Raw genomic sequence first — 240227 nt, forward strand, 5'->3', positions numbered from 1 at the left:
CTCATGCCTCAGCCTCCTGAGTAGCTGGGGTTACAGGCACCCACCACCATGCCCAGCTAATTTTTGTATTTTTAGTAGAGACAGGGTTTCATCATATTGGCCATTCTTGTCTCGAACTCCTGTCTTTGTGATCTGCCCACCTTGGCCTCCCAAAGTGCTGAGATTACAGGTGAGAACCACTGCGCCTGGCCTTGTTGACTTATTTTAATAGTGTCAGCCCTAAATTTTAAGGAAATGAGGATGAGTGGATAGAAGGACATTGTACAAGTAAAAGGGAAGCTTGATACTTTCATTATTTTAAGTCAAGTGCATTCATACTGATGATTATTCATTCCAGCACATCAGAGGCAATATTTACTGATTTTTTTTTTTTTGAGACGGAGTTTTGCTCTGTCACCAGGCTGGAGTGCAGTGGCATGATCTCGGCTCACTGTGACCTCTGCCTCCTGGGTTCAAATGGTTTCCTTGCCTCAGCCTCCCCAGTAGCTGGGACTATAGGCACGCACCACCATGCCCAGCTAATTTTTTGTATTTTAGTAGAGACGGGGTTTCACTGTGTTGGCCAGGATGGTCTCAATCTCCTTACCTTGTGATCCGCCTTAGCCTCCCAAAGTGCTGGGATTACGGGCGTGAGCCACTGCACCCGGCCTACTGATCTTTCTTGACTTAGAAATGACATATGAGCCAAGATTGCGCCACTGCACTCTAGCCTGGCAACAGAGCGAGACTCCGTCTCAAAACAACAACAACAACAACAAAAATAAAACTCTTTATTTTTCTGGCGTGATAATAAAGCATGAGGGCTCCAGAGACACTGCCTGGGTTAAAATCCCAGTTTGTGCAAATTTCTTAACAAGTCTTGCGGTTATTTTCTCATCTATGAAATAGATATATTAATAAGTGTCTACCTCAGAGGATTGGCGTGAGAATTGCATGAGTTAAGCTTGTAAAAACTTAAAATACTGCCTGGCACATAGTAAGCACTCAGTCATTATTATCCAAATTTATATTTGTGCACTTGTGTCCAACCTTATTCATCAAGACTCACTGGATGAATCCCAATTCTATGCCAGGCACAGTGATAGACACCTCAGCTACCAAAGCATCCATCATCCGTGCCCTAAGAGCTTAACAGTAAAGTAGAAAGAAAAAAAAAGACTTGCTGCTATAACACAAAGTTTCTTTTTTTTTTTTTTTTTTTGAGACTGAGTCTGGCTCTGTCGCCCAGGCTGGAGTGCAGTGGCCGGATCTCAGCTCACTGCAAGCTCCGCCTCCCGGGTTCACACCATTCTCCTGCCTCAGCCTCCCGAGGAGCTGGGACTACAGGCGCCAGCCACCTCGCCCGGCTAGTTTTTTTTTTTTTTTTTTTGTATTTTTTAGTAGAGACGGGGTTTCACTGTGTTAGCCAGGATGGTCTCGATCTCCTGACCTCGTGATCCACCCGTCTCGGCCTCCCAAAGTGCTGGGATTACAGGCTTGAGCCACCGCGCCCGGCCAACACAAAGTTTCTTAACTTGAACAGGGTTCAGGAAGTCTGAGAACTTGAATGAGAAAAAAAATACATATTTATTTGCACTAACCTCTAGCTAGAATTTAGCATCTCCTTCAACTACTAATAGGTGACAAATCATAGTAGTGTTAGAAGTGCCTGTGGCTTTGTTACCAAGAGAAATGACTGATATTTCTCTCGGGAGGCGAAGGTTGCAGTGAGACAAGATCGCGCCCTTGCACTCCAGCCTAGGTGACAGAATGAGACTCCGTTTCCAAAAAAAAAAAAAGAGTACAGAGAATAGTGTAATAAACAAAAGGGGATTCTGAACTTTTTGTCTGAATATAAAATATAGCTTGTCCTTACCAACAGGCATTCCTTATTTCAGGTGAGAAGCTATACCTAATTTCGGATGTGTTCTTGAAATGCCAAATACTATATACATCATTTGTAGAGGTCACTTTCTTCCTTTTTTTTTTTTTTTTGAGACGGAGTCTCGCTCTGTCGCCCAGGCTGGAGTGCAGTGGCCGGATCTCAGCTCACTGCAAGCTCCGCCTCCCGGGTTCACGCCATTCTCCTGCCTCAGCCTCCCGAGTAGCTGGGACTACAGGCGCCCACCACCTCGCCCGGCTATTTTTTTGTATTTTTTTAGTAGAGACGGGGTTTCACCGTGTTAGCCAGGATGGTCTCGATCTCCTGACCTTGTGATCCACCCGTCTCGGCCTCCCAAAGTGCTGGGAGTACAGGCTTGAGCCACCGCGCCCGGCCGAGGTCACTTTCTTAAGTAACAAAGGCTTTGATAAAACCTGTACTTTAAATATTTCATCATTACAAAGACAACTAGTTTTGTAAACAACTTGAATAACCATTCCAAAGACACTTATTTTGTAAACAGTGTTTTGCAGTTAACTATAGAGAACCCAAGTAGACATCTGAAAAATGCTGTTGAGCAAATGTTTATAGATTGGGATTTTTGAAATTTTAATTTAATTTAATTTCAAAAACAATAGGATGTAAATTGGAAGAACATCCTTAGAGATCATCTTTTCCAACCTGAAATTCAAATCTTTAAGAATATTAGCTCAATCTGTGCCAAACCAATCTGTGCCAGAAGACTGAAATGGGCCTATGCGTCTATCATTTAAAGAAAGACCTGACCGGGCGCGGTAGCTCACGCCTGTAATCCCAGCACTTTGGGAGGCCGAGGCGGGCGGATCACGAGGTCAGGAAATCGAGACCAGCCTGGCCAATGTGGTGAAACCCCGCCTCTACTAAAAACACAAAAAATTAGCCCGGCGTGGTGGCGGGCGCCTGTAATCCCAGCTACTCGGGAGGCCGAGGCAGGAGAATCGCTTGAACCCGGGAGGCGCAGGTTGTAGTGAGCCAAAATCGCGCCACTGCACTCCAGCCTGGGCGACAGAGCGAGGCTCCGTCTCAAAAAAAAAAAAAAAAAAAAAGCAAGATCTGCAAAACACCGGATTCCTTCTCAGCTTTCTGACCTGAAAAGGTATAGATCCTCAAGAAGGGAAGAGTGTATGTACGTACTTCTCAGCCAGTTTACCGCTCTGACCGCTCTTACGGTGTCTGGGGGCAAAAAACTAAGGATCTAGACTTTGCTCCCATCACGAGATCTTCCCCTCAGGATCTCGGTAGTGACCCTGAAGCCTCATGGCATCTACAGAAAATAGTTTTCCTTGTCTATAGAGCATCCCTACGGCGATGTAAGTCACTCCTTTTGGTGGAGCTCAGTCGCCCCCGACAGCAGCAGCCGCAACCCCTAGGCTGTGCAGGGTGGGATTCGGCCATGGATGGCTTGGGGCACATGGTGTCGAGGGGACAGGGGACGCGATCCCCGCCCCAGGAGCCCCTCAACTGAGAAGCGACCCCGACCAGGGTCACACCAACCCCCCAGGCAGGTCCCTTCTTGGGAAGTTAGAGACTCGCTGATATGTAAAAGATCTCAGTTCATTTAACAGGCTCCTCGCTACCAGTTTCTTGGAGGCCTGCTTCTTTTCAGGGGTCCTCTAACCCCCTGGGAGCGGTGACTGACGACGCTCAGAAGGCGAGAAACGGCTCCCTAAACCGCTCTCTGGGTCCCTCTCTCCCCACAATGCACCGGGCCAGCAGGAAGGCCGCTCCGACCCCTAATTTTCCCGCGAATTCAGTTCAAAGAGGCGGCCGGGCCCGCGATCGGCAGCGCGCACGGGCCAACCAAGCCGCGCCTCCGCGAGAAGCACCTCCGCGTGACTGACGGGGGAATCCGCGGGCCAACGGGCTGGGCGGCCCAGCGGCGCGCGCTCCCGCCGGCCAATCAGAGCGCCGGGCGGGGGAAGTGGGCGGAGCGAGGCCAGGGTAGGGTGAGCGGCCTCCCGAGCGGAGCGGGGCTCTGAGGAGACACTTTTTTTTTCCTCCCTCCTTCCCTCCTCTCCTCCTCCCTTCCCTTCCCCTCTCCTCCCCTCTCTCCTCCTTCCCCCCTCGGTCCGCCGGAGCCTGCTGGGGCGAGCGGTTGGTATTGCAGGCGCTTACTCTCCGGGGCCGCCCGGCGGGTAGCTGGCGGGGGGAGGAGGCAGGAACCGCGATGGCGCCTCAGAAGCACGGCGGTGGGGGAGGGGGCGGCTCGGGGCCCAGCGCGGGGTCCGGGGGAGGCGGCTTCGGGGGTTCGGCGGCGGTGGCGGCGGCGACGGCTTCGGGCGGCAAATCCGGCGGCGGGGGCTGTGGAGGCGGCGGCAGTTACTCGGCCTCCTCCTCCTCCTCCGCGGCGGCAGCGGCGGGGGCCGCGGTGTTACCGGTGAAGAAGCCGAAAATGGAGCATGTCCAGGCTGACCACGAGCTTTTCCTCCAGGCCTTTGAGAGTGAGTGTGTGCGAGGCTTTGAGGGCAGGAAGACCCACTCTGCCAACACCGGGGATGGGACACTCTGCTGGGCCCCCTTCCTCCTCGGGAGTCCACTTGTGTGTGAGTGGAGGGAGGAATTGAGGGGATGTCCCCCTTTCGGGGATTACGTCTCCAGGGGATCCGGAGTCTAGGGCCTTGGGAGAGCTGGAAAAGAGGGTCCGAGTAGGTTTTTGACTCCCCCAAGATTGACGCAAGAGGCTCGGGACGGGCCCCACGTTCAGAGCAGGCGGCTTTTAGATGAGGAGGTAGCAGTTGAACTGAGCCGCAGTCACATCCGTGTGAGATTAGTTCTTGTTTTCTTTCATGCCTTTCGGACTCTAGAAATACAGGGGTTTCGGTTGTAGCTTTTGAGGGGCAAAATGAAGCCTGTGAAGGGATGAGTGCAGTCGAACCGAAGAAATTGTCCTTAGTCTGAAATGCTTTCGCGCTAACTTGGTGCTGCAGGTTCACATGGCACCTTTGGATGCTTAAAACCCTTCTAATCTATCCTCCCATTTTGTGGATATATAAACTGAGCCAGAGAGTAGTCAAGCATCTTCTCTGGAGACGACCCCGGAATTCTGTTTTTTATACTGGATTTACGGAACATTTTCTTACGTCAATTTCTGTTTCTAAGGTCTGTCTGGAAGGTGAAACTGACTTATTTGGAAAGGAGAGCAAGGTGTCTGGAAACAAACAATAGAATTTATTAAAAACATCGTGACTGTAAATAATCCTGATTGTTCTTTAAGGAATGTTATATCCTGATTGGTTTCCTTTTTTGCTTTTGTGTGTTATAATTTGGGTGATCTTTAATAGCTGAATAATCTTACAGAAACTTGAATAAACTTGGCTCTACCGCCCAGTGTCCTTATTTACAATTTCACTGTGGCATATGTTAAGGGCATGGTATCAGCTGTGCTTGGAAAGATGTATTACATTGTTGGCCGGGCGCGGTGGCTCAAGCCTGTAATCCCAGCACTTTGGGAGGCCGAGACGGGCGGATCACGAGGTCAGGAGATCGAAACCATCCTGGCTAACACGGTGAAACCCCGTCTCTATTAAGAAATACAAAAAACTAGCCAGGCGAGGTGGCGGGCGCCTGTAGTCCCAGCTACTCGGGAGGCTGAGGCCGGAGAATGGCGTGAACCCGGGAGGCGGAGCTTGCAGTGAGCTGAGATCCGGCCACTGCACTCCAGCCTGGGCGACAGAGCGAGACTCCGTCTCAAAAAAAAAAAAAAAAAAAAAAAAAAAAAAGATGTATTACATTGTTTAATACCCTTCCTTCTTTCTCTCTCATTAGTGCTTCAGGAAATTCTAATTGGAACTTAATAGAAGAAATTTCAGTTTTTATCAAAACGAATATTGAACCTGCTTCAGAGAGATTCACATTATTCACATATTATATTTCTTAATATACTTTGAAATATCTGGAGAGGCTTTAGTTGGAAATAGGATGGAGAACTGAAGGGGAGTGGTGACAATGATACTTGTTTGTACCCCTTCTAAAGTATCTCATCTCCCTTTAGTTAATTTAAAATAAAACTAACCAATTGAAGATTTAGGTGGAAATTTTTTTTTTTTTTTTTTTTTTTTTTTTTTTTTTTTTATGAGACGGAGTCTCGCTCTGTCGCCCGGGCTGGAGTGCAGTGGCCGGATCTCAGCTCACTGCAAGCTCCGCCTCCCGGGTTCCCGCCATTCTCCTGCCTCAGCCTCCCGAGTAGCTGGGACTACAGGCGCCCGCCACCTCGCCCGGCTAGTTTTTTGTAGTTTTTAGTAGAGACGGGGTTTCACTGTGTTAGCCAGGATGGTCTCGATCTCCTGACCTCGTGATCCGCCCATCTCGGCCTCCCAAAGTGCTGGGATTACAGGCTTGAGCCACCGCGCCCGGCCTTAGGTGGAAATTTTAAAAGTTCCTTCTGAATGTTAAGAGAAGATAAATCCTCCAAGAAAGTTTTAACTATTTGAGTTCTGATGAGTCCACCTCAGAGAAGTCAAGTGTCATTAAGAGCTAGAAATGGTCATAAAACAACTTGAAGTTGTTTACTGGAAAGTTTAAATACTCTAATGTAATTATTCACATAGTTATTCCTATTTGGTTTATTTTGATACTGCTGTATAATGACCTAACGTGATACTAATAGGTCATTAATGTAAATGATATGATGGTATATGTATGTATTTTTCATCGATTTAAGTCCTGTATAACAAATTACATTTTAACTAATTTGAAATTTAGCTCATTTTAAGCGTTGGAAAGACTGTTTTGGGAATCTGTCAGTTGTGTAAAAAATACATTGAAGTAATATTTACATTGGACAAAATAGATACAACTTTAAATTATAATTAGGAATATCTATTGAGAATTTTTGCTGCAGTTTGTGTCCGAGATTTATTTCAATATTGACTGACTTTTGAGTGCAGTGGATCCTACCTGTAATCCTAGCTACTCTGGAGGCTGAGGCTGGAGGATCGATCTTGAACCCAGAAGTTGGAGACCAGCCTGGGCAACATATCAAGACCCCTTTTCAAAAAAAGAAAAAAAAAATACCTTGACTAACTTTCATCGTACCTGTATTAGGAATGTCTGGATCTGTATTAGGATGTCATCATATCTGTATTAGGATGTATTAGGAGTCTGTTTTGGCTGACTACAAATTTTTTAAGTGATCATTTAAAAAGTGAAATTTTCATCTTGTTTGGCATCAATCAGTAGTTGTTTTGTTGACTCCAGCTACCTATTGCAGCTGACTTTTGGAAGAAAATCTGTTATAAATAGTTTAAATTAGCTAAGTTAAATGAGTACAACTACTTCTCTTCAGTTCTGCCCAGTAACAATAACTATCTTAGAAAGGCTTAAGAAAAATATTGTAGAGAACCTTCAGTATAAAAAGTGTAGATGAACTTTGTGAATGTATGCCATTGATGTGCATACTAACTTTCTTGATGTAAATATTTAGTGCGATATAAATATTTAGTGTGCCGCGCGTGGTGGCTCACGCCTGTAATCCCAACACTTTGGGAGGCCGAGGCGGGCGGATCACGAGGTCAGGAAATCGAGACCATCCTGGCTAACACGGTGAAACCCCGTCTCTACTAAAAATACAAAAAATTAGCTGGGCGTGGTGGTGCGCGCCTGTAGTCCCAGCTACTTGGAGGCTGAGGCAGGAGAATGACGTGAACCCGGGAGGCGGAGCTTGCAGTGAGCCGAGATCATGCCACTGCACTCCAGCCTGGGCGACAAAGCGAGACTCCGTCTCAAAGTCTCAAAAAAAAAAAAAAATAAATAAATATTTAGTGCATGATTTCCATAGCAGATGATTAGTTTATATTGATTATAACATGGTCTAGGTTGATATTTTTCTGATAGGTAAGTTTATATCATGTTTGGATTTTGTTTTCTTTTACCTAGAGCCAACACAGATCTATAGATTTCTTCGAACTCGGAATCTCATAGCAGTAAGTAGTCAACAAAATTCATCAATATTATTTCTCTCTTATAACTGCATCTGTATTCAATTTTAACATTTTTAAAACTCTTTTTGTAGCCAATATTTTTGCACAGAACTCTTACTTACATGTCTCATCGAAACTCCAGAACAAACATCAAAAGGTACATTTTATGAATCTTATTTCAAGCTGATCAAAGCATGTTTTATTTTAAAGTATTTCTCAAAATTTACAGAACAAAAATAAAGTACTGTAACTAAAGATTTAACATGAAAACTGAAGTAAGAGAGTGACTGGTTGAATTGGTTGCACAGTGGTTTTCAATAGTTTCATCTTTGTAAGTCTCAGGTTATTATTAGTTTGTTGTTTTTTTTTTCTAATAGAAATGAGGCTGGGTGTGGTGGCTCACGCCTGTAATCGCAGCACTTCGGGAGGCCAAGTCGGGTGGATCACTTGAGGTCAGGAGTTCGAGACCAGTTTGGCCAACATGGCAAAACCCCATCTCTACTAAAACAAAAATTAGCCTGGCCGGGTGTAGTGGTGTGTGCCTGTAATCTCAGTTACTGGGGAGGCTGAGGCAGGAGAATTGCTTGAGCCTGGGAGGCGGAGGTTGCAGTGAGCCGAGATGGTGCCATTGTGTTTTTGGTTTTTTATTTTGAGAGAGAAGTCTCACTCTTTTCCCCCAGGCTGGAGTGCAGTGGTGCAATACCGGCTCACTGCAACCTCCGCCTCCTGGGTTCAAAAGATTCTCCTGCCTCAGCTTCCCAAGTAGCTGGGATTACAGGTGCCTCCCACCACAACCAGCTAATTTTTGTATTTTTAGTAGAGATGGGGGTTTCCCCATGTTGGCCAGGCTGGTCTCGAACTCCTGACCTCAGGTGATCTGCCTGCCTCGGCCTCCCAAAGTGCTGGGATTACAGGGATTACAGGCATGAGCCACTGCTCCTGGCCTTTTTTTTTTTTTTTGGAAACGGAGTCTCTCTCTGTCTCCCAGGCTAAAGTGCAGTGGCGCAATCTCAGCTCACTGCAACCTCCGCCTCCCAGATTCAAGAGATTCTCATGCCTCAGACTCCCGAGTAGCTGGGACTACAGGCGCACACCACCATGCTCGGCTAATTTTTTGTGTTTCTAGTAGAGACGGGGTTTCTCTGTGTTAGCCAGGATGGTCTCGATCTCCTGACCTCGTGATCCACCCTCCTCGGCCTCCCAAAGTGCTGGGATTACAGGAGTGAGCCACCATGCCCAGCCTGGCCTTCTTTTTTTTGTGATGGAGTTTCGCTCTTGTTGCCCAGGCTGGAGTGCAGTGGTGCTATCTTGGCTCACTGCAACCTCCGCTTCCCGGATTCAGGCAATTCTCCTGCCTCAGCCTCCTGAGTAGCTGGAATTAGAGGCACCCGCCACCACTCCCAGCTAATTTTTTGTATTTTTAGTAGAGATGGGGTTTTACTATGTTGGCCAAGCTGGTCTCAAACTCCTAACCTCATGAGCTGCCCGCCTCGGCCTCCCAAAGTGCTGAGATGACAGGCGTGAGCCACTGTGCCCGGCCTCCACTGGTTATTTTCAAGTTTGATAGAAGTTGAGGATTTAAGTATTTGCCAAAGGGCTCAGGGTAACTATATTTGTTACATAAAATTTAAGTTAATTTTTGATTATTATGTGTAATTTGAATTAGCTCCTATAGTGGTAGGTTCAGAAAGTCTCATTTTATATCTTTGGTGGTATTCTTTTCTTTTTTTTTTGGAGACAGTTTCACTCTTGTTGCCCAGGCTGGAGTGCAATGGCACAATCTTGCTTCACTGCAACCTCTGCCTCCTGGGTTCAAGGGATTATCTTGTCTCACCCTCCCAAGTAGCTGAGATTACAGGTGCCCACCACCACGCCTGGCTGATTTTTTGTATTTTTCATTGAGTCGGGGTTTTACCATGTTGGCCAGGCTGGTCTTGAACTCCTGACCTCAGGTGATCCACCCACCTCAGCCTCCCGGAGTGCTGGGATTACAGGCCTGGGCCACAGCGCCCGGCCTTGGTGGTGGTCTTACTGAAAGGAGAAACACTTTTGAAATCAATAGGATGAAGGTTTTTTAAAAACAATGAAGTCGTAATCATTAGATTTTAAAGTGGGGTCTGGAGGTGGGAGACAGCTTATTTTTGCTGTATAACATGTACTACTTAACCGTATGTAATTTTCAATGCAAGTTTTTTGTCCTAGGTGCAAGATTATATTTGAGCGTATCAAGTGAACAAGTTTACGTTTAAAGGCGAGAATTCTATTAAGCATTTGGTATTGTTGTTATAGTTTTAGTAAAATCATCAAGTTACCGCGTTAGAGTTTGAAACTAAGCTCTTTGGTGGACTGCTACTGTTTATTACTACTACATTTCTATAGCAAGACATGGTTGAATTTTGTAAATACATCTGCTTGTATTTTGAAGATTGAAGTGTTACAATTATTTGTCTTTTGGCAGTCTTTCTGAATAGAGAGAGTGCATGAGCAAGTTTGCATTGCAATTAATAGGTGAAAATTGCTAAGCACCTAAAAAGGAGGTGATGAATTAGGTTACAGAATTAGTTTTGTCCACCCTTTACCTGTCTACTTCGTTATTTGATCTCTGCCAGCATTCAGCATGCTTTTTCTGTAAAGGACCAGTAAACAACAGTAATTATTTTAGGCTTTGCAGCCAGGATGCAAAATTGAGGATATTATGTAGGTACTTAATATAAAAAGAAAGAAAATATTGGCCGGGCGCGGTGGCTCACGCCTGTAATCCCAGCACTTTGGGAGGCCGAGGCGGGCGGATCACAAGGTCAGGAGATCGAGACCACGGTGAAACCCCGTCTCTACTAAAAATACAAAAAATTAGCCGGGCGCGGTTGTGGGCGCCTGTAGTCCCAGCTACTCGGGAGGCTGAGGCAGGAGAATGGCGTGAACCCGGGAGGCGGAGCTTGCAGTGAGCCGAGATCGCGCCACTGCACTCCAGCCTGGGCGACAGAGCGAGACTCTGTCTCAAAAAAAAAAAAAAAAGAAAATATTTACAAATTTTTAAAATTTCAGTCCAAAATGTCAATCCGTAAATCTTTTATTGATAAAAATACAACAGTATAAGATAGAACATTTCTTAATACAGGCCTACTAATGAGAAATGTAGAATTTTATTTTTTATTTTTGTGAGGGTAGCGGAGATAACACTTAGCTTAATTGGGGTTCAGAGTTAGTGTTTTCTATAATCAAATCAATTGCTAATGTTTATCTATAAAAACCATTCTTACCTTCTGGGCTGCACAAAAACAGGCAATACGCCAGATTTGGCCATGGTCCATAGTTTCCCCACCCTTGATTTATTCTATAAAACTAGTAGAATTTGATTAACTTTTTTGTTTCATCAAACCTTTTTTGTTTTGGAGACAGAGTCTTGCTCTGTCACCCAGGCTGGCGTGCCGTGGCGTAATTTCGGCTCACTGCAATCTCTGCCTCCCAAGTTCAAGCAATTCTCCTGCCTGAGCCTCCTGAGTAGCTGGGATTACAGAGGTGTGCCACTACGCCCAGCTAATTTTTGTATTTTTATTAGAGACAGGGTTTCACCATGTTCATCAGGTTGGTCTCGAACTCCTGACTTCATGATCCGCCTGCCTTGGCCTCCCAAAATGCTGGGATTACAGTCGTGAGCCACCGCACCTGGCCATCAAAACATTTTTAATATAGAAGGTCAGTTGAGTTGCTGTCTAAGATGCAACCTGATCTTAATTTAAAAAGTGATTAAATTATTGTACAATAAGTTTGCATTCATAGATTAAAAAGTACACATTCATTTTATTATTATTATTATTATTATTATTTTTGAGACGGAGTTTCGCTCTTGTAGCCCAGGCTGGAGTGCAATGGTGCGATCTTGGCTCACTGCAACATCCGCCTCCCGGGTTTAAGTGATTCTCCTGCCTCGGCCTCCTGAGTAGCTGGGATTACAGGCATGCACCACCACGCCCAGCTAATTTTGTATTTTAAGGAGATATGGGGTTTCTCCATGTTGGTCAGGCTGGTCTCGAACTCCCGACCTCAGGTGATCTGCCCACCTCGGCCTCCCAAAGTGCTGGGATTACAGGCGTGAACCAGTGCGTCCTGCTAAAAAGTACACATTTAAAATCTAAGTTCCATTTTCCTGTCATGTTTATTAATTTGTCCCATTGCAGGATATGTTTCTGTTGTCTGCATGGGTAGAGATAATTTTAAAAGCTTAGTTAAGTAAAAACTGATTTTCTTAATTATTGCCCTTTAGGTTAAAAAAAAAAGTCTTTGGGGAATTTTTAAGCAGTCTGCCAGCCAAGAAACATTTAAGTCCCACCTAGTTTAGTTCCTACAGAAATGCATAGGAATAGGCTGGGCATGGTGGTTCAGACCTGTAATTTCAGCATTTTGGGAGACTGAGTTGGGAGGATCACTTGTGTAACTTTTAGTACATAACCATATGTAATTACGAATGCAAGTTTTTTGTCCTAGGTGCAAGATTATATTTATTTGAGCGTATCAAGTAAACAAGTTTACATTTAAAGGTGAGAGTTATAGGCCAGCCCTGGCAACATAGCGAGACCCTATCTCTACCAAAAATTTTAAAAAGTAGTTGGGTGTGGTGGCTCATGACTGTAGTCCTGAATACTCAGTAGGCTGAGGCAGGAGGATCACTTGAGCCCAGAAGTTCAAGGGTTACTATGAATGTGTCAGTGCACTCTAGCCTGGGCAGTAGTGGGAGACTGTCTCAAAAAAAAAAAAAAAAGTATGGGAATCCTTTAATCATCTTGTTAGATGCCTAATCTTATATATATGACTTATTAGGACTAATTATTAAGAAATTATAACCCAACTCATATACTGTTGTCTTCAACGTAGTTGGTGACTTTGGAAGGTGGCAGATTTAGCCCAGTGATTGTCGTCTTTTTCTCAAAATGTTTTCAGAACTCCTTTTTTACTATTACAGCAACATAATATCCATTGTTGGAATAAACATATCACTCCCTTTAAAGTCATACTCTCAGTCATGATATTAATTCTGGTATATTTATTAAAGTCAGCTTATGCTTTACTCTTTCTAGGAGTATTCAACTTTTATAGGCGAACGCTGCCCCAACAAAGTAGAAATATAGGTGAGGGAAAGGGCATCATTTATTGAATCCGTTTTGCTAGATTTCGTGTAAGCTGTTTCTGAACTCGCCCAAGAAAATTTTCTGAAATTTCTTGAATTTTTAAATATTCTCCTTTTCGATGACCTTTTGATAATTATTTCCTTTGTTAAATCTGACCTACAGTAACTTTACCTTTCTAAAGAACAGAAATACTTGGTGTTGGGGGAGGAGCGGCTTTTGTATAGTTGCTTATGAGGTTGGTTTTGTTTTGTTTTTTCCTAAGGAAGGCTGGGTTGCTTTTGTGATTTATCTGTTTCAAATGGTTGTTAATACTCAATTCTATTCACTTCTTCTGTATACTTCATAAAGGTAGAAGAGATGAACCTTAGAACTTACAGTCTTTTTCTGCAGACAGAATTTCTTAATCATTACATAAACATTATTCTGAAAAGTTTTCAGTAATTTCATGGCCCTCCTCAATAGTAACTTTCAGTATTTATACTGAATAGCTCTTTGCAACTAGCTTAAAAGAGTCCTTTATTTTTCTTCTTTTTTCTCTCTTATCTGTGGAGATTGAAAATACATTGCCATCCTTCAGAAAGCACCTCTTACTGTACACTATTGGATGAAACTTTACTATTGAAGTTTTCAGTAACTGTAAAGGTAAAGAGAGAAGCTTTTTTTCCCTTAAGATCTTCGCTATGGAGGCTTTTCTCATTCACTTGAAATATAGATTGTATCAGTTCTGCTCTAATATCAGTATTTTACTATAATATATTTACATTAATATTTCTCTACTGTTAATTTTTACAGTAGTTGACTACAATAAATGCTCTTTTTTGGCCAGGTGTGGTGGCTCACGCCTTTAATCCCAGCACTTTGGGAGGTGGGGATGGATGGATCACCTGAGGTCAGGAGTTCAAGACCAGCCTGACCAACATGCTGAAACCCTGTCTCTACTAAAAATTCGAAAATTAGCCGGGCGTGGTGGCGCATGCCTGTAATCCCAGCTGAGGCTGAGGCAGGAGAATTGCCTGAACCCGGGAGGTGGAGGTTGTATTGACCTGAGATCACGCCGTTGTACTGTAGCCTGGGCAACGAGTGAAACTCCATCTCAAAAAAAAAAAAAAAAAAAAGTTCTTTTTGAGGAATGAGATTATTCGTAATTTTTGGTGTCTGCATTCAAGCATTATAAAGTAATAAATTGATGTGGAATACATTTGACTTTTCAAGTTCTAAATAGGAAGGGACTATATGAATATAAAGAGAAACATTTTTTTCTAATTAAATTATATATGGGTATAGCTTTTTAGACTCTCTGGAACATATCATAGACCACCTTAAGAGCTAAGATGAGGCTTGTTTTACAATCCATTCATTCTTTAATTGCTTTGAGAGATTATACTTAAGTTTCTGTTTTTCGGGAAATAACTTTTTTCTCTTAAATTTGTCAGGTTAAAAGCTAATAATTTTATTATGATTCGATGGATGATCATTCCGTAACTTCAAAAATTTTTCATGATGTCAATAACCATCTCTTTAATATGACATATCATTGAGCTTTAGGCTTTGCTGATAATCTTTGAGGATACCTTATGAACGTCATATATATTTTATAGAATATTTCTTTTTTTATGTGATGATGCTAGTCCATATTTGTTGTGTTACTTAGTATATGTATTAAGTGTTTCAGAATACACGTAATTTATATTTGTTTGGCTCAATTCAACAGATACTTGAATATCTACCACGTATAAGGCACTATGCCAGCACTACATAGCTTTCCTTGAAGGAGAACTGTCACTGCCCTTCAGGAGCGTATAATCTAGTAGGATAAATAAAATATTTACATGAGTTTTACATGTAGAAAACTGAATGAAAACCAAGTGTCAAAATAAACGTAAACCAAGTACCATGGGTAAGGAGAAATCACTGGTTTGGGAATAATTGGGAAAAAAGTTAAATGAAAACAAGTTAGCGTTTTAGATGGGGCTTGAAGGCTTGTCTGCTGTATTATACACGGTCTCCATAGTATTCATTGTTATGGCTAATTATCCATAATTTATCTTACTAAAAATAATCAAAATCTGATTTCCATCTTGCCTATTAGAGTGACAATAAAGTATAATTTGTTTCTTTTTCCCAGTTGAGAAGTGATTATTTTGTTTATCTGTTTCTTCCAGGAAAACATTTAAAGTTGATGATATGTTATCAAAAGTAGAGAAAATGAAAGGAGAGCAAGAATCTCATAGGTAAGATAACCTATCAGTTTACATTAAGTGATATGCTTTAGGAAAGAGGAAAAATTACAGTGATCATTTTCCTAGTGATCACCTTGATATAAGGAGTTAGAAGGAATCTTAGAGGTCAGTTTGGTCCAAACACACACACAAGTCAGGAATTAATTTCTGTAGCATTCCTGGCAGAAAATCCTTAAGCTTTGGCTTGAATACCTCCAGTGTAGTTGTATTTATTATTGTTTGTCTTTATTACCAGTTTATTCCATTTTGAGTGAAACCTCTGACTTCTGCTGTTGGTCTTAACTCTACCACCTCATTTAAAGAGGGCTACTCATATTTATGTATATGTGCTAGGTAGTGTGGCAGGGACTTCACAATATCACATATCTTGTAAGTTACTCTCAAATATGAGAGGGGTTCTCTTTTTTCCATCTTTTTCTTACTTAAATCTGTCAGGCAACATATTCATAACTTTCATTTCATGTTTGAAATATGTTTTTCACATAGTTTCAGAAACTTGAACATTTGGACAGAATCTACTTGTTGTACATTATCAAATATATACCTAGAACTAATCCCTAAATGTTCTGACTAGTCTAATATCTGTCTAGATAGTATGCTTCTATTTATTTTTTGATATGTAAACTGTTTGTTTTTTGATGTTTTTGATAGAAAATTGAATATTCTAAAGAGAAATAGCAGTTTGGGTGGTATTTGTTCATTCATTAACTACCAATGGAGAGAATGCAGAACTAAAATTACTAGATTTGGCCGGGCGCGGTGGCTCAAGCCTGTAATCCCAGCACTTTGGGAGGCTGAGATGGGTGGATCACGAGGTCAGGAGATCGAGACCATCCTGGCTAACACGGTGAAACCCCATCTCTACTAAAAAATACAAAAAACTAGCCGGGCGAGGTGGCGGGCGCCTGTAGTCCCAGCTACTCGGGAGGCTGAGGCAGGAGAATGGCGGGAACCCGGAAGGCGGAGCTGCAGTGAGCTGAGATCCGGCCACTGCACTCCAGCTTGGGCGACAGAGCGAGACTCCGTCTCAAAAAAAAAAAAAAATTAAATTACTAGATTTTTGAAAAAATAGAGTTGGAAAATTTGTCACAATGTATTTTTATTTTCCTTCTAAAGTTTTAAATTGTAGCTTACCAATTTAGATAGGATATACACTCAGTGATGCATCAATTATGCATCTTGTTGTTTTCCCATTGTTCTGTTGACTGGTAAAAGACTTCCTTTTGGCCGGGCACGGTGGCTCAAGCCTGTAATCTCAGCACTTTGGGAGGCCGAGACAGGCAGATCACGAGGTCAGGAGATCGAGACCATCCTGGCTAACACGGTGAAACCCCGTCTCTACGAAAAAATACAAAAAACTAGCCGGGCGAGGTGGCGGGCGCGTGTAGTCCCAACTACACGGGAGGCTGAGGCAGGAGAATGGCGTAAACCCGGGAGGCGGAGCTTGCAGTGAGCTGAGATCCGGCCACTGCACTCCAGTCTGGGCGACAGAGCGAGACTCTGTCTCAAAAAAAAAAAAAAAAAAAAAGACTTCCTTTTTTTCAGTCACTTATATTTTAAGTTTGGCTTTGGAATGAGGTGATTTTTTTTTACTTGAGTTGTAAAACGTTAGTTTTTATTTTATATCCTGCAATCTTGTGGGGTTGAAGTATAATTTATATTTCCATGTCTAGGCAATCCTGACTTGTAGATAAACTGTGATAGTCCATTCTAGAAGCTGAGATCATGAATTGTTACCTGTTGTATCTGTTAATGCCTGGGGAGGACCCTATAAGATAGAACTGAGAATATTCCCAGTGCACGCACATTTTTCTTTACTAGCGTTTATATTCCAGATTCTTGTCTGGTCACTCACCCTAGACAGAGCTCTTGGGAGCCTCAGGGCCTTTTTTACTTAAAATACAGACTGTAGTAAGATCCTGGTCTGACCTCCCTGCTGCTTTTCTCCTGACCACATTAAAAGTTTGCCCTATAGTCATTTCAGGGTTCAAGTGAGAAGGAAGCATGACCCAATAACAAGAACACTTGACCTTTTTCTTCATCTTCCTCATCAAGGTTTACCTTCATTACTAAACCCTATTACTATCTCATTGTGACATTGGGTTTGAAAAATATTACAGAGCTTCCCTAAGAGTGTGTAAGAGATACATACTGTTCAGTTCTCTCTGAACAGTTGTTTCCCCAGTAATTTTGTTCCTTTTGACATGGTGGGTTCAATAGCAACTAAAAGATTAACATCAGAGGGTTACATAAATTCCTGCTCGTAGTTTTGGAAGAGAACTTTTTCAGTCTTTAGGGTCTAGCTAGGACCAGTGAATTGGCCATTTCAGCCTCTCAAGATTCTTATGAATGTCTCCCAGAGGCACTAAGATGAATTAAGAAAGTGTGTCCTTTTAAGTTTACCGCTAAGACTCTACATTATTAACTTTCTTTAATCTATTTCTTTTTTTTTTTTGAGATGGAGTCGTGCAGTGGTGCTATCTCGGCTCACTGCAACTGCCACCTCTTGGGTTCAAGCAATTCTCCTGCCTCAGCCTCCCAAGTACCTAGGCTTACAGGCGCCTGCCACCACATCCAGCTTTTTTTTTGTTTTTGTTTTTGTTTTGAGACCAGGTCTCCCTCTCACTGAGGCTGGAGTGCAGTGGTGCGATCTTGGCTCTCTACAGCCTCCACCTCCCGGGCTCAAGCGATTCACCTGTCTCAGCCTCCTGAATAGCTGGGAATATAGACGTGCACCACCACACCCACCTAATTTTGTATTTTTAGTAGAGACAGAGTTTCTCCATGTTGGCCAGGCTGGTCTTGAACTCCTGACCTCAAACGATCCGCCTGCCTTGGCCTCCCAAAGTGCTGGGATTACAGGTATGAGCCACCAAGGCTGGCCAATTTTTGTATTTATTTATTTATTTGTTTTGAAATGGAGGTTTGCTCTCATTGCACAGGCTGGAGTGCAATGGCGTGATCTCCACTCACTGCAACCTCTGCCTGCTGGATTCTCCTGCCTCATCCTCCCAAGTAGCAGGGATTACAGGTGCCTGCCACCACACCCAGCTAATTTTTTCTTTAACTCCTGACCTCAGGTGATCCGCCTGCCTCCCAAAATGCTGGAATTATAGGCGTGAGCCACTGCGCCCAGCCTCCTTTAATCTATTTCTTATCTCAAATTAAGGTAATCTTATTTTTCTCCTAAATCTATCACACAGGGTTGTAAGAAGGACCCTAGACACCAGTATATGATGCTAGCAGTATAAATATTTGCTTCTAAAATCTATTGTCAAATTCTTAAAAGATAACACAGACTGGGCATGGTGGCTCACACCTATAATCCCAGCACTTTGGTGGCTGAGGTGGGTGGATCACTTGAGGCCAGGAATTTGAGACCACCCTGGCCAACATGGCATAACCCTTTCTCTAAAAAAAAATACAAAAATCAGCCAGGTGAGGTGGTGTACACCTGTAATTCCAGCTACTTGAGTGACTGAGGAAGGAGAATCCCTTGAACCTAGGAGGCAGAGGTTGCCGTGAACTCAGATCGTACTACTACACTCCAGCCTGGGCAAGAGTGCGACTATGTCTCAAAAAAAGAAAAAAAAATGATTAATCTTCGTTGTTCCATAACATTAGTTAATAGAAGTTAATATCTTAAATCATACACAAGAGTATCTCTCCTCCATTTATATTCTTTGTACTATTTCAGTTAGACTCGATCCTGGATCTGTACAGCTGTAGTCTGGGAGTCTTTCACTAGAATTCATGTTCTTTTTTTTTTTTTTTTTGAGACGGAGTCTCGCTCTGCCGCCCAGGCTGGAGTGCAGTGGCCGGATCTCAGCTCACTGCAAGCTCCGCCTCCTGGGTTTACGCCATTCTCCTGCCTCAGCCTCCCGAGTAGCTGGGACTGCAGGCGCCCGCCACCTTGCCTGGCTAGTTTTTTGTATTTTTAGTAGAGACGGGGTTTCACCATGTTAGCCAGGATGGTCTCGATCTCCTGACCTCGTGATCCGCCCGTCTCGGCCTCCCAAAGTGCTGGGATTACAGGCTTGAGCCACCGCGCCCGGCCTAGAATTCATGTTCTTTTAGCACTGCCAAAGTTATAGTATATATGCTCCCGAGCCCGATGTGTTTCATTCCTCAAAGTTCAAAGGGTATCAAGATAGATAAAAATACCATAGTAGTATAGCCCAAAAGTTAGTTCAGTCAAGTACATTTCTGAGCTGATTATGACATTTGTAGTAATTTATAAACTAAACCAAGATAGCATTATCAGTTCAAAAGAAGTTAGTGTTTCAGGGTCTTTTATATTTTAGACCTACAGTTGTCTTAAGTCACTTGCAGAAACTTGTTAGTGGAAGGAGCTGATAGAAAAACATGGGCTATTAAATGGTGGTTACTTTTTTTTTTTTTTGAGACGGAGTCTCACTTTGTCGCCCAGGCTGGAGTGCAGTGATGCCATCTCAGCTCGCTGCAAGCTTCGCCTCCCAGGTTCATGCCATTTTCCTGCCTCAGCCTCCCGAGTAGCTGGGACTACAGGCGCTTGCCCCCATGCCCAGCTAATTTTTTCTATTTTTAGTCGAGATGGGGTATCTCCATGTTAGCCAGGATGGTCTTGATCTCCTAACCTCATGATCCGCCCACCTTGGCCTCCCAAAGTGCTGGGATTACAGGTGTGAGCCACCACGCCCAGCCCCCCCCCCCTTTTTTTTTTTTTTTTGACACGGAGTCTGGCTCTGTCACCCAGGCTGGAGTGCAGTGGCCGGATCTCAGCTCACTGCAAGCTCCGCCTCCCGGGTTCACGCCATTCTCCAGCCTCAGCCTCCCGAGTAGCTGGGACTACAGGAGCCCGCCGCCTCGCCCGGCTAGTTGTTTGTATTTCTTAATAGAGACGGGGTTTCACCGTGTTAGCCAGGATGGTCTCGATCTCCTGACCTCGTGATCCGCCCGTCTCGGCCTCCCAAAGTGCTGGGATTACAGGCTTGAGCCACCGCGCCCGGCCTTTTTTTTTTTTTGAGACCGAGTCTTGCTCTGTCGCCCAGGCTGGAGTGCAGCGGCCGGATCTCAGCTCACTGCAAGCTCCACCTCCCAGGTTTACGCCATTCTCCTGCCTCAGCCTCCTGAGTAGCTGGGACTACAGGTGCCCGCCACCTTGCCCGGCTAGTTTTTTTTTGTATTTTTTAGTAGAGACGGGGTTTCACCAGGTTAGCCAGGATGGTCTCGATCTCCTGACCTCATGATCCGCCCGTCTCGGCCTCCCAAAGTGCTGGGATTATAGGCTTGAGCCACCGCGCCCGGCCTTTTTTTTGGGACAGTCTCACAGGCTGGATTGTAGTGGTGCGATCTTGGCTCACTGCAACCTCCGTCCCCCAGGTTCAAGCAGTTCTCCTGCCGCAGCCTCCCTAGTAGCTGGGATTATATGCATGCCCTACCACATCTGACTAATTTTCGTATTTTTAGTAGAGACAGGGTTTCACCGTGTTGGCTAGGCTGGTGTCAAACTGCTGACCTCAAGTGATCCTCCCACCTTGGCCTCTCAAAGTGTTGGGATTACAGGCATGAGCCACTGTGCCCATCCTTCTTTTTCTAAGAGACAGGGCCTTGCTCTGTTGCCCAGGCTGGGGTGCAAGTGGCTGTCCACTGCAGCCTCTTAACTCCTGGCCTCAAACCATCCTCCAGTCTTAGCCTCATGCGTAGCTAGAACTACAGGTGCGTGCCACCATGCCTGGCTAATTTTTAAATTTTTGTAGATACGGGTTCTTGCTATGTTGCCCAGGCTGGTCTCAAACTCGTGGCCTCAAGTGATCCTTTGGGATTGGCTTCCCAAAGTTCTGGTGTTACAGGTGTGAGCCACCACGCCTGACCTTTATTTTCTTTATAGAAGGTCTGATAATAATGCCTTATATCCTTTCCAGCTCTTGTTTCTGGTACTCCAGTTTTGAATTTTTCATGGATTTTGACCAAGCACTATGACTGATTAGAATAAATCTTTTGCCTTTGTGTGGTTGTATATGCTAGCAGGATTCTAGGGATTCTTAGGCTGTCAATCCTACCAATTTTGGAATTATCTTTTTTTGTTGCCTTTTTTTTTTTTTTGAGATGGAGTCTCCCTCTGTAGCCCAGGCTGGAGTGCAGTGGCCGGATCTCAGCTCACTGCAAGCTCCGCCTCCCGGGTTCACGCCATTCTCCTGCCGCAGCCTCCCGAGTAGCTGGGACTACAGGCGCCCGCCACCTCGCCCGGCTAGTTTTTTGTATTTCTTAGTAGAGACGGGGTTTCACCATGTTATCCAGGATGGTCTCGATCTCCTGACCTCGTGATCCACCCGTCTCGGCCTCCCAAAGGGCTGGGATTACAGGCTTGAGCCACCGCGCCCGGCCGTTGCCGTTTTTTTGAGATGGAATCTAGCTTCGTCGCTCAGGCTGGAGTGCAGTAGCGCAATCTCGGCTTACTGCAACCTCCTCCTCCCAGGTTCCAGCAATTCTCATGCTTCATCCTCCTGAGTAGCTGGGTTTATAGGCGCCCACCACCAAGCCCAACTAACTTTTGTATTTTTGGTAGAAACGGGGTTTTACCATGTTGGTCAGGCTGGTCTTGAACTCCTAACCTCAAGTGATCTGCCTTCCGTGGGCTTCCAAAGTGCTGGGATTACAGGCATGTGCCACCGTGCCCATCCCTAATGTTGGAATTCTCTGGTAACAGCTCTTGAGTGCTGAGTGCATCTCCATGGACTAAAATGCATCATGAAAAGATTTTTAAATCTGAGTTGCTTCAGAGTGTTTACCAGGGCCAAATGAAGCAAAGTGTCACTTCTTTCTTGCCTTATTCTTCTTCTGTTCCTGGTCTTCTGTTAGTAGCTGGAGAAAAATCCCCTCAAAAGATACCTGAATTAGAACTTTTGTTAGGGTTATTTTCAAGCCTGTATTTTTATTTCATTTTTATTTTTTGAGACAAAGTCTTGCTCTGTCACCCAGGCAGGAATGTCGTGGCACAATCTTGCTTGGCTTACTGCAACCCCCGCCTCCCAGGTTCAAGCAGTTCTTGAGCCTCAACCTCCCGAGTAGCTGGGATAACAGGCATCTGCCACCACACCCAGCTAATTTTTTTTTTTTTTTTTTTTTTTTTTTAAAGTAGAGACAGGATTTTACCTATTGGCCAGGCCGGTCTCAAACTCCTGACCTCAGGTGATCCACTCACCTCGACCTCCCAAATTGCTGGGATTAAAGGTGTGAGCCGCCATACCTTGCCTTATTTTTACTGTTTGAGAGAAGGTCGTTCTTTGTCACCCAGGCTGGAGTGTAGTGGCACAGTGATGGGTCACTGATGGATTGAATTTGTGGACTAAAGGGATCCTCCTGCTTCAGCCTCCTGAGTAGCTGGGACTACAGGCGTGTACTATCGCACCTGACTAATTTTTTGAATTTTTGTAGAGTCAGGGTCTCACCATCTTGCCCAGGCCACTTTCAAACTCCTGTCCTCAAGTGATCCTCCCACCTTGACATTCTGAAGTGCTGAGATTACAGGAATGAGCCCCCATGCAGCCTTAATTTTTTTTTTTTGAGACTGAGTCTTGCCCTGTTGCCCAGGGAAGAGTGCAGTGATGCTGTCTTGGCTCACTGCAACCTCCACCTCCTGGGTTCAAGTGATTTTCCTGCCTCAGCCTCCTGAGTAGCTGGGATTACAGGCACATGCCACCACACCCAGTAAATTTTTGTATTTTTGGTAGAGACGGGGTTTCACCATGTTGGTCAGACTGGTCTCGAACTCCTGACCTCATGTTCTGCCTGCTTGGACTCCCAAAGTGCTGGGATTACAAGCGTGAGCCACCACGCCCAGCTGACTTTTTGTTTTTGATGCAACCTAAGCTTTTGAATTAGTAATCTTCCTTTTCTAAACCTTTCCCGTTTTTAAGCATTTATTTTTACAATAAGGCCTGGATCTATATTTTTGTGTGTGCGTTTCATTTCTGTAGTGTGCAATGTCCTAGGCACTATACTCAGCACTCGGGTATATAATGGTGAACAAAATGGATGAAGGCCCTGCCTTTATGGAGGTTAGTGTTTAGGAGAGAAAGACATAATCATATAATAAATGGGAAATAAGTGCTGGGAAAGAAAAGCATAAGAAAACTATATGAGTGTATAAAACAGGAGAACCAGCTTTCATTTGAGGTGTTAGATTTGGGAATAATGATGATTAGGGAAGGCATCTCTGAAGAAATAAGCTGAGATTTGAAAGAAGTGTGCAGAAGTAAAATGGGGTGGGAGGATGAACAAATAGGTGGTTCTAGTTGAAGGGAATACTACATATATAGCATTTGATGCCAAAGTAGCTGTGTAGAAAGAGCAAGGAGAATGGTATGAAAAGAGGCTGGAGCAGATGGCCTGAGCCAGATAGTCCATTGTCTTCAAGGTAATTTAAGGATGTTGGTCTCAAGAAAGTCGTTCGTTCTTTTTTTTTTTCTCTGAGAGATGGGGTCTTGTATTGTCACCCACACGGGAGTGCAGTGATGCATTCATAGCTTACTGCATCCTCAAACTTCCAGGCTCCATTGTCTTACTTTATTTTTTATTTTACTTTTTAGAGATGAGGATTTTCCCTGTCGCTGAGGTAGCACAGTAGTGGGATCATGGCTCAATTACAGCCATGAACTCCTGGGCTCAAGGGACCCTCCTACCTTAGCCTCCTGAGTAACTGGGACTACAGGCACATGCTACCATGCTCCACTTATTTTGTTTTATTTAAAAAGTTTTTTTTGTTTTTTTTTTGTTTTGTTTTTTGAGACAGAGTCTCGCTGTGTCACCCGGGCTGGAGTGCAGTGGCCGGATCTCAGCTCACTGCAAGCTCCGCCACCCGGGTTCACGCCATTCTCCTGCCTCAGCCTCCTGAGTAGCTGGGACTACAGGCGCCCGCCACCTCGCCCGGCTAATTTTTTTTTTGTAGTTTTTAGTAGAGACGGGGTTTCACCGTGTTAGCCAGGATGGTCTCAATCTCCTGACCTCGTGATCCGCCCATCTCGGCCTCCCAAAGTGCTGGGATTACAGGCTTGAGCCACCGCGCCCGGCCTATTTAAAAAGTTGTTTTTAGGAGACAAGGTCTCTTATCACCCAGGCTGGATTGTAATTGTGCGATCATGACTCACTTTACCCTTGACCTCCTGTCCTCAAATGGTCTTCCTACCTCAGCCTACCGAATAGTCTAGGACCACAGGCACAAGACAACACACCTGGATGATTTTTAAAAATTTTGTAGCCGGGCACGGTGCCTCACACCTGTAATCCCAGCACTTTCAGAGGCCGAGGAGGGCGGATTATGGAGTCAGGAGATGGAGGACAGCCTGACCAACATGGTGAAACCCCATCTCTACTAAAAATACAAAAATTAGCTGGGCAGGGTGTCGCGCAACTGCAGTCCCAGCTATTGAGGAGACTGAGGCAGGAGAATTGCTTAAACTCGGGAGTTGGAGGTTGCAGGGAGGCGAGATCGCACTCCATTGCACTCCAGCCTGGGTGACAGAGCGAGACTCCATCTCAAAACTTTTGTAGAGATCCATTGTCTTGTCATGTTGCCCAAGATGATCTCAAAAACTCCTGGCCTCAAACAGTCCTCTTGCCTCAGCCTCTCAAAGCGTTGAGATTACAGGTGTGAACCACTACAGCCAGCCTTTTGTTTTTAAAATTATATATATATATATATATATTTTTTTTTTTTGAGACGAGTCTCGCTCTATCACCCAGGCTGGAGTGCAGTGGTGCGATCTTGGCCCACTGCAAGCTCCGCCTTCCCGGGTTCACACCATTCTCCTGCCTCAGCCTCCTGAGTAGCTGGGACTACAGGCACCCGCCACCACGCCTGGCTAATTTTTTGTATTTTTTAGTAGAGATGGGGTTTCACCGTGTTAGCCAGGATGATCTCAATCTCCTGACCTCGTGATCTGCCCGCCTTGGCCTCCCAAAGTGCTGGGATTACAGGCGTGAGCCACTGCACCCGGCCATTATTATTATTATTTTGAGAGGGAGTCTCATTCTGTCGCCAGCAGTCTGGACTCACTGCAACCTCCACCTCCTGGGTTCAAGCGATTCCCCTGCCTCAGCCTCCAGAGTAGCTGGGACTACAGGCATGCGCCACCATGCCTGGCTAATGTTTTGTATTTTAGTAGAGATGGAGTTTCACCATGTTGGCCAGGATGGTCTCAGTCTGACCTCGTGATTCCCCCGCCTCAGCCTCCCAAACTGCTGGAATTACAGGCATGAACCACCGCACCCAGTCCATTTTTAAATATATATAGTTACTGTTTTTGCATTCTTCTGTTTCTTCTAACATCAGACCAGTACATATAATGGTTAGGATTGTAATCTGAGTTCCAGGAGCAGGATGCTGCTCTTTGGTCACTTCAGAACCTCAAGATATCACAGAAAACCCTCCCCACCCACCTCAGCTATTATTACACTTCTCACCTAGTATTGTGGTGTGTAAAAAAGTTATTAAATTATTTATTTTATTCTCTCTCTATATATATACACACGTATATATAGAGTATATTCTCTCCATATATGTATATATATTCTATGTATATTCTACATATATATTCTACATGTAGAATATAGTATATAGAATATATATATGCATACATATAGAGTATATACATGTGTGTATATATATGTGTGTGTGTGTATATATTTTTGAGACAGTCTCAGTCTATGGCCCAGCAATGTCGCCATCTCGGATCACTGCAACTTCTGCCTCCCAGGTTCAAGGGATTCTCATACCTCAGCCTCCCAGGTAGCTGGGATTACAGATGTGTGCCACTACGCCCAGCTAATGTTTGTATTTTTAGTAGAGACTGGGTTTTACTATGTTAGCCAGTCTGGTCTTGAATTCCTGACCTCAAGTGATCTACCCACCTCAGCCTCCCAAAGTTCTGGGATTACAGACCTGTGCCAGCGTGCCTGGTCTTATTTTTATTACTATCATTATTATTATTATTTTTGAGTTAAAGTCTTGCTCTATTGCCCAGGCTGGAGTGCAGTGGCATGATTATGGCTCACTGCAGTCTCAACCTCCTGGGATGAAGAGATCCTCTCGCCTCAGCCTCTGCATTAGCTGGGACTACCTGGCTTTGGCTACGTTGTTTTTTTTTTTTCTTCGAGATGGAGTCTTGCTTTGTCGCCCAGGCTGGAGTGCAGTGGTGTAATCTCTGCTCACTGCAACCTCCACCTCCTAAGTTCATGTAATTCTCCTGCCTCAGCCTCCTGAGTAGCTGGGATTACAGGCATGTGGCCCTATACCCGCATAAGGTTTTTGTTTTTTTTTTTTCTTTTTTGAGACGGAATCTCGCTCTGTCGCCTGGGCTGGAGTGCAGTGGCCGGATCTCAGCTCACTGCAAGCTCTGCCTCCCGGGTTCACGCCATTCTCCTACCTCAGCCTCCCGAGTAGCTGGGACTACAGGCGCCCGCCACCTCGCCCAGCTAGCTTTTTGTATTTTTTCATAGAGACAGGGTTTCACCATGTTAGCCAGGATGGTCTCGATCTCCTGACCTCGTGATCCGCCCGTCTCGGCCTCCCAAAGTGCTGGGATTACAGGCTTGAGCCACCGCACCTGGCCCCCCACATAATTTTTAAATTCGTTTTTTTTTTTTTTTTTTGGATACAGAGTTTCTCTCTTCTTGCCCAGGCTGGAGTACAGTGGCATGATCTTGGCTCCCTGCAACTTCCGCCTCCCAGGTTCAAGTGATTCTCCTGCCTCAACCTCCCGAGTAGCCAGGATTACAGGCGCCTGCCACCACGCCCACCTAATTTTTTTGCATTTTTAGTAGAGAAGGGGTTTCGCCTGGTAGGGCAGGCTGGTCTTGAACTCCTGACCTCAGGTCATCTGCTCGCCTCTGCCTCCCAAAATGCTGAGATTACAGCCATGAGCCACTGCCCCCAGCCAGTTTTTGTATTTTTAGTGGAGATGGCATTTCACCATGTTGGCCAGGCTGGTCTTGAACTCTTGACCTCAAGTTATTCACCGGCCTCAGCCTCCCAAAGTGCTGGGATTACAGGCGTGAGCCACTGCGCCTGGCCCTGGCTCACCTTATGTGTACTCACAGTACTTTTGTAGAGATGAGGTTTCAGCATATGGCCCAGCGTGACCTCGAACTACTGAGTTCAAGTGATCTGTCCACTTTGTCCTCTTAAAGTGTTTGGATTACAGGCGTGAGCCACTGCATCGGACCTATTAAATTATTTTAAAGAGAACTATCATATTAATGATTTTTTCCTACCCTTCTATTTTGTACATTTAGCCGCATTTTAAAATCTTTAGGTTGGCCAGGCGTGGTGACTCACGCCTATATCCCAGCACTTTGGGAAGTCGAGGCAGGCGGTTCACTTGAGGTCAGGAGTTCGAGACCAGCTTGACCAATGTGGTGAAACCCCATCGCTGCTAAAAATACAAAAAATTAGGCCAGGCGCGGTGGCTCACGCCTGTAATCCCAGCATTTTGGGAGGTCGCAGTGGGCAGATCATGAGGTCAAGAGTTCGAGACTATCCTGGCCAACATGGTGAAACCCCGTCTCTACTAAAATACAAAAATTAGCTGGGCGTGGTGGCATGTGCCTGTATTCCTAGCTACTTGGGAGGCTGAGGCAGGAGAATTGCTTGAACCTGGGAGGCAGAGGTTGCAGTGAGCCGAGATTACACTGCTACACTCCAGCCTGGCTACAGAGTGAAACTCTGTCTCAAAAGTAAATAAATAAATAAATAGCCGGGCATGGCGGTGTGCACCTGTAATTTCGTCTACTTGGGAGACTGATGCAGGAGAATTGCTTGAACTCGGCAGGCAGAGATTGCAGTGAGCAGATATTGCTCCACTGCACTCCAGCCTGGGCTACAAAGTGAGACTCCATCTCAAAATAAAGAAATAAATAAAATCTGTAGACTACCTCTTAGGTTGGTTGTGTGTCTTTCCCACCATTAATAAGATCTGGTGTTTTCCCTTTTTTTTTAATGCACTTTGCCTTGATTGTAAGCTTTGAAGTTGTTTTGAAATTGTCGTCTTTTCAGTCTTGAGTTTTTGTTCTTTTTTCAGAACCTGGGCTATACACATTTCTTTTTGCATACTTACTCTTAAAGGTGCCTCATCAGTTGCCACTTGAGCATATCTGATTCTTTTTTTTTTTTTTTTTTTCTTTTTTTGAGACGGAGTCTTGCTCTGTCGCCCAGGCTGGAGTGCAGTGGCCGGATCTCAGCTCACTGCAAGCTCCGCCTCCCGGGTTCACGCCATTCTCCTGCCTCAGCCTCCCGAGTAGCTGGGACTACAGGCGCCCGCCACCTCGCCCGGCTAGTTTTTTGTATTTTTTAGTAGAGACGGGGTTTCACCGTGTTAGCCAGGATAGTCTCGATCTCCTGACCTCGTGATCCACCCGTCTCGGCCTCCCACAGTGCTGGGATTACAGGCTTGAGCCACTGCGCCCGGCCATATCTGATTCTTAAAAATCTGAATATTCAAGAACAAATTTTAAAAATATTCCTTGTATAATTTTTGGTTTTGTAGTAATTCCTTTGTTTTCTTCACAGTACTTCTGCAGAGTGATCCATTTATGATTAATAGATACACATCATCCACCATTCACCTTTATCTTCTCATTACAAAGTGCTTCTAACCCCCTATATTTTGAGATCCTGGGTTTCAGAATATTAGATGATGTAGACACGAGTTTCTCAGCTTTACATATCATAGGATAAAATGTATATAACAAAAGTTGAATAGCTAACATCTAGCTATAGAAACCAAGTAGATTATCAGACTTGTCCTGTTTTGAGGTAATACTGCCCTTAAAATGAAGCCTTATACCTGCCGCTAGCAGATTCACATATATAAATTAGAGGCCCTAATCTTGGTCTCCTCTTGTTATAAAAACTAGTTCCTCTGTGGAATCTGGCTGTTCTTAAAATGGGAGGCTCTTCCTTGAATTAGATTTCAAAGTGTCAGTCTCTTACAAATTAGCTTAGCATCATTTTCTGTAGACTGTATCAGGACTGTCAGATGTTTGTGCTTGGAATGCTGAAATTTGCATCTCAAAATTTCAAATTCTCTACCTGATTTCTTGTTATCGTGTGTCTTCCTGAGAAGATAGAGGGAACACATCACATTGACGAACTAAGTTTCTTATATCTTATTCTGGTCATCTATACTAGATTTTTTGTGGCCTAAAACCAAATAATCAGGCCCTGCGAGGTGGCTCAAGCCTGTAATCCCAGCACTTTGGGAGGCCGAGACGGGCGGATCACGAGGTCAGGAGATCGAGACCATCCTGGCTAACACAGTGAAACCCCGTCTCTACTAAAAATACAAAAACTTAGCCGGGCAAGGTGGCAGGCACCTGTAGTCCCAGCTACTCGGGAGGCTGAGGCAGGAGAATGGCGTGAACCCGGGAGGCGGAGCTTGCAGTGAGCTGAGATCCGGCCACTGCACTCCAGCCTGGGTGACAGAGCGAGACTCCGTCTCAAAAAAAAAAAAAAAAAAAAACCAAATAATCCTGACCAATCTTACATGTTTCTTTTCCTCCCGTTCATCTGGTCCAGCCTAACCAATTAAGATGTGGACAAAGGCCGGGCGCGGTGGCTCAAGCCTGTAATCCCAGCACTTTGGGAGGCCGAGATGGGCGGATCACGAGGTCAGGAGATCGAGACCATCCTGGCTAACACCGTGAAACCCCGTCTCTACTAAAAAATACAAAAAACTAGCCGGGCGCGGTGGCGGGCGCCTGTAGTCCCAGCTACTCCGGAGGCTGAGGCAGGAGAATGGCGTGAACCCGGGAGGCGGAGCTTGCAGTGAGCTGAGATCCGGCCACTGCACTCCAGCCTGGGCGGCAGAGCGAGACTCCGTCTCAAAAAAAAAAAAAAAAAAAAAAAGATGTGGACAAAGTAGCCACAAGAGAGGGGAGGCTGGGCACGGTGGCTCAAGCCTGTAATCCCAGCACTTTGGGAGGCCGAGGCGGGTGGATCACGAGGTCAGGAGATCGAGACCATCCTGGCTAACATGGTGAAACCCTGTCTGTACTAAAAATACAAAAAACTAGCTGGGCGTGGTGGCGGGCACCTGTAGTCTCAGCTACACGGGAGGCTGAGGCAGGAGAATGGCGTGAACCCAGGAGACGGAGCTTGCAGTCAGCCGAGATCGCGCCACTGCACTCCAGCCTGGGCGACACAGCGAGACTCCGTCTCAAAAAAAAAAAAAGAAGGGAGAGGGAAGGGAGAGAGAAAACTTTGCCCTTTTCCTTGAAAGAAACCACCTATGGAAGGAATCATTGGTACACTTTATTCTAGGTACATATCAGAGTGTTTAATTTTTTATTTCAGACAGAGTCTCATTCTGTTGCCCAAGCTGGCGTGCAGTGATGCAATCTCAGCTCACTGCAACCTCCGACTCCCGGGTTCAAGCGATTCTCCTGCCTCAACCTCCTGAGTAGCTGGGATTACAGGTGCCCGCCTCCATGCCCGGCTAATTTTTGTGTTTTTAGGAGAGACAGGGTTTCACCATGATGGTCAGATGGGTCTCGAACTCCTGACCTCGTGATTTGCCTGCCTCAGCCTCCCCAAAGTGCTGGGATTACAGGCGTGAGCCACTGCGCCCAGCCAGAGTGTTTCCTTTTAGGTGGGGAAGGGGAAATCATGCATAGCAAGTCACATTCCCAATGTTATATTTATTTATTTATTTATTTATTTATTTATTTATTTATTTATTTTTTGAGACAGAGTCTCACGCTGTTGCCCAGGCTGGAGTGCAGTAGCGCGATCTAGGCTCACTGCAAGCTCCGCCTCCCGGGTTCTCGCCATTCTCCTGCCTCAGCCTCCTGAGTAGCTGGGACTACAGGCGCCCGCCACCGCGCCCGGCTAATTTTTTGTATTTTTAGTACAGACGGGGTTTCACTGTGGTCTCGATCTCCTGACCTTGTGATCCGCCCGCCTCGGCCTCCCAAAGTGCTGGGATTACAGGCTTGAGCCACCGCGCCCGGCCTATTTATTTATTTTTTAGACTTGGTCTTGTCACTCAGGCTAGAGTGCAGTGGCGTGATCTTGGCTCACTGCAGCCTCCACCTCCCAGGTTCAAGCTATTCTCCTGCCTCAGCCTCCTGAGTAACTGGGATTACACGTGGGTGTCACCATGCCAGGCTAATTTTTTGTATTTTTAGTAGAGACGAGGTTTCACCATGTTGGCCAGGCTGGTCTCCAACTCCTGACCTCAAGTGATCTCCCCACCTCCTTCCCAAAGTGCTGGGATTACAAACCATGCCCGGCCCCAAAGCTGCCTTTTAAAATTGGTTAATTGAAATTTAGAATTATTTCTCAAAAGTCTGGACGTGGTGGCTCACGCCTGTAATCCTGGTACGTTGGGAAGCCAAGGCAGGCAGATTGCCGGAGCTCAGGAGGTTGAGACCAACCTGGGCAATACAATGAAACCTCTCCTCTAAAAAACACAAAAAATTAACTGGGCATGGCAACGTATTCCTGAGTCCCAGCTATTCAGGAGGCTGAGACAGGAGAATGGCTTGAACCCCGGGAGGCAGAAGTTGCAGTAAGCCGAGATCACGCCATTGAACTCCAGCCTGGGTGACGGAACGAGACTTCGTCTCAAAAAAAAAAAAAAAACTTTCTCACAAAGAAACACTAGTATAATAATGGCTGGTTGGCTGGGCACAGTACTAATACCTGTAATCCTACCACTGGGACGCCGAGGCGGGTCAGTAGTTCCAGACCAGCCTGGCCGACATAGTGAAACCTCATCTCTACTAAAAATAGGAAAATTAACCCAGCATGGTGGCGGGCACCTGTAATCCCAGGTACTCAGAAACTGAGGCAGGAGAGTTGCTTGAACCTAGGTGGCAGAGGTTGTGGTGAGCTGAGATCACGCCACTGCACTCCAGTCTGTGCGACAGTGAGACTCCGTCTCAAACGAAAAACAAAACAAAAAAAGCTGGTTATACATGCTATCCTTTGTAAGGTATAATGTACCATTTAAAACTGTCTCAAATCATCTGTGGTGAAAGATCATTTTGTTTATTTGTTTTTAATTTTCAGTGTGTTTTTAGTAGTATTCTCAATTTCTTGAGTTGTTGTAGAATGGTAACATTTTTCCTAGTGACCTCAGTTTGTAGACCACATTTTGAGTAACACTGATTTAAAATATACGCTGGGGTAAATAAATGTAAGATCTTTCTGGTATTTCATAGTTGGAGCTTACCCTCAGACTTCTCAGAAAAATAATGTAAATAATACTAATAGTACTGCAATGTAATGGGCCTTGATTCCAGACCTTTAAATATGTGTTACTCTAGGACATTATCTTATGAAAAAAAATTTGTTGGGTGACTTTCTGTAAGACACTGCTAGATGCTAGGGACACTAATAAAAAGATGTGTATGGAAAAATAGTGACTAAAAAGTGGTAAATAGGAGTGCTTGTAAAGGAATAAAGTGGTCATTTAGCTCTTGATTGGTTGGGTTTAGGGTCTTTGTAGAAGAGGGAGAGAGTATTTTGCTGGTTACTTTATTACTTTGTGCAAGCCTGACTGGGCACAGTGGCTCATGCCTATAATCTCAGCACTTTGGGAGGCTGAGGTGTGATGATCACTTGTGCCCAGGAGTTCATTACCAGCCTGGGCAACATAGCGAGACTCTGTCTCTAAAAGAAAAAAAAATTAATTGAATTAAAACCTTAAAAACAAACAAACAAAAAAAAACCTTAGGCCAGGCGCGCAGTGACTCACACCTGTAATCTCAGCACTTTGGGAGGCTGAGGCAGGTGGATCTATTGATCTCAGGAGTTTGAGACCAGCCTGGGCAATATGCATAACCCTGACTCCACAAACATGCAAAAATTAGCCAGGCGTGATGATGCATGCCTGTAGTCCCAGCTACTCTTGGAGACTGAGGTGGGAGGATCGTTTGAGCCTGGAAGTTGGAGGTTGCAGTGAGCCTAGATTGTGCCACTGCACACCAGTCTGGGTGACACAGTGAGACCCTGTCTGAAAGCAAAAACAAAATCTGAAGCCTCACACTGTGAGAGAAAATATCCTCATTTTATAGATAACAGACCACAGCGAATAAGTGGCACCAGAATTCAAACTTGGATTTTCTGACTCTTATAAATTCTATTTTATCTTTATATGTAAGGCTTTCATAGAACAAGAAATGGGAACCATTTCAGCAGTTAGACCAAAGATTTGGTATTTGGGGTCTCAGTAGATGTGCAGAAAGGAATGATAGATTTAAAAAAAAAAAAGATAGATTCTTAAGAAAGTTAATCTGGTCTTAGTATGTAGGTTTAATTGACGCAATGAAGAGTAGGATAGATTTGTTGTGACTAATGGATTATCTTCTAATGTGAGAATTGTAGTTCCTCTTTCACTGACGTTTTGACTTAGCTAATTCTGCTATAGTAAGGTAGTATTTATGGAACTTTTTCTAGGATAATGCTGTCTTTTTAGTAAAATGGCATGTAGAAATTACCTGATTCATGTAAAAATGTTTATAATATATGAATTGTTTATACAGAATAGGTTTTTAAGACTCCCATTGTATACAATTTTTTTTTTTTGAGACAGAGTCTCGTTCTGTCGCCCAGGCTGGAGTGCGGTGGCGCGATCTGGGCTCACTGCTACCTCCACCCTCCAAGTTCAGTCAATTCTCCTGCCTCAGCCTCCTGAGTAGCTGGGATTACAGGCTCCTGCCACTGCGCCCGGCTAATTTTTTTTTGTATTTTTAGTAGAGACAGGGTTTCACCATCTTGGCCAAGCTGGTCTTAAACTCCTGATCTCATGATACACCCACCTCGGCCTCCCAAAGTGCTAGGATTATAGGCATGAGCCACCGCGCCCGGCTGTTCTAAAACTTCATATTTTTGCTTTCTCCCATCCAAGTACCAGCCAGGCCCAACCCTGCTTAGCTTCCGAGATTCATCACGTTCAGGGTGGTATGCCATAGGCACCAGCCCTGTGCTTTCTAACTCTGCTTGGACCCATATAGTTCTACTCTTCCATAATAATTTTGTCCTCTACTGATAGCATACTTTTTTTTGTTTGTTTGTTTGTGTTTTTTGTTTTTGGTTTTTTTTTGAGATGGAGTCTTGCTCTGTCGCCCAGGCTGGAGTGCAGTGATGCAGTCTCGGCTCACTGCAACCTCTGCCTCCTGAGCTCAAGTGATTCTCCTGTCTCAGTCTCCCGAGTAGCTGGGATTACGGGCGCATGCCACCATGCCTGCTAATATTTGTATTTTTAGTAGAGATTGGGTTTCACCGTGTTAGCCAGGATGGTCTTGATCTTCTGACCTCGTGATCCTCTTGCCTTGGCCTCCCAAAATGCTGGGATTACAATTGTGAGCCACTGCACCAGGCCCTCAGCATACTTTCTGTACTACTATTCTAGAAATGCCCTTTAAAACCCCAACTCTGTAGGGTTTTTTTGGGTTTTTTGTTTGTTTTGTTTTGTTTTGTTTTTGAGACGGAGTCTCCCCCTGTCGCCCAAGCTGGAGTGCAATGGCGCAGTCTCGGGTCACTGTAATCTCTGCCTCCCAGGTTCAAGCGATTCTCCTGCCTCAGCCTCCCGAGTAGTTGAGACTACAGCCACGTGCCACCACGCCCAGCTAATTTTTGTATTTTTAGTAGAGACGGGGTTTCACCATACTGGCCAGGCTGGCCTTGAACTCCTGAGCTGGTAATCCCCTGCCTCGGCCTTCCAGAGTGCCGGGATTACAGACGTGAGCCACTGTGCCCAGCCCACCCTGTAGTTTTTTTAGCAGACCGTTTCATGGCCTATTTCACTAAGTAGATGGAGATAGCCCCCATCTTCCATGGAAATGTCTTACTTATTTGCCTCTTATTTCTCTATCTTAGAAAAAGGGGAGTCCAGCCGGGCTCAGTAGCTCACGCCTGTAATTCCAGCTACTTGGGAGGCTGAGGCAGGAGAATCGCTTGAACTCGGGAGGCGGAGGTTGCAGTGAGCTGAGATTGCGCCATTGCACTCCAACCTGAGCGAGAAGAGGGAAACTTCATCTCAAAAAAAAGAAAGAGAAGTCCTGGTCAAATTTACAAGGCTAACCTCTTCATAATATGTCCTTATTTCCAGTCATTACTTGCTCCTTAGTACTCTCTTGCTGCAGTGTCTTTCTGTAACTGTTCCCATGTGATTACAAAAATGCCTAGATTGTCACCATCATTTAAAAAATACATATATATATATACACACATACGCTCTTTACTAGTCTTTAGTGCCCATTAGTAAATGCCTTAAATAAGGGATCAGTACTGCTTTCATTTCCCCACCATCTGTTCTGTATAGCCCTCCATAATCTGGTGTCTATACAAGTCACACTATGGAAACTATGCTCAGGAAACTTATGAATGTCTCCTGATCAACAACTGTATTCTGTTTTGCAGTTTAAAGGTACTTCAAAAGCTTATTGATGCTTTTGTTTATTTTATCCCATCCTTATAATTTTTTCTGTTGTTAATATTTGTGAAAATAGAAGGAGCACTAGTTCTAGTTCATGCTTTCTTTTACTTTTCCATAGCTTCTAAAACTAACAGTGAAAATGATATATTGAAACAGTAAATTATACATCTATATCAGATTTGTAATTGTGTATTTCATTGCTATTTGAAGTGTAAAGTAATGGTTCTATATCATTTTTATTGGGAAGGTTGAATTTCCATAGCTTCAGAATATTCAAATTTTTTTGCGTGGATTTAGCTACCCTTTTCAGAATTTCCTTTTGATGAAGTCATTGATTAAAACTTCATTAAAACAAAACAAAAAGAATTCCAAAAACCTTCCAAAATTCCTTTTTTAAAGGTGGGAAGGCATACCTGCTGTCGTTTTATAGGTAGAACACTAAAACACAGTAAATTACCTGGCCTCTAACTTGGTGGTCTGATTTTTTCTGCCTTGCTCTGGTGTTTTTGTGGTTTTATTTTTGGTGAGTTGTGAGCGGTTTTTTGATGCTTATGTTTTGTTAGGTGTATAGACACACTTTTGGATGTCATATTTCAGGGAAAGCATAGAGTCATGGGCCTGAATAACAATTGAGTACAAATATTTATAAATGAGCTGAAGTAACTTTGATTTCAATGTTATATTTTAAAGTCTAGGTTATTTTACTACAGAGCATTAAAATGATAAAATATTTTCCTTTTTTTTTTTTTTTTTTTTTTTTTTTTTAGCTTGTCAGCTCATTTGCAGCTTACATTTACTGGTTTCTTCCACAAAAATGGTATGTACTTAAAAGTAAATAAGTGGCATTTTAATAGCAAGATACCTTTGTGAATGTAAAAAAAAGTGGGGCTTCTGAGTGTAAATTTATAAAATTATGTTTAATGGAAAAAAAATGTTGATTCTGATGTTTTTGAGCTTTAAGTTATAAAGGATAATGATGAAATTTTTTTTTTTCGGGAGGGACAGAGTCTTACTCTGTTGCCCAGGCTGGAGTGCAATGGTGTGATCTCGGCTCGCTGCAGCCTCCGCCTCCTGGGTTCAAGTGATTCTCCTGCGTCAGCCTCCCGAGTAGCTGGGATTACAGGCACACGCCCCATGCCTGGCTAATTTTTTGTATTTTTAGTAGAGACAGGGTCTCACCGTGCTGGCCAGGCTGGTCTTGAACTCCTGACCTCGTGATCCACCTGCCTTGGCCTCCCAAGGGGGTGCGAGCCACCACGCCTGGCTAATGATGATTTTAACAAATTTTCTTAGAACTTCAATAGGTAGCCGGGCGCAGTGGCTCACGCCTGTAATCCCAGCACTTTGGGAGGCCGAGGCGGGCGGATCACAAGGTCAGGAGATCGAGACCACGGTGAAACCCCGTCTCTACTAAAAATACAAAAAATTAGCCGGGTGCGGTTGTGGGCGCCTGTAGTCCCAGCTACTCAGGAGGCTGAGGCAGGAGAATGGCGTGAACCCGGGAGGCGGAGCTTGCAGTGAGCCGAGATCGCGCCACTGCACTCCAGCCTGGGCGACAGAGCGAGACTCCGTCTCAAAAAAAAAAAAAAAAAAAAAAAAAAAAGAACTTCCATAGGTAAAGAATCTCCTCAATAGAACCTTTTATGCATATTTTGAATTAATGATATTGCGTCATGTTTTAAAAAGACAGTAAAACAACTGAAATAACCTCTATTACCAATGGCATATATTAATATTTTAGATATTATGCAAAGGAAATTACATAGTATATTACTCCAGTAAAAGCTCAAAGCATGCTGGAAAGAATTAGAGTTGTTTTTTTTGTTTTGTTTTGTTTTGTTTGTGTTTTTGAGACAGAGTCTTGCTCTGTCGCCCAGACTGGAGTGCAGTGGCACCGTCTCGACTCACTGCAAGCTCCACCTCCCGGGTTCACACCATTCTCCTGCCTCAGCCTCTCGAGTAGCTGGGACTACAGGCACCCGCCACCACTCCCGGCTAATTTTTTGTATTTTTAGTAGAGATGGGGTTTCACCGTGTTAGTCAGGATGGTCTCGATTTCCTGACCTCGTGATCTGCCTGCCTTGGCCTCCCAAAGTGCTGGGATTACAGGCGTGAGCCACCGCGCCCGGCCTAGAGTTGTTTTAAAAATGGAAATAAACGGCCGGGTGCGGTGGCTCACGCCTGTAATCCCAGCATTTTGGGAGGCTGAGGTGGGTGTATCATGAGGTCAGGAGTTCAAGACCAGCCTGGCCAATATTGTGGAACCCCATCTCTACTAAAAATACAAAAATTAGCTGGGTGTGGTGGTGAGCGCCTGTAGTCCCAGCTACTTGGGAGACTTAGGCAGAAGAATCGCTTGAACTCGGGAGTCGGAGGTTGCAGTGAGCCGAGATTGCGTCACTGTACTCCAGCCGGGGTGACAGAGCCAGACTGTAGCTCCAGAAAAAAAAAAGAAAAAAAGGGAAAAATACTTATCAGCTTGTCCATCATAAGTCTGTGTATACTGTATATCTTTTTTTTATTATGCAGTGGAATAAAACCCTTATTAGAAACATGCCAGTTTGGTTTTCTTGGTATTGTTTAGTAAGAAACAAAGATTGAAAATGAGGCCTGACATGGTGACTCATGTCTGTAATCTCAGCATTTTGGGAGGCTGAGGCGGGAAGATGACTTGAGGCCAGGAGTTCAAGACCAGCCTGGGCAACACAGACCCCATCTTGTACAAAAATTAGCCAGGTATAGTGGTATGTCCTGTAGTTCTAGGTACTTGGAAGTCCAAGGTGGCAGGGTTGCGTAAGCTCAGGAATTCAAGGTTACAGTGAGCTATGATTGCACAACTCTGCTCCAGGCTGGGCAACAGAGTGAGACCCTGTCTCCAAAAAGTCCCAAATATTAGGCTGGGCATGGTGGCTCACAGCTATAATGTCAACACCTTGGGAGGCTGAGATAGAAGAATTGCTTGAGGCTTGCCTGGGCAACACAGGGAGAACCTATCTATAAGAAGTAGAAAAAAGATTAACTGGGCACAGTGGCACATGCCTATAGTCCTAGCTGTTCTGTAGTCTCAGCTACTCAGGGGGCTGAGGTGGGAGGATTGTTTGAATCTTGGAGGTTGAGGCTGCAGTGAGCCAAGATCACACCACTGTACTCTAGTCTGACTGACAGAGCGAGACCCTATCTGAAAAAGACAAAAGACAACCTTGCCAATTGTCAGACTGCTCTTTTTTTTTTTTTTTTTTTTTTGAGACGGAGTCTCGCTCTGTCGCCCAGGCTGGAGTGCAGTGGCGCGATCTCGGCTCACTGCAAGCTCCGCCTCCCGGGTTCACACCATTCTCCTGCCTCAGCCTCCCGAGTAGCTGGGACTACAGGCGCCCGCAACCTCGCCCGGCTAATTTTTTTGTATTTTTTTTAGTAGAGACGGGGTTTCACCGTGTTAGCCAGGATGGTCTCGATCTCCTGACCTCGTGATCCACCCGTCTCGGCCTCCCAAAGTGCTGGGATTACAGGCTTGAGCCACCGCGCCCAGCCGTCAGACTGCTCTTATATAACCATTTTTAAATGACACTCTGGGTTTTGTGGTTTTTTTTTTTGAAACAGGGTTTTGCTCATGTCGCCCAGGCTGGAGTGCAGTGGTGTGATCAACTCCTGGGCTCAAGTGATCCTCCTGCCTCAGCCTCCTGAGCAGCTAGAACTACAAGCGTCCCCACCATGCCTGGCTAATTAAAAAAAGTTTTTTTTTTTGTTAAGATGGAATCTCACTACATTTCTCAGGCTGGTCTCAAACTCCTGGGCTCAAGTGCTTCTCTCACCTCAGTCTCCCAAAGTGCTGGGATTATGGGTGTGAGCCACTGAGACTGGCCTTAGGGTTTTTGTGTAAGAAATTTGAAATCTCATATTTGTATTAGCAGCTAATGTAATTTCTAGTTTTTACCTTAGATCTGGTCTATTTTTTATATAGAAGTAACCTGGGTAGCATTACTGTTTTTGATTTCCTTCAATTATTTGTAATGGTGTGCTTGTAGTCCTTATTTCTAGTCATCGTATTTTGTTTTCTGTGGTGCTTCTGACATGTCTAGACTTTAATTCTTCAGAAGCTTATAATTTTAATTTAATTTTATACATTCATTAGCCCTTTGTTCTCAGGGACCTGTGTAGAACACATAGTTTACCCATCACTGAAATTTTTGGAAAGTAGTCAGATTAAGCTTTTTTCCTATCTACATGACAAAATATATAAAGTTCAAAGATTGCTCAGTTTTACTTTGTTTTTATTTTTCTTGATATTGATGTAAATAAGATAGTGAACTGTGTCAATATCTCTGTTTCCAGAAAATAATTCCTCTGTCACTCAGGCTGGAGTGCAGTGGTTTGATCTCAGATCACTGCAGCCTCTGCCTCCAGGTTCAAGTGATTCATGCCTCAGCCTCCCAAGTATCTGGGATTATAGGCGGGTGCCACCACACTAGCTAATTTTTTTTTTTTTTTTCTGAGACAAAGTTTCGCTTTTGTTGCCCAGGCTGGAGTGCAGTGGCACGATCTTAGCTCACCACAACCTCCACCTCCCAGTTCAAGCAATTCTCTTGCCTCGGCCAGGCGCGGTGGCTCACGCCTGTAATCCCAGCACTTTGGGAGGCCGAGACGGGCGGATCACGAGGTCAGGAGATCTAGACCATCCTGGCTAACACGGTGAAACTCCGTCTCTACTAAAAATACAAAAAAAAATCAGCCAGGTGCGGTGGCGGACACCTGTAGTCCCAGCTACTTGAGAGGCTGAGGCAGGAGAATGGTGTGAACCCGGGAGGCAGAGCTTGCAGTGAGCCCAGATTGCGCCACTGCACTCCAGCCTGGGCAACAGAGCGAGACTCCATCTCAAAAAAAAAAAAAAAAAAAAAATTCTCTTGCCTCAGTCTCCAGAGTAGCTGGTGTTACAGGCATGCACCACCATGCCTGGCTAATTTTTTGTATTTTTAGTAGAGATGGGGTTTCTCCATGTTGGTCAGGCTGATCTCGAACTCCCAACCTCAGGTGATTTGCACGCCTCGGCCTCCCAAAGTGCTGGGATTACAATAGGCATGAGCCACCAAACCCGGCCCCTAATTTTTATATGTTTAATAGAGACAGGATTTCATTTCAACATGTTGGCCAGTCTCATCTCAAACTCCTGGCCTTAAGTGATTCGCCCACCTCGGCCACCTGGGATTACAGGTGTGAGCCACCACACCCGGCCCTCCTGCAACTAGTTTCATTTATGCTTTCTGCCAAGAAGCTTTAACTGTATTTGTCAAAATTACATTTGACTAGCAGTGTATTATCATAAATGTTCAATCTTCAAGCCGGCCCAGTTCCATGTGCCTGTAGTCTCAGCTACTTAGGAGGCTAAAATGGGAGGATCACTTGAGCCCAGAAGTTTGAGACCATACTGGGCAACATAACCAGACCCTTGTCTGAAAAACAAACAAACAAAGATATTAAATCTTCAAATGAGAAATATTCAGTAAATATGGCCAGATGTGGTGGCTCACACCTGTTAATCCCAGCACTTTGGGAGGCCAAGGCGGGTAGATCACTTGAGGTCAGGAGTTCAAGACCAGCCTAGCCAACATGGTGAAACCCCATCTGTACTAAAAATTTAAAAAATCAGCTGGATGTGGTGGTGCACACCTGTAGTCCCAGCTGCTCAGGAGACTGAGGTGGGAGGATCACTTTAACCTGGGAGACAGAGGTTTCATTGAGCCAAGATCGCCCTACTGCACGCCAGCCTGGGTGACAGCGAGTCTGTCTCAAAAAGAAAAAAGGAATTAGGAGATACATGTGTATGTGTGTGTGTATGTGTGTATATATATACACACACATATATATAAACATAGAAATGTATAGATGTTTTTTTAGAGACAGGATCTCACTGTTTCACCCAGACTAGAGGGCAGTGACAGGGTCATAGCTCACTGCAGCCTCGAACTCCTTGGCTCAAGAGATCCTTCCACCTAGCCTCTGAAGTAGCTAGGACTACAGGCACATGCCACCCATCATCACACCCAGCTAATTTTTTGACATTTTGTAGAGACGAGGTCTCTGTATTGCTCAGGCCAGTCTTGAACTCTTGGCCTCAAGTGATATTCTTGCCTTGGCCTCCCAAAGTGTTGGGATTACAGGCATGAGCCATTATGCCTGACCAGTGAATATTTTTTATACTTACAGCCTGGGCATGGTGGCTCACGCCTGTAATCCCAGGTACTCAGGAGGCTAACGTGCTGATGTGTGAGGATCACTTGATCCCAGGAGCTTGTGATTGCAGTGAGCTGTGATTGTGCCACTGCACTGTACCTTGGGTAACAGAGCAAAACCTATATCTAACGGAAAAAAAATTACAGCATATAGGACAATAACTATATTTGTCTTGTGAACGGTTTATTTAGACTATATATAAAGGCTTTTAAAGAGTTCGCTGTAAGTTTAGAAGTGATTTGAGGAAAAAAGAATGAGTGAACTTTTGAGAAGTATTATGGGAAATCTGTTTTAAATTCCCTGACTTACTAACAAAATGAGTACTGTGTTTATATATTTTTAAAATATATTTTAAAATGCTGATTTTCTATTTAGATAAGCCATCACAAAACTCAGAAAATGAACAAAATTCTGTTACCCTAGAAGTCCTGCTTGTGAAAGTTTGCCACAAAAAAAGAAAGGTAATGTCAATGTCAGTAAAATGATATTGGTAGATTAAATGGAATAATTTGCTTAATTGGACATCTTTATGCATATATATTGTATTTTAAAGCTGAGTTTTAAATTTTGAAAGCTTAAGAAATATGTTGATGGCCTAATTATAAAACTGATAACCTCTTTTGCCAACTCGCATATCTGTGTAGTTTTTCTAGTCTTTTAATAAATGTCTACAACACTTTCTCTTTTTTTTTTTTTTTTTGAGACGGAGTCTCGCCCTGTCACCCAGGCTGGAGTGCAGTGGCCAGATCTCAGCTCACTGCAAGCTCTGCCTCCCGGGTTTATGCCATTCTCCCACCTCAGCCTCCCGAGTAACTGGGACTACAGGCGCCCGCCACCACGCCTGGCTAGTTTTTTGTATTTTTTTTTTTTTTTTTTTAGTAGAGACGGGGTTTCACCGTGTTAGCCAGGATGGTCTCGATCTCCTGACCTCGTGATCCGCCCGTCTCGGCCTCCCAAAGTGCTGGGATTACAGGCTTGAGCCACTGCGCCCGGCCAACACTATAGGAGTCTGGAAATGGAGAAACTGTTTTAGCATTTGGCATAAATTTAGTTGCCTTTCTACCATTTCAGTCTCAGCGTATTTCTTAGCTATTTGTACACATTGATATTTTAGATAAGGGCTAAGAGAGAGTTTTTTCCCACAAGATTATCCTTTTTAACACTGCTCTCAGGCAAAGAAATTTTGTTGTCAGTGTTATTATCCATTCGCTTATTAATACATTGCTTCAAATTTTTATAAGGTGAAGTTATTTCACCATAGAAACAAGTGTTATGATGTTTCCTGGTCAATGGATCAAAGCCAACAGATCTACCTTTAGTTGCCTCAAGTCCCTGAGTGTTTCAAGAGGAGTGGGAACTGGTCTGGGTCCAGGGTCCCAGTACTGATATTCTTCCAAGACCATAGGCCATAAGGGCCTCAAACATTGGGAGGGAGTAGACTAAGGCGCTTCGGAGGCAGCAGTGGAACTTTATTTTTAAAAGTTTATGTAAAGGCCGGTTGCGGTAGCTCATACCTATAATCCCAGCACTTTGGGAGGTAGAAGTGGGCAGATTGCTTGAACCCAGGAGTTCAAGCATCCTGGGCAACATGGCAAAACCTTGTCTCTACCAAAAATACAAAAATGAGCTAGGCATGATGGCGTGTGCCTGTAGTCCCAGCTACTCGGGAGGATTGCTTGAGCCCAGCAAGTCGAGGCTACAGTGAGCCATGATTGCACCACTGAGCTCCAGCCTGCGTTACAGAGTGAAACTGTCTCAAGAAAAAAAATATATATGTAAAGTTAGGAACTGTCACTCCTTGCCAGGTGTGGTGGCTCACACCTGTAATCCCAGCATCCAGGAGGCCAAGGCGGGCGAATCACGAGGTCAGGAGATCGAGTGGCTAACACGGTGAAACCCAGTCTCTACTAAAAATACAAAAAATTAGCTGGGTTTGGTGATGGGCACCTGTAGTCCCAGCTACTTGGGAGGCTGAGGCAGGAGAATGGGGTGAACCCTGGAGGCGGAGCTTTCAGTGAGCCGAGTTCGCACCACTGCACTCTAGCGTTTGTTTGTTTGTTTGTTTGTTTGTTTGTTTGTTTTTTGAGACTCTGTCTCAAAAAAAAAAAAGGGAAATATCACTCCTTACTCCTACCTAACGTCCATACACATTACAACAAGTGATGATATGAAAATCCAAGATACATTACTTAGAATAAGATACGAATATAAATACAGTCATTCTTATGTTCAAAAAAAGTATCGGGGTAAACATTTTCCTGGAAGAATGTACACAGCCAACTGCTAGTATTAGTTATCTCCGGAGTGTAAGACCTGGGGGTGGGTGAGATTTCAAAGTTTTCACTTTATAGTCTTATAAAATAGAAAATTTTTTAGACTGTATGTAGTCTGTTTTAAAAGAAGTAGCTGCTGTAAGATACTGTCATAAAGGTTTTCTGATCCTTCCAGTTTTCTAGTATGCATTTTCAGTGTAACTAATCATACAATAACAGGATATTACTCAGAATACGATCATTGGTAAATAAAACCAGTTTTGTTTTTCTTTCTTTAAGGATGATGATCCTTTCTGTTAAACAACATATTTTAACTATATGGATTTACTGTTTAATAATGTAGCTGTTGACCATGGGATTATTAGTCAGTTTTTTATTTCTAATGGTCCTATTAGTCATTGTCATGTTAAAATAGAATATTTAAGAGATTTGATAAACGTACATGAGTTTAACATTTTGACATGGTTTTTTTGTTGTTAAAAAGCCTTACCAGAGATATGTAGCATGCTTTTAATTCTATATTTCTAATATACAACTGTGTAAGATCATTGTTAGCTAAATATTAGATATACTGTGTCATTATAATTTTATTATGTTGGAGAAAACGTCAATTGCTTTAATATTTTGGAATATAAGTATTTCAAATTTTTATTTTTGCTTCACAATTTTCAGAACTATGGTTAGAATTTTAACATTCCATTTGGTGATCATGGTCTATCTCCCATTGTTTCCTATAGCTATGATTAGAAGTTTTATTATCAATCTTACTGCTTATATACAAATAAATATAATTTAATAATCTTTACCTTTGCAGGATGTAAGTTGTCCAATAAGGCAAGTTCCCACAGGTAAAAAGCAGGTGCCTTTGAATCCTGACCTCAATCAAACAAAACCTGGAAATTTCCCGTCCCTTGCAGTTTCCAGTAATGAATTTGAACCTAGTAACAGCCATATGGTGAAGTCTTACTCGTTGCTATTTAGAGTGACTCGTCCAGGAAGAAGAGAGTTTAATGGAATGATTAATGGAGAAACCAATGAAAATATTGGTAATTTTTTTTACTAGATTTTATCACTGGAGGTTAAGATGGTCACTGAAAATGATTGTACCAGTGTTTCTTCATGATAGTCATGGTGCTGAGTCTTAAAGCAAGCAGTGAATTCACTTCCACCTCAATATTTTGTTGTGTAAATTTTCAAACTTAAAGGACAATGAGAAGTGTTTTATAGTGAACACCTATCTACTTACCTCTTAGATTTAACAATGAACTTTTTTTTATACTTGTTGCATATTTATCCCCCTACCCATCACTCTATTCTTCCAACAATTGTGAATTCATCTTTGAGGTATTCATTCAACAAACACATAGGTGCTGGGGATGATCTAATTTAATTGAAGATGATTAAAACATTCAGTCCTATCCTCCAGAGTCTCACAACCTAGTGTAGGGAAATAGACATGAAATAAATCATTGTAGCAAAATGATAGTGGCATAATACAGGTATATGTGAAGTTCAGCAGAGAACCACCTTGGAAAAAATAGTCTTTGACTCTTGAAGTATTGTTTGAAGTTTTTGGAGAGTTACCATGAGTGAGAAGGAATTTGCCTAGCAAAGATAATTCTCAATAGAAACATTAGCATTTGCAAAGATGTGAGGTTAATGTTGTGTTAAAAAGAACATATAGTAAAAATGCAAAATTGGAAAACATATAGTCTGTGTATTATTGCAACTTTAGTGTAATTTGTACCTCATTTGGGATAAATGTAGCATGTTTTATTTAAGGCACGATATCTCATAAATAACACATTTTTGTTCTAATATTTGATTTATGAGAAATGTTTGTTAAATTTAGATGTCAATGAAGAGCTTCCAGCCAGAAGAAAACGAAATCGTGAGGATGGGGAAAAGACATTTGTTGCACAAATGACAGTATTTGATAAAAACAGGTAATGTTGATGAACAAGTGAGGCTCCCACAATGTTCTGGAAATACTTTCATTCTGACGCAGAATATAATTATTTATAGTGATTATTTCATTGCTTTCATTTCTTTTTATTCTTATGGATGAAAAAACAAATTTGCAAACACTGAATTTTTGTCTATTTCATAGAAAACAATAAACACCGTTAAGGAACTATTTGGATAGGTAGCTCAGTTAAGCTTACTTATTTGGCAAATATTTTCTGAGTGTCTGCTCTTTGCCAGACACTGTTCCAGATGTTGAGAAGGCAACAACATCCCTGTCTTCATTATGGAGCTTAACTTTTAGTTGAGGAAACAGACCACCACCCAAAAAATCAACTAATGTCACTTAGTGATGAATGTTGTGAAGAAAAATAGAGAATAAATGGTTACTATTTATAGAGATATCCTCTGGGAGGAGGTAGTATTTGAGAAGAGTCTTAAATGGACTGGGCCCTGCATAAATCTTGGGGTTATGTGTTTATTAAAAATTAAGGAAGAGGAGCTGGTCATGGTGGTATGCACCTGTAGGTCCATCTACATAGGAGACTAAGATGGGAGGATTGTTTGAGCCCAGGAGTTGAAGGCAGCAATGAGCTATGATCATGCCACTGTACTCCAGCCTGAGTGACAAAGTGAGATCCCATCTTTTTTTTTCTTGCCCATTGCAACCCCTCTGCCCCCTGGGTTTAGGCAATTCTCCTGCCTCAGCCTCCCAAGTAGCTGGGACTACAGGTCCGTGCCACCACGCCCAGATGATTTTTTGCATTTTCAGTAGAGACGGGGTTTCACCGTGTTAGAATGGTGTCAGTCTCCTGACATCGTGATCCGTCTACCTTGGCCTCCCAAAGTGCTGGGATTACAGGCGTGAGCCACCACGCCTAGGCGAGACCCCATTTTTTTTAAAAAAAGAAAGAAGGCCAGGTGCGGTGGCTCACGCCTGATATCCCAGCACTTTGGGAGGCCGAGGTGGGTGGGTCACACGGTCAGGAGTTCGAGACCAGCCTGGCCAAGATGGTGAAACCCTGTCTCTACTAAAAATAAAAAATTAGCCGGGCACAGTGGTGTGTGTCTGTAATCCCAGCTACTCCAGAGGCTGAAGCAGGAGAATCACTTGAACCCACAAGGCAGAGATTACAGTGAGCCAAGATCGATCGCACCACTGCACTCCAGCCTGGGTGACACAGCAAGACTGTCTCAAGAAAAAAGAAAGAAAGAAAATCATGTATAATCATTGTGTACCTCTGTGCATTTGGTACAGGATGGCAAGAAACAGGCTTATAATAATTTATGCAGTTTCTGTTTGGAAACGAAATATTTTAGTGAAAATATCACCGGTGAAAGAATGTCTAGGAAGCAAATCCAGCATTTGTTTTTCAGGATTGGAGGAAGAAACCTATGCCATCATTTCTTGTACCAGGCTGCTTGCTGGTAGTTAACAGTTTATTGTCAGGTATAGGACAAAGAACCAGGAAAAGTAACTAGGCCATTCCTCCTGTTGTTTATTATTTATTTATTTTGAGACGGACGCTTGCTCTGTCACCCAGGCTGGAGTTCAGTGGTGTGATCTTGGCTCACTGCAACCTCTGTCTCCTCGGTTCAAGTGATTCACCTGCCTCAGCCTCCCGAATAGCTGGGATTACAGGCACCCGCCACCACACCTGGCTAATTTTTGTATTTTCAGTAGAGATGGGGTTTCACCATGTTGGCCAGGCTGGTCTCAAGCTCCTGACCTCAGATCATCCACCTGCCTCAGCATCTCAAAGTGCTGGGATTACAGGCGTGAGCCACCGTGCCCGGCCAGTGTCTTTTTTTTTTTTGAGACGGAGTCTTGCTCTGTCGCCCAGGCTGGAGTGCAGTGGCGTGATTTTGGCTCACTGCAAGCTCTGCCTCCCGGGTTCATGCCATTCTCCCGCCTCAGCCTCCCAAGTAGCTGGGACTACAGGCACCCACCACCACGCCCGGCTAATTTTTTCATATTTTTAGTAGAGATGGGGCTTCACTGTGTGTTAGCCAGGATGGTCTCGATCTCCTGACTTCGTGATCCACCCGTCTTAGCCTCCCAAAGTGCTGGGATTATAAGCGTGAGCCTCTGCGCCCAGCCCAGTATCTTTTTAATGTCAGAAATTTTATTGTGGATCGAAGATTTGAATGGAAAACAATAAAACCATAAATGTACTAGAAAATAGGGGTCATGTCTATGGGGGGAAACAGTTAGAATGAGGCACATTGGACTTCATTAGTGCTGTTAATTGTTCTATTTTAGGCACCATGGGGTATGTTCTGTTTTCTTTTTTATTCACTGTACCTGACACATACATTAACACATTTCTTGTAAGAAAAAGATAATGCTTTTATTTTAAAGTGCCAAGAAGAAACTGGGAGAATTACCACCCAGCAGCTTATTTTGAAAATATTTACCCGGACGTGGTGGCTCACGCCTGTAATCCCAGCACTTTGGGAGCTGAGGCGGGCGGATCACGAGGTCAAAAGTTCGAGACCATCCTGGCCAACATGGTGAAGCCCCATCTCTACTAAAAACACAAAGATTAGCTAGGCGTGGTGGTGCGCTCCTGTAGTCCCACCTACTCAGGAGGCTGAGGCAGGAGAATCGCTTGAATCCAGGAGGTGGAGGTTGCAGTGAGTTGAGATCACGCCACTGCACTCCAGCCTGGCGACAGCGAGACTCCACCTCAAAAAAAAAAAAAAAAATTCAAACCTATAGGAAAGTTGAAAAAATACTCCAGTCATTTAATATCCACCTACGCTTCATCTAGATTGTTAACATTTTACCACATTTGATTTATTTGAAAGTATATATTTTGTTTTTGTGCTGAACAGTTTGCAGGTTTTGCTTTATTTCTTTTTTTTGTTTTTTTTTGTTTTTTTTTGTTTTTTTTGTTTTTTTTGTTTTTTGAGACGGAGTCTCCCTCTGTCGCCCAGGCTGGAGTGCAGTGGCGCGATCTCGGCTCACTGCAAGCTCCGCCTCCTGGGTTTACGCCATTCTCCTGCCTCAGCCTCCTGAGTAGCTGGGACTACAGGCGCCCGCCACCGCGCCCCGCTAATTTTTTGTATTTTTAGTAGAGACGGGGTTTCACCGTGGTCTCGATCTCCTGACCTTGTGATCCGCCCGCCTCGGCCTCCCAAAGTGCTGGGATTACAGGCGTGAGCCACCGCGCCCGGCCTTTAATTCTTATTTATAAACTCTGTTGCATGTATCTCCTAAGAACAAAGACATTTTCTGGTATAACCACCATATACTTCTGAGGAAAATTAAAATACAAATACAATACTATCTCCCCAGTTGACCTCAATAAAGTCCTTTATAATTTGTCCTGTCCCCACCCCGATTCTATAGCTAGTTGTCATAGTTCTTCAGTCTCCTTCAATTTGGAATAGTCCCCTACACTTTCCCACTACCTTTTGTGACATTTTTCCCCCAGTATAGGGCTGTAGTTTTGCAGAATGTATCTCAATTTGAACTTCTGTGATGATTTCCTCATGATTAGCCTCAGGTTAAACATTTTTGGCAGGGATTCTAATGAGTGATGTGTTCTTTATGTACTACGTCACAGACCAAAGGTAATATTAGGTTTGATCACTCAGTTAAGATGCTGTTCACAGTATTTCTCCATTGTAACAGTACTTTTTTCCCCTTTTATATAAATTAACATATAATTCTTACACTAATACATGAAGCTGAGTAAATATCCATTTTCTTCCCATAGCCTTTCACCCAGTAGTTTTAGCATCGATTATTTTTGCTTGAATAAATTGTTCCTTTGGCAGTTGGGAGATGGCAATTTTCTAACATTTCTTCCACATTTATTAGTTTGCATTTTTATATAAAGAAGAGCGTTCCTTCTCTGCTCCCACTGCTTCACTTGACCAACCCTAAAATATATATATATATAAAAACAGGCGAGCATAGTGGCTGATGCCTGTAACCCTAACACTTTATAAGTCCAACACGGGAAGATTATTTGAGCCCAGGAGTTTGAGACCAGCTTGGGCTGAACATAGCAAGACCCTGTCCCTAAAAAGAAAAAAAAAAAAGAAAAGTTATATATAAATTTTTAAAAAAGAGCATTCCTTTTCCCAGCTTTGATATTTTAAAATCAGTATGGAGTAACAAATTCTATTTTTATTCAACTAGTTTTAATTTGTTGACTGTTACTTTAATGCTCAAATTTTCTCATATTTGGTTAGGAGGAACCCTTCTAAGTAGGCTTCTGTGTCCTGTTTTGTTGCTGCTAGTTTTTCCTGATTTTCTAGAATAGTAAGATATACCAGAATTCCTTCTCCTTTTTTTTTTTTTTTGAGACAGAGTTTCGCTCTTGTTGCCCAGGCTGGAGTACAAAGGCACGATCTCAGCTCACCACTACCTCTGCCTCCCAGGTTTAAGCGATTCTCCGGCCTCAGCCTCCTGAGTAGCTGGAATTACAGGCATGCACCACCATGCCTGGCTAATTTTGTATTTCTAGTAGAGACGAGGTTTCTCCATGTTGGTCATGCTGGTCTGGAACTCCTTACCTCAGGTGATCCCCCCACCTCAGCCTCCCAAACTGTCGGGATTACAGGCATGAGCCACCGCACCCGGCCTACCTTCTCCTTTTCTTACCTCTGCTCTGAAATTGTGATTTCTTCAAGGAGTCATGCATGATTCTTTATAGAAGAATAGTGTTTTTAAGCCAAAATCTGCGTGTTAGATATGTAAAAATTGTTTTTAAAATCTCACAGAGGGCTGAGTACGGTGGCTCACACTTGTAATCTTAGTACTTTGGAAGACCAAGGTGGGAGAATCGCTTGAGCCCAGGAGTCTGAGGCTTTAGTGAGCTATGATTGTGCCACTGCACTCTAGCCTGGGTGACAGAGCGAGACTGTCTTTAAAAAAAAAAAAAATCAGAAAAAAAATCCAGTTCATTCCTTGAAATAATAACGAAAATTCAAAAACCATATAGGAAAAGAATACAAGGTTGAACAAAATAAAAATCAAAAACTTCTTCAGAAAACAAAAAAGCCACCATAACCAAAGTCAAAATGGAAATGACAAGATGGGGAGAAATTATTTTCAACCCGTTTTAAAAGACCACTGCCCAATAGAGGAATGGGCAAAGGAAACAATAAGTTTACCAAAATAGATATATGTGGTTCTTAAACAATTTAAACGATAAAATATCTGAATTAAAAGTACACTGAGATGCATGTTTTCACTTACCAGATTGACAGAGACCAAAAAACTTTGCACTTAATGAGACTGGGGAAAAGGTCTCCACGTACATTACAGATAGAGTGCATTGGATTGTAACTATCAAATGTACACCCATAAAATGAAATAGTATGTATCTATGTAAAAGCATAAGGAAGCTCTGTTTTGATTTAGAGATATATGAATTTATTGCCTATTTGAATAAATTAGTTTTTAAAATAGTTGAATGGCTTTGCTGATATGTACTATTGAAGTTGACTGAAATTTAAGTTGTACAGCATAGAGAAAAGACAAAAATTCTTAAGTCTCAATTATTTGGTTTTAAGAGACTTTAGAGACAGACACCTGGATTCATTTGCTAGCTCTGGCTATTTATGGTTTCATTAAGGCAAGTTATTTAACCTTTTCTTGCCTCAGTTTTCTCTTCTGGCAATGGAATAATAGTACGTAGTTCATAGTATTGTTGGGAAGATTAAATGAACCATGTAAAATCTTTATAATAGTGCCTGGCACATAGTGAACACTCAATAAATGTCAGCTGTTTTTACCTAATAGAATTTCTCAGAGAGTGATGAAGAGAAGCCACATTCTTGATATATACAGTTAATTACTGAGCATGGTTGAAGAATAGTGTTTAGAGTAGTAGTGGTTACTAGTGTTTAAAGTATGGAAAAAATAAATTATACATAGACATGTATGTACACACATCTTAAAACTATATTGTGTGAATATATTTGAATTATTTGATTCAATTAGTGTTCCATGAAATATTTATTGAGCACCTATATGTGCCAGGTGCCCCCAGAATTCTATAGTTACTAGATTTGTCGTAATGATCAGTTTACTGGTCAAGTATAAAAGTAAAGGATTCTAGTTCAAACAATTACAGTAGTTAAAAGTAATAGAATTCTTAGTGTTTCCCTAAGACAAGCATTGTAACACTGTTCTCCTATTTTTAAAAATATAAAGCTTGGGCCGGGCGTGGTGGTTCACACCTGTAATCCCAGCACTTTGGGAGGCCGAGGTGGGTGTATCACGAGGGCAGGAGTTTAAGACCAGCCTGGCCAAGATGGTGAAACCCCGTCTCTACTAAAAATACAAAAATTAGCCGGTCATGTTGGCATGCGCCTGTAATCCCAGCTACTCGGGAATCTGAGGCAGGAGAATTGCTCGAACTGGGCAGCAGAGACTGCGGTGAGCGGAGATTGCACCACTGCACTCCAGCCTGGGCAACAGACCAAGACTCCATCTCAAATAAATAAATAAATAAATAAATAAAGCCTGTACATATGCTTTATATTTAATGTTGACAACGTACCAGGTTTTGAGACCTTAAGCATATTATACTTTATGTGTTTAGAGTTATATCTGAGTAGCTACAGTAATGAATCCCTATTAATACAGTTTTTAGTGTACATCATTAAAATTGCTTTCATCAGGACTGGAGTGTAGCTGTATTTTAAAATCTTGTCGGGTATGTAAGCTAGTTTATAAATTTAATAAATGCTTTTAGTATAAATCTAAAGATGTAGAATTTGTGTACTTACAGTAATAACACAGGTTACTTTAAAGTATATGTGTTTGTCTAACAGGCGCTTACAGCTTTTAGATGGGGAATATGAAGTAGCCATGCAGGAAATGGAAGAATGTCCAATAAGCAAGAAAAGAGCAACATGGGAGACTATTCTTGATGGGAAGGTATGGACTACTTAGAAGGTTGAGCACGTTATAGTTATGAACTCCCATTTTTGATTGATGTTTTCCTCCCCAAATGCTAATTCATGTTGGAAGTAAAGTCCTTTGTTTTTTATTCTTTAAAAAACACAAGTAAATGATCAAATGATCTAGTCAGAGCATTTAATGGAAGGCATCATCCTTTTTTTTTTTTTTTTTTTTTGGAGGCAGAGTCTTGCTCTGTTGCCCAGGCTGGAGTGCAGTGGCATGGTCTCGGCTCACTGCAACCTCTGCCTCCCAGGTTCAAGCGATTTCCCTGTCTCAGCCTCCCAAGTAGCTGTGATTACAGGCGCGTGCCACCACGCCTGGCTAAGTTTTTGTGTTTTTAGTAGAGACGGAGTTTGACCATCTTGGCCAGGCTGGTCTCGAACTCCTGACCTTGTGATCCGCCCGCCTCAGCCTCCCAAAGCACTGGGATTACAGGTGTGAGCCACTGCGCCCAGCCACACGGAAGGCATCATTCTTTAGAGCCAGACTGCCTGCTTCAAATCTCTGCTCCTAGCTATGTGGCGTTTGGCAAGTTATTTATCCATGTCTCAGTTTTTTCACCTATAAAACGAGACATAGAATTGATTGATTAGATGAAATAATAAAATATTTAGTACAGTGCCTGGCATACAATAAGTGCTCAATAAATGTTAATGGTTATTTTAAATTCCATTTATTGTAATGGCAGGTAATAAGGGATGACTAGTAATACATTTGTTAAGAAGTCTGCAGAATTTAGATTAAGCATACTTAAAATAACTCTTTTAAGCGATAAAGAGGAATCCATACATTTCTTAAATAGGTAGATTCAAAACTATAATGATGTCCTTTATTTCTAAATATGTTAAGTCAGTGTACCACCCAATGCAAAATCTCATAAGAATTTTTTTAAGCCATAAAATTAGTTCCAAGTTAATCTAGAAGGCTAAGTGTTTAGTAATACTAAGGGAAATTTTAGAAAAATATTTTGAGAATTTTTACTTACCAGTTTTAGTATGATATACAATATACAGTAAAATATACCGTAAAGTTAAGAGAACTTAAACCCTATGGTATAAGCATAGGAATAGACAAGCATGTCATTCAGGCATAGTCCTGAAATAGTTTGATGTATATTTGAAATGTAGTTTATGATAAAGGCAGTGGTATAGCTCTGTGAGAAAGAGAAACTGTTCATTAATTGTGACAACTCTTCTCCAGTCATCTGGAAATAATCTTAGACCTAATACATTCTGGAAGGCTCATAAACATGTAAAAATGAACATTAATAAGCATAGAAAAAAATAGGTGAATGTTAATATATTGCAGTGAGGAAGACCCTTCTAAGGATGATTTAAAAGTAAGAAAGCATAAAGTAAAAATTGCCTGGTTAAAATTAGTCATTTTTATATTGCAGAAAATCTAAAGTTACAAACAAATTATGGAATGGGGGAAATATTTGTAACACAAAATGCTAATATTATGAATACATAATATTGTGAATTATAAAACAAGAAAAAGATACGCAGTGTAATAAGAAATATGTGTCAAGGACTATCACGCAGTTCTTAGAAAATATATATAGATGGCCAGCAAACTTTTAAAGCAATACTCAACATTATTAGTGTTCAAAGGCATGCAAATGCAGAGATACTACTTTTGACAGTTTGACACAGATTAAAAAGTTTGACAGTTTCTAGTGTTTTAGGGATGTGAGGACACAAATACTCTCAAATAATATATTGATGTAAGAGTAAGTTGGGGCCGGGCTCAGTGGCTCATGGCTGTAATCCCAGCACTTTGGGAGGCCTAGGCAGATGGATCCCCTGAGGTTACGAGTTTGACACCATCCTGGCCAACATGGTGAAACCCCATCTCTACCAAAAACACAAAAATTAGCTGGGCGTGGTGGCAGATGCTTATAGTCCCAGCAACTTGGGAGGCTTAGGAGGTGTATTACTTGAACCCAGGAGGCAGAGGTTTCAGTGAGCTGAGATTATGCCACTTCACTTTATCCTGGGAGACAGAGCAAGACTCTGTCTCAGAAAAAAAAAAAAAGGTTGATACAGTCTTACTATAGGGCAGAATGGCAATATATATAAAGTTACAATTGTATATATAGTCTTTAACAATTTAAAATTTTATATTTTTGTCACAAGGTAGTAACTTGTTAACAAAAGATACGGGTAACAGGTTTTCTCAGCATTTTTAAAATAATGAAACAGAAACACATTCAATCTAAAAAGCCATTAAAAAGGATGATAGTTCGACAAGATTTCCATATTAAATTTTTACATAAGTGTGTGTGTGTGTATATATATATATATTTTTTTTCCCCCTTCTTTCTAAAATTTATAATAGTGGTTAACTCCAGGTGATGAGATTTCAAATAATTTTTATCTATAGTGTTTGGGTTTTCTGCGTAGATTTATCTTTATGATCTTTTTCATTTTAAATTTCTTGTTTTAAAGTATGTTTTTATTCATGAGACTATAAGGATTATATATATGAAGGGTTTTTGTTGGTGGTAGTTTTGTTGGTGGTGGTGGTGGTGGTGGTTTTGGGTTTTTTTGGTTTTTTTTTTTTTTGAGACGGAGTTTTACTCTGTCACCCAGGCTGGAGTGCAGTGGCATGATCTCGGCTCACTGCAACCTCCGCCTCCCGGGTTCAAGTAATTCTTCAGCGTCAGCCTCCTGAGTAGCTGGGATTACAGGCGCGCACCACCATGCCTGGCTGAATTTTTTTGTTTTTAGTAGAGATGCGGTTTCACCATATTGGCCAGGCTGGTCTCGAACTCCTGACCTTGTTATCCATCCGCCTTGGCCTCCCTACAGGTGTGAGCCACCGCGTCTGGCTTTTTTTTTTTTTTTATGGAGACTGAGTCTTGCTCTGTCGCCAGGCTGGAGCGCAGTAGCGTGATTTTGGCTCACGGCAACCTCCGCCTCTTGAGTTCAAGCAATTCTCCTGCCTCAGTCTCTCGAGTAGCTGGGATTACAGGCACCCGCCACCATGCCCAGCTAATTTTTTGTATTTTAGTAGAGATGGGGTTTCACCATGTTGTCCAGGATGGTCTCGAAACTCCTGATCTCGTGGTTGCCTGCCTCGGCCTCCCAAAGTGCTGGGATTACAGGCGTGACATTGCGCCCAGCCCTCTAGTCTAAATAGTTTTAAGAAGATTACTTTGTAATAACGATATAGAAGGAGTTTAGGCCTCTGTGGCAGTAAAACAAATTGAAGCTCTTTGAAGGTTTTATAAAAGAGAATATCATGAAAGCAGTCTTTTTTTTTTTTTTTTTTTTTTTTTTTTGAGACTGAGTCTGGCTCTGTCGCCCAGGCTGGAGTGCAGTGGCCGGATCTCAGCTCACTGCAAGCTCCGCCTCCCAGGTTTACGCCATTCTCCTGCCTCAGCCTCCCGAGTAGCTGGGACCACAGGCGCCCGCCACTTCGCCCGGCTAGTTTTTTGTATTTTTTAGTAGAGATGGGGTTTCACCGTGTTAGCCAGGATGGTCTCGATCTCCTGACCTCGTGATCCGCCCGTCTCGGCCTCCCAAAGTGCTGGGATTACAGGCTTGAGCCACCGCGCCCGGTCAAAAGCAGTCTTTGAGAAAATTATTTGATCTCTCCTATATTTGAATAGGAAAGTAAAAATCAGAAGCAAGGAGAACAATTGAGATACTCTGGTAGTAAGGCAATACTGATCTATACAAAGGTTCTTGTGTGTGTGTGATCCTTGAAGGACGAGGAAGAAATAATAGACATTTCGAAAAGGACATGATAATTACCTGAGAAATGAAAGAATAGGAGTCAAATATAATTCCAAAATTTTTAGCTTAGGGTCACTGGTAAGATGATAATGACAGGAACAAAAATAACGTGAGAAGGAAAGTGTGTTTTAGAAGAAAAGATAATGGATACACTTCTAAACATGGTTTAGTTCAAGGTGACATTGAGATCAATTGGCAATGTCCAAACAGCAGTTGGAGGTACGAGTTTAGAGTTCAAGTATAAGGATAAGAATGGAGAACCAATTTGGGATCATCAGCTTAATAGGTAAATTCTTGAGGATGGGTGAGTGATTCGATCAGATGGCTAAAAGTTAGCTATTTTCAATAGCTTAGTGTCCTAAAATCAAAGAAGAGAAGCACTGGCAGTCTTTGTCAGTGAAACTGAGAGAAGTTAAAGAAAATTGCTAATTGAAAAGCTGTTCGATTTACAAGAAAAAAAAGTAAATTGGTCACCTAAGAGCAAAGGTTACATGCTGATGGGCTTTGGGTACCACAATTTTGTTTTCAAGACTTCAAGGCCGGGCGCGGTGGCTCACGCCTGTAACCCCAGCACTTTGGGAGGCCGAGGCGGGCGAATCACCTGAGGTCAGGAGTTCAAAACCAGCCTGACCAAGATGGTGAAACCCTGTCTCTACTAAAAACACACACACAAAAAATTAGCCGGGTGTGATGGCGGGCGCCTGTAATCCCAGCTACTTGGGAGGCTGAGACAGGAGAATCCCTTGAACCTGGGAGGCGGAGGTTGCAATGAGCTGAGACCATGCCAATTGCACACCAGCCTGGGCAACAAGAGTGAAACTCCATCTCAAAAAAAAAAAAAAAAGACATTTTGAACTGGTTAGCAACAACATAAATGAGAAGTTTTCCCATGAAAATTTCGATTTCTGACTTCTTTGGAAAAATCTGAAAATCTGGCTGTGCTGGACCAGTGTTTTCACATGGCAACAATTCACCCGTTGCTGATCAGTGGTCGCCTCTTTTAGGTAGCCCGTGCTTTCCAGTTCAAGTTCTGCAGTGTCTGCTCCATACGTTTACTTTGTTTGACTAGCCATCTCAGTCAGCATTTGGATTTTCAAGACAAATCTATTAAGGCAAATCCACATTGACTTACAATGATTTTTTTTTATTTCTACAATTTATTTGAATTCATTATCTGAGTCTCCAGTCTTTGCATGTTTTTTTATTTTTTAGAGGCTGCCTCCATTTGAAACATTTTCTCAGGGACCTACATTGCAGTTCACTCTTCGTTGGACAGGAGAGACCAATGATAAATCTACAGCTCCTATTGCCAAACCTCTTGCCACTAGAAATTCAGAGAGTCTCCATCAGGAAAACAAACCTGGTTCAGTTAAACCTACTCAAACTATTGGTAAGAAAACATTACAATCAAAATAATGGTTTGCAGGGTTAGGTCTCATGCTTTAGATTAATTCACTTGTGTTTTGCTTCATGTGATTCTTCTTCTTCTTCTTTTTTTTTTTTTTGAGACAGAGTCTTGCTCTGTTACCCAGGCAGTAGTGCAGTGGCGCGATTTTGGCTCACTGCCACCTCTGCCTTGTGGGTTCAAACGATTCTCCTGCCTCAGCCTCCCGAGTAGCTGTGACTACAGGCACATGCCACCACACCTGGCTAATTTTTTGTAGTTTTAGTAGAGACAGGGTTGGCTGGGCGCAGTGGCTCACACCTGTAATCCCAGCACTTTGGGAGACCAAGGCGGGTGGATCACAAGGTCAGGAGATTGAGACCATCCTGGCTAACACGATGAAACCCCGTCCCTACTAAAAATACAAAAAAAAAATTAGCCAGGCGTGGTGGTGGCCACCCGTAGTCCCAGTACTCAAGAAGCTGAGGCATGAGAATGGCGTGAACCCAGGAGGCAGAGTTTGCAGTGAGCTGAGATTGTGCCACTGCACTCCAGTCTGGGCGACAGAGCAATACTCCGTCTCAAAAAAAATAATAGTAAGTCAGTAAATTAAAGAAGTAGAGATGAGGTTTCACCATGTTAGCCAGGATGGCCTTCATCTCCTGACCTCATGATCTGCCCGCCTCAGCCTCTCAAAGTGCTGGGATTACAGGCGAGAGCCACCTCTCCTGGCCTCTATGTGATTAATTGTTTGGAAATACTATTTGACTTATTAGGTAGGTTACGAATCATGGTAAATTAGGGTTCTCCTATCTTAAGTGTAAAGTTTTGTGTTGAAGTAGTAGTAAAAATTCTTCATCCAGAACCTTTGTGCCAAGTGTACCTAGAAATTTGAATTGAAAAAAAAGAAATTTATAGAAGCGTGATATGGTACATGGTATAGATGTCATATATAACATCTTGAAGTGGAATCCTCATGTTAATTAACTTAGGGCAAGTTTTTCCACTAAACAAATTTACCAGAAACTTACAAGAAAACGATTGGTTTTCAGATTAGCTTTTAAGATTTTGGAATCACAACTATAAAGAGCTTTGGAACTAAGTTTTGTTTTGTTTTGTTTTGTTTTGAGATGGAGTCTAGTTCTGTGGCCCAGACTGGAGTGCAGTGGCACAATCTCGGCTTACTGCAAGCTCTGCCTCCCTGGTTCATGCCATTCTCCTGCCTCAACCTCCTGAGTAGCTGGGATTACAGGCGCTTGTCACCACGCCCAGCTACTTTTTTGATTTTTTTTGTTTTTTTTTTTGTATTTTTAGTAGAGACGGGGTTTCACCTCGTTAGCCAGGATGATCTCTATCTCCTGACCTTGCGATCCGCCCGCCTTTGCCTCCAAAAGTGCTGCGATTACAGGCATGAGCCATCGAGCCCAGCCCAGTAACTATGTTTTTTATAGCTCACATATAAGTTTTTCTGTTCGTTTTTGTTTTTTTTGTTTTGTTTTGTTTTGTTTTTTTAAATTGGAGTCTCGCTTTCTTGCCCAGGCTGGAGTGCAGTGGTGCAATCTTAGCTCACTGCAAGCTCCACCTCCCGGGATCATGCAGTCTCCTGCCTCAGCCTCCAGAGTAGCTGGACTATAGGCGCTGGCCACCATGCCTGGCTAAAAAATTTTTTTTTTTTTTGTATTTTTAATAGAGACGGGATTTCACCGTTTTAGCCAGGAGAGTCTTGATCTCCTAAGCTCATGATCTGCCTGCCTCGGCCTCCCAAAAAATTAGGCCGGGCATGAGCCACCATACCCGGCCTATTTTTTTGTATTTTTAGTAGAGATGGGGTTTCACCGTGTTAGCCAGGATGGTGTTGATCTCCTGACCTTGTGATCCGCTCACCTAGGCCTCCTCCCTAAGTGCTGGGAATTACAGGCATGAGCCACCGCGCCCAGGCTGCAGTGCAGTGGCATGATCTTGGCTCAGCACAACCTTAGCCTCCCGGTTTCAGGAATTCTCCTGCCTCAGCCTCCCGAGTAGCTGAGATTACAGGCACACACCACCATGCCCAGCTAATTTTTGTATTTTTAGTAGAGACAGGGTTTCATCATGTAGGCCAGACTGGTCTCAAACTACTGACCTCAGGTGATCCACCCATCTCGGCCTCCCAAAGTGCTGGGATTACAGGCATGAGCCATTGTGCCCAGCCAGTTTTTAAGAGGAAAAAACATTTTCAAATAGAGTTAACTTTCTGCTGAGTTTAAGGCCCAAGTTGCAGTGTTCTATCATTTTTATTTTACTTTTTTTTTTTGAGACAGGGTCTCTCTCTCTCACCCTGGCTGGAGTGCAGTGGTGCCATCTCAGCAACTGCCTCCCAGGCTCAAGAGATCCTCCCACCTTAGCCCTCCATACAGATAGGACTACAGGCTCGTGCCACCACACCATGTTAATTTTTGTATTTTTTTGGTAGAGATGGGATTTTGCTGTCACCCACGCTGGTCTCAAACTCCTGAGCTCAAGCAATCTACCTCCCTCAGCGTCCCACAGTACTGGGACTACAGACTTGAGCCGCTGCGCCTGGCCAAGTTCTGTCGTTTTTGTATCTGTCCAGTAGGAACATTTTCCTTGACCTGAGAGCACTTGTGTGTCTTTATCTGCCTGTTTAAAGAAGGCAGAAGGCTTAAGTTGTCCTCTTTGACCACCCATGTACACTCATTGTGTGCAGGTCACAGTAATGGTCAAAGAGATACAGGAAATGGGGCCAGGCGCAGTGGCTGACAACTGTAATCCCAGCACTTTGGGAGACCAGGGTGGGTGGATTGCTTGAAGCCCAGGAGTTCAAGACCAGTCTGGGCAACATAGTGACACCCTGTCGCTTATAAAAAATAAAAAATATAAATAAAATAAATGGCCTGTGTCAGGGGAAAGGTTTTCCAAGTAAACTGTAGTGTGGGCACTTCTCAGAATACTCAGAAGCCAGTGAAATAGGTAAAAGATTACATTGAAAGTAAGAAAAAGTTATATACAAATTATACCTAATTGTTAATTATGTAAGGAAATATAAATACCCTTTTTTTTTTTTTCTTTTGGAGACGGAGTCTTGCTCCGTCACCCGTGCTGGAGTGCAGTGGTGTGACCTCAGCTCACTGCACCCTCTGCCTCCCGGGTTCAAGCAATTCTCCTGCCTCAGCCTCCCAAGTAGCTGGGACTACAGGCATGTGCCACCATGCCTGGCTAGTTTTTATATGTATATATTTTCTTAGTAGAGATGGCGTTTCACCATGTTAGCCAGGCTGGTCTCAAACTTCTGACCTCAGGCAGTACGCCTGCCTCAGCTTCCCAAAGTGCTGGGAATGCAGACATGAGCCACCGTGCCCGGCCTGAAATAATTTTAATATACTAAGTATAACTTTCTGATAAACCATCACTTAGTGTCTGCTCACACCTGGGCTCTGAGAATACAAACACCAATTAAAACCACACTCTGGGCTGGACATGCTGACTCACATCTGTAATCCTAGTGCTTTTGGAGGCCGAGAAGAGCAGATTGCCTGAGCTCAGGAGTTCGAGACCAGCCTGGGCAACATGGTGAAACCCTGTCTCTACTAAAATACAAGCAATCAGCCGGGTGTGGTGGCGGGTACCTGTAATCCCAGCTACTCAGGAGGCTGAGGCACGAGACTTGCTTGAACCCAGGAGGTGGAGGTTGCAGTGAGCTGAGATTGCGCCACTGCACGCCAGCCTGGGCAACAAAGTGAATCTTTGTCTCAACAGCAAAAAAAACACAACCGCACTCTGACCTCAAAGTGCTTAAAACAGCATGGTAATGACATATAATTACTTGGAGTTACTTTTTTAATTGTTTAGGATATGGGAGGTGGTTTTTTGTTTTTGTTTTTTGAGACAGAGTTTCGCTTTTGTCACCCAGGCTGAAGTGCAGTGGTGTGGTCTCAGCTCACTGCAACCTCCACCTCCCAGGTTCAAGCAATTCTCCTGCTTCCGCCTCCTGAGCAGCTAGGATTGCAGGTGCCCACCACCATGCCCGGCTAATTTTTTGTGTCTTTAGTAGAGACGGGGGTTTCGCCATGTTGGGCAGGCTGGTCTCTAACTCCTGACCTCATGATCTGCCTGCCTTGGCCTCCCAATGTGCTGGGATTACAGCCATGAGCCACCGCGCCGGGCCGGAGGTGCTTTTTAAGGAAAAAAATATGTCCTGCCAACAGATGTTAACATCAGCTTAGGGATGCTGATTATGGGTATTATTCCCACAGTCATCAGTTGAGGGAAATAACAGAAATGTATTTAAATACCACAAGTAGAATTCTGTGAAACCTTTAGTATTTAATAGTTTTTGTGAGGTACGTTATTTTGCTTTTCAAAAGCAGTGTTTTTATTGAATATAAAAGTGTATGCTTTCAGCTGTTAAAGAATCATTGACTACAGATCTGCAAACAAGAAAAGAAAAGGATACTCCAAATGAAAACCGACAGAAATTAAGAATATTTTATCAGGTAAACATAGATGACCCTTCTTAAATTAATTATGAAATGTATTTGTTGTTTGTCAAACATGAATATTTTTTATTTTTATTTTATTTATTTATTTATTTGAGACAGGGTCTCACTTTGTTGCCCAGGCTGGAGTGCAGTGGTGCAATCTCAGCTCACTGCAACCTCTGCCTCTTGGGTTCAACCAGATTTTCACACCTCAGCCTCCCGAGTAACTGATTACAAGCACACGCCGTCACTCCCGGCTAATTTTTATAGTTTTTATGGAGACGAGGTTTTACTATGTTGCCCAGGCTTATCTTGAGCTCCAAGCGATTCATTTGACAGTGTCTACCTTGGCCTCCCAAAATTCTGGGATTAACAGGCACGAGTGACCTCGCCTCGCTGGGTATATTTAATTGAAGAGAATATCTCTAATTTGATTTTCCTTTTAAATTTTTAAAACTATTTTTAGAAGTGATGTTTTTTTTTTTTTTTTTTTTTTTTTGAGATGGAGTCTCGCTCTGTCACCCAGGCTGGAGTGCAGTGGCCGGATCTCGGCTCACTGCAAGCTCCGCCTCCCAGGTTCACGCCATTCTCCTGCCTCAGCCTCCCGAGTAGCTGGGACTACAGGCGCCCGCCACCTCGCCCGGCTAGTTTTTTGTATTTTTTAGTAGAGACGGGGTTTCACCGTGTTAGCCAGGATGGTCTCGATCTCCTGACCTCGTGATCCGCCCATCTCGGCCTCCCAAAGTGCTGGGATTACAGGCGTGAGCCACTGCGCCCGGCCTAGAAGTGATGTTTAAACAAAATATCTTGTTATGCATAAATTGGAGATTTGCTTTTTTTTTTTTTAATTGTTTTTAGTTTCTCTATAACAACAATACAAGGCAACAAACTGAAGCAAGAGATGACCTGCATTGCCCTTGGTGCACTCTGAACTGCCGCAAACTTTATAGTTTACTCAAGCATCTTAAACTCTGCCATAGCAGATTTATCTTCAACTATGTTGTGAGTAATTTTTCATATTTTCTCAATTTGTATTAAGGACATCTCTTGTACCCCACAAATATATACACCTGTGTACCCACAAGAATTTTAAAAATTAAAAAAGGGAAAAAATACGCATTAAGTACAAGACAGCTTGACTTTCAAAAATTGCTCTTTGTATAAAAATAACAAATTTCTGTATTTGATAGATTGCTGTATATATGGATTACCGTGAATGATTCAGAGTTGACATGTATTTGGAATTATAATTAATGTTTGTGTAGTGTGTCTTAAGTGACTCACAAAATCCTCAACCAACTCTTTGAATTAAATAATTTTCTTATTCTTGTTCAACCAAGAAATAAATGACATAGTTAAGATTTTAACACATTTTGTTGACCCCAGGTCTTCTGACTGCCTGTTTTACCATGCTGGTGTGCCTGGCCTATTTTAGTTTTCTAAATATTAAGAACCCACAGATTCTTTAATTAAATTGGAGGGATATTTAGGATAGGATAATTAATATTTTTTTGACATTTTTGTTGCAGTATCATCCAAAAGGTGCTAGGATAGATGTTTCTATCAATGAGTGTTATGATGGCTCCTATGCAGGAAATCCTCAGGATATTCATCGCCAACCTGGATTTGCTTTTAGTCGCAACGGACCAGTTAAGAGAACACCTATCACACACATTCTTGTGTGCAGGTCGGTAAAAAGGGCATATACCAAAAGTTTACGCTCTGATTTTTACTGATGTTGGAGGAAGAAAGGAGCCAGACAAAGCTACTAGTTAGGTGGAAATTATTTTTCAGTATTAGGTGTCTGTGGGGTTGTTAACTGCTTTATAACACTTGATAGCTCCTATTTCTACAGAGGTTTTCTCACTTTTTCTTTGAACTTTATCCTTAAGTTTTAATAATGTTAATGTCACTACTGCTGCAGTGGTTAGTGAGATTAAAGAATTTTGTCAGTAGAAGTTTCTGGAGAATTGCTTGAACCTGGGAGGTTGAAGTTGCAGTGAGCCGAGGTCACGCCATTGTGCTGCAGCCTGGCAACAAAAGCAAAACTTCATCTCAAATAATAATAATAGTAATAAATAAAATTACAAAGGGGAATTTTTAATCTTAGTAAAACTGAAAAAAATTTTAAGGCAGGTGTATGTAACCAGTGTTAGGACTTGTCTGCTTTGTGAATATACATGAGTTAGAATATACAATTTTGACATGTAGAATTTTATATGCATATTCCTATCTGAATGAGCCCTATCTAGCACTTCATTTCTTTTTCCTCCTTTTTAACTATAAATTTTCACACACAGAAAGATAGTTTTAAAACTGTGTTTGAATTAATATGTAATAGGTTTGATTTACATTATGTACCGAAAGAAAATAACTATTGGGGCTGTGCCTCTAATACTGTTGTTTTGTGGTTAGTTTTATAAAATGGTGATGTTGCAGATTATCAGAGATCTCAACTCCTAGTCGTAAGGTTAGATGGTATACATGTAGAGACCATAAATCAACATTTATTTCTTTTCATTAGGCCAAAACGAACAAAAGCAAGCATGTCTGAATTTCTTGAATCTGAAGATGGAGAAGTAGAACAGCAAAGAACATATAGTAGTGGCCATAATCGTCTGTATTTCCATAGTGATACCTGCTTACCTCTCCGTCCACAAGAAATGGAAGTAGATAGTGAAGATGAAAAGGATCCTGAATGGCTAAGAGAAAAAACCATTACAGTAATTATTATTACCATCTTTATTGGCAATTGTCTTGAAATATTAATTTGTTTTGAAAATTGCTTAATATGGGCCGGGCGCGGTGGCTCAAGCCTGTAGTCCCAGCACTTTGGGAGGCCGAGACGGGCGGATCACGAGGTCAGGAGATCGAGACCATCCTGGCTAACACGGTGAAACCCCGTCTCTACTAAAAAAATACGAAAAACTAGCCGGGCGCGGTGGCAGGCGCCTGTAGTCCCAACTGCTCGGGAGGCTGAGGCAGGAGAATGGCGTAAACCTGGGAGGCGGAGCTTGCAGTGAGCTGAGATCCGGCCACTGCACTCCAGCCTGGGCGGTAGAGCGAGACTCCGTCTCAAAAAAAAAAAAAAAAAAGAAAATTGCTTAATATGAACTAGACTTTCAGTGTAAAGGAACTCTTTTTTTAAAAAATTAAGGAATCCAGAAATGTACAATTTTTTAAATTGTCACTTTAAAAGTTAACCAAGTTAGGTTGGGGGTGGTCGCTCATCCCTGTAATCCTAGCACTTTTGGAGGCAGTCAGATTGCCTGAGTTCAGGAGTTCAAGACCAGTCGACAACATGGCGAAACCCGGTCTCTACTAAAAATACAAAAAATTAGCTGGGTATGGTGGCACGCACTTGTAGTCCCAGCTACTCAGGAGGCTGAGGCAGGAGAGTCGCTTAACCCCAGGAGGTGGAGGTTGCAGTGAGCCAGGATTATACCACTGCACTCCAGCCTGGGTGATAGAGCGAGACCCTGTCTCAAAACAAAAAAGTTACCAAGTTAAAGGGAAGATGGATTTTCTTCAAGTAAATTTGTATTGTGTGTTTTCATTTCTATATTTATAGGTAATCGTAATTTAACCTTTCCCTTTTCATTTATTTGCTTGCTTATTTATTTATTTATTTTCTGAGACAGAGTCTCCTCTGTCGCCCAGGCTGGAGTGGAGTGGCATGATCTCGGCTCACTGCAAGCTCCACCTCCCGGGATCACGCCATTCTCCTGCCTCAGCCTTCCGAGTAGCTGGGACTACAAGCGCCTGCCACCACGCCCGGCTAATTTTTTGTATTTTTTTTTAGTAGAGACGGGGTTTCACCGTGTTAGCCAGGATGGTCTTGATCTCTTGACTTTGTGATCCGCCCACCTCGGCCTCCCCAAGTGCTGGGATTACAGGCGTGAGCCACCGCACCCGGCTACCTTTCCCTTTTTAAATGATGGCAGGTGTGCGGGCTCACACCTGTAATCCCAACACTTTGGTAAGGTGAGTTGGGCTGATCACCTGAGGTCAGGAGTTTGAGACCAGCCTCGCCAACATGGCAAACCCCTTCTCTACTAATAGAAAATACAACAGTTAGCTGGGCATGGTAGCATGTGCTTGTGATCGCAGCTGCTCGGGAGGCTGAGACAGGAGAATCGCTTGAACCCGGAAGGTCAAGGTTTGAGTGAGCTGAGTGCCACTGTACTTCAGCCTGGGCGACAGAGCAAGACTCTGTCTCTAAATAAATGAATAAAATACAATAAAATGACTACTTAAATAGAAGTCAATTTTTTTTTTTTTTTTTTTTGAGACGGAGTCTCACGCTGTTGCCCAGGCTGGAGTGCAGTGGCGCGATCTCGGCTCACTGCAAGCTCCGCCTCCCGGGTTCCCGCCATTCTCCTGCCTCAGCCTCCTGAGTAGCTGGGACTACAGGCGCCCGCCACCGCGCCCGGCTAATTTTTTGTATTTTTAGTAGAGACGGGGTTTCACTGTGGTCTCGATCTCCTGACCTTGTGATCCGCCCGCCTCGGCCTCCCAAAGTGCTGGGATTACAGGCTTGAGCCACCGCGCCCGGCCAATAGAAGTCAATTTTAAGAAATGTTACCACTTTGCTGTAAAATATGTTGTGGTATTTTTGGTTCCAAAACATTGTTTTTGACATACTCACAAGTTTTTCTTAAAGTATGTTACGGCCGGGCGCGGTGGCTCAAGCCTGTAATCCCAGCACTTTGGGAGGCCGAGACGGGCGGATCACGAGGTCAGGAGATCAAGACCATCCTGGCTAACACGGTGAAACCCCATCTCTACTAAAAAATACAAAAAAAAACTAGCCGGGCGAGGTGGCGGGCGCCTGTAGTCCCAGCGACTCGGGAGGCTGAGGCAGGAGAATGGCGTAAACCCGGGAGGCGGAGCTTGCAGTGAGCTGAGATCCGGCCACTGCACTCCAGCCTGGGCGACAGAGCCAGACTCCCTCTCAAAAAAAAAAAAAAAAAGTATGTTACATTTATTCTGTGTTTAATAGGTGTTTTTCGTTCTTTTCCCCAGCAAATTGAAGAATTTTCTGATGTTAATGAAGGAGAGAAAGAAGTGATGAAACTCTGGAATCTCCATGTCATGAAGCATGGGTAGGGTATTTCTAAATTAATTTAAATATTTTATTCTTTATGGTCTTTTGCTGTTTTCCATTCTAGAAATCTAAAATTCAGTCATTGTATATGTGTCCCAAATCTTATTCTAGTTCAGTGTTTTTTGGTTTGGCAGGTTTTTTTTTAGGTACAAAGACGTTCCTTTTGGTATTATTTTTAACAGTGAATTAATATTATATTCGTTAGTATTAATAAAATCAGGGCAAAAACTGGGCCTTGTCTTTAGAACTTGTTGCAGAGATGTGAGTCATTGCAACATTATGTATCAGGGTTGTGATTCCATCACCTTTCAAGAGGAACAGACTGCTACAACCCTGGTGTCTGTAGAAAATGGTGTCATCATTATAGACCTTCCTCAGAAATCACTGGTGCCCATCCTAACTCTCGTAGTAGTGTTTCTCCCATGCTTGCAAACTCTATCAGGGTTGACTCATTCACACTCAAAACATCTTATAGAGCTGGGCGTGGTGGCTCACACCTGTAATCCCAGCACTCTGAGAGGCCAAGGTGGGTGGATCACTTGAGGTCAGAAGTTTGAGACCAACCTGGCCAATATGGTGAAACCCTGTCTCGGCCGGGCACGGTGGCTCAAGCCTGTAATCCCAGCACTTTGGGAGGCCGAGACGGGTGGATCACGAGGTCAGGAGATCGAGACCATCCTGGTGAACATGGTGAAACCCCGTCTCTACTAAAAAATACAAAAAACTAGCCGGGCGAGGTGGCGGTGCCTGTAGTCCCAGCTACTCGGGAGGCTGAGGCAGGAGAATGGCGTGAACCCGGGAGGCGGAGCTTGCAGTGAGCTGAGATCCGGCCACTGCAACTCCAGCCCCGGAGACAGAGCGAGACTCCGTCTCAAAAAAAAAGAAGAAACCCTGTCTCCACTAAACATACAAAAATTAGCTGGGTGTGTTGTCACACACCTGTAATCCCACTTACTTGGGAGGCTGAGGCACTAGAATTGCTTGAAGAACCCGGAAAGTGGAAATTACAGTGAGCCAAGATTGCACCACTGCACTCCAGCCTGGGCAACAGAGTGAGACCCTGTCTCCAAAAAAAAAAAAAAAAAAAAAGCCACCTTGGTGGGACCCACGACCAGGGAGCAGCAGAAGGCAAGACAGAGCTGGAGGTTCATTTAATGACCCAATTTTCATGCCTTTTATTGCCATGTGTTACATGTCTGGAAATCCTGAAAATTACCACAGTTATTACCACAATTTTTAACAATTGGTTAATTTTTCAGAATAAAACATGAGGCTTTTTGGATTTGTTTACCATTTCATAGAGGTGAAAGGAGAACAATTTTTGTTTCTTATTCCTTTGCAGCTAAAAGTATGTTCCTGGCTTGGTGTGGTGGCTCACACTTATAATGCTGGCATTTTAGGATGCCAAGGCAGGAGGATCACTGGAATTGAGGAACTAAAGACCAACCTGGGCAACGTAGTGAGACCTTGTGTCTACTGAATTTTTTTTTTTTTTTTTTTTTTTTTTGAGACAGAGTCTCTCTCTGTCGCCCAGGCTGGAGTGCAGTGGTGCGATCTCGACTCACTGCAAGCACCGCCTCCCAGGTTCATGCCATTCGCCTGCCTCAGCCTCCCGAGCAGCTGGGACTACAGGCACCCGCCACCACGTCCAGCTAATTTTTTGTATTTTTGGTAGAGACGGGGTTTCACCGTGTTAGCCAGGATGGTCTCAATCTCCTGACCTCGTGATCCGCCCACCTCGGCCTCTCAAAGTGCTGGAATTACAGGCATAATTACCCGACCCACCCAAGTATTTTATGCTTTTTTTTTTTTTTTTTTTTTTTTTTTTTTTTTTTTTTTTTTTGAGACGGAGTCTGGCTCTGTCACCCGGGCTGGAGTGCAGTGGCCGGATCTCAGCTCACTGAAAGCTCCGCATCCCAGGTTTACGCCATTCTCCTGCCTCAGCCTCCCGAGTAGCTGGGACTACAGGCGCCCGCCACCTCGCCCGGCTATTTTTTTGTATTTTTTAGTAGAGATGGGGGTTTCACTGTGTTAGCCAGGATGGTCTCGATCTCCTGACCTCGTGATCCGCCCATCTCGGCCTCCCAAAGTGCTGGGATTACAGGCTTGAGCCACCGCGCCCGGCCGTATTTTATGCTTTTAAGACTGCTTATGTAATTGAAGAACAGAAATTATATCTACTGTTCTAATGACACCTGTTTAAGCTTAACTTAGATTAAATCTCTTGAAATTTCTAAAATGGTAAGCTTGGCCGGGCGCGGTGGCTCAAGCCTGTAATCCCAGCACTTTGGGAGGCCGAGACGGGCGGATCACGAGGTCAGGAGATCAAGACCATCCTGGCTAACACGGTGAAACCCCGTCTCTACTAAAAAATACAAAAAACTAGCCGGGCGAGGTGGCGGGCGCCTGTAGTCCCAGCTACACGGGAGGCTGAGGCAGGAGAATGGCGTAAACCCGGGAGGCAGAGCTTGCAGTGAGCCGAGATCCGGCCACTGCACTCCAGCCCGGGCGACAGAACGAGACTCCGTCTCACAAAAAAAATAAATAAATAAATAAAAATAAAATGGTAAGCTCATTCAGATGATTAAGGCTCAGTTTCTCTATAGTTTTACCGCTTCTTTTATCATCTTTTATTTACTGGAATTGGATATAGTCTTCTTATAATGGTTATCACTATTGCATTTGACAAAAATGCCTTGTATTGCTATTGATTTTCTGTTTTTATTAAATAGGTTTATTGCTGACAATCAAATGAATCATGCCTGTATGCTGTTTGTAGAAAATTATGGACAGAAAATAATTAAGAAGAATTTATGTCGAAACTTCATGCTTCATCTAGTCAGCATGCATGACTTTAATCTTATTAGCATAATGTCAATAGATAAAGCTGTTACCAAGCTCCGTGAAATGCAGCAAAAATTAGAAAAAGGGGAATCTGCTTCCCCTGCAAACGAAGAAATAACTGAAGAACAAAATGGGACAGCAAATGGATTTAGTGAAATTAACTCAAAAGAGAAAGCTTTGGAAACAGATAGCGTCTCAGGGGTTTCAAAACAGAGCAAAAAGCAAAAACTCTGAAAAGATCTAACCCCATGTTATGGACAAACACTGAAATTACATTTTAGGGAATTCATCCTCTAAGAAGAATTATGTTTTTGTTTGTAATCATAGGTTCCAAACAGGCACTGTTAGATGAAGTAAATGATTTCAACAAGGATATTTGTATCAGGGTTCTACTTCACTTCATTATGCAGCATTACATGTATATCACTTTCATTGATATCATTAAAACATTCTCTAGTTTAAGCATGAAAAGCAATATTTCAAAGAAAGTATTTTTAAATTCAACAGTTGTCATCAAATATGTTGAATTGATAATCTAGAAATTATTTCATATATAAATTAGAATTTTTTTGCATTTATGACTGGCTGTTTTTCTACTTTGTAATTGTGAGACATTTTCTTGGGGAGGGAAAATTGGAATGGTTCCCTTTTTTAGAAATTGAAGCGGTCTTCATATATCAACTACAGAAAAGAAAAAAAATAGAAATTGAAGGATTTTTATGAAATTATATTGCATTACTATTTGCAGTCAAACTTAGATCCTTGTTTTTGAAATCATTTATCAATTCAGAATGAAAAATTATAATGTGAGATATTTTACATTACGTAAGTTCATTTTACAATTAAAAAATAGCACTTCTTCATCTTATGCCTGTTTGAGACGATAATAAATTTTCACATTGTTGACAGTGAAATGCCATGTTGGTTTATAAGATTACTGACCATTTTGTTTTCATGTGGATAATTTTAGTGCATTGCTCACTCAGTATGTTTTTTTTTTAACTTGAACATTTTTCTTGTTTTGGTTTTTCTTTTTTAATTAGATAATCACATGGAAAATTCAGCTGTTCGTATCTTTAAATTAGGATTGCAAACCAAGGGAAGAACACGCTTGAGATTTTAAAATGTCACTTATAAGGGGAGAAGTATTCTTAAAAAGTCAACCAGAAAACTGTTATGCCTTTTATTTCTTTGCAAGGATGTCTTTGTAACGTGTTTCATGAATAGAATATCCAATACAGATAAGCTGACTTGAATCATTTTGAGCAATTTTGCCCTGTGTTATATGTGTTTCATGCACATATTTGCAGTTGGATTTTCTCCAACAGAAAGTGGATTCACTACTGGCACATTAACAAGCACCAATAGGTTTTATTCCAACTCCGAGCACTGTGGTTGAGTAACATCACCTCAATTTTATATTATCCTTAAAGATATTGCATTTTCATATTCTTTATTTATAAAGGATCGATGCTGCTGTAAATACAGGTATTTTTAATTTTAAGATTTCATTCCACCACCATCAGATGCAGTTCCCTATTTTGTTTAATGAAGGGATATATAAGCTTTCTAATGGTGTCTTCAGAAATTTATAAAATGTAAATACTGATTTGATTGGTCTTTAAGATGTGTTTAACTGTGAGGCTATTTAACGAATAGTGTGGATGTGATTTGTCATCCAGTATTAAGTTCTTAGTCATTGATTTTTGTGTTTAAAAAAAAAATAGGAAAGAGGGAAACTGCAGCTTTCATTACAGATTCCTTGATTGGTAAGCTCTCCAAATGATGAGTTTTAGTAAACTCTGATTTTGCCTCTGGATAGTAGATCTCGAGCATTTATCTCGGGCTTTAATTTGCTAAAGCTGTGCACATATGTAAAAAAAAAAAAAAATAGATTATTTTAGGGGAGATGTAGGTGTAGAATTATTGCTTATGTCATTTCTTAAGCAGTTATGCTCTTAATGCTTAAAAGAAGGCTAGCATTGTTTGCACAAAAAGTTGGTGATTCCCTCCCCCAAATAGTAATAAAATTACTTCTGTTGAGTAAACTTTTTATGTCATCGTAAAAGCTGAAAAAATCCCTTTGTTTCTATTTATAAAAAAAAGTGCTTTTCTATATGTACCCTTGATAACAGATTTTGAAGAAATCATGTAAGATGATAAAGCATTTGAATGGTACAGTAGATGTAAAAAAAATTCAGTTTAAAAGAACATTTGTTTTTACATTAAATGTTTATTTGAAATCAAATGATTTTGTACATAAAGTTCAATAATATAAAAGCTGTATTCTGTTTTGGGGTTTTTTGTTATTATGCATTGTTAACATGTACATTAAAATTTTGGTTTAGATAGCATAGTAAGAATTCAGCCTCAGATGAGTCAGAGCTAATAAGAAATTAGGAAAATCTTAATGTGAAATCCTGCTTTCATCAGTTACAACTACTATGTCATTTATGGTATTACATAAATATTTAAAAACTTTTAGTTCAGAGTAATGTCAATTATTAGTCACCCACATAGCTACGCATCTTTGGTTGTGGGTTTTTTTCTTTTAAGTGAAAAAATTTATCTTGGTAATTAGAAAGCTCATAGAGGCCAGGTACGGTGGCTCACACCTGTAATCCCAACACTTCGGGAGGCTGAGGTGGGTGCATCACAAGGTCAGGAGGTCAAGACCAGCCTGGCCAACATAGTGAAACCCTGTCTCTACTAAAAATAAAAAAATTAGCTGGGCATGGTGGCATGCGCCTGTAATCCCAGCTACTCGGGAGTCTGAGGCAGGAGAATCGTTTGAAACCAGGAGGCAGAGGTTGTGAGCAGAGATCGCACCATTGTACTCCAGCCTGGGCAACAGAGCAAGACTCTGTCTCCAAAAGAGAAAAGAAAAAATTAGCTGAGTGTGGTGGTGCACACCTGTAGTCTCAGCTACTCCAGAGTCTGAGGAGAAGATCACTTCAGCCTGGGAGGTTGAGGCTGCTGTGAGCCATGTTCATGCCAGGCACTCCATCCTGGGTGACAGAGTGAGACTCTTGTCTCAAAAAAAAAAAAAAAAGTATACTGAATATTAGATACTGCTTCAGTAAATAATTTCTCAAATTATTTAAATACTGATTACTGAATGTGAAAGGAAATTTTTGAAAACTATTTTGGGGCCTGGCATACTGGCTCATGCCTGTAATTCCAGCACTTTGGGAGGCTGAGGTGGGAGGAGGTGTTTTGAGATCAGGCTAGGCAACATAGTGAGGAAACTCCATCTTTATTAAAATACAGGAAAATTGGCTGGGCGCGGTGGATCACCAAGGTCAGGAGTTCGAGACCAACTTGGCCTATATGGTGAAACTCCATCTCTACTAAAAATACAAAATCAGCCGGGCGTTGTGGCGGGCACCTGTAATCCCAGCTACTGGGGAGGCTGAGGCAGGAGAATCACTTGAACCCGGGAGGCGGAGGTTGCGGTGAGCCAAGATCGCATCACTGCACTCCAGCCTGGACAACAAGACTGAAACTCTGTCTCAAAAAAAAAAAAAACAGAAAAAGCAGGAAAAGATGGATTAAGAACACAGACGGTTTCATCAAGATGGAAGTTGGCAGATGTCACTGTTCAGAAGAAAAGGAGAAACAGACACTCAACACAGTTATGGCCGGAAAATAAATTGGTACAACCTCTAGAGAAAGCAATCTGGTGCTTTCTGTTAAAATCGCAATGCAGATAACCTTTGCCCTAGTAACTCAATTTTTAGGAATTTATCCTCCGTGTGAACTAGAATATAAATTGACAAATTGTCACCACTGTTAAAAATAGCAGATTAGACAAATCAGTAGGGGACTGGTTAAATTATCATACATCCATGTAAGTGTACAGTATACTATTTAGCAATTTTTAAAAGGATCAGAAAGGGCTGGGTGCAGTGGCTGTAATTGCAGCACATTGGTAGCCCTACGGGTGGATCATTTGGGGCTGGGAGTTCCAGACCAGCTTGGCCAACTTATCAAAACCCTGCCTCTACTAGAAATATCAAAAATTAGCCGGGCATGGTGGTGCATACCTGAAATCTTAGCTACTTGGGAGGCTGAGGCAGGAGAATCACTGGAACCTGGGAGGTGCACTGCATTGCAGCCTGGGCAACAGAGGGAGACTCTCAAAAAACAAAAACAGACACAGTGAAAAGCCTCCCTCCCATTTGTCCTTTTCTCCAATTCACTGTCCTCCATAAAAGCAACTGTTTCTGTGTATACTTTTAGATACACTCTACAACTCAAATATGGGTATTTTTCAATTTTTAACAAAAATGGTAGTATGCCATAAATTATTCTGTACTGTACTTCTGTTTTGGTGTTCCACATTGACATCAGTTCACAGAACCCTTTTCTGGTCCTTTTTTTTTTTTTTTTTTTTTTTTTTTCCGCTTTTGGTGCTGCTGGGCAAGGCTGGAATGCAGTGGCACAACCTTGGCTCACTGCAACCTCCACCTCCCAAGCTCAAGCGATTCTCCTGTCTTAGCCTCCCCAGTGAGATTATAGGCACCCACCACCACGCCCGGCTAATTTTTGTATTTTTAGTAGAGACAGAGTTTCACCATGTTGGACAGGCTGGTCTCGAACTCCTGACCTCAAGTGATCCACCTGCCTCGGCCTCCCAAAGTGCCTGAATTACAGGTGTGAGCCACTGTGCTGGGCTCACTCAGTTTATATTTTCTGCTTGTTAAAGTTATAGTATGTTGCTCCTAGTATAATTATACCACATACCATGTTAAAGCAGACATCGATGTTTTCCCCTGTTAGCAGTAAAAAAAGAAAGAAAAAAAAGCCCTGATTAAATTCATCTATTCATCTAAAGATGAAATTATATGTAGTCTTCCCTTCAACAAACAACTACCAGGGTATGCCAGAACTTAAGTTCACAGTATGCACTCTGGTGTGTGTGTGCGTTTTTTTGGGAAAAAAAAATTATGTAGACCGGGCACAGTGGGTCACACCTGTAATCCCAGTACTTTGGGGGGCTGAGGTGAGTATCCACCTGAGGTCAGGAGTTCAAGACCAGCCTGGCCAACATAATGGAACCCTATCTCTACTAAAAATACAAAAATTAGCCGGGCATGGTGGTGGGCACCTGTAATCCCAGCTACTTGGGAGGCTGTGGCAGGGATAATTACTTGAACCTGGCAGGTGGAGGTTGCAGTGAGCCAACATTGCGCCACTGCACTCCTGCCTAGGTGACAGATGGAGACTCCGTTTCAATATATATATATATACACACACACACACAGAGATAGAGTGAGTCTCGCTATGTTGTTCAGGCTGGGCTCAAACTCCTGGGCTCCAGCAGTCCTCCTGCCTCGACCTCCCTAAGTACTGGGATTGTAGGCATGAGCCACTGTACCTGGCTCAATCTGGTTTTTTTTTTTTTTTTTTTGAGACGGAGTCTCGCTCTGTCGCCTAGGCTGAAGTGCAGTGGCCGGATCTCAGCTCACTGCAAGCTCCACCTCCCGGGTCTACGCCATTCTCCTGCCTCAGCCTCCCGAGTAGCTGGGACTACAGGCGCCCGCCACCTCGCCTGGCTAGTTTTTTGTATTTTTTTAGTAGAGACGGGGTTTCACCGTGTTAGCCAGGCTAGTCTCGATCTCCTGACCTCGTGATCCGCCCGTCTCGGCCTCCCAGAGTGCTGGGATTACAGGCTTGAGCCACCGCGCCCGGCCCCCCCTTTTTTTTTTTTTTTGAGACGGAGTCTCGCTGTGTTGCCAGACTGGAGTGCAGTGGCGGGATCTTGGCTCACTGCAACCTCCGCCTCCCGAGTTCAAGTGATTCTCCTGCCTCAGCCTTTCAAGTAGCTGGGACTCTAGGCGCACGCTAGCACGCCCAGCTAATTTTTGTATTTTTAGTAGAGACGGGGTTTCACCATGTTGGCCAGGATGGCCTCAATCTCCTGACCTCGTGATCTGACCTCCTTGGCCTTCCAAAGTGCTGGCATTACAGACATGAGCCACCGCTCCCAGCCCCACTCTGGTATTCTTAGTAGGTGCCCAAGATCCATTGATCTTTTTTTTTTTTTTTTTTTTTTGAGAGGGAGTCTCGCTCTGTCGCCCAGGCTGGGATGCAGTGGCCGGATCTCAGCTCACTGCAAGCTCCGCCTCCCGGGTTCACGCCATTCTCCTGCCTCAGCCTCCCGAGTAGCTGGGACTACAGGCGCCCGCCACCTCGCCCGGCTAGTTATTTTTTTGTATTTTTTAGTTGAGATGGGGTTTCACCTTGTTAGCCAGGATGGTCTCGATCTCCTGACCTCGTGATCCGCCCGTCTCGGCCTCTCAAAGTGCTATGATTATAGGCTTAAGCCACTGGGCCCGGTCTTGTTGATCCATTTTTATCTGCTGTCTTTTCCACTTGGCAAAGTTCCAACCAGGGGCCGCCTGTAGGTGCCCTAACTCCTGGAATAATATTTATGTCCAAGCTACTACATCATTTTCCTTTTTTTTTTTTTTTTTTTTCTTTTCCTTTTTTTTTAATTTGATTTTTTTGAGACGGAGTCTCGCTTTGTCGCCCAAGTTGGAGTGCAGTTGCACGGTCTCCGCTCACTGCAAGCTCCGCCTCCTGGGTTCACGCCATTCTCCTGTCTCAGACTCCTGAGTAGCTCGGACTACAGGCACCGGCCACCGCGCCTGGCTAATTTTTTTTTTTTTTTTTTTTTTTAGTATTTTTAGTAGAGAGAGGGTTTCACCGTGTTAGCCAGGATGGTCTTGATCTCCTGACCTCGTGATCTTACTACCTTGGCCTCCCAAAGTGTTGGGATTACAGGCGTGAGCCACGGCGCCCAGCTTTTTTTTTTTTTTTTTTTTTTTTCTTGAGACAGGGTCTCGCTCTGTCGCCAGGCTGGAGTGGAGTGCAGTGGTGCGATTTCAGCTCAGTGCAACCTGCAACTCCCTAGTTCAAGTGATTCTCCTGCCTCAGCCTCGCGAGTAGCTGTGATTACAGGCACACACCACCACGCCCAAGTGATTTTTTTTTTTTTTTTTTTGAGACGGGAGTTTCGTTCTTGTTGCCCAGGGTGGTGTGCAATGACATGATCTCGGCTCACCGCAACCTCCGCCTCCCAGGTTCAAGCGATTCTCCTGCCTCAGCCTCCCGAGTTGCTGGGATTACAGGCGCTTGCCACCATGCCCGGCTAATTTTGTATTTTTAGTTGAGATGGGGTTTCTCCATGTTGGTCAGGCTGTTCTTGGACTCCTGACCTCAAGTGATCCGCCTGCCTCGGCCTCCCAAAGTGCTGGGATTACAGGCGTGAGCCACTGCACTTGCCCCCACGCCCAGGTAATTTTTGTATTTTTAGTAGAGAGATGGTTTCACCATGTTGGCCAGGATGGTCTTGATCTCCTGACCTTGTGATCTGCCCACCTCGACCTCCCAAAGTGCTGGGATTACAGGTGTGAGCCACTGCACCTGGCCTGCCATCCTTTTTCGTAACCCAAATAGCTTCTACCTGTTCTTCCAGTGTGCTATCACTAGTAGCCATTCTTCTGTTCAGCTATTGAATATCTGTGCCAACACTTTTCCCAAGCACTAGGAATGGGAAGCTGTGTAAGACTAAGATCCTGCTTCAAGGATTCTCCCAGTGTTTATAGGTCAAAACAGGAGTCATTTACATCTTCCTTCTTTCCCTATTATAAGCATATATCCCTTTGGTAGACTTGCTACTCCAGAGAAAAGGTGAAGTTATACAGGTATCGGAATAGAAGTTTTTTCTATTTTGACACGTAAATTTATGAATTGCCTGAAATACCTAGAATGTAATGGGACTAATAAATCTTAGCTCCTTTCTTTACTAATTCAACTAAGATTTTCTACCAAGTGGGTTGTCTAAATTATACCTGTTTCTCTTCTTGTTTGGGGAGTAGATTCTTCTGTCAGACCTTGTAGGGGAAGGATCATCGTTGCTATATGGGTAGTTAGGATTACAGAGCCTTATTTATTCTTTAAAGACTTACTTAGCATCTAATATGGCTCATACATTAGGCATGGGGATACAAAGATAAATAAGCCAGATACCGTTGTCATCATCATGAATCTTAAATTCTAGTGAGGGAGATTTTCATTTATGTTTTAGTAAATTATATAATGTCTAATATCAGACTTGTGTCCTGGACATAGTGTAGTACAGGGAAGAATTATGGGCTTTGGAATTAGGTATGGATTTGAATCCCAGCTTTGGTTATGCTTGCAACTTTATATATAACTCAGAAAGTTACTTAACCATGCCAAATTTGTTTCTTCAACTGTAAAATGGTATTACAGGTGCCTTGCTCAGCAAGGTACTTAGAACAATAACTGGCTCTTGGTTTAGCATCACCATTCCTGTCCCTATAACCAAACTGCTTGGTCTACCTCAACCCTCCACTCCCACCTCAGAAGAAAACTCAAATGCTACATAGAATAAGCTCGCCCCTTCTACCTTAAGATACTTTTTTTTTTTTTTTTTTTTTTTTGAGACGGAGTCTTGCTCTGTCGCCCAGGCTGGAGTGCAGTGGCGCGATCTCGGCTCACTGCAAGCTCCGCCTCCCGGGTTCCCGCCATTCTCCTGCCTCAGCCTCCTGAGTAGCTGGGACTACAGGCGCCCGCCACCGCGCCCGGCTAATTTTTTGTATTTTTAGTAGAGACGGGGTTTCACCGTGGTCTCGATCTCCTGACCTTGTGATCCGCCCGCCTCGGCCTCCCAAAGTGCTGGGATTGCAGGCGTGAGCCACCGCGCCCGGCCCCTACCTTAAGATACTTTAAGAATATGGACATCTGTTAAGATTATATAAACACAGTCTAATTCTACCAAAACACAATTTTCCTAATATTGCCTTATATAAGATTGCTGCATAGAAGTGGCATGGAAAGGTCAATTTTTAAATTTAATTTTATTTATTTATTTATTTTGAGACAGAGTCTTGCTCTGTCCCCCAGGCTGAAGGGCAGTGGTGCGATCTCGGCTCACGGCAACCTCTACCTCCCCGATTCAAGCGATTCTCCTGCCTCAGCCTCCCAAGTAGCTGGGACTACAGACACCCACCATCATGCCTGGCTAATTTTATGTTGGTTTTTTTTTTTTTTTGGTAGAGATGGGGTTTCACCATGTTGGTTAGTCTGGTCTTGAATTCCTGACCTTAAGTGATCCACCCACCTTGGTCTCCCGAATGCTGGAATTACAGGCTTGGGCCAGTACACCCGACCAAGTTTTTAAAATTGACATTAAATTTTATGGAATAGAAGCATTTGTTAGATTAGTTTCACTGAATATGGTTTTTGTATTTTAAAAAGAAAGTACTCGGCCGGGCGCGGTGGCTCACGCCTGTAATCCCAGCACTTTGGGAGGCCGAGGCGGGCGGATCACAAGGTCAGGAGATCGAGACCACGGTGAAACCCCGTCTCTACTAAAAATACAAAAAATTAGCCGGGTGCGGTGGTGGGCGCCTATAGTCCCAGCTACTCGGGAGGCTGAGGCAGGAGAATGGCGTGAACCCGGGAGGCGGAGCTTGCAGTGAGCTGAGATCCGGCCACTGCACTCCAGCCTGGGCGGCAGAGCGAGACTCCGTCTCAAAAAAAAAAAAAAAAAAAAAAAAAAAAATAGGCCATGTGCAGTAGCTCACACCTATAATCCCAGCACTTTGGGAGGCCGAGGCGGGTGGATCACCTGAGGTCGGGAGTTCAAGAGACCAGCCTGACCAACATGGAGAAACCCCCTCTCTACTAAAAATACAAAAAAATTAGCCGGGCATGGTGGCACGTGCTTGTAATACCAGATACATAGGAGGCTGAGGCAGGAGAATCGCTTGAACCTGGGAGGCAGAGGTTGCGGTGAGCAAAGATTGTGCCCTGTACTCCACTCCAACCTGGGCAACAGAGCAAGACTCTATCTCAAAAAAAACCCAACGATGACAACAATAACAACAACAAAACAAAACAAAAAACTAAACAAAACAAAAAAACTAGCTGGGTGTGGTGGCACGTCCCAGCTACTTGGGAGGCTAAGGCAGGAGAATCGCTTGAACTTGGGAGGGGGAGTTTGCAGTGAGCTGAGATCATGCCACTTTACTCAAGCCTGGGGGACAGAGTGAGACTCTGTCTGAAAAAAAAAAAAAGAAAAAAGAATATAATCTGATCACTAAGGATATTCATTGCTAGAGTTGGTCATTGTTTGTACTTTTTCAGAGGACAGAGGTAGGAAATATATGTTCTTAAATTTATGTTACTCCATTTTCTTCTGGCAAAAGCCGTGCTGTTAGAATTATTCTTATTATAATCTAATTTTCATTCCCTTATAAGTCACATGCTCTTTTTCTTGGATGCCTAGACTGTTTTTTTTCTCTAAAACCCAATACTTTTACTAAGATATAACCTGATGTTGGTTGCTCCGGGTTGATACTTTTTAGGTATACAGTGTGCTCTTTCAATATATACTTTCAAATCTTTTTATATTTCCAAAAAGCTTTATTGAGTTATAATTTTTGACATTTTTTCTATTTTCCTGTTTTTGGTTTTCTTCTTTGAGGACTTTTGTTATCTGTATATTTGATTATCTTTACTGTCTTCAATATTCACTACCTTCTCTTGAACCCTTTTTATGTTTCTACATTTATTTATTTTTTGAGATAGGGTCTCACTTTGTCGCCCAGGCTGGAGTGCAGTGGCACAATCATGGCTCACTGCAACCTCTGCCTCATGGGCTCAAGTGATCCTCCAGCCTCAGCTGGGATCACAGGTGTGCACCAGCATATCTGGCTAATTTTTAAAATGTTGGTAGAGATGAGGTTTCACCATGTTGCCCTGGCTGGTCTGGAACTCCTGGGCTCAAGTGATCCTCCTGTCTTGGCCTCTCAAAGTGCTGGGATTACAGGTGTGAGCCACTGTGCCTGGCCTCTGGGATTTCTAGTCTCTATCTATTCCTCTCCCCAACTTTGGGTTTGATTTTTCTTTCCTTCATCTCAAATCTATTCCGTTCATTTTTTTTTTTTTTTTTAACTTTTAGTGGGAGAGCACATAGCCCTTCACTACCACAAACTGTACATTCAAATTTCCACATTTGGGTAAATCGCAGGGGTCTATACATCTAAAGTCTAATGAATAAGCCTTGCCCTTGGAAAACCACCTTCCTGATCACAGTATCTCCCGTCAGGTATTATCCTCAATTTTTTTTTTTTTTTTTTTTTTTTTTTTTTGAGACAGAGTCTCGCTGTGTCACCCAGGCTGGAGTGCTAGAGTACAGTGGTGCAATCTCAGCTCACTACAACCTCCGACTCCCGGGTTCAAGCAGTTCTCCTGCCTCAGCCTCCCAAGTAGCTGGGACTACAGGCACTCCCCACCACGCCTGACTAATTTTTGTATTTTTAGTAGAGGTGGGGTTTCACTATGTTGGTCAGGCTGGTCTTGAACTCCTGACCTCGTGATCCACCCACCTTCGCCTCCCAAAATGCTGGGATTACAGGCTTGAGCCACCATGCCTGGCTGATTATCCTCAATTTTAATTCTCCTCCCTTCAATTTTTCCTCATTATTGGAGCCTATCCTAGAACAGTCTAGCACGTCACTTTTGAGAATCCATAAGAGCTGGACCACTCCAGGTCCTTCAGATTTTCTTACTGTGCAGCAAAGGGTTAAGTAGCAGGTCTGGGTTGGCCACACCCTTCAGATCCTAAAGAAAGGGTAGGCCTTGGCAATATCCCGCCTGATAAGCTTGTCCTTGTTTACCTGGGGGCCTTGAGCCTTATGGTATCAGCCTCAGCTCAGGCAGGGCTGAGGACTAAGGTGAGCCACACACGGGGACAGCCATGCCCCCATGTCCCCAGGCTGCTGATAAAAACCAAGACTTAGGTGAAGTTCCCTGATAGATAATATTCTGTTCAAACTGTCACACACTGTTGAAGAGCAGCTAAGTACTGTCCATATGATTCCACTGGGAGAGGATAAATGGAAGCTTGTGCCTGGTCTCTCCAGGCCCCTGCCCTGCGTGTCTTTTTCTATTGCTTATTTTATTTATTATTATTATTTTTTGACACAGAGCCTCGCTCTGTAATGCAGGCTGGAGTACGTGGTGTGATCTCAGCTCACTGCAACCTCTGCCTCCTGGGTTCAAGTGATTCTCCTACCTCAGCCTCCCGAGTAGCTGGGATTACAGGCACCGGCCACCATGCCCGGCTAATTTTTTGTATTTTTATCCACCTGCCTCAGCCTCCCGAAGGGCTGGGATTACAGACGTGAGCCACAGCACCCAGATTTTATTTATTTATTTATGTATTTTTAAGACGGAATCTCATTCTGTTGCCCAGGCTGTAGTGCAGTGGCCCGATCTCAGCTCACTGCAAATTCCACCTCCCAGGTTCATGCCATTTTCCTGCCTCAGCCTCCCGAGTAGCTGGGACTACCACACCTGGCTAATTTTTTTGTATTTTTAGTAGAGATGGGGTTTCACCATGTTAGCCAGGATGGTCTCGATCTCCTAACCTCGTGATCTGCCCGCCTCAGCCTCCCAAAGTGCTGGGATTACAGGCGTGAGCCACCACGCCCAGCTGTTTATTTTTAATAGACAGGATTTTGCTCTGTCACCCAGGCTGGAGTATAGTGGCAAATGTAGCTCGCTGTAGCCTCAAACTGCTGAACTCAAGTGATCCTTCCACCTTAGCCTCCTGAGTAGCCGGCTAATGCCTGGCTATGCCTAGCTAATTAAAAAAAATTTTTTTGGTAGAAATGGGGGTCTCATCATGTTGCCCAGGTTGGTCTTGACCTCCTGGCCTCAAGCAATCCTCCACACCTTGGCCTCCCAAAGTACTGGGATTATAGGTGTGAGCCAGCAGGCCCGGCCAAACTTGCTAATTTTAATCTGTGCCTTTTTGCTTTACTAAATAGTAACCATGAGTGTAACAGCTTTTCTGAGTTCTGTGAGTCCTGGCAAGTCATCGAATCTGAGAGTGATCTTAAGCACCCCTGAACACACTTACCGTGGCCCACTTGCACTCATCTGGTATTGGAAGGAAACAAATTTCTTGAGTTTCAGCTGCTACTTTTCAGTTGTTCCATGGTGCTTTCCAGGAGCTCCAGGTTGATGATATGGAGTTTCCCCTGTTCTCACATCTGTCAGGCTTTGCGCCTTCTTTGTCCTGCACAGACACTGAGATCATGCAGGTCTTGCATCTGTTTGTAGTTCGTCTTCACTAGCTTGTATTTTAGAATTTGAGGGGGTAAGTGGTCACCTAGTCTTATTGTAGATATTATTCAGGGGATTTTGCTTTTGTTATCTATCTATTTGTTCTATTTCTTTGTGTTTATTTATTAAGAGATGGGGTCTACCAATGTTGCGTAGGCTCACTGCAACCTCAAATTCCCAGGCTCAAGTGATTCTCCCACCTCAGTCTCCTGAGTAGCTTTGGAACTACAGGTGGGCACCACCACACCTGGCTAAATTTTTATTTTTTGAGACATTGTCTCGCTGTTGTCCTGGCTGGAGTGCAGTGGCAAGATCTTGGCTGACTGCAGCCTCCACCTCCTGAGTTCAAGCAATTTTCCCACCTCAGCCTCCCATGTAGCTGGGACTACAAGTGTGCGCCACCACATCCAGCTAATTTTTGTAATTTTAGTAGAGACGGGGTTTCACCATGTTGGTCAGGCTGATCTCAAACTCCTGACTTCAGGTGATCTGCCAGTCTAGGCCTCCCAAAGTGCTGGGATTACAGGTGTAAGCCACCACACCCAATTTTTTTTTTAAGTGGATAAAAAATGGCTAGGCATAAGCCATCATGCCCAGCCAAAAAATCAATTCTTTTTTTTTTTTTAGACGGAGTCTCGCTCTGTCCCCCAGGCTGGAGTGCAGTGGCGCAATCTCGGCTCACTGCAAGCTCTGCTTCCCGGGTTCATGCCATTCTCCTGCCTCAGCCTCCCGAGTAGCTGGGACTACAGGCACCCGCCACCGCGCCCGGCTAATTTTTTGTATTTTTTTTTTTTAGTAGAGATGGGGTTTCACCGTGTTAGCCAGGATGGTGTCGATCTCCTGACCTCGTGATCTGCCCGCCTCAGCCTCTCAAAGTGCTGGGATTACAGGCGTGAGCCACCACTCCCGGCCAAATCAATTCTTTTTTTTTTTTTTTTTTTTTGAGACGGAGTCTCGCTCTGTCGCCCAGCCCAGGCTGGAGTGCAGTGGCGCGATCTCGGCTCACTGCAAGCTCCGCCTCCCGGGTTCACGCCATTCTCCTGCCTCAGCCTCCCGAGTAGCTGGGACTACAGGCGCCCACAACCGCGCCCGGCTAATTTTTTGTATTTTTAGTAGAGACGGGGTTTCACCGTGGTCTCGATCTCCTGACCTTGTGATCCGCCCGCCTCGGCCTCCCAAAGTGCTGGGATTACAGGCGTGAGCCACCGCGCCCGGCCCAAATCAATTCTTATGATCATATCATCACACAAACTCTTCTCCCCAAGCACACAGTTTTGGAATACTAGGTTCCCTTACTTATTTGAACAGAATGAGTTCTTTTTTTTTTTTGAGACAAAGTTTCACTCTTGTTGCCCAGGCTGGGCTGCAATGGCATGATCTCAGCTCACCGTAACCCCCACCTCCTGGGTTCAAGTTATTCTCCTGCCTCAGCCTCCCCAGTAGCTGGGATTACAGGCATCCACCACCATGCCCAGCTAATTTTTGTATTTTTAGTAGAGACGGGGTTTCACCAGGTTGGCCAGGCTGGTCTCAAACTCCTGACCTCAGGTGATCCACCCACCTCGGCCTCCCAAAGTGCTGGGATTACAGGCGTGAGCCAACACACCCAGCCAATGAGTTCACTTAAAAAAAAAAAAAAATCTTCACAGTTCAAGAAAATCATTTAAATTAGTTTCAAGGCCGGACACAGTGGCTCACGGCTGTAATCCCAGCACTTTGAGAGGCCAAGGCGGTAGGATCACTTGAGGCCAGGTGTTCAAGATCAGCCTGGCCAACATGGCAAAACCCCATCTCCACTAAAAGTATAAAAATTAGCCAGGTGTGGTGGTGCACACATGTAATGCCAGCTACTTGGGAGGCTGAGGCAGGGAAATCCATTGAACCCAGGAGGTGGAGGTTGCAGTGAGCCAAGATTGCACCACTGTACCCCAGCCTGGGCAACAAAGTGAGATTCTGTCTCAAAAAAGAAAAATTAGTTTCAGAGTTCCAAATATTACCACTCCTGTCTCAAATTAGGTTTAAGGCACTCCTGTGAACAGGCAGATTGTATAGGCATAACTTAAGATGTCACTTCCCTAGAGAGGCTAAGAAACAAATACATTCAAGAAATATTTGATGAATTAAATGAGATGAAGATATCTGGAGAAAACGACTCATCTATCCTCATTTGATCCAACATTCTTTCTGCACACATCGTGTCAGGCAAGATGCTCAGTATCAGACACAGCATATAGGAAAGTACAAGTAACCAGCTGGGTGTGGCCACTCATGCCTATAATCGCAGCACTTTGGGAGGCCAAGGCTGGGGAGGACTGCTTGAGGCCAAGAGTTTGAGACCAACCTGGACTAAGCAAGACCCTCATTCTCTACAAAAAATAATTTTAAAAAGTTTTTTAAAAGAAAGTACAAGAAGAAAGTACATGTAACCTTTCACAAGTTACAATGTTTTATTAAAATGACTGTAGTCACAAGAAGCCTGTTTTCCCTTATAATGAAAAGTAGGTTAAAACTGGATTCACCAAATCTCACAGAAGAAAAAAGTACACACACTGAACTTTTTTAGTTTTTTATTTTGATTCTGATGGCTGGACAAGGTATGTACATTCTAGAACATCTTCTTAATCCCTAAACAAGTGAAATTCTACTTACTTATACATAAAAAGACAAGGAGAAAAGGTCATGATTGTCTAACAGGGAACATGAATCCCCAAATAAATTATCTTACAAAAATATCATACTTGCTTTTCTACTTTTTCACTACTGGTAAAAATGAAAAAAATAATTCACATTAAAATAAAATCCGTAGCGGCTGGCATAGCAAGACAATTTTTTTACATATTAAAGTCCTTCAAATAAATATTTTACACATAAATTTAAGTTTTCAAAAAAAAAAGGTTAAGTATTTATCCTGTATTTTTTTGGTCTGCTAAGAGACCACTTATCAAACTGACATTAAACTGGACTGTAGCTCATACTCTGCAAAGAGTAAAATGCACGTCACAGGCAGGTTGGATACACACATGTGCATATTACATACATATGAAATGGCTAACACTGCTGTGCATACTACTTCCATAAGTAGTTTTACCCTGTAAAAATACTGTAGCCTATACTGAATCAAATTGCAATGAAAGAACCAAAGGTACTACTTGCCTATTATAGACACTTGGTCAAGCATTTAAAAAAATACAAAAATTGGCCTGGTGCAGTGGCTCACGCATATAATCCTAGCACTTTGGGAGGCTGAGGCGGGTGGATCACCTGAGGTCAAGAGTTTGAAACCAACCTGGCCAACATGGTGAAACCCCGTTTCTACTAAAAATACAAAAATTAGCCGGGTGTGGTGGCAGACGCCTGTAATTCCAGCTGCTCAGGAGGCTGAGGCAGGAGGATCACTTGACCCCGGGAGACAGAGGTTGCAGTGAGCTGAGATCACACTACTGCACTCCAGCCTGGGCGACAAGAGCGAGACTCCGTCTCAAAAAAAAAGAAAACATTATAATGTTTTGGGGACTTAAAGATTATTGAAGATGAGATAAAAGTCCACACTGCTTACAAATACCCGAACATGGAAAGCACAGTCAACACATTCATGTGGACAGCACATGAGTGGATGTATTAATACATTACACAGCTTCTTCTATCTGATCTATTCCTCTTGTTTTATTCTAAAGAGTTACACGGACTTGGATCCTTTATGATGATTTAAAAAATAATATTACATTAAGTTTTCCTGGTCTAATAACCACTTTAAGAAGTACAGTGGAAGGGTATAGAACTTTCTATATTTTCTCATACTTGTAAAACCAATTTGATTTTTACTGTGATGTGATATGTAACAGTATGGTAAAAATAAAAATGACTGAATTATATGATTTTGTCCACAACATTCAAGTCTCTTTTTGCTAAAATATTACAAAATGAATCCAGTAAACACTTTCCATTTCCAACGGCCTAAGTTAGAGATGAATTCAACTTTTTTTTTTTTTTTTAAAGGAATTACAACTATGCTGGGCTGAGGACAGCTATGTTAAACCCTGAAAACAAAAGCCAAGCACTCAAACATCTAAAACACTAACACTTTCCATCCAGGATAGAAAAATGAGCATCCAAAGTAAAGAGAACCACATGACTGATCAAGTAACCAATCAAAAACCACTTCTCTGTTATTTGAACTTATAGTTACTCGAAGCTTGAAGTGTCCACCTTCATTATTATTGCAGGTTCCTAGAGTCACGGCTTCAATGTCAAATGTGACAGTGGACCCAGAGGTAACTGCGGGTAACTGATTCGTCATTTCTTTTCCATTGACAAAAACTGCACCTAAAATGTTAAGGTAAAGAGTCATTTACATGTAAGCAATAACTAAGAGATCTGAAATAGTTTCTGGATTACTGGTAACATAGCTCATTTCCTAATTCAGACTAAAAAAATCTGGAATGCCAACTAGACACAGATTTTAGAGTTCTGTCCAGGGCTCTACTCTTCCAGCAGACTATGAGCTGCCCATATCAATGTCATGAAAAGAAACTTGACAGTGTTACAAAATTACCTGCTGTGAAATAGCAAGACTGTTTCTTATGGAATAAACAAGAAAGAATCTTGTTCTACCAAATTCTTGACTCACCAACACTGTTTTTTTTTTTTTTTTTGGGAGGTAGAGTTTCACTCTTGTTGCCCAGGCTGGAGTGCAGTGGCATGATCTGGACTCACTGCAACCTCCAACTCCTGGGTTTAAGCAATTCTCCTGCCTGAGCCTCTGGGATTACAGGTATTGGCCACCAGGCCCCGCTAATTTTTGTATTTTTAGTAGAGATGGGGTTTCACCATGTTGGCCAGAATGGTCTCGATCTCTTATTTATTTTTTTTTTTGGAGACGGAGTCTCGCTCTGTCGCCCAGGCTGGAGTGCAGTGGCCGGATCTCAGCTCACTGCAAGCTCCGCCTCCCGGGTCTACGCCATTCTCCTGCCTCAGCCTCCCGAGTAGCTGGGACTACAGGCGCCCGCCACCTCGCCCGGCTAGTTTTTTGTATTTTTTAGTAGAGACGGGGTTTCACTGTGTTAGCCAGGATGGTCTCGATCTCCTGACCTCATGATCCGCCCGTCTCGGCCTCCCAAAGTGCTGGGATTACAGGCTTGAGCCACCGCGCCCGGCCTGGTCTCGATCTCTTCACCTCGTGATCCACCCACCTCGGCCTCCCAAAGTGCTAGGATTACAGACGTGAGCCACCATGCCCAGCCAACAACACAAAATATTAACATGTCTTGACAGTGAATTTCTTTTTTTCTTTCTTTTTTTGAGACGGAGTCTCACACTGTCACCTAGCTTGGTGTGCAGTAGCACGATGTCGGCTCGCTGAAATCTCTGCCTCCTAGGTTCAAGCGATTCTCCTGCCTCAGCCTCCCAAGTAGCTAAGATTACAGGCTCACACCACCACACCCAGCTAATTTTTTGTATTTTTAGTAGAGACAGGGTTTCACTATGTTGGTCGGGCTGGTCTCGAACTCCTGACCTCGTGATTCGTCAGCCTCAGCCTCCCAAAGTGCTGGGATTAGAGGCCTGAGCCACCACGTCCGGCCTCTGGCTGGTGATTTTTAAAGAGCACTAGGGATGTAGACTGAATGATTTATTGTTTGTAAAGAGTTTAGAACAATGTCTGGTACATAGTAGTCACATAAATTATGTCATTAAGACCAAAACTTTCAGCCAGCCACGGTGGCTCACACCTGTAATCCCAACACTTTGGGAGGCGAAGGTGGGAGGATTATTGGAAATCAGGAGTCAAGACCCACCTGGGCAACAACTTATCTTTACAAAAGTAAAAATAAAAAAAAATTAGCCAGGCCGGGCGCGGTGGCTCAAGCCTGTAATCCCAGCACTTTGGGAGGCCGAGACGGGTGGATCACAAGGTCAGGAGATTGAGACCATCCTGGCTAACCCGGTGAAACCCCGTCTCTACTAAAAAATACAAAAAACTAGCCGGGTGAGGTGGCAGGCGCCTGTAATCCCAGCTACTCGGGAGGCTGAGGCAGGAGAATGGTGTAAACCTGGGAGGCGGAGCTTGCAGTGAGCTGAGATCCGGCCACTGCACTCTAGCCTGGGCGACAGAGCGAGACTCCGCCTAAAAAAAAAAAATTAGCCAGGCACGGTGGCATGCACCTGGAGTCCCGGCTACTCAGGAGGCTGAGGAGGGAGGATGGCTTGGGCCCAAGAATTTGAGGCTGCAGCAAGCTATGATCATGCCACTGTACTCCAGCCTGGGTGATGGAGTGAGACTTCAAAATAAAAAAAAATAAAAATAAATAAATAAAAGAAAAATACCTAAATTTTCTCATCTCCTACTATAAATGTATGAAACTGGAACAGATTCATATATTACTATAATAATTCATCTATTTCCAAGAGAATGACAGTTATTTATCTCTTACCATTTGTACTGATGCACACAGCTTGGTCCCGCTGCAGAGAGTCATATCCGTCCTGTTTTTCCGCACACACTCCTATGCTGTCTCTCCTGTCTGGTTGTCCCACAGTTTCAACTCTGTAAATGAAGTAGAAAGGGCATTTCACACTTTTAAAATCTAACATGAATGATACCTAACAGCCACTAGCTTAAAAAGAGCAATCTCACTACAATTGTTTTTTTCTAAATAGTAACAGCAACCATGATTGAGTTCTTGCTGTACTCTAGGCACCGTTTTAATTATTTTATATCTATCTATCATTCTCACAGCAACCTATGAGGTAGACACTATTATTATTATTATTATTATTTTTTTTTTTGAGACGGAGTCTTGCTCTGTCACCCAGCCTGAAGTGCAGTGGCACGATCTTGGCTCACTGCTACCTCCGTCTCCAGGGTTCAACCAATTCTCTGCCTCAGCCTCCCAAGTAGCTAGGATTACAGGCACCCACCACCACACCCAGCTAAGTTTAGTATTTTTAATAGAGATGGGATTTCACCATCTTGGCCAAGCTGGTCTTGAACTCCTGACCTCGTGATCCCCCACCTCGGCCTCCCAAAGTGCTGGGATTACAGGTGTGAGCCACTGCGCCCAGCTGGTAGGTGCTATTTTTAACATACCCATTTTATAGGTGAGGAAAATGAGGCACAAAAAGAAAAAAAGATTAAAAATGGCTAAATAACTTGACCCTAATTACCTGGATGATGGCTGGTGGAACTAGGACTCAAACCCAGGCATTCTGACTCTAGAATCAATCAATCAATCTATCTATCTATCTACCTACCTATCTATATCTTCGAAACGGAGTTTTATTCTTGTTACCCAGGCTGGAGTGCAATGGCACGATCTTAGCTCACTGCAACCTCTGCCTCCCTGGGTTCAACCAATTCTCCTGCGTCAGCCTCCTGAGTAGCTGGGATTACACGGATGCACCACCAAGCCCGGCTAATTTTGTATTTTTAGTAGAGACGGGGTTTCACCATGTTGGTCAGGCTGGTCTCAAACTCCTGACCTCAGGTGATCCGCCTGCCTCAGCCTCCCAAAGTGCTGGGATTAGAGCCATCGCGCCTGGCCTAATTTTGTATTTTTAGTAGAGACGGGGTTTTACCATGTTGCTCAGGCTGGTCTTGGAACTCCTGACCTCAGGTGATTCACTCTCCTTGGCCTCCCAAAGTGCGGGGATTACAGGAGTGAGCCACCTTGCCCGGCCTAGAATCTATATTCTTAACCATTTGTAGCCATGATGGCACATTTCTATTTTATATTGTAGCTCCAGACACATAATTTGTCATAGTTGACATTATAATTTATGTAACTATTGCTGCCAGTGCCTAAATCTTCCATATGAGAATCTGCAATGATTTGATTACTGTTTGTTAAGTATATAAAGCATTTAAAAAGAACTATTATAATCCTAAAAAAACCCATTATGGTTATGAAGACACTATTCAAGCTTGAAGAACTTTCTATGTGGCAAGTTTAAGCTTTTCCTTTTGTGTTTTCATTTCAGATGTTGATAATTCGTGTGCTCTTGAAATAGGAAATGTACAGATCCCTATTGCCGACATACCATTCTCTCCATCCAGAAAGCCAACTTTGCGAGAAAAAAAAAAAAAAAAAATAGTGTGAAACAGAATGTGGCTTTTCCAAAGACAGATGTGATTATAGTCAATGTGGCCTCAAAATGTCATTGATTGTGAAATGGCAAACATGCAGGATCATAATAAATATTTGGGTAGGTTTCTGAAGTTATTTCACATCTGAGCAGTCTAAAGAAGTATGGGAGGAGGGGCCAGGCGCGGTGGCTCACGCCTGTAATCCCAGCACTTTGGGAGGCTGAGGCAGGCAGATCACAAGGTCAGGAGATTGAGACCATCCTGGCCAACATGGTGAAACCCCGTCTCTACTAAAAATACAAAAAATTAGCCGGGTGTGGTGGCGGGCACCTGTAGTCCCAGCTACTCGGGAGGCTGAGGCAGGAGAATGGTGTGAATCCGAGAGGCGGAGGTTGCAGTGAGCTGAGATCGCACCACTGCACTCCAACCTGGGTGACAGAGTGAGACTCCGTCTCAAAAAAAAAAAAAAGTTTTATGGGGAGGAGGAAGACGTCAAGAGGAAGTCTCAGCCCTTGTTCTCCCACAGAAACACCGATTTAACATATACAAATCCAAATACTTTCATGAGAATTCCAAAATCTAGTTAAAAAGTTGCAGTACCCGGCTGGGCATGGTGGCTCACGCCTGTAATCCCAGCACTTTGGGAGGCTGAGGTGGGCGGATCATTTGAAGTCAGGAGTTCAAAATCAGCCTGGCCAATATGGTGAAACCCCGTCTCTACTGAAAATACAAAAATCAGCTGAGTGTGGTGGTGGGCGCCTGTATTCCTAGCTACTCAGGAGGCTGAGGCAGGAGATTCACTTGAACCCAGGAGGCGGAGGTTGCAGTGAGCCAGGATCACGCCACTGTACTCCAGCCTGGGCAACAGAGCGAGACTCTGTCTCAAGAAAAAAAAAAAAAAAAAAAAAAAGTTGCTGTACACCAGACGAGCACAAAGCCAAACAGAACAAACTGACACAGGTAAGAATAATTTTGATTTTCCCCATTAACCCCTCCCCCAAGCCAGCACAACTCAGGGCCGGGCCAGAACACCTGAGCTTATGACTTCTCCCTCAGGAGGGAGGGAGAATAGCAGAGCATGGCGACTGGTGTTCCGGCTCTCCAGAGGGCTGGCTGAGACTCGTTTCTGTCTTGCCTCTCTTGAAGAACTGATGGAGCTGGCAAATTTTGGATCCCTGAAGGTTGCTGAGAACAAGGAAAAGAGGTGGGCTACAGCTTGCTGCAGCCAGCATGACTCGATGAGGTCAACAAGATCTGGAGAAGGGGCACAACTTGAAGTTTCAGTATCAGGAGAGCAAGATACCGGACTGTGCATCAGGCTCTCTAGCTTTTCAGAAGACTGCCTGAGGGACTGGTAGCTTTCTCACAAGACTTGAACTGAGAGGGAGCCAGCTACTTTGGATACCTGGTGGCCACTGAAGATGAGAGTGGGGTAGCTTGCTGCTATAGAACCAAAGAACTTGTAGTGCTACAGACAGACACCAGAAGGAGCAAGAAATTACAAACTTCCGAAAAAGAAACCACCTAGCCTCTTGAATATAGAAAATGCAGGCAGAGGCCCAGAGAAATCATACCTGCCAAAAAAGTTTCAGAGGCCCCCAGAACATCCAGTTGGGCTGACTGGTGAAGGTGACTGATCATACAGAGACTTTCCCAGCACAATGCTAGTCCATAAACACTGGGAGAGATAGCTATTCTTTTTAAATTTTTTGAATTTTTATAGAGATGGGGTCTCACTATGCTGCCCAGGTTGGTTTCAAACTCCTGGGCTCAAGCAATCCACCCACCTCAGCCTCCTAAAGTGCTGAGATTGTGGCTCCCGAAGTGCTAGGATTACAGGTGTGAATCACCGTGCCCAACCTGATAGCTATTCTTTCAAATGTGCAGGCCAGGTGGGGTGGCTCATGCCTGTAATCTCAGCCTGTTTTATGAAAATTATTAATAAAGAAGTATAGAAGGGTCTATATTTTTAATATTCTGGACAATTATTTTGAGAAGAAATCTGGACAAAAATGACCTCAAAGAAGTCTAGAATTTTGCTAGGCACAGTGGTGCATGCCTGTAGTTCCAGCTACTCAGAAGGCTGAAGTGGATCACTCGAGGCTAAGGGTTTAAAGTCAGCCTGGGCCGGGCGCGGTGGCTCAAGCCTGTAATCCCAGCACTTTGGGAGGCCGAGACGGGTGGATCACGAGGTCAGGAGATCGAGACCATCCTGACTAACACGGTGAAACCCCGTCTCTACTAAAAATACAAAAAAAAACTAGCCGGGCGAGGTGGCGGGCGCCTGTAGTCCCAGCTACTTGGGAGGCTGAGACAGGAGAATGGCGGGAACCCAGGAGGCAGAGCTTGCAGTGAGCCGAGATCGCGCCACTGCACTCCAGCCTGGGCGACAGAGCGAGACTCCGTCTCAAAAAAAAAAAAAAAAAAAATATATATATATATATATATATATATAAAGTCAGCCTGGACAACACAGCGAGACCCTGTCTCTTTTTTTTTTTGTTTTTGTTTTTTTTTTTTTTGAGACAGAGTCTCGCTCTGTCGCCCGGGCTGGAGTGCAGTGGCCGGATCTCAGCTCACTGCAAGCTCCGCCTCCGGGGTTTATGCCATTCTCCTGCCTCAGCCTCCCAAGTAACTGGGATTACAGGCGCCCGCCATCTCGCCCGGCTAGTTTTTGTATTTTTTAGTAGAGACGGGGTTTCACCATGTTCTCCAGGATGGTCTCGATCTCCTGACCTCGTGATCCACCCGTCTCGGCCTCCCAAAGTGCTGGGATTACAGGCTTGAGCCACCGCACCCGGCCTGAGACCCTGTCTCTTTAAAAAAAAAAGGATTTGATGCGATGTTGCAGAATATAGCTATTATCAGTAAGTGGAGAATTTTATAAACCTCTTATAAGCACCATTCAATTTCCTCTTTCTATGAGTTTGACTACTTTAGATACTTCATGTAAGTGGAATCATGCCGTATTTGTCGTTCTGTGACTGGCTTATTTCACTTAGCATTATGTCCTCAAAGTTTATCCATGTTGTAACATACGGCAATCAATAAATGAATGGGAAACAATCCAAAAGAAAAACAGGCCAAGTATATAGTCAGGCAATTCATAGACATGCAAACCAGTATGGCCAAGAAATTCATGAAAAGTTTTATGACCTCACTGAAAACTGGGGAAAATAACAAATACAATGAGATACTATTTCCCACCTACCAAGACAAAATTTCAAGAAGGACCACCCTTATATACCTCAGTAAATGGCAATTCTATCCATCCAGTTACTTAGTCCAAAAACCCTGAGGTCATCCTTTTTTTTTTTTTTTTTTTTTTTTTTGAGACGGAGTCTCGCTCTGTCGCCCAGGCTGGAGTGCAGTGGCGCGATCTCGGCTCACTGCAAGCTCCGCCTCCCGGGTTCACGCCATTCTCCTGCCTCAGCCTCCCGAGTAGCTGGGACTACAGGCGCCCACAACCGCGCCCGGTGAGACCCGGGGTTTCACCGTGGTCTCGATCTCCTGACCTTGTGATCTGCCCGCCTCCCAAAGCGCTGGGATTACAGGCGTGAGCCACCACGCCAGGCCCTGAGGTCATACTTGACTCTTTTCTTTCTCACATCCTACAAACAATCTGTCAGTAAATCCTGTCAGCTCTTCCTTCCAAACATATCCAGATTCTGATCGGAAGCAGTGGCTCCTACCTGTAATTCCACCACTCTGGAAGGCTGAGGTGGGCAGCTCAGGAGTTCAAGATCAGCCTGAGCAACATGGTGAAACCCTGTCTCTACTAAAAATACAAAACTTAGCCAAGCATGGTGGCATATCCCTGTAATCCCAGTTTCTAGGGAGGGTGAGGCAGGAGAATCACTTGAACCCAGGACCCAGAGGTTGCAGTGAGCTGAGATCGTGCCACTGCACTCCAGCCTGGGTGACAGAGTGAGACTCTCTCAAACAAACAAAAAACATACCCAAATTCCGACCACTTACCATTACTTCCACTGCTCCATTCTGGTCCGAGCCACCATTGGGTCTCACCAAGATTATTACATAGCTTCCTAGTCTCCCCACCTGTATCTGTACCTCTTTATAGGCTATTTTTCACACAGCAACTAAAATGACTTGCATAATGTCAGATCATGTCATTCATTTGCTCAGTATCCTCCAATGGCCTCTCATCTCACTCAGAGTCAAAACAGAGTCCAAACAGTCCAGATGGTTAAGATTTGAATCTCAGCATCACTATTCCTGATCTGTGTAACCTCAGACAAGTTGTTTATTTTTATTTATTTATGTTTTATTTGAGACAGAGTCTCACTCTGTCACTCAGGCTGGAGTGCAGTGGCGCGATCTCAGCTAACTGCGACCTCTGCCTCCCGGGTTCAAGCGATTCTCTTGCCTCAGTCTCCCGAGTAGCTGGGACTACACAGGCGCACGCTACCACGCCTGGCTAATTTTTGTATTTTTAGTAGAGATGAGGTTTCACCATACTGGCCAGGCTGGTCTCAAACTCCAGACCTCATGATCCACTCGCCTTGGCCTCCCAGTGCTGGGATTACAGGTGTGTGCCACCGCGCCCGGCCTAGTTGCTCAATTTTTAAAATTTTTCTTTTTTTTTTTTTCCCAATACAGATAAGGTCTCACTGTGTAGCCCAGGCTGGTCTTGAACACCCCAGCTCAAGTGATCCTCCTACTTTGGCCTCCAGAAGTGCTGGGATTACAGGCAGCCTCCACACCTAGTTATTAATTTTTAATTTTTTGTAGAGACAGTGTCTTGGAGAACTGATGGAGCTGTGTCTCACTAGTGTCTCACTAGTGGGATGCCCATTTCCCCTACCATGCTGGGAAGCCCTCCAGGACAAGACATGTCTTAACTACCTTCAAGTCCCTGGTCTCCAGCCAAGAGTGGGCCCAGAGGAAGCCCGACCCAGAGGGGATGGGCCCGCCCATTATATGAGGAGCCGGGAGCAAGGTAGTGGCGCAGACACAGAGACCAGGCTGGTCTCAAACTCCTGGCGTCAAGCAATCCTTCCATCTTGGCCTCCCAAACCACTAGGATTACAGGCCTGAGCCACGCAGCATGGTCTGGTTGCTTAATCGTTTTATGTCTGTCTCCGCATCTAAAAAACATGTCTGACTCATGAGACTGTAATAAGGATTTACAAGCATTAACTTAGTTAAGTACTTGGAACTGACACGTAGTAGGGCTCAAAAAATCCATCTGGCTGATATTATTTTGCATAGTTTAACCTTATGAATGCATGAGAAGTCACATACATAGGATGACCCTTGAAACTATGAAAACTGATTTAGTTTTACTTGGTGAGGCTATTGAGCCTTTTGTCAGGGAAAAATAATGATCTCTGTCATGGCACCTTAGCTGGGCAAAATGAAAAAAAAAATAATTTCTGTATGTGGTATCAAATGTCCCCCTTATAAGTGGGCATAGGTGACCTCCAAAAGAGGTATTTCCTTCAGGAATTAAACAAGAAATATACACAGCCTGTCCATCCTACTTTTCTTTCTTTTTTTTTTTTTTTTAGAGACCGAGTCTTGCTGCGTCGCTCAGGTTGGAGTGCAGTGGTGTGATCTCAGCTCACTGCAACCTCCGCCTCCCGGGTCCAAGCGATTATCCTGCCTCAGCCTCCTGAGTAGCTGGTACTACAGGTGCGTGCCACCATGCCTGGTTAATTTTTTCTATTTTTTAGTAGAGACGGGGTTTCACCGTGTTAGCCAGGGTGTTCTCAATCTCCTGACCTCATGATCCGCCCGCCTCAGCCTCCCAAAGTGCTGGGATTACAGGCATGAGCCACTGTACCAGGCAACATCCTACTTTTCCAGGTTTCTCTTCAACTATACTCCCTGTCTCTATTAACCCCATCCAGACTCAGTTCTTGGTATTCTCTGCATTTTTTTTTTTTTTGAGACGGAGTCTCGCTCTGTCGCCAGGCTGGAGTACAGTGGCGCGATCTCGGCTCACTGCAATCTCCGCCTTGTGGGTTCATGCCTTTCTCCTGCCTCAGCCTCCCAGATAGCTGGGATTACAGGTGTGCACCACCATACCCAGCTAATTTTTGTATTTTTAGTAGAGACGGGGTTTTACCATGCTGGCTAGGATGGTCTCAATCTCCTGACCTCGTGATCTGCCTGCCTTGGCCTCCCAAAGTGCTAGGATTACAGGCATGAGCCACTGCGCCCAGCCATGCATTTTCTCTACCTCCATAACTTTGGTTCCTGCTTTTCTGGCCCCAGCAACTGTACTTTCCAGCTCTACTTGAGATAAAGACTTCACCAATTGTTAATCTAGAAGTAACCTTTCCTTCTATATTCCACCGCAGTCTGAATCTTTCTTACATTCATTTACAAACTGCTTATTTGCTATTGAGCCAAAGGTTCTGCGTTTTTCTCTTAAACTTTGCATTCCCTACAATAGCAGGTACTATAAATACCGCCTGAGTGGAATAAGGGTTGTACAAAACAATCAGCTTCATGCAAAGAGAAAAGATTGGAGTTAATCAGGAGAACTGTCCTTACATTTTAGAAAAGTAGTTTTGGGCCGGGTACAGTGGCTCATGCCTGTAATCCCAGCACTTTGGGAGGCGGAGGTGGGTGGATCATGAGGTCAGGAGATCAAGACCAGCCTGGCCAACATGGTGAAACCCCATCTCTACTAAAAATACAAAAATTAGCCAGGCGTGGTAGCAGGCGCCTGTAATCCCAAGGAGGCTGAGGCAGGAGAATCGCTTGAACCTGGGAGGCAGAGGTTGCGGTGAGTCCAGATCACGCCACCGCACTCCAGCCTGGGCAAGCAAGACTTCATCTCCAAAAAAAAGTAGTTTTGACTGGGTGCGGTGGCTCATACCTGTAATCCTAGCACTTTGGGAGGCCAACACAGACAGATCACCTGAGGTCAGAGGTTTGAAACCAGCCTGGCCAACATGGTGAAACCCCATCTCTACTAAAAATACAAAAATTAGCCGGGCATGGTGGCAGGCCCCTGTAATCCCAGCTACTCAGGAGGCTGAGACAGGAGAACCACGTAAACCTGAGAGGTGGAGGCTGCAATGAGCCGAGATCGTGCCATTGCATTCCAGCCTGGGCAGCAGAATGAGACTCCGTCTCAAAAAAAAAAAAAAAAAAAAAAAAAGGATATGATATAAGTAATACTAAATCAGTTTCCAGTCCCAGGTTTAAAAAAAACTGGCATCTGGCCGGGCGCGGCGGCTCAAGCCTGTAATCCCAGCACTTTGGGAGGCCGAGGCGGGCGGATCACAAGGTCAGGAGATCGAGACCACAGTGAAACCCCGTCTCTACTAAAAATACAAAAAACTAGCCGGGCGCGGTGGCGGGCGCCTGTAGTCCCAGCTACTCAGGAGGCTGAGGCAGGAGAATGGCAGGAACCCGGGAGGCGGAGCTTGCAGTGAGCCGAGATCGCGCCACTGCACTCCAGCCTGGGCAACAGCGTGAGACTCCGTCTCAAAAAAAAAAAAAACAAAAAAAAAAAACAACAAAAAAAAAACTGGCATCTTATACTTCCTATCTCTTAACATGCTCATTCTTGGAGTCCAGTCACCATGATGTAAGAAAGCCCAAACAGCCACGGAGACGCCCACATGGAGAGGAACAAAGAATCAAAACCAATCTGCCAGCCATGTGAGTGAGCCATCTTTGAAGCAGACTAGAGGACTAGTCATCCCTAGTTGAACTACTCTACCTAATACCACATGAAATAGAAATGAGCTGTCTTCACCAAGTTCTGCCCAAACTGCAGTTTCCTGAGCAAAACAAATGCCTATAGTTCTTCTAAGCCACTAAATTATGAAGTACTTACACAACAATAGGTAACTGGAACATCAACTTTTTTTTTTTTTTTTTTTTTTTGAGACGGAGTCTCGCTCTGTCGCCCAGGCTGGAGTAAAGTGGCCAGATCTCAGCTCACTGCAAGCTCCGCCTCCCGGGTTCACGCCATTCTCCTGCCTCAGCCTCCCGAGTAGCTGGGACTACAGGCGCCCGCCACCTCGTCCGGCTAGTTTTTTGTATTTTTTAGTAGAGACGGGGTTTCACCGTGTTAGCCAGGATGGTCTCGATCTCCTGACCTCGTGATCCGCCCGTCTCGGCCTCCCAAAGTGCTGGGATTACAGGCTTGAGCCACTGCGCCCGGCCAACATCAACTTTTTAATGTCCTTTGAAGGAAAAAGTTAATGAAGAATAGCCTTATTATTCCTTTGACTGCCCACCTAACGTTAGTAGTGAGAGGTAGGTAACACAGTGGTTAAGAGCACAGACAGGAGTTAGACTGCCAGGATTTGAATCCTGACAAGCCACTTAGTCTCTCTGCTTTCGTTTTTTCTCTGTAAAAGAAAGACAGTAACAGCCTACCTCCTAGACTATTAGGATTAAAGAAGGCTGTTAGCACCTAAAGCACCTTCCCTCTTTTTTTAGAGACAGGGTGTCACTGTCACCCAGGCTGGAGTGCAGTGGCACAATCTTGGGCTCACTGCAGCCTCTGCCTCCTGGGCTCAAGTGATCCTTCCACCTCAGCCTTCCAAGTAGCTGGGACCACAGGTGCATGCCACTTGTAACGGCAGGCTTTCTCTCTCTTTTTTTTTTCAGATGAAGTCTTGCTCTGTCACCCAGGCTGAGGTGCAGTGGCGCAATTTCTGCTCACTGCAACCTCTACCTCTCAGGTTCAGTCCATTTCTGCCTCGGTCTCCCGAATAGCTGGGATTACAGGTGCAGAGCACCAAACCGAGCTAATTTTTGTAGCTTTCTCTCTTTTTTAGAGAAAAGCAGTGGTAAAGAGAAAGTAAAAATATGGTTAAAAAATAAGATCAGCTGGGCGCAGTGCCTCATACCTGTAATTCCAGTACTTTGGGAGGCCGAGGTGGGCAGATTACTTGAGGTCAGGAGTTCGACACCAGTCTGGCCAATATGGTGAAACCCCATCTCTACTAACAACAACAAAAAAATTAGCTGGGCATGGTGGCACACGCCTGTAATCCCAGCTACTTGGGAGGCTGAGGTAGGAGAATCGCTTGAACCTGAGAGGTGGAAGTTGCAGTGAGTCAAGATTGTGCCACTGCACTCCAGCCTGGGCGTCAGAGTAAGAGTCTGTCTTCCAAAAAAAAAAAATCAGGGCCAGGTGCAGTGGCTCACGCCTGTAATCCCAGCACTGTGGGAAGCTGTGGTGAGCAGATCACTTGAGCTCAGGGGTTTGAGACCACCCTAAGCAACATGGTGAAACCCCGTATCTACAAAAAATACAAAAATTAGCTGGGTGTGGTAGTGGCTCCTGTAATCCCAGCTGCTCAGGAGGCTGAGGTGAGAGGGTCGCTTGAACCTGTGAGGTGGAGGCTGCAGTGAGCTGAGATTGCACCACTGCACTTCAACCTGGGCGACACAGCGAGGCCTTGTCTTAAAAAGAAGGGGAGAACTGGAGAGGGGAATGAGAAAGAAAATAGGTCCGGCGCAGTGGCTCACGCCTGTAATCCCAGCACTTTAGGAGGCCAAGAAGGGCGGATCACGAGGTCAGGAGATTGAGACCATCCTGGGTAACACGGTGAAACTCCGTCTCTATAAAAATACAAAAAATTATGCAGGTGTGGTGGCAGGCACCTGTAGTCCCAGCTACTCAGGAGGCTGAGGTGAGAGGGTCGCTTGAACCTGAGAGGTGGAGGTTGCAGTGAGCCGAAATCGTGCCATTGCATTCCAGCCTGGGCAACAGAACGAGATTCTGTCTCAAAAGAAACAGAAAGAAAGAAAGAAAATAAACCTTTAAAAAAAAAATCAGAGGCCGGGCGCAGTGGCTCAAGCCTGTAATCCCAGCACTTTGGGAGGCCGAGACGGGCGGATCACGAGGTCAGGAGATCGAGACCATCCTGGCTAACACGGTGAAACCCCATCTCTACTAAAAAATACAAAAAAAAAAAAACTAGCCGGGCGAGGTGGCGGGCGCCTGTAGTCCCAGCTACTCGGGAGGCTGAGGCAGGAGAATGGCGTAAACCCGGGAGGCGGAGCTTGCAGTGAGCTGAGATCCGGCCACTGCACTCCAGCCTGGGAGACAGAGCGAGACTCCGTCTCAAAAAAAAAAAAAAAAAAAAAAAAAAAAAAAAAAAATCAGAAAATCTTAGAAGGAAAGAGCAGGAATGTTTACATAGGAAGTCAGGGAGATCTGGAAGGAGGGGGTTGCTAGCAGACCTGGGCATCTAATGAGAGTGGGTCTAAAGACTGTTACAGTCCAGCCAGTATCACAGGTTTCTCTGGCTTCAGCAGCTCTAAGCCTTCCAGAAACTTCAGCAGGGACCGACTGGGATAAATAACAAAGTAGTGCCTTCAAGAGTATAAGCTCCCTTCTAATTACTAGGCCCTAAGCACCCTCAAAAAACTAAATACTATTTCTCTTGATTCAAGTACACCCACTTGCTCCTCCCTTATGCATGGACTCCCTTCGCATTCACATCTCTGGCTTCATTGCTGATGCCTGAAATTCCTTTAAACAAGGGGAGAAAACATTTCATTCCACAGTCAAAAGAAAAAAATGACAAAAATGCAAAAGGCTGGCTACGATCATATTGAGTTTAACTGAATTTTAGTTAATCACCCTGCCAAGTGGGGCCTGGTGATGCATCTTTAGGAGAGGCCAGACACACTAACAGTTTATTGAGACCTACTGTGTCTTTCACAGCATGGTCAGCAGAGGTGAATTTAAATCAATTTGTATAAGTTCCAATGTCTTAATAAATATTTACTGAATGACCTAAGAAATAAACCTAACTATGCAATCTATCAGACATTACCATGTGTCCAAGGAGGAAGAATTTAAAAAGCAGGAGAGCATCAGATCAAGGGGTAAAAGGTCATCAGAGGTAAAAGTTAAAGAGCTAAGGACACAGTAATGGAGAAATTGTAGACTTCAATACCAACTAGAATCATATTAACTCTCCCATGAAAAAGATGAAAAAGAAGCAATACAGACCAGTCTGGAGTTGAACTGCCTGGATTTAAACCCTAGTTTTGGCATTTACTAGCTGTGTGACACTGGGTAAATAACTTCTCTGTGCCTCAGTTTCCTCATCCCTAAAATAAATACGTCTATCTCACTGGGTTACTATGAAAATCAAATGAGTTAATACAAGTAAAATACTTAAGACAGTACATGACACACAGTAAATATTGTTTAAATATTAACTGCAATTATTATTATTATTTTTTTCAAGACAGAGTCTCGCTCTGTTGCCCAGGCTGGAGTGCAGTGGTGCGATCTCGGCTCACTGCAAGCTCTGCCTCCCAGGTTCATGCCATTCTCCTGCCTCAGCCTCCCGAGTAGCTGGGACTACAGGTGCCTGCCACCATGCCCAGCTAATTTATTTTTGTATTTTTAGTAGAGAAGGGGTTTCACCGTGTTAGCCAGGATGGTCTCGATCTCCTGACCTTGTGATCTGCCCGCCTCAGCCTCCCAAAGTGCTGGGATTACAGGCGTGAGCCACCGCGCCCGGCCATTAACTGCAATTATCATCACCATCATCATTATTGCAGTCTGAGATATCTGGCCTGAATTTATCAAGGTAGGAAGCTCTGTCATTGCACAGAAATACCTTGTTCTCAGGAGAGTCACTAACGGAAGTGCTTCTGTAAACAAGGGACATAAGCAGAGAAGGGGTACAGAAAACTCATGATTACCTGGGGAATAATTAAATATATTTTAGGTATTCGTCTTTTTGTTTCTCTGTCTCTCTCTGTTGATATTTTTCTGGTTACTGAGTCATTCTTCATTAAGGGGTGAGAAGAGGTCAAAAATTAGACAAAACATAAACTAGTATATTCTGACAACTGCTGACAATTCAAATTACTTAGCTGGAGAGGAATACAGCAACATTGGCTTAAATAACATATTCAGATATTCTCCATGCCTTAAATAATAAGGCCCTGAGAACAAGAGGAACTTGGGTCAAGCATTCACAATAAAATCCCATCTCAAGACTTAAAACTTAGAGGAGAGCTTGTTACACTAAGGTGAGTATGGTGAAAATCAGGCAAACTTTACTTCTCTAAGTCAAAACTGGTCTATGGTTTCTACAAAGAGCTATTTAGAAACGTGACTATAAAGAATACATTTCAGATAACATGAAAACAAGAAAAAAAGGCCGGGCGCGGTGGCTCAAGCCTGTAATCCCAGCACTTTGGGAGGCCGAGGCGGGTGGATCACGAGGTCAGGAGATCGAGACCATCCTGGCTAACATGGTGAAACCCCGTCTCTACTAAAAATACAAAAAAATAGCCAGGCGTGGTGGCGGGCGCCTGTAGTCCCAGCTACTCGGAGGCTGAGGCAGGAGAATTGGCGTGAACCTGGGAGGCGGAGCTTGCAGTGAGCCAAGATCGCGCCACTGCACTCCAGCCTGGGTGACACAGTGCGAGACTCCGTCACAAAAAAAAAAAAAAAAAAAAAAAAAAAAAAAAGAAAACAAGAAAAAAGAAACTTTCCCATTACAGAAAGAAATGGGTAGAGAAACAACATTAATCAGTGGTAAGGGAGGCTTGCTTTCAGTTTTACTTTACAGAGTAGCATATACATAATATGTTTACAGCATTCTCTCTTACAAAGACTTGCTGTTAATGACTCACAAAGGACAAAATAAATTCTTGGCTGGTAAATTTTTTGCTTTTTTCTTTGAGAGGGAATCTCGCACTGTCACCCAGGCTGGAGAGCAGTGCCATAATCTCTGCTCACTGCAACCTCCGCCTCCCGGCTTCAAGTGACTCTCCTGCCTCAGCCTCCCAAGTAGCTGGGACTACAGGCACCCGCCACCACACCCAGTTAATTTTTAGTATTTTTAGTAGAGACAGGGTTTCACTATGTTGGCCAGGATGGTCTCGATCTCCTGATCTTGTGATCTGCCCGCCTCGCCCTCCCAAAGTGCTGGGATTACAGGCATGAGCCACCATGCCCGGCCCGTGCTTTTTTTTTTTTTTTTTTTTGAGATGGAGTCTCACTGTCACCCAGGCTGGAGTACAGTGGCGCGATCTCAGCTCACTGTAACTTCCGCCTCCCAGGTTCAAGCAATTCTCATGCCTCAGCCTCCTGAGTAGTTGGTATTATAGGTGTCCGCCACCACACCTGGCTAATTTTTTTTTTTGAGACGGAATTTCACCCTGTTGCCAGGCTGAAGTACAGTGGCTCACTGCAACTTTTGCCTCCTGGGTTCAAGTGAGTCTCCTGCCTCACCCTCCCTAGTTGCTGGGATTACAGGCGTGTGCTACCACACACAGCTAATTTTTGTATTTTTAGTAGAGACGGGGATTCACCATGTTGGCCAGGATGGTCTTGATCTCCTAAGCTTGTGATCCACCCGCCTCACCCTCCCAAAGTGCTGGGATTACAGGTGTGAGCCACCGCGCCTGGCCTAATATTTGTATTTTTAGTAAAGACAGGGTTTCACCATGTTGGTCAGGCCGGCCTCGAACTCCTGACCACAAGTGATCCATCCGCCTTGGCTTCCCAAAGTGTTGGGATTACAAGCGTGAGCCGCTGCATCCGGCCTCTCGGCCTCTAAATTTTTAAGATTGACTTTTTAATTGTGTGTGTGAGTGCGTGTGTTTGAGACAGAGTTTCATTCTTGTTGCCCAGGCTGGAGTGCAATGGCATGATCTCGGCTCACTGCAACCTCAGCCTCCTGGGTTCAAGCGATTCACCTGCCTCAGCCTCCCGAGTAGCTGGGATTACAGGCATACGTGCCACCATGCCCGGCTAATTTTGTATTTTTAGTAGAGACGGGGTTTCTCCATGTTGATCAGGCTGGTCTCGAACTCTCAACCTCAGGTAATCCACCCGCCTCGGCCTCCCAAAATGCTGGGATTACAGGTGTAAGCCACCATGCCCAGCCTAAGATTGACTTTTGAGAGATATTCTACTTACCTCTACTTACCAAGAAGAAGACAGATATAAACATATTAAATATCAAGCATTTTATATACATTTCCCAGTTAATCTATGTAATAACCCTATGAATACAGATGAGAAAACTACAGCTGCAGGATATAAAGAAGCCTTCCCACAGTAACACTGCCTATAAATGATGGAATAAATTCAGGATGTTTTGAATTCAAAGCTCATGCATGCTCTGAGCACTTCACTCTGCTTCCTGAGGCAGGTAAGATGTTTTAATATCTACTTGCCTGAATGTTAATGTCTGTCCACAGAAATAAGTCGGAGCTCTGGAGTAGAGAACACCTGATGATTCAGAATCATTCCGGAGTGCTATATTTCTTCGACTGCTCAGACTGTACCCCTCAAAACCAGCTGTCCACTCTTTTTAAAAGCAAAGATATTGAAAACTGTTAGAATCTCTTGAGGGATATCTTCAATACAGACATGTTAAATAAAACGTGGAAATGGGAGACTACTCTTAGGGGCCATGGTCAAGTTCAATAAAATAAAAGATTCCATTAACAGGGTATCATGATCAGTCCCACAAATTACAAAAAAGATTTTAGTATATGCCTGCATAATTTTGACATCATAAATCAAATAAGTGTTATCTCTTATCTAATAAAATCATAGTTCAAGCATAATTGCTTGAACTTATTCCAACCTGATAAAAATCTAATTAATAAATGAGTCTACATCTTCTAAACAAGAATGCAGGAGAGAGATCAATTTCAAATCATAAGACTTTTTTTTGAGTCTCGCTCTGTCACCCAGGCTGGAGTGCAGTGGCGCGATCTCTGCTCACTGCAAGCTCCATCTCCCGAGTTCAGTCATTCTCCTGCTTCAGCCTCCCCAGTAGCTGGGATTACAGGCGCCCGCCACCACGCCTGTCCAACTTTTTGTATTTTTAGTAGAGACGGGGTTTCACCGTGTTAGCCAGGATGGTCTCCATCTCCTGATCTTGTGATCCGCCTGCCTTGGCCTCCCAAAGTGCTGGGATTACAGGCGTGAGCCACCGCGCCCGGCCCTGAAATCAGACTTTTAAGAAAATGTCTCTCCAGGTACTTCTTGAGGGTTTGGAAAATCAGCATCAGCTGGGCACAGTGGCTCACGCCTGTAATCTCAGGACTTTGGGAGGCCACGGCAAGAGGACTGCTTGAGCCCAGGAATTTGAGACCAGCCTGGGCAACATAGCAAGACCTGGTCTCTACAAAAAAAAAAAAAAAAAAAAATTAGCCAGGTGTGGTGGTGCATGCAGGTGGTCCTGGCTACTTGGGAGGCTGAGGCAGAAGGATCCAGAGGTCAGGCTGCATGATTGCATCACCACACGCCAGCCTGGGCGACAGAGGTGAGACCTTGTCTCAAAAAAAACTAACTAAATAAAAGTAAAATATAAAAAAAAGAAGACGAATAAAAAGGAGTATCAGTGTCCTACACAATATTTTCAATCTTTGGTTTTCAGTGAGGCTAAAAATCTAGTCCAGCATTTTTTTTTTGGTCTCTGAAGAACTGATGAAAACAAAAATCACATGAGGTAATCTGAGTAAAATACAAGGTGCATGTTGTTCTTATCAATTCAGGATCTATGCTTAGAATAGCTGGTTGTCAGTGTGCTGCCCTTAGCACAGAATGCAGGTATTCTAATATACAGTTAGGCTTCAGGAGAGAAAAGGTTAGCAGCATACCATGAGGCACCAATGTGGAATGACCTATTTGGGGAACACTCCAAGGACTCCACTCCTGTCGGCCATCTCCTCGGGCACAGACTCTGAACTGATAATCAACGTTGGGGTCTATGTGCAATACTATGAATTCAGTTTCAGAACCTACATATACATCCTCAAAATGATTTGAAGTACATTTACGAAACTGGAGCCTGTAATCTTGGGCTGTAAAGTCGTCATCCACCTAAGGAGAAAAGCTTTATGTTAGCTGAGAAACAGAAAATGACTTCTCTCAGCCATCACTGCTTAAAAACTTTGAATGGAGCCATTTTGGACCAAGCAGCCAGGCCCACGTGCTGAATATGGGGTATTCTTGGGAAGGCCATAGAAAATATGCCATCACATCATTATCGCTCTTTTTTTTTTTTTTGAGGCAGGGTCTCACTTGGTCACCCAGGCTGGAGTGCAGTGGCATGATCTTGGCTTATTGCAGCCTCCATACCCTGGGTTCAAGCCATCCTCCTCCTTCAACCCCCCTAAGTAGCTGGCTGGGACTTCCGGTGCATACCACCATGTCCGGCTAATTTTTTGTATTTTTTGTAGAGATGGGTTTTCACCATATCTCAGATCTTTAATTCCTGAGCTTAAGCAATCTTCCCGTCTCAGCCTCTCAAAGTGCTAGGATTACAGGTGTGAGTCACTGCGCCTGAGCACCCTTCTTTTCTTTATTGAACCATGTGTTCTACATTTCCCAGTCTGATATAAAAAAGCCTGCCTCCTTTGAAGAAATGGCATGTTTTTTAATCAATGCCAAAGACAAAACATTAAAGATTCAATGATAAGGTTCCCAAAACCATACATCATTCATAATAACCAAGACATAATTAACATACAGTATACAGAATCCCCATTAATTTTTAGGGGTCCTGCATATATTCTGTATGTTAATTAGCCACCAATAGAAAAGTGGGTAAAAGACATAAATAAGTATTCTACAGGAGAAGAAATATAAATAGCCAAAAATATATATTATAAATATTCAACCTAATTTGTAATATGGCAAATACAATCTAAAACCACAACAAGGCCAGACATGGTGGCTCATGCCTATAATCCTAAGACTTTGGGAGGCCGAAGCGGATGGAGCACTCGAGCCCAGGAATTTGAGGCCAGCCTGGGCAACATGGCAAAACTCCATCTCTACAAAAAATTACAAAACTTAGCTGGGTATGGAAGCACATGCCTGAAGTCCCAGTTACTTGAGGACTGAGGCAGGAGGATCACTTGAGCCCAGGAGGTTGAGACTGGAGTGAGACATGATTGTGCCACTGTACTCCAGCCTGGGTGACAGAGTAAGACCCTGTCTCAAAAACAAACAAATAAATAAATAAAACCACAACAAGGTACATTTAGGCAAAAATATAAAGTCTCACAATGCCAATTATCGGTCAAGATATGGAATAACAGAAACTCATATACTGTTTGGAAGGCTAAATTGATACAATCATCTTGTGGAAAGTTTGTTATTACCTATTAGTGTATGGATCCAATACTCTAAGAAGACCTCATAATTTTACAGCTAGGTAAATATTAATATTTTACAAACTTCACATATGTTCATAAGGAAACACAAGTAAAAATACTTATAGCAAAAACCTGGAAATAACTAGGTCCACTGATAGGAAAATTAATAAAAATGGAAAAAGAGTCCTGTTATGAAATAACAGCATGTTTACAAAACAAAACAAACAAAAAAAATTCCTTTTAAGAAAATCTGGCTGGGCACGGGGGCTCACACTTGTAATCCCAGCACTTTGGGAGACCAAGGCAGGTGGATCACCTGAGGTCAAGAGTTTGAGACCAGTCTGACCAACACGGAGGAACCCCATCTCTACTAAAAATACAAAAATCAGGCGTGGTGGCGCATGCCTTAATCCCAGCTACTCAGGAGGCTGAGGCAGGAAGATCGCTTGAACCCGGGAGGTGGAGGTTGTGATGAGCCAAGATCATGCCATTGCACTCCAGCCTGAGCAACAAGAACGAAACTCCGTCTCAAAAAAAAAAAAAAAAGAAAAAGAAAATGTCAGCCAAGCACAGTGGCTCATGCCTGTAATCCCAGCACTTTGGGAGGCCAAGGTGGGTGGATCACTTGAGATTTAAGGAGTTCGAGGCCAACATGGCAAAACCGTGTCTCGATTAAAAATACAAAAAATTAGGCCAGGCGTGGTGGCTCAAGCCTGTAATCCCAGCACTTTGGGAGGCCGAGACGGGCAGATCACGAGGTCACGAGATCGAGACTATCCTGGCTAACACGGTGAAACCCCATCTCTACTAAAAAACACAAAAAACTAGCCAGGCGAGGTGGCGTGCACCTGTAGTCTCAGTTACTCGGGAGGCTGAGGCAGGAGAATGGCATAAACCTGGGAGGCGGAGCTTGCAGTGAGCTGAGATCCGGCCACTGCACTCCAGCCTGGGCCACAGAGCAAGACTCTGTCTCAAAAAAAAAAAAACAAAAATAAAAACAGAAAATTAGCTGGGTGTAGTGCCGGTAGTCCCAGCTACTGAACCTGGGTGGGTGGGGAGAGGGAATGGTGTGGAGGTTGCAGTGAGCCAAGGTTGCATCGCTGCACTCCAGCATGGGCAACAGAGCAAGGCTTCATTTCAGTAAAAAAGGCCAGGCATGGTGGCTCACATCTACAATCCCAACACTTTGGGTGGCCGAGGCGAGTGGATCACCTGAGGTCAGGAGTTCAAGACCAGCCTGGCCAACATGGTGAAACCTCGTCTCTACAAAAAATACAAAAATTAGCCAGGTGTGGTGGCAGGGGCCTATAATCCCAGCTATTCAGGAGGCTGAAGCAGGAGAATGGCTTGAACCTGGGGGAAGCAGCAGGCGGGGAAGGGCATGGAGGTTGCAATCAGCCGAGAACACGCCACTTCACTCCAGCCTGGGCAAAAGAGCGAAACTCTGTCTCAAAAAAATAAATAAATAAAAATAAAACTGGAAGAACTACCTCAGTGTTCCCTGTGACTTCATTTTACTGTAAAGTAAAAGAGATTTTTGTTTGGGAAGAAAAGAATGTATTTAAAAGTAGTCAATGAAAAAATCTGAAAGGCCCTCAAATCTCAAACCCATAATGTGGAAGTTATTTCTAGAATTCTGAATTACATACCTTACACCATCGTACAATGATGCCTCCAGGTTTCTCTATTAGTTCTTCTATCTGTACTGGTGGGCGAGATGCTACTGTTCCATGCTTAAAAATGTGGTCTTTCACTATGTTAAGAATTGAGTCATCCAACTGAGCAGATAAACAAGGCACATCAACCAGTAAAGGTACTTCTGGTAAGCTGAGGAAACAAAGCTCATGTGTTATGAGACCTCTAACTGACAGTTAAAAAACACAAGAAATAAAAAAAAATTGATTGTAGTGGTGGTTACACAATTCCATGAATATAATAAAAACCACTGAATTGCATATGTCAAATGCGTGAATTGTATGGTCTATGAATTTATATCTTAATAAAACTGTTTTAAAAAGTAAAAAAAAGGCCGGGTGCGGTGGCTCAAGCCTGTAATCCCAGCACTTTGGGAGGCCGAGACGGGCGGATCACGAGGTCAGGAGATCGAGACCATCCTGGCTAACACGGTGAAACCCCGTCTCTACTAAAAAATACAAAAAAAACTAGCCGGGCGAGGTGGCGGGTGCCTGTAGTCCCAGCTACTCGGGAGGCTGAGGCAGGAGAATGGCGTGAACCCGGGAGGCGGAGCTTGCAGTGAGCCGAGATCTGGCCATTGCACTCCAGCCTGGGTGACACAGCAAGACTCCGTCTCAAAAAAAATAAATAAATAAAAATAAAAATAAAATAAATAAAAAGTAAAAAAAAAAAAAAAATTTTAGAGCAGTCACAAGCTTGAAAGATCCTGAAGCCCCCAGTAAGTAATTCTTATGGCAGTAGGGGATTTGCAAGATGTTACACAAAGATTCTCTTTTCAAATAAATATAAGCAAGACAGAAAATTGGTAGGATCATAACTGTCCATTTTATGCCAAACGATCTGGTTTACTGGAATATGACTCCGTTTCAACAATACATTGAGAATTTCTAAAATTTAACAATTCTTTTACACATTGGATTGAAAAAATCTGTAGTAATACTATACCAAGGATTACAATCACAACTATTTCATTAGTAACAGTGGTAATGGGCAGTGAAACGCTTTTTTTTTTTTTTTTCCCTCAGAGTCTCACTCTGTCCCCCACCCTAGGCTGGAGCGCTGTGGTGCGAACTAAGCTCACTGCAACCTCCACCTCCCCGATTCAAGTGATTCTCCTGCCTCAGCCTCCTGAGTAGCTGGGACTACAGGCGCACGCCACCACACCCGGATAATTTTTTATTTTATTTTATATTTATTTTGAGATGGAGTCTTGCTCTGTTGCCCAGGATGGAGTGTAGTGGTACAATCTTGGCTCAATGCAACATCTGCCTCCAGGGTTCAAGCAATTCTCCTGTCTCAGCCTCCCCAAGTAGCTGGATTACAGGCATGCGCCACTATGCCCGCCTAATTTTTATATTTTCAGTAGAGACGGGGTTTCAACAAGTTGGCCAGGCTGATCTCAAACTCCTGGCCTCAAGCGATCTGCCTGCCTTGACCTCCCAACATGCTGGGATTACAGGTGTAAACCACCATGCCCAGCCTGAAAACCTTGAAATATATATTCTCTATCTCCCTTAATCAGAATCTTGAACAGAGGGAGGAAAAAAGCAGACATAGTTCAAATGCTTAAAAGTAAGTCCAAATGGCACAACTCTTTTACCTGTCCAACTGAATGTGCGAGGCCTTTTTGGTAAAGCTCCACAGTTTCTCATTCTCTTCTCCCACACCACCAAGCATGGCAATCTCACCTACAATCAAGAATAAGAGAACTGGAACAGTGAAAATGGTCACATATAAAGTAATCAACACAACTCATGTCTGGGTGGGTCTCTAGTGTTCTTGAAAACAGTTCTTAAATGATGCCACAGTCAAATTCCCAAAAAGTTAAAAGTAGAAACTGTTTTAGAAGTGACTCTAAGATCAAATCCAAGAGGAAAAGGGATACACAGTGACAACATTTTGCCAGAGATGAAAAATCTATCTGCTCTATACAAGGAAATCAACCAATTTTAGGCAAACCAGAAAGCCCAGGGACTTCTTCCCATCTCTCCTATAGAATCATTATGAACTTCAATAGGAGCCAGTACAAAATATTGCCCTGAGAGGAGCAATAGGGGATAGGGTTGTGTTTTTTTGTTTGTTTGTTTTTGAGACTGGGTCACGTTCTGTCACTCAGGTAGGAGTGCAGTGGTAGGATCATAACTCACTGCAGCCTCAAACTTCCGGGCTCAAGCAATCCTCCCATCTCAGCCTCCCAAGTAGCTGTGACCACAGGTGCACGCCACCATGCCCAGCTATTTTGTTTTTTTTTGGGTAGAGATGAGGTCCCACTATGTTGCCCAGGCTGGGCATAGGGCTTGAAAAGCCAAATGATGCATCTATGTTTTCCTAAAAGAGTATCATACATCAGATTACAAATTATTCAACAGAATAATAAAAAGAAAATGTCAGGCCAGGTGCGGCAGCTCACGCCTGTAATCCCAGCACTTCGGGAGGCCAAGGTGGGTAGATCACGAGGTCAGGAGATCGAGACCATCCTGGCCAACACGGTGAAACCACGTCTCTACTGAAAATACAAAAATTAGTCGGGTGTGGCGGTGGGCACCTGTACTCCCAGCTACTCAGGAGGCTAAGGCAGGAGAATCGCTTGAATCCGGGATGTGGAGGTTGCAGTGAGCCGAAATCACGCCACTGCACTCCAGCCTGGGCGACAGAGCGAGACTCTGTCTCAAAAAAAAAAAAAAAAAGTTACATATGAGATGAAAATGACCAACTTCTATGTCCTTCCACAGCCCTGAAGAACACTGTCATAACTCTTTTCCATCTGAATGTGCCCTGTAGTTACTCGAGTTTTTTGAGACCATATGTCCTTCTTCTTCACCAAAAGAAAAACAGACATGGCCGGGTACTGTAGCTCATGCCTGTAATCTCAGCACTTTGGCAGGCTGAGGCTGGCTGGTCACCTTAGGTTGGGAGTTCAAGACTAGCTTGGCCAGCATGGTGAAACCCCGTCTCTACTAAAAATACAAAAAGTAGCTGGGCATAGTGGCACGCTCCTGTAGTCCCAGATACTAAGGAGGCTGAAGCACTAGAATTGCTTGAACCTGGGAGGTGGAGGTTGCAGTGAGCCAAGATCATGTCACTGCACTCCAGCCTGGGCAACAGTGTGAGACTCTGTCTCAAAAATAAATAAATAAATAAATACAATTCTCAAAATTCCATAAATAAGTTTCTATCCCTCAGGAGAACAGGAAAGAGTTTGACATTAAAAATATTCCTGGCCGGGCGCGGTGGCTCAAGCCTGTAATCCCAGCACTTTGGGAGGCCGAGACGGGCGGATCACGAGGTCAGGAGATCGAGACCATCCTGGCTGACACGGTGAAACCCCGTCTCTACTTTAAAAAAAATACAAAAAACTAGCCGGGCGAGGTGGCGGCGCCTGTAGTCCCAGCTACTCGGGAGGCTGAGGCAGGAGAATGGCGTGAACCCGGGAGGCGGAGCTTGCAGTGAGCTGAGATCCGGCCACTGCACTCCAGCCTGGGCGGCAGAGCGAGACTCCGTCTCAAAAAAAAAAAAAAAAAAATATTCCTGAAGTTTCCTTCTGCTGCTGGGATGTATAATAATTTTTTTTTTTAAAAAACATAGGCCAGGCATGGTGGCTCATGCTTGTAATCCCAACACTTTGGGAGGCCAAGGTGGGTGAATCACGAGGTCAGGAGTTCTAGACCAGCCAGGGCAACATGGTGAAACGCTGTCTCTATTAAAAATACAAAAAATTAGCTGGGCGTGGTAGTGGGTGCCTATAATCCCAGCTACTCGGAAGGCTGAGGCAGGAGAATCGCTTGAACCCACGAGGCGGAGGCTGCAGCAAGCCAAGATCGTGCCACTGCACTCCAGCCCAGGCAACAGTGCAAGACTCCCTCTCAAAAATAAATAATTAATTAAATTAAATTTTGGACATACAAAAATATTCAAGTATCAAATGCTGTAACAATCGGCCGGGCGCGGTGGCTCAAGCCTGTAATCCCAGCACTTTGGGAGGCCGAGACCGGCGGATCACGAGGTCAGGAGATTGAGACCATCCTGGCTAACCCAGTGAAACCCCGTCTCTACTAAAAAATACAAAAAACTAGCCGGGCGAGGCGGCGGGCGCCTGTAGTCCCAGCTACTCGGGAGGCTGAGGCAGGAGAATGGCGTGAACCCGGGAGGCAGAGCTTGCAGTGAGCTGAGATCCGGCCACTGCACTCCAGCCTGGGCGACAGACCGAGACTCCGTCTCAAAAAAAAAAAAAAAAAAAAAATGCTGTAACAATCACACTGCCCCAAAGGATTTTTTCTTTTTGAGACAGAGTCTGACTCTGTCACCCAGGCTGGAGTGTGATGTGTAATTACAGCTCACTGCAGCCTCAAACTCCTGGGCTCAGGGGATCCTCCTGCCTCAGCCTCCCAAGTAGCTAGGACTACAGGAATGTGCCACTATGCCCAGCTAGGATTTATCTTTTTTTTTTTTTGAGATGGAATCTCGCTCTTATCGCCCAGGCTGGAGTGCAATGGTGCAATTTTGGCTCACTGCAACCTCTTGCCTCAGCCTCCTGGGTAGCTGGGATTACAGGCGCCCAACACCATGCCCGGCTAATTTTTGTATTTTTAGTAGAGACAGGGTTTCACCATGTTGGCCAGGCTGGTCTTGAACTCCTAATCTTAGATGATCCGCCCACCTCAGCCTCCCAAAGTGTTGTGATTACAGGCATGAGCCACTGTGCCCGGCCAGGATTTATCTTCTAAAACAAAAACAAATGATCAGTCCTCAGGGGATGAGTATACGCTCCTGGCCCATGCTGCACTGCTTCTAGGTTTGTTTCCAAATGCAAAGCCACCAAGGAAAGACATTCCATGGTACTGCTAGAATTTTCTCAAAAGCACTGTTATGGTCAGTGGCAAATAAACACTTCTCATTGAAGATAAGACAAAAATGTAACTAGCAATGTCAAGATAACACTCGTACTATATTCTAAGTGGACCAAAAGAAGATTAACTTCCAGGTGGAGTAACAGCCTTGTGAATCATCCACACTTTTTTCCCACACTCCCAGCACTCATTCTGCAGAAGGGATGGAATTCAGTCGCCTTCCCTAGCTCCTTTTTCTTCAAATGACTTTTAAATGTTGGTGCCCCTTAGTGTTCTAATCTCTTTCACCTGCTCTTCTCACATTACACGGTGTCCCTCGATGATTGTACTTATTCCAATGGATTCATATTTGATATATATACCATTAACTGCCATACTGACATCTCCTGGTATGATCTCTCTCCTAAGAATCATACCCATATTTCCATCTTAAGCACCTCAAACTCACCATGCCCAAGCCAAATGCCTGACTACTTACTAAGCACCCACCTCCTCCTTCATTTACTGTGTCAAAAACAGCACCACTATTTATTCAGAATCCAAAAGTAGGCTGATTTTTACCATCACAAATCCTTCCCTTTCCCCTCCATCACATATGTAGGTAATCATCTACAGACAACAGTCACTGCTCAGTAAAATCATCAATAATTCCATTTCTGGGAAAAAAAAATTCTTTTTTTTTTGTTTTTATTTTTAAGAAACAGGGTCTTGCTCTGTTGCCCAGGCTGGAGGGCAGTGGTGCAATCATAGCTCAAGCTCTCCTCCCACCTCAGCCTCCTGAATAGTTGGGACAATAGTTGGTGTATGCCACTAAGCCTGGCTAATTTTTTTTTTATTTTTGAGACAGTCTTGCTCTGTCGCCCAGGCTAGAGTGCCATGGCGCAATCTCAGCTCACTGCAATCTCCGCCTCCTGGGTTCACGCCATTCTCCTGCCTCAGCCTCCCAAGTAGCTTGGACTACAGGCGCCTGCCACCACGCCCAGCTAATTTTTTATATTTTTAGTAGAGACGGGGTTTCACCGTGTTAGCCAGGATGGTCTCGATCTCCTGACCTCGTGATCCGCCCGCCTTGGCTTCCCAAAGTGCTGGGATTATAGCCGTGAGCCACTGTGCTCAGCCCGCCTGGCTAATTTTTTTTTTTTTTTTTTGAGACGGACCCTTGCTCTGTCGCCCAGGCTGGGGTGCAGTGACCGGATCTCAGCTCACTGCAAGCTCCGCCTCCTAGGTTTACGCCATTCTCCTGCCTCAGCCTCTCGAGTAGCTGGGACTACAGGCGCCCGCCACCTCACCCAGCTAGTTTTTTGTATTTTTTAGTAGAGACGGGGTTTCACTGTGTTAGCCAGGATGTTCTCGATCTCCTGACCTCGTGATCCACCCGTCTCAGCCTCCCAAAGTGCTGGGATTACAGGCTTGAGCCACTGCGCCCGGCCGGCTAATTTTTTTTAAAACAGTGGCCCACGCCTGTAATCCCAGCACTTTGGGAGTATAATGTTGCAATCTTGGCTCACTGCAACCTCCGTCTCCCAGGTTCAAGCGATTCTCCTGCCTCAGCCTCCCGAGTAACTGGAATTACAGGTACCTGCCACCACGCCTGGCCAATTTTTGTATTTTTAGTAGAGATGGGGTATTACCATGTTGGCCCGGCTAGTCTCAAACTCCTGACCTCAAGTGATCCTCCCGTCTTGACATCCCGAAGTGCTGGGGTTATAGGTGTTAGCCTGGCCTCGGCCTCTAATAACTTTTTAATCAGTCTCTTTTCCCTCTAGTCTTACAATCTCTAACACAGTCTCCAAAACATAGGCAGGATCATTTTTTTTTTAATGCACATCTGATCATGTCACTCTGCTGCTTAAAATGCTTCAACAGAGGTGGGTGGATCACGAGGTCAGGAGATCAAGACCAGCCTGGCTAACACGGTGAAATCCTGTCTCTACTAAAAATACAAACAATTAGCCGGGCGAGGTGGCGGGCGCCTGTAGTCCCAGCTACTCGGGAGGCTGAGGCAGGAGAATGGCATGAACCTGGGAGGCGGAGCTTGCAGTGAGCTGAGATCGCGCCATTGTACTCCAGCCTGGGCGACAGAGCGAGATTGTCTCAAAAAAAAAACAAAAACAAAAAAAGCTTCAACTGATCCTTGAAAATGCCATTCACTTAATTTATGATGATGTTGCTTCTGCTTGGAATCATGCTGTTACCTCCTCTTTTTCCTATGTCTGCTTGATAGCCTCTGTGGAACTCCTCCTACAGAAAGCTATCCTATACTATTCCAGACAAAGTTAAGAACTTCCTCCTCTGTGCTCCAATAAGGTCTTAGATCTCTCTTAGCATGTATTTCTCTCTCACTGGGCTCTGAATCCCAAAGGAAAGAACTCTCACCTATTTTATTCTTTTCTTTTTTTTGAGAGGGAGTCTCACTCTGTCACCCAGGCTGGAGTGCAGTGGCACGTGCCTCAGCCTCCCGAGTAGCTGGGACTACAGGCACACGCTGCCATGGCCAGCTAATTTTTGTATTTTCACTAGAGACGGGGTTTCACCATGTTGGCCAGGATGGTCTTGATCTCCTGACCTCATGATCCGCCCACCTCGACCTCCCAAAGTGCTGGGATTACAGGCGTGAGTCACTGCACCTGGCTTTTATTCTTACTCTTATTTTATATTTTTTGGGACAGGGTCTCACTCTGTCACCCAGGCTGGAGTGCAGTGGTGCAATCACGGCTCACTGCAGCGTTAATCTCCTGGCCTCAAGTGATCCTCCCACCTCGGTCTCCTAAGTAGTTGGGACTCCAGGTGCATACCACCATGCCCAGCTAATTTTTTTTTTTTTCTTTTGTAGAGACAGGCTGTTGCCCAGGCTGGTCTTAAACTCCTGACCTCAAGTGATCCACTTGCTTCAGCCTCCGAAAGTGCTGGGATTACAGGCGTGAGCCACTGCATCTGGCCCCCTTGTTTATGTTATGTGCCTGACAAAGATCTCTGTTGAAGGAAGGTGAGTAGAATGAAGAAAGGAAGGCAGCAGGGCATGACTCAATTGGCTGAAGATAGGAGTAAACACCAATCACTTTTTTTAACTTTTTAAGCAGAACAGTGGAGACTATAATTGTGGTGGCTCTCACCTGTAATCCCAGCACTTTGGGAGGCCAAGATTGGAAGACTGCTTGAGACCGGGAATTCAAGACCAGACTGGGCAACATGGTGAAACCCTGTCTCTACCAAAAATACAAAAATTAGCCAGGCATGGTGGCATGCGCCTGTAATCCCAGCTATTTGGGAGGCTGAGGTGGGAGGATCACCTGAGCCAGGGAGGTCAAGACTGCAGTGAGCCCTGATAGTGCCACTGCACTCTAGCCTGGGCAACAGAGCAAGACTCCTGTGTCAAAAAAAAAAAAAAAAGTATAATTTGATTGTTTGTAATACAGAGGATAAATGCTTGAGAGGATGGATGCCCCATTTTCCACAATGTGATTATTACACACTGCATGCCCGTATCAAAACATCTCAATGTGCCCCATGTCATTTATTCTTTCTTGTTTTATAACTAATTATAACTAACACTTCAACTGCAGTTGCCATGGGATGCCTAACTGTATATCTGTCATCCTATATCACAAACTGTCTCTAGGTAAGAACATTCTAAGAACCCCACAGCTGGCAAGAAGCCTGCTGCTATCCTAAGGAATCTGCAAAATGTCAATCTGAACGAATCACATTTAGTATGTGATACGGTTTGGCTCTGTGTCCCCACCCAAATCTTATCTTGAATTGTACTCCCATAATTCCCATGTGTTGCGGGAGGGACCCAACGGGAGATAATTGAACCATGGGGGCAGTTTCTCCCATACTATTCTCAGTAGTGAATAACTTTCATGAGATCTAATGGTATTTTTTTTTTTTTTTTTGAGACGGAGTCTCGCTGTGTCTCCCAGGCTGGAGTGCAGTGGCGTGATCTCGGCTCACCGCAAGCTCCGCCTCCTGGGTTCACGCCATTCTCCCGCCTCAGCCTCCGAGTAGCTGGGACTACAGGCGCCCGCCACAACACCCAGCTAGTTTTTTGTATTTTTAGTAGAGACGGGGTTTCATCATGTTAACTAGGATGGTCTCGATCTCCTGACCTCGTGATCCACCCGCCTCGGCCTCCCAAAGTGCTGGGATTACAGGCTTGAGCCACCGCGCCCGGCGAGATCTAATGATATTTTAAGAGGCAACCCCTTTCGCTTGGCTCTCATTCTCTTCTCTTGTCTGCCGCTATGTGAGACGTGACTTTCTCCTTCTGCCATGATCCCCAGCCACATGGAACTGTAAATTCATTAAACCTCTTTATTTGGTAAACTGCCTAGTCTCGGGTATGTCTTTATCAGTAGTGTGAAAATGTACTAATGCACTAATGTAACAGGATCCCTGGTCTCCCACCTTCTCGGACTAAGTCTTCTGCAGTGTTGACTCCGTGTTCTATGAGCTTCTGGCAGTCATCTAGTGGTTTAATGGTCTCCTGTTCAATGGTGTCCACCTCTTGCAAAAGGGTCACCAATCGCTCATCCAGGAGCTTTCCAAGGGTTCCCTTTAAATCATTAAAATGCTGTTTGAGAACATCTCTTGTCTGTGATGCACTTTCTTTGATCTAAAAAGAAATAACAAAATACTCAAAATCAGAATCTTTAAAAAAGGCTAATCCATAGGTACAATTCACAATAATCTAAAAGCACCATATAACCATCATCTTCAATTTAGTAAAAAAAAGACTAATTGAAATTATATATATTTAAGGTGTGATATTTTGATACACATATACATAGTGAACTGTTATTGTAGTGAAGCTAATTAACATGTCCATCTCTTCACATGGTGACCTTTCTGTGTGGTGAGAACACTTATGATCTCTCCTAACACATTCCAAGTATACATGACAGTATTTTTTTTTTTTTAGACGGCGTCTCACTCTGTCACCCAGGCTGGAGTGCAGTGGTACGATCTCTGCTCACTGCAAGCTCCACCTCCCGGATTCATGCCATTCTCCTGCCTCAGCCTCCAGAGTAGCTGGGACTACAGGCACCCACCACCACACCTGGCTAATTTTTTGTATTTTTAGTAGAGACGGGGTTTCACCGCGTTAGCCAGGCTGGTCTTGATCTCCTGACCTCGTGATCCACCTGCCTCGGCCTCCCAAAGTGCTGGGATTACAGGCATGAGCCACTGCGCCCAGCCACACTACAGTATTATTAACTATTGTCCTTATCCTGTACTTGAGATCTCTAGAATTTATGCATATTAAATAACTGAAACTTTGTACCCTTTGACCAACATCTCCCCATCCCCAACTCCATCCCTAGCAAGCACCATTCTACTTTCTGCTTCTATGATTTCGACCTTTTTAGATTCTACACATAAATAAAATCATGTAATATGTTTATTTCTGTATCTGGCTTCTTTGACTTAGGATGATGTCCTTCAGGTTCATCCATGCTGTCACAAATGACAGAATTTCCTTCTCTTTTAAGGTTGAATAGTATTCCGTTGTATATATACATCTTCCATTCACTGACAAACCAAATGTGATTGATTTGCACAAACAGGCAGAAGTACACAGAATTGCCCTTCAAGTCAGATAGAATAAGCCAAATCTTGGTTTCATCATTGATAAATTATGTCAATTTAGTTATGTTAATTAAGTATTCTATGCCTCAATTTCCTTATTTGTCAAATGAGCATAATAATAGTTATTTCGGCTGGGCGCAGTGTCTCACGCCTGTAATCCCAGCACTTTGGGAGGCCAAGGAGGGCAGATCATTTGAGGACAGGAGTTCGAGACCAGCCTGGCCAATGTGGTGAAACCCCGTATCTACTAAAAATACAAAAATTAGCTGGACGTGGAAGTGCGGGCCTGTAATCCCAGCTACTTGGGAGGCTGAGGCAGGAGAATTGCTTGAACCTGGGAGACAGAGGTTGCAGTGAGCAAAGACTGCATCACTGCACTCCAGCTGGGCAGCACAGTGAGACTCCATCTCAAAAAAAAGAAATAAATAATAGTTACTTCATGGAGTTGCTGTGAGGATAAATTAAAATAAACTAGGTACTACAGTGGGTAAAATAAACAGCACATTGTTATACTCGATAAAAAAAGTTATAAATTATTATTATCTGTAAAAGGTGTTCTTGAAAAATTGTATGTTTCAATACTAAAAATTGTTTAATTATGAGGGGATTAAAATGCATTTTACTGAAAAGCAGCAAAGAAATGGTAGATTAAAAAGCCATGGTCAGCCGGGCACGGTGGCTCATGCCTGTAATCCCAGCACTTTGGGAAGCCGAGGCAGGTGGATCACGAGGTCAGGAGTTCAAGACCAGCTTAACATGGTGAAACCCCGTCTCTACTAAAAATACAAAAAAATTAGCTGAGCCCACTGGTGGTGCGTGCCTGTAATCCCAGCTACTTCGGACGCTGAGGTAGGAGAATCGGTTGAACCTGGGAGGCGAAGGTTGTAGTGAGCTGAGATCGCACCGTTGCACTCCAGCCTGGGCAACAGAGTGAGACTCCATCTCCAAAAAAAAAAAAAAAAAAAAAAAAGGCAAGCCATGGTCAGGCGCAGTGGCTCACACCTATGATCCTTGCACTTTAAGAGGCTAAGGCAGGAGGATCACTTGAGCCCAGGAGTTTGAGACAAGCTTGGATAACATGGAGAAACCCTGTCTTTACAAATGATACAAAAATTAGCTGGGCATGGTGGCACATGTCTGTAGTCCCAGATACTTAGGAGGCTGAGGTGGGAGGATCACCTGAGCCCAGGGGGTCGAGGCTGCAGTAAGCTGTGACTGCACCACTGCACTCTAGCTTGGGTGACAGAGTGAGACCCTGTCTCTAAATAAAAATGAAAAGCCACAATACAAACAAACAAACAAACAAAAAACCTCATGGATAAAACGCCCTCATTATGCTAAAAGAAAACCAAGAATTATTTAAAAACCAAAGAGGCCTGTAGGAGGCAGAGCTGGGACAATGACTTAATCCTTTTTGAATGACAGTGCTCTTTGTGAATCTAAATGAGAGGTTTATAAAGCCTCTTCCTTTCAAATTTATTGAAAGAGAAGAAAAAATAAAGCCTCTTCCCCCCAAAATAAATAATCTATACCCTAAAAAATTATTCAATTTCAGAAGTTTACAAATTCCCTCAGAGCCAAACCATCGCTTGCCTGAAGCAGTAATTATGAAACCTCATTTGCAGAAGAATCATGTAGGCTACTTGTTATAATTCAGACTGCAGAGTTCCATCCCAGACCTACTGAACCAGAAAATGACAGGAGGGCCTAAAGGAGTGTATGGATGGAGTTCTCATTTTTTCCAAGCACACCTGTAATTCTGCAGCCCACAATTTGAGAAATACTGTGCTAAATCTACAGATCTCAGATTAAGAACCCATATTCTAGGGGATATGACAGGAAAATCTTCACGTCAAATATATTATGAAGACAAACAGGTTGTCTATACAGACACTAGATTTTTTATTCTTTTATTTCAGAGACAGGGTCTCACTCTGTTCACAGGCCGGAGTGCAGTGGCATGATCCTGGCTCACTGCAACCTTGAACTCCTGGGCTCAGGTGATCCTCCTGCCTCAGTCTTCTGAGCAGCTGATCTTATAGGCGCAGGCCACCACACTTGGCTAATTTTACTTTTTACTTTTTGTAGAGATGAGAGCTTGTTATGTTGCCCAAGCTGGTCTTGAACTCCTCGCTTCAAGCAATCCTACCACCTTGGCCTCCCAAAATGCTGAGATTACAGGAGTGATCCACTGCACCTGGATTTTTATTTTAAAGACCTCAGATAACAGGCCAGGCATGGTGGCTCAAGCCTGTAATCCCAGCACTTTGGGAGGCCAAGGTGGGAGGATCACCACTACAACCAGACCTGGGCGACAGAGCAAGGCCCTCTTCTCAAAAACAATTCAGGTAACATACAATTCGTTTTCTCTCACTTAATGAGAAAATTCTAACTATAAGTCACTCCAATAAGTTAAAGAAAAAACATACTTTGCTTTCCAGATATTATTATCTTAGTTTCATGACATATTGTTTACTACCATAACCCTAACCCTTTTGTTAACTTTCTCTTACCACGAAAGTTTAAAGTATAAGAAAACTCCACCAAGAAAGAACATATCAAATTATGAATAAAAAACAATATTTCAACAGTTGATGGAGAAATTTAAAACTTTCTATTTATTCTCTAAATTCTCTCTAAATTTAAAAAGCAGAATACAATATTGTTTCCCAGCAATGTTCACAACCACGTAAAAACAAAAAATGTCCATGCCCAAGGACTAAAACAGAAAAAGAGCAGTATCATCTACCGGGTGGGCAGATCATAGAAACAATTTTCTTCCCTTTTTTTTTTTCTTTTTTGAGATGGACCTTCACTCTTGTGGCCCAGGCTGGAGTGCAGTGGCGCAATCTTGGCTCACTGCAACCTCTGCCTTCTGGGTTCAAGACATTCTTCTGCCTCAGTCTCCTGAGTAGCTGAGATTACAGGCACACGCCACCACACCTGGCTAATTTTTGTATTTTTAGTAGAGACAGGGTTTTGCCATGTTGGCCAAGCTGGTCTCGAACTCCTGATCTCCGGTGATCCACCCACCTCAGCCTCCCAAAGTGCTGGGATAAGGCATGAGTCACCTCATCCAGCCCTTTTCTCTCCATTTGACATTAACACAATTATAATAATATCTGTGCAGTTAGTAAAATAATTCTTTAAATCACAAAGAAAAATTCTAAATTAATTGTTAACTAATTTCTGTAGTTACCAAAGAATTTCTGTGAAATAGATCCAAGTAAAAATTTAAAAAAGAAAGAAAGAAAGGCCATAAACCCAAATTGCACTTGATTCAGCTCACCATTCAACTATGAGATATTTGCAAACTAGGCCCTCATCTACATAGCATCTGGCAAACAAATGCTGTTGAGTGAAAACGCAGTTAATCATGTGTGTTTCAAAGAACTTTCTAAAAGAACCAAAGAGAGAATACCTTATGATTTTAACACATCCCCTGGGGTACTGTTAGAAATTCAGAATCTCAGGCCCCACCCAGAACTGCTAAATCAGAACGTTAATTTTTTTTCTTCCTCCTCCTCCCCTAGAAACTGTATTTTTTTTTTTCTTGAGATGGAGTTTTGCTCTTGTTGCCCAGGCTGGAGTGTAATGGGAGCAATCTCGGCTCACTGCAACCTCCACCTCCCGTGTTCAAGTGATTCTCCTGTCTCAGCCTCCTGAGTAGCTAGGATTATAGGCGCATGCCACCACGCCTAATTTTTGTATTTTTAGTAGAGATGGGGTTTCATCATATTGGTCAGGCTGGTCTCGAACTCCTGACCTCGGGTGATCCACCCGCCTCAGCCTCCCAAAGTGCTGGAATTACAGGTGTGAACCACCGCACCCAGCCAAACCTGTATTTTTAACAGGACCCTCAGGTACCTTGTATACACATTACAGATACCAGAATAAATAAAGACCTTGTGTCAGAGCGCTGTAATACATTTCGAATGGTCAAGAGGAAATTCTGCAGTTGAGTACTATGCCGCTGAGGTCCTGTCTTGCTCTTTAGCGGATACAGCATACACAGGAAGTGCATTGGTTAGGTAAAGTCAATTTCCTCTTTAGAAAGAATTCAAAACTCCTTCAGCTATTGCAGAGCTTATGTTTTGTTTTTGTTTCAGAGCCTCAGAAAAAAGGAAGTATGTGAACACAAAACAGAGAGAGGGCTAAAAAAGTGAGATTCAATTTCCAAATTCACCTCCTGTACTCTCATTTTAAATTTGGTCCCTTTTGCTTATAGAATCCCAACCACTGCCATTTCAAACTTGATACTACCATGAGATCATTTTCTTTTCCTTGAAATAGTTCATGATTTAAAGCCTAGTCACCTTTAATCCAATCATGTAACTAATCAAGTTCATTTGCTTGACTTTATGAAACTAATTTAAAAATGCAGCTCCACTGCTGAGTGAATTTCTTCATATTTGATGTGGTACCAATGGTTGCATGTGTTCACTGTTAACTCAATAAATCTTCACAATACAGTTTCAGAAAGTGAGGACCAAAGAAGACAACTTACCCAAGGCTTTGCAGTGCCAGAAACAGTCTAATTCCAAAGACTATGCTCTTTCATTACACCAAGCCGTTTTGTACTTACAGGACACTTTTTTTTTTTTTTGGAGACAGGTTCTCACTTGGTCATTCAGGCTGGAGAGCAGTGGTACGATCACAATTCACTGCAGCCTCGAAATCCTGGACTCAGGTGATTCTCCCACCTTAGCCTCCCAGGAAGCTGGGACCACAGGCATGTGTCACTGCACCCAGCTAAATTTTGTATTTTTTGTAGAAACGGATTTTCATCGTGTGGCCCAGGCTGGTCTCAAACTTCTGGACTTGAGCAATCCTCCTGCCTCAGCCTCTCAAAGTGCTGAGATTACTAGCGTAAGCCACCGCGCTCGGCCATAGAACACTATTTTAAAAGAGCTCCCAGATAAATCTGTAAATTATGTATTGGCTAAAGACACTTCTTGGTACAACATGTAGTATTTCCTGTCCCTGTGTAAAGAATTGTGTGGTGGACAATCAGCTTCAAATGCTACCTAGCCATTCAAGGCAAAAACAACTGTGGTGATTTGTAACAAAATAGATTTGAGAATATAAATGACAGAGAAGTCAAGATTTCAAAAAGGAAACTGTAATATACATTGTTTATGTTGATTAATAATATTTTGAAATAATCTGCCACTAAAACCTTTAATGTAACAGACCATCAAAACTTACAAAGTTTTGGCCTGGGCACGGTGGCTCATGCCTGGAATCCCAGCACTTTGGGAGGCTGAGGCAGGTGGATCATGAGCTCAGGAGTTCAAGACCAGTCTGGCCAACGTGGCAAAACCCCATCTCTACAAAAAATGCAAAAATTACCCAAGCGTGGTGGTGCACGCCTGTAGTCCCAGCTACTTGGTGTGCTGAGGCAGGAGAATCACTTGAACCCGGGAGGCGGAGGTTGCAGTGAGCTAAGATAGTGCCATCACACTCCAGCCTGGGCAACAGAGCAAGACTCCACCTCAAAAAAATAAATAAATAAAATAAAATAAATAATAATAAAAAATAAAACTTACCAAGTTTCCACTACAGTTGAATATAACCCCAAAGCAACTGTTCTAAAGTTTTAACATGATTAAGAGCTCACAAAATGCCAAAAATTCATCAAGTTTGTATTTCAATACTAAGCCACCCAAAAGCTTAAGGATTATTTCCTTCACAACCCTCCAAAACAATAGTGACTGATATATTTTCCTCCAGAGTTTAGTTACTAAAAAGACATATGCAGAGGCCAGGTGCAGTGGCTCATGCCTATAATCCCAGCACTTTTAGAGGACGGATCACTTGTGTCCAGGAGTTCAAGACCAGCCTGGGCAACATGGCAATACTCTGTCTCTAGTAAAAAATACAAAAAATCAGCTGGGTGTGGCGGCATGGCTTGTAGTCCCAGCTGCTTGGGAGGTTACGGTGACAGGATCACTTGAGCCTGGGAGGTTGAGGCTGTAGTGGATGGTTTTTGCACCACTGCCCTCCAGCCTGGGTGACAAAGTGAGACCCTGCCTCAAAAATAACCAAACAAACAAACAAAAAAGAAAACCACATATACAAAACACAAAACTATTTGCTAACAAGAACATATTCATTAAAAACTGGCCAGGCACAGTGGCTTACGCCTGTAATCCTAGCATTTTGGGAGGCTGAGGCAGCTGGACTGCCTGAGCTCAGGAGTTTGCGACCAGCCTGGGCAACATGGTGAAACCCTGTCTCTACTACAAATACAAAAATTAGCTGGGTTTGGTGCTGCCTGCTTATAATCCCAGCTACTGGGAGGCTGAGGCAGGAGAATCATTTGAGCTCAGGAGGTGAAGGTTGCAGTGAGCCGCGATCACGCTGCTGTACTCCAGCCTGGGTGAGAGAGTAACAATCTGTCTCAAAACAAACAAACAAACAAAACCCCCACAAAAAAACAGAAAAACATACTGATCAAAAATAAAAGACAGCCGGGTGCAGTGGCTCATGCCTGTAATCCCAGCACTTTGGGAGGCTGAGGCGGCTGAATCACAAAGTCAGGAGTTCAAGACCAGCCTGGCCAACATGGTAAAACCCCATCTCTACTAAAAATGCAAAAAAATTAGCTGGGCATCGTGGCGGGCACCTGTAATCCCAGCTACTCAGGAGGCTGAGGCAGGAGAACTGCTTGAACCTGCGAGGCAGAGGTTGCAGTGAGCCGAGGCTGTGCCACTGCACTCCAGCCCAGGTGACAGTGCGAGACTCCATCTCAAATACAAATTTAAAAAAAGGCCAGGTGCAGTGGCTCACGCCTGTAATCCCAGCACTTTGGGAGGCTGAGGCAGGCAGATCATGAGGTTAGGAGATCGAGACCATCCTGGCTAACATGGTGAAACCCTGTCTCTACTAAAAATACAAAAAATTAAGTCGGGCGTGGTAGCAGGCGCTTGTAGTCCCAGCTACTTGGGAGGCTGAGGCAGGAGAATGGCATGAACCCGGGAGGCGGAGACTGCAGTGAGCTGAGATTGGTGCCACTGCACCCTAGCCTGGGTGACAGAGCGAGACTCCATCTCAATAAATAAATAAATAATAATAAAATAAAAGATAAAAATAGTCAACTGAAATTGAAGACGCTAATCAACATATTTTTTTCTCATTTTGTGTGAAATATATATTAGCTATTTGTTTTTGTACTGATACCAGGACATCAGTCATTAGTAATAATGGAAACAGTAACAATACAGCAGCAGCTATCATCTACTGAGTACCTGTATGCCAGGTAAAACTGTACTTATGGTCTAATTTAAACTCTACCATAACCCTGTGAAGAGAACATGTGTAGATGGCGTAGATGAGTAACATGGGAGTCAGAGAGATGAAACTGGCCACATCACAAAGTTACGAAGTGGCAGAGACTGTGAATTCAGTCTGACTCAAGAATGGACTTGTAAGCACTGCTATGTTTCTCCTTGTTTCTCTTACACTTAGGTTTTTTAAGAAAAAAAAATGCTTATTTGAGAACTTTCAAAAACAAAACGTATATTATATGATTTGGTAATCTGTTACAGTAGTGGCCCCCAATGTACCAGGAATTCACACTTCCAACTACTCGTGGCCTTGTGTGGTCCTCTCCCCTAGAATCTGGGCTGGGCCTGTGACTAGCAATGCAATCACACGTGCACAGCAATAGAGTGAAACTAATCCTGTGCCAGTTCCAGGCCTCATCCTTCAGAAGACCTGTCAACATCTGCTTTTTGGAGGCCACCATGAAAGAAGTATGCCTACTTTTCTGGAGAGGACAAGGGGAAAGAGACAGGAAGGTGAAAAGGCAGGAAGGGAGGAAGACAGAGAAAGAGATTCGCACCAAAGCCCAGGTATGCCAGTGTTCCAACTGAGACTAGCTAATACTAAGTCTCCAATATAAGTGAATGTTCTATGTCAGACATTCCAGCCTCAACTTCGCGCAACCATAAAAGTGTTGCCAAGCAAAAGCAGGAGAACTACCTATCTGAGCCCCAGTCAACTTCCAGAATTGTAAGCAAATAAAATGGTTGCCTTTTAAGTTATTAAGCTTTGGCACAGTTTTATTACGTAGCAGTAAACAAACCATATGAAAAAATACATGTTTAATTCTTGATTATCTAATAGAGTGCACATCATTAAGACCAAGATAATCGAAAAAAGAATGTCTGCCAAATTACATCCACAACATTCATAAAGGTATTCATTCAACACTTACTGTGTATGTGCCAGAAAGTAGGGTTATAAAGATGAATAAAGCATGGTCTTCACCTCAAAAACTCTCATTCTGGTAACAGGGATGGCAAGCAAAAGTAACTATAATGAAATGAATTATGTTCTTACATAACTGGGGCAGCCACAAACTGGCATCAGAGCATTAAAAGAGCATTATGATGGGAAAGAGAGTAGGAGACATTTAAAGAATAAGTTATCAGTTGGAGGAGCAGGGGATGTCACCTCGAATAACAATAATATTTAGCATTATCATGGCTAACATTAAGAATCTCCTATGTCCTAGGCACTGTGCTAAGCATTTTAAATAAGTTTCTCATTTTAATTCCCACAATGGCCAGGTAAAGTAGATACTATCCTTATCCTCATTTTACACAGAAGGAAACTGAACATTAGGCAAGTTTAGTTTCGCAAGCTTTCATGGCTAATAGGAACAACTAAAATAATGGCAAATATTAGTGACTCACTGATAGCCCTCAATAATAAAAAAAGGCTGGGCCGGGTGTTGTGGCTCATGCTTGTAAGCCCTGCACTTTGGGAAGCTAAGGTGGGCAGATCACTTGAGGCCAGGAGTTCAAAACCAGCCTGGCCAACACAGTGAAATCTCGACTCTATTAAAAATACAAAAATGCCGGGCACGGTGGCTCAAGCCTGTAATCCCAGCACTTTGGGAGGCCGAGATGGGCGGATCACGAGGTCAGGAGATCGAAATCATCCTGGCTAACACGGTGAAACCCCGTCTCTACTAAAAAATACGAAAAACTAGCCGGGCGAGGTGGCGGGTGCCTGTAGTCCCAGCTACTCGGGAGGCTGAGGCAGGAGAATGGCGTAAACCCGGGAGGCGGAGCTTGCAGTGAGCCGAGATCGCGCCACTGCACTCCAGCCTGGGTGACAGAACGAGACTCCGTCTCAAAAAACAAAAAAAACAAAAAAAAACAAAAAAAAACAAAAATTAGCTGGGCCTTGGTGGCGCACGCCTGTAATCTCAGATGCTCGGGAGGATGAGACAGAAGAATTGCTTGAATCCGGGAGGCAGAGGTTGTAGTGAGCCGAGATTGAGATACTGTGCTCCAGTCTGGGTGACAGAGCAAAACTCCGTCTCAAAAAAACAGTAATAATAGTAATAACAATAAAAGGCTGTTCTATATTTGTTTGGCTTTTTAGATGACAAATTAGTCATATTATTTACCAGATTTATAGCAATAAGAATAGTTATCGGCCGGGCGCGGTGGCTCAAACCTGTAATCCCAGCACTTTGGGAGGCCGAGGCGGGCGGATCACAAGGTCAGGAGATCGAGACCATCCTGGCTAACACGGTGAAACCCCGTCTCTACTAAAAAATACGAAAAACTAGCCGGGCGTGGTGGCAGGCGCCTGTAGTCCCAGCTACTTGGGAGGCTGAGGCAGGAGAATGGCGTAAACCCGGGAGGCGGAGCTTGCAGTGAGCTGAGATCCGGCCACTGCACTCCAGCCTGGGTGACAGAGCGAGACTCCGTCTCAAAAAAAAAAAAAAAAAAAAGAATAGTTATCGGCCAGGAGCAGTGGCTTACATCTGTAATCCCAGCACTTTGTGAGGCAGAGGCGGGCGGATCACCTGAGGTCCGGAGTTGGGAGACCAGCCTGGCCAGTATGGCGAAACCCCGTCCCTACTAAAAATACAAAAATATTAGCCAAGCGTGGTGGCAGGAGCCTGTAATCCCAGCTACTCAGGGGGTTGAGGCAGGAGAACTTCTTGAACCTGGGAGGCAGAGGTTAAATTGAGCTGAGATCATGCCACTGCACTCCAGCCTGGGTGACAGAGCGAGACTCCGCCTCAAAAAAAAAACCAGTTCTCTATCAAAATTATATACATTACAATCTACACGAAAACAAAATCGCCAGGCATGGTGGCTCACGCCTGTAATCCCAGTACTTCGGGAGGCTGAGGCTAGTGGATTACCTGAGGTTGGGTGTTTGAGACCAGCCTGACCAACATGGTGAAACCCCATCTCTACTAAAAATACAAAATTAGCCAGGCGTGGTGGTGCATGCTTGTAATCCCAGCTACTCGGAGGAGACTCACTTGAACCTGGGCAGCGGAGGTTGCCGTGAGTCAATATTGTGCCATTGCACTCCAGCCTGGGCAACAAGTGTGAAACTCCGTCTCAAAAAAAAAAAAAAAATCTACACACAAAAATATACCTCTATAACATAACATTCACACACTTTTTTTTCTTTCTTTTCTTTTTTTTTGGAGATGAAGTCTTGCTCTGTTGCCCAAACTGGAATGCAGTGGTGCAATCTCGGCTCAACGCAACCTCTGCCTCCCGGGTTCAAGCAATTCTCCTGCCTCAGCCTCCCAAGTAACTGGGATTACAGGCACCTGCCACCACGCCCAGCAAATTTTTGAGGGTTTTTTTCTTTTGTGTTTTGGTTTTTTGAGACAGAGTCTCGCTCTGTCTCCCAGGCTAGAATGTAGGGGCGCAATCTCCACTCACTGTAACCTCCACCTCCTGGATTCAAGCAATTCTCCTGCCTCAGCCTCCCGAGTAGCTGGGATTACAAGCACCCACCACCACGCCTGGCTAGTTTTTGAATTTTTAGTAGAGATGGGGTGTTACCATGTTGGCTGGGCTGGTCTCAAACTCCTGACCTCAGGTAATCCACCCACCTTGCCATCCCAGAGTGCTGGTATTACAGGCGTAAACCACCACACCCGACCAGAAAATGGCTAGTTTCTTTTCTTTTTTTTTTTTGAGATGGAGTCCCACTGTGTTCCCCAGGCTGGAGTGCAGGGGCGCAATCTAGGCTCACTGCAACCTCTGACCCCCAGGTTCAAGCAATTCTCTTGCCTCAGCCTCCCAAGCAGCTGGCATTACAGGTGCACCACCTAACTTTTTTGTATTTTTAGTAAAGACGGGGTTTCACCATGTTGGCCAGGCTGGTCTCGAACTCCTGACCTCAGATGATCCGCCCACCTCAGCCTCCCAAAGTGCTGGGACTATAGGTGTGAGCCACCGAGCCTGGCCAGAACAGCTTGTTTTAATTCTCCTTGACCTCCTTCTATATTTCTGGGGAGTCTTAAACTCAACCAGCAGCTTTCAGAGTGCCATATTTAAAGATGATTTCTGTACATCGGTGTTGTTCAGGAAATAAAAAGTTAAAAAAAAAAAGACAATTTGTAGGCCAGGCATGGTAGCTCACGCCTGTAATCCCAACACTCTGGGAGGCCAAGACAGGCACATCACGAGCTCAGGAGTTTGTGATCGGCCTGGCCAATATGGTGAAACCCCGTCTCTACTAAAAATAGAAAAAGTAGTCGGGCATGGTGGTGTGCACCAGTAGTCCCAGCTACTCAGGAGATGGAGGCGGGAGAATCACTCGAACCTGGAAGGCAGAGGTTGCGGTGAGCTGAGATCGTGCCATTGTACTCCAGCCTAGGTGACAGACCAAGACTCCATCTCAAAAAAAAAAAAAAAAAAAAAAAAAAAAAAAAACTTGTGAAAAGATTTATTGGTCGAAAAGACTGACTCAAAAACCAACGTAAATATGTGGTCTTTTGCACACAAAATACAGTCAAGCATCACAAAACGATGTTTTGGACAATAACAATCACATACATAATGGTAGTCCCGTAAGATTATATTACTATATTTTTATATTTTTACTGTATCTCCTCCCTCTCTCCTTCACTCCCTCCCTCCCTCCCTTCCTTCCTTCCTTTCTTTTTTGAGACAGGGTCTAGTTCTGTTGTCTACACTGTATTAGGCTGGAATACAGTGGTGGGATCATGGCTTACTGCACCCTCAGCCTCCTGGGCTCAAGGAACCAAGGAATCCTCTCGACTCCTGAGTAGCTGGGACCACAGGCATGCACCACCATACCTGGATAATTTTCAATTTCTTTGTGGAGATGGGGTCTCCCTATATTGCCCAGACTGGTCTCAAACTTCTGGGCTCAAGAGATCCTCCCGCCTTGGCCTCCCAAAGTGCTGGGATTACAAGTGTGACCCACCATGCCTACTGTACCTTTTCTATGTTTAGATACACACTTACAATATGTTACAACTATCTACAGTATTCAGTATAGTAACATGCTGTACAGACTTGTACCCTAGGAGCAATAGACTATACCATACAGCCTAGGAGTGTAGCAGATGATACCATCTAGGTTTGTACAATGACAAAATCGCCCAATGACACACTTCTCAGAATATATCCCTGTTGTTTTGACTCTATATGTGTGGCTTTTATTTTTACCCCCTTATGTGCAATTAGTTTTGCTACCAGTACTTTGGAGTGCCAGAATCAATATATTGCAACCTACCACCAACAAATGTTCCCTTAAGTATTTATAATAGACTCCAACTCTGCATTAAAAATGAGGCTGTGGGATGGGCGCAGTGGCTCATGCTTGTAATCGTAGCACTTTTTGAGGTCGAGGTGGGTGAACAGCCTGAGCTCAGGAGTTCAAGACCAGCCTGGGCAACATGATGAAACCTCCTTCTACTAAAAATACAAAAAATGAGCCGGGTGTGGTGGCATGTGCCTGTAATCCCAGCTACTTGAGAGGCTAAGGCAGGAGAATCGCTTGAACCCAGGACTTGGAAGTTGCAGTGAACCAAGGTGGTGCCACTGTACTCCAGTCCGAATGACAAAGTGAGACTGTCTTCAAAAAAAAAAAAAAAAAAAAAAAAAAAAAAGGCTTTACATGGGAAAATATTCTTGTAAATGCTTATAACGTTACCAAAATTCTTATAATGTTAACAAAATGCTTATAATGTTAATAAAAATTAAAAAGTGATACAAAGTTGCATATATAGTAGCCTCTCAACTTTGCAGAATAATATATATAGAAAGATACATCAAATGTTAACTGCAGGCCGGGCAGGGTGGCTCATGCCTGTAATCCCAGCACTTTGCAAGGTGGAGGAAGGTGGATCATGAGGTCAAGAGATTGAGACCATCCTGGCCAACATGGTGAAACCCCATCTCTACTTGAAAATACAAAAATTAGCTGGGCATGGTGGCACGCACCTGTAGTCCCAGCTACTCAGGAGGCTGAGGCAGAAGAATGGCTTGAACCCAGGAGGCAGAGGTTGCAAAGAGCCGAGATGGCGCCACTGCACTCTAGCCTGGCAACAAAGTGAGACTTCATTTCCTAAATAAATAAATAAATAAATAAAAGTTAACTGCAGTTGTCTGTAAGTAGTAGAATTATAGGTTATTTTAAAAATATTTCATCTGGGCTGGGTGTGGTGGCTTATGCCTGTAATCCCAGCACTTTGGAAGGCCAAGATGGGCGGATCACCTGAGGTCAGGAGTTTGAGACCAGCCTTCACCATGGTGAAACCCTGTCTCTACTAAAAATACAAAAACTAGCTGGGTGTGATGGCAGGCACCTATAATCCCAGCTACTCAGGAGGCTGAGGCAAGATAATTGCTTGAACCTGGGAGGCGGAGGTTGCAGTGAGCCAAGATTGCGCCATTGCACTCTAGACTGGGCAACAAGAGTGAAACTTCATTAAAAAAAATAATAATAATTATATATATATATACACACACATATACATATATACATATTTATTTATTTATTTCACCTGTTCTTGGTTTTCCCTGTATCTGGATTTAACCTTTTCTTAGAATACTATAATAGGAACATTTTAAGTACTACTACTAAAACTATACTCAGATTTTTGTAGTGTTTTGAAAATGGGTAACAGAAGAGGAAGTGGGAGATAAAAGGAGCAATAACGGCTTTCTTTTCTTTTCGTTTTTTTTTTGAGACAGAGTTTCGCTCTTATTGCCCAGACTGGAGTGCAATGGCACGATCTCAGCTCACTGCAACCTCTGTCTCCTGACTTCAAGCAATTCTCTTGCCTCAGACTCCCGAGTAGCTGGGATTACAGGCGCCCACCACCACGCCCGGCTAATTTTTGTATTTTTTGTAAAGACAGGTTTTCATCATATTGGTCAGGCTTGTCTCAAACTCCTGACCTCAGGTGATCTGCCCGCCTCGGTCTCCCAAAGTGCTGGGATTACAGGCATGAGCCACTGCGCCCAGCCACCAACTAGTATCTTAATTAGGCGCAAGGATCTTACCATTTGCTCTTGAAGGAGCAGAGACTTGCTTTTGTCAGGGTCTTGAGAAATACTGAATCGGAATACCAAAAGGTACATGAAAGCCAACACAGTGATGTTATAGAGTGAATTAGAACACACAGAATAGGCCGGGCGCGGTGGCTCACGCCTGTAATCCCAGCACTTTGGGAGGCCGAGGCGGGTGGATCACGAGGTCAGGAGATCGAGACCACGGTGAAACCCCGTCTCTACTAAAAATACAAAAAAACCAGCCGGGTGAGGTGGCGGGCGCCTGTAGTCCCAGCTACTCGGGAGGCTGAGGCAGGAGAATGGTGTGAACCCAGGAGGCGGAGCTTGCAGTGAGCTGAGATCGCGCCACCGCACTCCAGCCTGGGCGACAGAGCGAGACTCCGTCTCAAAAAAAAAAAAAGAACACACAGAATAAAATACTGGCATTTCTCACTGTAGACACCTCCAGTACCTCAACTAATTCCCCTTTGATAATGTACAAAGATGAACTTTTTGGACTTACAAAGCTTAAAGACCAGGCCCTGACTTTGGCAATGTTATCAAAGTGGTGCCACTCTGTGAGGCCTGAGTGGCCAGCTGACATCACTACATGACATTTTGATCAGTTATCTCTACTTATGTTTTTGTTTTTGAAATGGAGTCTCGCTCTGTCACCCAGGCTGGAGTGCAGTGGTGTGATCTTGGCTCACTGCAACCTCCGCCTCCCCGGTTCAAGCAATTCTCCTGCTCAGCCTCCAGAGTAGCTAGGACTACAGGCACCCAGCACCACACCCGGTTAATTTATATTTTTTTAGTAGAGACTGGGTTTCACCATATTGGCCAGGTTGGATCTCTACTTATAACAAACAGAAAGGCCAATGCTGTAGAAATAGGACAAGTGATGAAAGATATAATAGAAGCGAAATCTAAAAATGAATACACAAATAGAACTTACGTTTCTCTTTTTTTTTTTTTTTTTTTTTGAGACGGAGTCTTGCTCTGTCCCCCAGGCTGGAGTGCAGTGGCCAGATCTCAGCTCACTGCAAGCTCCGCCTCCCGGGTTCACGCCATTCTCCTGCCTCAGCCTCCCGAGTAGCTGGGACTACAGGCGCCCGCCACCTCGCCCGGCTAGTTTTTTGTATTTTTTTAGTAGAGACGGGGTTTCACCATGTTAGCTAGGATGGTCTTGATCTTGTGACCTCGTGATCCGCCCGTCTCGGCCTCCCAAAGTGCTGGGATTACAGGCTTGAGCCACCGCGCCCGGCCAGAACTTACGTTTTTCTTATTTTGTTTTTAGGGGTAGTATCAGCCATCAAAGTAAAGAGGAAAGCATAAATCCAGGAGGGCAGTGATCTATTTCCTTGAACACAGAATCTAGGACCTAGAAGTTTCTCAGCCCTACAGTAGGCACCCAATAAATATTTATTGAGTGAATGAACAAATGAATATTTAAGGACAGTGGGAGTTAATTTCTTTGGTATTTACATCTTAGTACCAAGGATTCCAGCGAGCTATAGAGAACTATTCTTAATGATTTCAACATCAGCTAGGCCAAGTTGGCTGTAAACATTATCTGATTTCCTGAAGACAATGAACAGCTTTCTAGCCTTTAACTTATTCAAACAGTAAGAGTTACAGACAATCCTTGCATTCCTACGCAGAACTTCCTTTTCTCTGAAAAGAGGGTAGAGCCTAAACTTAACCACAAGAGGAGAAACTGCTACATGTTGGCAGTTTTGACAGAATAACTTAAAAACATTTTTATTCTTCTTCCTTCTAAATGTTCATACAACATGATTTCTTAACACGAGACAAATTTCATGCTAGATTTTAAAGGATAAGAAACTAAAGCAAAGATAAAAGGTAGGCCAGATGCAGCGGCTCACACCTGTAATACCAGTACTTTGGGAGGCTGAGGCAAGAGGATTGCTTGAGCTCAGGAGTTAGAAATTGTCCTGGCAGCTGGGAATGGTGGCTTACCCAGGTGCAGTGGTAATCCCAGCATTTTGGGAGGCTGAGGTGGGCAGGATCACCTGAGGTCAGGAGTTCGAGGCCAGCCTGGCCAACATGGTGAAATCCTGTCTCTAGTAAAAATACAAAAAGTAGATGGGCATGGTGGCAGGCGCCTGTAATCCTGGCTATTCAGGAGGCTGAGGCAGGAGAATCTCTTGAACCCAGGAGGCGGAGGTTGCAGTGAGCCTAAGGTTGCAGTGAGCTGAAGGTTGCAGTGAGCCAAGATTGTGCCACTTCACTCCAGCCTGGGCAAAAGAGCGAGACTCTGTCTCAAAAAAAAAAAAAAGAAAAGAAAAGAAAAAGAAACCGGTCTGGGAAACACAGGAAGACATCAGCTCAACTAAAAAAATTAAATAAAATTAGCCAGGCATGGTGGTGTGTACTTACAGCCCCTGCTACTTGGGGATCTGAGACAGGAGGATGGCTTGAGCCCAGGAAGTCAAGGCTGCAGTGAGTTTTGATCATGCCACTGCACTCCAGCTTGGGTGACAGAGCAAGACTCTGGCTCAAAAAAAAAAAAAAAAAAAAAAAAAAAAAAGAAGCTGGGTGTAGTGGCTCAAGCCTGTAATCCCAACACTTGGGGAGGCCAAAGCGGGTGTTCAGGAGCCTGGGCAACACGCTGAAACCTCATCTCTACTAAAAATACAAAAAATTAGCCGGGTGTGATGGCACGTGCCTGTACTCCCAGCTACTTGGGACACTGAGATGGGAGGATCACTTGAGCCTGGGAGGCAGAGCTTGCAGTGAGCCGAGATTGTGCCACTGCACTCCAGCCTGGGTGACAGCAAGGTCCTGTCTCAAAAAAAAAAAAAAAAAAGATAAAAAGTATGCCAAGAGTTTCTGAAAAGGTTAAACAAAAGGTTGCCTTTGATCCACCAATTCCTAGCTATATTCTAAAAGAACTGAAAACATGTTCACACAAAAAGTTGTTCACAAATTCTTTACAGAAGCATAATAGTCAAAAGTGGAATTAATCCAATAATCCAAATGTCCATTAATTGATGAATGGATAAATAAAATGTGGTATATCCACATAACAATTATTCAGCCACAAAAATGTTTGAAGTACTGTTACGTGCTACCACATCAATGAACCTTGAAACATTATTCTAAGTCAAAGAAGTCAGTCACAAGGGGCTACATATCGTATGAATTCATTTATATGAAATGACCAGAATAGGCAAATCCATGGAGACAGAAAGTTTTGTGGTTGCCAGGGGATATGGGAGTGACAGCTAAGGAGTTCTTTTGGGGGTGATGAATACATACTTGAATTAGACAGTGGTGATGGTTGGACAACTCTATGAATATACTAAAAACCTTTGAATTGTAAACGTTAAGGCATGACTTTTATGGCAAGTGAATTATATCTCAATAAAAAAGTCACATGCCAGGCAGCACAGGGGCTCATACCTGTAATTCCATCTCTGGAAGGCAGAGGTGGGAGGATCTTTTGAGCCCTGGAGTTGGAGACCAGCCTGAGAAATGCAACAAAACCCTGTCCACACTCCCACCAAAAAAAAAGAAAAACAAAAGAAAAACAAAAACAAAAATCTTATGCCAAAAAGATACAAAATCAGCAAGTAAAAAATAAAGACAACAGGTGGCATCCCTTCCTCTCTGCTCTTCTCATGCTTCTCCCATGCAAAATCCTTGACTAAAGTGCCATATATTTTACATAGTTACTCTGAAAATGACTGGAACCCTAAAAATATCCTAACCACCAAACAAAAGCAGCTGCTTATTTTGATAATATTTTTGTACCATAGACCTTCCTTAAAATGCAAGTTCACGGAGGACTTATGCCACAAACCCAAACATGCACAATCCCCTAGAGTTAGCTTCGAGAGATGCTGTTGTAACTGCCACTGGCACAAAACACATTCCCAAAAGAGACTCACACTTGGCCGGGCGCGGTGGCTCAAGCCTGTAATCCCAGCACTTTGGGAGGCCGAGACGGGTGGATCACGAGGTCAGGAGATCGAGACCATCCTGGCTAACACGGTGAAACCCCGTCTCTACTACAAAATACAAAAAAACTAGCCGGGCGAGGTGGCGGGCGCCTGTAGTCCCAGCTACTCGGGAGGCTGAGGCAGGAGAATGGCATAAACCTGGGAGACAGAGCTTGCAGTGAGCTGAGATCCGGCCACTGTACTCCAGCCTGGGTGACAGAGCAAGACTCCGTCTCAAAAAAAATAAAAATAAAAATAAATAAAAAAAAAAAAAGAGACTCACACTCACAAAAGAGAACTACATTATTACTCAGTCTAGTCAGAAGGCAATGTCATCAGGAACCTAATTGTAATGGATGTCCATTTAATGTTTTCTGTCTCAAGCTCAAGACAATGGGCCTCAAAAACAAAACAAAACAAAACTTATAATAAACTAAACTACAGAGAAGCATGTCCTGTATTTAAATTGTTGGATATAAAATTGAAAAAAGTATAGGTTTGAAAATTGAATACTAAACCATCTAAGGTGTAATCACATGATTTTTTTTTAATGCATCCAATATCACGAGAAATTAATTACTCCCAGGTGGTAAACTCACTCATTTAGTGTCAATTCTCCTGATTCTTAATTGTTAATACACAAACAATAATCATGCTCATATATAATACACCTTAACTGACTGAAATGTTAGATGGTATTTTAATATCTTTCTTTTTATACAATGTCTTATATCTAGAGTCCCTATTTCAAAAGAGCAGAAGGAATAATGCAGACATTTTCACAGAGAAATAAAGATGAGTGCATTGGAAGGCCTTGAAAAGTATTCACCAAATCAGCATAATCATATCTAGATTCTGCTTCCGGTTTCACTACTAAAATACAAATGATGTCTGGCCTACACTGGCTTTACAAATATTTTTAAATACATAAAACCCGGCCGGGCGCAGTGGCTCACGCCTGTAATCCCAGCACTTTGGGAGGCTGAGGCGGGTGGATCACGAGGTCAGGAGTTCAAGATCATCCTGGTCAACTTGCTGAAACCTCGTCTCTACTAAAAATACAAAAATTAGCCGGGTGTGGTGGCGCAGACCTGTAATCCCAGCTACTCGGGAGGCTGAGGCAGGAGAATCGCTTGAACCCGGGAGGCGGAGGTTGCAGTGAGCCGAGATAGTGCCACTGCACTCCACCCTGAGCAACAGAGCGAGACTCTGTCTCAAAAAAAATAAAAGATATATATACATATTTATATATGTTTGCATATTTTTAAAATATATATATATAACCTAAAACATGTTGAGTCCTTAATGATGAGAATATCCAAAGACACCGTTTGCACAGCACTTTTCTACCATTTTCAAGTTCTATACAGCATGGAAGTGCTAAGACGACCATCTAGATTAATATGAAGTATGACCCAGAGAAATTCAGATGGAATCCCACTCACTCAAAAAAGCACTTATTAAGCAGCTGCATTAATAGTAGCCTGAAGATTATCCGTCCTATCTCCAATTGGCAGCGGTTTATATCTTTTCCTATACATGTTCGAGGGTATAGAGAAACCATATGACTTTCCTGTATCTTTGATAACTCTTTCCCTGTGAAACAGACAACTGCACCACTTGAGAGTATCTTTAGCTTTTCATTTCAGCACTCCTCTCTTAAAATCTATTTTTCCATTTCCCTATACCTTTGTATTCCCTCTCTCAAGGAAAATGAAATAATTTTCCTTCTGCTCTTCCAACATAGCTTCACCTTCACCTTAAATTTTAAACCTTCTAGAACGGGATTACTCTAAATGATTTTTTAAAAAGCATTCAAAATCGTATATTATTCAGGCATTAACCGCATTTATTTAGTGCCAACGCTACTGCTTCTCAATCCCTACCCTCTCCCTCACTCTCGCCCCTTAGTCCTCCCCTTCCAATATCCATTTTGTCTCCACTTTCAGTCTCCCAGGTCACTGTCCCACCTTTTCCTCAGGCTCTGTAAAATCAATGTCTACCTACCGCAGGTTTTCCCGAATAGTCTCCTCCTCCTCCGACTCATCACTACCCGCGTGACCCCCTCGGAATCTGCTCTGGTCCCTCACTCTCCCAAACTTCGGACCCCACCGCTACTCCCATCGCTGCCCCACAGTTTAGTGAACGCTCCTTACACCCTCCCTCCACCCCCAAAACTTCCCCTTAGGACCTCCCCAACTCCCACCTTCCCCGTTCCCAGACTCCACTAGGTCTCCTTTCAAATGAATGCCTCTTCCCTACTTTAGAGTTTTCGGACACTCCCACCCCTCAGAGCCCTCCCTGCCCTCGCCCGGCACCCGCGCCGCCCCCGGGCCCACAGCGCCCCCGTGGGTGTGGCCCTCTGACCTGCCTCCGCGCCTCCCGCAGCCCCTCAAGCCGGTGACCCAGCTCCCGCCGGTAGCTCTGCGCTGCCTCCACATTCTCGCGGGCCTCCTGCAGCAGCAGCTCAGGCTCCAGCTCCATCGCCCCCCTCATCTGGCCGCGCGGCCGGCGACACCTAGCGCGGCTTCCCGACTGCGCCGGGCGCCTCCGAGCTGCCCGGCCCGGCCTCGCGCAGGCGGAAGCACCGCCCCGCCTCGCCCCGCCACGCCCCACGACGCCCCACGACGACCTTGATTGACGGGCGCGCTGCGGCGCCTCGCACGGGTGGCGTCTGGGTCCCAGCGCCGCTCGCCCCGCGGTTCACCCCGCCTCTTCCGTGCTGCGGCACAGCGCGGCTGGCTGGGCCTCCTTGGTAAACGTGCTGAGGCCTGGCAAGATTGATAACCAGCACCTGGCCAAGTGCTTCTCACAGCTCATCGCATTCTTGCCTGACCTTCAGCCCTACCTGTATCTCCATTGCTCAGACGAGGAAATTGGGAGATAAAGGTGGGAATCGGCCCGGCCCAGTGGTTCACGCCTGCAGTCCCAGAACTTTGGGAGGCCAAGGCGGGCGGATCCCTTGAGCCCTGGAGTTCGAGACTACCCTGGGCAACACGGCGAAACCCTGTCTTACCAAAAATACTACTGCTATTACTACTACTGCTACTACTAGCAACACGTAGTGGAGCGCGCCTGTGGTCCCAGCTAGCTACTCGGGAGGCTGAGTTGGGAGGATCGCTTGAGCCCAGGGGTCGAGGCTGCAGTGAGCTGTGATGGAGCCACTGCACTCCAGCCTGGGCGACAGAGCGAAACCCTGTCTCTAAATTAAAAATCCTTTTTTTTTTTTTTTTTTTTTTTTGAGACGGAGTCTCGCTCTGTCGCCCAGGCTGGAGTGCAGTGGCCAGATCTCAGCTCACTGCAAGCTCCGCCTCCCGGGTTCCCGCCATTCTCCTGCCTCAGCCTCCCGAGTAGTTGGGACCACAGGCGCCGCCACCTCGCCCGGCTAATTTTTTGTGTTTTTAGTAGAGACGGGGTTTCGCCGTGTTAGCCAGGATGGTCTCGATCTCCTGACCTTGTGATCCACCCGTCTCGGCCTCCCAAAGTGCTGGGATTACAGGCTTGAGCCACCGCGCCCGGCCCCTTTTTTTTTTTTAATTTAAAAAATTTTTGAAGTAGCGAATCGACTTTTCCAAGCCGCAGGATTTGAGCCCAAATCTGGTGCCAGAGCTCTGAGCTCTGCTCCTTAAGAGCAGAGCACGCCTTAGGGCAGGTTACTAAGACCCCGATGTCAGCAGGGCGCGGTGGGTCACGCCTGTAATCCCAGCACTTTGGGAGGTTGAGACGGCTGGATCATTGAGGTCAGAAGTTCAAGACCAGCCATGGCCAACCTAGTGAAACCTCATCTCTACTAAAAATACAAAAATTAGCCGGGTGTGGTGGTGGGCGCCTGTAATCCCAGCTACTGGAGGGCTCTGGCAGGAGAATTGCTTAAACCGGGAAGCAGAGGTTGCAGTGAGCCAATATTGTGCCACTGCACTCCAACCTGGGCAACAAAGGGAGACTTGGTCTCAAAAAACAACAGCAGGCTGGGCGCAGTGGCTCACGCCTGTAATCCCAGCACTTTGGGAGGCCAAGGCGGGCGGAACACGAGGTCAGGAGATTGAGACCATCCTGGCTAGCATGGTGAAACCCTGTCTCTACTAAAAATACAAAAAATTAGCCGGACGTGGTGGCGGGCGCCTGTAGTCCCAGCTACTTGGGAGGCTGAGGCAGGAGAATGGCGTAAACCCGGGAGGTGGAGCTTGCAGTGAGCTGAGATCTGGCCACTGCACTCCAGCCTGGGCGACAGAGAGAGACTCTGTCTCAAAAAAAAAAAAAACAAAACAAAAAACAAAAAAAACCACAACCAAAAAACAACAAAACCCAGGTGTCACCACCCAGAAGCTTGTGGACTAATGAGGGATCCAAGAGAGAGTCCCACGAGATGACCAGCAGAACAGCAATTCTGGCACAAGTCCAAGAAGGGTGTTGGCAAGTGTTGTCTGTAAGGATGGTAGTGAATAAGCTGGGCTTGGGCTTGCCAGACCAGAAGGTATCTGTCACAATAGTTGTGACTATATGTAATAAAACCTTATGGGCAGGGCATGGTGGCTCACACCTGTAATCTCAAGAAGCTGAGGTAGGAGGATTGCTTGAGCCGAGGAGTTCCAGACCAGCCTGGGCAACATGGCAAAACCCTGTCTCTACAGAAAATACAAAAATTAGCCGGGCATGGTGGCGAACCTGTGGTCCCAGCAAATTGGGAGGTTGAGGTGGGAGGATCTCTTGAGCCAGGGATGTGGAGGCTGCAGTGAGCAGTGATCGCGTCACTGCACTCCAGCCTGGGCGACAGAGTGAGACCCTGTCTCAAAAAAATAATAATAATACAACCCGGGCAACATGGCAAAACCCCTTCTCTACAAATACACAAAATTAGCCGGGCATGGTAGCATGCTCCTGTAGTCCCAGCTACTTGGGAGGCTGAAGTGGTAGGACTGCTTGAGCCCGGAAGTTTGAGGCTGCAGTGAGCAGAGATCATGCCACTGCACTCCAGGTTGGTGACAGAGTGAGACCCTGTCTCAAACACAAAAACAAAACAACAACAACAAAAATAATAATAATAAGGAAATGAATAAATAAAATGTGTTGCATAGATAGAATGCCCAGGAAAGAAAGGGAATGAATCAGATCTATATGTATCATGAATGGCTTTTGAAAAAAAGTGAGGCGGGGTGTGGTGGCTCACCTCTGTAATCCCAGCACTGTGGGAGGCTGAGATGGGTGGATATCGAGATCAGGAGTTCAAGACCAGCCTGACCAACATGGTAACCCGTCTCTACTAAAAACACAAAAAAATTAGCCAGGCATGATGGTGCGAGCCTGTAATCCCAGCTATTCAGGAGGTTGAGGCAGGAGAATCACTTGAACCAGAGAGGTGAAGGTTGCAGTGAGCCAAGATTGAGCCATTGCACTCCAGCCTGGGCAACAGAGCCAGACTCCATCTCAAAAAAAAAAAAAAAAAAAAAAAACCCAAAAACCATGTTGAATGAAAAAAGCAAATTGGCTGGGCATAGTGGCTCACCCCTGTAATCTCAGCACTTTGGGAGGCCGAGGAGGGTGGATCACCTGAGGCCAGGAGTTCCAGACCAGCCTGGCCAAGATGGCAAAACCCTGTCTCTACTAAAAATACAATTAGCTAGACGTGGTGGTACACACCTGTATTCCCAGCTACTTGGGAGGCTGAGGCAGAATTGCTTGAACCGGGGAGGTGGAGGTTGCAGTGAGCCGAGATTGTGCCACCGCACTCCAGCCTGGGTGACAGAGCCAGACTCCATCTCAAAAAAAAAAAAAAAAAAGCCCAGCAAATTGCTGGTGGAGGGCGGTGCCGGGCGCAGTGGCTCACGCCTGTTATCCCAGCACTTTGGGAAGCCGAGTTGAGCGGTCAGGAGTTGAGAGGTCAGGAGTTTGAGACCAGCCTGGCCAACATGGCGAAACCCCCTCTCTACTACAATACAAAAATTAGCCCCACGTGGTGGCACGCGCCTGTAGTCCCAGCTACTCGGGAGGCTGAGGCAGGAGAATCGCTTGAACCCGGAGGCAGAGATTGCAGTGATCGGAGATCGTGCCACTGCACTTCAGCCTTGGCAACAGAGGGAGACTCCGTCTCAAACAAACAACAAAAACGATACACTCAAACAAATGTAACAGGCTATATTTAATATAATTGCAACTTTAACGTAAAAAAAAAGAAAAGAAAAAGAGCTATTTTACCAAGGACCCGCCAACATGGGGCGCGTTCGCATCAAAACTTTGAAGTAAAGAAGGCGGCCCCGGTCATTATAGAAAAGTACTACATTCGCCTGGGCAAAGACTTCCATACGCACAAGCGCGTGTGTGAGGAGATCGCCATTATCCTCAGCAAGAAGCCCCGCAACAAGATAGCAGGCTATGTCACGCATCTGATAAAGCAGATTCAGAGGGGGCCAGTGAGAGAGAGGTATCTCCATCAAGCTGCAGGAGGAGGAGAGAGAAAGGAGAGACAATTGTGTTCCCGAGGTCTCAGCTCTGGATCGGGAGATCATTGAAGTAGAATCCTGACACTAAGGAATGCAGAAGATTTTGGACTTCGGCAGTCTGTCCAACCTGTAGGTCACCCAGCCTACAGTTGGGATGAATTTCAAAACGCCTCGGGGAGCTGTTTGAGTCTTTCTGTAATGCTGTAATATTTTCAATAAACCTGGGACAATGGAAAAAAAAAAAAAGAAAAAAGAAAAAGTAAAGGCTAACCAAACCCATGAAAACAATGCAAATGGTGCATGAGATTAGAAACCAGAAAATTACTGGCACCCTGCGAGGACTGAACACAGGCCAACCAGATGAAGCAATGACTGCCTTTCTCGGCTGTTCCAGAGGACGAAATCCACAGAAGAAATGCCTCCTTAGTCGAATAGGTACTTCGACTTTTACAGGTATAAAAGTCGAATTTCGGATCCTGAGTAGACGTATATTGAGGTAGAAGGCTCGACCAAATATTAGCATTTTATTGTACATGGTAACAATGTAAATTATTTCCTTTTTCTGCATTTTCCTCTTTAAAGAGGGACTAGCCTAGGGCGTTAAGAGTCTAAATTTTAATTCTGTCAACAACTGACTAGGTGACTTAGTGAAATCACGTCCTCAACGGTGAAACTGATAGTACAGAAGTTCAAATTTCCAAATTCCCGGGTTGGCTTTCAATTCCACCATGCGATGGTTCCGCCCCCCGCGAGTTCGCCAAGGGAGTTATTTTGGCCCTCTCGGCTCACCGTCCGCGCAGCCTCCAGAAACAGCAGTAAACTCCGCCCCTTGCGCTCAGGACGGCGCGAAAACCCAATTGACAAGAATTCCCTCCGAAGCTCTGTGGTCCGATCTGCGTTCCGCTTGCTTTCCCCCCCCAGGCCCGGTCCCGGTCCCGAGCGCTCAGCCTGGAGCGCCGGTTTCGAGGGCACCCTGCATACACTGGCCGTGCCTCAGGGATCTCGCTGCCCGCGCTTTCTCATTGCCTCTTTCCGTGTTCGACTCGGCTGATCTGGGCCCAGCCTCCGCTCCGGCTCCCTGTCGGTGGGCGCGGGGGAATCCTAAACGGATTCCCAGAAACTTGCAGAATCCCAGAAACTTGCTCCTACTGGAGCGGGCCAGCCTCTATGGCCTCCAGGCAGACCGGGCTGGACCGCGTAAGGTCCTAGGAGACGGGATTCCGGGAAACGGGGAGTATGGTGGGGGTCCTGGCCATGGCGGCTGCAGCTGCTCCCCCTCCCGTGAAGGACTACGAGATTGAGGTGAGGTTGAGTCGAGGATCTGTTGAGTTCCTTCCTCTGTCTTTTGGGGGACTGGGAGGTGGGTCTGGGGGGAGGTGATCCTGACCTTCCCTCTGTAAGGGGAAAGGTGGGACATTGTGAGGACCCACAGCTGTGACACATTTTGTGCAGCGGTTGCCAGAGCGTGTCGTTTTTTCGAGTCGTGACAAGTCCTGATAAACATTTGGATTGTGAGATATTTGCGGGGCACAGTAAATTGGGGACTTAAGATAACACGGCCAGTTCCCAGATCCCGAAATGCTAGTGGAACGTGATGTTTTGTGCTTCTGGCATGTCACAGAGGATCCCAGGGTCAAGTTCTGGGTTCGTGATACGGAATCACTGAACTTTAGCTCTGAAAAAGATCTTCAAGTTCAACTAGTTCATACATCCACCAGTGCTTGGAATGCCACTTTTTTTGGTCTACTTCGTTGTTATGCTGATATTCCTTTGCTAAATCAAGGCAGTTAGTTACTCAGCTTGTCTTCTGGTACTTGATGTACACAGTTCTTGATTTTTATGTGGTCTGTTTTATCAATCTTTCCGTTACAGTTTCTGGTTTTGGTGCCCTAATGCTAAGAAACCCTATTTCATAATAACGATACTTACCATTTAGTATGGTAAGGGTAAAAACATTATGCACATTATTTTGCTTAATAGCAACCCTATGGTCTATTATCTGTATTCTACAAATGAAAGAAGGTAAAAAGTAGCTAAAAGTAAGTTAATTTTTTTGAAAAAGTAAATGGAAAAGTTAAAAGTAATTTGCTTAACATTTTACACCAGTAAATGTCAGAGCCAGCATTTAACTTAGATTTGCCTGACTCCGGAGCCTCTGTATGTTGCGTTTCATACAATTGCAGTTTTATTTATTATTTATTATTATTATTATTTTGAGACGGAGTCTCGCTCTGTCGCCCAGGCTGGAGTGCAGTGGCCAGATCTCAGCTCACTGCAAGCTCCGCCTCCCGAGTTTGCGCCATTCTCCTGCCTCAGCCTCCCGAGTAGCTGGGACTACAGGCGCCCGCCACCTCGTCCGGCTAGTTTTTTGTATTTTTTAGTAGAGACGGGGTTTCACCGTGTTAGCCAGGATGGTCTCGATCTCCTGACCTCGTGATCTGCCCGTCTCGGCCTCCCAAAGTGCTGGGATTACAGGCTTGAGCCACCGCGCCCGGCCACAATTGCAGTTTTATAAATAATAATTCAATGGCGTTTTCTAATACACGTATGATTTCTTTTTCTTTTTTTTTTTTTTTTTTGAGACAAGGTCTTGCTCTGTCACCCAGTCTGGAGAGCAGTGGCAGGATCTCGGCTCATTGCAACCTCCGCCTGGCAAGTTCAGTGATTCTTCTGCCTCAGCCTCCCAAATAGCTGAGATTACATGCGTGCGCCACTACGCTCAGCTAATTTTTTGTATTTTTAGTAGAGATGAGGTTTCACCACGTTGGCCAGGCTGGTCTCAAATTCCTGACCTCAAGTGATTCACCTGCCTTGGCCTCCTGAAGTACTGGGATTACAGGTGTGAGCCACCACGCCTGGCCAAGGTTAACTTTAAAGCTTGTTTTCTTTCTAATGTATCACGTTTTTCACCTAAAGAAGGCTTCCTTTTTTTAATCCCATTACGTAAACCATTAGATCCGTGTTTAAAATTTATATTTTGTATTATCTTGCTTGAAATAAGTGCCTTTTTTTCCTTTTAAATTGCTAGCCATGCAAAAAGCGAAGGAAAGATGATGACAGATCTTCCTGCAAAACAATTACAAAATATTTATCACCACTAGGGAAGACTAGAGACAGGGTTTTTGCTCCACCAAAACCTAGTAATATTCTGGATTATTTTAGAAAGACCTCACCCACAAATGAGAAGACGCAATTAGGGAAAGAGTGCAAGATAAAGTCATCTGAATCAGTACCTGTTGACAGCAACAAAGACTGTATGACACCTTTGGAAATGTTCTCAAATGTAGAATTTAAGAAAAAAAGAAGGAGGGTTAATTTATCTCATCAACTAAATAGTATTAAAACTGAAAATGAAGCTCCAGTTGAAATTAGTAGCGATGATAGCAAAGAAGACTGTAGTTTAAATACTGCTTTTGTGGAGAGTAGTACTTCTGTTTTACTTTACAAGAAACAAGTAGAGGTACTTGCAGAAAACATTAAAGATACAAAAAGTCAACCAAATACTATGACCTCCCTGCAAAATTCTAAAAAAGTAAATCCTAAACAAGGGACCACAAAAAATGACTTCAAAAAGTTGAGAAAAAGGAAGTGCAGAGATGTAGTAGATCTATCTGAAAGCTTACCCTTGGCAGAGGAACTAAATTTGCTTAAAAAAGATGGTAAAGATAGTAAACAGATGGAGAATACTACAAGCTACTCTAGAGATAATGTAACTGAAGCAGCCCAGTTGAATGATAGTACAATAACTGTCTCATATGAGGAATTTTTAAGAAGTCACAAGGAAAATAAAGTGGAAGAGATACCAGACTCTACAATGTCAATTTGTGTTCCTTCTGAAACTGTTGAAGAAATAGTCAAAAGTGGTTATGTAAGTGAATCAGAAAACTCTGAAATGTCCCAGCAGGTACGCTTTAAGACAGTTACTGTTCTTGCACAGGTTCACCCTATTCCGCTCAAAAAGACAAGGAAAATACCCCGAATTTTCTTGAAACAAAAGCAATTTGAAATGGAAAATAGTTTATCTGATCCTGAGAATGAACAGACAGTTCAGAAAAGAAAATCTAATGTTGTTATACAGGAGGAAGAATTAGAATTGGCTGTTTTGGAAGCTGGAAGTTCTGAAGCTGTGAAACCAAAATGCACTCTAGAAGAAAGACAGCAATTTATGAAAGCATTTAGGCAGCCAGCATCAGATGCACTTAAAAATGGAGTTAAAAAGTCTTCTGATAAGCAGAAAGACCTTAATGAAAAATCTCTACATGAAGAAGGAAGAGATGATAATTCTAAAAAAATCATGGAAAATCCTGGTATCCAAATGGTTTCAAAAAATGGCAATTCACAGGCACACACTGATAAAGGAAGTTTTCCAAAGGAGAAAAATAAAAAGCTAAATAAGAAGAATAAGAAAACATTAGATACTGGGGCTATTCCAGGCAAAAACAGAGAGGGAAACACTCAAAAGAAAGAAACAACCTTTTTCTTAAAAGAGAAACAGTATCACAATAGAATGAGTTTAAGACAAAGGAAAGCAGAATTTTTCAAAAGCAGCACTTTATTTAACAATGAAAGTCTTGTTTGTGAAGATAGAGCAAATGATGACCTTCTAAAGGTTTCCTCTCTGTGTAACAATAATAAATCATCAAGAAAAACCAGCATACCGGTTAAAGGTATTAAGCTTACACATTCTGAAGCTGAATCTGAAGACAGGTTGCTAAATGTTTCCACGCCCAAGTCAACCAGAAGATCTGGAAGAATTAGCAGCACACCTACTGCAGAAACCATTAGAGGTATTGATTCTGAAGATGTACAAGATAGTAGTCCACTAAAGGCTTCCACTCCAAAAGCAGCCAACTTATCAGAAAAGCATAGTTTATATACAGCGGAATTAATAACAATACCCTTTGATTCAGAGAGCCCTATTAGGTAAGGTTTGTTTTTGTTCTAACGTTCTAGTATTCTGCATGTATTATTAGCTGGGGACAAAAATGCTTCAAGTATTGGAGGATATTTTTTTTTTTCTAGAACACAGCTGTTAATAAGAAGAATAACAGGATTTCTTTTTCTTTTTTTTTTTCTTGCTGTGTCACCCAGGCTGGAGTGCAGTGGGGCGATCTCAGCTCACTGCAACCTCCACCTCCCAGGTTCAATCAATTCTCCTGCCTCAGCCTCCCAAGTAGCTGGGACTACAGGCACCCGCCACCACACCCAGCTAATTTTTGTATTTTTAGTAGAGATGGGGTTTCACCATGTTGGCCAGGCTGGTCTTGAACCCCTGACTTCAATCCACCCTCCTGGCCTCCCAAAGTGCTGGGATTACAGTTGTGACCACCGCACCCAGCCTTGAAGAAAAAGAACAGAGCTTCAAAAATGCTTCTTTGTTTGCCACATTTAGTTAAAAATTTGTTTTAATTTTAATTTAATTTTATTTAATTTTGTTTTGTTTTATTTTATTTTGAGATGGAGTCTCATTCTGTTGTCCAGTCTGGAGTGTAGTGGCACGATCTTAGCTCACGACAACCTCCACCTTCTGGGTTCAAGTGATTCTCATGCCTCAGCCTCCTGAGTAGCTGGGATTACAGGTGCGTGCCACCATGCCCGGCTCATTTTTGTATTTTTAGTAGAGAAGGGGTTTTACCATGTTGGTCAGGCCAGTCTTGAACTCCTGACCTCAAGTGATCTGCCTGACTCAGCCTCCCAAAGTATTGGGCTTACAGGTGTGAGCCACCGCACCCGGCAAGTTTGACTTACTTTTGAATCAGTGGTTTGAAACTGATGGGAATTATTTTTTTTCTCCTGTTTCAGAACATTCCAGAAATTGGAGCCCTAGTTGGTTCTTAGCTACTAGCTAGCTAGCTATCTAGCTATCTATCTATCTATCTATCTATCTATCTATCTATCTCTATCTGTCTGTCTGTCTATCTATCTATCTATTTATCTATCTATCTATCTATCTATCTCTATCTGTCTATCTGGAAACAAGGTCTCACTGTGTTGCCCAGGCTGGTCTCCAACTCCTGGGGTCAAGCAATCCTTCCATATTAGGGTCCTGAGTAGCTGGGATTACATGCAGATGCACAAGCTCTATTTTATCTATATTTAATTGAGATTCTTTATGTTATAATCATGAAAATGTTTCTGAATACCTTATTTTTATTTCAGAATGAAATTCACCAGAATTAGTACTCCCAAAAAATCTAAGAAAAAATCTAACAAAAGATCTGAGAAATCTGAAGCAACTGATGGAGATTTTATTTCTCACACTAAAAAGGTAATTAAAATAGTAGAGTCCTATAAGTGCCATTCTGTTTCCTTAAAAAACAAACAAAAAAACCGCACATTACTATTGGAAGTAATGAGCCATAATAAAATTCATGTATTTTATAAATTGGTTAACTACAACTCTATGATGTTTTTCACTATTATCCCATTCCTCTAGTTAATTAAGATATCTTATTGTGAGGTGAAAGCAATTGATAAAGGCAGAGTATAATCTATTTATAAAAAGCTTTCTTAGTAAGTTTACATCGTGATCATTTTCCCTAACACTGACGATCTTAGTTTGGGCTGCTGTAACAAATTACCATACACTGAGTGGCTTAACCAACAGAAATGTATTTCTCACAGTTACGGGGATTGAGAAATGCAGGATCAAGGCGTCAGCTGATGCAGTGTCTGGTGAGGCTGTCTTCTTATTTTCTCACATGGTAGAGAACAGGTAGAGAGAGGGCTTCACCCTCATGACCGAATCACCTCCTAAAGGCCCTACCTCTTAATACCATTACATAGTGGGTTGATTCCAACATACGAATTTTCAGAGGATATATTCAGTCTGTAACACTGCCTGTAGGTCATGATTGAATTTTTCCTTTATTTCTGTAGATTAGAGACTCAAAAGCAGAGTTTCTCAACCTTGCTATTATTGACATTTTGGCTGGATAACTCTTTGCTGTGGAGGGCTGTCCTGTGCATTGTAGGATGTTTAGCAGCACTCTGGCCTCTATCCATAAGATACCAGTAGCACCCAACTAACTCCTGTATAATGACAACCAAAAATGTGTCCAGACATTGCTAAATATTCCCTGGAGGGGAAAATAATCATTTCCACTTGAAAAACTACAGCTCTAAAGGGAGAGATAAGATATACAAGAGTGGTTTAGTTGTTTCTGCAAAATAAGCTCTTTGTCCCCACCGTGGCAGAATTGGAGTACGTATGGGTATGTGTATTTCTTTTCTTTTCTTTTCTTTTTTTTTTTTTATTATTTAAGTTCTAGGGTACATGTGCATAACGTGCAGGTTTGTTACATATGTATACTTGTGCCATGTTGGTGTGCTGCACCCATCAACTCGTCATTTACATCAGGTAAAACTCAGAATGCAATCCCTCCCCACTCCCTCCTCCCCATGGGGTATGTATATTTCAAAAAAAGCCACCAAGGTGACTCTGAATTAATCCTTGGGTGAAAACAACTGCTACATTGGTATCTCCTTTGCTTCTATTTAGTAGCTGTCATTTTTTGGCATCTTACCACATTCTAGGCAGTGTGCTTAGTACTCACATCATTTATCTCATAAAGTAAATATTATTTAACCCTTTTTTATAGATGAAGAAACTTGCTGTTAGTTCATAGGATGAGGAAACATGTGTTTTTATTTGTGATTCTGGGAAGTGTCTTTCCTAGAGTTACACAACTATAAGCAGTTAGAAAGACGGTCTTTAGTCCCAGCACTTTGGGAGGCCGAAGCAGGCGGATCACCAGGTCAGGACATCGAGACCATCCTGGCTAACACGGTGAAACCCCATCTCTACTGAAAATAAAAAAATTAGCCGGGCGTGGCCGGGCGCGGTGGCTCAAGCCTGTAATCCCAGCACTTTGGGAGGCCGAGACGGGCGGATCACGAGGTCGGGAGATCGAGACCATCCTGGTTAACACGGTGAAACCCCGTCTCTACTAAAAAATACAAAAAACTAGCCGGGCGAGGTGGTGGGCGCCTGTAGTCCCAGCTACTCGGGAGGCTGAGGCAGGAGAATGGCGTGAACCCGGGAGGCGGAGCTTGCAGTGAGCTGAGATCCGGCCACTGCACTCCAGCCTGGGTGACAGAGCGAGACTCCGTCTCAAAAAAAAAAAAAAAAAAAAAATTAGCCGGGCGTATTGGTGGGCGCCTGTAGTCCCAGCTACCCGGGAGGCTGAGGCAGGAGAATGGCATGAACCCGGGAGGCGGAGCTTGCAGTGAGCCGAGATTGCGCTACTGCACTCCAGCCTGGGTGACAAAGCGAGATTCCGTCTCAAAAAAAAAAAAAAAGAAATATGGTCCTTAGTCTTTTGGAAAACATGCAAGATTCCAGCTGATTGTACCACAGCTAAAGGTTAAAAGTCTCTGTGGTGAACTTTGTCCCACATATTTTATTCTTAATTCTAGAGGACAGCTTCAACTTAATTTTTTTTAGAGATATTATGCCTTGGTTTGCCTCACGTACTACTTAAAATTGGGATTTAATGGTAAATTTTCCAGCAAGAGAAGTCTCAAATGTACCCAAATTGGGACCTTTATCCAAACTTACTTAGATCAATTATTTTATCTCATTCTCTGTCAATGAACCTCTTACCACAGGGCCCTTGTTGTTCTCTGAAGCCTTATCCAGGCTTGTGTACTAGCTCTAGGAGAAAATCTTAGTAATTTTCTGGGTGAGATTTTTCTTTTTTGTTTCTTTTTTCTTTTCATTTGTTATTTTTGTAGAGACAGGTTCTTGCTATTTGGCCCAGGCTGGTCTCAAACTCCTAGCCTCAAGCAATCCTCCAGCCTTGGCCTCCCACAGTGCTGGTATTACAGGCATGAGCCACTGTGCCTGGCCATATTTTTCATGTTTCTCTGAGAATAAGAGTAAACTGGTTCTCCTAACAGCTCCATATTCATAACAGCTTATTGTTTATCCTTTCAGATAATAGTTTAATAGTTAGATTTTTTCTCTCCAGACATTTTTCTCTGCTTAAATAGATACATCATTTGTTCTTTTTTTTGGTTCTTGGGTTTTTTTTTTTGAGACAGAGTCTTACTCTGTTGCCTAGGCTGGAGTGCAGTGGCGTGATCTCGGCTCACTGCAAGCTCCGCCTCCTGGGTTCACGCCATTCTCTTGCCTCAGCCTCCCAAGTAGCTGGGACTACAGGCGCCGCCACCCCGCCCAGCTAATTTTTTGTATTTTTAGTAGAGATGGAGTTTCATCATGGTCTCGATCTCCTGACCTCGTAATCCACCCACCTTGGCGTCCCAAAGTGCTGGGATTACAGGTGTGAGCCACCACGCCTGGCTGATATATCGTCTTTTTTTAAAGGGATCACATAATGTAAACTGTTCTGCCTCTTTCTGTGTGTGTATGCTCAATTCCAACATAAAAACTTGTTGAACTCAATATGGAAAGCACATTCTCTGGAAGATAATATTTAAATGCACATGGTCACATTGTATACCAATGGCAGTGCTAGGCCCAAAGGTCAGACTTTATTCTTACCTAATGCTCTTTTTCCGTATCATAATACCTTTTCAACCTTGTTCCAAAGGATTCAGTCTGAAATACTCTTTGTACTCTAAACTACTATGTTGTATTTTTTGTTTGTTATTTTTTGAGATAGTCTTACTCTGTTGCCCAAGCTGGAGTGCAGTGCCATAATCATGGCTCGCTGCAACCTCAACTCCCCAGGTGCAATCCAGTCTCTCACCTCAGACTCCCAAGTAGCTGGCACTACAGGCATCATGCCTGGCTAATTCTTAAATTTTTCATAGAGGCGGAGTCTTGCTATATTGCCCAGGCTTGTCCTGAACTCCTGGGCTTAAGTGATTTTCTCACCTGGGCCTCCCAAAGTGCTGGGATTACAGGCATGAGCCACTGCACCTGGCCTTATGCTGTATTTTTTATGTAATAGATCTTCTTGGTCTATCTGTCTCTGTTTCTCTATAGGTATGTGTCATGTATATACATAATGATAGACACAGTAATAAAGTATACTGTATAATTGCGCTATACGTGTTTGTACTCTTTCTTTTTTTTTTTTTTGAGATGAAGTGTTACTCTGTTCCCCAGACTAGAGTTCTGTGGCACGATCTCTGTCCCAGGATCTCTGTCCCGGGTTCATGCCATTCTCTTGCCTCAGGCTCCCGAGTGGCTGGGACTACAGACGCCCCGCCACCATGCTCAGCTAATTTTTTGTATTTTTTAGTAGAGACAGGGTTTAACCATGTCAGCCAGGATGGTCTCCATCTCCTGACCTCGTGATCCGTCTGCCTTGGCCTCCCAAAGTGTTGGGATTATGGGCATGGGCCACCGAGCCCAGCCGTCTACTTTTTTTTTTTTTATGAGACGGAGGTTCCCTCTTGTTGCCCAGGCTGGAGTGCTGTGGTACGATTTCGGCTCACTGCAACCTCAACTTCCCAGGTTCAAGCGATTTTCCTGCCTCAGCCTCCCAAGTCATTGGGATTACAGAGGCCCACCACCAAGCCCAGCTAATTTTTGTTATTTTTAGTAGAGATGGGGGTTTCACCATGTTGGCCCAGGGTGGTCTCAAACTCCCGACCTCAGGTGATCCACCCACCTTGGCCTCCCAAAGTGCTGGGATTAGAGGCATGAGCCATTGTGCCCGGCCTCTTTCTTCTTTATCACATATAAGAAGCTTGAGGCTGGGTGTGGAGGCTTACGCCTGTAATCCCAGCACTGTGGGAGGCTGAGGCAGGCAGATCACCTGAGGTCAGGAGTTTGAGACCAGCCTGGCCAACATGGCGAAACCCCATCTCTACTAAAAATGCAAAAATTAGCTGGGTGTGGTGGCGTGCACCTGTAGTCCCAGCTACTTGGGAGGCTAAGGCAGGAGAATCGCTTGAACCCGGGAAGCGGAGGTTGCGCTGAGCTGAGATCGTGCCAGTGCACTCTAGCCTTGGCGGCAGAGCTAGACTCCATTAAAACAAAACAAAACAAAACAAAACAAAACAAAAACCCAAAAAAAAGCCTTGAGGCCAAGGTCTGTGTATTATAATACTATTTTCTTTATGGTCTGCAGCCTAGAACCATGCATATAATAGGCTGGGTAACTGTTCAGATTTGAAAGTACTTTGCCTGAATTTGGTGACTAAAATTAAAAAATAGATTGCCAAGTCTATACTGCAGACATCCTCTTGGGTGTTTTACTCACATGTAAATATATTTACCTGGATAATTTCAAGTAAGAAATAAAGGTAAACTAATAATAACTAGACACATTTCAATTTAAGGTCCCTGGTAAGATTTGAATAACCATTTGTTGATTATTTAATGTGATTTGCGATTGTATTTTTTTCTATTATTAAATATATTTTCCTGTGATGTAAATTAATATTTCAATTTTTTTGTCTAGGCAAGCAATGCTTCAAAAAACATATCGAAAGCAAAACAGTTGATTGAAAAAGCAAAAGCTTTACACATCAGTAGGTCAAAGGTGACTGAAGAAATAGTGATACCCTTAAGGCGCTCCTCTAGACATCAGACACTTCCTGAAAGGAAGAAATTGTCAGAAACGGAAGTAAGTATTATAAATATCTGTTGGTATAAATTCTCTCCTATTTTGCTGTTTCGAATGGGAGAAGGAAACCGTTATAAAGTAGGTTTGTGTGATAGCTTGAAGTGGTAGAGACACTATCATTTTCAGTTTTACTTTAAAAGCCTTCTGCATTTTTTGTCTGCAGAATACAGTTTGAATCCTTCTTAAGTCACTCAAGATCTTTCATAGGCTGAACTACCTCTTCGCTTTGTTTTTTTTTGAGATGGAGTTTCGCTCTTGTTGCCCAGGCGAGAGTGCAATGGCTGGATCTCAGCTCACTGCCAAGTTCTGCCTCCTGGGTTCAAGCGATTCTCCTGCCTCAGCCTCCCGAGTAGCTGAGATTACAGGTGTGTACCACCACGCCCACACGCCCAGCCAGTTTTGTATTTTTGGTAGAGACACGGTTTTGCGATGATTGGCCAAGCTGGTTTCAAACTCCTGACCTCAGTTGATCCACCTGCCTTGGCCTACCAGAGTGCCAGCCCTCTTCCCTTTCTTCAAAACAACTCTTTGCTCTAGTCACACAGAATTGTTCATTTCTCCCTCAATGGTGCAGTTTTCACAGTATTCGTTTTATTGTTATCAGCTTGAAATATACATTCCAGGTACTGTCTTCTATGTGAGGAATTCCTACTTAAACTTTGAGATCCTGCTAATTGCCAGTACCTCCTCTTTTTAAAAAAATAGTTTAATTGAGCTATAATTCATATACATGCATTTCACCATTTAAAGTGTACAATTCAGTGACTTTTGTATAGTGACAGAGTTGGGCATCCATTACCATAGTCAATTTTAGAACATTTTCGACTTTCCCCAAAAAGAGATTCTTTTCTTCTTGTCACCCCCCAATCCCCTCATTCCACCAGCCACAACTAACTACAAATCTGCTTCTGTCTCTGTAGATTTGCCTGTTCTGGACATTTCATATAAATGATACCATATAACACGTGGTTTTTTGTGTCTGGCTTCTATTACTTAGGATGTGTTTTCAAGATTTATGTTGTAGCCTCAGTATCTCTTTTCTTTCTGTTGCCAAATATCCCATTCATCACCTGATGGACATTTGGGTTGTTTTCCCTTTTTGGCTATTCTGAACATTTTACCACCTTCTCTTCAAAGCTGTGCTTGTATTCGAGAGTCTTCTGGTTGAATATATAAAAAGAAAAAAAAGGCCGGGCGCGGTGGCTCAAGCCTGTAATCCCAGCACTTCGGGAGGCCGAGACGGGTGGATCACGAGGTCAGGAGATCAAGACCATCCTGGCTAACACGGTGAAACCCCGTCTCTACTAAAAATACAAAAAAGTAGCCGGGCGAAGTGGCGGGCGCCTGTAGTCCCAGCTACTCGGGAGGCTGAGGCGGGAGAATGGCATGAACCTGGGAGGCGGAGCTTGCAGTGAGCTGAGATCCAGCCACGGCACTCCAGCCTGGGCGACAGAGCGAGACTCCGTCTCAAAAAAAAAAAAATAAAAGAAAAAGAAAAAGAAAAAAAAAAAACAAAAAAAATAAAATAATGGGCCGGGCACAGTGGCTCACGCCTGCAATCCCAGCACTTGAGTGGCCGAGGCGGGAGGATTACGAGGTCAGGAGTTTGAGACCAGCCTGACGAACATGGTGAAACCCCCGTCTCTACTAAAAATACAAACGTTAGCCGGGCGTGATGGCGTGAGCCTGTAATCCCAGCTACTCAGGAGGCTGAGTCAGGAGAATCACTTGAACCCGGGAGGCAGAGGTTGCAGTGAGCCTAGATTGTGCCACTGCACTCCAGCATAGGCAACAGAGCAAGACTCTCAAAGAAAAATTAAAAATTGGCTGGACATGGTGGCTCACGCCTGTAATCCCAGCATTTTGGGAGGCTGAGGCGGGTGGATCACAAGGTCAGGAGTTCAAGACCAGCCTGGCCAATATACTGAAATCCCATCTCTACTAAAAATACAAAAATTAGCTGGGTGTGTTGGCAGGCACTTGTATGCCTGTAGTCCCAGCTACTCTGGAGGCTGAGGCAGGAGAACCACTTGAACCTGGGAAGCGGAGGTTGCAGTGAGTGGAGACCACACCATTGCATTCTAGCCTGGGTGACAGAGTGAGACTCTGTCTCAAAATAATAAATAAATAAAAATAAATAAAATAAAATAATGAAAATAATGAATGTGCTTGCTGATGCCTTCAAGACAAATAGTTTCTTTCCTGATCTGTACTTTTGTATTTTTTTGTATGTTGATGGTGCACTCACCATGCTGTATTATAACTAGTTAAACTATCTGCCCATGGACTAGCTCTCCCTCTCTTCCCTGCATTCAGATGTAACATTTCATGCCAATTCTTGAGTTTTGTCTGTATATTCCTAATTTCTTCTATGTTGCCTCACACATGGTAAGTGCCCGGTAAATCTATGCTGATGACAGGAAAATAATAGACTTCATTCTAATGTATTTCTAGGATGTACAGTTCCAACAGGGCTATAACCAGACTTTTTATAGCTTGGTCATATTAACTGTTTTATTTGGAATACAGTCTATTAGTTGCTTTTTAAAAAATTTCTGCATATGAATAACAGGTCATATGTTAGTTGCCTTTTTTTTTTTTTTTTTTTTTTTTAAGGTGGAGTTTTGCTCTTGTTGCTCAGGCTAGAGTTAATGGCGCGATCTCGGCTCACTGCAACCTCTGCCTCCTGGGTTCAAGTGATTCTCCTGCCTCAGCCTCCCGAGTAGCTGGGATTACAGGCATGTGCTGTCATGCCCGGCTAATTTTCTATTTTTAGTAGAGACGAAGTTTCTCCGTGTTTCTCAGGCTGGTCTTGAACTCCCGACCTCAGATGATCTGCCCGCCTCAGCCTCCCAAAGTGCTGGAATTGCAGGCATGTGCCACCATGCCCAACCTTTGTTGCTTTTTCAAAAAAGAAAGCCTTGTTGGGCCTGGCGGCTCACACCTGTAATCCCAGCACTTTGGGAGGCCAAGGTGGGAGGATTGCCAGAGTCCAGGAGTTCGAGATCAGCCTGGTCAACATAGGGAGACCCTGGCTTTACAAAATATACAAAAATTAGCCAGGCTAGTGGTGTGCGCCTGTAGTCCTGGCTTCTTGGGTGGATGAGGTGGGAGAATGGCTTGAGGTCGGGAGGTTGAGGCTGCAGTGAGCCATGATCATGTTATTGCACTCTACCCTGGGTGGCAGAGTGAGACCCTGTCTCAATTAAAAAAAAAACATGAGTCACACCTGTAATCCCAGAGCTTTGGGAGGCTGAGGCTGGCAGATCATGAGATGAGGAGATAGAGACCATCTTGGCTAACACGGTGAAACCCCATCTCTACTGAAAATACAAAAAATTAGCGAGGCGTGGTGGTGAGTGCCTGTCATCCCAGCTGCTCGGGAGGCTGAGGCAGGAAAATGGCGTGAACCCGGGAGGCAGAGCTTGCAGTGAGCTGAGATCTCGCCACTGCACTCCAGCCTGGGCAACAGAGCGAGACTCTATCTCAAAAAGAAAACAAAAAACAAACATGAGGCCAGGCGCAGTGGCTCACTCCTGTAATCCTAGCACTTTGGGAGGCCAAGGTGGACGGATCACCTGAGGTGAGGAGTTTGAGTCCAGCCTGGCCAACATGGCGAAACCCCATCTCTACTAAAAATACAAAAATTAGCCGGGTGTGGTGGCGTGCACCTCTCATGCCAGCTACTCAGGAGGCTGAGGCAGGAGAATCTCTTGAACCTGGGAGGCAGAGGTTGCAGTGAGCCAAGATTGTGCCACTGCACTCCAGCCTGGGCAACAGAGACTCCAACTCAAAAGAAAAAGAATAAAAAAGAAAGCCTATGGTCATAATAAACGCACCCTGATATCATATAAGCTTGTATGATGTAAGCATGGACTCCTGCTATTCTATCATGTGTTTTCTGTTTCAATCAGATAATATCTGATGGGAGGTGTATGGAGCTGCTAATTATATTTTGTATGATTTCTATCACTGTGATTCTTTTGAAATTTCAATGATATTAAATGATTTAATTACATTTTTTCTCCTATTTTGTCTTAGGATTCTGTTATAATAATAGATTCAAGTCCTACTGCTTTAAAGCATCCAGAGAAAAATCAGAAGAAACTTCAGTGTTTGAATGATGTGCTAGGAAAGAAACTCAACACATCCACTAAAAATGTACCTGGTAATCAGATTTAATAACATTTATGATGTTTATGATGTATATTAGAACGTTTTGGGGTTTTTGTTTTGTTTTTGTGTTTTGGGGTATTATTCTGAATGTGCTGATGATTGAAATTTAGTATCTTACATAAAATTTTACCTGTATTATATTTCTATTTAGTAAGTAAAGTTATGATATAGTGAAGAGTTTTTCTTTTTTCTTTTTTTTTTTGGTGACAGAGTCTTGCTCTACTAAAAGGCAAAAAATTAGCCGGGTGTGGTGGTGTGTACTTGTAGTTCCAGCTACTCAGGAGGCTGAGGCACGAGAATTGCTTGAGCCCTGGAGGCGGAGGTTGCAGAGAGCCAAGATCGTGGCACTGTACTCCAGCTTGGGTTACAGAATGAGACTCCTTCTCAAAAAAAAAAAAAAGAAAGAAAGTAGCTAAAGGTGGAGATGGTAAACATTGATACTAACCTAAGTATTTGTTTTTCTAAGGAAAAATGAAAGTCGCTCCTTTATTTCTTGCCAGAAAAGCACAAAAAGCAGCTGCTCCTGTCCCTGGTTTTGATGAAAACAGGTCAGTCCAATACAGATTTTTAAATGCCAAAATATTTTATGGAATGTATTTGTATTGATTCGTTTACTTTGATGAGAAAGCATGTGAATTATCATTTGAAGCTCTAGTAAGTCCAGTTTCAAAGTTGAAAATATTGACAATGCTGCCACTGCTATTTGAATGTCTTGTTTTTTTGCAAATACTTTGGCCATCGCTAGGCAAAACAGAATAATAAGCAAACCAAAAATACAAAAAGTTGATAATAAATTTTATTCAGTAAATATTTAAATACCTACTAGTATGTACCAGGCACTGTTTTTGGTATCAGAGATATTATGGGGGTAAGACAGGACATATTCCCTGTCCTCATGTGACTTAAGTGGAGATGGAAGGTAGTCTATGATTAAACATTCATTGGGCCAACAAATGAAAAATTGCAGTTGTGCTAAGGAGAGGTATAATTCGTATTGAGGAGGTTTGGTCTGGTTAAAGAAGGCTTCACTGAGGAAATGACGTCTGAACTGAAATCTGAAGGATGAGCAGGAGTTCATCAGGAGGAGGAACTGTGTTTCAGCCAGAGAGAATTGTCCGTGTAAAGCCCCTGTAGCTGGAAGGCGCTTGCTAAATAACCAAAAACTGATAGAATGCTAGTGTGACTGGAGCACAGAGAGCAAGGGTGAGAGGTGGGTGCTAGCCAACATAGGACCTTGGAGACCTTGCTAAGGGATTTTATCATTATGTTAAGAGCAAATAAGAAGCAGCCAAAGGGTTTTAAACTTAAATATGGACATAAACAGATTTGGATTTTGGAAGTTTAATCGGCCTGCTGGATAAAGAATAGAATGGAAGAGGGGTTAGAGTGCATGTAGGAGTCCAGGTATTGTGAGATGATGGAGATAAGTACTAGGTTGTTAGGGATGACATGCAAAAAGATTTTCGGAGATGAATTAAAAATCTCTTGATGATTAATGAGATTTGTGGGGGTGAGGGTATGGGAGAGGAAGGTATATAGGATGACATGTAAGTTCTAGTTTATGTGCCTGGGTGGCATGATGGAAGATCAGGTCTAGCAGCAATGTGAGTTCAGATTATCTTTGTTTTCTGTTTCAGTTTTACTGAGGTATAATTATATGTTGTTAAGAACATGCATCTTTTTTTTTTTTTTTTTTTTTTTTGAGACGGAGTCTCGCTCTGTTGCCCAGGCTGGAGTGCAGTGGCGCGATCTCCGCTCACTGCAAGCTCTGCCGCCTCCCAGGTTCACGCCATTCTCCTGCCTCAGCCTCCCGAGAAGCTGGGACTACAGGCGCCCGCCACCACGCCTGGCTAATTTTTTTGTATTTTTAGTAGAGATGGAGCTTCACCGTGTTCGCCAGGATGGTCTCAATCTCCTGACCCCGTGATCTGCCTGCCTCGGCCTCCCAAAGTGCTGGGATTACAGGCATGAGCCACCACGCCCAGCACACGCATCTTAAGTATGCAGTTTTGACAAGTCCATCTCATCAAGAAATAACAATCTTCCTTTTAACTCAGAAAGATTTTGTGTCCTTTTTCCTATTATCTCCACCACTACCATCACCACAAGATTACCAAAATTTTCTGATTTCTATTTTCATCAATTAGTTTGATTTCTATTACCATAGATTAATTTTGTCTATTCTAGAACATCAGATAAACTTCATGTGTGTATTCTTTTGTGTCTGGCTGCTTTTGCATAGTATACACACCCACAAACACGTGCACACATACATGTTTTTAAATCAACTTCATTCAGATATATTGTCCATATAATAATATGTGCCCATTTTAAGTAAACAGTTTGAGTTTTTTGTTTTGTTTTGTTTGTTTTTTTGAGACGGAGTCTCACTCTGTTGCCGGGCTGGAGTGCAGTGGCGCGATCTCGGCTCACTGCAGCCTCTGCCTCCTGGGTTCAAGCAATTCTCCTGCCTTAGCCTCCCGAGTAGCTGGGACTATAGGTGCACACCACCACGCCAAGCTAATTTTTGTATTTTTAGTAGAGATGGGGTTTCACCATGTTGGCCAGGATGGTCTTGATCTCTTGACCTTGTGATCTGCCTGCCTCGGCCTCCCAAAGTGCTGGAATTATAGGCGTGAGCCACTGCGCCCGGCCAACAGTTCGAGTTTTATTTTCTATTTTTTTTTTTTTTTTTTTGACGGAGTTTTGCTCTTATCACCCAGGCTAGAGTGCAATGGTATAATCTCGGCTCACCCCAACCTCCACCCCCCAAGTTCAAGTGATTCTTCTGCCTCAGCCTCCTGAGTAACTGGGATTACAGGCATGTGCCACCATTCCTGGCTAATTTTGTATTTTTAGTAGAGATGGTGTTTTTCCATGTTGGTCAGGCTGGTCTTGAACTCTCGACCTCGGGTGATCCGCCTGCCTCGGCCTCCCAAAGTGCTGGAATTACAGGCATGAGCCACTGTGCCCAGCCCACAGTTTGAGTTTTAACAAATGTGCATATCTGTAATTACCACCGCAATACAAATATAGAACATTTTCATCACTCTCAAAAAAATCTTCTTGTGCCTCATGGCAGTTAATTTCTGCCCAATCCCATGTAATCTCTTATCTGCTTTCTGTTGATATAGACTAGTTTGCCTTCTCTAGACTCTCGTATAAATGAAATCCTGCAGTAGGTATACTTTTGTCTCTACCTTCTTTCCGGCAAGGTAGCATATCGGTTGTCTGTTCTTTTTTATTGTTCAATAGTACTCATTATATGAATATGCTACCATATATATATAATATATATATAGAGAGAGAGAGACAAAGAGAGAGACAAAGAGAGAGAGAGACAGAGATGGAGTCTTGCACTGTTGCCCAGGCTGGAGTGCAGTGGTGTGATCTTCACTCACTGTAACCTCTGCTTCCTGGGTTCAAGTGATTCTCCTGCCTCAGCCTCCCAAGTAGCTGGGATTACAGGCATCTGCCACCACGCCCAGCTAATTTTTTGTATTTTTAGTAGAAACAGGGTTTCACTATGTTGGCCCGGCTGGTCTTGAACTCCTGACCTCGTGATCCGCCTGCCTCGGCCTCCCAAAGTGCTGAGATTACAAGTGTGAGCCACTGTACCCGGCCTACTGCAATATTTTTAATTTATTCTTTATTAATGGGCATTTGGGTTATTTCCAGTATTTGACTATTATTAAATAGACTGCTATGAACATTCTTATCCACATGTATGGACAAGTGTTCTCATTTCTCTTGGGTCAATACCTACAAGTGGAATTGCTCTGTCATTAGGGAGGTCCATGTTTAACATTATGAGAGCCTGGCAAACTGTTGTCCCAACTGGTTGTTCGGTTTTACAGTCCCACCAGCAATGTATAAGCGTTCTAGTAGCTGCCCATCTTTGCCAACACTGGGCATTATCTGACTTTTTTTTTTTGAGACAGAGTCTCACTCTCATCCCCAGACTGGAGTGTAGTGGTGCAATTACAGCTTACTGCAGCCGTGACCTCTCAGGGTCAGGTGATCCTTCCTCCCACCTCAGCCTCCCAAGTAGCTGGGACTACAGGCATGTGCCACCATGCCCAGCTAATCTTTTTGTTTGTTTGTTTTTTGAGACAGAGTCTTGCTTTCTCGCCCAAGCTGGAGTGCAGTGGCGTGATCTCGGCTCACTGCAAGCTCTGCCTCCCGGGTTCATGCCATTCTCCTGCCTCAGCCTCCCGGGTAGCTGGGACTATAGGCGCCCACCACCACACCTCGCTAATTTTTTTGTACTTTTTTTAGTAGAGATGGGATTTCACTGTGTTAGCCAGGATGGTCTCGATCTCCTGACCTCATGATCTGCCCATCTCGGCCTCCCAAAGTGCTGGGATTACAGGCGTGAGCCACTGCGCCTGGCAACCCAGCTAATTTTTTGTATTTTTTTTTCTTTGGTAGAGACAGGATTTTGCCATGTTGCCCAGGCTGGTCTCAAACTCTTGGATTCAGGTGATCCACCCACCTTGGCCTCCCAAAGTATTGGGATTACAGGCATAAGCCACAATGCACAGTCAATTCTATCAATTCAAAGTGTATATTTCGGTGAGCTTTGTCAGTTGTTCACACAGTGAAACCACCATAATCAAGATACCAAGTTATTTCCGTTACTTGCCTCAGACTTGTCATGCTCTTTTTGTAGTCCATTCTCTAAGTGGACCCAACCCAGGCAAACGCCAGTCTCTTTTCTTTATACTAATCTATATTTTCTAGAATTTTATATTAGTGAAATCATATAGCATATGCTCTTTTGTGTCTGGCTTCTTGTAGTTGGCATGATGATTTTGAGATTTATTCACGTTATCAAATATATCATTAGTTTTCCTTTTCTTTTCTTTCTTTCTTTTTTTTTTTTTTTTTGATACCACGTCTCACTCTGTCGCCCAGGCTGGAGTACAGTGGCATGATCTTTGCTCACTGCAATCTCCGCCTTCCGGGTTCAAGTGATTCTTGTGCATCAGCCTCCTGACTAGCTGGGATTACAGGTGCCTGCCACCATGCTTGGCTAACTTTTGTATTTTTAGTGGAGACGGGGTTTCACCATGTTGACCAGACTGGTCTCGAATTCCTGACCTCCAGTGATCTGCCTGCCTCGGCCTCCCAAAGTGCTGGGATTACAGGTGTGAACCGCCATGCCTGGCTATATTTTTGCTCAGTAGTATTCATTGTATGGATATACCATAAAGAACCTAGAATAGATAAGATAATCTTGAAAAAGAAGAAAAATTTGAAGGCCTTTACACTACCTGATTTCAAGACATTGAACAAACCTACAGTAATAGAAGTGTGTTGTATTGGTATAAAAACAGAAAAATACCAGCCTGAGCAGCATTGTGGGACTCCATCTCTATAAAAAAAAATAAAAAGCTAGCCAGGCATGGTGGTGTATGCCTATAGGCACAGCTACTTGGGAGACTGAGACAGGAGGTGCACGTGAGCCTGGGAGGTCATGGCTGCAGTGAGCTGTTATCACGCCACTGTACTCCAGCTTGGGTAACAGAGCTAGACCCGGTCGTTAAAAAAAAATTTTTTTTTTGCTCTTCAAAATTTGAAAATATATAATAAATTTTTGTTTTATTAGCCCTGTAGAACACTTGAAGTTATTCTTCCTATCTAGCTATACTTTTATATCTGTTAACCAACCTCTAGCTACGTCTCCCTCTCCCCTCCCCTCTGCTACCTCTATTAACCACTATTCTACTTTCTACTTCTATGAGATTTCTTTTTCTTTTCTTTCTTTCTTTTTTTTTTTTTTTTTGAGACAGCGACTTGCTCTGTTGCCCAGGCTGGAGTGCAGTGGTGCGCTCACAGTTCACTGCAGCCTCGACCTCCTGGGTTCAAGTGATCCTTCCATCTCAGCCTCCCAAATAGCTGGAACCACAGATGTGCACCACCGTGTCCAGCTAATTGTTTTTTTGGTAGACACAAGTTGTTGCTGTGTTACCCAGGCTAAGGTTAACTTTTTTAGCTTCCACATAGGAGTGAGAATATGGGGTATTTATCTTTCTGTGTTCAGCTTATTTCACTTATCATAACATCCTCCATGCTCTAAGACATCTCTTACTAGAGGTCCTGGATAGTTCAATTAGGAAAGAAGAATATATTAAAGGACATAAAGGTTTGGAAAGGGAGAAGTAAAACTATCCTTATTTGCAAATGATGTATTAAAAAATCATTATTTAAAAAATATATATTAAAAAATTCTGGGCCAGGCGTGGTGGCTCATGCCTATAATCCCAGCACTTTGGGAGGCCGAGGTGGGTGGATCACAAGGTCAGGAGATTGAGACTATCCCGGCTAACACAGTGAAACCCCATCTCTACTAAAAATACAAAAAATTATCTGGGCGTGGTGGCAGGCGCCTGTAGTCCTGGCTACTTGGGAGGCTGAGGCAGGAGAATGGCGTGGACCCGGGAGGCGGAGCTTGCAGTGAGCCGAGATCACACCACTGCACTGCAGCCTGGGCGACAGAGCGAGACTCTGTCTCAAAAAAAAAAAAAAAAAAAAAAATTCCTAAACGTAGGCCAGGCAGAGTGGCTCATGCCTATAATCCCAACACTCTGGGAGGCGGAAGTGGGCAGATTGCTTGAGACCAGGAGGTCAAGGGTCAAGACAGGAGGACTGCTTTGGAGTGCAATGGCACCATCTTGGCTCACTGCAACCTCTACCTCCCAGGTTCAAGCGATTTTTGTGCCTTAGCCTCCCGAGTAGCTGGGATTACAGGTATCCTCCACCATACCTGGCTAATTTTTGTATTTTTAGTAGAGACAGGGTTTTGCCATGTTGGCCAGGCTGTCTCAAACTCCTGGTCTCAAGTTATCTGCTCACCTCAGCCTCCTAAAGTGCTGGGATTACAGGCGTGAGCCACCTTGACTGGCCTCTTTTGCTTTTTTAAAAATAGAGACTAGATCTTACTATTTTGCCCAGGCTGGTCTTGAACTCCTGGCTGGGGTTACAAATGTGAGCCACTGTACCTGGCCAAATGCCAAAATCTTCTTTCTCATCAAACCTTCAATTATGGGCCTTAATGTTGACGAATTCCAATGGAATTAACCACATGATGATGGTTTCCAAATGGTGATTCTCCACTGCAGTCATTCTTTCTTTATTTGTTAATTGGCCGCTATAAGGAAGAGCTTTTTTATCTCCTCAGTTTATTTACTTATCTCTTCATTTTTATTTTATTTAGTGGATTATAACCCATTCATATTACTTATTTTGATGCTCAAATTGTTTTTAATTTGGCCAGTGTGAGCTCTTCAGCTTGGTTTCTATGTCCCTTTGATAAGTCCTCATAATTTATGGAGCATTTCTTAATTTCTCGAACAGGAAGATATTCTAGGCTTCTGTTTTACTTGCCCTGTCTCAGCTCTGCAGTAAGCCATTTCTCTACCGACCCCTGGTTCCTTTTTGTGGAGGATGGTAATTAGAGATGAAGGTCTAGGTGTTCATTAAATTCATTGCTCCTTATGTGGCAGTGCTTCTAGGCCTTTTCAGTAGATAAAGTTAGGATATTGTGTTTGTCTGTTTTGCATTCCCATAAACGAATACCTAAGACTGGGTAATTTATAGAGAAAAGAGGTTTATTTGGCTCACAGCTCTATAGGTTGTGCAAGCATGGCACCAGCATCGGCTCGGCTGTTGGTGAGGCCTCAGGAATCTTTAACTCATGGCAGAAGGTGAAGGGAGAGCAGGCCTGTCACATGGCCAGAGAAGTAGCAAGAGAGAGGAGGAGGTGCCAGCCTTTTTTAAACAACCATCTCTTGGGTGAGCTAATAGATTGAGAACTTACTCATTACTGTGAGGACAGCACCAAGCCATTCATGAGGGATCTGTCCCTGTGACCCCAAACACCTAGGCCTGCCTCCAACATTGGAGGTTGTTTTTTTTTGTTTTGTTTTTGTTTTTGTTTTTTTGAGATGGAATCTCCCTCTCTCGCCCAGGCTGGAATGCCATCTCGACTCACTGCAACCTCCGCCTCCTGGGTTAAAGCGATTCTCCCTGCCTCAGCCTCCCGAGTAGCTGGGATTACAGGCACCTGCCACCACAGCCAACTTATTTTTGTATTTTTAGTAGAGATGGGGTTTCGCCATGTTGGCCAGGCTGGTCTTGAACTCCTGACCTCAGGTGATCTGTCCACCTCAGCCTCCCAAAGTTCTGGGATTACAGGCGTGAGCCACTGCACCTGGTTTGTATTTCAGTATGAGATTTGGAGGGGACACACATCCAAACCAAACCAGATATATACGTATGTATATGTGTACACACACACAAACATTTAAAACTATTTCTATGTGTGTAACATATGTATATGCATGTAATATATATGTAACATATGATACATCATATATAACATATATATTTTATATTAGTACCTTGTACCCCTCTCCTTAACACCTACCTTCTGCTATAGGGACATACTAATTTAACTACTAGTATACCCATCTTTTCCTCCTTCCCTCCAATTAACAGTAAAAAAGAAGGCCGGGCGCGGTGGCTCAAGCCTGTAATCCCAGCACTTTGGGAGGCCGAGGCGGGCGGATCACGAGTTCAGGAGATCGAGACCATCCTGGCTAACCCAGTGAAACCCCGTCTCTACTAAAAAAATACAAAAAAAAAAAAACTAGCCGGGCGAGGTGGCGGGCACCTGTAGTCCCAGCTACTTGGGAGGCTGAGGCAGGAGAATGGCCTGAACCTGGGAGGCGGAGCTTGCAGTGAGCTGAGATCCGGCCACTGCACTCCAGCCTGGGCGACAGAGCGAGACTGCGTCTCAAAAAAAAAAAAAAAAAAAAAGGCCGGGCGCGGTGGCTCAAGCCTGTAATCCCAGCACTTTGGGAGGCCGAGATGGGCGGATCACAAGGTCAGGAGATCGAGACCAGCCTGGCTAATACGGTGAAACCCCGTCTCTACTAAAAAATACAAAAAACTAGCCGGGTGAGGTGGCGGGCGCCTGTAGTCCCAGCTACTCGGGAGGCTGAGGCAGGAGAATGGCATAGACCCGGGAGGCGGAGCTTGCAGTGAGCTGCGATGCGGCCACTGCACTCCAGCCTGGGCGACAGAGCGAGACTCCGTCTCAAAAAAAACAAAACAAAACAAAAAAAAAACAGTAAAAAAGAAAAGAGATATCTCATTCAATATCTGTCTGGCTTCGTAGCTTATTTTCCCTTCATTTCACTCAAAGAGGAAAGGAAAACAAATACAGAAAAAGTTTTTGTAGCCTCTTTTGAATTACCAGCCCAAACATCTAATTGCACAGAGTATTGCGAGTCTTGTTCTTTCTTTCTTTCTTTTTTTTTTTTTTAAAGTGGAGTCTCGCTCTGTGGCCCAGGCTAGAGTGCAGTGGCCGGATCTCAGCTCACTGCAAGCTCCGCCTCCCAGGTTTACACCATTCTCCTGCCTCAGCCTCCCGAGTAGCTGGGATTACAGGCGCCTGCCACCTCACCCGGCTAGTTTTTTGTATTTTTTAGTAGAGACGGGGTTTCACCGGGTTAGCCAGGATGGTCTCGATCTCCTGACCTTGTGATCCACCCGTCTCGGCCTCCCAAAGTGCTGGGATTACAGGCTTGAGCCACCGCACCCGGCCGAGTCTTGTTCTTTCTACGGGCAGGCTAGGAGGGACATATAAGCTGTGACACACCATCTTCAACCACTCCAACCTCCCATTCTCCCCACCCTTTTGTCTTTGTCCGTCTTCTACCACTGTAGTCAGCCTTCCTATGATTTGCAATCTGAAGATAAACTGGGCAAAACTGAGACAATAATAAGGACCCTACTTTTCCTGCTGTTACATTGGTAACAATATTGCATCAGAAGTTCTTGTATTAACTTTTTGTTATATGACAGTGATTTTTTTTTTCTGATTTTTAGCAAGAAAACAAAAGACAAGAGGGAGAAAACTCACCTACCACCCAAAGATAGCCCCCATTAACATTTTGGTGGATGTCCTTTAAGTCACTTTTTTCTATACGTACTTATTTTTATTTAATTTCTTTTTTTTTTTTTTTTTTTTTTTGAGACGGAGTCTTGCTCTGCTACCCAGGCTGGAGTGCAGTGGCCGGATCTCAGCTCACTGCAAGCTCCGCCTCCCGGGTTCACGCCATTCTCCTGCCTCAGCCTCCCGAGTAGTTGGGACTACAGGCGCCCGCCACCGCGCCCAGCTAGTTTTTTGTATTTTTTTTAGTAGAGACGGGGTTCCACCGTGTTAGCCAGGATGGTCTCGATCTCCTGACCTCGTGATCCGCCCGTCTCGGCCTCCCAAAGTGCTGGGATTACAGGCTTGAGCCACCGCGCCCGGCCTTTTTTTTTTTTTTTTTTTTGAGACGGAGTCTTGCTCTGTCGCCCAGGCTGGAGTGTAGTGGCCGGATGTCAGCTCACTGCAAGCTCCACCTCCCGGGTTTACACCATTCTCCTGCCTCAGCCTTCCGAGTAGCTGGGACTACAGGCGCCCGCCACCTCGCCCGGCTATTTTTTTTGTATTTTTTAGTAGAGACGGGGTTTCACCGTGTTAGACAAGATGGTCTCGATCTCCTGACCTTGTGATCCGCCCGTCTCGGCCTCCCAAAGTTCTGGGATTACAGACTTGAGCCACCGTGCCCGGCCTTAATTTCTTTTTTTTTTTTTGAGACGGAGTCTTGCTCTGTCACCCGGGCTGGAGTGCAGTGGCCAGATCTCAGCTCACTGCAAGCTCCACCTCCCAGGTTTACGCCATTCTCCTGCCTCAGCCTCCCGTGTAGCTGGGACTACAGGCGCCCGCCACCTTGCCCAGCTAGTTTTTTGTATTTTTTAGTAGAGACGGGGTTTCACCGGGTTAGCCAGGATGGTCTCGATCTCCTGACCTCGTGATCCGCCTGTCTCGGCCTCCCAAAGTGCTGGGATTACAGGCTTGAGCCACCTCGCCCGGCCTCGGCCTTAATTTCATAACATGGGTAGACTTTCATTTTTGTGATAAGCAAAAAAGAATTTGACCAGCTAATATTTTAGGTAATTTTATTACCTAAATGTATTAATTAAATTTAATAAAATTAATATTTGTCAATATTTATATAAATTCTAAAACGTAAAATTTTAATATAATTATATATAAATTATATGAATTATTTATATAATTATATTTTATACATAAAGCTAACATTTAAATATTTTATATAAAATTACCTCATATATGTTTTATATTTAGATAAATGTATTACCTAAAATATTAATTTATTGAATTTAATACATCTTATTAATTTAATTTAATTTAATTTTTTTTTTTTTGAAATGGAGTCTCCCTCTTTCACCCAGGCTGGAGTGAAGTGGTATGATCTTGGCTCCCTGCAACCTCTGCCCCCGAGTTTAAGCCATTCTCCTGCCTCAGCATCCTGAGTAGGTGGGATTACAGGCACCCACCACCATGCCCAGCTAATTTTTGTATTTTTAGTAGAGACGGGGTTTCGTCATGTTGGCCAGGCTAGTCTCAAACTCCTGACCTCAGGTGATCCACCTTCCTTGGCCTCCCAAAGTGCTAGTATTATAGGCATGAGCCACCACGCCCTGCCAATTTATTTAATTTTTAAAAATTAAATTTCAAAGTGTTTCTTCTCTTTTCTGGTTTTTGTTTTGTTTTTGTTTTTGTTTTTTTGAGACAGTTTCACTCTGTCGCCCAGGCTGGAAGGCTAGAGTACAGTGGCGCAATCTTGGCTTACTGCAACCTCTGCTTTCCAGGCTCAAGTGATTCTCATGCCTCAGCCACCCAAGTAGCTGGGATTACAGGCATGCGCCACCACACCTGGCTAATTTTTGTATTTTTAGTAGAGATGGGGTTTCACCATGTTGGCCAGGATGGTCTTGAACTCCTTGCCTTAAGTGATCCGCCCACCTTGGCCTCTCAAAGTACTTATATTACAGGCATGAGCCACCATGCCCAGCCCTAAAAATGTTTATTTTCTAGATAGTTTATTCCTTTAAATGTTTATAACCTTAGCTTTTCATTTTCACATCATTTTCTTAAAAGTCAAGATATATCTGAAAAATCTCAGGATTATGATGTTCAATGCAAAGCAAAGCGTGACTTCCTAATGAGTGGTTTGCCAGATTTGTTGAAACGGCAAATTGCGAAGAAAGCTGCTGCATTGGATGTGTACAATGCAGTGAGTACCAGTTTCCAGCGAGTCGTTCACGTACAACAAAAGGATGATGGTAAGTTTGTTTTTTATTATTGAATATTTACTCTTCAACTGTTAGCAGTAACATTAAACTATGTAAGTTTCTTAAAGATGAGGCTGTGGTTTAATTATCATTCTTATGGTAACTTTAGTGGGAATTTTAAGGACAGTTTCTCTCACTATCCATGGGGTTTGTTTCCAGGACCACCTTGTGGATACCAGCACTCATGGATGCTCCAGTTTCTTGTGTAAAATGGTATAGGCTGGGTGCGGTGTCTCATGCCTGTAATCCCAGAACTTTGAGAGGCCAATGCAGGAGAAGAGCTTGAGCCCAGGAGTTTGAGACCAGCCTGGGCAACACAGCAAGATCCTGTCTCTAAACTAACTAACTAAATTAATTAATTAAAATTTGCTAGACATGATGGTGCGTGTCTGTAGTCCCAGCTACTCGGGAGGCTGAGGTGGGAGGATCACTTGAGCCTAGGAGGTCAAGGCTACAGTGAGCCATGATCATGCCACTGCATTCCAGCCTAGGTGACAGAGCGAGACCCTGTCTCAAAAAAAAAAAAAAAAAAAGTTTAGCCTCTCTTCTGTACGTGGGAATTTCCCAGCTAGTCTTTTCAGTAATTTATTCTACTTTTTCTTATTTTCCATCTCTGCCACTGGCCATTCAATTGATGAAGACTTTCTTGTTTTTTTTTTTTACTAGTACAGCTTTATGTAGCATTTTCGAATAGTATCTTCAACTGTAGGAATTAGTTATGCTTTTCTTGCCTCATTTTGATAAACTCATTTTCTTTTTCTTTTTTTTTTTTTTTGAGACGGAGTCTGGCTCTGTCGCCCAGGCTGGAGTACAGTGGCCGGATCTCAGCTCACTGCAAGCTCCGCCTCCCGGGTTTAGACCATTCTCCTGCCTCAGCCTCCCGCGTAGCTGGGACTACAGGCGCCCGCCACCTCGCCCGGCTAATTTTTTTTTTTTTTGTATTTTTTAGTAGAGACGGGGTTTCACTGGGTTATCCAGGATGGTCTCGATCTCCTGACCTCATGATCCGCCCGTCTCGGCCTCCCAAAGTGCTGGGATTACAGGCTTGAGCCACCGCGCCCGGCCGATAAACTCATTTTCACAGGAGTGCTGCTATAAAACTTAGCATATCTATTTGTAGATGAGCAGAGAGGCAAGCACAGAGGGAACCTCTCTTACACCCTTCAGAATTATTGAACGCTTACTATTGTCTGGAATTTTGCTGAGCAATTCATATACATATCTAGTTTAATCCTAATAACAACTCTTTAAGAGGCTGAGTATTATAATTATCACCCTCACTTTGAATGTGAGGGTGAAGAAACTTAAGATATAGGATCTTGCCAGTGCTCACAAGGTTAGTAAGTGGCAGAGGTTGGGTTTGAATCCTGGTCTAACTTCAAAGTTTAGCTTTAGACCAGGATGCTAACTGCCTCCTAAATGGTTTTTCTTTTTCTTTTTTTTTTTAGACAGAGTCTTGCTCTATCGCCCAGGCTGGAGTGCAGTGACGAGATCTCAGCTCACTGCAACCTTGTCTCCTGGGTTCAAGCAATTCTCTTGCCTCAGCCTCCTGAGTAGCTGGGATTACAGGTGTGCACCACCATGCCTGGCTAATTTTTGTATTTTTAGTAGAGAAAGGGTTTCACCATGTTGGCCAGGCTGGTCTCGAACTCCTGATCTCAAGTGATCCACCTGCCTTGGCTTCCCAAAGTGCTGGAATGACAGGCGTGAGCCACTGCGCCTGGCCCTCCTAAAAGTTTTAACCTGAGTATCAAGGTTGATTTGAAAAGAAAGGAAAGTTTGTTAATATTTGTTTGTTTTTAACAACTGAGAGGGAAGTCTAGGTGATTTTTATTAATTCTATTTGTTGGAGGGTAGGATTTTGTTCCCTTTATAGTCAGTGGGTTTTTGGTACGTTTGTATTAATTATGTAGTTGTCAAGTCTTTTCGTGTTTACATATTTGACATTCAGTAAATGGATAGTATATAAATAAGGTTTATTAAGATATTTTTCTATTTTTCTTTAGGGTGTTGTTTGTGGCATTTGAAACCACCCTCTTGTCCTCTCTTAACTAAATTTAAAGAACTGAACACTAAAGTGATAGATCTCTCAAAATGTGTTCTTGCTCTTGGTGAATTTTCAACATTGAATTCAAAGTTGAAAAGCAGTAACTCTGCTGCTGTGGTAAGTACTAAATAAATAGCTCATCCATTGTAGAGCGTTTCCCTTACATCTTGCAGAGGAAAAAAATTTTGGATATCTACTCTTATAGCCTCAAGTGTTGTCCTAGAGTTTAATTTTTTTTTTTTTTTGAGACAGAGTCTCGCTGTTGCCCAGACTGGAGTGCAGTGGTGCAATCTTGGCTCACTGCAACCTCTGCCTGCTAAGTTCAAGCAGTTCTCCTGCTTCAGCCTCCCGAGTGGCTGGGACTACGGGCACACACCACCACGCCCAGCCAATTTTTGTATTTTTAGTAGAGATGAAGTTTCACCATTTTGGCTGGGCTGGTCTTGAACTCCTAACCTTGTGGATATGCCTGTCTCGGCCTCCCAAAATGCTGGGATTACAGACCTAAGCCACCGCGCCCAACTGAGTGTAATTTTTTTTTTTTTGAGATGGAGTTTCACTCTTGTTGCCCAGGCTGGAGTGCCATGGTACGATCTTGACTCACCACAACCTCCACCTCCCAGGTTCAAGCAATTCTCCTGCCTCAGCCTCCCTACTAGCTGGGATTATAGGCATGCGCCACCAGGCCTGGCTAGTTTTTTGTATTTTCAGTGGAGACAGGGTTTCTCCATGTTGGTCAGGCTGGTCTTGAACTCCCTACCTCAGGTGATCCTCCTGCCTCGGCCTCCCAAAGTGCTGGGATTACAGCCGTAAGCCACTGCACCCAGCCTAATATTTAAAAATAAATCCTAATTGTAGCACACATTTCTTTTAAATACCCATAGAGCTTTAAAAACATAGCACATTGGCCGGGCGCGGTGGCTCACGCCTGTAATCCCAGCACTTTGGGAGGCCGAGGCGGGCGGATCACAAGGTCAGGAGATCGAGACGATGGTGAAACCCCGTCTCTACTAAAAATAGAAAAAAAATTAGCTGGGCGCAGTGGCGGGCGCCTGTAGTCCCAGCTACTCGGGAGGCTGAGGCAGGAGAATGGCGTGAACCCGGGAGGCGGAGCTTGCAGTGAGCCAAGATTGCGCCACTGCACTCCAGCCTGGATGACAGAGCGAGACTCCGTCTCAAAAAAAAAAAAACAAAAAAAAAAAACAAAAAAAAACCATAGCACATTTAGATACTTTATAAGTCGGTCGTATAAGCTAATAGATATAATTTGTTCAAAGGGAGAAATAAATTAATTCTTCGTAAGTTTTATATTTAGTGACTAAAGCTAATTTTTTTTTTTTTTTGAGATGGAGTCTCGACCTGTTGCCCAGGCTGGAGTGCAGTGGCATGATCTCAGCTCACTGCAACCTCTGCTTCCCAGGTCCAAGTGATCCTCCTGCCTCAGCCCCCCTAGTAGTTGGGATTACAGGCATGTGCCACCATGCCTGGCTAATTTTTGTATTTTTAGTAGACATGGGATTTCACCATGTTGGCTAGGCTAGTCTAAAACTCCTAACCTCAGATGATCCACCCGCCTCGGCCTCCCAAAGTGCTGGGAGTATAGGCGTGAGCCACTGTGCCTGGCTTAAAGCTAATCTTACGTTGATACTGATTTATGATGGACAGAAAGTGGTTGGTAGTATTGTAATTAACATGAATAGATGATGGTCTGTTATTGTGCATTTTATTCTTTATTGCAGTTCGTAAGGACAAGGAAGGAATTTACTGAAGAAGTAAGAAATCTTTTGCTTGAGGAAATTAGGTGGTCAAATCCTGAATTTTCATTGAAAAAATATTTTCCCTTACTCCTAAAAAAACGAATTGAGCACCAAGTACTTTCTTCTGAGTGTCATAGTAAACAAGGTTAGTGATAATTATTATCATTTATGTTGAGATACCAGTTTTGAGTTTTTATATTATTTATTATTTTATTTTTATTTTTATTTTTATTTCTGAGATGGAGTTTTGCTCTGTCGCCCAGGCTGGAGTGCAATGGCACAAACCTGGCTCACTGCAACCTCCGCCTCCTGGGTTCAAGTGATTCTCCTGCCTCAGCCTCCTAAGTAGCTGGGATTACAGGAGCCCACCACGACACCCTGCTGATTTTTGTATTTTTAGTAGAGATGGGGTTTCACCATGTTGGCCAGACTGGTCTTGAACTCTTGATCTCAGGTGATCCACCCACCTCAGGCCCCCAAAATGCTGGGATTACAGGCGTAAGCCACTGTGCTTGGCCAATTTTTTTTTTCTTTTTTTTTTTTTTTGAGACAGAGTGTTGCTCGTCATCCAGGCTGGAATGCAGTGGTGCAACTTTGGCTCACTGCAATCTTTGCCTCCTGACCTCAAGTGATTCCTGTGTCTCAGCCTCCCGAGTAGCTGGGACCACAGGCTTGCGCCTCTGCACCTAGCTTATTTTATTTTTAAATTTTTATTTATTTTTTTGAGACTGGGTTATGAGACTGGCTAGTTTCTGTATTTTTGGTAGAGACCAGGTCTTGCCATGTTGCCCAGGTTGGTCTTGAACTCCTGGGCTCAAGTGATCCTTCCGCCTTAGCTTCCCAAAGTGCTGGGATTACAGGCATGAGCCACCATGCCTGGCCTAACATGTCAGTTTTGAAAACACTAAGACTTAACCATTGACACTTGGAAGTGTTCACTGCAGACAACATTGCTTACAGTTGGCAGGGAGAGTTGTTCAGCTGAAGTAAGAGTATCTTGTACAATGCAATATGCAACATCAATCCCTGCCAGTTTCCAAAAATGCCAACCCAAAGATAGCTTTAATTATGTTGAAATATTATTCATTTAAGGAATGCCTTAGATAATTTTAGCTTATATAGCTTGTATAAAAGACAGTCTAAGTATTAAAATCTCCCGCTTGCTTTCAGTATATTTGATTCTTGCCTTTTTATTTTATTTTATTTTATTTTATTTTATTTATTTTTTGAGACAGAGTCTTGCTCTGTCACCCAGGCTGAAGTGTAGTGGCACAATCTCAGTTCACTGCAACCTCTGCCTCCTGGATTTGAGTGATTCTGGTGTCTCAGCCTGCCTAGTAGCTGGGATTACAGGCGCCTGCCACCATGCCTAATTTTTGTATTTTTCAGTAGAGATGGGGTTTCACCATGTCAGTCAGGCTGGTCTCGAATTCCTGACCTCAAGTGATTCACTCGCCTCAGCCTCCCAAAGTGCTGGGGTTACAGACGTGAGCCACCATGCCTGGCTTATTTATTTGTTTGTTTATTTATTTATTTTTATTTTTATTTTTTGAGACGGAGTCTTGCTCTGTCACCCAGGCTGGAGTGCAGCGGTGTGATCCACCCGCCTTGGCCTCCCAAAGTGCTGGGATTACAGGTGTGAGCCACCATGCCCAGCCTATTTATTTGTTTTTTAAGAGACAGAGTCTCACTTTGTCACCCAGCCTAGAGTACAGTGGTGTGATCATGGCTCCCTGCAGCCTCGATCTCCTGGGTTCATGTGATCCTCCCACCACAGCCTCCCAAGTAGCTGGGACTACAGGTGCACGCCACCACCCCTGGCTGATTTTTCTATCTTTAGTAAAGCTGGGGTTTCCCCATGTTACCCAGGCTGGTCTCAAACGTATAGACTCAAGCAGTCCACCCACCTCAACCTCCCAAAGTTCTGGGATTAGAGGCCTGAGCCACTGCACCTGGCTTGCCTTTTCATTTTAAAGTTACAAGACTATTGGATACTTGGAAGTGATATTAATGTTACTGGTTTTTGTTGATTAGTAAGAAGTACATGCATTTCTTTAATTCCCAAAGTAGAACTAGAGGCTGATGTCAATCATAAAGAAACCAAAAGGAAACGCGTGGAAGCAGAAAATTCTAAGTCAAAAAGAAAGAAACCAAATGAGTATTCAAAAAATCTGGAGAAGACCAATAGGAAGTCAGAAGAACTTGGCAAAATAAACAACTCTTCTGGGATAAAGCTAGATTCTTCCAAAGGTATATTTTCTAAAACATCCCAAAAGAAACAGATTGCTTTGAGTACATATAAAGTGGAAACCAAAGCAGTAGAAGATTTTGATATTCTTTTTTAAAAATTTTAATTCAGTTGTATTTTAATTTTAGATTTTCTTTTTCTTTTTTTTTTCTTTTTTTGAGGCACAGTTTCACTCTTGTCGCCCAGGCTGGAGTGCAATGGCACGATCTTGGCTCACTGCAACCTTCCTCCACTTCCTGGGTTCAGGCGATTCTCTTGCTTCAGCCTCCTGGGTAGCTGGGATTACAGGCGCCCACCTCTACACCCAGATAATTTTTTGTTTGTTTGTTTGAGATGGAGTCTTGCACAGCTGTCCGGGCTGGAGCCCGCCACCACGCCAGCTAATTTTTTGTATTTTTAGTAGAGACGGGATTGGCCAGGCTGGTCTCGAACTCCCGACCTCATGATTCACCCACCTCAGCCTCCCAAAGTGCTGAGATTACAGGTGTGAGCCACCGTGCCTGGCCACGCCCAGGTAATTTTTATATTTTTAGTAGAGACAGGATTTTACCATGTTGGCCAGGCTGGTCTCAAACTCCTGACCTCAGGTGATCCACCCACCTTGGCCTCCCAAAGTGCAGATTTTGATATTCTAATAATTAGATGATGACAGTCTGCACCAGAAATATTAATATCTTCCATTCCTGGTAAATTCGAGTTTTTCCTTCTAGTCCTAGAACTCTTTTGTTTTTTAACTTCTCATTCTTTCCTTCTCTGTCTCTCTCTTTTTTTTTTCTTATTGCAACTTTCAAAAAATAATTATGTCTTTGAAATAAATAGAACCTCATGGATTATGGGCTTACAAATGGCCATATTAACAGATAAGTGTTCAGTCTTTGATTTTTCTGTGCTTCTATAAATATATGTGCTTTTTTTTTTATTTTTTGAGACAGCATCTCTCTCCGTCACTCGCCTGATCTCAGCTCACTACAACCTCTGCCTCCCGGATTCGAGTGATTCTCCTGCCTCAGCCTTCTAAGTAGCTGGGATGAGAGGTGCGCGCCACCACGCCCGGCTAATTTTTGTATTTTCAGTAGAGACAGGGTTTCACTGTGTTGCCCGGGCAGGTCTCGAACTCCTGACCTCAATTGATCTGCCCGCTTTGGCCTCCCAAAGTGCTGGGAATACAGGCATGAGCCACTGCACACGGCCAATATATGTGCTTTTAAAAAAATCTGGTATTGTGCTCGCTTCAGCAGCACGTATACTAAAATTGGAATGATACAGAGAAAATTAGCATGGCCCCTTGTGCAAAGATGACATTTTTTTTTTTTTTTTGGTATTTTTAGTAGAGATGGGGTTTCGCCATGTTGGCCAGGCTGGTCTCAAGCTCCTGACCTCAAGTGAAGGGATGACAATTTTAAAACTAAAAAGTTAAAAAAAAAAGTAACACAGTGGCCGGGTGCAGTGGCTCATACCTGTAATCCCAGCACTTTGGGAGGCCGAGGTGGGCGGATCATCTGAGGTCAGGAGTTTGAGACCAGCCTGGCCAACGTGGCAAAACCCTGTCTACTAAACATACAAAAATTAACCAGGTGTGGTGGCGCGTGCCACCCCAGCTACTTGGGAGGCTGAGGCAGGAGAATTGCTTGAATCCAGGAGGCAGAGGCTGCAGTGAGCCAAGATCTCGCCACTGCACTGCAGCCCAGGCGACAGAGCAAGACTCCGTCTAGGGGGGAAAAAAAGAAAACGTAACAAAGTAAAAAAAATCTGGTATTATCCCATACATATTATTTTACATGTGTGTACATGTAAAATATTTTATATGTGTGTGCATGTTTCACATATCTCTGACATGTTCCCATTCAGTTTATTTTATTTATTTACTATTTTTGAGACAGAGTTTTGCTCTTTTTGCCCAGGCTGCAGTGCCATGGCGTGATCTTGGCTCACTGCAACCTCTGCCTCCTGGATTTAAGCGATTCTCCTGCCTCAGCCTCCCGAGTAGCTGGGATTACAGGCATGGTCCACCATGCCTGGCTAATTCTGTATTTTTAGTAGAGACCGGGTTTCTCCATGTTGGTCAGGCTGGTTTTGAACTCCTGACCTCAGGTTATCCGCCCGCCTCGGCCTCCCGAAGTACTGGGATTACAGGCGTGAGCCACTGTGCCCAGCCCCATTCAGTTTATATAGCTTTTCCAAAGTATGCTATTGATTTAATTCATTTATATAGCTTTATACAGGATGAGTATCCCTAATCCAAAAATCTGAAATTTGAAATGCTCCAAAATCCAAAACGTTTTGAGTGCTGACATGGTGCCATAAGTGGAAAATTCCATGTCTGGGCCTGGGCACCATGGCTCATCCCTATAATCCCAGCGCTTTGAGAGGCCGAGGTAGGAGCATTGCTTGAGCCCAGGAGTTTGAGGCCAGGCTGGGCAAGATAGGGAGACCACACCTTTACAAAAAAAAAAAAAAAAAAATTGGCTAGGCATGGTGGCACATGCCTGTAGTCTCAGCTCCATGGGAGGCTGATGCGAGAGGATCACTTGAGGTTAAGGCTATAGTGAGCCATGATTCACCACTACTCCAGGCTGGGTGACAGAGCAAGACCCTGTTTCAAGAAAAAAGAAAATTCCACACCTAACCTCTTCTGGACAGGTGACAGTCAAAATGGGGACAAAACTTTTTTTCTTGCACAAAATTATTTAAAATATTGTATAAAATTACTTTCAGGCTGTGTGTACAGGTGTATATGAAACAGAAGTGAATTCCATGTTTAGACTTCGGCCTCATCCTAGGGATATCTCATTAAATTCAGTTGGAAAATTTCTGGTCCCAAGCATTTCAGATAAGGGATACTCAACCTATAGCATGTTTTAGTATTTGATATGGCAAGTCTCTTATCATTATTTTTAAAATAATTTTTATGTATTTGCTTTATTCGATGGACTACAGTTTACCTTACCCCATAAATCCTGTTGAGATTTTAATTTTACAATTATCTATAGCTTAATGGAGAGAAGTGGCATCTTTACAGTAGTCTTCTCAACTGGGAATGTGGCATCTTTCTCCATTTTCCCAGGTTGACTTTATAGGATGTTTTAATGTTTCTTTTCAGGGTTAAAAGAGGGTCCAATAAGACTATGCCACTATTGTTCTGTAGATTATTGTTTTGTTCTTTATTTATTTATTTAATTTTTTGAGATGGATTCACTCTGTTGCCCAGGCTGGACTGTGCTAGCATGATCTGGACTCACTGCAGCCTCCACCTCCCGAGTTCAAGTGATTCTTCTGCGTCAGCCTCCCGAGTGAGCGCCCACTACCATGCTCAGCTACTTGATGCATTTTTTTTTTTTTTTTTTGAGACAGAGTCTTGCTCTGTCACCCAGGCTGGAGTGCAGTGGCATGATCTTGGCTCACTGAAAGCTCCGCCTCCCGGGTTCACGCCATCCTTCTGCCTCAGTCTTCCAAGTAGCTGGGACTACAGGCTCACGCCACCATGCCTGGCTAATTTTTTGTATTTTTAGTAGAGATGGGGTTTCACCGTGTTAGCCAGGATGGTCTCCATCTCCTGACCTGTGATCCACCTGCCTCAGCCTCCCAAAGTGCTGGGATTACAGCTGTGAGCCACCGCGCCCAGCTTTTTTTTTTTTGAGACGAAGTCTCGCTCTGTCGCCCAGGTTGGGGTGCAGTGGCACGATCTCGGCTCACTGCAACCTCCACCTCCCAGGTTCAAGCTATTCTCCTGCCTTACCCTCTTTAGTAGCTGTGACTACAGGCATGCGCCACCATGCCCGGCTAATTTTTATATTTTTAGTAGAGACGGGGTGTCACCATGTTGGCCAGGCTGGTCTCGAACTCCTGACCTCAAGTGATCTGCCCACCTCGACCTCCCAAACTGCTGGGATTACAGATGTGAACCACCGAGCCCAGCCTACTTTCTGTATTTTTAGTAAAGATGGGGTTTCACCATGTTGGCCAGGCTGATCTCGAACTCCTGACCTCAAGTGATCTGCCCTCCTCGGCCTCCCAAAGTGCTGGGATTATAGGCATGAGCCACTGCACCCAGCCTGATTATTGGTTTTATGTCACAGATTATTTCTCATCGTTCATGTTTCTTCAGTGGTTATTAAAAATTTAAATATTGCTGGTTGTGGTGACTCACATCTGTAGTCCCACCTACTCAGGAGGCTGGGGTGGGAGCTTGAGGTCCAAAGTTCAGGAATGCAGGGAGATGTGTTCATACTTGTGAATAGCCACTGCAGTCCAGCCTGGACAGCATAGCAAGACCTCATCTCTTAAAAAAAGAAAAAACTATTTTTAATTTTCGACCTGCACATGTGCAGGTTTGTCACATGGATAAATTCCATGTCGCTGAGATTTGGACTTCAATTGAACCTGTCACCCAAATAGTGAGCATAGTGCCCAATAGATAGTTTTTCAACCCTTGTCCTCACTTCTTCCCTCCTCCCTTTTGTAGTCCCCAGTGTCTTTTTGTTGTTAAGAGACAGGGTAACACTATGTTGCCCAGGCCAATCCCGATCTCCTGGGTTCAAGTGGTCTACCTGCCTTGGCCTCCCAAAGTGCTGGGATTATAGGTGTGAGCCATCACACGTAGCCTCCATTGTCTTTTGTTCCCATCTTTATGTCCATGTGTACCCAGTGTTTAGGTTCTGCTTATAAACGAGAACATGAAGTATTTGGTTTTCTGTTTCTGCATAGATAGATAATGGCCTCTAGCTGCAACCATGTTGCTGCAAAGGATATGAGTTATTTCTTTTTTATGGCTGCATACTATCCCATGGTGTATATATGTCCTACAAATTCTTTATCCAATCCACCATTTTTGGGCACTTAGGTTGATTCCATGTTTTTGCTTTTTTTTTTTTTTTTTTTTTTTGAGATGGACTCTCACTCTGTTGCTCAAGTGCTCAGGCTGGAGTGCAGTGGCGCAATCCTGGCTCACTGCAACCTCCGTCTCCCAGGTTCAGTGTCTTTGCTATTCTAAATAGTGCTGATAAACATGTGAGTACATGTATCTTTTTGATAGAACAGTTTATTTTCCTCTGGGTATATACCCAGTAATGGGATTGCTGGGCCAGATGGTAACCCTAAAAGAAAAAAAAAAAACCAACAATGTTTAAGTGTGCACTTTAATATTTTAATAAGATTATGGTGGTTATTGTTTTTTAGGGGGAAGGGTTTGGTGTGAAGAATTTTAAATGTAATGTTGTTTTAAAATTACCTCTGGCATTTTGTAAATATAAATATTTCTGCAAATACCTACTGTGACATTGTAATAATAATGTAAATGAGTAATAATTCATATATGTTTATGTCAAGGAATGAATACCTTAATTTTTTTTTTTTTTTTTTTTTTTTTTTTTGCTTTAGATTCTGGAACTGAAGACATGCTTTGGACAGAAAAGTATCAACCTCAGACTGCCAGTGAACTTATAGGAAATGAGTTAGCTATAAAAAAGTTACATAGGTTGGTAAAATGTGTAAAGGAATTGAGAAATAGTTTACAATCTTAGTTTTACTATTTTTGTTTAGAAATTGTAGTTATAAAGTAATATATTTCCTGATAAAATCTTCAAAAAATGGTAGAAGTTTAAGTGACAAGTAGCCCTCTTTTCTTATATTTCTACTTCTCAGAGATAATCATTGAAAATGTTTTGTAAAAGCTTCCAGAAAAATATTTTATGCATATGTTAGTTCCTTCCTTTCTAACAAATGGGATCACATTACTACTAATTCAGGTCCCCAGTCCTTCATCTTCAATTCTCACATCCAAAAAATTCTGAATAATGAAAGTTTATTGAATTGATTACATGAAATTTGTTGTACCTTTACACTTAGAATTTACAAAATTTTTGTGGTTTTTTTTTGAGACAGAGTCTCACTCGGTCACCCAGGCTGGAGTGTAATAGCATGATCTTGGCTCACTACAGCCGCTGCCTCCCAAGTTCAATAGATTCTCCTGCCTCAGCCTCCTGAGTAGCTGGGACTATAGAGGTGCACCACCATGCCAGGGTAATTTTTGTATTTTTGGTAGAGACAGTTTCGCCATGTTGACCAGGCTGGTCTCGAACTCCTGACCTCAGGTGATCCACTCACCTTGGCCTCCCAAAGTGCTGTGCTGGGATTACAGGTGTCAGCCACTGTGCCCGGCCAGAATTCACATATTTTTTAATAAAAATATTAAGTGATGGCCCAGCGCGGTGACTCATACCTGTAATCCCAGCACTTTGGGAGGCCAAGGCGGGTGGATCACTTGAGGCTAGGAGTTTGAGACCAGCCTGGCCAACATGGTGAAACCCCATCTCTACTAAAAATACAAAAATTAGCTAGGTGTGGTGATGCATGCCTGTAATCCTAGCTACTGGAGAGGCTGAGGCATGAGAATTGCTTGAACCCGGGAGGCGAAGATTGCAGTGAGCCGAGATTGTGCCCGTGTGCTGCAGCCTAGGCGACAGAGTAAGGGTCTGTCTCAAAACAAAACAAAAAAACAAACCAAACCAACTTAAGTGATTATGGGTGTACTGCCTAGACCCCATTAGGGGTATTATGTAATATGCAGTATATGTACTAAATAACCTTTTAAGTATCTGAAAAATTAATTCTAAAACAATCTGGCCCAAAGGATTTCATATAAGGATTTATGGACCCATAATTATAGTTAATAGTGTGAACTTGGTACTACTGTTCTTAAGTACTTGTATTGTTCTTTTTTTTTTTTTTTGTACTGTTCTTCATTCATTTTATCCTTAGAACAGTACTGTGAGCAGTTGGGTACAGTGGCTCAAGCCTGTAATCCCAGTGCTTTCGTAGGCTGAGGCAGGAGGATTGTTTGTGGCCAGGAGTTTGAGAGCAGCCTGGGCAAAATAGGTTGACCCCATCTCTACAAAAAATAAAAAAAATGTTAGGCATGATGGCGCCCACTTGGATTCTGAGCCACTCAGGAGCCTGAGGTGGGAGGGTCACATGAGTCCAAGAATTCGAGGCTGCGGTGAGCTATGATCACACCCCTACACTCCAGTGACAAAGCAAGACTGTCAAAAAAAAAAATACTATGAGCATAAATACTGTTGTCCTCACCTCACAGATGAAGAAACCAAGGCCTAGAGAGGCTGAGTTATTTGTCCAAAGTCACACAGCTAGAAAGTGATGGAACTGGGATTTAAACTCAGGCATTCTAGCTCCAGACTAGAACTTAATCTTTCTGTTGTACATTGTATATTAGGCACCTTTCATGTGATTACACAATATACCGCAGTTCTTTTTTTTAATTTTGAGACAGGGTCTTGCTCTGTTGCCCAGGCTGGAGTACAGTGGTGGAATCTTGGCTCACTGCAAGCTTTGCCTCTCAAGCTCAAGCCATCCTCCCACCTGAGCCTCCCAAGCCAGGCATGGTGCCCCACCATTCCTGGCTAATGTTTTTTGTAGAGACAGGTTTCGCTGTGTTGCCCAGGCTGGTTTCAAATTCCTGAGCTCAAGCAATTCATCTGCCTCCGCCTCCCAAAGTGCTGGGATTACAGGCCTGAGCCACTGTGCCTGCCCTGCCACCTCAGTTCTTTTTAATTGCTGTATACTGGTTTCTAAGTGACTGTACTATAATGTATTTTTTCCCCACTGGTGTATTTTTATGTTTTTCCTGTTAGAGGCTAATATGAACAATGCTACAGTGAATATTCTTGCACATACAGTCTTATATATTTTGGCAGAAACTACTAAATGTTCATGTCCATGTAAAACTATTTTACTCTTTAATTGATTCACAAGCACTATGGAGTGTTTAGAAACTAACAATATGCCATATAAAGCTGTACTAGTAAAAATAACAAGAAGGCCCTTCATCAGTTGAATGGCCAATGCCAGAGAAACTAACAATATGCCATAACTTCCCCCAATAATCATTTTAACATAAAGTCTAAGGCATAGCTATATTCTGTGAATTATTTTTATTACATTTTCTTGTGGCAGTTGGTTGAAAGACTGGAAAAGAAGAGCTGAATTGGAAGAAAGGCAGAATCTGAAGGGAAAAAGAGATGAGAAACAGGAAGGTATCTTGTGTCTTTTTTTTTACCGTTTCACTGAACATTTTTAGTTACATTAACTAAAACTTTGTATAAAATTTCTTAATTGGTATTTTATATTTGATTTTCTGCTTTTTTTTTTTTGAGACAGAGTCTCACTCTGTCACCCAGGCTGGAGTGCAATGGTGTGATCTCGGCTCACTGCAACCTCCGCCTCCTGGGTTCAAGTGATTCTCTCACCTCAGCCTACTTGAGTACCTGGGACTACAGGCATGTGTCACCACACCTGGCTAATTTTTGTATTTTTAGTAGAGATGGGGTTTCACCATGTTGGCCAGGCTGGTCTTGAACTCCTGACCTTGTGATCTGCCCGCCTCGGCTTCCCAAAATGCTGGAATTACAGGCATGTACCACCATACCCGGCCTGATTTTCTACTTTTTATAAAGTAATATTTCAGCATTTATTGCAAGAAGTTTGTGGGATTTAATCATTGGATTTCATAAGGTAGAACTGCTTCCTCAGCAATTATCATTTTATATGCATTTGAATAATTTTTCAGATTTCTCGGGTGGCATAGACTTTAAAGGCAGTTCAGATGATGAAGAGAGTCGTCTTTGCAATACTGTCCTTATAACAGGGCCAACAGGAGTGGGAAAAACTGCTGCTGTGTATGCTTGTGCCCAGGAGCTTGGATTTAAGGTTAGTAACAGCTATGATGAGAGAATGTCAGTGTAATAATTACCCTTGGATTAAAAAGAGACATAAACCATTCTCCCTTCGTTTTTCTTCTTTTAGATATTTGAAGTGAATGCCTCTTCCCAGCGCAGTGGTAGACAAATTCTATCTCAGTTGAAGGAAGCTACTCAGTCCCATCAAGTAGATAAACAAGGTGTAAACTCACAAAAACCCTATTTTTTTAATAGCTACAACATAGGCAAGTCACCAAGTAAGTAAATTATTTTCCTTAAGCCATAATGTTTCGAAAAAAACAAAACCCAAGAAAATAATGTCAATTATCAACATTTTGCCATTTATTTTTAATCTTCTACATGTACACATATTCCCTGTCCACCCCTGCCAGATTATTTTAAAATAAATCTGAAGACCATCATATCATTTCACCCCTACATTCTTCAATATTTATCTCTATCTGATAAGGACTTCTAAAAAAGCCTAACTATAATATCATAATCAGACCCAACAGAGTTAACAACCAGCCTAAGCAGCATAGCGAGACCTTGTCTCTACAAATAATAAAAAATAAATTAGCTAGGTGTGGTGGTGTATGCCTGTAGTCCCAGCTACTCTGGAAGTTGATGTGGGAGGATCACTTGAGCCTAGAATGTTGAGGATGCAGTGAGCTGTGATTGGGCCACTGCACTCCAGCCTTGGTGACAGTGTGAGTCCCTATCTCCAAAAAAAAGATCTATTTAACTGTATTCCTTCATATCATCTCATACACAGTCTAATGTCAGTTTTCTATTGTTTCAAATGATTTGTTCAAATCTAGATCCAAACAAGGTTCATATCTTACATTTGATTGAGGTCTTTTACCTTTCTTTTTTTTTTTTTTTGAGACGGAGTCTTGCTCTGTCGCCCGGGCTGGAGTGCAGTGGCCGGATCTCAGCTCACTGCAAGCTCCGCCTCCCGGGTTTAGGCCATTCTCCTGCCTCAGGCTCCCGAGTAGCTGGGACTACAGGCGCCTGCCATCTCGCCCGGCTAGTTTTTTTGTATTTTTTAGTAGAGACAGGGTTTCACCGTGTTAGCCAGGATGGTCTCGATCTCCTGACCTCATGATCCGCCCATCTCGGCCTCCCAAAGTGCTGGGATTACAGGCTTGAGCCACCGCGCCCGGCCAAGTCTCTTAACTTTCTTTTACGCTCGCTAACAATTCACTCACCTTTCTTTTCATGTCATTTATTTGTTGAAGAATTTGAGTCATTTGTCATGAAATTTTTCACATTCTGGATTTGTCTGCTGATTATATCCTCATGGTATCAGTTAACATAGTCCTCTTCCCTGTATTTCTTGTAAACTGGCAGTTAGATCTATGGGCTTGATTAGACTCAGGTTCTGTTCTGGGTCTGGCATACATGTATAGGTGGCCTGCGTACTTCCTATGACATCATAGCAGATTATCCATTGTAGATTACAAAATGATAATTTTATAATTATTCTTTGCATTTATTAGAATTTTAAAAGGAAGCACTATTCCTCATCAACTCTTTGGATGCTTTGAAATACAGTTTGTAGGCACCAGAAATGCTTCATTCTTTCCTTTATTTATTAGTACTTAGAGTGATGGTGTCCTAGCAACCTTGACAGTTGACCAGTGAGTTTTTGTGCAGTTTAATTTTTTAAGTGTTATTATGAACTCATGGATTTTTATATATAATATGTTTCACCTCTTTGTGTTTATTATTTCTTTGTTGCTTTGAAGATTTTCTCACTGGTTTTAAGTAATTTGATTATGACATGCCTTGGTGTACTTCTCTTCATGTTTCTTGTGCTTGGGATTTGTTGAGTTTCTTGCATATATGAGTTTATAGTTGGGAAGATCAGAGTTGATAAAATTTCAACCAGTATTTCTTGAAATATTTTTTCTGTCCTCCCCATTTCCTTTGGCAACTCCAGTTATTATTATAGGTATTTTAGACTACTTGAAATTGTCTCCTGGCACACTGATGCTTTGTTCAATTTTTTAGTCTTTTTCCTTTTTTTGTTTCAGTTTGGTTAGTTATTATCACTGTTTATTCAAGTTTATACATCTTTTCTTCTGTAGTATCTAGTATGCTGTCACTGCTATAAGTGTAGTTTTCATTTTTAGAAGTTTGATTTGGGTCCTTTTTGTATCTTCTGTGTTTCTACTTACCATGTATCCAGTCTTTCCTCTAGGTGTTTGAACATGTCACTTATAACAACTGTTTTAATGGTCTTGGTTACTAATTCTATCATCCATGTAATTTTTTTTTTTTTTTTTTTTGAGACGGAGTCTCGCTCTTGTCACCCAGGCTGGAGTGCAGTGGCACAATCTTGGCTTGCTGCAAGCTCCACCTCCTGGGTTCAAGCGATTCTCCTGCCTCAGCCTCCCCGAGTAGCTTGGATTATAGGCACCCGCCACCACGTCCAGCTAATTTTTTTTGTATTTTTAGTAGAGACAGGGTTTGACCATGGTGGCCAGGCTGGTCTCGAACTCCTGACCTCAGGTGATCCACCTGCCTTGGCTTCCTCAAGTTTCTCTTTCTTTTTTTTCTTTTTCTTTTCTTTTTTTTTTTTTTTTGAGATGGAGTCTCACACTGTCGCCCATGCTAGAGTGTGGTGGTGCGATCTTGGCTCACTGTAACCTCCGCCTCCCAGGTTCAAGTGATTCTCCTGCCTCAGCCTCCCAAGTAGCTGGGATTACAGGCGCCCGCCATCATGGCCAGCTAATTTTTTTGTATTTTTAGTAGAGATGGCGTTTCACTATGTTGGCCAGGCTGGTCTCAAATTCCTGACCTTGTAATCCACCCACCTCAGCCTCCCAGAGTGCTGGGATTACAGGCATGAACTACTGCACCTGGCCAACCTCCTTAGGTTTCTAGTGCAGTCTCAACTCAGAAAACGTGGATTGACTTTCCCCTCACTATGGAAATTTTCTCAGGGCAATAGGCTGGGCAATTCTAGTGTTCACCTTATTTGTTATTTGTATCTCAGAGATTACTATCCAGTGTTGCTTGATGACAAAAGTCTTGAAAAGTGTTATTTCATATATCATGTCCAGTTTTCTTGTTGTTCTTATTTCTGATGGGAGGATAAATCCAGTGCCAGTTCTATACCTTGGCTGGAAGCAGAATCCCATCTTACTTTCTTTTGGTGCTCATATTTTTCCATCTTTGGCTAGCAGGGAACTATTTTAATTGGTTTGTGTCCTTTTGACATTACCCAGCAATAGTTGATATTTTCCTTGCTTTCCGGCATGTTAGGATGTCCCAGACCTATATAGTTAGCTGTTTCTGCAAGAAGGTGGTTCTTTTGGTGTGAAATTTCTTTTCTTTTTTTTTTTTTTTTTTTGAGACGGAATCTTGCTCTGTCGCCAGGTTGGAGTGTAGTGGCGTGATATTGGCTCACTGCAACCTCTGTCTCCCGGGTTCAAGTGATTCTCATGCCTCAGCCTCCCAAGCAGCTGAGACTACAGGTGTGCACCACCATGCTCGGCTAATATTTGTGTTTTTAGTAGAGACAGGGTTTCACCATGTTGGCCAGGCTGGTCTCGAACTCCTAACCTCAGGTGATCCATCTGCCTTGGACTCTTGAAGTGCTGGGATTACAGGTGTGAGCCACTGTGCCTGGCCAAATTTTTTAGAAAGAATATATTGATATAGTTTAGCCAACTACTCACTGAGTATCTTAAAATAAAAATTGCCTTTTTTTTTTTTTTTTTTTTTTTTGAGACGGAGTCTCGCTCTGCCGCCCAGGCTGGAGTGCAGTGGCCAGATCTCGGCTCACTGCAAGCTCTGCCTCCCGGGTTCACGCTATTCTCCTGCCTCAGCCTCCTGAGTAGCTGGGACTACAGGCGCCCGCCACCTCGCCCGGCTAGTTTTTTGTATTTTTTAGTAGAGACGGGGTTTCACCGTGTTAGCCAGGATGGTCTCGATCTCCTGACCTCGTGATCCGCCCGTCTCGGCCTCCCAAAGTGCTGGGATTACAGGCTTGAGCCACCGCGCCCGGCCAAAATTGCCTTTTTAAAAATTATTTTTTGAAAAGACAAGGTCTTCCTCTGTTGCCCAGGTTGGATTGCAGTGATGCAATAATGGCTCATTGCAAACTTGAACTCCTGGGCTCAGATAATCCTCCTGCTTTAGCCTCCCAGAGTGCTGGGATTGCGGGTATGAACCACTGCACCTGGCTAAGCATGTATTTTTAAAACCAGTCTTTGGGCTAGGTGCAGTAGATCATACCTGTAATCCCAGCACTTTGGGAGGCCCAGGCAGGTGGATCACAAGGTCAGGAGTTTGATACCAGGCTGGCCAACATGGTGAAATGCTGTCTCTACTAAAAATAGAAAAATTAGCCAGGCGTGGTGGTGCATACCTGTAATCCCAGCTAATTGGGAGACTGAGGCAGGAGAATTGCTTGAAATTGAGAGGTGGAGTGTAATTACAGTGAGCTGAGATTGTGCTACTGTACTCCAGCCCGGGCAACAGTGTGAGACTCCGTCTCAGAAAAATTAAATAAATAAAACCAGTCCTTGGACTGGTATTCATACATGATCAAGCAGTCCTTGGTCTATATCAAAATAAGAAAAATAAGGACAAAGGCTGGGCACGGTGGCTCATGCCTGTAATCCCAGCACTTTGGGAGGCCGAGGCGGGCGGATCATGAAATCAGGAGATTGAGACCATCCTGGCCAACATGGTGAAATCCCGTCTCTACTAAAAATACATAAATTAGCTGGGCATGGTGGCACGTGCTTGTAATCCCAGCTACTTGGGAGGCTGAGGTAGGAGAATCACTTGAACTCAGAAGGCAGACATTGCAGTGAGCTGAGATCGTGCCACTGCACTCCAGCCTGGTGACAGAGCGAGACTCCGTCTCAAAAGAAACAACAACCAAAAAAAGGACAAAATGGTGAGTGTTTTTTATAAATTGATATCTATTCAACATATATATATATGTGTGTATATATATATATATATATATTTTTTTTTTTTTTTTTGAGACAGAGTCTTGCTCTGTCGCCCAGGCTGCAGTGCAGTGGCACTATCTCGGCTTACTGCAAGCTCCGCCTCCCAGGTTCACGCCATTCTCCTGACTCAGCCTCCCCAGTAGCTGGGACTCCAGGCGCCTGCCATCACCTCCGGCTAATTTTTTGTATTTTTAGTAGAGACGGGGTTTCACCGTGTTAGCCAGGATGGTCTCGATCTCCTGACCTTGTGATCTGCCTGCCTCGGCCTCCGAAAGTGCTGGGATTACAGGCGTGAGCCACCACGCCTGGCCTGTGACAGCTTTTTTAACCTCGAGATTTTCAGTAAACTTATTGAACACCTCTAATATACAAGGGCTATGATAAGATCTATGGAGACAGAGGGTACCAAAAAAGAATAAGACACAGATATGGAACTGTGAACATGAGATGGTATGTGAGGAGCATCCTGTTCTGAGGCCATACAGTAATTAGGATTTGTAAGGACTAAATCCAGGTACCTAGAGGGGAAGAGAGGATGTATTCTGTGGAAAAATGCCACGGAGCTTCTGGAGAATAGAGGTGAACTATTTATTTTTTAACTTTTTATCTATCTTCCAAAGCATCTCTAGAAATACATATTATTGGCTTGCAATTTACTGCAGGTCTAAATTAAAGTTGAACAACAAAGTTTTGTAATGTGCTCAGTGTATACTGTTATTTTCCCTCCATCCTCTTCTGACTTTAAGCAGGTGTAGAAAAAAATGAACGGAGGGATTGTGAACAGTATTTGTTGTAAGAATGTGTATTTCTGGCTGGGTACAGTGGCCCACGCTTGTAATCCTAGCACTTTAGGAGGCTGAGGCAGGCGGATTGCTTGAGCTCAGGAGTTTGAGACCAGCCTGGACAACATGGCAAAACCCCATCTCCACTAAAAATACAAACGATTAGCCAGGCATTGTGGTGTGCTCCTGTAGTCCCAGCTACTTGGGGGTTGGGCGGGAGGATTGCTTGAGCCTGAGAGGTGGAGACTGCAGTGAGCTGAGATCATACCACTTCACTCCAGCCTGGTTGACAAAGTGAGACCCTGTCTCAAAACAAAAAAACAAAACAAAACAAAAACAAAGAATGTGTATTTCTTGAGGAGTAGTGTCTTTTCTAAATGACTGGCTTAACCTTCTGTACTGGTAGAATAAATAAATATAGTAATATTTGAATGTACAAAGTATTTGTAAGAATGAAAGAAAATTTCTGTCTTGAATTTTTTAACTGTTAAGAGTAGAAATACAGAATGTGGCTAACTATCTGGCTACCTGTATGATTTTTAGAATATTTATCTTTAAATGCAATTTGTTTTGGGCAGAAAAAATAAGCTCCCCTAAGAAAGTTGTTACATCACCAAGAAAAGTTCCTCCACCATCACCAAAAAGTAGTGGGCCAAAGCGAGCACTTCCTCCCAAAACCTTGGCAAATTATTTTAAAGTATCTCCCAAACCTAAAAATAATGAAGAACTAGGAATGCTTCTGGAAAAGAATAAAGGTAAGACATTAAATTGACAAATTAAATTATATATTTTTTAATAATAATGACCCTTATACATAAAAATATGAACACATTTTACGAGTTCCTGTTGCTATTTATTAAATCTCAGCTACACTGAAGATTCTACATATAGAAGTGTTAATATTTTGTTTTAGTTTATTTTGGAGACAGAGTCTTGCTCTATTGCCAGGCCAGGCTGAAGTGCAGTGGCACGATTTTGGCTCACTGCAACCTCCTCCTCCTGGGTTCAAGCAATTCTTCTGCTGCAGCCTCCTGAGTAGCTGGGATTACTGGCACACACCACCACACCCAGCTAATTTTTGTATTTTTAGTAAAGATGGGGTTTTGAAAAAAAAAAAAAAAAAAAAAAAAAAGGGGCCGGGCGTGGTGGCTCAAGCCTGTAATCCCAGCACTTTGGGAGGCCGAGAGGGGTGGATCACGAGGTCAGGAGATCGAGACCATCCTGGCTAACACGGTGAAACCCCATCTCTACTAAAAAATACAAAAAACTAGCCGGGCGAGGTGGCGGCCGCCTGTAGTCCCAGCTACTCGGGAGGCTGAGGCAGGAGAATGGCGTGAACCCGGGAGGCGGAGCTTGCAGTGAGCCGAGATCCGGCCACTGCACTCCAGCCTGGGCGACAGAGCGAGACTCTGTCTCAAAAAAAAAAAAAAAAAGGCCAGGCGTGGTGGCTCAAGCCTGTAATCCCAGCACTTTGGGAGGCCGAGATGGGCGGATCACGAGGTCAGGAGATCGAGACCATCCTGGCTAACACGGTGAAACCCCGTCTCTACTAAAAAATACAAAAAACTAGCCGGGCGAGGTGGCGGGCGCCTGTAGTCCCAGCTACTCGGGAGGCTGAGACAGGAGAATGGCGTAAACCCGGGAGGCGGAGCTTGCAGTGAGCCGAGATCGCGCCACTGCACTCCAGCCTGGGTGACAGAGCCAGACTCCGTCTCAAAAAAAAAAAAAAAAAAAAAAAAAAAAGATGGGGTTTTGCCATATTGGCCAGACTGGTTTTGAACTCCTGACCTCAAGTGATCCACCCACCTTAGCATCCCAAAGTACTGGGATTACAGACATGAGCCACCATGCCCAGCTTGTTTCAGTTTTTGGTTGTTTGTTTGAGATGGAGTCTCACTCTTTCATCCAGGCTGGAGTGCAGTGGCGTGATCTTGGCTCACTGCAACCTCTGTCTCCTGGGTTCAAGTGATTCTCCTGCCTCAGCCTCCTGTGTAGCTGAGATTACAGGTGTGTGCCACCAATACCGACTAATTTTTTTATTTTTAATAGAGTAGGGATTTCACCATGTTGGTCTCGAACCCCTGACCTCAGGTGATCCACCTGCCTCCCAAAGTGCTGGGATTACAGGCATGAGCCACCACGCCCGTCCTATTTCAGTTTTGATAATGGATTTCAGTTTGAGCTTATTCTGTGGATATATCCAGTGTCTTAGCAAAAGTTGATTTTACCTAAAATATCAATATTGTATTTATGCAGGAATAAAAAATTCTTTTGAACAGAAACAAATTACTCAGACTAAATCTACAAATGCAACTAATTCAAATGTCAAAGACGTTGGAGCTGAAGAACCCAGCAGAAAAAATGCAACATCTCTTATTCTTTTTGAGGAGGTAGGCTTATAGAAGTATACATTTGTGAGAGCTCATGATTAAGACTTACTTTAAAGAATACAATATGTTTTCTTATAAAGAATTGCAAAATAGCTAAAGAGGTCGGGAATACGTGTATCTGAAATTAAAGCAAATGAAACTGTCCACTCTAGAATAATTTTTCAGGAAGATGATTAATTCACGGCTGCTAATTATTGTTAAATGATTGTATAAATTCTGATTCATATCTATCTAGTTAATAGGTGGCTGCATTTGTTTTTAACATTTGATAGTTGATAATTTTAAAATTCATTATAGTGTATGACATAAACTTTCAACATGGGCTGAATTCACACTTCATAAATTCATAAATTTTGTCTCTAACAGACATATAGAATATTTACTATGTATACATAACTGATATTAGTGTATTGTTATTACATTAATATTCTAATAAACTGTTGGTAGGTTGATGTAATTTTTGATGAAGATGCTGGGTTTTTGAATGCAATCAAAACATTCATGGCAACAACTAAACGACCTGTAATCCTTACTACAAGTGGTAGGTAACAATGATTTTACTTCAGTTAAACAGTTACTCAAATCTGTAGTTCATCTGCAGAGTGGAGTAATTATAATTAACTCACAAATAGCAATTACTTTTAAAAATGGATACTACTTTGGATTACTATATTGGGTGTTAGATATTTAGAAAGTGGAGAACAATCTCTAGAATGCAAATAAGAGATCTAGTAAAGGTATTTTAGTAGGGAAAGTACTAGATTCTTCTCCTGGCGTCCTTATCATACCTATGATTAGATCACTAAATCTTATTTAGTGGTCAAATTTTTTATGGAACCCAACCTTTCCGTTGTTCCTTAATACTGAACTTAGCCACTCTTTTGCCCCTGATAACACTTTCTTACGGATTATTGTATATTTAGCTATCATCAGCCTAACAGAATTGATCCATCTTCTAAAGAATTATCACAGAATGTTTCATTTAAAAAACTAATTCAATTTCTTTTTAAAAAAATTGGAAATACTATAATAATATTCTAATATTTTTCCAGTTATAAATATTCATGAGACTAGACTCTACTTACAAATTAATGCCCATTTGGTAGTGATTGTACTCTAAAAATATTGAGAAAAATCTTATTAATCACAAGTTAGGTGGGTTTTTTGTTTGTTTTGTTTGTTTGTTTGTTTGAGACAGAGTCTCGCTCTATTGCCCAGGCTGGAGTGCAATGGTGCCATCTCGGCTCACTGCAACCTCCAACCTCTGCCTCCTGAGTTCAGGCGATTCTCCTGTCTCAGCCTCCTGAGTAGATGGGACTACAGGCACACACCACCATGCCCAGCTAATTTTTGTATTTTTAGTAGAGACAGGGTTTCACCATATTGGTCAGGCTGGTTTCGAACTGCTGACCTCAAGTGATCCACCTGCCTTGGCCTCCCAAAGTGCTGGGATTACAGGCATGAGGCACCATGCCCAGCTGGTAGTTTTATTAGAAGATCATAGTTGGCCAGGTGTGGTGGCTTATGCCTTTAATCCCACCACTTTGGGAGGCTAAGGTGGGCACTTGAACCTAGGAGTTTTGAGATCAGCCTGGGCACCATAGTGAGACCCCCATCACTACAAAAAAACTTAAAAATTATCTGGGCGTGGCAGCTTGAGCTTATAATCCTAGCTGCTTGGGAAGCTGAAGCAGAGGATCACTTGAGCCCAGGAGTTTGAGGCTGCAGTGAGCTATGACTGTACCACAGCACTAGGCGGTGGTGGGGAGGGGGGTGCTGAATATTTTCATAGAAAAGTATAACTGGAAAAAGTTACTTAGTGGTCTTAATGTTTAAGAATGTTTTTGTGTGTGTGTGTGTGTGTAGATCCAACATTTAGTTTAATGTTTGATGGCTGCTTTGAAGAAATCAAGTTCAGTACTCCTTCCCTGGTAAGTTTTAAATTTTGATAACCATAAATTACATATCACAATCATGTAAAAGTAATTTATTATTAAATACAGCTATAATTTAGCCAGGTGTGGTATCATGCCTATACTCCCAGCTACTTGGGAGGCTGAGGCAGGAAGATCACTTGAGCCCAGGAGGTGGAGGTTACAGTGAGCTGGAATTGTGCCACTGTACTCTAGCCTGGTCAATCAATCAATCAATCAGGCTAGGTACAGTTGCTCATGCCTGTAATCCCAGCACTTTGGGAGGCTGAGGAGGGCGGATTGCTTGAGCTGTGGAGTTCGAGACCAGCTTGGGCAACATGGCAAAACCCTGTCTCTACATAAAAATACAAAAAATTAGCCATGCATGGTGGCACATGCCTGTAGTCCTACCTACTCAGGAGGCTGAGGTGGGACAATTGCTTGAGCCCAGGAGGTCAAGGCTGTGGCTGCAGTGAGCTGTGATTGTACTGCTGCATTCCAGCCTGGGTGACAGAGCAAGACTCTGTCTCAAAAAAAATAAATACCTGGCTGGGTGTGGTGGCTCACGCCTGTAATCCCAGCACTTTGGGAGGCCGAGGAGGGTGGATCACCTCAGGTCGGGAGTTCGAGACCAGTCTGACCAACATGGTGAAACCCCCGTCTCTATTAAAAATACAAAATTAGCCGGACGTGGTGGCGCATGCCTGTAATCCCAGCTACTTGGGAGGCTGTGGCAGGAGAATCGCCGGAATTCAGGAGGTTGCGGTGAGCCAAGATCGTGCTATTGCACTCCAGCCTGGGCAACAAGAGTGAAACTACGTCTCCAAAAAAAAAAAAGAAAGAAAAAGAAAAAAAAGCTATGATTTAAATGTGGTTTCCTTTTTTTTTTTTTTCTTTGAGACGGAGTCTTGCTCTGTCGCCCAGGCTGGAGTGCAGTGGCTGGATCTCAGCTCACTGCAAGCTCCGCCTCCCGGGTTCACGCCATTCTCCTGCCTCAGCCTCCCATAAATGTGGTTTCTAAGGAATATGTTAAAATTTTTAAGTTTTAGGACTTCTGATATTTCTTTTTTTTTTTTTGCTTTAAAAATGTTTTTTCTTTTTTTTTTTCTTTTTTTTTTTTTTTTTTTTGAGACGGAGTCTCGCTCTGTCGCCCAGGCTGGAGTGCAGTGGCACGATCTCGGCTCACTGCAAGCTCCGCCTCCCGGGTTCACGCCATTCTCCTGCCTCAGCCTCCTGAGTAGCTGGGACTACAGGCGCCCACAACCGCGCCCGGCTAATTTTTTGTAATTTTTAGTAGAGACGGGGTTTCACTGTGGTCTCGATCTCCTGACCTTGTGATCTGCCTGCCTCGGCCTCCCAAAGTGCTGGGATTACAGGCGTGAGCCACCGCGCCTGGCCTAAAAATGTTTTTTCTTAAATTAAAAAAAATTTTTATGAGGCTCCAATGTTCGCTAGGTTTTTTGCCTAGTAACAGTGCTTTTCTGAGGTAAAATTTAAATGGAGTTAAAATTCCCTTGCATGAATAACCTAATGAATGTATTTTGTACATGTAACATATGTAAAAATCAGTGTCATCATTATGCAGATCAGAATATAGAGCATTTCCATTACCTCCTGAAGTTCTCATGGACCCTTTCTAGTAAGAATCCCCTTTTCCACCAGAAGTCACCACCTTTTTTTTTTTTCTTTCTTACAATGATGAACAAGGCACTTTTTTAACCTTTAAAAAGAAAGTTTTTGTGTGCGTGTTTTTTTTTTCTTACTTTTTCCTTTTTCTTTTTTGTTTTTCATTCTTCTAAAAAAAAAAGTTTTAAAAATTAACATTAAGTTGCTGGGCATGGTGGCTCATACTTGTAATCCCAGCACTTTGGGAGGTTGAGGTTAGAGGATTGCTTGAGGCCAGCAGTTCCAGGCTGCAGTGAGCTATGATTGTAGTCAGGTCAATTTTATTGTATGGGTTCTTGATTTTTTTAGGTGAGGTCTCACTCTTCACCCAAGCTGGAGTGTAGTGGCACAATTGCCCTGTTGCCCAGGCTGGAGTGTGGTGGCACGATCTTGGCTCACTGCAACCTCCAACTCCTGGGTTCAAGCAATTCTCCCACCTCAGCCTCCCTAGTAACTGGGAATGGAGATGCATACCACCGCACCTGGCTAATTTTTTTTATATTTTTAGTAGAGATGGGATTTCACCATGTTGGCCAGACTGGCTTTGAACTCTTGACCTGAAATAATCCACCCACCTTGGCCTCCTAAAGTGTTAGGATTACAGGCGTGAGCCACCACTCCTGACCCTGTTCTTTCTTTTAAATTGTGTTTCTTAGCTGGAGGCAGTGGCTCACGCCTGTAATCCCAGCACTTTGGGAGGCAGAGTCCAGGAGTTTGAGACCGCTTGAGTCCAGGAGTTTGTGACCGACTTGGGAAACGTGGTGAAACCCTGTTTCTACAAAAAATTTAAAAAATTAGCTGGACGTGGTAGCGCACACCTGTAGTCCCAGCTACTTGGGAGATTGAGGTGGGAGGATCACTTGAGCATGGGAGGCAGAGGTTGCAGTGAGCCAAGATCATGCCACCACACTCCAGCCTGGGTGACAGCACAAGACCCTGTCTCAAAAAAAAAAAAAAAAAAAAAAAATTGTTTCTCTTAACACATAATTTAATATTTTAAAAAATTTGTCTAAACAGGCTGGGCGCTATGCTCATGCCTATAATGCTAGGACTTTAGGAGGCCAAAGTGGGTGGATCCCTTGAGCCTAGGAGTTCAAGACCAGCCTGGGCAACCTTGGCAAAATCCTGTCTCTACAAAAAGCACAAAAATTAGCTGGATGTAAAAAGAAAGAAAAAAAGAAAGAAAATTAACTGGGTATAGTGGCATGTGCCTGTAGTCCCAGCTACTTGGGAGGCTGAGGCAGGAGGATTGCCTGAACTTGGGAGGTAGAGGTTGCAGGAAGCCAAGATCGCACCAGAGCACCCCAGCTTTCCAGAGCGAGACTCTGGGGAAAAAAAAAGAAAAAAGAAAAATTTGTCTAGACTCTGCAGTCTTTTGGATTAACCAAGTGTATTATTTCATTTTACCTTCACTGTTGACTTTCAGCTATATGCTCATATGGCCTCCACTAGCCAGATTAGGCTATTGAGCTTTTAAAATGTGGTTAGTCTACAGTTAATAAAAGATCATATTTTGTGTGATAATAATTGTATGAAATGTTCAGAATAGGCAAATTTATAGAGACAGAAAGTGGATTCATAGCTGCCTAAGGCTAGAGGAGCTAGGTAGAAATAGGGAGTGACTGCTGATTAGTCTGGGGTTTCTTTTGGGGATGATGAAAATGCTCTGTAATTAGATAGTGGTAATGGGTGCAAAACTCTAGATATACTAAAACCATTGAATTTTACATGTTAAGTGGGTGAATTGTATAGTATATGAATTATATCTAAATATGGCTTATTATGTATTTTTAAAATGTGGCTAGTCTGAATTAGTTTGTGCTAAAAGTGTAATATAAACACTTTTTTTTTTTTTTTTTGGAGACAGGGTCTCACTCTATTTCCTAGGCTGGAGTGTAGTGGCTCAATCTCAGCTCACTGCAACCTCTACCTCCTGGGCTCAAGCAATACTCCCACCTCAGCCTCCCGAGTAGCTGGGACCATAGGCGTGTGCCACCACACTCAGCTAATTAAAAATATTTTTTTGTAGAGATGAGGTCTCACTATATTGCCCAGACTGATCCTGAATTCCTGAGCTCAAGTAATACTCCTGCCTCAGCCTCCCAAAGTGCTGGTATTATATGCGTGAGCCACAGTGCCTGGCTAACACCAGATTTTGAGGACTAAGTGCAAAAAATAGGAATGTAACACATCTCACTAATTTTTGTATTGATTACTTTTTGCAATAATATTTGGATATATTGTTGTAAGAGAATGTAGTAAAATTAATTATTATTATAATTTTTTGAGACGGAGTCTCACTATGTCGCCCAGGCTAGAGTGCACTGGCGCAATCACTGGCTTACTACAAGCTCCACCTCCCGGGTTCCTGTGATTCTCCTGTCTTAGCCTCCCAAGTAGCTGGGGCTACAGGCGCCCTCTACCATGCCTGGCTAATTTTTTTTGTATTTTTTAGTAGAGATGGGGTTTCACCGTGTTAGCCAGAATGGTTTCGATCTCCTGACCTCGTGATCCACCAGCTGTGGCCTCCCAAAGTGCTGGAATTAGAGGCGTGAGCCACCGCACCTGGCCCTAAAATTAATTTTACTTGTTTCTTTAATTTTTTAATGTGGCTCCTGGAAATTTTAAATTATATAGCTTGGTGTTTAAAATTTTTGTATTAAAAAATTTGCTTTTGGTAAAGAACACGTAACAGTGTACAGTTGAGTAGTGTTAAGTATATTCACACTGTTCTTGCAAAACTGAAATTCTATGCTCGTTAAATCAAACTCCCTGTTTCCTCCTGTCCAGTAGTTGCTGGCAACTACCATTTTACTTTGTTTATGTGAATTTGACTACTCTAGATATAAATGGAATCATACTGATTTGGCTTTTTGGGACCGATTTTTTTTTTTTTTTTTTTTGAGATGGAGTTTTGCTGTGTTGCCAGGCTGGAGTGCAGTGGCGCGATCTCGGTCACTGCAACCTCTGCCTCTCAGTTTCAAGCGATTCTCCTGCCTCAGCCTCCCAAAGTACTGGGATTACAGGCCTGAGCCATCGCGCCCAGCTGTGACTGGCTTATTTCACTTAGCATAACATCCTCAAGGTTCACCTAAGTCATAGTATATATATAGCTTACAGTGTTTTACTTGCATTACATTTCTTTTCTTTCTTTTTTTTTTTTTAAGATGTAGTCTTCGCTTTGTCACCTGGACTGGAGTGCAGTGGCGCGATCTCCGCTCACTGCAACCTCTGCCTCCCTCCCGGGTTCAAGCAATTCTCTTGCCTCAGCCTCCCGAGTAGCTGGGACTACAGGCACGTGCCACCACGCCCGGCTAATTTTTGTATTTTTAATAGATATAGTGTTACCATGTTGGCCAGGCTGGTCTTGAACTCCTGACCTCAAGTGATCCGCCTGCCTCAGCCTCCCAAAATGCTGGGATTACAGATGTGAGCCACCGCACCTGCCCCTTGCCTTATATTTCTTTCTTTCTTTCTTTCTTTCTTTTTTTTTTTTGAGACGGAGTCTCGCTCTGTTGCCCAGGCTGGAGTGCAGTGACCGGATCTCGGCTCACTGCAAGCTCCACCTCCCAGGTTCACACCATTCTCCTGCCTCAGCCTCCCGAGTAGCTGGGACTACAGGCGCCCGCCATCTCGCCCGGCTAATTTTTTGTATTTTTTAGTAGAGACAGGGTTTCACCGTGTTAGCCAGGATGGTCTCGATCTCCTGACCTCATGATACGCCCGCCTCAGCCTCCCAAAGTGCTGGGATTACAGGCGTGAGCCACGGCCCCCAGCCTATTCCAGTTTTCTTAGACTTTTTATCGAGAGTGGGTATTGGATTTTATCAAAAGCTTCTTTTGCATGTGTTGAAATCATATTTTTCTACTTCTATCTATCTCTACGGTGAATTACACTGACTGATTTTCTAATGATAAACCACTTGGTCAGGATGTATTATCCACTTTATTGATTGATTAGATTTGTGATTAATTTATTAAGGATTCATATGTTTATTTTCTTGAGGAATACTACTTTGTAACCTTCTTTTTTTTTCTTTTTTTTTTTTTTTTCTTTTTTGAGACGGAGTCTTGCTCTGTCGCCCAGGCTGGAGTGCAGTGGCCGGATCTCAGCTCACTGCAAGCTCCGCCTCCCGGGTTCACGCCATTCTCCTGCCTCAGCCTCCCGAGTAGCTGGACTACAGACGCCCGCCACGTTGCCCGGCTAGATTTTTGTATTTTTTAGTAGAGACGGGGTTTCACCATGTTAGCCAGGATGGTCTTGATCTCCTGACCTCATGATCCGCCCGTCTCGGCCTCCCAAAGTGCTGGGATTACAGGCTTGAGCCACCGCGCCCGGCCTCTTTTCTTTTCTTTTTTTTTTTTTTAAGAATTGTCTTTGTTAGCTTTAAAATATTAAGGTTAAGCTGCCCCCAAAAAGAGTTGAGAAATGTTTCCTTCTCTTTTTTTAAGAGTTTGTACAGGTTTGATATTCTTTATTTTTTGGTATTTTATATACTTCATCAGTGAATTTACGAGTTTTCTTTGTGGAAAACTCTTTGATAAACTGAATTATTTAATTTATTTATTTTGAGACAGAGTCTCGCTCTGTCGCTCAGGCTGGAGTGCAATGGTGTGATCTTGGCTCACTGTAACCTCCACCTCCCAGGTTCAAGTGATTTTCCTGCTTCAGCCTCCTGAGTAGCTGGAGTTAGAGATAGGGTATCACCATGCTGGGCAGGCTGGTCTCAAACTCCTGACCTCAGGTGATCTTCTTGCCTCAGCCTCTCTCAATTTCTTGGCTGGGCACAGTGGCTCATGCCTATAATCCCAGCACTTTGGAAGGCTAAGTCAGGAAGATTGCTTGATGCCAGGAGTTTGAGACCAGCCTGGGCAATACAGTGAGACCCCATCTCTACAAAAAAAAAATTAATTAGCTTTATGCACTCATTAGTGCAATTTCTAACCTGTTTTTAAAAAATTGTGTATTTTTCAGTGTTACAGTATCATATTTATAATTTTGTTGTAAGATATTCTATCAAGCTATACTATTACTTAATCCTAAGGGGTTTTGTCAAGGTTTGTAAAACTGCCAGTGTTCAGGTTGGAGAATCTCCTATAAAAGTTTCCTTGCTGTCTTGCACAATATACAGTTAATAAAAGAAATATATATAAATGCTTTTAATTTAGTAGTATATTCCCTTATATTTTTAAAGCAGTTTCATCCTCAAGAAGAGCATTTAGGATAATGTGAATTTTAGCAAAATTTGTCTCACTTTTAGATATTATTTGTATGTATTATTGCTGTATCTATTTTAACTCAGCAGTTAACCACATTTCTCTCTGTTTTGAAGCTAAATGTTGCCAGCTACCTACAAATGATTTGCTTAACTGAGAATTTTAGAACTGATATAAAAGACTTTGTAACCTTGTTAACTGCAAATACTTGCGATATCAGAAAAAGTATCCTTTACTTACAATTCTGGATTAGAAGTGGAGGTGGAGTTTTAGAAGAACGACCATTAACCCTTCATGGTAAGTTGATTTGTTATTAAAGACATTTCTATTATGGGACCCTATTTAAAAATCTGTGCTATGGCTGGGTGCAGTGGCTCATGCCTGTAATCCCAGCACTTTGGGAGAGTAAGGTGGAGGATCTCTTGAGGCCAGGAGGTCCAGATCAGTCTGCTCAACATAGTGAGACCCATGTCTCTACAAGAAAATTTTTGGGAGGCCAAGGCGGGAGGATCACTTGAAGCCAGGAGTTCAAAACCAGCGTGTGCAAGAAAGCGAGACCCCTGTCTCTACAAAAAAATTTTTTTAAATAAGCTGGTCAGGGTGGCGTGTACTGGCTACTCAGGAGGCTGAAGTAGGAGGATCACATGATCCCAGGAGTTTGAGGCTGCAGTGAGCTATGATTATGCCACTGCACTCTGACCTGGACAATACAGCAATATCCCATATCTTTAAAAAAAAAAAAAAAAAAAAAAAAAAAATTTTTTTTTCTTTTTTCAGATGGAGTCTGGCACTGTTGCCTGGGCTGGAGTGCAGTGGTGCGATCTCGGCTCTCTGCAACCTCTGCCTCCCAGGTTCAAGCAATTCTCCTGCCTCAGCCTCCCGAGTAGCTGGGATTACAGGCCCCCGCCACCACGCCCAGCTAATTTTTTTTGTCTTTTAGTAGAGACGGGGTTTACTGTGTTGGCTAGGTTGGTCTTGAACTCCTGACCTTGTGATCCACCTGCCTTGGTCTCCCAAAGTGCTGGAATTACAGGCGTGAGCTACCACATCTGGCCCTAAAAAATTTTTTTTTTTTTTTTACTTAAAAAAACTCTGTGCTATACTAGAATAGTTGAAAGATTATAAAAATTTTAAGCAACTTGTTATGTTAATCTTCAAAATAAATATGCATATGTCAACTTTGTTCATAAAACATTTTGGCCTGGCACAGTGTCTCACAACTGTAATCCCAGCACTTTGGGAGGCCAAGTGGGGTGGATTCCTTGAGCTCAGGAGTTTGAGACCAGCCTGGGCAACATGGTGAAACCCCATCTCTACAAAAATTTGGCTAGGCATGGTGGTGCATGCCTCTGGTCCTAGCTACTTGGGGGGTAGAGATGGGAGGATTGCTAGAACCTGGGAGATCGACGTTGCAGTGAGCCAAGATCATGCCACTGCACTCCAGCCTGGGTAACAGAGTGAGACTCTGACTAAAAGAAAAAATTTTGCAGTCAACGTGAGTAAACAGAATTAAACTGGACCTAGAAAGTTGGATTTTTCTCCTGGGTATGCTGCTCTTTACAATTAATATATAAGCTCCAAAATTCACTTTGCCTTTTTGAGCCTGTTTTTTCACCTCAAAAATGAGAGATTTGAACTAATCTGTAAGTTACTTACTCTTTTGTAGTTGCGCTTTTAAGATGATCTCATTGTTTAATTAAAAACACACACACACAGGCTGGGCACGGTGGCTCACGCCTGTAATCCCAGCACTTTGGGAGGCTGAGGAGGTTAGATCTTGAGGTCAGGAGATCAAGACCATTCTGGCCAATATGGTGAAACCCCGTCTCTACTAAAAATACAAAAATTAGCCAGGCGTGGCAGCACGTGCCTGTAATCCCAGCTACTTGGGAGGCTGAGGCGGGAAAATTGCTTGAACCCGGGAGGCAGAGGCGCCAAGATCGCGCCACTGCACTCCAACCTGGACGACAGAGCGAGACTCTGTCTCAAAAAAAAAAAAAAAAAATTAAAAGACAAACACAGAAAAAACCTCCCACCCTGTTCCCCTTTCCTCTTCAAAAGTTTTTCTTCCTTTTTTTTTTTTGAGATAGGGTCTCGCTATATTGCCCAGGCTAGAGTATAGTGACTGACTATTCATGGGCAGGATCATAATGCAGGATAGCCCTGAACTCCTGGGCTCAAGCGATCCTCTTGTCCTAGCCTCCTAAGTAGGCCACTGTGTCCAGCTTCCTCCCCAGAAATTTGACTCTTAAATTTTCAAACTGTTACGCATACATTTATTAACATATGGTTCCTTATAAACAAATGATACTAAAATTATTATTTAACAACTTTTTTTTTTTTTTTTTTTTTTGAGACGGAGTCTCACGCTGTTGCCCAGGCTGGAGTGCAGTGGCACAATCTCGGCTCACTGCAAGCTCCGCCTCCCGGGTTCCCGCCATTCTCCTGCCTCAGCCTCCTGAGTAGCTGGGACTACAGGCGCCCGCCACCGCGCCCGGCTAATTTTTTTTTTTTGTATTTTTAGTAGAGACGGGGTTTCACTGTGGTCTCGATCTCCTGACCTTGTGATCCGCCCGCCTCGGCCTCCCAAAGTGCTGGGATTACAGGCTTGAGCCACCGCGCCCGGCCTACAACTTTTTCACTTACTAAAAACATTGGTTTTTCTACATGAGTAGATATATAGATATATAGTATTCTTTTTATGTAACTATAATGTACAATCACTTTTAACTTCAGGGCTCTTTAAATTCTGTCTTTCCTAAGTACTTTATTATTTCAGAAATGCTTTTATTTCTTTTTTTTTTTTTTTTTCAGTCATCATTGTTACCTAATTCAAGTGAGTACCTTCTCCATGTCGGGTCTTGTGTTTACATGGTTAAGACATGGCTCCTTGCCTGAAGAGGTTTTAGTTTGTGGTTTCCATGCTCCATAGTCACGGTTCTCTAGTTACAGATCCTACTCTGGTAAATACACAAATATTTCAAGGAAACCAAGGTGAAATTATGTAATATTAATTCCTTATCAGTTTTTTCTTTTAATTAGTTTAACATTTTAACATATTCTTTTTCTTCTTCTTTTTTTTTTTTTTTTTTTATTTTGAGACAGTGTCTCACTCTGTTGCCCAGGCTGGAGTGCAGTGGTGGCGCAGTCATGGCTCACTGGAGCCTCAATCTCCTGGACTCGAGCCGTCTTCCCACCTGAGCCTCCTGAGTGGATGGGACCACAGGCGTGCACCACCACACCTAACTTTTGTATTTTTTGTAGAGACGGGGTCTCACTATGTTGCCCAGCCCGGTTTTGAACTCCTGGGCTCAAGTGATCCACCTTCCTTGGCCTCCCAAAGTGCTGGGATTACAGGAATGAGCCACCTCACCCGGCTTCATATTATTGTTTTTCAAAGTAGATATGCCTATATATTCTATTCAGTGTAAGCCCATAGCTTTAACCATATCTCAAAAGTAAATATAATATATAACACATGGAAAATATCCTGGTGTAACAAATTAGTTAATAACTTTTTGATATATCACTGGATATAAATTGTTACAGCAAGAACTTTAGAAGACAGAAAATAAGTATAGCATAGTTTCTCTTCTTTTTTTTCTTTGTCTTTTTTTTTTTTTTTTTTTTTTGAGACAGAGTCTGGCTCTGTCGTCCAGGCTGGAGTGCAGTGGCGCAGTCTCGGTTCGCTGCAACCTCCCAGGTTCAAGCGATTCTCCTGCCTCAGCCTCCCGAGTAGCTGGGATTACAGGCATGTACCACCATGCCCAGCTAATTTTTTGCATTTTTAGTAGAGACAGGATTTCACTGTGTTAGCCAGGATGGTCCCGATCTCGTGATCTGCCCACCTCAGCCTCCCAAAGTGCTAGGATTACAGGCATGAGCCACCTCACCCGGCCAATTTCTCTTCTTAAAGGTCCTTTTTTTAATATACATTTCATTCCTGCCTTTAAAAAAAAAAATACATACATAAAACAATATTCCCCTACTTCTTGAAAGTAGCCACAGTTAGACCTTTATGCATATAACATAAAAATACTTATTTAGGAAAATTAACCTATTATTATATATGTTGTTAGTTATTTTTAAGTTTATTGTCAGCACATATGGTCCTATTATCCCACTGTTTTTCACAGCTGCATGCTTTTCTATAGAATAGAATGGATGTACCGTAATTTAACCATTACTTATAGACCCTTAAACTATCTTCAATTTGACATTAAAATACGGTGAATATCTTTAAACATATATCCTTGAACATGTCTGTAATACTGATAGAGAGAATTCTAGAAGTATGACTGCTGGGTCATAAAGGGTGTATACACTTTACATTTTGATAGTTGTCAGACTGCCCTCTGATGACAATTGTACCAACTTATGCTCCCATGAATAGTATATGATGGTTTTTTCATGTGTACTGCTGACAGAACTACATTATAATTCTTTTAATTTTGCCAATTTAAAAAGTGAAACGCGTACAGTATATTATTTTAAAATTACATTTCCATGCTTATTGGTGAAATTGCATATCTTCTTATTAGGTCTTTGAAATTATTATTATTATTATCATTATTATCATCTGAGGTGGAGCTTCGCTCAGTCGCCTAGGCCAGAGTACAATGGCGTGATCTCAGCTCACTGCAGCCTCTGCCTCCCAGGTTCAAGTGATTCTCCTGCCTCAGCCTCCCAAGTAGTTGGGATTATAGGCACGCACCACTACGCCAAGCTAATTTTTTGTATTTTTAGTAGAGATGGGGTTTCGCCATGTTGGCCAGGCTGGTCTCAAACTCCTGACCTCAGGTGATCCACCTGCCTTGGCCTCCCAAAGTGCTGGGATTACAGGTGTGAGCCACTGTGCCCCGCTGAAATTACTGTTTCTTTTTTTTTTTCCTTTGGAGTCTCACTCTGTTGCCCAGACTGGAGTGCAGTGGCGTGATCTCAGCTCACTGCAACTTCCGCCTCGCAGGTTCAAGCTATTCTCCTGCCTCAGCCTCCCTAGTAGCGGGGACTACAGGCATGCGTCACCATGCCTGGCTAATTTTTGTATTTTGAGTAGAGACGAGGTTTCACCATGTTGCCCAGGATGGTCTCGAACTCCTGAGCTCAAGTGATCCACCTGCCTCAGCCTCCCAAAGTGCTGGGATTACAGGCGTGAGCCACCTCACCCAGCCTGAAATTAATATTAGGCATTTATTTTTCTTCCGTGATTTGCCTGCTCATAGTCCTTGCACTTTTTCTGTTGGATGGCTTTGAAAGTCCCCCACCATCACCTCACTTAGTTTATTTCTTGGTAGAAATAATGCTTATGACTGGGCACAGTGGCTCACGTATGTAATCCCAGCACTTTGGGAAGTCGAGGGGGCAGATCACTTGAGGTCAGGAGTTCGAGATCGGCCTGGCCAACATGGTGAAACCCCGTCTCTACTAAAAATGCAAAAATTAGCCAGGTGTGGTGACGCGTGGCTGTAATCCCAACTACTCTGGAGGCTGAGGCAGAAAAATCACTTGAACCCAGGAGGTGGAGGTTTCAGTGAGCTGAAATTGAACCACTGCACTTCAGCCTGGTGACAGAGTGATACTTTGTCTTTTTAAAAAAAAAAAAAAAAAAAAAAAGAATAATGCTTATATTGTACTTTTAATGAATTAAACAACAAAATGGGGATATTTGTCCAGAAGATGTCAAAGGATCTCAGGCTTTAAATAATTGTTTGATACAATTTGTTTAATACATATATAGAGAGAGCTAAGATTTTCTTTTATTTTGTAGGTGGAAATAGCAAAAATGTACAACTAGTTTGCTCTGAACATGGCCTTGATAACAAAATTTACCCTAAAAATACTAAAAAGAAATGTATAGACCTTCCGAAATGTGACAGTGGCTGTGCTGAGACCTTGTTTGGTCTTAAGAACATTTTTTCCCCATCTGAAGACTTATTTTCATTTTTAAAGGTATTTTCAATGTCTGTTTTGCAATGTTGAATTTATATTCCTTTTCATATTCCCAACACTAGACTCCTGTCTTTTGAATCTTAAGTTTAACTTAACTATGCCTATAATTTGTATAAGCCTTAGGTCTCTGATTTTAACACATTCTATCACTTTAACAAATGGTGCATAGGCATTGCTCTGAATGCATATTGTAGGATTTAGAATAGAATTTAGAATATTTTTCAGATAGACTATTTCAGAGAAGTGGTTTTAAATAAATGTGCTTCTAATAATATTGGAGTATATACTACATATATAGAGAATTTAATTCTCCAAATTAAGTCTAAATTTAATTTTTAGACTTTTAGTACTATTTTGATATATTAAATATAGATAAATAAAATTATGAGGGGTAGTGACTCAATACTTTGAAGTTAGAATAAGGATAACACTGTATTCATACAAGAAGTGTTCAGACTATGTACTGCTATAACATTTCTTTATTCAACATTGTTTTTCAGCACAAAATCACAACAAAGGAAGAATGGCATAAACTCATCCAGCTTCTTACAGAATTCCAAATGCGGAATGTAGACTTTTTATATAGTAATCTTGAGTTTATTCTACCATTACCAGTTGATACCATTCCAGAAACTAAAAACTTTTGTGGCTCATCAGTAACTGTGGATGCCAGTGCAGCAACAAAAAGTGTGAACTGTCTTGCTAGGAAACATTCTGAAAGAGAACAGCCATTGAAAAAGTCCCAGAAAAAGAAACAAAAGAAAACATTGGTAATATTAGATGATAGTGACTTATTCGACACTGACTTGGACTTCCCTGATGAATCTGTTAGGCTGTCCCCTGTGTTGTCTTCCTCAAATTCAGAAGAAAGCAAAGCCAGAGACAAAGGAAGCAATTCAGAGACAAAGAAATCTATTCCTCGTCCTCCCAAAACAACTGCAGAAAAAAAATGTTCTGCCCTTGTTTCTCATTGTTTAAATTCTCTCTCTGAGTTCATGGATAACATGTCCTTCTTAGATGCCCTTTTAACTGATGTAAGGGAACAAAACGAATACGGTAGAAATGACTTGAGTTGGACAAATGGAAAGGTTAAAAGTGGACTTTGTGATGAGTTTAGTCTTGAGAGTAATGATGGATGGACTTCTCAAAGCTCTGGAGAATTAAAAGCAGCTGCAGAAGCTCTCAGCTTTACTAAATGTTCTTCTACTATTTCAAAAGCACTGGAAAACTTGAATTCTTGCAAGAAATTAGGAAGAGATCCAACCAATGATCTTACTTTTTATATTTCACAAAAGCGCAATAATGTATACTTTAGTCAGTCAGCAGCTAATTTAGAGTAAGTCTTACTTCCTTTACTTTTTATTTTTTAGTAATAAATAGTAAAGGGGAAATCATTAGTTTTTTCTTAATTTAAAAGTGCTGTACTGTTGATCATTGTAAGCCCTTAACATTAATAATGCAGCTTCTAATGAGACAGTTAAGGAGACCAGCCTGATTGCTGGGAAGAGAAATAATGAGGATTGGGGTGGATTTAGGTAACGCTTGAATGACCCAGGAGGGAGTTTGGTCTTGCTGTGATAGATAGCAGATAGTTACTGAGATTTTTCAGTATGGGAGTGATTGATATGTTGACAGGAAATTAATCTGGAAATGTCATCTGGTCTAGACCAGAGGCAAGGAAACTAAACTGGTTGTGATTGGGATTACTGCATTTTTCTTGGGCATTAAAAATTAAAAACAATGCATTACTTTTACAGGAATGCTTGGAAGAGGATAGCAGTCATTAAAAGTGTATTTTCGAGTCGATCTCTTCTCTATGTGGGTAATAGACAAGCTAGTATAATTGAGTACCTGCCAACCCTTCGAAACATCTGTAAGACTGAGAAGCTAAAAGAACAAGGAAAAAGTAAAAGAAGGTAAAGGCTTTATTAAAAACAACATTTTAGATAGTTTTTTCAAGATTAATACATATTTTCATAAGATGAAAATGTTAATATTAAATTGTATTTTTCTTTGTAATTTTGACAGATTCCTGCACTATTTTGAAGGAATTCATCTTGACATTCCAAAAGAGACTGTGAATACTTTGGCAGCTACCTTCCCTTAATGTTTCATACTAACCATGCTTTGTATAGATTATCATGTGGTCCTTAAGATACATTTTTATATTATGTGGATCTTCGTGGAAAAGTATATTTCTCAATGTACATTTTAAACAAACAATTTGTATATTTTTTTATTGGTGGGCAAATATTTAAAATATTTGAGTTACAAATTGTATATATGATTGTAATTTTTTTTCTGAATTTTTTGTATTATCTGATTTAGCTTTGTTGGAGTATTTTTTCTATGTGAGTGAACTGTTTCTGGAAGGTAGAGTTCATTAAGATGAACTCCCTATTTCAAGTGTTTATATTATATATTAGCTTAATATTCAGATACATTAGTGTCACTAAAGTTGGTATACAATCTCCCACTGCTAAATTTGACTGGCTTTACAAAAAAAAAAAACAACAGTAAAACAAAAACATTATCTGATGAATTATATTTTTAACCCAAAAGTTAAGGATCCTCATATTGTACAGTTTTTTTTTTTTTGTTATTGTTTTTTGAGATGGAATCTCGCTCTGTCACCCAGGCTGGAGTGCAGTGGCTTGGTATCAGCTCACTGCAACCTTTGCCTCCCAGGTTCAAGCGATTATCCTGCCTCAACCTCCCGAGTAGCTGGGATTACAGGAGCCCACCACCTTGCTCAGCTAATTTTTGTATTTTTAGTAGAGACAGGGTTTTACCATGTTGGTCAGGCTGGTCTCTAACTCCTGACCTCAAGTGATCCATTCGCCTTGGCCTCCCAAAGTGCTGGGATTACAGGCGTGAACCACCGTGCTCGGTCTATATTGTACAATTTTGAACAGTATATGTTTATAAATGTGTATGAAGATAGATATTTTTACCTCTTATTTGTTCAATTTACTTTTTCTTGCATTAATTAGTATATTGATCTAATTAAAGGTTAAAGCTAAAGGCTTTATGAAATGTTTAAAAAAGAGTTCAGATGTAATCACCTTGGTAAATATGTATATTGTATGGGTTTGAATATAGGATATAACTTAAAGATTTCATCCCTGTACAGAAGAGAGAATAAGATCTTCTGAAGTTTTGTTTTGTTTTGTTTTTTGAGACGGAGTTTTGCTCTGGTTGTCCAGGCTGGAGTGCAATGGCAGGACCTTGGCTCATTGCAACCTCCACCTCCCAGGTTCAAGCGATTCTCCTGCCTCAGCGTCCCGAGTAGCTGAGATTACGGGAACCTACCACCATACCTGGCTAATTTTGTATTTTTAGTAGAGACAGGGTTTCTCCATGTTGGACAGGCTGGTCTCAAACTCCTGACCTCAGGTGATCTGCCTGCCCTGGCCTCCCAAAGTGCTGGGATTACAGGCGTGAGCCACTGTGCCTGGCCTGAAGTATTTTTAAAAATATCTTTAAAAAACTTTTTTCTCCTCTTAAAAAAAAAAAAAAAGAAAATAATAGGAGTATTTTCCTCCCTAATAGGGACACATTTAATATTTTATTTATTTTTAGGTTTATAATAATTCAGGGAAAAAAATCTTTATCTTTTTTTTTTTAAGAGGTCTCACTCTTGATCTCACTCTAGTTGCCCAGGCTGGAGTACAGTGGCACAATCATAGTTCACCACAGCCTCCAACTCTTGAGCTCAAGTGATCCTGCTTCCTTGGCCTCCCAAAGTATTGGGATTATGGATGCGGCCACTGCACCCAGCCTTTTCATTTTTTTTGTTTGTTTGAGATGGAGTTTCGCTCTTGTTGTCCAGGCAGGAGTGCAATGGTGTGATCTTGGCTCACTGCAACTTCTACCTCCCGGGTTTAAGTGATTCTCCTGCCTCAGCCTCCCGAGTAGCTGGGATTACAGACATGTGCCACCACGCCCCACCATGCCCAGCTAATTTTGCATTTTTAGTAGAGACAGGGTTTCTCCATGTTGGCCAGGTTGGTCTTGAACTTCTGACCTCACGTGATCCGCCCACCTCAGCCTCCCAAAGTGCTGAGATGACACGCATGAGCCACTGCGCCCAGCCTTTCGTTTTTAAAGACAGTAAATTCCTGGAAGATTCAGATTCACTTTTGTGATAATGCCATGTTTCTGTTATGAACAACTAGGTAGTTGGAGAAACTATCAAAATAGAAAACAATGGCAAAGGAGATGGTTTGGATGGAAAGAGAATGATTTCCTTTTTAGACATGCATAGATTGAGGTATCTACATTTCCAAAGTGGAGATGTTTAGGTACACAATAACATATGTAAATATAGAAACTGTATTTGTGCGTGGCAACAGGTCAAGAGCGTATACCAACCCTAGGGAGTTGGAGGTGCTAGAGAAGGGAGGGCTTCCATTTCTTGCTTTGTTTCAGATTATTTGAAATTTTTTTAAACAAGTATATTTCACTTTTAGATTATAGAAAATGTTTATGTTACAGAAAATATTTAATACTTTTTTTTTTTTTTTTTAAGAGATGGGGCCTTGCTATGTTGCCGAGGCTGGCTTCAAACTCCTGGGCGCAAGTTATCCTCCTACCTCAGCCTTCCAAGTAGCTGGCAGGCATGCACCACTGATACTTAATACTTTGACATCAAAGAGACTTAGGTTCATAAAGAAGATATATTGAGGACCTCAACTAAGATAGACAATGGTAAAATGGACATCAAAAGATGGTCTGTCAAGTTAAAATATTGCAAAGTTAAAAAATGAGCCTGCTGGGCACGGTGGCTCATTCCTGTAATCTCAACACTTTGGGAGGCCGAGGCAGGAGGATCACAAGGTCAGGAGTTGGAGACCAGCCTGGCCAATATAGCGAAATCCCATCTTTACTAAAAATACAAAAATTAGCTGGGCATGGTGGTGTGTGCCTATAGTCCCAGCTACTTGGGAGGCTGAGGCAGGAGAATTGCTTGAACCCAGGAGGCAGAGGTTGCAGTGAGCCAAGATCACGCCACTGCACTCCAGCCTGGGCAACAGAGCCAGACTAGGTCTCAAAACAAAAGCCTATTAGACAAAGCTTGTTTGTTTTTGGCTAATATATTTGAGCTGATGAAAGTCATCTTTTGGGGCCGGGTATGGTGGCTCACACCAGTAATCCCAGCACTTTGGGAGGCTGAGGCAGGAGGACTGCTTGAGGCCAGGAATTTGAGCCCAGCCTGGGCAACAGGGTGAGACCCGTCTCTACACAAAATAAATTAGCTGGGTATGGTGGCATGTGCCTGTAGTCCTAGCTATTCAAGAGAGGCAGGAGGACTGCTTGAGGCTAGGAGGTGCTGCAGTGAACTGTGATTATGCCCCTGCACTCTAGCCTGGGTGATAAAGTGAGACCCTATCTCAAAAAAAGAAAACCAGCTTTTGGAGGCAGTGTGGCAAACCACATTCTACTTAGAGAATAAGAGGACGATTCTATAAGCTGTGTTATTGGTTATCTTTAGCTTTATTCTTTTTTTTTTTTTTTGAGATGGAGTTTCACTCTTGTTGCCCAGGCTGGAGTACAATGGCACTATCTCAGCTCACTGCCACCTCCACCTTCCAGGTTCAAGCGATTCTCCTGTCTCAGCCTTGCGAGTAGCTGGGGATACAGGCATGTACCGCCATGCCCAGCTAATTCTGTATTTTTTTGTTTGGTAGAGACAGGGTTTCTCCACTTTGGTCAGGCCAGTCTCAAACTCCTGACTTCAGGTGATCCATCCGCCTCGGCTTCCCAAAGTGCTGGGATTACGGGTGTGAGCCACTGTGCCAGGCCAGCTTTATTATAGTAAGTACCACCTAGGAAAACCATTATTCCCTATTTTAACAATATGATGATAATACAAATGCTTAGTGTAGATAGTATTTGCTTTTAAAAGGAGATAACTTTGTTTCTTGTTTTTGTGAAGTTGGCATCTGTTTCTTTTTTTAATGAAAAATTTTTAAAAATTTGTGGTCTTGCTATGTTACCCAAGCTGCTCTTGAGCTCCCTGGGCACAAGCAGTCCTCCTGCCTCAGCCTCCCACAGTGCTGGGATTATCGGCGTAAGCCACTGCACCAAGCCCCATCTTACTGTTTAACACGTTAACCTGAAAGGCACAGAATCTCATAAAATGTTTATTGATTTGGTCTTGGCTTATTGTGTAAGCCATTTAATAGCCAAAAGTCAGAATTTAAACATCTAAAATACACTCAAAATGTGTTCTTTTCCAATAACATGGATGTTCACAACAGTTGGTGTTACGTTAGAGCTAATAATTATACATTAATATAACTGTAGCACATTAACCTCAGAATTCTAGGGCTCAGAGTCAAACACTGCTAATTCATAGAAGGCAACAGCTTGTAATAATGAATCATAAAGCTCTTCTACTCTTTGTAGTTCAGTAGATAAAAACATCTGTCTGTAGCGGACTATTTTATCTGATGGGAAGAACACCCGAGGATTCGCCTTCAGTACAGAATCAAAGAGAAACTGCTTCACGAGCTCTTTTCCACTAGTCCGGGAGTCACCAATCATCAGTTCAAAATGCTTCCCCACTGCGTTTCGATTTATGCTCAGCACCTGATGCTGCCCTTCCTGGGCAAAAGTTTTATTCAATAAGGCATACAGCATGGCTTCCATGATATGAAAATGTAGCAGTATTGGAAACAGAGATGAGTTTTGAATGGAAAGTCCTGTTTTTTCCAGAACATAGAAATCTGCTTTAGGCATCTTTGAAATGATCGAGGAAATCTTTTAAAAGAAGGCAAAATAAAGGAGCAGAAATAATTCATTACATTTTATGTTTGGTCCCCTCTCTGTCCCACTTCTATTTTAAAATATTATAATTAGTTAACTTATACTATATCACTATTGACAATTTTGAAATAACTGAAAAAGCCATTTTATGAGCAGTCTGGTTCTGGTCATGGTTGTGTCACAACAACAGCTAAGCTATTTAGTCCTCCTAAGTACCAGTTTCTTGATCTGTACAATGGACTTCATAATTTCTAAAATCTGTATTGGCTTTAAGATTAGACAACTTAAAACTGTTTTATTAACCTTCAAACATTTTCTGGGATAGAGCATAGGGTTAGAATAACTAGCAAGAATCAATCATGTCTGCAACTGACTAATCACATCAGATGCTTGACTGAACCACAGATTTCATATGTATAATCAAGGTGATAATTCCTGCCCATTTCACAAGGTTTTGAAAACTCAAATGACACAATGTGATGGCATTTTGAAAAAGAAGCTTTATAAATAAAAGACAGTGATAATGTTCTATAACATTTAGAATGAAATACCATTGATTTTCTCAGTATCTGCCTTTAAAAGCATAAGGCATTTCTTGAACTAACTAAAGGTTGAATTTTTAAAAATCAAAGGTGATGGAAAACATAATAGGAACAAGTGAGTAACAAGTACCAGAAGAAAACCCATCTTTACTATTTTATTACATTCCTTTTGGGACCAGAAGATTAAACTACACTCTAGCAGGTAGGAATCTGGAGGTGCTGCAACTGCCTTACCTCTTCTAAGTAGACTGATGATGAGTATGATGTTCCCTTCATTAAACTCCAACGGTCACTGTGCTGCCAGTCCAGCACTGTCAATTTACGATCGAGGTGAGCCCAGGCAATTCTTCGAGTACCAAAAACAATAGATATGATACTATTAACTGCCTAAAAGAAAAAACTGGTTTAATTAGAAGTGTAAACTTTTTTTTTTTTTTTCTTTTTTTGAGATGGAGTCTCACTCTTGCCCAGGCTGGAGTGCAGTGGTGTGATCTTGGCTCACTGCAAGCTCCGCCTCCTAGGTTCATGCCATTCTCCTGCCTCAGCCTCCCGAGTAGCTGGGACTACAGGCACCCGCCACCATGCCCGGCTGATTTTTTATATTTTTAGTAGAGACGGGGTTTCACTGTGTTAGCCAGGATGGTCTCGATCTCCTGACCTCATGATCCACCTGCCTCGCCTCCCAAAGTGCTAGGATTACAGGCATGGGCCACTGTGCCTGGCCAGAAGTGTAAACATTTTACAAATGCAAACATAATCTACAAATTCAGAATGCCTAACTAGTTTATGTAATATCAACTTATAGTTTATGAACTGAGAATTATCAAAGAAATGCAGGAGTAATTATTATTATTTTGAGATGGAGTCTCACTCTATCACCCAGGCTGGAGTGCAGTGGCACAATCGGCTCACCGCAACATCCACCTCCCAGATTCAAGCAATCCTCCTGCCTCAGCCTCCTGAGTAGCTGGGATTACAGGCACCTGCCACCACACCCAGCTAATTTTTGTACGTTTAGTAGAGACGGGGTTTCACCATGTTGGCCAGGCTGGTCTTGAACTCCTGAACTCAAGTGATCCATCCGCCTCTGCCTCCCAAAGTGCTGGGATTATGGGGGTGAGCCACTGAGGAGTAATTATTATTAAAAGGTAACGAACAGCAGTTTATAGATAAAGAACCTATACTCATCTCAACACCTAGCCCAAAGTAGGCATTCAAACTCAAGTGTAGCCAGGGTCTGCACTAGATACTAGGAAACAAACGTAACTGTACATTATAAGAAATGCCACCATAAAACTATTGTAGAGAGAAGTGATCAGGGAAGGTTTGCTGGAGAACTAGGAGAATGAGATGGTGCACGGGAAGTTATTTCACCCAGATATCAGGAAAGATAGGCTGTTTGACATCTCAAACTCTGGCAGTACAATAAAGACTGAATAGGAAAAGGGCAGAGGACTAGGCAGGTGTCTGTAAACGTAAGTAACCTGCTTTATCCTGAGTGCTACAGGGGCCACTAAAAAAACAGAATGTTAAGGAATAACATAAGATTTACATTTCAGAAAAATCACTCATGGTGTAAAAGATGAGCTGGAGGGCACTAAAGGTAGGGATCTGTGTTAGGTACCTGTTATAACATGAGAAAGTATTAAGAATTGAAGACAATGACAGAAGGAAAAGAAACAGATAGTGGGAACAGAATTAATATATAGGTTTAATGAGGAGTCTAAGAATTCCAGTTTTATATCAGTGACTGAATGGCATCATTAATGATGAAGATGACCCTAGGGAAGGTGGGAAGAAATTTTTTTGTTTTGTTTTGGTTTGTTTTTAATGTATTAAGTTTGGGTTGCCTATAGGGCTTCTACAAGGAGATATATAAGTAATTGAATATCTAGATTTTGCTTCCTATCAAGTATGGGCTGACAATGAAGTACAATGCTATTACCTTTCCCCAACATGGCTCACTTAGTTATATTAACAAACTAATATGTTCTATAGATACAGAGGCAAATAAACAGGAACAATTAGTTCTATTCCCATCTCCCTTTCATTGCTAAGAACTGGATAAATGTCTTAAAGACAAAATAGTATAGATGCCCAAAATACAGACCTCCTATTGGTTCTTTTCTTTAGCTCAGTGACTCTCAAGCTTTAGTGTGCGTAAGCATTACTAAACCAGACTACACACAATACTTTGTGGGCAATCGATTTTCTCTTAAAGGATTTTACTGCATGACTTATGTCTCCATAAAAACTGACTTTAGAATCCAGCCCCCTAAATAAGATGCAACTGCACTATAATCTGGATATAAATAGTTTTGGCCATGAATTTGGATGAGAATCCTCCCTGAAAAGTTTGGTTGAAATATGTTCCAGATCAATTGCAGCAGTTCTACCTGGAGTCCATGAGCGGACTTAACAGAATCTGCCAGTCCTCTGAAACTGCAGTATTCTGTGTATATGTGCTATATCTTTTTCTACAGGAAAAGGGTCCACAGCTTTCATCAGGTTTTCTTTTTTTTTTTTTTTTTGAGGCGGAGTCTCGCTCTGTCGCCCAGGCTGGAGTGCAGTGGCGCGATCTCGGCTCACTGCAAGCTCCGCCTCCCGGGTTCCCGCCATTCTCCTGCCTCAGCCTCCTGAGTCGCTGGGACTACAGGCGCCGCCACCACGCCCGGCTAATTTTTTTTGTATTTTTAGTGGAGACGGGGTTTCATTGTGTTAGCCAGGATGGTCTCGATCTCCTGACCTCGTGATCCGCCCGTCTCGGCCTCCCAAAGTGCTGGGATTACAGGCTTGAGCCACCGCGCCCGGCCTCATCAGGTTTTCAAAAGTACCCATATTCCTCAAAAACCTGGGAGCCACTGGTCTAGAAAAAAATGGTGCTTATGATTTTTTGAGATAATGATTATCAAGCAATGTTACACAGGACATGAGTTCCTCTAAAGTTTAATATTTGAATGCTGTGTCCAGGCGCAGTGGCTCACACCTGTAATCCCAGCACTTTGGGAGCCCGAGGTGGGTGAATCATGAGGTCAACAGATCGAGACCATCCTGGCCAACGTGGTGAAACCCCGTCTCTACTAAAAATACAAAAATTAGCTGGGTGTGGGGGCGTGTGCCTGTAGTCCCAGCTACTCAGGAGGCTGAGGCAGGAGAATCGCTTGTTCCTGGGAGGTGGAGGTTGTCGTGAGCCAAGATCGTGCCACTGTACTCCAGCCTGGTGACAGCGCAAGACTCCGTCTCAAAAAAAAAAAGCTGTGTCAAATATTTGTAGTACTTATTTTTTTAAGATAATGGAAAAAGAAGTGCTTTTAGAAAGGCCATAACCCATCTTTACTCCTTAATTTCTCATTAATCCCAACATCACCCTTAGACACAGCCTAGTATCTCCAATGACGCTCCTCTTAAATAAGCCTTGCCTAGACCTGCTTCTCAACACTAACTGTTCTTTCTACCTAGAATCCCCTCCTCTCCCAGCCAAAGGATCTCTCCTTTAAGATCTAAATTGAGTTTTTCCAGTAAACTTTCCACAACAGTCACAGCCCATTGTTTTCTCTCCTCTCAACTGCCAATTTACTATCTGTACATCTCATTATTTGGTAGTGACCATATACTTGCCAACTAAACCTGAAGAACCTTGTCTTAGCCACTTCCCAACCCAATGCCCCGAAGACTGCTTTCCAGAGTAGGTTCTCAAATATTAGGCAGTATAGCAGACATGAAGAATATACCTTAAGTCTTTCTCTTTCTATGTCTGGTTTGAGGAGCTTTCTCAGGAACCGGTTTTCCAGTAACTTTCTTTTTTCCCCTCCAGTCTTTGGACAAAGTATGGAGTTACAAACTTGAACTGTACTTTTATACTTAAACAAGGGCACATTCATTAAACTCTCTAAATTCTGAAATCGCCCAAAGTTTTCTCTGTGCTTTACGATATTGATGGACCTTCTTCCACGAAGCAATCTGAAAGCTTCAAGTTCTTTAGTAGATGCTGTATTCAACACATGCAAGATGGAAGCCTGCTGTTCTGAAGAGAAGAGCTTGTCAAGTGCATTTTCAGGCTCCTTTGCATTTTCATCACAAAAAGTAACATTGGGAGTAATTTTCTTAGGTGTAGTGGATTTTTTCCGACAGCAGGAATTATGTAAGACCCGGAACAGGGATGACCTCGACGGGGCCAGAAAGCATCTCCACCTCTCTAAAAGGAAAATGTAGCAAAATGTAAGTTGGATGTCCTACTTCCTTTAGTGTTAGTTGCAAGCTTGACTAGATCCTTTGCAAAGTCACAAATACTTTCCCGGAATTTAAGAACTAGTAGAGGACAATATTAAATTGTCCTGGAGAATCATCTTTAAAAGAGGATTAGTTTTTAAACTATATTACATAGAGTTTTAAATACAGCTTTTGTTGTTTTCAAGTCACGAGAGATGTCTTCCGATTTTTATGGATCAGTCCAAAGTTTTACTACCTAGAAAACTGTATTTTACACCCATTAGGAAGAAGGTAGTTGAAATAATTATTCCAACTGCTTAACGTTTTTGATATTTTTAATTTAGAGGAATCTTTTTGTAACTAATATTTCCTGTTAAGGTTTGTCTTAGGCCGGGCGTAGTGGCTCACGCCTATAATCCTGGCACTTTTGGAGCCGAGGTGGGAGGATCACCTGAGGTTGGGAGTTCGAGACCAGCCTGACCAACATGGAGAAACCCTGACTCTACTAAACATACAAAATTAGCCGGGCGTGGTGGCGTATGCCTGTAATCCCAGCTACCTTCAGGAGGCTGAGGCAGGAGAATCGCTTTAACCCGGAAGGCGGAGGTTGCGGTGAGCCCAGATCACACCATTGCATTCCAGTTTGGGCAACATGAGTGTAACTTGTTTCAAAAAAAAAAAAAAAAAAAGGTTTCTCTTCACTTCCATTTTCACATTTTAGTATCTCATCTGGTGGAACTGAATAAAATTAAATTTTATACGTTTATAAGAAATGTTTCGCCGGGCGCGGTGGCTCAAGCCTGTAATCCCAGCACTTTGGGAGGCCGAGGCGGGCGGATCACAAGGTCAGGATATCGAGACCACAGTGAAACCCCGTCTCTACTAAAAATACAAAAAATTAGCCGGGCGCGGTGGCGGGCGCCTGTAGTCCTAGCTACTCAGGAGGCTGAGGCAGGAGAATGGCGTGAACCCAGGAGGCGGAGCTTGCAGTGAGCCGAGATCGCGCCACTGCACTCCAGCCTGGGCAACAGCGTGAGACTCCGTCTCAAAAAAAAAAAAAAAGAAAGAAATGTTTCAGCTAAGTGGTAGATTTAAGGGCAGTTTTATTTTCTTCCGTACACTTTTCAAGATTTCTACCATGACGTTTTTGCAAGTATGAGAAACACCATACAATGCATAACTTTGTAAAACCAGTGGGAAGTCACTCTAACATCGCAGCCACAGGAAAGTAATGCGGCCAGAGGTAAGCAAGCGGCTGTGAGAATCTGAACCATCCGCCCACTCTGAGGAGCCACCTGTGGAACCTGAGGCCAGGGAAGCACAAATGTTCCGAAAACCGCCCCGTCAACTAGGCTGGGGCTCCAAGAGAGGGGCCTGAACAAGGGACATGAGGGACATGAGGAAGGAAACACTCCAGGTTCCTCCAGAATACCTCCAGCCCTATTCCATTAGCCTCTAGGGTCAGAGGCTAGTGACAGACAGGAAACTACCCCAGTGTGCCAAGCACCCTACCTCCCGCCATGAAGAGGGTAGGGCCGCTCATCTCCAAATTGAGTCAGTAGGTCCGGTCTTCCTCCATTGACTTCCGGTTCCTGCGTGCTGCGCCCAAAAGCGCTCGGCCTGCACTCGGCGGAAAGGTTGTTGTCCAAGCGGCGTTCCGGCGCAAGGCCGGAGATGTGTCCCGCTGAGCAGTGGGTTGTCCGCGTCTGCGCTGCCGGCTTCCGAGCGGGCGCCTGCCGAGGCCCTGGCCCCGGATTCCGAGTCCCGGGCTGGCCGGCAGTCTTCTTCCACTGCACCGGGGAGACGTTCTTGCCCCTCCCGACTCCTGAGAGCCGCTAGGCCGAATCTCCAGGAAGGCAATTCGGAGGCCAGTGTTAGTCTCTAGTGGGCAAAGTCCCTCCTTCGTGGAGACTCCCTGGGTTTCTCGTAGACACTTAGATTGAGGAGCTCCTGTTGGGGCCCAGCCTGTGGCGCCGGGAGCGGGATCTGGTGGGGGCAGCGTAGACAAGGTCCTCAAATAACCTTTTCACCAGATAGACTGGAATAACGGGGAGAGATGCGAAGTGTTTCAGGAGCTCAACAGGGAAACAGGGCAGGCAAGGGATTAGGGAAGGGCGAGGGAGGAGGAGATTGCGTTGGCGCTGGAGCGGTATTCCACTTAGAAGGGATAAAGGGAGATGAATGTGGCGCCGAATTGAGTTTGTCCTTGAATGCTGGGTGGAGCAGTTGAATACTCCACCAGGGAGGAAAATGCCTGAAGTCCCCGAGGTTTATGATTTGCAGAGTCAGACTGGAGATGTGTTTCTAGAAAATTGGCCGTATACTGTATACCGAATGTGAGGCTGGATTGGAGGTGAAGAGCCTGGCAGCAAAGAGAAGTTGCCTCTCCTCTTCCCAGGGGAGAGGCAACCGTAAGGATTTTTTTCTTTTTTCTTTTTTTTTTTTGGACAGTCTTGCTCTGTCGCCCAGGCTGGAGTGCAGTGGTGCGATCTCGCTGCAACCTCCGCCTCCCGATTTCAAGCGATTCTCGTGCCTCAGCCTCCCGAGTAGCTGGGATTACAGGCGCGCGCCACCACGCCCGGCTAATTTTTGTATTTTTGCTAGAGACGGGTTTCACCATGTTGGCCAGTTTGGTCTTGACCTCCTGACCTCAGGTGATCCGCCCACGTCGGCCTCCCAAAGTGCTGGGATTACAGGCGTGAGCCACTGCGCCCGGCCAACCGTAGGGAATTGAACCTGGGAGATGTAAGGAGAGTAGAAAGAAACGGATTATTTCTGGAAGATGGGGAGCCAGTTTTGTGAAAAACGGGGAATTCAGGAGGGAGGGAAAGGTGATGAGTTTGTGTTTTTATGAGGCAGCAATGGATTGATTGTTTTGTGTCTGGAGGGCAGTGGGGATGTGGGGGAATCATAAGTATTAATAAAATGTGCTGGTTGGGAGCAGTGGCTCGAGTCTGTAATTCCAGCACTTTGGGAGGCCGAGACGGGCTGATCCCTTGAGCTCTCGAGTTCCAGACCATCCTGGGCAACATGGTGAAACCCCGTCTCTACTAAAAAATTAGCCGGGTGTGGTGGAGCATGCCTGTTATCCCAACTACTGAAGAGGCTGAGGTGGGAGAATCACCTGAGCCCGCGAGGTAGAGGTTGCAGTGAGTGGAGATCGTGTCACCACACTCCGGCCTGGGGGACAGAGCCAGACCTTGTCTCAAAAAAAAAAAAAAAAAAAAAAGAAAAGAAAAGAAATTTTCTCATAGGAAGTCTAGGTACCTTGGCAGTTTCTGGGGAACTTACGAATCTAACAACAAATTACATCAACTTACGAATCTAACAAGAAATTACATCAACTTTTTCTGCAAAATCAGGAGGAAATAATTTCCTCAACTGTAGGGCTTATTCACCTTACTGAGATGTTATGATTGAATTGCATCCCTCAAAACAAATTTGTTGAAGTCCTAATCCCCAGTACCTTATTTTTCCAAATAAGGCCATTGTAGATGTAACTAATTAAAATGAGGACACGCTGGACTGGGGCAGGGACTAATCCAACATGACTGCTGTTCTTATGAGAAGATGGCCCTGTGAATGCCATGTGAAGATGGAAGTGGAGATTGGAATGATGCATCTACAAGCCCAGGAAGACCAAGTGTTGCCAGCAGTCACTAGAAACTAGGAGAGAGGCATGGGCCAGAGTCCCCTCAGAGCCCTTTGAAGGAACCAGCCCAGATAACATCTTGATTTTGGGCTTCCAGCCTCCTGAACTGGAGAGAATAAATGTCTGTTGCTTTAAGCCACCCAGTTTGTGGTCATTTGTTACAGCAGCCCTAATAAACTAATACGTGAGGCCATAAGAAGTCCTGGTGATGCTTTCAAAGACAGTCTGATTCGCTAGCAAGACACACTTTATCACTTACTAACTGCATCACCTTAGGCAGTTTCTTATCCTCTCTGAACCTCACCTTCCTCATTTGTAAAACAGAGTTAATGGTACCTACTGCACAGGGCTGCTTGGAGGATGAATGAGAAACTGGATGCAAAGAACCCAGCACAAGATAAGAGTTCAATCAATGTGGTTTTCCCCAGTAAAGCATCCCCCCTCTTCTTGAGAAATAATTATGAATGACCTATAGGGGAATCACCCTCCTTCCTGAAAGCATTTATTCAGAAATATGCTTTGACTAGTGCCAGAAATACAAAGGAAAGAGACAACTATTGCCTGATTTACTGTAAACCAGAACTGATGCCTCCAAAATGAAAGTCACTGTCTTCCCCCAGAAACTGGCTCCTTCTCGCTTCCCTGTTTTTGTCAAACAGATGCAGGTGTCTCTGGCTCCTCCTACTCCTTCCACCATTATGTCTAGCCTGTAATCTAGTTTCTGTGTTAAAACTTTTGACTGTGATCCAGGATACACATATGAAACAAAAGTTTCATTAAAAAAAAAAAAAAAAAGGCCAGGCGTGGTGGCTCACCTCTTGTAATACCAGCACTTTGGGAGGGCAAGGCGGGCAGATTGATTGAGCCCAGGACCAGACTGGGAAACATAGCAAGACCCCGTCTTTACCAGAAATTACAAAAAAGTTAGCTGGGCATGGTGGTATGCGCCTGTAGTTCCAGCTACTTGGGAGGCTGAGGTGGGAGAATTCCTTGAGCCCAGGAGGTGGAGATCCTAGTGAGCAGAGATTGCACCAGTGCACTCCAGCCTGGGTGGCAGAGCGAGACCCTGACTCAACGAAAAACAAAAACAACCTTTGTATTTTTGCATGTGATACACCCTGATATTTTCTATTTCCTTCTTTATTTTTTTTTAATTTGGGAGTGCAAAAGGTTTATTGAAAAAAAAAAACAAACACAAATCTGTTTTGAAGCCTGTAGGACATTAGGGAGAGATGTCCAATAGATAGAGATGCATGTCTGAAGCTAAGGATGAGCACTGAGCTGGGGTCTAGGTTTGGAGGCCGTCAGCCTGTAGAGATGGTACTTTACTCATGAGAACAGATGCGATGAGCCAGGGAGAGGGGGTAGGTGTGAGAAAAGCACAGTGAAATAAGGAGAGAACTCCTTGGGAGCACCAGCATTAGATGTGGTTAGAGGATTCGGACTCCTAAGAAGATTGAGAAACAATGTTCAGATTTAAAAGGAAACAGGAGGCCGGGCCCTGTGGCACACACCTGTAATCCCAGCACTTTGGGAGGCCAAGGCAGGCAGATCACCTGGGGTCAGAAGTTTGAGACCAGCCTGGCCAACATGGTGAAACCCCATCTCTACTAAAAATACAAAAATTAGCCGGGCATGGCGGTGGGCGCCTGTAATCGCAGCTACTTGAGAGGCTGAGGCAGGAGAATGGCCTGAACCCAGAGCCAGAGGTTGCAGTGAGCCGAGATTGCACCACTGCATTCCAGCCTGGGTGATAAGAGCGAGATTCTGTCTCAAAGAAAACCAAAAAACACCACCACATTGCAATACCACTACACACCCATGAGAATAGCTACTGGAAATCTCATACATTGCTGATGGAAGTGTGGGTTAGTTGAATCACTTTGAAAAACTGTTTGGCAATATCTACTAAAGCTGAAGATTTGTATATCCTATGGCCCTGCAGTCCAACCCCTGGGTGTATATCCAACAAAATGCAAACAGATGTGCACTAAAGGACATGCAACTGGTGGAGGTATATGTATAAAATTGCCAGTATTTGCCAGTTGTCTGTTTGCAAAAATGGCAATTTCACATGGTTAAACCTGATTACAAGAATGTTCATAGCAGCACTATTTGTATTAGCCAAAACCTGGAGTATCTCAATGGCAGATTATTGTGTATATATTGAATAAATGTTTCACCCAGTAACATGGGTAGATCTCACAAACATAGTGTTGAGTGAAAGAAGCCACACAGCTATATATAAAGCACAAAAACAAGCCAGGTGCGGTGGCCCACGCCTGTAATCCTAGCACTTTGAGAGGCCAAGGCAGGCAGGTTGCTGAGCTCAGGAGTTCAAGATCAGCCTGGGCAACATGGTGAAACCTGGACTCTACTAAAAATACAAAAAAATTAGCCAGGTATGGTGGTAGTCCCAGCTACTCGGGAGGCTGAGGCAGAAGAATTGCTTGAACCCAGGAGGTGGGGGTTGCAGTGAGCCGAGATTGAGATTGTGCCACTGCACTCCAGCCTGGGCGACAAAGTGAGACTCCGTCTCCAGGGGAAAAAAAAAACAGACTAAACGAATCTATCATGATAAACATGAGATTACCTTTGGGACTAGTCACTGAAGAGAGAATGGGAATGTTTTGGGATACTGGTTATCCTCTTTTTTTAAAAGCTCTGTATGCTAGTTAAACACGTGTGTGCACTTTGTAAAATTCATTAAGCTGCATGCTTGTGATTTGTGCACTTTTCTGTATTTGTTATACTTCAGTAAAAGATTACTTAAAAGTTTAATTCTTGGATGAGCATGGTGGCTCACGCCTCTAATCCTTGCACTTTGGGAGGCTAAGGTGGGAAAATTGCTTGAGACCAGGAGTTCGAGACCAGCCTGGGCAACATAGTGAGACACCGTCTCTACAGAAAAATTTAAAAATAGCCAGGTGTGGGCTGGGCATGGTGGCTCATACCTGTAATCCCAGCACTTTGGGAGACCAAGGCGGGCAGATCACGAGGTCAGGAGATCAAGACCATCCTGGCTGATATGGTGAAACCCCATCTCTATTAAAAATACAAAAAATTAGTCAGGCGTGGTGGCAGGCGCCTGTAGTCCCAGCTACTCAGGAGTCTGAGGCAGGAGAATGGCGTGAACCCGGGAGGTGGAGCTTGCAGTAAGCCAAGATTGCATCGCTGCACTCCAGCTTTGGTGATAAGAGCGATACTCCGTCTAAAAAAAAAAAAAAAAAACAGGTGTGGTAGCACATGCCTGTAGTCCTACCTACTTGGGAGGCTGAGGTGAGAGGATACCTAAACCCAGGATTTGAGGTTATAGTGCACTCTAGCCTGGGTGACAGAGTGAGACCCTGTTTCCAAAAATAAAAAGTAAAAAAGTTGTCTGGGGCTTGGTACAGTGGGTCACGCCTGTAATCCCAGCACTTTGGGAGGCCAAGGTGGGCGGATCATTTGAGGCCAGGGTTTGAGACCAACCTGGCCAACATGGTGAAACACCGTCTCTACTAAAAATACAAAAATTACCCAGGCATGATGGTGCTCGCCTGTAGTCCCAGCTACTCAGGAGGCTGAGGTGGGAGGATTGCTTGAGCTCAGGAGATGGAGGCTGTAGTGAACCGAGACTGAGCTACTGCACTCCAGCTTGGGTAATGGAGCAAGACCCTATCTCAAAAAAATAAAAATAAAATAAAATTAAAAAGTTGTCTTCAAATTATTTTGAATTAGATATGCATCAGATAAGGTTTGAATGTTTATTTAGTGACATAGTCTATTTAGTCCTCAAAGTCATTAATCACCTTATATACAGACTCTCGAGAAAAGGGCTGCTGATTCTTGAATGGATAATTTGGAGTAGGGAGCACGTGATGTATTTCTCTGACTGCTCCACCCGCAAATCTCAGGGATATTTTGTAAAGGAAAGATAATTGTCCTACTAATCTTCGTCTGGGAAAAGTTTTGGATTTTTTTCCTGCTTTTATGTTACATTTTTAAATTACTTTTTCCGTATTATACACAATTAAAATTATTAGGCAAATGATCAAAATAAAAGACCTCTCTCACAATTTGAGACCCAGAATCAGAAAACTTGGCTCATGCTCCAATGTTGCTACATATTTCCTATGTATCTCAGTTTATTTCCATAAGAATAGTTTTCTCTTTTGCAAGACAAAATTCAAAGTACCACTCTTACCAGGTTGTTGTGGAAATAAAATGATGTAAAATAAAAACTCTTATACAATGAGAGTCTCACTTTGACACAGAGTCTCACTCTGTCACCCAGGCTGGAGTGCAGTGACATCATATCAGCTTATTGCAACCTCTGCCTCCCAGGTTCAAGCGATTCTCCTGCCTCAGCCTCCCAAGTAGCTGGGACTACAGGAGCCTGCCACAATGCCCCAGCTAATTTTTGTATTTTTAGTAGAGACAGGATTTTACCATATTGGCCAGGCTGGTCTTGAACTCCTGACCTTGTGATCCGCCCGCCTTGGCCTCCCAAAGTGCTGGGATTACAGGCATGACCCACGGTTCCTGGGCAAGAGATATTGTTAATTGGCAAATTGATTCTATATATTAAAATGAGGTGTGATTGCCAGGTGCGGTGGCTTACGCCTGTAATCCCAGTACTTTGGAAGGCCGAGGTGGGTGCATCACCTGAGGTCGGGAGTTCGAGATCAGCCTGGCCAACATCGTGACTAAACATGTCTCTACTAAAAATACAAAAATCCCAGCACTTTGGGAGGCCGAGGCGGGCGGATCACAAGGTCAGGAGATCGAGACCACGGTGAAACCCCGTTTCTACTAAAAATACAAAAAATTAGCCAGGCGCGGTGGCGGGCGCCTGTAGTCCCAGCTACTTGGGAGGCTGAGGCCGGAGAATGGCGTGAACCCGGGAGGCGGAGCTTGCAGTGAGCCGAGATTGCGCCACTGCACTCCAGCCTGGGCGACAGAGCGAGACTCTGTCTCAAAAAAAATAAAATAAAATAAAATAAAATAAAATAAAATAAAATAAAATAAAAATACAAAAATAAGCCAGGCATGGTGGCGCATGCCTGCAATTCCAGCTACTCCCGGAGGTTCAGGCAGGAGAATTGCTTGAACCCAGGAGGCGGAGATTGCAGTGAGCTGAGATCATGCCATTGCACTACAGCCTGGACCCCAGAGCAAGACTTTGTCTTTAAAGAAAAAAAAAAAGGCCGGGCGCGGTGGCTCAAGCCTGTAATCCCAGCACTTTGGGAGGCCGAGACGGGCGGATCACGAGGTCAGGAGATCGAGACCATCCTGGCTAACACGGTGAAACCCCGTCTCTATTAAGAAATACAAAAAACTAGCCGGGCGAGGTGGCGGGCGCCTGTAGTCCCAGCTACTTGGGAGGCTGAGGCCGGAGAATGGCGTGAACCCGAGAGGCGGAGCTTGCAGTGAGCTGAGATCCGGCCACTGCACTCCAGCCTGGGCGACAGAGCGAGACTCCGTCTCAAAAAAAAAAAAAGTGTGATTGTCTAAGAGGAAAATACCCAGATGCTTGATAAGACAATCCTTTAGATGATTACTTTTAGGTATAACTAAAGAACTTTTGGATTTTGTGTTTTTATTTTTATTTACTTACTTATTTATTTATTTTTAATAGAAACAGAGTTTTGCCATGTTGCCCAGGCTGGTCTGGAACTCCTGGGATCAAGAGATCCTCCCTCCCTGGTCTCCCAAAGTGCTGAGATCACAGGTATGAGCCACCATGCGCAGTCAAACTTTTGTTTTTGTTTTTTTTTTTTTTTTTTGAGACGGAGTCTCGCTCTGTCGCCCAGGCTGGAGTGCAGTGGCCGGATCTCAGCTCACTGCAAGCTCCGCCTCCCGGGTTCACGCCATTCTCCTGCCTCAGCCTCCCGAGTAGCTGGGACTACAGGCGCCCGCCACCTCGCCCGGCTAGTTTTTTGTATTTTTTTTAGTAGAGACGAGGTTTCACCGTGTTAACCAGGATGGTCTCGATCTTCTGACCTCGTGATCCGACCGTCTCGGCCTCCCAAAGTGCTGGGATTACAGGCTTGAGCCACCGCGCCCGGCCAAACTTTTGTATTTTTAAACCCAGTTTTAAAATTCTAGTTCCATAAAGGAGCACCCCAGTGTTCAAATCCAATTTCCAACAGGTGTCACTCTAACCCCTTCAATTATAGTTGTGCCTAAACCTCTATAACTAACTTCTCATTTAGTGTTGCAGGTAATGATGTAAGATGCAAACAATTATCTTGGGTCTATTTAGGACCTCTTTTCTGGCTCTTCAGGTTTCACAAATGGATACTTCATCTCTCTGGATCTCTATTGGGTCATTGCATTTTCTTCAGAATGCAAACTCCTATAAACTCCTGGACTGCCTGTGTAATGGGGTCTCAACTCCACTCAGTTCACCACCATTGAAAACATTGTTACAAAATCCACATAACAAAAAATTCATAATTTTAGGATTCAATTCAGTGACATTTAGTACATTCACAATGTTGTGCAACTATCACCATTATCTAGTTCCAGATCTTTTTTTTTTTTTTTTTTTGAGACAGGGTCTCACTCAGTCGCCTAAGCTGGAGTACAGTGGCATGATCCACCTCCTGGGTACAAGTGATTCTCCTGCTTCAGCCACCCGAGTAGCTGGGATTATAGGCATGCGCTACCATGCCTTGCTAATTTTTGTGTTTTTAGTAGAGATGGGGTTTCACCACGTTGGCCAGGCTGGTCTCAAACTCCTGAGCTCAAGTGATCTGCCTGCCTCGGCCTCCTAAAGTGTTGGGATTACAGGTATGAGCCACCACGCCCAGCCCCAGTTCCAGAACATTTTTAATACCCTAAAAGGAAACCTCACCCATTACAGTCTCTCTCTAGTCCCTCTGCCCCCAACCCCACTCCCTCCAGCCCCTGGCAACCACTACTCTGCTTTCTGTCTCTACAGATTTGTCTGTTCTGGACATTTCATAAAACTGGATCAACCAAAAATTTTCAGGCCCAGCATTTGCTGGGCACCAAGGATACAAGGATGAATATGACAATCTGCTATTAACCAAATCACTGCTGACTGGGATAAAACAAGTTAAAAAAAAAACCATAGTCCAAGGTGATGATTATTGTAATGGAAATATGAACATTTTGGGAACATAGCTCAGGGGGACGAGGGCAAGCTGGAAGAAGTAAGATTTTTTTGAGGCGTCTCACTCTGTCGCCCGGGCTGGAATGCAGTGAAGTAATCTCAGCCCACTGCAACCTCCACCTCCCGTGTTCAAGTGATTCTCATGCCTCAACCTCTCAAGTAGCTGGGACTACAGGCAACCGCCACCATGCCCAGCTAATTTTTCTATTTTTAGTAGAGACAGGGTCTCGCAATGTTGGCCAGGCTGGTCTCGAACTTCTGACCTCAGGTGATCAGTCCACTTTGACCTCCCAAAGTGTTGAGATTACAGGCGTGAGCCACTGCACCTGGTCAAAAGTAAGACTTGAATTTAGGCATGGAGGCAGGAGTTTGTTCCACCAACCAATGGAGGCTGGGCTGGAGGATGGTGTAGAGGAGAGAGCTGGGGTAGGAGGGGGGGCAGCATGAGCGAGATACAATGGCATGGAGTTGGATAGCTCTGTGTTCAAAGGATGTGGACAGAGCACACACCAAGCACATGGCAGGGCCTTTGCCCTGGTTGTTCCCTTCCCCTAGGACACTCCTCTCTCAGATCGCTGCTGGTTGGCTTGACCCCTTCCTGCAGATCTTTGCTTAAATGTTACCCGCTCAGAGAGGACTTCCTTGATCTCTCTATCAAAATAACAACTTTCATTCCTCTCTATCCCCTCACTCTGTTCCTTTTCTTTATAGCACGTATCACTCTTGCACTATATTGTATATATGTATATTTGTTTCTCTGTTCATTTCCTGTCTCCCTAACTTGAAGGTAAGCTCCACAAAGGCAGCTATTTCCCCAGCTATGTGGCCATATCTCAGCACCCATAACGGTATCTGGCACATAGTAGGTGCCCCACAAATAATGAATGAATGAGCAAACCCTGAGGCAGTACTGCAGTGGGGAGTCCCTTTGAGATCTGAGTGGTTCCAGTTGCTGAAGACAAGGTGATATTAAACACAGGTCAACTCAATCACCTTATTTACTCTGCATGGCTGCTTGTCAGCTGTTTCACTTGCCTTCAAAAGGAATTATTGCTTTCCTTCAAAAAGGAAAATACTGGCCGGGCGCGGTGGCTCAAGCCTGTAATCCCAGCACTTTGGGAGGCCGAGACGGGCGGATCACGAGGTCAGGAGTTCGAGACCATCCTGGCTAACACGGTGAAACCCCGTCTCTACTAAAAAATACAAAAAACTAGCTGGGTGAGGTGGTGGGCGCCTGTAGTCCCGGCTACTCGGGAGGCTGAGGCAGGAGAATGGCGTAAAAACCCGGGAGGCGGAGCTTGCAGTGAGCTGAGATCCGGCCACTGCACACCAGCCTGGGCGACATAGCGAGACTCCGTCTCAAAAAAAAAAAAAAAAAAAAAGGAAAATACTTTGTGATCCCAAGTCCTCTCACTTTATTGATTATTATATTTTTACCGATCCTCATTTCTTTATTTATTTAGCAAACACTTGTTGAATCCCTGCTATGTGGCATGCAGGGATATAACAGAGAACACAACTGACCCAAGCCCTGTCCTCATGAAGTGTAGAAGTGTGACAGACCAGTAAACCAGCAAGCAATTACAGTAGAGTAGTAGAGTATAATGCTTGAAAATACAGTTTTTTTGTTTTAGTTTGTTTTGGTTTTTGAGACAGAGTCTCACTCTGTTGCCTAGGCTGGAGTGCAGTGGCATGACCTTGGCTCACTGCAACCTCTGCCTCCCAGGTTCAAGCGATTCTCCTGCCTCAGCCTCCCAAGTAGCTGGGATTACAGGCACACGCCACCATGCCCAGCTAATTTTCTTTGTATTTTTTTTTTTCAGTGGAGACCAGGTTTCACCATGTTGGCCAGGCTGATCTCGAACTCCTAGCCTCAGGTGATCTGCCTGCCTCAAACTCCCAAATTTCTGTGATTACAGGCATAAGCCACCATGCCTGGCTTGTTTTTTGTTTGTTTGTTTGTTTTTGTTTTTGAGACCCCCATCTCTACTAAAAACACAAAAATTAGCCGGGTGTGGTGGCGTGCGCCTGTAGTCCCAGCTACTTGGGAGGCGGAGGCAAGAGAATCACTTGAACCAGGGAGGCAGAGGTTGCAGTGAGCCAAGATCATGCCACTGCACTATAGCCTGGGCGACACAGCAAGACTCAGTCTCAAAAAAAAAAGGAAAGCAAAAATTGGGTATAAAGAGTTGTATGAAAAATGTGGTTCCAATCATATTTAAATATGCATAAAAGATCTGAAGGATATTCACAAAAATGTTCATGATGATCAGCAGCAGTATTATTAAAAAGCATAATGTTAGGGACAGGCACGGTGTCTTACGCCTATAATCCCAGCGCTTTGGGAGGCTGAGGCCGGCAGATCACTTGAGGCCAAGAATTTGAGACTAGCCTGACCAACATGGTAAAACCTCATCTCTACTAAAAATACAAAAATTAGCTGGGTGTGGTGGCACATGCCTGTAATCCCAGCTATTTGGGAGGCTGAGGCACGAGAATTGCTTGAACCTGGGAAGCGGAGGCTGCAGTGAACCAAGATCGTACCACTGCACTCCAGTCTGGGAGACAGACAGAGACTCTCTCTCTCTCAAAAAAAAAAAAAAAAAGAAAGAAACATAATGTTAGGTTGAACTTTATGACATTTCTATCGCCATTTTTGTAAGTTAATTTCATATGGTTCAACCTAATATATTGGTGAAAAGAGTCCGAGGCAAACTTGGATTCAAATCCCAGCTTCAGTATGCATGATTCAGTATACAACATCTCAGTTGTGTAACCCTGGACAAATGTACTTACCCTCTCTCTGAGCCACAGTAGTCTCATCTGTAAAATGGGCATAAACATAGTCTGTAACTCAGCGTTATGGCTAAAATTAAATGGAATAATGCAAGTAAGGGGTCTGGCACACTGCAATCCCAGAATAAATGGTGGCCATAATTGTGGGTGGTGGTTTTTTCTTTCTTTACTGTATTTTTCAAATTTCCTATAATATAGTTTTTTTTATTCTAAAGCTAATAAACATAATTATTTAATTTTTTTGTTTGTTTTTGTTTTTTGAGATGGAGTCTTGCTCTGTCACCTAGGTTGGAGTGCAGTGGCACAATCTCAGTTCACTGCCACCTCTACCTCCTGGGTTCAAGCAATTCTCCTGCCTCAGCCTCCGAAGTAGCTAGGATTACAGGCACCCACCACCATGCCTGGCTGATATTTGTATTTTTAGTAGAGATGGAGTTTCACTATGTTGGCCATGCTGGTCTTGAACTCCTAACCTCAGGTGATTTGCCCACCTCAGCTTCCCAAAGTGCTGGGATTACAGGCGTGAACCACCATGCCCAGGCAATTATTTAATTTTCAAAGGAATTGTGCTCTATTCCCTGAAGATCTTGAGTGGGGATCTTGAGGCTGTTCCTGGGAATGTGGTTGAGGGCTTTTTTCCAGCCCTGCTGTGGCTTGGCTTGGCTGGACAAAGACAGTGACCTGAGAACAGGGCTAGAAGTTTCTGCTTGATGGGACCCTGGGAGGTTTATTTACAAAGGACACTCTGTCCCACGGCCCAAACTGCTCCCTCACTCCAGCATCTGCTGTATTGATTGAACCCTTCAGAGAGGCTGCTTTGACCCATCCTGTCCCTCAAACCCTGGGTCACAGTGCTCAGTGTCCGCCTTGGTCATGACAGCCTTTGGCATGGTCCTCTTTACTTAGAAGCAGCTTCTGGGTCCTGAGCACAGAAGCTGAGCTCAATTTTCATAATGTCCAGTACCCAGGAGTGGGCTACAGAGTTTTGTTTTGTTTTGTTTTTGCGACAGTCTTGCTTTGTCGCGCAGGCTGGAGTGCAATGGTGCGATTGTGGCTCACTGCAACCTCTGCCTCCTGGACTCAAGCGATCGTTCCACCTCAGCCTTCTGAGTAGCTGGGACTACAGGCATGCGCCACCACAGCCAGCTAATTTTGGTAATTTTTGTAGAGACAGGGTTTCACCGTGTTGCCCAGACTGGGACTACAGTTTCTGTTTAGGATGATGCAAAAGTTTTGGAAATAAATAGTGGAGGAAATATAGGGTACAAACTTTCAGTTGTAAGAATTCTGGGGATCGGCCGGGCGCGGTGGCTCAAGCCTGTAATCCCAGCACTTTGGGAGGCCAGGACGGGCGGATCACGAGGTCAGGAGATGGAGACCATCCTGGCTAACCGGGTGAAACCCCGTCTCTACTAAAAGTACAAAAAAACTAGCCAGGCGTGGTGGCGGGCGCCTGCAGTCCCAGCTACTCGGGAGGCTGAGGCAGGAGAATGGCGTAAACCCGGGAGGCGGAGCTTGCAGTGAGCTGAGATCCGGCCACTGTACTCCAGCCCGGGCGACAAAGCGAGACTCCGTCTCAAAAAAAAAAAAAAAAAAAAAACAGAATTCTGGGGATCTAAGGTGCAGTACGGATGGTGACGGATGTGTTCATTAATGCGATTGTGGGAATCATTGCACAATGTGCACATATGTCAAGTCATGTACACATTGAATATATACAATCTTTTCTTTGTCAATTAAATATCTGTTAAAATAGTGGGGATAATTGCACAACATTGTGAATGTAATTGAATGCAATCGATGACATAGTATGTATACTTAGAAATGATGAAGATGGGTGGGGCATGGTGGCTCATGCCTGTAATCCCAAAGCTTCGGGAGACTGAGGTTGGAGGATTGTTTGAAGCCAGAAGTTGGAATCCAGCTTGGGCAACAAAGCAAGCCTCTATCTCTGTGAAAATAGAAAAATAAAAATTAGCCGGGTTTGGTGGTACGCTCCCATAGTCCCAGCTACTCAGGAGGCTGAAGCAGGAGGATCACTTGAGCCCAGGCATTCAAGGCTGCAGTGAGCTCTTATTGCACCACTGCACTCAAGTCTGAGTGACAAAGTGACACCCTTGTCCCTAAAGAAAAAAATGGTTAAAATGGCAACTTTTGTGTTAAGATTTTTTCACAATGTTTTAATTCATATTTTTCTTTCTTTTTTCTTTTCTTTCTTTTTTTTTTTTTTTTTTTTTTAGCAATCTTATTAACTGAACCACAATTTAAGTAAAAAAAGAAGAAAAAAAAAGTCCAGAATGCACTAAAAGGAGAAGGTTTCATGAAATCACCTGGGGCTGACTGAGCCACAGTAGGAGATCTGGATTTAGGCCCTGTTCTGCTTCTTATTTGGCTCCATGACCTTGGGTAACTTAACTCTTCTGAGGCTCAGCTTTCTCTTCTGCAAAGTGGCCTGATATGATGCTGCCCTCTGAGGGTGTCATGAAGCTCAAATATGATCAAAATGTGTGAAACTCTTTTGTAAAAAAAAAAAAACTCAGTAATTGGTCATTAGCATTGTCCTACCACCACCATCAAAGAGAAAAAAAAAAAAAAAGGGAAAAAAAATGAAAAAAAGGAAAAAAAAAGAAAAGAAAAGAAAGAAAGGAAAAGAAAAGAAAGCTTTATAAACAAACTACCAGAGTACATTGTGTTGCTCTGAGGATGCCTGAAATGCCACATTAAGGCTGTTCGATGGGAACCTCCAGAAATAAGGAAAGGAAGAGGAGAAACTAAAGGAATCTCTCAATCTCTGGCTCCTCACCATGAATGAGATATTATATTTTCTCTTGGATTAGCTATTTTTTTCTTTTTTTTTTTAATTTCTAAAATTCAACCAGAGCCTACTTAGAACTGGGTTGGCTTTTGTGGGACCTGCAGGGAGGTGGCAGTGAGACTTAAGGTGTCAGAGGAGCACAGACTGGGGAAGGCTGGGGTGCCGAGGAAGCACCCCCAACATCACAATTTTGCCCCAGTGTTGGGCAGAGGAGAAATGTCCTTAGCTTGTCTCCTCTTCCCCCTCTCTCCCTCTTTCCTCTGCCTTCATACCTTAAGTTGCCTTTCCCATCTTTCTCCTGGGAGTTTTATTTCTGTCCCTTTTTTCATCTAAAGCAACGGAAATGAATCATCTTTCAGCCTGTTTAATAAACAGCTCCATGCCCCCTGACCCCAGCTGACTCTCTCACTGGTTCCTCTGTGGCTGCTCCTGGGCTAGGCCTCACCCCCTCACAGGCAAGGCCCCCTCATGGCTGGCTATTCTTGGTAATGTTCTCCACCCTCCCTTCCCACTCAGTCCTGGCAGCTTGACCTCCTCCACCCCAGGGATGACGGGAATCACACACAGCATTCCAAGTGACAACTGCACGAGCTGCCCATAGGGGCAGGGGAAGCAAGGAGGCCACCATGTTTGGAGGGTTTCTTTGTGCCATCTCAATGACCCTATTAGTGGATCTTACAGTCTTCATTTTACAGTTGAGGGTTCGGAGGCTCAGAGAAGTGAAGGAACTTGCCCAGAGACGAACAGTTGGGAAATGTGGAAATGAAGGAGTCGACGTTTAAAGCCTGAATTTCTGGATTCCTGAATTCATTCCAATACACCATACTGCTGTGCGTGTGTGTGCACGTGTGTGCTTGTGCCCGCATGTATGTTGAATGGGAGTGTGGGCAGGTCAGCTAGAACATCAGCTGCAATTCACCAGGATGGAAACCTGATTTTATGCTGAAGGTTAACACCTGTCTATCAGATGCATAATACACAGATGCATTAAGC

At 43.5% G+C, this 240227-nt stretch overlaps 4 protein-coding genes, 1 long non-coding RNA gene, 1 other non-coding gene and 2 pseudogenes across 29 annotated transcripts; 5 read left to right on the forward strand and 3 right to left on the reverse strand.

Annotated features, from left to right (window-relative positions):
* Window positions 1-3827: 3827 nt before the first annotated feature.
* On the forward strand, window positions 3828-72831 carry SUZ12 (SUZ12 polycomb repressive complex 2 subunit). Of its 11 annotated transcripts, XM_065531201.2 has the most exons (19): window positions 4263-4341; window positions 7775-7821; window positions 7911-7975; window positions 11378-11514; window positions 12304-12356; window positions 12894-12944; window positions 15107-15175; window positions 36372-36421; window positions 42205-42290; window positions 44917-45148; window positions 45955-46048; window positions 52866-52971; window positions 57951-58128; window positions 62524-62615; window positions 63459-63602; window positions 64130-64287; window positions 65125-65323; window positions 67626-67705; window positions 70440-72831. In XM_065531201.2, the coding sequence occupies exons 7-19, from the start codon at window positions 15129-15131 to the stop codon at window positions 70783-70785; spliced, it is 1812 nt and encodes a 603-aa protein (XP_065387273.1). In that variant the 5' UTR covers window positions 4263-4341; window positions 7775-7821; window positions 7911-7975; window positions 11378-11514; window positions 12304-12356; window positions 12894-12944; window positions 15107-15128; the 3' UTR covers window positions 70786-72831. The 11 variants fall into 11 exon arrangements, 9 of the variants coding, with proteins under 9 accessions (XP_005583429.1, XP_065387269.1, XP_045231112.1 ...); XM_065531198.2 differs by lacking the exon at window positions 12894-12944; XM_065531199.2 differs by lacking the exons at window positions 12304-12356; window positions 12894-12944.
* Window positions 72832-81551: 8720 nt separating this feature from the next.
* Window positions 81552-81704, reverse strand: LOC123569648 (U1 spliceosomal RNA; annotated as a pseudogene).
* A 4567-nt stretch (window positions 81705-86271) lies between these two features.
* CRLF3 (cytokine receptor like factor 3) lies at window positions 86272-141889 on the reverse strand. Of its 2 annotated transcripts, none has more exons than XM_005583376.3 (8): window positions 141668-141889; window positions 119851-120058; window positions 112197-112284; window positions 110551-110728; window positions 107399-107621; window positions 105962-106094; window positions 90150-90262; window positions 86272-88044 (listed from the first exon to the last, which is right to left on the reverse strand). In XM_005583376.3, the coding sequence occupies exons 1-8, from the start codon at window positions 141794-141796 to the stop codon at window positions 87788-87790; spliced, it is 1329 nt and encodes a 442-aa protein (XP_005583433.1). In that variant the 5' UTR covers window positions 141797-141889; the 3' UTR covers window positions 86272-87787. The 2 variants fall into 2 exon arrangements, with proteins under 2 accessions (XP_005583433.1, XP_073875059.1); XM_074018958.1 differs by lacking the exon at window positions 141668-141889 and adding an exon at window positions 141308-141334.
* A 2853-nt stretch (window positions 141890-144742) lies between these two features.
* On the forward strand, window positions 144743-146078 carry LOC135967871 (small ribosomal subunit protein eS17-like; annotated as a pseudogene).
* A 490-nt stretch (window positions 146079-146568) lies between these two features.
* On the forward strand, window positions 146569-218124 carry ATAD5 (ATPase family AAA domain containing 5). 9 transcript variants are annotated; one of them, XM_045375171.3, is made up of 24 exons: window positions 146569-147039; window positions 148766-150660; window positions 151897-152005; window positions 152362-152412; window positions 157116-157280; window positions 161322-161448; window positions 161923-162004; window positions 173479-173663; window positions 175679-175836; window positions 177459-177621; window positions 179544-179726; window positions 185101-185197; window positions 187693-187772; window positions 188306-188445; window positions 188542-188692; window positions 194772-194948; window positions 196450-196583; window positions 197031-197124; window positions 198450-198514; window positions 205494-205674; window positions 211145-211326; window positions 211827-212662; window positions 213084-213242; window positions 213355-218124. In XM_045375171.3, exons 1-24 carry the CDS (start codon window positions 146974-146976, stop codon window positions 213431-213433), a joined length of 5559 nt encoding a protein of 1852 aa, XP_045231106.1. In that variant the 5' UTR covers window positions 146569-146973; the 3' UTR covers window positions 213434-218124. The 9 variants fall into 9 exon arrangements, 8 of the variants coding, with proteins under 8 accessions (XP_045231106.1, XP_045231107.1, XP_045231110.1 ...); XM_045375172.3 differs by having other exon boundaries at window positions 179547-179726; XM_045375175.3 differs by lacking the exon at window positions 194772-194948.
* On the forward strand, window positions 180947-181050 carry LOC123569571 (U6 spliceosomal RNA). Its single transcript, XR_006693394.2, has one exon. It is a non-coding gene; the product is annotated as a U6 spliceosomal RNA (small nuclear RNA).
* On the reverse strand, window positions 217457-224433 carry TEFM (transcription elongation factor, mitochondrial). 5 transcript variants are annotated; one of them, XM_074018961.1, is made up of 4 exons: window positions 224361-224433; window positions 222371-222834; window positions 218874-218985; window positions 217457-218091 (listed from the first exon to the last, which is right to left on the reverse strand). In XM_074018961.1, exons 3-4 carry the CDS (start codon window positions 218913-218915, stop codon window positions 217654-217656), a joined length of 480 nt encoding a protein of 159 aa, XP_073875062.1. In that variant the 5' UTR covers window positions 218916-218985; window positions 222371-222834; window positions 224361-224433; the 3' UTR covers window positions 217457-217653. The 5 variants fall into 5 exon arrangements, with proteins under 5 accessions (XP_073875062.1, XP_073875061.1, XP_045231105.1 ...); XM_074018960.1 differs by having other exon boundaries at window positions 217457-218033; window positions 218874-219026; XM_045375170.3 differs by having other exon boundaries at window positions 218874-219026.
* An 85-nt stretch (window positions 224434-224518) lies between these two features.
* LOC135967631 (uncharacterized) lies at window positions 224519-226635 on the forward strand. Its single transcript, XR_010581772.2, has 2 exons — window positions 224519-224721; window positions 226333-226635. It is a non-coding gene; the product is annotated as an uncharacterized lncRNA (long non-coding RNA).
* Window positions 226636-240227: the final 13592 nt, after the last annotated feature.

Source organism: Macaca fascicularis, chromosome 16 (genome assembly GCF_037993035.2).
Source record: "Macaca fascicularis isolate 582-1 chromosome 16, T2T-MFA8v1.1".
Classification (NCBI taxonomy): Eukaryota; Metazoa; Chordata; class Mammalia; order Primates; family Cercopithecidae; genus Macaca; species Macaca fascicularis.

Coding starts and splice junctions, on each gene's coding strand:
- CRLF3 (XM_005583376.3), bottom strand. CDS start 141,796: ATGAGGGGGGCGATGGAGCTGGAGCCTGAGCTGCTGCTGCAGGAGGCC. Junction 110,729..112,196: donor TCGCACATTCAGTTGGACAG/GTAAAAGAGTTG, acceptor TTGTTTCCTCAG/CTTACCAGAAGTACCTTTAC. Junction 107,622..110,550: donor TCATTGTACGATGGTGTAAG/GTATGTAATTCA, acceptor TTTTCTCCTTAG/GTGGATGACGACTTTACAGC.
- TEFM (XM_045375170.3), bottom strand. CDS start 224,391: ATGAGCGGCCCTACCCTCTTCATGGCGGGAG. Junction 219,027..222,370: donor TAGAAAGAGAAAGACTTAAG/GTATATTCTTCA, acceptor TTTTTCTTTTAG/GCAGTTAATAGTATCATATC. Junction 218,092..218,873: donor CATCAGTCTACTTAGAAGAG/GTAAGGCAGTTG, acceptor TTCTTTTAAAAG/ATTTCCTCGATCATTTCAAA.
- ATAD5 (XM_045375171.3), top strand. CDS start 146,974: ATGGTGGGGGTCCTGGCCATGGCGGCTGCAGCTGCTCCCCCTCCCGTG. Junction 147,040..148,765: donor TGAAGGACTACGAGATTGAG/GTGAGGTTGAGT, acceptor TTAAATTGCTAG/CCATGCAAAAAGCGAAGGAA. Junction 162,005..173,478: donor CCTGGTTTTGATGAAAACAG/GTCAGTCCAATA, acceptor TTTTCTTAAAAG/TCAAGATATATCTGAAAAAT.
- SUZ12 (XM_005583372.5), top strand. CDS start 4,068: ATGGCGCCTCAGAAGCACGGCGGTGGGGGAGGGGGCGGCTCGGGGCCC. Junction 4,342..7,774: donor TTTCCTCCAGGCCTTTGAGA/GTGAGTGTGTGC, acceptor TCTTTTACCTAG/AGCCAACACAGATCTATAGA. Junction 7,976..15,106: donor TCCAGAACAAACATCAAAAG/GTACATTTTATG, acceptor TGTTTCTTCCAG/GAAAACATTTAAAGTTGATG.